This window comes from Hydractinia symbiolongicarpus, chromosome 14 (genome assembly GCF_029227915.1).
Source record: "Hydractinia symbiolongicarpus strain clone_291-10 chromosome 14, HSymV2.1, whole genome shotgun sequence".
NCBI lineage: Eukaryota > Metazoa > Cnidaria > Hydrozoa > Anthoathecata > Hydractiniidae > Hydractinia > Hydractinia symbiolongicarpus.
Window position 1 is genome coordinate 12,639,586 of NC_079888.1, and position 246,293 is coordinate 12,885,878.

Sequence of the window (246,293 nt, forward strand, 5' to 3'; positions counted from 1 at the left end):
AAGCAGTTTTTTCTGTACTCACAATAACACTCCCATAAACGTTAAACGGGCATAGTACTCTCAAGCCACTCAAACTCCAGTGGAATACAGAACATCCCTTCACAAACTATACCAAGCTGATTCTTTTTTTTTTCTTTTCTTTTTTTTATTAAGCGAGTATTTATACCAGATATACGTGTCAACTAAAAGCTGATTTAAATATGTGTCCAGTTAAAATATATAAAAAGACATTAATTAAAATATAAATATATACAGTAGATGTCCGTTAATTCGAACACGCAAGGGACTAAATTATTTGTTCGAATTAACGAATGTTTGGATTATCGGAAGTTCAGAAAAAACAAGAACTTTAATAAACGTTTAAAGGTTTTATGCTAATATAACTTTTTTACAACTTTACTACAACTTTTTATAAAAACCTTTTAACGTGGTTTGCTTGGCGATGGGGTGATGGCGAAAAAATTGTTTGAATTGGCGAAATGTTCGAATTAGCGGAGTTCGATTTAAACAGCTCAAAACATAAGACTTTATTAAACCAAACTCAAGGGACTTGGCAATTTGTTCGAAATAACAGAAAGTTCGAATTAAGCGGCATTCGAATTAACGTCTACTGAATTTTAATTAAAGAGTCATTAAATTAGCAGTCCTTAAATTAACACTGCGTTTAATTAACAGTCATTAAATTAACGCGAATTTTGAAAAACCGCGTTAATTTTATGACTCGTTAATTTCATGGAATAAGGTATTTGTTCTTCTATACTTTACATTTTTTATTATGGGACCGAGGTTGCTTACTTTTGAAGAAAATCTATCGGATTCGAACATGAATGTAATTTAAATCCAAAATGTAAAAAACAAACTGTTGTTTTGGAACGAAGTGAGTGTTGTTAGTTGAATTTCCGCGCCCGAAGGCGTAGGACATTCTTTAAAACCATCGTTTTTTTCTTTCGGAGCATTTTTTGAGAAAAAATCCTGGGATTTCACGTTGGTCCGTCACAGATGTAAACTTCGTACCCAAGCTCCTTAACTACTGGGAAGTCTAGTATTGACGCTTCAGGCCAAAATTGGTATTTGTTTTCGACAAAATTCGGCACAGTTAACAAAAAAAGTATGCTGAACATAATGGTGACATAATAATTTTGATTTTTGTCACCTAAATTTCATTTTAGGCCAAAATTGGTCCAAAATTAGAACTACTTTATTTTTAACAAAATTTGGCACAGTAAACAAATAAAGTATGCTGAACATGATGGTGACATCAAAATTTTGATTTCTTGTTGTCTAAATGTCATTTTAGGCAAAAATTGGTCTAAAAATTAAAACTACTTTATTTTTGACAAATTTTGGCACAATTGACAAAAAAAGTATGCTGAAAATGATGGTCACATCAAAATTTTGATTTTTTGTCAACTAATGCCGTTTAAGACCATAAACGTTTCAATCGCAAGACTTTCAACCATGAAGGTAGGCTGTATTTTTTGTTAGCAATTTCTTTTAAAATGTAAGTTTATTATGACACGTTTCGTTTTGTTTGCGTTTGTTGTAAGATATAATGTCACTGATGGGCTTTATCTTCAGAGGTTCATGCACCAAACCCCTTCGAATGTTTGGCACAATAACACAACGAATTAGCAGGTTTTCATCAAATATTTTGGTAGCGCGCGGAAATTCTTAGAGCCCCCAGGGCTTCTTGTTATGTTTTTTTTAAACAAAAGAAAACGTACGATGATACATCACAAAGAGAATTTTAAAAATGTATCAAACAATTGTATACGCTTCCAACTTGTTCTCTTTGGGATGAAACGAAGTATAGTAATCAAAGTAAAAAACTGATTGGACTTTTATCCAGAGAACGTTAGCTACTAGAGAAACTGGAGAACCTCTTAAAGGCTATTTTTGCTGTACTGTTTGCTTTTGTATGTTTAAAACTGAAAGAAAAATCGAAACCGAAACCGAACCTACCTATTGAGAAAACGAAAGAAAAACAGGTGTGTTGTTTAGATTATCTGGTAGAGGAATGAATTTAGGTGTATAACGATTTTTTAGCCCCTTTAACTTTCAGAGAATAAAATGGCTGCCGTAAACAGAAAAAACTTTTGGCTACGAAATTTAAAAAAAATAACAACACTGTTTTTATGGCAGCGAATTAAAAGAAGACGTAACAGGAAACAACAGCTAAGAAAGAGGAGAAAACTTTTTCATGAAAAAGGGAAAAGTTATTATTTATTGTTAGTTTATTAATTTCACTTCCAACGGCCCCCCCAACAAGCTGTTGATTTTTGTGGTTGTTAGAAAAATTTGAAAAGAATTTATGAATCCATAACTTTTGTTCACAAATTTAATGCTAACAGGTCTCTCTGCTGTATTTAACACCAAACACTTTTCTAAAAGGTGTTTTTATTTTGTGTATAAAGAAGTGTAGAAAAATTTGTTGTTTTTTTTAATATTTTTCTTGAATAAAATGGATTGCGAAATTGTTTACATTTTCTTGAACTTCATTGGTTAAAAAGATCGAGAGAAAAAATACGCGCTTGAAAAGTTGAATGGGTTTATCTTTTTGAGAAAAGCTCGGGAGCATCTTTTTACGTCGAGTCAGCAGTCATTCTACTTCATTGCGCATGCTCGCGGGAAAAGCTCTCGAGCTTTTTCCGCTCGAGCGGAAAATGCAGTCGTATGGAAACCTACCTTAAAGCCGGTAGAAAAACCTGTGGGACATGTGCCAGAAGCTTTGGCCAAAATTTTGATCCAATGATGAATAAGTGGCGAATTTTATACATGTAAGCAGTCATTACTGGTGAAAAGCGTCGTGTTCCTGCAGGCACTTGGCTCCCTGGAGGAGGGATTGAACTTCCGTGTTCATATTTATATATGCTGCAAATATTCAGAAAAACTATAATTAAAAAAGCAGAAAAAATCTCGCATTTTAAGTAAAGCAAACATTGTATTCCATATCTCTTTTTCCTATATGCTCTTATCTGGGGGTGCGCTTATAAACAAGGAATAAAATCTTGGTAAGGATTTGGTGCGCTTAACAACGGGTGCGCTTATAATCGGGTCCGTAAAAGGTAATTTTTCTGTTGTTATTATTTTCAACAGTACAGAATGTGGTGATTCATTCCCCCATTTTTGACTCTAGTAACTCCAATAATATTTTAATGATTTATTGCCCATTAACTGTAGCATCTTTACCTCTACTTTTAAATCACCGTCAAGTTGAGAGATTGGATGATTTATGGCGATTGCTTGCAGAGTCTTTCCATCAAGGGAAGCGTTTATACCGCAGAGTTCACTTATCGTATTTCTTAAATTTGTAGCGAACGTATTAATCTCCATACCCTTCCTAAATTCCTACGATCTTTCCGCTTCACTCCGTTTAGAGTTTACTCTTCACCATTAAATTCATCTCTTAAGCACGTTGCAAGTTTTCGTACGAAATCTCAGCATCTACATCTATAGCACTGACTGCTACCATAAAAGTGGCGGCTTTCAAACAACATAGCAAAGTCTGTACTTTCTTATCATCAGCGTTACTGAGGACTCCAGTTTGAACTATATCCATAGAGGTATCCATAAAGTAAATGAAATTGAGTTATCCCCCTTAAATTTCTAAACCGATGGGATTTGGCAGCTTTTCCACAAATTAACAACTTTTAATCAAATACAATAAATATCTCGGTAGAACCTGCATAATCTTATGTGTTGTGGGACAGCGAGATAAAGAACTACATCAAGTGTATTGATATATATACTAAAAGGCAAGCAAGGCAAGTTTCGCTTCTCCATACAACACCAGCCATCTCTCTGGCAGCCACAACCATCAATTTACCAACACCTGTAATAACAATGTGTTTTGTAAACATATGTGCAATTTAAAAATAAAGGAGCTAAATTTAACAGCCCGATCTCTAGTCCCACTGATTTTAGGTTGCGAATCCTATTTTATATCACAACCAGACAAGCAAGTCAAGGAATATACGACTTTTGTTCCCTTGAAGTATTTTTTATCAATCTGTGAAACAGGATTCTCACATGTCATACAATACTTAAAAAGCTTTTCTCTTCAAACACGAGGTACACGTTTTCATTGGTAGGACATGTTATATTACCGAACGTTAATTTTAACTGTTCGGTCTCTGTAGTTGAGACAAAATCAGAACCCGATTGTTCGACACGCTTTGTAGATGCCTCCAACCATTTATTATTGTAGCTGGAGTTGCAAGTTCAATCAAAGAGTTTTCTGAAGAGTAAAATTCAATATGAGAAAACCAGTAAGGTATAAAAGATCTTAAAAACACGAAATTGTATACTCACGTTGGCGGCGACTTCTATGCATGGTGTAGTGTACGTGTAACAAAGTGATTGATTTTGAAGAATGAACTGGAACAAACAATATTTAAGACAAGAGTAAGTAAAGAAAAACCAAAAGTGCGATAGAAATTGTAACATACCTGCTTTCCGTGTCCAACAATATCCACGAATTTTCGAGCAATAGTTCAAGAAATGCTGTTTTATGACTTAGAACATTTTTTTAAGATGGAGTTCCAAGTTAGACCTATTTGTTCGAAATAGTTTATTTATATTTTACTCATTGACCGTGAGGGATATTATATGAAGATATTCAAATAAAGTATTTGAAAACACAAGTAATAGGACACATAATGATTATACTACTCTTTTTTCTTTTATCAATTGCCAATATTTTATGCAAAACTTGATATATCCTTAAATTTTAAATTTTGTGACCGATGGACACTTTCAAATATTTGGGAATTACTAACGCATAATTTTTAAAATAATCTTCACAAGCATCTTTATGGTACTAAAAGTGATTTTTCGAATAGTAAGATCGTATTCTTTTCTCCAAGGTAAGATACTTTTAATTTTGTGACATTTTACTGTACATCCGTCACGTCTATCCGTCACGCTCGAAGTATCTATATAATAATACGCCAGTTCCGTGTCTGTAACAGGCAAAAGTGGATGTACATATCTGCCGGATACCATTCTTGTTTTGTTTAACATTTTTAGCAATTTCTAGTATCGAGACTATCGTGCCCTAATCGTCTGATGACGGACTGCCCTCAGGCGTTCGACTAATGGATGGTATTTTTCGTGTGACCAAATTACAACCATCACTCTTGCTTGTTAATGAGTTAGCCTCTGTGAAACAGAATTTTATACTTTTTGTATAAGTTATGCAATTTATCAGGTAAGAATTATTTTATTTTTGTTAGCTAGATTTAACTGGATAAAAGTAAGAAAATTGTTCTTGGCTTACTAGCTATCACCTCCAGGCTAACCTACTTCTGAAGTTTTCCAACGAAAAGCAAAATTTATATTCGTAAGGTTTTTCAAAGCTCGCCCTTATATATAGTTTATAACAGTTAATTTGACTTTTAGAACTTTCTTCTACAGTTGTCGCTAATCACTTTCAAACGTTTTTGGGGTGTCATGTAATATATGCATAAAATGCGTTTTGAGCAAGCGTTTTCTTTAAAATTGTGGCATGTCTAAAGGTATTTCTTGGATTTTGGTGGTTACTTTGCCCAACCTATTTTTAATTTTTCTTGCGAATTTAAGATAATCGTGGTATTAGTGGACAAGTATTCAATTTTGGTTCTCCCTTTCCCCAGTCTGTGTTGGGGTCAAAACAGTGATCGGCCTTCACAAAATTCAGCCTTGACATTTGGGGGACCAAAACAACACAGCCCATGGCAGCTAGCGAACTGAAGAGTCTGTCGAAATGGCGTGCCAAAGCCGAAATTCTATGCTTGAGATACAACCCTTTTTGCCCAAATCCGTCTTATTTTTTCCTATTTCAGGAAAACTACTATAAATGCAGTCCATTAAGTAAAATACTTAATTACTACATACAGCCCATGAGAATATTTTTGCGATGTCCATTCACAGTTTGACACTGGTTACATAAACCGACGGGTCAAGGGGGCTAATCTGGCAGATAAATTCGTGACGTACGACACCCACTTTAACTGGGTGTCCACTCCCTATTAACTATTTATGTTTCTGACATTTGCGACATTTTTGACAACTTGACATTTTCTTCACTTTTCCAGCTATTTTTGACCGGAAATTCATACTATTGGAACCTTGGATTAACCTTGAAAAGTAAAATTTAAAAACAAACCTATTGATAGAACAGTTGGTCAAAAATTAATGCTAATTCTTTTAGATCAATTCTAAAATTGAATTCTTTTATATATTTTAGAAAATGAAGAAAGTCTTGACATTTTTCTGACATTTTTCTGACAATTTTCTCGAAATTTTACCTATATATGTATTTTTTTAAAAGACAATTTCTGACATTCCTGACCAATTGGACACTCTGTTTAAAAATCATTTAAAGAAGGAAAACGCGACCGGTTTTGATAAGATCTCGGAAGTAATACGAAATCTTAACGATGGGTGCGAAAAGAAAAGCCGAGAAACGTTTACAAGTACTGTATCTTAATAAATTGTATGATGTTAAAAAAAAGATAAAACTGTGGGACCGTTTTTTTAAAGCAGTTGTATTTCCAAGCCAAAAACTGATCGGCACTTTACCAGATAAAACAAACTGACATTGTTAGGCATGCAAATATTAACAAAAATAGCAAAAAGCTTATTCCAAAAATACAAAATTTGTGCATATATAATATGGTATTAAAAAAAATTACATTCATTTACAAAAGGTGATAAAATGGAAAAATCCTTATCAAATCGTTTAATAAATACATTTCCTTAAATGCACATTTTTTTCTTTTTATTTTGTTAACTCCGAATAATTATCTATGAAATTTGCAAAGAGGAAAGTTTCTGCACTTAAGTGAAACAGGGTGAATTGTAAAGTGCAGAAAAAAGGTAAAACTTCTATGCCAAAAAAACTTGTATGTTATATATTACTCAGCGGAGTGAAAGACTTCAATTTTTCACAATTAGTGTTCCCTTTTGAGAGCGGTTAGAGAAATTGTTATTCCTTGTGCACATGTAATGAAACGTACCCGCATTGAATTGCAACAACATCCCTCCAAATGACGCAGGTGCATTGTTTAGTAAATTATTCATTTGGCCGGTAGTCTGGACAGATTTTGGGCATTTTGTTGATTCCACGCATTGATAATAACCAGAGGTAGCAAATTGCACTGCAATATCTTTCTTATCGCTTGCCGTCAAAGCACCAACTTTTGCAGTTCCCAGGGCCTGCCATTTAACAGATTTGACATTGTTGAAGATACTGTCCGGATCCTCCATTGTGGCAGGGTAGTTATCGTTCCGATCTTTTAACCCCAACATGTTATTGCGGTCAGTTCCTAACAAAACAACATTACATGATTAACAAAAAGTCAAACTTCGATATACTTCATATTGGAGAACAGGAAAATGTATTAGCTGTATTATTAGTTTAAATTTCTGTTTGAACGGCTAGACAAGCCATACAACGCGTGAAAATACAGCATAAGCCAGAGAGCCAAAACAACGCCCTCATGTAAATAGTAATGATTTTCTTCGTCAGTGTACAACAAGATTAAAAGTTGTGTTAAAAACATGAAATTGTTTTTTAAACTAAAATGTTTATTGTAGTTTAAAAACAAAATATTGTTTGGCGAAAAGGAAGAGGAATAAAATGTAGACGGGAAAAGGGGTGTGAAGTACTTGTGAGCTTTTTATCCGGAGTACTTACGTGGCGCGTGGCCTTGTGGTTATGGAGTTCGCTTCGTTATCACAAGGTTCGTGGTTCGGTCCGCAGCGCGGGCATGTTTAGCAAGTGTCTTTACCACAGCTACGGGTCAACCCATGCCATGTGGGTAGGTAAGGCCGCGGTATATACTTAGAGTATACATTCCAAACACAGGACCCACGTTAATAACAGTATTTCAAACACTGAAGTGGCTATATCCTGTATAAATATTCGGAATTATAATAATACGCTTAGGTGATAAAACTTGTAAATAGTTTTAATGCAAACGTATTCTAGGTCATATATGCCTAAAACAGGACACTTTTCAAAATGAAACTAAACTTGAATTTTCCAAGCATTATTGATGGTATGACCTTAATTCTTACTTGATTTGATAGCAAAAAATTGATTTTATTAAAAAAATAATTTTAAGGACGGCATTGTACAAAGTTTCTTATTTTCACAATAAAGATAAGGCCCTTTTTTCCAGAAATATTGATTTTATGTCATTAAATTTGGTACATGTTTTTGCTTTAGTGCTTTTTTTTCCCAAAAATTGTGCATTCTTTGGGTCGAGGTTTTATGTTTCACTTCCGTGTACAAAGAATGCTATTAAATCTTTTTTTAGAAAGCCTTTACGGAATACCAAATTTAAAAAAATCGATTTTGTAGCGAGAGCCGATACGAAGCTTTGAAATTTTGTGTTTTTTTTTTGAACTATAATTGATGTTAATGTGCTAAGGATAGCAAAAGGATAGCAAAGAAAAAGGGAATCCTCTAATGTTTAGCAAAGCGTAAACTATGTGCTATCCAGCTAAGCTGGCTAAAGGCAGCATTCATATTAACACAGGGGAGGTTTTTTGCAGGACGGAAAGTGTTTTGTGTAACGTATGCGCGCAATAAAAATATTTCTGAAGAAAGGTGCGAAAAAAATTTTTCAATCAAATTTTGAAACTTAAAATTAATTAAATCAATTAACAACAATTAAAAGAGATATTGAGTTTATGACATCGTAAGAGCAAGACATATTTTAATGCCAAGAAATAATTTTTGTTAATAAAAATCACTGCTAAAGATTTTTTAATAATTAATTGCTGGTTTAATGTCTTCCTTACCCAAGAAAAGAAGCCTGATTTGTGAAGAATAATCTCTAAAGGGTTTTTTAATCACTTTCAGGAGCGGAGTTATTAGAAGCTAGATTAGTAATGTTTACAAGACATTCAGTATCAGCTACTTCATGTCCAGGTATTTCTGTGTGTGTGTGTGTTGTGTTTGTAGTCTTTCTAGTGACATTCCCCTCACAGCTCTTAGGGGTTTTCTCTGTGTGGCTTTCCCCTGTGTGCGTTCGGCATTGGTTTGTTTCTGTACACATGCGCAGTCACATAACTGGTGTGTAGATTGGGCGTAGGCGGTTAGATGCAGTGAAGTCTTATCAACACGTGTTATCAGTGATATTCGACTTATTTTGTTTTACTTGGATCACCCTATTTCGTCAAAAACTCTGCCCAAAGCAACAACAGCTTTTGAACCTTTTACAACAGCGCTAACACTAGCTATTATTAGCCTACGAAAGAAACAAAATCGAGCTGCTATTTTCAAACTATTCTCAATTTCCTCTTACAACTGCTCGTGAATATGGTTTTATCAATGAATTTGTAAGCTGGGATGCTTCGTCTTCAAAAAAAACATAGAATTTATCTGAGAATCTCGTGGTGTCTGTTCAGATATACTCGTTGTGTACAAGAGGTGCGCTGAAGAGGTGCTTCTGCCAGATTTATTACCGGACAAGACTTAAGACGTAAGTTCTTTTGTATCGGCAATGCACAAGTTTATGGCAGTGTTGGTGTCTGAAGAGCTGGTTGAGAACGGTTTTAATATGAAGGGTATGCTAGATAAAATAATGTTGATGAAGCTATAGTGCTAGGCGAAAGTCTTCTGACCATTTTCTCAGTGTATGCCCCATGAACTGGACTGCATGAAAAAAACTGCGACAATATGCAATCAATTTTGGTTACTTTTCGTGAGAAGGAAATCGTAATTCTCTACAATGATTGGAATAGTCATGTAGGTGAAGAGTCCCTGGGTCACGAAGTTGTACATGATGTTGATTCGGTGAGAGAAACACAGATGCTGAAAGAATACTGGACTTCGCAGTTGCTAACTACCTGGTTATTGCCAATAGCTTCTTTGCAAAGCGAGACAGTCACCTGACAACGTATTAATTAGGCCTTTGTAATACCCAGATCGACTTTATACTTTTAAAGAAAGCACATGTAAAGATGTTGATATATTTAAAAGTAATTTCCAATGAAGAGTGCACATCACAACACAAACTACTAGTTGCCACCCTCCAAATAAAGCTGTCATGAAACAAACCAAGGACATTTACCCCTAAATTACCGACATAAAAACGAAAAGATGCAGATTCACGAAGCCGATTTAAAGAACAACTTAATTCCTATGAAGATAACTGCGTTAACAAAAATATGTAAAGGACGATTTAGTTACAGACGATTTAAAAATAAGGCGTGGGAGGAATATTACGATAGGCTTCTGAATGAAGAATTCCCTTGGACCAGAAAAGATTTCGGTGCTAAAACAGTAATAAAATGCCTCCACTTTTTGGTTTAGAGTCAGTTGCAGAAGCATTCGCCAAAATAAAGCCTAATAATGCTGATGAACCATCATGAATTGTAGCCGAAATGCTAAAGGCTTCTGGTGAAAAAGGCATACGGCTGGTACAAATTTTACTAATTTAATTATAAAAATTGGTTACGTGCCTGACGATTGGAGAACCAGTTATTTCGTAAATCTTTACAAAGGTAAACGTGATGCGTTGGGTGGAAACTATGGAGTTTGGCAATATGCCAGGCCGTGTTACAACAGATGTCCTTTTTCGCTTTTGTCGATATTGAAGAAGCCTTCGATCGAGTTCCAAGAAAAGTTTTCTTTTGACCTATGCGAAAACTTGATCAAGAAAAATGGATCGTCACACTGATTTAGGCTATATACACAAAAACAACAAATAGGATAAGAGTGAATGAATCCTACTCTCATACTGTTGATGTGAAAGTGGGTGTTCATGAGTGTTTTACGCAGATGATTTAGTGGTTGCTGCTGAATTTTATAACTTCTTAGGCAGAAGAAATGCTAAAGGTGCACGCTGCTTTGGTCTTATACGACCAATTGATAATCGAATAAACAAAGAATGGCACCTGAAGAACGATATAAAGCTTGATATGCTTAACTGTTTTTTGTTACCTCTGTGATTAGATCTGGAAGTTGCGATTTGAGTGTTGTTACCAACAGAATTTGGCCATCATGAGTTAAATTTCTAGAGGTACTGCCAAAACCTACAGTACTTACATCCGTAAGGTCCTGCTATACAGGAGCTTAAATTCACAGTGAAACGACAGAGTCATGATTTAGTGGATTTGCAGTGCTTGAAAAATAGAGTCAGCTTAAAATCGTTACTGCGGAAAATGAATTCCTGACCTAGAATCCGTTGTAACCTCCCCCAGGCTGCGTTGGTATGGGCACATGTAAAGAAGTAATGCCACAATCAACACACATCACTGTCGTTTACTGTAAAAGTAAAGTCGCTACTTAAGTTTATTAACTATAATAACGTTTCTACCTCCTTGTCCTTGCCCATCGTCACCAGTTTGACCATCACCACCAGGAGCTTGATTGTTATGGGTATTGGAACCTAAATCAGAATTACCATCGTCATCCGGATAAATGTGTACATAATAACAGAACTCAGACCAAACGATTATTTATTCTTCAATCCTTTTTGTATGTTTTACTTTCTGTCATGTTCGCTATTTATTTATTCTTTCTTTCTTTCTTTCTTTAATCCAGTTTATGGGGCGTTATTACAAAATCCAGTTTGGAGGGCTTTATTACAAAAATCTAGTTTGGAGGGCTTTATTACAAAATCCAGTTTTTAGATAAAGGCACCTTAATGTTGGGGTTGTATTTAGCCATCAATCTGCCTTACCACATACCTGTCCATTGAATGTGTACCAATTCTTCCTCCTTCATTTCCAAATTAGTTGGAAAAAAATCATATTCAACCGCTGGATAAACTTGAACAATGTTTCCTCTTTTACCGCGAACATGTAAATTGTTAATGGTGACACTGTCTAAATTACCCGCAGCAGCACCTTTCGGCCTTGGCCGTAATAAAAATACATGTGATCGATCTTGGAAAGTTCGACCATACTGCGCAGTGTTGATTGCCAATCGCATGGGTACATTTTGGGCACCAATATCCACAGCAGGGTTTTGTTGTACAGGAGACTGGACACCAGCGCCACTAAAAATTGTTTATTATTTTTAATAATTGGTAAATAATTTGAGATCAAATAAACAATATTGCATATACTCATGAAAGGTTAAGTCACGAAAGTTTAAGACATCTTATCAGGCACACTAATACTTCGTGATAGAGATGTGATTTAGGTGCGCGAAAATTAAATCCGCGATAATAATGGACTTTTATCCATTATAAATCTATTATTATCTATTATTAAAATCCTAGAGCTAACTATAAAAACTGTTAGAGAATCGAGAATTAGTTCACTAGCTAGGAATAAATAAAGAAGCAAGATAAGCCCTCAGCTGTCAGTCAACAGTTCCAACTGACCAAGGTTGACTAAGTTTCGTTCTCCAGTACAAAAACACTGTTATAAAATATAATCACAAGAACCAGAGATGGCCGCTTTTGCCTGTGAACTCTATAATAAACGGCTTTCAAGAGAACAAAAAAACACTAGGAGGGAAAAATAGCTGATGCTATTTTCACAGTATTTAATTCAAATTTTATACACATCTCCACAAAAGACCTCTGAGGAAAAAGCAAAGAAAGAATAGCAAAGAAATAGCTATAGATAGCATACACCCAAGAATGATGTTTTTGAAATTTTGATAATTATGAGGGTTAACTATATACAAAAGCGGATTCCAAAAAAACAGTTAAAAAGTTAAAGGGAACCAAGGTATGAAGTGATGTTAAGATATTCACATTTAAAAAGAATTTTAGATTTAATTATGCTGCATAAGTTATAATGTCACATTTAAGTATTAGCAAATTTTGACATTTTCTGTCACCAGTAATTTTAGACCTGTTAAGGGATGTGTATTCAAACTTTATCAATGCTGAGATATTTTAACGGTGAATTGATTAACATAATTTTTTTTGCCAAAATGACACTCGTTTGCTTGTTCCAGGCCTCTTAATTTTTGGCTGACGACCCCATAACTTGGGATCTGCATGTCCGTTTACAATCAAATTTTGTGAGCAAACATATAGGGCCTATACAAGCTTACCCAGAAATTTTTATTCAAAATCAAGTTATTGGGTCATACAGGATATAATCAATTGATTTGTCAAATTTTCATTAAGAATTTAAATAAAATCGAAACTATATGAATGATACATGGAACAAATTTTGGTTATTTTTATTTTGCCAAAATGCAACCAGAGATTAAAGAAAGAAAAAAATTATCATAATGTATCAGTTATATGCACAAGCTAAGCAATTTTTTTATTTGCTACTGAATATTTATTGAAAGATTTGGGCAAGAGCATAGTTACTATATGAATTCTACCTGAGATTTAAAAACAATTAGTATATTGCCCCTCGAAGTGTTGATCTTTTAACATAGAATGGTTTGAGCCAGCAAAACTTTAGAATAGGCTCGTAGTTATCGAGCGGTACCAGTCTACTGTAGCGTACATAATTTTTCAGAGTTGTTGAGTAGTGCAAGAAGAATTACTTTATTAAAAGATTCAAAAAATATTTATTGGGTCTAGTTTGTTTCGCCAAAACCAACTAACATTACCAATATTAGTTTTTTCAAACTTTTACCTAGTGTTGTGAAGTGATCTGAAACCTCATAAATGGTTTTTCACATTGTTAGGTATAAAGTTTTTGTTTTGTTGATCATTGTTGATAACGAAATTTAACTAGCCATAATCCCTTAAAAAAACTAAATATGTGTATATATTTTTATGTTAATTATGTTTGCATAACATATAAATATATTTTAAGACGTTTAGATTTTGTGTTCAGACATTGTTTACAAACTTGAACTTGTGTTCATGAAATTTCTGGCACTGTTGTTATAAAGTTTAATTATTTATAATGCAAATATTTTGCACACAAATGCAATAAAACAAGAACAAGACAAAAGAACAAGAACAAGACAAAAGGAACTTTATGTTTATGTGAAGTGAATCATAATTTTTAAAGATTCAAAGTTTGTGATATAAAATTCAGAACTTTTGTTATTCTCTAAATTGGTCGCATAACAACCTGCTAAAATGGCGGGTTTAATAAAACTTAACTAAGATCCTGTTTGCTATTTAAGTTTGGCTTGCACGGGTGATGCAAAGTACGCTTTGTCAAATTTGACAAATTGAACCATGATTGTCTTCATTAACTTGGCATTTGACATTTCAAACATTCAACATTTCAATTTTTTTGCTTTATTGAAAGTACCAACGAGTTTCTTCAAAATTGAATTAAAAAATTAAAACCGATCTTACTAAAATATAGATATTATCATATCATGCACAATACCTATCTTCCCATTTAAATACTCTTTAAAATGAAATTTGAACAAATTTTGTAAACATAAAAGATGTTTCAAATTAAATCAAATTCCATGAGATTAGCCAATGTATAGCTGTTTACATATACATCATGTATAGCCTGCCTTAATCAAGGAAATTGTGGACTATTTCAAAAGGCTCAGAATTTGCTTAATGATAATACATTTGTTATACATATGTATGTAATTACTTTGAAAAATCATATACTTTAAAAAGTAATTCTGCTTTAACTTTCGAAATAAATTAAGCATAACCATGCATTTAGTATTTTATTATCAAGAGTGAGCAGCTAGCATTCATAATGTACCCAGACAAACTTATGCTACATGGTTAGGGTGGACTTGGACGTTAAACACTTCTCCTAATTATTCTTAACTTATGTAGTTCACAGCAGCACTGAAGCATTTGTGATTACTTCTGGGGGTTTGTATTCCATGAACCAATATACAAAATTACAAAAATTTAGATGTTTGAACTTTATTATTAAAATACATATATCTGAAAAAAACTATCAACTAAACCACCCACAAATAATCATGCTGTTTGTTTGAAGTAGCAAAACGCTTGCGTTGTTTTGAAAAACATGACCCCGTTTTCATTCGCAGCAAAATGAATATGGAAAAAGTGTATTGTTTTAAAACAGTCTGTCTTAACGATACGAGACCAAATTATCAAACACAGTTACTTGTCACTGTGGTAACTGTCCAAAAAAGAATCTGGTAATATTTCCTACAACTTTCTGTGAGAAGGCATAATCATGCTATGGCATGGAGTCATGTGCTTATAGACTGCTTATTAACTAAGTCATAGAGATGACGTGAAAAATTATTTTTTCAGATGTGTAATGCAACGATTAATAAAACATAGAGACTTACTAATCTTGGTTTTGTGAAGAATTGGTAAAATACGGATCATAATCATCTGTTGAAATGTTATACCTAATATAGAAAAGTACAATATTAAATTGAAATAATAACTTCAACATTAAATGAAAGGAGAGCTCTTTCAAAGGATAGGCGAACAGCCTTGTTCCTGGCTGCTGGTTGCAAATTCATGATGTCAGGATTAACTTTGAAGACCAGACTTGCTGGTCTAGAATATCCTGTAAAGTTTTTTACTGATGTTAAAATTTTTGGAATAACTAATGACCAAGAACAATTAATATAAAAAAAAAGTCATTTGTTGAAAAAAAAAGCAAGAATTTTTGTATAAAAACTTTCTAGAATGAGATCACCTTAAACCAGAAACATTAATCAGTCTGTTTAGAGAACTCATTTTATATATCACCTTTTGTTTTACTTTCACCCAATGCTGAATCATTTGACACCTTAAAACTACAAGTACATAAAGTCAATTCAAATAGTTTTAACAAACTGGTCATTACAAAATTTTAAAGGCTTCAAATATTACAATAGCAACATAAAAAACACAACAAACATATTTTTATTACTGAGCAAGTTGATGAGTAAAGTAAAGATAAAAAATATAGATTTGCCTAAGCTTGAAAGAAAATAACCCCCACTATCTAAAAGGCAAAATGCTCTGGGAACGAGGTTGTTTACATGATGCGTAAGAAGGTGAAGAATTCTTGGATGCTGTAGAGAATTGTTGACCAAGATAGTGTGCCAGTAGAAGTAAAATTAATCCTTAGTACATTAACTCTTTCTTCATGCTAAAAACACAATCTCATGACAAACTTTTTAGTGCAGGGAGGCTATGGATTTAAGAGGAAGGGGACAGGTAGTTTGCAAAACATCATTCAGTAAGAGAAAAAGTAGGCTGGTGGTTGTCAGACACAGATAGATTACTTTGTGGTTAGGAAGTCAACAAGGTGGTGAAGGATGTGAAAGTTATATTGGGGGAGGAGTGCGTTTTCCAGCATAAGTTGCTAGTTTGTGATATTATCTTGAAGAGTGTTAAAGAAGCCAAGAGAATGTAGAGGCCACGTCGTAAAGTCTGGAAGCTGAAGATTAGATTGTTACATGACAATCTAGTGCAAAAGTTCAGCAGTTGGCCCACAATGGTCAACATGATAGTGAAAATGTAGAAGTAGTTGGACTACTTTTAAGAATTGTCTTCTACAAGCTTCTGATGATACCTGCAGGTGGACGAAAAGACCAGCTAGACATGGACAGGCCTGGTGGTGGAATAATGACATTGACCAGTGTATAAAGGTAAAGAGGAAACTTTGGGAAGAGTGAAAGTCAGGTGGCAGTAAGAATATTTACTTAGCTAACTGTAGTGCTCGCACAGCAGTATATATAGCAAAATCAGAACCAGAGAGAAACAGATTTGCAGATGTGTTAAGGAGGGAAGACAAGTGCAATGAGGTGTTCCAGATAGCAAAGCAAATGAAGAAGACTAATCAAGATGTTGTAGGTCAGAAATGTATATAACAACGAAGGTGTCTGGCGTGTGGCCTTGTGGTTATGGAGTTCGCTTCGTAATCACAAGGTCCATGGTTCGGTCCACAGAGCGGGCATGTTTAGCAAGTGTCTTTACCACAACTACAGGTCAACCCATGCCATGGAGGGAAATTGGGTAGGTAATGACGGTGTAAACTTAATGTATACATTGCGAACACCGGACACACATTGATGACAGTGTTTCTAACATTGAATTGGCTATCCTGTATAATAATAATACTAATACTAATAATAATAATAATTTCTATAATAATATGAAGCTTCGGTCTGTCTGTCTGCGACTTTTGCAAAGTGGATTATATTCTTCAATATTTTCTTTGATAAAGTCTTTAAAACATCGCCCATAAAATTATTCTGTAATTTACGAAACTAAAACGTTAAAACTATATTAACGTCAAAGGAATGTATATTAAATTAATGAAGCCATTACAGTGCATCTAAAACTTTGAGGGCAAATAACTTGGAAACGAGGTGGTGACGTCAATGATTTTTCACCGCGTGGGTAACTAGGGAACACCTAGGACCAATTTGGGTATTATTCCTAAACCTGGGTTGGCAAATCCGTTTCAGAATGGATGGGTTAATGACGTCATCAAAAAACATTCAAACCCTAATTTCTCTGCAACCTTTTATCAAATGATCCTATACATTTTCTTCATCAGCGTTTTAAAATCTATACGATGAAGGCAACAGGTATACAAATTTCTAAAAAAAAATGTTTAGGTTTTGACGAGCCATTGCTGAGGTCAGCAAAATTTTTAAACCCTTATATCTCATTAACCACTCATCAAAAGCGCATGATCATAAGCATTTTCTTGATCAGCATTTTAAGCTCTACACAATAGAGGCCACGTGAAAACAAGGTTCTAAATTATTTTTTTTTATACATGGGTTGCTGACATCGTCAAAATTTAAATGACGCTTCTTTTTCGTTTTTAATCTGCACAAGTGGATTTTTCCACGGGCTTTATCGACTAGTAACAATAATAATATTGTATGTGGATGATTTGGTTCTCATAGTGGAGTCGATGGAAGAATTGTGTTATTTTCAGATAGGTTCTGCTGGGAAAATTTCAGATAGTTACTTCTTTTGTTGACTATCAGAGTCTTAATTGAGGTAAAAGGTAGGTTGTATGAAGCCTGTGTAAGAGGTGTTATGTTGTACGGTAGTGGGAGATGGGCAGTGAAGCATGAAGATCTTGACCATTTAGAAAGGAATAATATGAGAATGGTTAGGAGGATGTGTCACGCCATTCTGAGAGACAGAAAGAGTTCAGATGAGCTAGAAAGCAGGCTGGGTATTCCTAGCATTAAAAATGTTAACTAGACGAGATGATTGAGTTGGTTGAGACACTTAAAAGGAATGAAGGAGGATAATCGGGTAAGAAAGTGTTGAGACTTGATAGTTTCTGGGGCAAAGCTCAGAGGTAGACCGAGAAAGACTTGGCAGGAGGTAATAAGGACAAAATTAATGCAGAGGAATTTGAGTTTGGATCTAACACAGTTTAGATCAGATTAGAAGAGTGTCATTAATATACCCCGTCCAACCCATGCTAGAATGGATAATGGACGTTAAGCCGAGAATGACGATGACTAAACGCAATTATCTTCACTATTATTTTGCCATATGTTTTTTACAATGAAAAAATATTTTTGGTAGACACCGAGCTATAGTGACTAATTTTTTGATGACCAACAATTTTTCTGATTTCTTTTTTACCTGACCGAACCTTTTTGCCAATTTTTTTACTTACCATCATTTTTTTTTCTTTTCTCTTTTGCCTATTTTTCAATTTAATATCTAGCGAACTTCAACGCACCTACCTAATTTGAAACATCAGAAAAAACTAATAATCCAATCCTCAGAAAAGTTCAAAAATCCTATTTTTTAACCGACTTGACTTATTTCGCCCACAAATTCGCTATTAGGCGGCTCCACTTTAATTAGCTGTTCTACGGGCCTAACCAACCCCAATTTTCACGAAAATAAAAAAATAATAATATTAAGCAAAAAGTTTTAAAGAAAAAAAAATGAACAAAAAAAAACATTTTTTCTTCTCATCTCGTGAAAATGTAATGAGCATAGAAGATAATCAATGATGTTATTTTTTGTTGGTTGAATGTCAATCTACAAATATACTAAACAAGGTGAATCAATAACCTTACTTTAGGACCACCATTGGTAAGGCCACTTGATTCTTTGTTCATGGTAACTTGTTGCAATAAAACTAAAATGCGCAATGCACTAATTTTGTAATCACAAAAATAGTTACTAACTAAAGAGACGTTTAAATTTTTATGTGATTAACAACAAATATTAGCTACTTTCGCTAAAATAGTTATAATACAAGTGAAAAACAAGACAGATTATTTTCGTAACACCCTCCTTCGTTATGATTAATATATTTGTTTAAAATTACGCTAGCTAAACTGTAATACAGCAAGACTTTAGTCTATATATTTAGGAAAAATAATTAAAACAAGATAGAATATGCTTGTTGTAACAGCCTCCTACGTTATGAATTTTAAAAAAAGATTTTACCGCTGCGAAAGACTTTAAATATTCTCAACTAAACAACCATAGTCCGAAAAAGAATTTGCACTTAAATTTACATTTTCCCATAAAACGGCACAAAAAGCATTAAAAGAACACTAAAATTGTTTGTTTGTTATTTTAAGTAGAAGAATAACTTGCTGTATAACTTTCAAAACATTGCAAGTATATTCTGTACAACTTTCAATGCTGCATAACTTTCAAAAAAACACAAGAAAAATTCTTGCTGCATAACTTTTAAAAACAAGTTTTTGAGCATGCAAGTATTTTACTGCATGCGTTATGCAAAAAAACATAAAAAAAGGTTGTCGTAACACCCTGCTTCGTTGTCCGACCATGTATTCTTGATAAAATTATTTTTATTTCGCCGACCGACCAACTGTAAGCTACAACCGACCAACTGTAAGCTATCGAGTTCACCCATAGAACAACTAATTAAAGGTTACCTCCCGCGAAAAATCAAGTTGAGGTCATATGAAAGAGCTTGAAAGGTTGCCTAGGAATTTCAATATTTTTTTTTAAAATTCTTGATTGGTTCTTTAGAATTTGGACTAAGAAGATTCACTAATTATGCATGATGTCATGAGTATGCTCTGCAATGGAGTTAATTTAACATTTTTGAAAAGCCATTTTAAGTTAAAAATGTTTTCTGGCCATTCACTTTAACGGGTTTTGAAAATTTTACATAATTTTTTATAGTTAGTTACCATAATTATGCTCAATGCATACTCATGACATCACAATTTCGCATAATTAGCACTACTTTTAAGACAAATATCTCGAGAACGGATAAAGATTTTTCAAAAAAATAAAAAGATTTCCAGACAACTTTCAAAGATCTTTAATATGAGCTCAACTTGATTTTTAGTAGGAGGGAAATTTTAAGTTGGATCGCCTTATTAGACAAAAATTTTTTAATCGCATTTGAGGGTTAATTGTTCTCTATTTCCGGGCAAAATATCAGAAAAAACTATAGATTCAAACCTAAGAAATGTCCTAAAAACCATATTTTAGGATCGTTTTTATCTCATTTTGGGCAAAAATCCATCATTTTTGGGCTGATTAGTTTTTTCTAAATTCAAGAGTCGATTGTTCTCTATTTAATGATCCAAGATCTAAGGGAAGCTGGTACTGGAAGGACGCACAGGTCATTTTATAGGACCTCACCTGTGCCAGGAAGGTCCTAAAAAGACTTTAAGGGTAACATAGAGAATATGCAATGTTGCCTTGTAGCATTCTCTTTGCGCCTATCTTCTTTCTAAATAGTTTCAAGTGAGCTTAGCAGAGGAAAAAGAGATCAGAGAAGTAAAGAACAAAGCATAAGTTGAGGAACAAAACAGAGAATATGTTCAAAAAAGAAAAGAAAAAATACTTATCGAAATTGACTTATTTATATAGTTTTCATTGTCCTATTGCTGTTGATTTTATTGAAAAAAAGCATGAAAATTCGAAATTTGTAGTCATTCTCGATCTGGAGATTAGTCGGTAAGAAGTGATTAAACTAAAAAAGCACATTAAAAGCAATTATGTCAGTGATTAAATTTTTTGATAACTTTTTTTTACCAATAAGGTATTTTGTGATATTTTTTACTCAGAAAATCCTTTGCCCATAACACCAAGCTTAATAAAAAAAGCAAACTGATTGCATGAATAAGCAGAGGTTGAGCTATTAGTTGTGTGTTGCTTTTAAAAAAGATTGTACTACTGTAACCTTAATCTCAGTACACATCTCTGTTCAACGCTGCTTGGGAAATAAGGTAATTCCCAGTTTACAGCAAGCTGTTCCAAATCAACACCGTTTCCTAAATGATTGTCTCGCGAAAAGGGTGATGCTTTACAAAATGGTTTATCCAGTTTTACCAAGCATTCTTCCTTTTTACCATATATTGGCAGGGCCCACACGTATGCCACTTTCTGGGCTTGGTTGGTCGCTTTCTGATTTTGTGCTTCGCATTTAGTCTTAGTTTCATAAGCTTTGGCTTTTTCCAAGAAACTGTGAAACTCTTTCCATACACCTTTGTTATTCTCACAATCTGCCTTGTTGTTGTATTTAGAGTAATGTTTCGGTATGTTTGTATTAGGCCAATTTTCCACACATTCACCTAAAAGGAAAAACACAAAGTATTTGTAAAGTTGCCACCAGATTCTCAACTTTATTGTCTTGTGCAAAATTTAATTTCTATTGTGTATTTGAGCAGGTTGAATAGTGTAAAAACTACACTGGCTTGGAAGATCAAACTTGCTTTCCCAGTTATATAAACATCAAACTCACGAAACAAAATTCACATTATCACCCTAACAATAATATTAAAACGATCCACTTTGTTCCATAACATTATTGACACTTCATGCGACATCTGGTAAAAAATCAACATAATATTTGCTAAGATTTTAAAAGAATTGAAGATGTTGGTCTTAGCATCTGTGCGAATCAAGGCAGGAGCCAGTAAGACGGAGAAACTATTATTATATTTTAATGCATTTTACAGATCAGAGAACCCTCTTCAACAGGTTTCCCTTTATATTTTACAGTTCTGAAAATAGCCATATTTGTTTTAATTTTATTTCACGCTGTTTTTTAAAATACCACCGAATTGCAGAAGCAGTATAATCCAACAAACAAAACTTTTAGAGTCCATTACACAAGTTATTTTTTACCTTTAGGTTTAACATTGAAACTTTCTGATTGAAAGTACTCGCACATTGACTCGTTTTCTGCTAAGATTCCAATATCTTTCCAGTCACTAGGATGCCAATATGGATAGTAATCTCTTTCCTCAGGACATTCATAACCATTGCGATTACCATTTGGATTTTGACGTGTATTTTTGGCATTATTTCCAACTTTTTGGTCAGCAGTAAAAATACCTGATAAATATATTTACATGATAAATATACCTGTTAAAAAATGCAGTTAAGATGTGAAAAAAGAAAACATGCAAAAATAGATTAAAGATTTACATATTCTTCGTCCCAACAAAAAGTTTATTTCGTTCTAAGACCTTATTCAGGGGGAAAACCCTACCGCTATACGTTCCTGAGTTTCAGGTTATAAGGCATTAAACTTGGCATAAATGATGTTTGTTACATAAAAATTAAAAAAAACATGCAATAATTTTGGACAGCAGCATTTTCTAATAAACTTGTAGTTTTTAAATATTATGTTATTTAGCATATATTTTTTATCAAGATTTAATTAAAAGATGTTTTTATGGAATGAAATGAAATGCTAATGAAATACATTGTTTTATAAAAACAAGCTCGACAATTTCGAGCTGCTCAGCTGGTTGCTTTGCAAGTAAACTTTTTACTGACACAGTGGTGGCATTGTGAATTTTGACAGAAGTGCACTCAACACACACGCATACAAATCTACACAATTAAGGTGTGAGAGCTCAAAGTTTGCTAAGCAAGTTGCTTAATTATTGATATCAATTCCAATTTATAATTTCAGACCCAACTGGGTTGCTTATAAAAAATATCGTTTAAACCAAGGTGTACTATATAATAATACGCTAAATGTGTCTGAGTGTGTGTCTGTAACAGGCAAAGTGGATGTGTTCATCTTCCTTTGATGTAATCAAAAAAGTTATGTTTTAAATGTAAAACTTTCTGACATTACAGCGTGACGTCAATATAACTACTTTAACGTCAATATCTTAATTTAAATTAATGAAGCCATTACAGTGCACTTAAAACTTTGAGGCCAAATAACCTAGAAACAAGGTGATGACGCCAATGATTTTTCACCGCGTAGAGACCACCTGGGACCCCCAAACCTGGTTTCCCAAATCCGTTTCGGAATAGACGGGTTGATGACTTCATCAAAAAACCTTCAAACCTAATATCTCTGCAACCGTTTGTCAAAAATACATGGATTTTTCCACAGGCTTTATCAACTAGTTATTAATAATAGTAAAATTTTCAAATTAAATGCATTTAAATAAATAAACAATTACAGATTTAAACACTGTATATCTAAAAAAAAATAAAAATTTGGAATGCTGTAGGTGTCTTGAATAGTCTGCAAACTCCAAGAAATCCTGTTATGCAAAATATATGAAAATTGTTCAGAAAACCATGAACATAAGTTTACACTGTAAAATTATATGTAACAATAACAATCTCCTGTAACAATCTCCTGTAACAATAGGCTACCTGTCTGTGTGTCCGTGGCTTTTGCAAGAAGTATTATATATTTTACAGTTTTCTTCAATAAAGTATATATATAATATCACCTATAAAACTGTTCTGTAAATTAAAAAACTTTATCAACATCAAAGGCAAGTTTATTAGGATTAAAAGTGCCATGGCATTTCACTTTAAGTCTAAGGCTTAACAATGTAATTAACTGAAGTCATGTCTTGTGTGGGAAACTAAATATGACCAATTTTCCAAAACTGGGTCAATTCAGCATTTCATAACTGACGGATTGATGACATCAAAAAACCTTTAAACCTTTATTTCTACTTAAGCATTCGCCAATCATTACGTTTTATCACACAGGTTCTTTGCATATGGCGACAGGTTACTTATGACGTTATTAAATATCTCCACCCACATAATCACGTTGATTTTTCCACAGCTAGTCAACTAGTACAAATAAATACTTTTCACGCAAGTAACAAAACTGATTAATCTAAAACTACATTAAGATATATTCATATTTCAGTGGTGTTTTATTCCACACAATTCAAATAACCTTCAAACAAGTTAAATGTTCCAATAATATTATTCCATTATAGTTAAGCAATTACAATATTACTATTCAAATGTTTTAGTATTTTTTAAAATGTTTTACAATATTACATAAGAATTTATACAAAAATACAAATAACTAATAGAAAAATTTTTATGCTAAAATATTTCTAAACGCAATAAAGTGGTGGGTTACTTGGTTACTCATTAACAAAAATATGTTACTCTCAATAGAATTACAAATCACTTTGCTGCGTTTAGAACTTTCATAAGCAGTGTCCCGTTACTTCATACACGTTGTGCTGTAATGTCTAGAAAGTTAACAAGACTTTTTCCAGTTACTTTAAAGAAATATAAACACATCTACTTTACTTAATACAAACATGTGGACACATATATACATAGGGGTGGGTTGACCCAGCTTTAGTAGAGCAGTCCCATTTTGGTTCCTAGTTACCAACGCAAAGATGTCAATTATTTCCACCTGTTATTAAATTATTTAGCTTTAAGCTTAAATAATAACTTTGCAAGTTAAAAAATGATATTAATGTTTTTCTAAATGCGTTGATGCTATGCCGTAATGTGTACAAAGGAACACATTCACTTTGCCTGTTACAGACACACAGACACATATATACATATTGTCTGTTTTAATGGCATGCTTAAATTATTTGCAGTGGAAGGTAATTTTTGAAGGCATAAAAAGCATATTTAAAGCAATTCCCATTTTTAATATTGTTAAGCATGCCTAAATAAAGCGTTTAATGAGTTTTTTTTTTGACCAAATGCTATATTGGGTTGAGAGAAATTTGGGCGTGGTTTGAAAGTGAGTACTAGAGTATAAATAAGTTTATATGTGGTGCAGTATTTTGATTTTACGTTGGAAACAATGGAATACATTCATATAAACAACAAACCACTGTGATCCAGAAAATCCGGTGATCAAAAGTAGGAAATGATCTTTCCTACTTTTAAATCTTGAATTCTATAAATTGGATTTGACAAAATGGATTGTGCATTGTCTGCTAAACATGAGCTGTCAATGTTATCCTAATTTCTGTAAACATAGAATTCTTGACTGCTCAACTTAGCTAAATTAAAGCCACGCAATATATGGTTAAGAAAAGGGGGCTTCTACAATACAAGATAAGAGATTAAAAAATACTTCAAACTTTATGACTTTTTTTAGAAGATAAAACAAAACAATAATCAAAAACTGAAAAGATTGCCAATAAGTTTAAAAAGTAGCTGCACTGCCATAACCTCACATTGGATTCCACTTCCAAAATCATAACATCAGAATTGCAGTGAATTGCTGTAATACTATGCAGAATTGAATACAGCAAATTGATCCGAAAAGCGAACTAGGCACGTGGGCGTAATTTAATGGAGATTTGGTTGCCCCAGGGTAATGCTAATGGGGAAAATTTATTTTGCAACACATGTAAAAAATCATTGCTAAGGAGCTCAAACAACAAATGGTTAGATTAAAATGTTTTCATAAGAAAAATAGGTCTAGTTGAGAGTGACCGAAATGTGTGTCCAGGACATTTACCATTCTAACACACAATAAAGGGCCCTAGGTGGTAGTGATGATTGGCAAAATCCTGTGAATTTTCTCTGTTCTAGGCCTTTTAAACAGATTTGGCACGTGTAAATGCTAAAAACACAGGACTGGTTCAAAATATTAAATTTGGCATAGCGCAGTGAGTTTCCTAAATTTAATTTCATCTATTTCAGACATTCATCCTTCTGTATACATTTGCAACAAACTCATACATAATCTTTGAAACACAAGTTTTGTTTTAATACATTAGTATTTTAGACTTTGTTATTCTGTTTTTTTATGCATGCCCTTTTACTTTAGCACTTCCTTTGCAATTGCCTTTATTTTTATTTGTTAAACTGGTGAGGACTGACAAATCTTTAGTTAGGAACATTGCCTTTAATTATTCTACAGAATGTTCTATAGAATACAATGTGAAAAGTGTTTAGAGTGCAACAAGCCAGCCTTAAACAGTACATCACAAAATGTACAGTTTAACAGACTGGAGCTATCTTTTTGAAAAAAATTTTTTGATCTCGTTAAAAGTGTCTGTCTTTTGTTAAAGAAAAATTACAAATATATCAGATAAATGTTACTTTGATAAAAAGTGAATATACAGCTATGAATTTCTCATGCAAAAGGTTTCAGGTCAATACAATTTGAAAGTACCAAGGAATTCAATAAGCATGTGTTTTGCTAGAATTTATGTTCTTAACATCTTAGCTTTTTTTTCAATTATGCAGAAGGTTACAACAAGTCTACAATTGTTTATCACATTAAATAATTATACTTAAGAAAATCAAATATTGAATCACACTGGTTGGGAAATATCAATTAACAACATATTTCATTATCACAGACATCGTCAGCTGAGTATTGATACCACCTTGTTGTATTGTTGACAACTAATCCACTGGTATTCTCCTACTCATTTAAATTTTTTTCAGAAATAATCCTTGCTTTTATAATTAAAAAACTAGAATGTTACATAATAACAGGATATTAAAACACTGCCACACACATTGAGACCTACAATGTTACCCTTATTTGTTGTTATAGTAATAACAAAAAGGTTATCAACATATAAGCAATGATATTATTGAAACTATTAGTGGTATAATTAACTACATAAAAATAATAATCCCTGCTGTAAGATTTACAGAAGGGATTATTTACTTTTATAAATGATTTAATCCAAGCTCTGTAATGGCTCTGGCATTGTGTTAAACATTCTAGAATTCTTATGAAACCCCAATATGACTTACAATTATAAGCAAACAAGTATTAGATTTGGCCATATTAAGGTTCACTATACCATGTGCTCGCAATTTGATGCAATGATACACACACTTTTTTATATAAGAAACACAAAACTTGCATTTAGCCTCAACGTTTCATAATTTTTTGTATTTTTGGCATAAAATGTTTCCAAATGTTTCTAAAAATATTGCTAGTGCTTAAAATTAAATTAACTTGTTCGTAGTTGAAGAAAATGTTCCTTAAATATTCATGTTTTAAAATTATGTTCTTTTTACCAATTCAGCCTGGTAATGCTTCTTAATTGTTTCTGAAATTTTCTAAAATAATGGCCAAATTTAAGCCTAAGTTTCTACCATTTCTAAATCAAAAAAGCATGTATAGCAAGATGTGACTAACATCCTCTGTTAGTTCTTCAGTCTGTTTTCGACATTATTTCTCACCTTTCTACTCCCCACCCTTCTACTACCTGTTCTCCCACTGCAAGTAAATGTCGACATCAGCATTATTTTAATGGTTTTAGTGGTATTTTTTTAGATCAGACTTATCACAATTACCCTGAAGCATGTATATACTTTAAGAAATATTCATATTAAATTTTCATTAATGCTTATTTTCGAGTCTTACAACTACACTTTTGGGGGTTTTGTATGTTTTGATGTGATTTTTTATATTACTAAAATTAGTACTTCCCATACCGTTGTGTTTTAATGGACGATTTAAGAAACAATACATTATTAGAAATCTGATAATATGACTTAAACATAAAAACTCTTGTGGTTTTAACACTTGACTTTATTAAGAATCTAGAATTTAGATTCCTTACAGCACTCCTTCACTAACATTACACATTAATTTCACTCCTCCCATATGACCATGTATATTAAATCCAAAAAGAAAATATTTAGTAAGAAACATGCACCTTTATTTCTTTCTCGAACTGAACATTTATCATACCATTCAAAAGGTTCTTGATATCCTTTGACCTGCCGAACATTATTTCTTTTTCTGCTCTCAAATACTTCTTTTCTTTCATTATCTAAATATAACATCACTTTAGGTTTTTTTAAAAGAAATCTTAATTTTTATGCAACCTTACATTCTCTTAAAAATTTCAGGCCTTAATATTTCCTGACAAAAAGAGAACACTTCCCTTTTTAGTCTTAAGCTTTATTTTTATGTGTCAAAGATAGTAAATTTATATGAAAATATCTCAGTCACTTTAAAAACTTTTGATATAAAAAATATGACAGGAAAAATGCATAATACACATACTTTGAGGTGGCTGATAATTTTGTCGGTCTGAGTTTGTTCCATCTCTCATTTTGTAATTTTCTACAGTAATTGCATCTGAACCAGTTGTTGGTTCACAAATATATTGCAGGACAATATGACAATTTAATTTGTTGGGATTGTCATTCTCATTTCCTCCACAGCCATGCTGATTTGTCCATTCAATTCCCAAATTGCTAACACCTTTACCATTTTTTGCATTTTTTGAACTCTGGAAGTATACCTAAAATTTACAAAGACAAAAAAATGTAAAAAGAAAAACCTTTTTTTTAGAAGTGCTCTTTACCTGTCAGTTCCTATTCAAAATGTATTCTTTACTATTTTATATGAGTGCCCAACTTTATTTAAACTATAAAGTGAACAAAAAATGTACCCTTCTTTTTTGCAAGCAGCCAAAAATACACAGAATCTAAAGAAAAACCAAGGTTGGTCTTTTCCTAATTTTCATTCTAATTCATGCAAATGTTGACATGACAATAAAAATTCTTGATTCAACATAAACTATTGACCAACACAGCTTTTAAGGTTAATGTAACTTAAATTTGTTCTCATTTCCTCTCTTAATTTAACTGTTGGTTGAGTATGGCAGTGTTGGATCACAAAAAAATATAAATTTCCAATATAATACAAAATAAATTGAATTAAAAAAGTCAGTTAATTCTATTTAATTTAATTCTATAATCAGCAAATTTGATATATAATAACAAAACGTTTTGTTTTATTTATATTATAAAAAAACTTTGTGTTGCTTTTGTTTTGCAAAAACAACGAAAATTATTTTGTATTACCATTCGATACTGATTAGCTTCATTTTTCGCGGCATTTGAAGTTTTGTCACCAACATTGTATCCGCCTCTATTATTGTTCTAAACAGAAAAATAATTTTGTGTTAACCAACTAATTTATAAATCTGTTTAAAAAAAAATTACATATATATAACAGCAAAAACGTGGCCTAATGAAAATTAAAGGTGCCTTTTAGACATTCGTTGCCAAAACCATTTTTACCAAGCTAAAAAGTTCTCTAGTGTCAAAGTGTGAGTATAGTCATAGACATTCCTCATTCATTGCATCCAGTAAAAAGGATCAAGCAAGATCTTTTACATGTGCTTTACTTACATGATTTAGTGTTTATCTTATTTCATTCTTTTTTTAGCAAGAAGGCAAGTTTTATGGGGAAATAATACATGTAAAGATACAATTAACTAGCTAGCATACAATCAGGGAATTCCATGAGACAACCACACATGCCCAACCTGTTAAGGAGAGTGGAATTCATCGTATCAGCGATTTAATATGGGCAAGTGAATGTTATCATAGCCTCGGGTTAACCCAAGCCATCTAAGGGACAAGATGGCACATTGCATGGGCCATTGAATGGTGCAGGGAGTTGTCTGGCAGAGCGCAGACAGTAACTGGGTCTGCAAAATAAGCATTAAATACTCTACCCATCTAAGCCATAGCCCCTCCTGGAATAATAGACAGGACATCAGCACTCAGAATTACCAAAAATGTTTGACAATAAAATTTTGCCCCAATTAAGGTCAGCTGCACATTAAAAGCTCTTAGCAAAAACTAAAGTAATACATTTTTACACTTTAACTACATCATTAAAAACAGTTTAAAAGCACTTGTCGTTAAATTAAGTCATCGAAGAAAATGCAAAAACTTATTTAATTTAATGCTGTTTTTCTGCAGCTTCGAACTTTATTTTTAACCTCTTTCTTCTTTAATACTTTTTAATTAAAGTTTTTTAAAAAATGTAATCCTGCAAGTATGGTTCGGAGATTAAGTGTTCACCACCACCTGGGTGCGTGAGGATCACGTTTGCTAGAAAAGTATGATCACAACAGGAAATGTATATACAAAATAATATTATGTTTGGAATATAATAGAACAACTAGTACTGAATGTCAATCTAAAAATCTAAAGTTATCATCGCATTTACCATGGAAGAAAAAGGAAACTTCCTACTGGTCCATACCAGTAAGAAAGCTGACTTCAGCTTACCAATATAAGGAGTAAAACTATTGAATGTGCTAATCAAATATATCCACAACATTTCTGATTGTACGCTGGATTTCTTCAAACACAGCCTTGATAGTTATCTATTCTAGATACCGGATAAACAACTAGTGGTTGTATTACACAGCATTGAGACAAGCTAATTCAAATTTCAATATATATATACTACATGCCACACTGTAGCTTGATTAGGACATTTATCCTATTAAGGGCTCGTACGCAACTGCTAATCCTGAAGATTTTTCAAAAGCTTAAAGGTACAACGAGGTAAGGTAGGTTAAAAATCTTAGAGTTGTGCAGCTAGCTAAAATGTTGGAACTTAAAAGATTTGAAAAGTTTTACCTGTGAATCAAACAATCTGTTGTTGGTTTTTCTATTAGCTGATTTTTCATTTAGTCTGTTGTTTGATCCTCTAGGGCTATGCATATAGACATCACAAAAAGTCAAAACAATACATGCCAAAAGCAGCCCAAGCACTTTAACCAAATTTGACATTATTTTTCAACCTATATACAATTCAAAAATTCCACAATCATAAAATGCACATGTTATCTTGCTCTAAAATAACACTATCAACAGAAATGTAGTTAGTCAAGTGACAAGCGTAGCCAGCTATACAGTATTATACATAATAGGGAAACTTTAAATTATCGTAAATAGGACTGAATTGACCCTGTTCTGTAGCTAGCCGGTAAAATGCAGAAAGTTGATACGAAAATTCATGTCATGTCATGTGTTATGACGAAATGCTCCTTGATCAACATATCAAGATATTTATGAGTAATCTTGAATAAATCTTGACGGAAAGCCTTAAAGGGGGATTTTCACGAAGCGAATTGAGCGGCGAATTCGACGGCGAATTGTATCTGAGCATGCGCAGTTCGATGCAAAATCAAAACAAACAAAACTGCGCATGCTTAGAAACAATTCGCTGTCGAATTCGCCGCTCAATTCGCTTCGTGAAAATCCCCCTTTATACTGTACTGTACTTTATACTGTATTCCGCACGAAATTGACCCGTTGTACGAGGTTGGTCATATTCTGCGCGCGTGTACGAAAATGGGCAATTTTGTATGGGCATTGCAATTGCTATACAAAAAATTATACGAGGGTTCAGAAATGAATATCTAAGCATTGGTAAATATATTCACTAAGCATGACAATATCTTAAATACTCTGTAAATGTTACTTTTTAACAACCATCTCTCATGGTTGTACCAATCTTGTACAGCCTCAAATTTTGTCTACGAGGTTGGGCCTGGGCATGTTTACTACTTATCCGATTTTTTGTGATCCATACCAACTTCGTGCAACTTAAAATATTGTGTACGAAGTTGGGCCTACTTTACTTCTACTAAACGTGAATTTTTCTGATTCGAAGCAACTTCTGCTAATAAACGGTGGCGCCGTAGATTACTGGTTATAACTCTCGTACTCTGTGCGGGACACCGGGGTTCGATTCCTCTTGACGGCGATTCAACATGGGCAAATGAATGTTACCATAGCCCCGGGTTAACCCAAGCCATATGAGGGAAATTGGGGAGATGGCTCCATGTGTGGGCCGTTGAATGTTGCCGGGATTTGTCTAGTAGAGCGCGGGCCCTAATTGGGTCTGCGCACCTCAAAACGAACATTAAATACTCTAGGACTCTCCATCTAAGCCATGGCCCCTCCTGGAAATAATAGACAGGGTATATCCCTCGTATTAGTAAGGCTAGCCATGTAAAATATGCACATCTATCCATCTATCTATCTATCTATATCTATCTATCTATCTATCTATCTATCTATCTATCTATCTATCTATCTATCTATCTATCTATCTATCTATCTATCTATCTATCTATCTATCTATCTATCTATCTATCTATCTATCTATCTATCTATCTATCTATCTATCTATCTATCTATCTATCTATCTATCTATCTATCTATCTATCTATCTATCTATCTATCTATCTATCTATCTATCTATCTATCTATCTATCTATCTATCTATCTATCTATCTATCTATCTATCTATCTATCTATCTATCTATCTATCTATCTATCTATCTATCTATCTATCTATCTATCTATCTATCTATCTATCTATCTATCTATCTATCTATCTATCTATCTATCTATCTATCTATCTATCTATCTATCTATCTATCTATCTATCTATCTATCTATCTATCTATCTATCTATCTATCTATCTATCTATCTATCTATCTATCTATCTATCTATCTATCTATCTATCTATCTATCTATCTATCTATCTATCTATCTATCTATCTATCTATCTATCTATCTATCTATCTATCTATCTATCTATCTATCTATCTATCTATCTATCTATCTATCTATCTATCTATCTATCTATCTATCTATCTATCTATCTATCTATCTATCTATCTATCTATCTATCTATCTATCTATCTATCTATCTATCTATCTATCTATCTATCTATCTATCTATCTATCTATCTATCTATCTATCTATCTATCTATCTATCTATCTATCTATCTATCTATCTATCTATCTATCTATCTATCTATCTATCTATCTATCTATCTATCTATCTATCTATCTTTAGATTCACCAAATTGCTGGATTGCTCCCGAAATGCAAATTTCGTAATCAGTCTTTAAATCGATCTAGCATCTTCTGTAGTAGGAAATACGTGGCTGTTAAGTGCCAAAAAGAAAGTTCCATGCCTCTTTGATGGAATTGAAGTTAAAAATTTCTATAATTTACATTTACAAAAAAAATTGAGCAGAAGTGCGCAAAGCGTTTGCATTTCGGGAGCACGCATGTTTTCTCGGGCTACATTGACCCCCATAAGTTGTCCTTTGGTCCCATATTAGCTTGCTTTATTCCCTCTTAAATGATAGAATCCCACTCCATTCCACCTTTATTTTATCATATCTATCTAGGAAAAATACAAAAATTTTGATAAATTTGGTTGAGTCAAGTTCATAGTGTAATATCGGGTATGTGTTACGTACGCTGATGTAAAATGCGACTTCGATAGCGTTTGATTTTTTCAGTGTAACTCTCATATCATCTTTAAACACTACAAAACCAGTTCAAATTCTTTTGCTTCTTAACAAAGTGGGTCTGGGGTATGTTTAAAGGATGGAATGGAATAGTAAATATTTTTTGAAAAAAAATTATAAGCATTTTCTCGAGTTTTTGCCTTCAAAAAATTTGATTTGAATTTCGGGAGCAAAAATTTAAGGCGTTTTTGTGTAATTATTCTTAAAAAATGTAATTACACAATGCGGTTCAGTTGTTTAAAGAGAAGGAACAATTCACACAACTCAATTCAAGAAAAAAATTGTTACAATTTATATCAATGTGCTCGATTTGACGCATGCGCAAAAAGACCCAATTTTGAAATTTGGATTTCAGGAGCAATTCCCTGGATAAATTGTTACCTTAAAAAGCGCAAGTTTATTCTTGTTTCAATAGGTTTCCAGTTGTTCATTAACGTGCAGTACTACAATAAATGAATTAAGTTAATTTTCTGTCAGTTCTTAACAAGTAGTTGAAATATTCTTGCCCCCTATTTTGTGGATAAGTCGTATGTAGCTTGTTTTTATGTATTTTTTATCTTACCAACTCCCGTATTCCTCATAGATAGGACACGTAGGTAGAAAGTTGGTATAGGTGATTATTATGATGACACAACGACAGGAAAATTGCTGACGTCAGCATTTTTGTGAAGGTTCCTTATTTCTGCTGACATCATCAAGTTCATTGTTGTTTTAAAACCATTGAAGAAGCTTCTTTCTTCCTCAATTATTTGAGGGGTAGTCATTAGTATGTGCCATTTGCAGGTTCGAGTTTTTAGTTAACAAATTGTGGTTGTTCCACCGGACTTTTACATTTTTTTGGGTATTTCCTATGTATGTTTTCCACATGTTAGTCTGTCTTAATGTTTAGCGGAGGTGCCCGCAAGAAGTTTGTACGTGGCGTATTAGTAATTATAGCGTTTCGTTGTTTCATTGATGCACAAGACAGATGTGTTGCACATAACATTATTGCGCGCAAGAAGATCGGTGCTACGGAAACATAAAAAACGTCCGGGCTGGGCAAATTCCTGGGTTTATCCATGGGCTGTGGACTTATATGAATTTATTTTGTTTACATACGGAAAATCTGCACCATTTTTACTAATTACCATCCCTACGTAAGCGGTGCTTGCCAGAACAGCAGTTAATGTATTAGTTTTAGAACATTGTATGTAGCTATATCGACTCCTACAGTTTATTTTGCTAACATTATGACAATTACTTCAGAGTAACATCTTTGGTACTACCTACGAATGTCCTGTGGGAGAACATCTTTCTCTATACTGTATCTAAGAATAGTTTGATATGTTGGTTAATACACGCCATAATAGACACTGTAATGTTAAATGTGTTTTATTTAGTCAGAGACGCCGTGAATAGTAGTTTCTAAGGCAGAACAATATGGTAATGCTGGAAAAAGGTAAGTTCCTTACAGAAATGTTCATATAAACACAAACGTTTACTTGAATTATTATTTCTAACGGAATAATTATCGGGAACATTTGTTAATACAATGTTGAAAATTAATAACAATATATCGTGTTGCAACATACAGTTAGATATTCATTAGTTAAAAATAGCTCTGAAAGCGTATTACACGAAAGAGGTGTATGAGAGGATGGTAAATTAAGAAAATGATCAGAAACATTTTGTTGGTGGGAATTGATTTGGTGGGAAAATAAATTTCACTTTTTGATTATATTTTTTTATTGCTACTTTCTATATGCATGCTGGGAAATATACTAATGTTCTAACTAGCATTGTCCTTTGCAAATTTCTTTTTCTCAGTGCGAACTTTCATCACTATTGTGGTTACACCGTATTTTTCGATCAAATCTTTCACAACTCTGTCAGCTTTGCTTGCACTGCGAATATCTGCCTCCTTAATTAATTTACTTCCTGTTATCAGGTCTCCAAATTTTCCCCAAATTGATTGGCTATCTTCGCTGGAAAACTTCACCCTATCTTTTCTAGTTCCAAACAAGGATGAAGTCGTTTCACACGTCGAAATCGATGTATTGTCGCTGATCAGAGCTTCATTATCGTTAAAAGGGGCTTCTGGTTCGTGCACTGTTAATTCTAAATGTTTAATTTTCTATTTTAATTATGTACATTTTTAAAGTTATCCGTTTTAATTTTCCTTTTAAAAGCTTTTTAGAACAGGGTTGTATGTAAATGTGTATTATTTAAGTATAATTGAGTTATTGACGCAACACCTTTTCATTTTATTTTAACCATATATGAAAAGCAACTTCAACGCCTCACTCACAAAATATTAAAGGTATATTGACGGAGAACAACATGATTAGCAATGTGAAGTTAATACACCCCAGAGTCCTTCGCCTGTTACCCCAGTACGGCAGTTTGTCATATTTATTTTGGAAAAGCAAAATCTAGTGACTACAGTGACTGGACACTTTTTCTAAAAGCAGAATATATTTTTTACAAGATAAGTCTCCAAGTGCCACGCGAAACAACGCAGCGAAACTTGTAAATTACATTTGTTTTGAAAATATGATTTTTTGGGAAAGAAATGGTTAATAGTAGTCACTTTCTTTTTTAAAAGTCTAAGTTTTTTAAAAAACGTAAAGCTTACAGGGGAATTATAACGTAATGTGCAGAAAGAATGGGATAATAATAAATTGCGTAATCAGGTTAAAATTTTAATAAGAAAACTAAAAATCAATTTGTGAAAACGTATTAAAATGCTATGTCTCAAATTATTACCTTTATCTCTAACTTCATCGTTATTCTGTCTCTTCGTCTTCGACATGATGAAATAACGAATTTTATCTCGTAGCTGTAGTGAGGTAAGATTAAAAAAGCTCGGATGTAATGTTGACTTTTCTTTCACGACAGTCAGAGTGATTTTACCATCACTTATCTCCTTTGCAAAATGCACTTTCCTCTAGAGACACATCAACGTTATTCTCAGTTTGGCGTAGGACAGATCTCAGCTCCCTACTTGTTTCTGCGGCACTTTTTGACTTTTCTTGCAGAAAGTACGACCGTCTGGCTGTTGCCTTGGAGTGGCACATTAAATTTGCCAACTGTTGCTCCAACTCTGGCCTCAAAGAATGAGTTTTAGTGACACACGTCTTGCGGACTAGTGTTGCATTAAGACGTGGTCGCAGCAAACTCCTTCCCACTGCTTTATTCCAAAATGAGTTCAACTGGCCTGTGGCCATTGAAGAAGACATTTTATTTCCGCTCCAGCTGGTAAAAAACGGGTTGTTGGCAGAACCTTTTTCGTCGTCTAGGCCTTCTAGCCTATTTCGGAAATGTTGAAAGAATATCGATGATTCTTTATATAGATTTGCAGTGAAGCAAATTGTCGCTGGTCCCGACGTCGCTATTGTTTTGTGGTTAAAAACACTTACAATATATACTCCATTTTCCATTTTCCCCGTCATGAACTCTTTGGTTGTCATGTTAGCCAAAGCACCGGTCCTTGACGCGTTATCCAAGCAGAGATAAGTTAAGATATAATCTCGAACAGAGGTAAATTGCTTGAATGTTGGAACTTTACCAGTGGCCAACACTTCCTTGATATTCCTGCGACAATTGGATACGTGTGTTGAATTATCGAAGGTGTTGACCTCTTCAGCTGTTATGAGCTGATCTAACTGCTCCAAATCTTTCATCCATTTGTCGCTTTTGGCCTTCTTTCTATACTCCACAATCCAGTTTTCCATGATAACTATCATGCTTGGACAGTCCTTAACGAAATCTTTGAAAAGCACAGGTGTGTCACACAAAATATACTTGTAAAAATGACATAGGGAATGGAGATAACTTTTTATAGTTCCAGCTTTTCTCCGTTTTTCAAAATTCAGTAACCATTGATTCCTGATCTTCATGCGGTCAAAAAGAACGGATAATTCGTATGAATCTTGGCTGGTGTCCTTTAAAATCAGTTGCACTTGTCTGGAATGTTGTTTCGCAGCACGTTTATTTTTTCGCTTACCATCAGGGCTAACCAACCACAATTCAAATTTGTCAAAATGTGACTCATTCCTCCATGGTGTAATTATAATATCCATATTCTCATCCTCCTCATCTTCATCCTCACTTCCATCCAAATCTTCAATTCTACATTCTAGAAGGAAAAAAACTTTTAAATGATGATTTTCCTCAGGGAGATAAATTAAATTCTTTACACTAAGCTATTGAAAGGCTAAAATAATATAATACTATGCATTTTTTACTAAGAAAATCCTTATGGTTCAACAGATTCAAGTATTATCAAGTTACTTACGCGACATGTCTTTGCGGAAAATTTATAGGTAAAAAATTCCTTTAAATACTTAATATTTTCTTGTAAATAAAAATTAACAAAATAATTTTTTTTAGAATATCCTGCCACTTACAAACAATTAGAAAATGTTCTTATTACGGACTGTTTTTTGTTTGAATCCTTTTAGGTTAAAAATTCTGCTCACTGTTTAAGTTCAAATTTCTTAAGCATAAATTTTAAGTTGAACAAAAGTGGCAAATTTCTTTAAAAAATCCTGTTTAATGCTGGATAGAAACAAGTTTAATGAGAAAAGTTACGCAAAAATCATGTACAGAGAATAAAGTCGATATTTTCTTCATAACTTGCACGCTTCAATATATGTTCATATCAAACGCTCATATCTTAGGAGCAAAATTTTTACGCAGCGTTGTTACAAAAGAGGAGGGATTGCATACTTTTTCGGTAAACAAGTCAAACCTTACATACCTAGTGAATCGTTTTTGCTTGTTATTGGCAATTTACTACGGACAGGTTCTATAAATAAACAAATTAAAAGTAGAGTACGTCACAAGAAATACATTAAAGGTCTTCTGTTATCAAAAGAAAACTGTAGTTTTTAATGGTTGTTTATAAGACAGGTCATAGAATGAAAAATTATACCTTGTTCTTGTTTTTCTTCGAAACGGACAGATAAAGGCTCAATCGTCGTTATGGAAGGAGCTGAGATGAGATAAAGACGATTTATTGACAATTATTGTGACATCATAACAGAAAGGATGAATTAAACAATCAAGAGTGCCATGACGACTTCTTATCAAATATGCACTTAAAGCTAAACATACATACCTAGTGTCTCATTGAAAATTGGGAAATCTGAGTCAGGTTCTATAAATTAACCGAATAAATTGTAAATAAGCAGCAAAATTTTGTTTTTAACGGTTTAAAGTGCTAAAAAAGCGCTAACTGGGACAGAAAACATCTTTTCTTTTTTGTATTTGAGAGAAATTAGGATAGTTTTGTGAAACGGACATGCGCTTTCGCAGAAATTAGGATAATGGTTATACCTATTTCTTCCGTTTCTTCTAAATCGACAGATAAAGGACCAACACTTGCTATGGAGGGAGCTAAGATGAGACAAGGAATCGTATATTATTAACAGTGAAAGTAATAAAATAGCGAATCAACGAAACAAGCAGCAACCAATCACCCTTTTTTTTATAAGCGCCTCCCTCATTTAAGCGCCCCATGTAACAAGTATTGTTCCCTCTAAAAGAAAGAGGCGCTTAATAGAATTTTTTTTCAGATTCGTATCAACCAAAACAAAAAACAAAAAAACTCGTAAATGATCTTAAAAAAAATCTTCTTATTAAAAAAGTTACAGCTTAATTTTCTGGGAATTTTAACTGCCATGTAAAACTTTTAACGTAGTATTTCTTCTTTTCGCCCCAACAAAAGAAAGAATGAACTTAACTGGTTATTCATATTCGAATCACTAGAATCTTTGAAATGTTATAAGGGTCTCCTTGTTTTAAATACACACCCCTGTGATAATCTCCCTCCCCTAAAAACTGGAAAATTATACTTGCCTTGGGCAACTATGAAAATTCACATTTTAGAGCTTAGACGGTGACGTGTTTCAGTGAAAATCTGCTTTTTTTTAAATTTCGCGATTGAAAGTAGCCTTTTTTTGGAAAAATGAATGAATGAGTGAATGAAATAATGAATGAATGAAGAGATCGTTTATTTGTAATAGTTAGTTATAAAACATACAAACCTACCTCTAGAAATCGTGGAAGAAGATTTTCGATGCTTAACCAAAACAGTTTCTTCTTGTCTTTCGCCTAGTGTACATAAAAATAGTTTTCTAAGCAAATTATCACCCTAATTTTCATTAATTATAACACCCCAGATCTGTATTGAGGGTTTTGGGTGTATATTGATTTCGTTATTAAAGTCATTGTTCAACTCACTAGGTCATAAAGATTTTTAGATTGAAAGCGCAAAAAAACATTTGCATAATGTCACATGAGAATAAATTTTTCCGACTTTATAACATCTTTGCTTAACCTAGTCTTTTAACAGCGCACTTTTGAAAGTAATCTTGTTTGATTCACCTGTTTTTTAATCGTAAATAAAGTGTGATTTGAGAAGTATGTTGTTTTTAACAGGGAATTAATCAACAGGTTAATATTTTAATTCCAGTGCGTCTCACTTTAAGAAGAAAGAAATTATTACGGCATCCAATATCAAACATTTATTTTTTGAACAGGCACACAATCGTATGTCAACAAAATCTGCAATTAACAAAGTTAATAATTTTCTTACTAGTTCTACGCTCTCTTTCTTCTCGCCTACGTTCCGCAATATTTCTAACCTTTCTCGAAAACCAATCTTCATCGCTGCTATCATTGGAATTCACAGGCGACATATTTTCAGCAACTTTGAGGTACTTCATTCCACCATTCCTCATGATCTTGTTTTCCTCTTCCCGTTCGCTACTTTCGCTGCAACTACTTGTCGCGCTATCTTCGCTTAAACCATTTTTAGGTGTAAATTCCTCGAAAGCAATGGCCTCTTTCATAGCAGCCTTAAATTTTTTGTTATCTTTAATTTTGTGTGTTTCTCTCAAATGATTTTCTATTCGAACAACCACTTTTGAGCAGCCCAGAATGGGACAAATCTTTTTCCGGTAAAATCGAGGTTTGGTTTTCCTTTGCTCGTTGGCTAATCTTTTTCTCTCGTTATTTGAACTGATTCCGCTTTTATAACTTTTGGCATTCTCTTCCGTTATCTGATGTACTCGAACAAGATGAACCACTAAATCAGTCTTGTCTTGAAAGCAGACTGGACAAGTGCACACTTTTCGTTTTCGTTTCTGTGGAAAAGTGCTCCTCAAAGATTTTTCCCATAGATTGAAAGTCTAAATAAAATTTTAACAACTATTAATTTCGGTAGGTACCTAATGTTAACCATAAACAAAGGTGAATTGCTTACTTTTTTGGCTTCAGCTACATTTCCACTCCGAATCAACTGACACAATCTTTCTGTGACGTTCAAATCCTTCAATAAGTATATTTTTCAGAAATACTTAGTAAATGTTACAAGATTTGTCAAAAAATAAGTGGGAAAAGTTATTACTGTAATACCTTTTCATCACAGTTTTCTTTTCGCTTCACACGTTTCATAGGTGGCATTTCTGGTAGCGGGTTATCCTAAAAATGGGTATATTGTCAGTGTAAATTATTTGCCGATCTTGAATTAAATCTACATTTTAATTATTTTGTAAAATTGAAACAAAACAAATGCTTGTCATTTCCTTGTGTCATATTATGGTATTTTGTTATTTATTTCTACGAAAATAGCATAGGATATATTTCCAATCGCTTTTAGAACAATTCCTCTTATAACGACGTTCCTTTAAATAAAATAAGATCGTAAAATCGTAAAATAAAATAAAGTAAAGAGCCTAAATCGATAAACTCAGATAGTTTTACAGAAGATCCTAAGTAAACATACACGTAAGCGTCTAACTTCTAATGTTAATTCATCGACATCAGCAAACTAAAAGTAAACACGTATTGCTACTATAACTATAGCATTCTGTTACCACTGATAGTCATTTGTAAAGAGTGTTAGGCAACTTGTCAGTCCAAAATGCTCATATAAAAAACTTCCTTAAGTGCTGATTAAGCAGTAAGGTACGTTACCTTTTCCTGAGCATCGGTAGGATTAAAAATTTCATTTAACATTTCCGCCGCATTGTATTCTTGAGTTGGCAATACTTCCACTTTCTACAGGCACAGAGAGTAAAAATAACAAGCTCAAGAAAATGTATAAAATGCCCTACAAGAATACTAAATAATGAAGGAATTAATAAACAAATAAACTTGTTTTTACTCTTCCATGTCTAGCAGGTAACAGTCAAAATATATTAATACATTGCAATTATACATGCACTTACATTTTAGCTTCGGTTAAGAAAACTGGTAATGTAATTAGAAAGCCAGTTTCAAATGAGAAATGTTTAAAACTAACCATATCTAGAACTGGTTTTGAACTCTCAGTTGTATCGTTAATGCTTCCCTCACCTGTCGCCTGTCTTTTATCCTACAGGAGCAAATTTTTGGAATGAACAGCGTGTTATTATTGCGATATCAATATAGATTTAGAAATATTAAAAACTAACTGTATTTGAAAATTCCCTTGCGCTCTCAACTGTATTTTCCCCGCCTTTGTCAACTGTCTCTTGTCTTCTACCCTACGAAAGTAATACAATTCATAGTATAAAGGCTATTTTACCAAAGATTGCGTGTTATAATTGCGAAATCGATATATAATGAAAAATAATAAAAACTAACTGTATTTGAAAATTCGTTCACGCTCTCAACTGTATTCTCCCCGCCATCGTCAACTGTCTTCTGTTTTCTAGCCTGCAGAAGTAAAATAATTCATAGTATAAGGGCTATTTTACGTGTTATAATGAACTTGAGATATTTTCAGCCTTGTGATTTTGTTAAAATTTCTTAAGATTCTGGACTTTCAAGACTAAATTTCATATATTGGGCATTAGCTAAGTTTAAAAGTTTTTTTGGTAAATCTATTTTGAGTATCTAAGCAGAACGTATACTTTAACAAGATTCAAAATCTTATGATACCAATTTTCATTATGTAGATAAAGTGCCCAATTATCAAATAGTACCTTATTCTGTGGATCCACATCAATAAATGTTAATCCATCTTTTATGTATTGACTTCTTGCCAGTGCAAAGTCAACGTCATAATCACTGTTTTTCTAAAAGGTTGTGTCAAATGTGGAATGGTTATTATTTTAAAATTAATCACATTTCGTCCACATCTAAATAATATAATCACCTTCTTATTCTTTTCCTTTAGTTTACTTAAAGTGTATTTTACCTTGGACCTCTTATCCTATAAAAAGACAGTATTCAATGTAGGCACGCATAGGCTTGATGCATTAACATAAAGAGAAATTCACAAACCTTTCTCCACCAAAGACCGCTAGCTCCATACGAGTATCGCAACTCCTCACCAGGGCAAATGTCTTTTAGTGCAAATAAGCACAAGTGCAGGCGTCCATTTAACAAAACACTTTTCATTGCAGAGTTGGGAAACTTTGAATCGTTGACGTATTTTCCTAACCTTTCTTCGTGTGTTGCATCAATGCTATAACATAAAAGTCAGATGTTACATCAACAATCTTACGTACTTGTTTAAGTTTACACATTTTATATTCGAAATAAAGAAAATATTTTTTGAGAAAATATTCTGTCTGAAAGAAAAAGTAACGGTAGGTGACTTACCATTTATTTTTATAAAAAAATAGGAACGATCCTATGTCATCTGGATAAGTTTTCATCAACTCATCACCTTCCTCTTCTGTTAGCAAAGTACCAGGGTACTCCAACAAGAAATCATTCTTCTGGAAGTTAATCGTCGCAAAAATTCCATAACCTACACGAGATCAATAGACTCAAAAATAGACCTACAAATAAACGAGCGACTGAACAAACGACTGCACGAACGACTATTCTTACCAATGTAGTCATCGATGTAACATTTTTCAAATCCAGGAGGATCGGCTCCGAGCTCGCAAAAGATTTTTGCTACCTCTTCTCCAGTTTTTTTTCTTGATTTTTGTGGCTTAAGATAAGATGTTCATTGTTAGACTATTTTATGGTTACATTTAAATAAAACAACGGTTTGTAAGAAGCGGATATTTTCAACATCACCATCAAAATTTACTAAGGAATTGATTTTTCGAATACGTTAACTGATATAATAGCTTTTGTGAGCATGGCAAACCACTCTTCGTATAAATACTAGGCGTTCGTTGGTTGGGTGATAGCTTTTTGAAGACTCAAGTATTGTTTGTTTTACACAAACTCGTCCCCAGCGCCTTTTCTCTCCTATTAGTAAAAAAGAGACAAAAGGCACTGGTACGAGTTTGCGTTTTACAGTTACTATAATCTTCTTAGTACCAAATAACTTCTTATACAAATACATTGCCTTCTATTTCATTCATCTTCGCTGAAACTCTACAATCACTAGTTTAAATTTTTTAGTTCTATATCAACTAAATAACTCACCTCTCTTGATCTGATTTCTGAACTCATTTTCGTGTTCTGACTTTAAATTAACTATTTTTTCTGACTATTGTTTATAACCTGCTTTTTAAAAATATTTATACACTAAATGTTGTACATTATTTTACAGGAATGTGTAATGTGTCAAACCTTGCTCGACTAAATAAACACTGACACGACAACATATATACAAACTGAAAGCTGCCCTAATTAAAAGCCATACATCACACTTACGTCTTTGACGTAGCTTATAAGTTGTTTCTTAGTAAAAACTTACACGTTCTTATTAAAACTGGTTAAATTATTTACCCTAATTCCTCGGTTGAGCACTATACTGGGGCCATTATTAGAGGTAAATAGTGTATTGAGCCTTATAATCGCCTCATTCAGGGAAAAGAAAGTTATTCAAATATTTTGACAATGATTTTAACAATGATAAAACAAACCATAGAGATATTTTAATGATATTTCTATGATAAAACTAAAAATGCACTTCGGTTAGTTTAAAAAACATTTTACTGAATACAAAGTTCTGCAGTGTTTTTTACTCCTGAAATTCTCCTGTCAATTAAATGAAGAATTTCATTCACTTCAGAATTTCCATATATGTTTACTTTGCGTGCCCCTGTTTAAAACTATTGGGTCCAGGGTTTTTTAACATACTACTCCCCCTCCCTCCTTTCACAACTTTTGATAGGCTTTTTCTTTAAATTCAATCAAACTTGGCACACTTATACTACGTCACGACAGGAACGAATTTCTGACGTTATTTAACATATTTTGCATAATTCGCGTAAAAAAGGATAATATTTCATCCTTACCCTTATAAAGGGATTTCAAAGAAATTTAAAGGGTAGTTTTACATATTGATCATACAGCATAGCAAAAAAGAGTTATAAAAAAAACCCGGCAGGGGGTTCGGCATCCGTCCCCATCCCCTGGACCAAGTAGGGTTACAGCCTGAGATTTAAGTAAACACACTTGCAATTTTAGAGAAAACATAGGTTCTTTGTTTGGGCTAATGAAAACAAGTCTAAGAAGAAAGTTTGTGATACATTCGCACAAAAAAATTTCTTTGATCTACGTACAGCATACGCACTCACATGAGAACAGGCCTGAAGAAAAAATTTTGAAAGCTGGGGGGTAAAACAGTACATAAGTATTTAGTATATAAGGATACCCCAGTATGGTTGGTGCTGAGGAAGAAGAAAATATTGTCAATTTTACTCCAAATTCTATAATTTCGCTTTCAGGTTTCAGGTACAAAGGTACAAAAATTATACTGGTAACGTCTTTTTGATGGATGATCTCAAGGAGCATAGCTCATTTTCACGTTTGCGCAGCATGTTTTGCGCTTTGACACAGAGGCGCGTAAAAAGGTTTTCTTGTCTCGCACCAAAAAAGTAGGTTGGAGGGAGTATTATGATCTTGTGATTTACAAATAAAAATAGGCAGGAGCAATAGCTTGTGTGCAGGTCAGAAGTATTAAATACTTCAGGTCAAATTCTTTTATATTTTATTTTTATGGTTATTTATTTGTAACAGCTTAGAGTACTGCCGAAGATAGATATTTTCAAGTTACGTCGGCGGATCGTTCTTAATGCGTTAAATTTAATATATGATTTTCAAGTTACTTTTAAAAGTGACATCATAAAAATTTTAATGGTTCTAGAAGGTTCGAATATTTGGAGGGCAAAATCAAAATCAAATCAATCTCCCATTTATATATTTTTAGCATAAAAAGAAGAAAAACTAGTTGGACAAGTTGATGGAAAAAATCTGGTCTACTTGAAACGTTAAACACATTATTATATAACTAACATAACTTTTGGATGAGGTTTAATGTTAATGTTGCTTTCAAATTTCGGTTTTTAAAGGAGTTGAATTTTATGCTGCTTGCATAAAAAAGGCGTATAAATGAATTTCTTTTCTAAATTCCCTACCTGGAAAACGCCCAAAATAAATTGTTTATTTTGAAACGATGTCCCGGAGCAAAACTATTTCTAGGTCCCTGAGTTTAAGCAATATAAATATGCGACACATTTTCTGGTTTTCTACGGAATAATAATCAAGCTAAGCTATCAAGATGGCGGAGAGCGCGGGCGTGTTGTTGTTATACTTGTTTGTACTTGGCTTATATGTTTTTAATTATGAAAAGCAACGTTTTACTACATCGAATCGTATTAACAAAACTTGCAGTGATAGAGAATCGTTCGAAAAAGATGATTTATCTACTCGACGTAGAAATATAACAAATCAATATTCGAAATCTGTTACTGCTTTCATATTAATCTGGCCCTAATTTTACATGTATCGCGGACTCTGTTAAATCTAAAGGTTTTACTGTGCTCCATCAAAATATTAAAGGGTTATGTGGGAAGAAAGATCTCCTTGAAGATATTTTATTTGAAAATAAAAAAATCGACATTCTCTCCTCGAGTGAAACATTTGTTGCTAACGACGAGTTGTTTGACACAGAAATCCGAGGGTTCGACTTCGTGCATAAGAGTCGTACAACTGGAATGGAAGAAAGAGTGGGTGCATATATCAAGCAAGGTGTTCCATATGTGAGAAGAAGAGAAAAAAGGATATTGAAATTTTATGGCTCTTAGGAGATATAAATTGTTTTTCTTATAAGAATCGATCACAAAGAGATAAAAGATATATTCACTACCTTTGGTTTCAAACAATTAATTACACAACCAACGAAAATAACCGAAAATAGTGCAACTTTAACAGACGTTGTACTATCAAATTCTCCAAACACCATTTCACATGGTAAAACGCTTTCATCCAGTCTAAGCGATCACGACACGGTTGACTGTATCAGAAAGAAATTTTTTACAAAATTCGCTTCAAAGAAATTAACGAGTCGAAATTACAAACATTATAATTCAGAAACAGTCTAGATGAGTTAGGGACAATACAACACGCAATTTATTACGAAAAACAAGAAAGTCAGGTTAAGATTGCGACGTCGGTCTATTAACGGAAGAAAAACTACGTAAATATTCTGATCAAAAAAGCCGAGATAGAATACTGTAAAAATCAACTCCAAGACAATATTTCAAGTTTGAAACTTTCTGGAAATGCTTGAAAAATCTCTTTCCTGCGAAGGCAAAAAGGACTATATCAAACGCTAAACGGAACCGAGACCGCAAATAAAAAGAAATTGCAAATGGGTTCTGCTTGTTTTTCCACAGATAATCGAGAAATGTATTCATCAACAACTTTCAAAATACATGGAATCAAATAATCTTTTGTCATGAAAGCAATTTTGGGTTCCGTAAGCATAGATCAACTGAAACGGCTGCAACTTTGTTCTTGGATGACATTCACAAAGCAATGAATAAATCACAACTAACTGGCGCCATTTTTTATCGATCTTAGCATGGCTTTCGATACAATAATTCATAGCGCCATTCTAAATAAACTACCGAATTATGGCATTCTCGATCATAAAAAACAATCTTTTACAGATTACTTAACCGTTTAACCGTTGGCAGCACGTTTCCTACAACATCACCCTATCTTCGAGTCAACCCGTATTTTATGGTGTCCCTCAAGGATTAATACTGGATCCGCTGCTTTTTTTACTCTATTTTAACGAGACTGAAAAGCAACTCGAGAACTGCGAAATTATGATGTATGCCACGGTCATTAACTTTCATCACAACAATATATTTTCAATCGAACATGCACTCACCAAAGACTTAAAGAATTTATCTGACTGGTTAGAAGAAAATGAACTCATCTTGAACCTTAAACAAGAAAAAAACAGAGGTCATACTTTTTGGGACACAATCACGACTTACAAGACAAAACCAAAACATCAGCATTATGTATCGCTCAGATAAAATTAACAATACAGAAAGATACCAGTATCTAGGAGTCAACCTGGATCCACCACTGACTATGGTTGATCATTTCAACTCTGTATACAGGAGGGTATCTGGGAGACTTCGAATGTTACGTAAAATTAGATCTCATCTATCAGCTACCGCAGCACTGCGTATCTATCAGGCTATGATCGTACCGAACGCAACATATTGTTCACTTACAAATTACTTCCACCAGCCATACAGAATGCATATGCTCGAGTTACTAGATAGCACATAGTATCATCCGACACGACACTCACATACAACAATTCATAATTATCAGATGCGAAAGCTCTTTACCACCGTGCATGAATGTTTAATAGGCGACGTTCCTATGTTTGAAGAGTATTTTAAGGTGATATGTCACAACATCGGGACAAGGAACAATCACCACCTTCTTCGTGACCCAATAGTTAAGCTTGAATCGACAAAAATCAATGCTGCACTAAACTATAATAAACTTCAACTTGATATACGTTCAGAAATTGACACAAAGGACTACTGCCAAGTTAAAGTTTTATTCTGTATGAATTAAAATTTGAGTTTTTTGGAATGTTTATATACCTATCAGTTGAGTATGTCATTTGTGCTATGTGCTTTCTCTTTTTTCTGTGGTCCTCTTTTTTGTTTGTGATTTCTAATATTTTAATTGTGTTTATAATGTACATATAATAAAGAATGTTTTTAACTTTTCATATTTATTAACGAACAGGACTTTATAGAAAGAACAGTTTATTTTTAACTGATATTTAGAACCTGTAAAATATTATTGAAATAAATTAAATAAATTAAAAACCTTAGAAAACAGTATATTATTTCATTTTAACCCAATTTTTTGACCTGCGTAAGTATTTGAGGGTAGCATAACGTGCATGCTATCCATAAAATCTGACAGAGTTATACCTCGGCACATTTGACGTCAGCATTCTTTGTGTGTCGTCTTGAGAAATTTTTAGGTCAGGTAAAATATTATTACCTATCAAAACGGTGTTAGAGACCGTTCTGTATAATACTTGGCTATTTTGCTATAATTTTCTGTTGGTAATATACAATAGTGTATAACATCATCTATTTTTACACATAGTGAATCCTGATAAATATTATATCTCGCATTAGAAGCGTAAAAACCAGGGAAGACAGAATTCGCAATCGAGAAAGCATTTTAGATATCAAAATTTAAATTTGCCGCAGGCACATTATGACCCCCGCCCATGATAGAGTTAATAAAGAATAAAAGTTAGAATAAATAAAGTTTTAAATTTTTCAAATATCTTTGTTGCTTTATCCAACTTTAAAACGCTCTAAAAAAAGAGGACAGCCTCAGAGAGCACTTTTTTCCTGCTATTTTATCATTTAAGGCTGGTTATTACTTACAAGTCGTTTCATTCTTAAAAAAATTTGGACCCCCGCGTTGCTTGAAAGATGCTGATAAAAAAATATTCATTTCAGTGCATTAAAAAACCCTTTTTCTCTCACTCGAGCAATGTAAGACAGCTTAAACTTTCCCCAACAATATTCTTCCGTTGGCCATTAAAAGGCTACCACCTTATATTTTGCGCAAAAAAACTGAAGATTTAATTATCGATGTTCGGATGTAAAACTATGGAGGTGTGGAGAAAGAGGAGAGCAATTAATTAAAAAAAGAAAAGGAAACATTGTTGTAGTGCAGCCTTGAAGGAAAAGTTGTGAAATAAGTTAAGTTTTTAACATTTTTGATCTAAACAGAGCGCTTATGTGATAAAAGCGCTTAATCAACGCATCTTAGTAACAAAAAAAGAACGAATAAGAAATATTTTTCAGTAGCACCTCCCTAATGCAAGAATTTGTCTGTCGTATTTTAAATGTGACGCATTGTAAAAAAATCCTTGTTTTAGTTAAGTTTAAATCCCTAACGTTCTTAATACTTTTATATTTGACACGTTGTAACAATTTGTGTAGAAACTCGGTATATATGCAATCCTGTTAGAAAGGAATATTTAAACGATTTATCAGTTTGATCAACGTGTGCAACGCAACATAAGATAAAAAACACCTACAAAAAATTTAAATAATTATGTTTATTTGTTGAAGAAAGCTGTTATATTGTGGCGACCTTATTATATTAAAATCCAATCATACAAAAAATATGCAATATCAAGCGTGTTCATAATTAGCTGTAGTTTATCGATTATGGTTATGTTGTTTAAATAATATAATGGCAAGCGATATTTCGTATATGTGTGCATGTAAGCGTCAGGAAGTGTGTACCGGAATTCATTTTGTATTCATTGTATATCATCATCAGCATGCGGTCGTTGCTATCAAGAATATTTTTCATCTGTAATCTACAGGAAAGTAACAAAGTTAAAATTTATCAAACAAATGTTTTATATCTTTGTGATCATCGAAAAATTTATTCATATACTTTAAAAAGACAATCCAAATTATTGCATTACGATAAGTAATTTTACCTATATAACACGCCAAATATTTCAAAGCTGAGAAAAATGATAAATAAGCTTAACAATCTGATTAGTAGAGTTGAAAAATGTATATGTACATACTTTGGAACAATTGACTTCCCCACAAATGCCACATAATCAAACTGTCATTAATCCTGTTGCCATTTTCTTGCTCCTGGTACACTTTATTTACTTTATCTAAATGACAGAACTAAACTTAAAAAACGCATTGTAATAGGAAATCCATTTACAGTGATAAATATTTCGAATTTAAAATTCTATGGATTGTGTTGTCAGGAGTTTCATATTTGAGACAACTATCTGGTTTTTTGAGAAAGCTTCAAAACCTATTGCATTGTGGAGTGTTTACAAGGTTCGTTAAAATGCACTGAATGCATTGATAAACTTTCTACCAGCATTTTTTTCCTTAATACTTTTAACCGAAATGAAAAATAAAATAATGAAAAATGATTTGTAAAAAAAAAATATACAGAATACATAATCAAGAATTTCATTTTTAGAAAAATAATTTCTTGAATCGAACTTTACAAAAGACTTAGTATAGACTCAGTATAGACCACACACTCAATTATTAATAACAAACCTGCAACTTAAATTCTTACAGCCTAATTGGTCAAGGAAAGCAAGCAGAATTCTGTTATATCATATCTGTTAATATGATATGCACTCACAATTGCTCTCCACATTGGAATGTGGATATAGAGGATGTACACCAACCACAATCTAGGAAATTAAGATCTTAAAATAATTGGGTAATTGGGACTCTGCTGCTTATATGGTGGCATAATGTATATATACATCTTTCATGTCTTATATTCCTTTACTGCAGCTAGATACCATATTAAGACAAACTTATTATTAATTTGAATGTTTGTTGCAAAAAATATAAAAACAATCAGACATACATGGAATATGTGGTACAAACAGTATTTTGCCGTGTAAACCCATTTACGTCATTGAAAACATTTCGTTGCATCAAATTATTTATATAACTTTCATTCATTATTTTTTATTTTACGTGTAAACTACACAAACAGACAATCTTCTGTACAACAATAGCTACCCATTATACAGAATTTATCACAATGACCGCAATCCGGGTAATTCTCACTTGACGCATCAGCTGGTTTTCTTAAGAATTATGCCCAAATACGTTTACAACAAGTATATATCTTTTAGAAACCAAAAAAAAGCCAGCGTGTTGTCACTCTATGGCAAACAAAAATAATAAAGAGAAAAAGAAACATCTAATCAGTTACACATAAAAGATAAATGTAATATATATAGCTAGCTACATATAGCTATAAAACTTAGCCTAAGGGGCCTTCGAAAAAAATTTTCGGGCCTTGTTAGCAGGATATCGCCGCTAAGATTCAGAGACCCTTCCCCTCTTTTAGTGGATTTCCGTCTGTGAAATACACACATTCGGATAAATTCTTGGAAGGCTCAGGGGCGTGTTTTGTAGATAAAAGTTATCGGAATTGATGAAAATAGGAATTATGCTCACGAACAACGAAGAATGTTCAGGCCACGAACAAATTTTTAAAATTTCTCAATCCTTAGCGGATTTCTTTTTCAAGCTTCAGACTCCCTCCCCTCTTAGCGGTGATATCCCGCTAAGGGGGCCCGAAAAAAAATTTCGAAGGCCCCTAAGTATGGTAGCTTTGCACTTTAAAATTAAGAGATTATATATAGCTATGTTGAGAGGCCATGTTCATTTTTTCAACAATTATTTCCTCATGCAACTTATTATGTATATACTATTTCTAGTTTTCAAGGATGTTGTATAATAGAAAATCACAACTTTGAACTTTCATCTTTACGATAGCTAGCTAGCTATACATAAACTGCTAACATAGATAACTAGCTAGCTAGCTAACTAGTTGAATATCAAAATAAAAGTCTATGATATTGTACATATTCTTAGCATGTTAACAAAAAGATTAATAAAGAAGCAAAAATATAATCAACACAGAACAAGAAACAATCCTACACCTCTGTAAACTTTCACTAACCAATATTCACTGTTTGTAATAATAACCTCGATATCCTCCGTTTGTTATTTTTGTCTTGATTGCTTTGTACCACGGGAGCACTAAATATGAACATCGGGAGCACTGCTCCCGATATGCAAAATCGACAATTTGCATTTCGGGAGCATTGCTCCCTGGATGCAAAATGAAATTTGAATTTCGGGAGCAAAATTGTTACAGGGAGCAGGCAATTTGAATTTCGGGAGCAATGCTCCCTGGATTCAAAACTAAATTTGAATCCAGGGAGCAAAATTGTTACATAGGGAGCAAATAATTTGAAAATCAGGAGCATGAATATTTCTATCTATCTATCTATCTATCTATCTATCTATCTATCTATCTATCTATCTATCTATCTATCTATCTATCTATCTATCTATCTATCTATCTATCTAAAAAAGATTTTTTTGATTATCTTGTCTTTTTAAAAGTTTCCTTTCTTGACAAAATTCGCCGCCGTACAGCTTTGTACATATTCGCTCTCACAGCAAAAAAGCCCAACTTCGTACAGTAAATGACATCGTACGGAACATCTGAACACCACACACGGCTGATTTTTATTATGACGTAATAATTACCCAATTGTATTGCCTTGAGTCCGTGTTTACAACATGTTATAGGCATTTGTTACCATATTTGGTTAGTTTATTTATAACTTTTAGTATATAAACTTGTATTTTTAATAAAATGTTACATTTACTGATGATGGCCGCGGAAACGGCCGAAAGGTCAAATAAAAGATGCAAAAATAATTTAAAACGACTTTGAAGCAAATACTCTGAGACAGTGAAATTTAAGCTATTCTTTACTTTATCTTTATTCTTTATTTCTTTCGTCGTTTTATGTTACTTTGTAAGATGAACTGGACAGTACCTTGACACCGTCTCACATGATTTATGGTCGTGACATTTCGAAAGCTGAAAGAGTCATTAAAACAACTGTTGACATGCGTACGTTATCAACTGATGATTGTTTAAATCATGGAGGTATATAAAAACAGGAGATACAACTCGCGAATCGTCTATTTAAATTATTATTAAATTTCTATAGAAAGCGGTGTCCTTTAAGCTATGCGAGATGCAAAATTCACTTGATATACACAGATTTGCGGCACATTTGTGTTTGCTTAATTTTTTAAAGGCCAGTCTAATACATATTTCCTGAAGGCTGAGGTCTAAGTGGCTTTTGGATTTTTGTAGCCAATCATCTTTTAGAGGATATGCAAACATTAAAAGCACGAGAAAACTTCTGTATTCTTGAGAGAAAGTGGAAAAACATTTAAAATATGTGTTGCAACAATTGATGTTTATACAGTTTATAGGCTTTTGTTTCTGAAGCGCGGGCAAAACCCATTATGAATGTTTTGATTTGCTGAATGATTCTTTTGTTTCATTTTTGTACGCTAAAGTTTTGTTTATTTAAGGCGGCGTTTCCATGAAGGTTTCACTTCGCCCGAAGTCAAATTCAGTACTTCTATGCGCTATGAAAACACTGGTACTGTTTACATAAACAAAGCGAAGTGAGTTTCACTTCGATCTGATTTTTTCTTCGCTCGACAATTCATCGTGTAAACAGACCGTTGTGAAAAAAAGTTGATGCACATGTTCAAATAAGCATTTAGCGGAAATTAAATGTCAAAAAATCTTTTTAGCAAAATACGGCCCTTCAACGCCGCCTAAGGTCTTTTATCGTAAGAAAAAAAGCATAAATTTTGGAAATCATCTAAAATTAACGTGTATTAGTTACGTAGAAAAGTAAGATGACAAATGTGAAATGTTAAATGTGAACATAGAGTGAAGTTTTTATAGAATGATGTACTCCAGTAAAAAAAATTGTTATTTTGATAAGGCAGTACATAAGTGTATCAAAATTAACTTTTTACAGTCGTTAAAAATCTTCATTTATACCTTTACCGCGTCTGGAAACAACTTTATTTCAAATAATTTTCAAGGTCGCGTAAAGCTGAGAGGAGTAGGTCCCAATAAATAAGCATACGTCACATCCTGCAGAAAGTCCGTAAGCGCAGCAGCTCGCGTTCTCTCATCGCTCATCACTTATATGGTTTATCGCCCAAAGTTCATTGCCCAACACTTATCGCCGATGTGTTGCCACTGGTTGTTTATTTTTTCATCTCCTTGTCGAGTTTTTGACATAATAAGAAATTGTTCTGCAAGTAAAGCAAACCCGGTTGCTTGCAAAACAACAAGAAAATTGCTTCGAGCGATATTTTTTTAAGGTTTTAAGAATTAAAAGAAAACAAAAACAAAAAAAAAGACGATTTTAAATACGGGAAATTTTCAAGCATAGGAAAAACAAAGATGCTTATAATCAAATTCTGGCGGAGTTACGTGTGACGCAGTTCAGCAATATCTTTCCTCCGCATGCAAACAAATTTTATGTAATGTTGAAATATCCTCCGTGATGGAGAACCATTGAAATGCGTTATCGAAAGATCGAATAATGTTCGTGTCGTGATAAATTGGTAAAACGGTGGTATTAATATTGTATGAAATAAAAATCACTCTTAGCGCCTTTTTTTATGAGACCGGGAAACTCGGTCTACCAAGATATCCCGCATGACCGAGATCTCGGATTTTTGCGAAAGAACGCTGAAAATTGAAATCGTCTCTATATAGTGCATATTCATCTCGCCCCGGTTACAACGAGAAACTCGGTCAACCGAGATCCCGGCTTACTTGCCGGGATCCGGTCAAACGGGATGGATATTGGTCCATGTAAGACAGAAAAACCTGGTGGCAAAGTGCGGAAAAAGTTTATGTAACCTTAGAGGAGCAAATAAATATCTATCACTATTACTGCATATCGGTATCCGGAGAATTGCTCCCCGGAGAATTGCCCCCAGGGAATTGCCCCCCCCCCCCCCGAAAAATTACCCCCTGGAGAATTTCCGTCAGAAAGTTTACCATATTAGACAACCCTAATCCATCTATATATTAACTAGTCGATAAAGCCCGTTGAAAAATCCACTTGTGCAGACTAAAAATGAAAAAGAAGCATCATTTAAATTTTGACGACGTCAGCAACCCATCCATAAAAAAAATAATTTGGAACCTTGTTTTCACGTTGCCTCTATTGGTAGACCTTAAAATGCTGATCAAGAAAATGTATATATTTGACAAACGGTTGCAGAGATATTAGGTTTGAAGGTTTTTGGATGACGTCATTAACCCATCTATTCCGAAACCGATTTGGGGACCTAGGTTTGGGAATATTACCCAAATTGGTCCTAGGTGGTCCCTAGTTACCCACGCAGTGAAAAATCATTGACGTCACTACTTCGTTTCCAAGTTATTTGGCCTCCGTGTGTCTGTGACAGGCAAAGTTGATATCGTCATTTTACTTTGATGTTGCCGAAATTCTCTTTGAAATCGCCGAAAAAATTATGTCCATTTTGCTAGCGGGTTTACTTTGGTTACATCACGTGATGAAAACTACTCAATTTGATTTGCTGAATTAAATGTAACGGCTAACTTTCAAAAAATGGTGTCCTCTCGCCACCAAAAAAACCCACAACGATCTTGAAAAAAGTAAAATAAGTGGTTCAAAAAGCATATTTAAAAAGAAAGTCCAAGTGAAGAAGTAGAAAAGTGAAGTGAGAAGTGGAGCTAGATGTAAAGTAAAGTTAGAAGTAGAAAACAAAGGCTAGAGTTTAAAGCGGATTTGAAATCACAAATAGTAAGAACTTTGATATTTTTAGACGTGGAGCAAGCAGACTCGCGTTTCCCAGAAAAAGCCACAGTTTTATATTTTACCGTGTATGTAGCCATATTTGTCTACGTTTTGTTGCATAATTCATGTGCCCCGACGCGTAACTAATGTATTGTCCTAAAATTCAAAATGCTATATAAAATGCTACATATTTTAGTCAGCCAACAGGGCTGACTAAGAAACGGGAAACTTTGGTTTGTTGAACTGTAATGTTATTAATTTTACATTACTATTGCTTCTCTTTATATGTGTTTTACTAAGCATAAATAGCTAGCTTTAGTTTTAGCTAAGTGTTCCCAGTTTAAGTATATTTAACTGGGTTTAGTTTAAGTATATTTAACTAGCTACTATTAGCTAGCTAATGTTACCTTCCAAGTCCAGCTCCCCATCCCATGGCTAGCTTTAACCTAATGACTTCTGTTGTTATTCCTCTTTTTTAATTATCTATAGGTAACTATTATAATTTCCAAATCTCTCTTTTTTTATGAGCACGAATTATGATGTAACAAGTTAGCTAGCTACCTACAAAATCTTTCAAAGACTTGAACTTTTTCAGGATAGTAGGAAGTACTTTTAGGAACTGTATATTCGTACGCACTTTAATATGACGTAAAGTGCGTACGTAGAAAAAAGGAAAAAAGAATTCTAACCCTAACCCTAACGCACTTTACGTACGAATATCGGATGAACATATACGTACGCAAATGTGGGCAAAAGTGCGTACGAATATACACTACGGTATTTTTATGCCCATAGAGTATATACATGAATTCCGTTGTTTACATTTTCAGTGGTAAGCTTTTTCGGCTTTGGCATTTGCGTGGCAGGAAAAAAGATTGGGGTGCTAGGTGAAGCAAAGTAATTATGAGTTTATTTCTTCAAATGAAGGCATTCCTAATGAATTCAAATAAATTAGAAGGCATCAACCTACACTCGATGATAGTTATAACCCCAACGATGTCCCCGTTAGAAGAAATCAACAGTAAAAGACCTGTCTTCACCAAATCCTAGCATTTCTTTTCCTGCCACGCAAAAGCCAGAGCCAAGGAGTTTACCGCTAAAAAGTAAACAAATGACGTCACGCTGGAATTTATCTATAATTTTTTTCACATTACCTGTGCACTTTACAAGGGGGACCACATGCAATATGACAAGTGGAACGAATTTTATTGAATTTAAAGTATGTGTGTTAAGTTATTTATTATTTTTTTGTTTCTGATTTTGTAATCTAATGGGCGACGACTGTATGCACTGAAATGACTGATTTTTCTAAATTTTGATGTGTTTCATAACCTTTTTTTGTGGAAGATTGATGGGTAATGGCAATATACGACATGCTGAATGAAATTATTTTTGTTGATTTAGATGTGTTTCTCAAAAACCAATCTGTTTTACATTTTGTATAAACTTTTGTTTACGAACCGTATACAATGTTTCCAAAATAATGATCTTTTTTAATTCAAGTTTATGCTTCGCTTATTGATTTTTTGACATTTAGGTTCAGAATTGTTGGTAAAAGGCAGTACGGATCATCGTACTAAAAAAGAAAATTTTTGTGTTCCTAACTGATTGATTTTTACATTTTTTGTACATTTTTGTGGGAGAGAATGGTATGCAACTGAAATGACTGATTTTTGTAGATTTACATTTAATGTTTTCTAAACTATGGCTTTTTCATATTTTTGTATAAGCTTTTAAGGGAAAGACAATATTTAAAATGTGTAAAGAACTTATTTTTGTTGATTTTTGCTAACTCTTGCAGGCCAACCTTTTTGACATTTCAGAATAAAATACTGAGGGTTTTTAACATAATCACTTATAAGATGTACATAATTGAGATGAGTTTTTTCCGACATTGTTTATTACCCGTGTTGTGAGTATTTGTGTTGTGAGTGTCGATGTTGTGAGTGTCGTTGTTGTAACTTTTATCAACTGCAGTTTTTATCAAATGCAGTTGATGAATAATCCTCCATTGTCTTAATTGCTGTACAAGAAGTTGTGTTGCAGCAAAAATCGACCAACCAAATTTTGATAGTTGCTCTTTTGTGATGATGTGAGTATGCTCTAAACGGTCCACACAGGTAAACTTGAGAAATATAAAAGCATGGTGTAATAGTAACATTATACCTTGATATTGGTCCCATTGTTATTTCAACATTTTTCCTTCGAAGATAACGACACCTTTGACAGGATTTTCTAATCCATTTAACAATACTTCTTCCTTTGATTATAAATGCTTTCTTAAGCACAAATCTCCATACAGATTCTACAACAGAGTGCTTTACTGTGCTTTTGTACCAGTGAACTTCATTAATTATGCAATATGCTAACGGGGATCTATCAACCACAACACAAAATGTGCTGGCTGACAGATCTTTTATTGCTTCTGTCATCTTTCCCACGATAGTTATCTCTTCAGTTGGTAAGATACGGCCAGTATAATACCGGATGCCATCCTTTTTCTTGGTGAATTTCTCGTACTGTTTTCGTGGTAGAAAATGCTGGATTTCGAGAGCAGCTTTTCTGAAGAAATATTTTTCAGCTTTTCGAATGTCGTCAACAGTAGCAGAGGGGATTGTGGTAATCGGTTGTTTCTTTATTGATTGCAATGATGATTGTCTATAACTGACTACTTTTACGCACATTAAATACAAATTTGATAACAATGGCTAGTATACGAATCACGGTTTTAAATGGTATTTGATGGGATCGATAATATAATTAGAAAATGCTCTTCTTTTAAAAACTTCATCAGAGATTTTATTCTGCACATAAGATAATCCGTCAAAATCAAAAGGACTTTCTTTTCTTATTTCCTCTTGTTGAGAATTGGGAAGAGTAATATTTTTGATACTTTTACATGGGAATTGACTAACTTCATACCTCATCCAGTCCGTTGCACCATCTTGAGTTTTTGTCAACATCTTTCAGGCTATCACCTCTTCTTGTGCCAAGATCTGCAATCATGTTTTCTGATTGGATATATCTCCAATCTTCTATGTTGGTAAATCTTTAAATGTCAATGACACGGTTTCTCACCGATTGTTTCAGGGATTGATTATTATTATAAATCCAAAGCAGGACAATTTGCGAATCGGTAAATTTTACGCTGCTTTTATAATATTTGTAAAATGCTTTTCTTACCACCTCTGATGAATGAGTATTAACTAATGAGGCGTACAACTCCGCTCCTGGTAAGGATAGACCTTCAAGAACTAATCTTTACTTTGACAAAACTAATTGGCAAGAGTAACCTAACCCTAACATTTCCGCTTAAATCTCACATAAATTGCAATGCAAATTAAACACTTACTTGCATCACCAAATGCAAGTGTTTCCACGTCTAGACTCTAGGGCATCTTCTAGTATGATTGCTCGATCGAATTTCAGGTTCTTCATCTCTGATATCATCTCAAAGTGTGATATCCATAACTGGCGTAAATTATCTGGTATTGCATCATCCCAGTTAAGCTTTTTGACAACCAAATCATGTAAATCAAGCTTCATTCAAGCAATGACAGGTGTTAACATGCCTGTGAGATCAAATACCTCTGCGACTTTTGATGCACAATGTCCTCTGGTTAATGTTGATGGTATTGATGTGATTTCAACTGTTTTTCTTCCGCTATGTTTTCTCGCAAAGTTAATAACTTTTATGTGGAGTGATATTAAATCGTCTTTTGGATGCCATAGTAAGCCAGCGACAAAAATTGTGATGCCATCATCTGATAATGAATTGTAAGGATCCGAACCAGAAAACGTGACTCCTTTTAACTTAAAACCTCCTCGATTAAAGACTCGTTTTAATTGATCTGCTCTTTCCAATGACTTTTCTTTTGTATGTTCACCAGGCAAACAATCATCTACATAGATATCTCTAAACACGATCTTGATTTCTGGAAATTTATCTTTGGACAACATGGCTGTTTGCTTTAAGCCAGTTTCAGCTTGATTACCACCAGACCGGACGCCATAGGTCAAAGTTTTGATGATTTTTTGTTAGAGTAGTTTTGAGTCATCCAAATCCTTCTTTCAAAGATATCTTGAAAGCACCACTCATCTTGATGTAGTTTTACAGAATTATACATTTTCTGAATGTCAGTATGAAATCCGAATTTATGAATTCGCCATCGGATGAATATTTCTACGAGTTTGTTCATGTTGTTTCTCCCTTTTGCCAAGATATCATTGAGACTAAATCTTGTATCAGTGGGCTGGGACGCTTCGAATACCATGCGGCAAGGAGTAGTGACCGAGTTGATTTTTGAATTGATCTCGGAAGATTTGTGACATATTCGACGTGGCCTTAAGTGTGCAGCTTCATCTCTGATTTGATTACGTCATCTTTATCCTTCTGGGTGTTGGCTAATTTTTTCATTTGTTGATTGAATACCTTTAATGCTTTGAATTTGTTTGGACACAATTTGACGATTGGATTGTGTGTCATTGGCAGTCTTTGATAAGATGTATTTATTGTCATAAGAACAAAGAGTAAGACAATATCACTGATAGTTATATTTACTTGTTTCATTTTAAAACCTTTATTTACGGGATGCCTGATAGTTGTTATGCTGTTGGCTGTGCAAACAGGAGAGAGAAGGGTAGTGTTAAAAGTTTTTACCGCATTCCTGGCGAAAGACATGGTCATCGAAGGAAGCTCTGGTTAACAGCGATTAAAAGAGAGAATTGGTCGGAGAAACAAATAAAATCTGCTCGTATTTGTGGAGATCATTTTATCACAGGTTTGTAAACTATTCTTCCCAGCAGATTATTATAAATGGTTATTAGCTAGCTCTAAAAGCTTTGGTAAAAATTATCTTTTTTAGCTCATCGATCAGATGACCCCAGCAATCCAGATTATGTTCCATCTGTATTTACTCATAAAAAGTGGACCTAAACAGCAAAAAGTTGAAAGACATAAAAGATTGTTAGAAAGAAGAAAAATCGAATCACAAGAGGTAGGACAGGAAGATGACAAGGAGGTGTTTGAGTCAAGTAGTTCGGAAAACAGCAACAATGATAAAGGTAAAAAATATGACTCTTACGTATATTATAGAAAAAGAAAATTCAGTGTGTATTTTTATCTATTTTTATACTTTCAGGTGTTCAAGTTGGATCATCAGAAAGTTTTAATTTCAAACGTTCGCAAAACATCATTTTTTTTTCAATTCTGAGTAAAAACACAAAAAATCACAGTATGAATAACCAGTTACCAACAACTGATGTTGCATTTGATAATAGTATTGATGATTTTCCTTAATTAAACCATTATTATCTATTGGGCAATTTGAATCGGAAAACCATTTTGCTAGACCTTGTTTGTACTTGTAAGGGCACTTAATTTCTAAAATACCAATCCCATGACATTTACAATAACTTATTCCATCTGGGCTAGCCCCCAAACATAAATTATTTGGATCAATGTGTAATCCTGTTTCTAATACTTGAAAGTCAATGTGATGTTTGTTCATCAAATTGAAATACGCTCTCCTGGCTGCATTTTCCATTTTAGTGCCGTATGTAGTGGCGGCCACTTTTACAGGCTTACAATATTGCATGACATCCTGAATAAAAGTTCTAGATGGTGCTTCTAATTTTGTAGAATAAGCCATTTTAGATATGGATGCTGTGATTCTCCCACTTCTATGTACATTCCATTTATCTGATAATTTTTGCTTTTTTGTTATTTCACATAGGTTTTCTAGCTGATGCTCATATGTTGTTTGTATATATTCCTTGTAATATTTAGTGCTTTTATTTATTAGTTCATCATGTGTCAAATTTATTAAACTAGAATCAAAAAGTGATGTAAGAGGCTCTGGCAAGCTATTTGTTTCTGTCTCGTCATCTGTATCCGTTTCACTTGTATCTCTATTCATTATGCTGTTGTTATTAGTAAAGTCATATGATAAACTTTTAAAAATTGCTGCCTTTGGTGCAACTTGAAACAATTTTGTGAATTTTTGTCTTTCATGACCATCATGTAAGGTTGGATCATAGCAGCTGTAACATTTGACTATGTTTTCTTGTTTTTTTTCCAAGTTAGGTAAACGATCGTTTTTCTTAGGTCTTTTGAATATGATATTTTTTAATTGAGTTGGTTCAGCTTGGCATCTTGATTTCTTCCACGAACACAATGTGCTAGTCCAAGCAATTTTATTGAGTTTCAAATGAACATAACGCTTGTAGTTTAAATAAGAGGGCAGCCACATGACTGCAAGCTGAACCAAGTCTAAATAACAAGTTTGTAAAAAGCTAATAAAATATATTGATATAGTTTAAATAATCTATTTTATTTTTCTTACCCTGCCATGCGTGTACAGTTGGCAGTGAGAATCCATCATGTTTGTCAAGTGCAACCCAGTAGTAGTAGGGAGTGAATATAACCAGTTTGTATTCCTCCTACACTTTTTAATCACAAAAACCCGCTTTCACCATTTCCACCACCACTTCATCCCAAAAAACAAGTAAAAAACAAAATCATATGACGTCATCAACGCATACGTGAAATCATAATAATACAGAATATAAATGCCAATAACCAAACACATAATAATATTAAATGATATAAACAACATATGACGTCATCAACGCATGCGCAATAGTATATACTCATACTATACAGAATATGAGTAAGGGAAATTCCTAAATTCAAAAATCTTGACCGCACCAAAAATTTTACTGATGTATCCTAGCGTATAGTAGTAAGATGTCTGTTAATGATCAACGCATATCAAGGGAAATTTCCCAATTATTCAAATATATTGACCAAGACCATGCCTAAGTATATATACAAAACCCATCAGAATGGCTGATAAATTTTCAAATGATGTGTTTGACAAAGCGAGGACGAGAGTGGCTACTGCACTCCGGGCATTGTCTGAGTATGTGCAGGAACCATCGGAGCAAACCCTATACACATGCTACAGGTGTGGTGGCCAAAGTATTTCATCAGTGGTTAAGCAGGTCAGGTCATGCGATGAGTGAACTTCGGTATTTATAACACGTATGTGAAATGCGGGAATACATGGGGGATGGATAGAATTTAAATAATGGTAATTCCCCATTATTCAAATGTCCTTCGAGTCAAGTACTTGAATATATCCAAAATAAATAATGGATCATTATCAGGAACTCTGTAATAGGAACGTGAATTTCAACCCATGGATGCTCCAGTATGTACCAGACTATTTTAAGACTCGTGATATGTGCAAATCAGCGGTTGAAAGAGATCCAATGGTATTCTTGTATGTTCCCTATTCTTTTAAGACCTTGGATATGTGTATAGGGGTAGTCCAGCGCAATCTAGGTCTGTTTGATTACGTACCGGATAGGTATAGGCACGCAGTGACGCAAATATTATGAAATAAAGTATGACAGTTGAGCAATGCTACGAATGCGAGATTACTCTGGATGACTACGATAAATGTAAGTGTGGGAGGAGGTTAATCATAAAGGGAAGAATGCTATGCTGGCATTATTACACAATGTATATAATATATAATGGAGGGGCATGTCCATGTCAAAATCCTTAAGCCTTGGATATTATAATAAAAGATATGTTCAAATTCTACGGCTATAATATTGAAGCAAGGGATTTTTATAGCAACCTAACTGCAATAAACATCGAGGATGTAAAGATCGAAAACATTGTGCTTAGTGATGCAATCCCCACCAATAGATTTAAATGTGAACGATTCGTAATAGGCTGTAAGAATGACAATAAGATATAGATAAGCTCTGCTAATCAGAACACCGGGGGGTCTATACAGCACCGGTGCCTCTCGCTACGATGAGAGTTCATCTCTTACTATGTCATCTAACTTGCACCAAGCACCTGAATGGCTGGAGAAATATCAGAGCATCTTGGCCAGGATAGAGAAACTGTACGGCAATGACTTCACTGCTCCACCAGTTAAAAATGGTCGCTATGTTAGTACCAAAATCGAGGAATGGGATGGGGAGGTGACGACCGATTTTCATGATGCTCCAGTACCGTTGAAGCAAGCTTGCGAATGTACTATAATTATAAAAAAATCCAGCATTTATAAGCAGGTATCAAAGCACTACTTGCAGGTTATGCTCGAGGAATGTAAGTATAAACCTGTGGAAAATTTAAGAACTAGGCATCTTATTGATTCAGATGACGACGATGAGGAACCATTCGTTGTAGTATAGTAAAACTCGATAGATTTTTGTATACAATGTTGTATACAAATAAACAATGAACGATTTAAAAAGAGAAGCGAGAGAGTTGGGTATTCGTGGCTACTCCACTATGAAGAAGGGTGAAATTATAGCCGCGATTCATAAGGTAAAATATAAAGATATTGGAACACAAACCCTTGGGCCTTATTGCAAGCCATGCTCAGATATCGCGGCCATGAAAATCCTGGATGAATATATCAGAGGCTTGGAAGCAAAACAAAAGCGAACTATTATATATGACGGTGATTTTTATGGTTGACGCCAATACCGGTGAGGTACTTGGCGTTGTATAATGTATTAATAATAATACATTATGAATATTCTGGTGCTGCCTCTAGGTAGCGCTTGCATACTGCAAGTTTTTTAACAATTCTTCTCTGGCCTCCTGTCTTCCCTGAGCGACTAATTGCTGCCTTTCTTGTTCATTGATCGTCTCCACGATTTCTTAGTGCGTTGTCGGATCTGTTCCTTCAATAGGAGATATTTTTGTTTTTCTTGCATAATAAGGGTAAATTCGTAGTCACTAATCACTCCATTCTGCACAGCTTTCGAAATCAAATCAACGATGGGGTTCAGCTTTGTTTCCGCTAATAATCTTATACTATCGTGCTTTTTGCGTTTGTAATTCAGCTTTTTCCCACCTTGTTTTAAGGCAGTCTGCCCCAATCCAACAGCGATCGCTATTCCGCCCATTGCCACTGCTAGGGGAACTCCGATCCTACTAAGCATACTCTAAATACCAACACCGCTCGTGATCACGCTTATGGCGAGTAATCCATGACCCATATAATGGATCTAGGTACCATGCATTCCAAATTTTTTTGACAGCTTTTCACGTTGTTTGACCTCGATTCGTAGAAACTGCTCAATCTCTTCGATTTTTTTTAATCTATAAATATGCCCCTCATTTTCTTGATCAGGTGCACTCGGTGGTAAGCTCGGGTAAAGCTTTGTAATGTCTGTCATTTATTCTATCAGTAAGTGTATAGTAATTCCAACGAAAGGGTTCTTATCATCTTGATACTCGTTGATGAGCATAAACTCTAGCCTTTAGGGGGGATATATATAGGAGTGTCAAAACTCCATGTCACCATATCTCCGCAAGCTTTTAGCTCTTTGATGGGAAGCAGGGCTAGTATATTGGATTTCTCACCATTTAAAAGAGAATAATCCGGATCCAGCTGGAGGCATACGAGCCTCAGCCGCTGGTGAACGTCGGTCTTGTAGATGCTGTCGTGGTCGCCTTTGGCAAACTTTACCTTGTTATCGAAGACCCGTCCCATAAGGTCCTGCAGTGCTTGATCAATTATGACATCATATCCATCGTTGACACGGAGTGTACATACCCCGTTCCTGAGTACGAAGAGCTTGATCCTCCCTCCCCCCTGGTCGTTGACTATGGTCGCGAGATCCACAATTTCATATAAACCCAGCGCAATCGAGATGGAGACTTCCAAATCCCCGACTTCAGTCGGCTTAGACCCCGCCTTATGGATGTTGATCTCGCTCATAGTGAATAGGTTTACACACCTAGGGCGAATATTGATCGACTTCAGAGCGATCCTCGTGTCCTGCCCTAGGTAGTCCTCAAATATTGTAGGCTTTTCGATATCAGTGACATATAACTTTCGCATCTTTGTTTTAAAACAAAGAATGAATATTTATTCGTACAATCCTAAATCAAAATATACCCTAACCAGGGCAGGTACTTGGAGCAGCTAAGAGGTGAAGATCTCACAATCCAGGACATCGTTGTTGATGCGAAGGGATCCTCGTTCAAGGTGAAATTCCCTGACATGTTCACAGACTATATATTCCATGCCAGCCCACCGGCCAATACTTGGAGGACCCACCCGTTTAGCCTCTGGGCAAGCCAGCTTGATTTTGCGGTATTTTGCGCGACATCAGCATGTGGTGTATCCATTTAACATCTGACCACATCGATGCCCCTTGTTAGCGCTGTTTATAGATTCCACGTCTATTTTCAAATCAGGAAGATTCTAGAGGAGCTGGAGGTATCGTTGCCTGGCTCGTTCCGATTTAATTCCACGAACAATCCGTTCAATATTATCTGCAAGTGAGCATGAATGGAGGAATGAAACGTTGTTCAGCAGCTGGCAGGCCAAACGTAAAGATTATCCTGGCGCAGGTCCTAGTTATATTGACGAGGGGTCATGGAGCAGATGGACAATTGCGGGCCTTACCCGCATAGGTATTGAAAAGTTATCCCAAAGTGTACGATATTACGCGTATTTGATTCTGGAGAGCCAAGGCAATGCGCGATCAGAAATTACTGGTAATCAAGGCAGTTCTATCGATGCCCAACGACTCTACTTGACGACCTTTGAGCAGCTGGTAATTAGACCTACAAATACAGGTCGAGAGATTGTGGAGTTTGAGAATGTACTCAGATATGCAAAGCCAAGGTCGATCTCTACATGATTCTCTCAGATATGAACTTGAGGATAGGAAATGTCGCCAATTTTAACAACAAAATTCTGATCAGTCAAGATACTTCAATATCGGTGTTAACCCGCAGATTAATGCTCCGCATGCGGCTGTCACAAGGAAGCATCAACGTCAGCCTTCCCAGGTTGAACGTTCAGGGCATCATCCCCCGCCAGCCTCCTCCGAGGAAGCTGCTGCCCACGAGGAAACAAAGGCTCTTGTTATCACGTTAGGAGTAGGGGTCATTCTAGCATATATTTGGCTAAAAAAATAGATGTAATAGTTGTCTGGTAAGCCAGTGGCTTACCAGAACGTTCAATACTTTACGATCTCTTCCCATTCTTTTTCCTCCTATTACTCACATAAGCCACTACGATCCCTACAGCTCCTGCAATTGCTAAATACAGATGCCTCGCTACGATCTTCACTACTTTGGCAGCGACTCTGAAGAAAAATGATACGATGGTACCGATGATTCCAGGAAGAGCTGCCCCGCCTTACCTGCCAAATATTTTAAAAATTTCCCGAGTCTCTCCAATTGTTTTTAAACAAACCCTCTTCCGCCTGTACTTCCTCCAGCTCCTGCTGCTCCACTACTACCTGTTAGTGAAAGATCGATGGTAGAGACCAGCAATCCAACAGCAGAAACGATGCTCGCTATAGTCAAGCCTTGTTCCTTGAACAGGATCTTGAGCTTTTCGACCAAGGTTTTATCATCCCCAGCGATCTTCATCAGAGTCTCTTTGATAATCTTCAGCTGGCTCTGAATCTCGGAGGAAAATACGCCGTGTTGCTCTTGTAGGGCTTTCTTCTCATCCTGCAGTTTCTTTAACTCTTCCCTAGCCAAGGTTATATTCCCGTCCTCAATCTTTATCTGTTCCTTGGTTATTCCAGGCGTCTTCTTCTTTCTCTCGAGCCTCTCCACCTTTTTTTGTACTTTGTTAATCCGACCTCTCTCACGAGTATCTTGCTTTCCAACATCCTCAGCTGACCACGGATCGTTCGAATCCCTTAGTTGAGTCCCCTTCTCTCACGATCCGTGAATATCTCGCCTCCTCCAAACGAAGTATCTTCCATCAAGGTCTCCGTATCGTCGAGTACTTTCCCGAGCAGTGGCTCCATCTCGATAGTGTCATCATTTGCCATGATCTGCTCCACATCGTTCAAGAGCATCCCGGCCGTTGGCGCGATAGGTGTAATATAGCCTTCGAACCCCATACGCCCCAAGCGATTCTTGGGGCGTAGCATCTTCAACAGTGTCGATCCAATAATTCTAAATTCACCATTATCTTCCCTTGTAAGTCTTATATCATCGAAAAAAAGCTGCTTATTGTTCAGCCTAAAATTGTCGTAAGGTATCGCATCTAGCTTCGGCTCCTCATTCAACCCCACCGTAAGATGTTTGTAAAACCTAACAACCTTCGACCTTTTCAGACTTTCCCCTTGACTTAGCGTAGTGTCGTCTCCTTCCTTCTCCAGCAACCTTTGCAACCATTCCGGTTGACTTAGCGTGGTGTCTGTCTCAGTCGCTTCTATCCCACTCGCCTGGGGCTCAGTGCTTGTTCCTGGAATATCCTCGGGTCGAAGGATCTCACTCTCGCTACTAAACACCTCAGGCTCGTCTGGAATGCCTTCCTCTGGCGTAAAGTCTCCTTCGTATATTGGATTAATAGGCATTTATTTCAACCACCAGCCTACCTAAATAAATGAGTGTTTTTGGAAGACTAAACCCTTATCAGGAAGTCAAGACTATGCTCGCTGTCAAAGGCAAGAGGCAGCGGGTTAAAATGAGTCATGTACCGTCCACGATTGGCCAGAATGAGGATCTCTATGTGGAAATACCGAACATGGGTCGAGACGATGTTATATTTCCCGGGAGTATCAGACTACTATTTGATATGGAATTGACCGGCACCAACAAAAAAAGAACAATCGTTAGCAATATTGGGAAGGCCCTGGTGCGTGACCTACGTATTACTTGGAATGGGAATGAGGTCCAGCATATTGCGGATTATAATGTATTCAGTGTCTACCGTGATCTATGGATTTCCAAATTCAATCGGGAGAACAACCTGATCCTTAAGGGAATCAACCCTAACGATAGGACCATCAGAGCCCTACACGTCGGCCCGCTCCTTTACAGCCAGGCATCTCCAAAAGCACAAGTTGTCTGTTCTGACATCTTCACCATCCATGGCATATACACACCTTTTTCCGCGAAGCCAATCTGGTAATGGTCCACAGCCAAGTAGAGGCTCCCTCGTAGAAATTATTTTTTAATCTGCACGTGTTTAAATACTACCTTGCCCTCATATGCTCCTGGTGTCTCGATAGTTCTGTCTGGTGGTAAATAGGCTTTAACCCAAAATTCTGCATCCTCCAGAGCAAGGCGCTTATTTTCGCATTCATCCAGAAAGGCGTCGATGTCATCCATGCTTGAGAGTGACCTTGAGCTCTTGGTTTTGTGATAATTTGCAACATCTCCACCGCCTCGGTAAATTTCGCAGCCAAAGGAGTATATTACCTTCACTCGCATGTCTACGTGTGGTGTGAGTTTTCGCATGATGGCCTCCATCAATGGTTGGTTAAGGTTATTATTCAATTTGCATTGTTTAATGCGGTTTCCTTCTTCAAACATTTCCGCGTCATCGTTAAAAATATTCTAAATATCCTCGATTACCTCTGGGTTCGTGGCCTGCTTCGATTCTTTCCCGAACACGTGTTTGAGGTCCTCAATTCCTTGGTATTCATCTTCAATGATGACCCGTTGAACCTCATCGTGGAGAGTTAGTGTTCCTGAAAATTGATCCCTGACCCTGTTATAATATTAACTAACGGTATCCCGAACGCTCCTTAGTTGCTTAGCGAGGGATTCGCGAGTTGCCGCTACTGGTGCTGATACTGTATTATGTGTTTTACTGATTGCATTTTTGAACCAACTCATTCCTTTATTATATACAGATTTTCTTTTCAACCAGAAAATTTTGTTTGGTCAAGGATTGAATATTTTGGGAATTTCCCTTACTCATATTTTGTATGATTTAGTGTATGACGTCATATGTTGTTTATATCATTTAATATTATTATGTGTTTGGTTATTGGCATTTATATTCTGTATTATTATGATTTCACGTATGCGTTGATGACGTCATATGATTTTGTTTTTTACTTGTTTTTTGGGATGAGGTGGTGGTGGAAATGGTGAAAGCGGGTTTTTGTGATTAAAAAGTGTAGGAGGAATAAAAACTGGTTATAGTCACTCCCTACTACTACTAACCCAACAATTGTATAATTTTTTGCTTTTGTCCCTGTCTTTGACTTGGCAGTACCTATTATTAACATAAACTTTAGTTTCTTAAAGAATGTCTCATAAACGAATTGAAATACTTTATTCCTCCCACCTTAGATTTTATGATACAGAAATCTGTATCACTGATAACGTGGTGGTAGACATCATGTACGTACCCACAAACAACAAAATTATAGGCCTCTAAAGATTTGTACGCTTTCAAAAACTCTTGAGTAAATTCATTGGGAGAGTGTATTAAATAGTGCTCCATATCTCCCCATCCCATGTTTGGAAGGTTAAAAACATCACAGTACCAATTTTGTAAAGAACATGGGTCGGGTAATTTACTTCCATCTTTCAATGTAAGTTTATTATCATATAATTTTTTGTTTCCATCGTCTAAGTTTTCATAATATTCGCTCGCCATCTTCTCCACGTGCTTTTTTAAGAAGCGGGAATAACAACGTCGCTTGGCAGCATTTTTCGGTTCCGTAATTAAAATTTTGCTTTTTTCAGTGCTTTATAAATATTATAATAATTATTTGTTTATGTTTTGCCTGCCGGTTTGCGTAAAGGCCTAGGACCAATATTGTGCGTCAATATTGTACCCGTCTATTGACCAAGGAAGAATATTAGAAAGCAAGAGATGCTGTTGAATTCCATCAAACAGAATATAGATCATCAGAACAAAAGATTACTGAGGAAAAAGAATACTAGAAAGTTGGTGGTTTTATTTAGTATCAGTCTTGCCACAGTTGAGTTATTGATTTTATCTAATGTGACTGATTTTTCAATCAGCTCCTGTTCCATTTCTTCTCAAGGCCGTCATCCGTCCTCCGACCGACTCACTTTTGGTAATAAAAACCCGAGTCGGTAAGTCGGAAAAAAACCGGGTAAAAATTAATTCTTTTATGGCACTCCTGTGGCTAATGACAGTTTACAGGGTGGCGAAAAATGGTCTACAAACGATGTCGAGTGGTTCTATACTGTTTTGGCCCTGGGAACGAATTTGCTTGCTCCAATCTGAAAATTCCGGGGGAAAATACGCCCGATCGCCCGACCGACTCATTTTTGCGGGGTCTTAAGGACGCGAACAAAACATATTTTTGATGGTGGCCTAATGCTGATAGTGTCATCTCGATCATGCATTTTACATACTTTGCAGTCTCTGCATTGCACACATCTGTAAGTGATTTCGGTTCTAGCGTGTTCTACCTTCTCAAAGATTTTGAGTTGACTTTGTCATTTTTAACTTCTTTGTCATCGTAATCTAAATCAAACTGATAAGAATGGTTTTTATATCTAATAATAGGAATATCTGGATCAACTTGGTGTCCGTTTTTGAATAATGTGTATTGCATGGACACAAAATTGGATGTTTTGCTAAGGTGATGGTACCTTTCTATTTCAGTGAAGACTTGATGAGGCCCACCAATGACTCCTGTACTTCCATCACTGTTCTTAAAGCAGGACTGTATATGGTAATATCAGATGGCAATTGACTTTTTCGGGAAAGTAACGTAAATATTTTATGCCTATCATAAAATCAACATGGTCGCCCACTGAAGATTGTAACTTAGGTAAATAATTCACATTACCTCGATTTTTTCGGTATCCATTTCTGATATCTGTCTCCACCTTTCCTTGCAATGGAAAATCAGAAAACTCTGGTGTGATCTGTTGAAGACAAACTCCTGTCATAATTGCATCATTCCCATTTATCAAGGGTAATTTAACAGAATAGATTCCAAATGGTGATTCTGTCATGACACCTCCAACACCACCTATCTTGATTGGTCCATTAACTTCTTTTGTGCATTTTCTGTCATCACATTCTCTAGGCAAAATATACTAATATAGTATAAGTGTATTCCGTCCTTAGTAATACATATGCGTAATACATACGGTATATTTACGGCAAAATCAATTAATACATACACAGTATATTTACAAACGGAAGGTGCAATTATGGACAGCAGGATCAACAATCTTGCCGGCGTAGCTAACTAGGTTTGTTGTTACCCACCAGGTTATTTTTTTGATGAACAAGAAGTTTCTGCACGTAACGAAGCTAGCTAGCTAGCTAGTTTAGCTATTTAAATTTATTTTAGTTAACTCATGTAACTGTAGCGGAAAACATTAGTTACAAGAGCCAATTGGCAGGTCGTATTTTTTTATCATGTCGCACTTGCACTGGAAAAATGCCGAACATAAAGAAAACTGGAAAAATACCGAACAAAGCAAAACATCAGCACGAGATTTGCTATTTATATAAAATTGATAACTCGTGTTTTTTTAATTTTATTTCATTTCATTTAAAAACGTTTCGCGATCGATTCACCTTCATTTTCGCGTGAGGAGGAAAACAGATTGTAAAGGACCAAGAAGAAAATAAATGGCTTATTAATAAAACTTAATGAAAGTACAGTTTTTGTTACTATCTGTTATTGTTAGTACTTGGTCTGGTTTCACTGATTGAATGTTTTTTACCAACGAAATGTTTTTCTTTACCAGATGGCGGAGGTTAATCATAATCCAATTTCGTTAGGTAAGTTCAGAACTGTAAAAAAATTGCTTGTTCTTGTGTTACATTAGAAAAAAATGGTCCTATAAAACTTCTTTTTTTTAGATTCATCAAGTGATGAAGAATTTGAAAAAGCTATCGCGAATGAAATAATTCATGAAATGGAACATGATGAAGGCAAGTAACTTACTTCCTGCTAAACGCGTGGCGCAAATATTTCTACTACATTGAGATCTGACTCTATTATCCCAGTATCATATTTTCATTTGTATATCCTTAACAGGTTCCACTGAAGATCAAAAGTCTAATGAGGATTGCTCTTCCCAACAACCATTGTCATTTACAACTAACTCACTTGCAAAAGCAGAGGAAATTATTCTTCAACACGAAATTAATACTGACTGCAAACATTCCATCTATAAAAAAGATAAGCTATTCGACAAGAATAAGGTTGACTGTGGAAACGCTAGCATGTTGAGTTATTATAACAGTTTGCGTGTTCGTCAAAGACAAAGTTGGACTCATCCGAGTAGACATTGATTTGCATAACACAGCAGGAACCATAGTACTCTTTGTTCGCATTGGTGTAGCACAGCTAACTTCTTTGTTAATCATGACGACATCAACAGTTTGCGTAATAGCATCCTTAAAATGGGGCTCGGCTTTTAGGGAAGATGCTTCCGGGCTACCTGAGTTTTCTTCTGCCGTACAAGCTTCATCCACAATCTAAAGTTATGAACACATTAAGAAATTTTTTATTCTTTAAAAGAACAAATACTCTTTCCAACTCCAAGATTTTTAAATCTGATCATTTTTTTGGAAGAGCACAGATGTTCTTATAAAAAACGTGTACAAATATTGCGATGGATGCAGAACGCTTTGCAGGTAGCGGTTTCAAGAATAAAAATACCGATGGAATAGCGTTTGGTAATAATTTAAACTTCTCACAGAGCCACAGAGTTTCGCCTAAATATTAAAATTTAAAAATGTATTTTTACCCCCTGGTTATTCATGGACAAAAAGATCAAAAGACAGGTGTTCAGAAAATTATTGAAGGTGAATAAAGTTTCGCAACAAGCTTATTTACAAAAGAAATAATGTGAAAAGAAGTCAAGAAAAATTTAAGAAGTGCAAGAAATACCTTGAGATCGCGTTGAAAACATTCGGACGTGAAATGCATACCACAAAGAACGAAATTCGCGTCTGCTGGATATGGTGGATCTCGCTTCATAGCTGCTAGCCATTTCTTACGACGTTGTTTATTTTCTTGTTCGGTGGGAATGTTATGCCACCCTTTTAACATCAGCTACCGATTTTTTGGTGGAAGAGTTACCACGAGTTAAAGCACCATAAGTAACCATGATAACAGTAACATCCATGGTATATTTATGACTTGTTTGAAGTGTAATGGACAACTGAAGTATTCCTTCGTGCAGAAAGCTGTTGTCATAACATACGTCAGGATAAACATTAGAGCCCAGACCTTGATGATAACAACAAAAAGATGGCGTCGTTTGAAAAAATACAGTAACAATCCTAAACTTTGATAGACATTTATATCATTTGAAATACGAATTTTTAAAAAAGAATTTGCAGAAATTATTCAAACGATGGTGTTTATTCAATACACAAATTTTGAAAAATGACCGGACTTCCCCTTTAAGTATATTCCTGAGAACAATAAAACCTTTTACTTTATTAGGCATATTTTAGGTATAGGTATTAGGCATATTATTTTATATTTGTCTCAGAAAAAATAAACATCGTAAATCACAAGATCCAATTTAAAGACATAGACAACGGAAAAGGTAATCAGCTGACATTCAACGTCGCAATGAAGAAGAAGTGACCTTAACAATTAAAGAAATGGCGCGATATATTAAACATTATGTGAATACGAAAGAGACCTTGCTAAATGAGACACAATTATTGGAGTCATCTGACAGGGGTTAGGGAAAGTTATCCTAAGATATAATAACATTTACTGCAGTGATGATTACGTGAATGGTAATGTCAAACCTTTTCTTTCTAGGTAGAGCTGATGACATCGCTCCACAATTGCATCAGTGTATACAAATCCGAAACAAAATTACTCTCTTGCATTTATTTACCTTTCCTAGATTTTAATCATAGGATAAACTGAACAGGGCTACGCTTGCTGTCCTTCACAGAAGTATTCAAAATGTGCAAACTTGTCTGTATAAGGCGTGTATGTATTTTAAAAGGGTAACAGGACGTAATATGGAAGCTACGGAGAATGACGACAGTTGTAGCGATGAGGAACTTGATGCTGATTTCGAAATTTTGTCAGACTCCGAAGATGAATTTGTTTCAGACAAAGAAATAGAAGATTTCGGAGACGGCGAAAACGAATTTGACGAGCCTGGGAATACGGAACACCAAGATGATGAATTAGTTTCGATTTTGCTTAGCTTTTAAATTTTTCTACTTTATCATTCTTTTGTAAATTCATTTTTAGTGAAATAATTGTTATGTATCGGGCTTATGTTCAATATATCTCAGCATTTTCAACCTCGCTAACTAAAATTTGTACAGCTATTTCGAATCCGCTATCCCGCTATCGATCTTATTCCCAGAGAAACTGTGAAAACATTAAATAATTAAGAATGAGAATTCTGCTTTAGTAGGAGGGCCTGCATACAGAACTTCCAATATGCAATAGGTGAAATCGACTAGTACTCAATTACAAACAAAAAAAAGCATGGTTAATTCCTATTTTAATTTTATAATCATCGCTTTAGTTAAAAAATAATTTTCTTGAGGAAACTTAATCTAGATCTCGTTTATAGAAGCAATTCATCTTAATTCACTTATCGTAATGGATAGTACATTATCAGAGAAAATTTTAACAATTATTTGGTAATATTAATTGTTCACAATTTAATTAGTGCGTACTAGGACGGGGTTGAAAACTCCGATGACGGTAGAAATCAACTGACGATTTCATTATTCAGTTGATTTTAAATAATCAATGAACCAAAGAACCTATTGCAACACTATATTCGCTTGTAACAGAACAATTGGTTTAAAAATATGCTAAAGAATTAGAAATTGTGTTGCAACCGAATTACAATTCAACAACTAAATGGATTGTTCAACACACGATATGGAAAACGAGAGGGAATAACACACTGACTCTGATCTTTCTGGTAAATACATTCGTTGTCTAAGTTTTTGTAGAAGAACAATCGTTTAATGTTCACATTTTTGGCTTGGTTTTTCTGGAGGTGTAAAGCAATCCCGTCACTGGGATTATGACACTAAGGTTCTGTGGAGAAGTGAAATTCGGGATATCGGCTAATCAAACGTTATTTTATTTAATTATTTCAAGTTTAAAAGACTCCCGCGTACGATTTTTGTCCTGGCAAGACGGGGTTTTGATTGTGAGTAATTTGTGAGATGTTTCTAATCCTTGCAGACAATTTTTCGTCTTGGTAAAAAGGTGAAGGAAGCAGCAAGTTACGCTGTTTGTTGGCTTACTCTAGTAATCGTCGCGCCCCGGGTGACATATAAACAGCTTTATGCACTTTGCTGTAAAAAGCTTGTGTCTGTGTATTCTTAAAGGTTTAAATTAACACTCCTCCCTCACCAATACGTCCTTGACAACCAAAATCAGCATAAATGAAACGGTAACCTTTGTAGTTTTAATGTTAAGAACCACTGTTATGCTTGCTGCCAGCAGCTCGAAAGCATTTAGGAAATTGACATTGATCACTGGTTTTGCTTATAAAAAGTTTTCTCTTAAGTTTCTGGACGCTTGGTATACTCACCATGCTGGGAATAAATTCCTTTTAAGAAATCTAGCAAGGCTTTCCCATGAGCGTTCAGCTTGTTTGTGTTTGCGCCCAAAAATATTGCCTAAAATTTTCCGCATGGCTGCATGTCGACATACGTACGCCCATTTTTTTTTATGCAAATATGTTACGACCATCGTAGTTCAGAATACGAGCCATGTCAGCTGACTAAAATAAACTCTATACAGTAGTGTTGACATACCATTAATATTTGGAGAATAGGAATAAAAAAACAAACAATTACCGATTGCTAATATAAAAATAAAAAAGGTCTTCAGACTACACTCACGACAGATTTTTTTATTTTCTTTTTGGCACGAAAAAGGTTGCAGGATTTATTGCCACTGGGTTTATCACCCTTCACAGTAAAAATGTGTTGACATTTATGGCACTTATTCTTAGCAGGAGCATTCTCCTCTCCACATTCCTGACACCTCTAGAAACATTTGAATAATATAAATTACATAGTGACACTAATGATCTTGTACATTCTAAACAACGAAATCTCCCAACTATACCTTTTTTGCTGCAATCTTTTTGGCCAAATGCCATTTCAGGTAACTGCTAAAATCTTATAAAATAAAAAATAATCAGACTTGAGAAAGGAAAGTTTGGTGCAACCAGACAGTACAATATTTAAAAAAAACAATAGGTTTATCTCAAAATACTGTTTTTCGTGGTTTAACAGAACAAAAATTTACAAAACATTGTCTTTTAAATAATAGAAACAGTTAAAATTTGACGGTGTAAAGTACATAACCGTGTAACTGTAATAACTAACATATATATGGTTAAAACATAATTATTTAAGGAAACATATTAAAATAAAAAGAATTCCGCATAAATAAAATGTAAAACCATAATCCACCAAATCCAAAATAAAAAAGTCTTCAATAATAATTTCTTCCCAATGTGTAAGCTCTGTTTTAATATCTATTACAAGTCACGGTTCCAATTAGCTCTGATAAGCTTCTAAACAATTTTTTATCACACATGAAAGTTAGTAAACATTGTACAATGGTTGGTTTTTGCTATTAGATTTCAATCTTACAGACCATGCCATGTTACCCAGCAAGTTCTATTTTAAAGAAAATATCCATACTGATTTCGCCCAGAATTCCAACCAGTACAGACCTTTATTGCTATCATTGTTACTAAATATAAAAATAACATGCCATTATATTGCAGTTTTAACTTGATCCAACCTGGTTGATCAGTGTTGTTTGCATAAAAAATTACAGCTGTGCAAAAACTTTGATTGATTTCATAACAACATTACAACACAATCACTAGATAATGTGTCCCTGATAGATTTAGTCACACCTAAAAATACTGGTAAAATAGAATGTGGCAAACGTGACAAAAAAACATGCGAGATCAACATGAGCATTCGTTTCAACAAATGAGATAGGAAAGTTTGGAGGTACAATGAGTTAACAAAGAGAATCTGCGAATAGCTTTTAAGAATCTTCTTTTATATATATATTTAATAAAAGTTTGTTCAGTTTTGACCGAACAAACTTTATTAATATGTTAAAACATATAAACAATTTCAGCTTATGCACAATGATCCAGTGAAATGACACAGTTATATACATTTGTTTTGCGAAAGTTTCAAATTGCATGAAAAAATGTCCAAAGCATGTTGAAAAAAAAATGTGGAAGTTCACAACTACGCCACTAGAAATTTCTTGCGGCCATGAATGTGCACACTACCTCTAAGAAGTACAATAAGAACAGTAAATGGATAATGGATGCTGTGGTAGCATGCCGAGAAGTATTTTGAGAAAACGAGAAGCAAAGGTGCAACAGACTTTGTTTACATCAGTATCATGTGATTAAATATAAAGTTCCAACCAATCAGCAACATTACTGTATCATTGGTGATATGCTTAAATTTAGTGGTGGTAAGGTTGGAAACGCACGCACCTGGTTTGAGGCTCATCGATACTGAACTTGACATTGTCCCCCCCCCCTTCCCCAGGAGATATGCTGAGATGTAGACTTCTCCACAAGATTCGCTGAGATGTAGGCAATTCCACGAGAGTTGCTGAGATGTAGGCATTTCCACGAGATTTGCTGCGTGTAGGCGTTTCCACCAGATTCACTGAGGGGTTGCGTTTTAATATGAGACGTAGGTGTTTCCACAAGGGGCACCCAGGTGAGTTAGCGTTTCCACGAGAGACGCAGTCATTTCCACGAGATACGTCTTAAGGTAAGATTGGAAACACACACACATCTGGTTTGGGGCTTCTCGATATAGTTTGGTATACCAAATCTACATAACATCCTCCCCCCTTTCCCCAAACTCAAGTGTAGTTAACATGAAAGAAGAGAAATATACTTCTAGCTATATATACATAGCATGTTTTTATTTTTGTTGTAGCTTCACGACCATAGCAACTAATACTGTGCACCTTTCTTGACTAACTAAAACTAGTAGCTAGCCAACACTGATGTGCGTAGCTAGCTACCACTGATGTGTGGCTAGTTAGTACTGATGTGTAGGTAGCTACCACACTGCATGTGAAGCTAGCTAGCACTGAAATGTAGCTAGCCGGCACTGATGTGTAGCTCTAGCTAACACTGTTGTGTAGCTCTTGCTAGCACTGACTGATGTGTAGCTCTAGCTAGCACTCATGTGAAGCTTTACCTAGCACTGATTAGCTTAGCTAGGCAAATAAACTCAACGTGACTACCTGGCAAATAATACAGACAAAGATAAGTGGAAAAGAGCAAGTGGATTAAGAAATAATAGGTTAATTTTACCACTAAAGGTCCTTATATCTGAAGCTGCCTAGAAATGCCTCTTCTGCTAAGGCACAAATTATATCATATCAGTATTATTGGGTTATGTAATAAGTATACCGTATGTGTATTAATTAACATGTCGGTAATTATACCGCGTATGTATTATTAAGAACGGCATACACTTATACTATATTAGTATATTTTGCCTAGAGATTGGCCTGTTTCTGTAAGTCTCTTCACAGCATATCTAGAAACGAAATCTCCGCATCCACTGTCATAAAATATGGTAAAAGGTTTATCATTTACCTTTATTGTTTGAAGCATATATATTGCATTTTTGTCAACTGCATCTGAATCAACATTATTTCTGTGTGCTGTGGAGTGAAAGGACAGTTGAATGTTTTTTGAAAAATCTGGAAGCTCAAATCGTTGTTGAAGGATGCATTTCTGCTTATAGTGTTGAAGCAAGTCCCTATTCTCAGGTGTGTCTTTGTGCTCCTCACATACCAAACGTGCATTTTAGATAGATATTTGTCATGTGATTGATGTTTACATGTGAAATCTCTCTGGCATTTCCCCTCTCGATGTTTTCCTTGCTTTTGTTTGGCTCCTGGAAATAGACGCTGAAAGCATTGGCCATTTCTTCTTAAAACAGTAAATCTATCTGTGGGTGACATACCGACAAATTTCTTACAGGCAAAGTACTGTATCAACATGGATCCAGAAGGTCCATTAGTAGCTACATGATTTTTTTCTCCACATATAAAACAAGACAAATTTGATTTTACCTTGTCATCGAAGTCATTGTTATTGAAGTAGTTTGAATCTTTGACTTGTTGAGGTTTTTCTTCTTTTCCTAGTAACAGTATCTTTTGTTGGTAGATTCTCGTATCTTTTTCTAAAAAATCAATCAATTTATTCCATAAATTTTCACCATTTTCCTCACATTCTGTCGCGAGCCATCTTGTAACTCTACTACATCCTAGCAGCTTATAAATTCTTTCCAGTGCATCTCCATAGGAAAGATTTTTTCCGAAACCATGCTTCTTGCATAATGAGAGCAGATCCTTCATGTCTGTTATAATTTTGCTATTCCGTTTGTAACCTTTTCCGGTCTCTTAGCTTCCACAATAAATCCATGTTGTTCACTTCATGTAATTTTTTTTGGTTTTGCAATCATCATATGCTGCTATGAGTCTTTTCCATATCTCTTCAATGTCATCAACATTCCTAACTAACATTAAAGCAGGATTCTCAAGGTAATTATTTCTTAACAGATCAGGTAGTAAACTTTTTGGTGTAGATTTAAGGTAGAGTTTCTCAAACATAGTTTGAAATGTGTAGATATTAAGAGGAGAGCTATAGTCCTTGAACTTAATAAGCTTGATATTCAAAGATGTTAAATGACCTCAATTTCTCGTGAATTACCTCATGTTTCGCTTTCTGAATATACTCTCTCTTTGGAAATTTAAGGTTATCATATGGATTCATTGATAAGAAACTATGTTGAACTTTCATTGCAGAATCGGATGGCTTTCTCTTCTTCCACCTGTATTTCTTTCTTCTTTTGCTTAATCTCTTTAATATATTCACTGATTGATTTGTATTGAAGAGTGAACAATTTTCCATACTTTCCTTCATAATCTTTTTCAAAGTGTTTTTGTAGTTCTCCATGCTTGTTTCTGTAATTAGCACGTAGTGATAGTGCTTGCGGAAGAGCTTTTTCATATATTTCATCCGATGGATATAAATCACTCACACCATCTTCCTCGAAGAGATCTTGAATTTCCATTACTAGCATAGATTCTTCAACAGCTAAGTGGTCCTTTAACAGGAACCTATTTTCCTCTTCAGACATATCTTCATCGAATTTCCAGTTGTCCACCAAGAGGCTTAGATTTTCGATATCATTCTGCGAGTCTGTTGTAGTAGTAATTTTGGTAACTTTTTCGCCAGTGTCAGATAATGTTTTGTAGTCCAATCTTTTGCTCCTCCTCATCGATTACATTGGATCTGTTCGAATGAGGGTCTATCCAATTTTTTAGGTCGGGTTGCTCGGAATACAATTAAAAACTGCGATGGTATGGCAAGTTAAGTTATTCAAACTGAAAGAAAATATATACAAATTTAGTTTTGAAATTTAACAAACGTTTGACAAAATAAATTAAAATACATTATTAAATAATCGTACCAGATTGCCCAAGTATAAAACCGGATAAACTTTAAATGAATTACGCTGAAATGTTTCTTGAAAGTTTGACATGTATAAAAAAAAATTGTGTGATACTTTTTGTATAATGTTGTGATGCTCAGTTTTGTGATTTGACGGAATGGACGAAAAACGAAAAAAACGTATTATACAAAGTAATTGACATGAAACCCCTAATGACACGATCAAGTAACAATTGACAATTAAACAATACATATAGCTAAGATAAAACATAATGATACAATACAAGTGGGACATACGAGACAATAAGACACGGGGCTGGACAAGTGAGCAAAGAAATTGAATAAATAAGGCATAACAATAAATGGTAGCACTACACATGACAAGGTACATTTTAGGGACTGACATAAACAATGAACTTTGATTCAATAATATATATAAACACAACATTCATGAACTCAAAAAATTCCCAGACCTTATTCTGGACCGGAATATTGATTGAGCTGGATTTTGATAACTCAAATTTTTAAATAAATGACAACCCTCGTCCCCAGGCATTTTTGTCTTTTCGAAATATAATGGGTGACGGCAAAAATCCCTGACGACAAGGATGAATAAATGCCATACTAGCTCTGCCCATGAAAAAGATCAAGTGTTCTTAATAATTAATAACTCTTCAAAAATTTTGTGGTGAACCACTACAAATACTTAGATAAAAAATATATTGTGGTATTCCGTTGAGCATTTCTTTGTTTTTCAATACACACACTAAATTTTAAAAAATAAGAATACTGACCTGCCTGGTCAGTATTCTTATTTTTCTATTTTTCTCAACAAAATATTCTTATAAAGCATATTTAATCCGATCTAATACTATAAAACGAATGTTTCATCTCATTCGCATCGCCCGATGATGAGAGAAGGATCTCTTGAAACGTCGCCAAACGTAAATCTGCAGGTCCACGACATGATAAACAATCATATCGAAATAGAAAATACTGGACTGACAAGTCAAAATATTTTTAGAAATATTCATTATAGTTAAGAAAAACATGTGATTTGCTTGGTTGGCACTACCATGACTTCGGGGACTCAATTAAAAATTAATAACTCTGCTACTACTCTGAACTGATTAGTGATAATATTTTATTCATGCACATGGTTCGGGACCTGTTACAATAAGGTGTCCGTAAATTGGGAACGTGTTAGCTAAGTATACTTCTTGCGAAAAGTGAAGTAAATATACAAACCATAGGTGTTGCGGATCAAATTTTAAATTTTAGTTGTGAAAAGAAAATTTGAGGCCACAAGTGCAGTGCAGAAAAGAAATGTCAAAATATAGAAGAGAAGTGTGTGAATACAGAAGATAACTGCTTGAATCATAGAAGAGAAGTGTTTTTTAATTGGAAGAGAAGTGAGCCATAGGGGCCATCGTAAAAATAGTTATAAAAAGTATCGTAATAAAAATATATAAAAAGTCACTTCAGTTAATAGTAACAGCGAAATCAGTATCTGGAAGGTTTTTGTTTTTCTCGAATTTTCTTTGTGTAGTCTTGTCTTTCCTTTGCCTTTTTTAAAAAAAGTTCCGTATATCTTTCAGGCCTATCAAAAAGGGGAGAGCAATTGCTCTTGTTCACGCAAAGGCTCGCCCAATTCTGAAAAATGAGAAACTATCAGAGCCATTAATAGCTCCCCAATTCCAAAAAAAGTTTTTCTAGCTGAGCAATATCAATTCATCTCACATGGAAATCAATGTTCTCTTTCTTATTATTTACAGTAAAAACAAAACAAAATATATACAAAAAGATAAAATAAAATAAAATAAAAAAGACTTAGTGATAATTTGTGTTTATAATCTTATTCTATTTATTCATATTTTTGTCAACATATTTGGTCAACCATATTTTGGTAACGCTGGAAAACCATAGGACCTTTAATACTTGCGGGCATGAAAACAGTGATGATACAAGAAATCTTGAGACCCCTTAAAAAAGTGCTGATCTCCTGTAGTGCACTGCAGTCAGGGCAGCTTGCATTGTGTAGGGCGAGAAATTTCTCTAGGCAAATGACCAATTGCAAACTGGTCAAAGATATTGTTTTGTTCAAAAAAGCAATCCAGCTCCTCATTTTCACTAGGATTCCAAATATCATCCTAAGCATAAAATCCACGTACTGCTGATAAAAAGACTAAAATTTTGTTTGTGTTGTTAGCCATTGCGTGTGTTCAACTTTTATTGATACAGAATTGATAAAGAATTTCTGACTTTCTGTTTAGAAGTATGTAAAAGGAATTGGGCGAAGTTATCACAATGTCTATTATTCAAAGTCTTGCTACAGTTATACAGTCTAGGAATAATGCTAAAAAACATCACATGTGCCTAAGACTTAACGAAAGATGACGAGTCTACTATTCTTCCAACGAATACGCAACCTGATACACAGCTGTCACATTCAGTAACAGGGCTTGGTCAACTTGATTACGAATCCTCTAGGGAAGCAGCCAACAGAGCTAGCGAAAAGCAGCCAAGAGAAAAATACACCGTATATATACTCTGATAGCAAGCGATTCGCCATCGGAAAGTATGCCTCAGAAACACCACCGCTAGCACTTTACAAAGGTACAAAAATTAGTTTCCTGACCTCAGGGAAAGCACAGCACGTACCATGCGGAAAAAGTACGCAGATGAGATTAGGAATGCAGCCAAGCAGAAACGTGATCTGAGTACAACATTGAAAGCCGAATGTCGTGGTAGACCATTGCTACTAGGCCCTATCGATGTTATGGTGCAAAGCTATTTACGGGTAACCAAATAAGTTGCTTAATCAAGTTGTTGTTTTTATTTTCAATCTTAATGATACAATCATTTTTTAATGTTCAACAGTAGCTGCTATCAAGAATGACGTTTTTCCGCTAAACGTATATGCATTTGGAACGTACTTAACATGAACCGAATAGAACCAAGCAGAACCCACCAAAAACCGAGAAGAAACCCACCAGGAACTGACCACTAAATGATCTAAAGTTGATTTTTACATTTACAAAATTTTCTTTTCAAATATTTTGATTATTTGTATATTATCATCATCACAGTACAGTTGCCTGTAAACACACATCATATTATGAACAATAAAACAATAATATAATAAATAAATAAATTATTTCTGTTGTTATATGTTGTGATCTATTCTAAACATTTAAACAGTATGTGTGTGAAAAAAGACTCTGATTGAATCATCAGATAAATGAGCGCTTGAGGATGATTGCATGATTTCACTTTTTACCGAGGTATGGAAATCGAATTATTTTGTTGTGTTTCCAATATAAGCGATACCTCAAAGAAAAGAATAGACAAAAAAAGAAAACGACTGTCGCCATGAAAAAAACACACCATAAGATTCAAATGTTTTTGGTAGAATATATTTAGGTTGAATAATCACAATAAGCAAACAGTGGTAGTGAGCGCACATGTTCTCATAATAAGTTTTTTCAGAGATAAAAGTAAGTTTTTTTCAAAGAGGCTTGTGTGGGTCATTTACGAAAGAGATTTGAAATTGATTCAAGGTTATTTATTTAACTTATTTTTAAATTCAGAATATGAAAATGAAGGTGGATTTGTGCGAGAGAGTAGCGATGAAAAAAAGTGGAAATCACAAAATTTTCTCCTAACAGTTTTGTGAAGCAAGTGCATACACTTTATTGATTACTTTAAGGACCACAGAAAACTAATTACTTTATTCGAAGAAACTTTGTCTCGCGAAACTTTTAAAAATGGCCATTCGCAAAAGTTTATTCAGTGCAAACTTTCTAAATTGACAATTCGCGAAAGTTTATCCACTAAAATTTAAAAAAAATCTGCTGGTTTTAAAAGTTATTTCTTTACTCGCCCTCACTTGGGTTGCCCTCCCGATACAACTGGCTCTGCGAACGAGATTGGAATAAACTTAGAAATAAACAAAAGCGATGATGTTTCAAATGTATGTATGGCTTATAACCAAGTTATTGGCGAAGAAGACGATGACGACGATGCCGGAAGAAGACGAGCCTAGAAATGTGTTTGATCTGTTTTGTGATTTTGATGATGAACCCAATGTGTAAATAGTTAGAAGTTTTTAAATACTATAGAAAGAAAATTACATCGTTAAAAAACACTTTTTTATCATAAGAAATATAGGCCACTTCTTTTATAAGAACATAAAAAATCACGAATAGCGAAAGTTTATCTCGCCAAAACTTTCCAATTTCAGATTTCGCGAAAGTTTATCTCGCCAAAAATTTTTAATCTGTAGATTCGCGAAAATTTATCCAAAAATTTTTGCGAGTTTTTGGACTTGCAAAGTTTTTCTCGCGAAAGTTTTTATGAATAAGGTAATAACAAGACGATAATTCTTGGTAGAGCGTCTGTATCTCTATAATCATATGTCCCCAAACTTAACCAAAATTTAAATTTTTACTTTTTTACATTTTTTTATAAGAACCAGGAAATTTGGCTTCAACCTGAAGTGATCTTATTTTTTTTACTCGTTCAGCCTGAAATTGTTTTTATTTTCTTCTTATATTTTTAACGTTTTACTAAATAGCCCAGAAGACCCTGCTCAGCAAAATAATTTTATGTGTACGCTAAACATGGAGAAGATAAGCATAGCGCCAACCCGAGCAGATGATAATTGAGCATACAGCAAACACGGCAACAGTGGTAATTTTTTTTTTTTTTTTTGGGGGGGGGGGGAGAAACGATACATGTACAATGGCACATAAACTGAAAACGGATAATACATTGACAAACGCGATACCTCAGCCGCTTTTGCCCACCCCGTTTACAAGAAGGAGATTGTTGATGATAACAAGGTATACCAATTAACGCTGCAATGTAGGCATAGCAAATCCAACCATGATTACATGATCGCTGTTGTCAGAAATGTGAAGAAACCTGGCCCACATCCTTACTATATGTATCACAATGGACCAATGATAATCAGGATGGATTTTTAGTTAAAAGCTATGGAAATGCTTAAAAACCGCATGCTTCCAGGTACTTCCGTAGAGATCTTTCAGTTTTTACTGAGGTACGGGACAAGCTGGTGAGTGGTACATCGGTCGACGAGGTGTATGTTCAAATGGGCAAACAACACGACACAGTGGGTTCTGTTAGCGAATCTGTAAGTAATCCAAAGCTGGTACACAATCAAAAACAAAAAATGAACCAACAACAAGTGCATTAACAAAACAAACAGTTAGGTTTGACAATGATAGCTACTCTTCCGTTAATTATTTACCTTACATGACCAACAACTTAAACCGCTTTTGCGTTAACGGAGACTCCACATTCGTTGTAGATACGTTTCAAGTCGCCAACAAATTATGGCTCACCGACTCGTCGTCGCCAGTGGCAATTCTGAAGGAACCAGCTATTGTTCTGGCGAATTATTGCAGAGCTCATAATCGCCGACCCTGTTTTACAAAACATTAGGAAGATAGGTCACTACTTAGACAAAGCAACTTCTCAAGGTTTGGTTGATCTCTTGCTACATGCAACTCACTTAAGCTTGGTTTTCACTAAGCACTAAGGAGCACTAAAGAGCACTAACCAGCGATATCTCGTGTTTTTTTCATAAGCCAAAACCACACGCATGCGTCGAGTCTTCTTTATTTTTCCCCCACGTGAAAGTTTTTCTTTCCTTTTCCAGTTCTTCACGTGTAAGAAGAAATAAAGCTAATTAACAACATGGAAGGTTTCTCAGAAAACACGATGCTTTTTAGTCTATTAGACGCAGAAAAAGTAAGTAAATTCACCTGCAGCTAGCTAACACGTTTTCTCCATTTTGTTTTTGTTCCGTGAATGCGAAAATGCTATCTTTCATTTATTATGTATCGAAATCTTGATGTACTGAATTAAACGAGCAAATTAAAAAATGTGTGTCATAACCTGTGTGCTAATAGCTAAGAAAAATTAACTATACTATGAATAAAGCTCCATCCACACCGAGAAGATTCGTTAAAAAAAGCCTAAAAATCTTAAAAATAAAACCTTCTTTTTTCTGGCCATTACTTCCTACAATTTCAAAGCATTTTTTTATCAATTTTTTCTGTTATCTTCAAGCCTCTTTTTAAAAAGCAATGATTTCTTTTTTCAAGAAATTAACAAGTTTAATGTTGTATTGTTTTGAGAACTTTTACTTTCCGAGCTTGTTCTCTTCTAATTAAAAATTTATATCATGTGCAAGTGAGTTTATGCTTTCCTTAAAATGGTACAGGGTTCGCGGCAACCTTGTTCCTAGGGCTATTTTCTTTTTTGGCGAAATTAATAGCGGCAAAAAGACACTCTTGGTCACTCCGTAAAAACAAGACGAGGGGACGAGGATGGGTTCCCGATGGGTTACAAAAGTCAAAAAAAGAAGAACAACCTCAAAACGGCTTCTTTTTTACTTTGAAATATATTGTAGTTAAATAAAAGAAAAAAGTGGGGGGAAAAGTCCCCGCCACCCACCCACCCCGTGACCGCGACCCATATGTGCGGTACCCCAAGATTTGATAACTCATTTTTAATTCATTTTTTGCTTTCTAGTTTAAGAAATTACCTTTTGGACCATTAGAAGTATTTATCACCACAGAACTGGATGAAGTGTTGGATGTTTCACATCTTTCGGAAACATACATTGTAGCCAATGGCGATGACTATCACGCTTTGAAAGATACCGCAAACATGTTTCACATAGCAGTACCAAACACCATTATTTACAGTTTTGAAAATCCGCTGATCGACGAAGCTGAACAGATACCTGGTTATGCTTCATTACCAGTCATCCGGTCATCAATATTCTTTTAGAATATGGCAAAAATTTTATTGTGAGTATCTCTTTAAAAACCACCTTAGGTAGGATTTGGAAATTCACATAGACAGTTCTATATTAAACCAATTACAATATATCAACTGCAATATCCATATATATGTTTATTCAATAGGGACAAGTATCGAGATATGGACAAGATGCACCAGTATCTGACGAAGTTGATTTCACGGACAGCGCAATGGTATATGAGTTTTGCGCACTACGCTTGTAATATTATTAATCAAAATATGAAGCATCTTTACTCCCACGATTTGAATTTTTCACGTAACATTGCCGCACCGATTTTTGCGCAAAAATAAGAGTAAGAGTGTGTATCAACCTCTCACCCGGGCTTTTTGTCTCTTCTCACGAAACTGATATTGTTAATATGACTAAAAACAGCAATCAATGTTTGTTTGTTCTTTATAGAAAAACATGTACTCTAAAATTTCATTTATATTTAGTTACAAGCACAGCAAAGTATTGAACCGTCTCTTCATTTTCAACGTCAGGATTCCTTCATCGAGTACAGTACAATGGTAAGTTACCCTATATATACGGCCTGTGCTTTATATTCGGGTTTTTAGATATGCGGAGATGTACTGGTGTCGAAAAATTTACTGGGCAACTTTAGACATATCGTACTATGCTTTCATTTTCTTTCGTAAACGCTTTCGTTTAGCTTCCATTACAAAATACTGCATTAGTTGACTTACCACAACCACGATTACCATCACTATCACCAATACCCGTTGAACCAATTGAAACAGAAACAGTTAGAAATACGCGTGACGTAAGTATAATACTTCCTTATTTGCGTTCAAAAAGAGATCTGAAGATAATCAAAATTGACTAAATTGTGAGTGTCTCAGTCTCTTTTTCATTTTTATATTCTAGCACACGAATTGTGAAAAACACAGTGGTACATTTATTTTAAAGACTCTCCTATCACCTCCCAACCAAGAATATTTTTATAATGGTCAGCCACAACCTCCGAAAGGAGTTACAGGGGAAGGAGTTTTTGTAGTAGACCTGCGAAAATATACTATTGGTAATATCACAGCAGATGACAATGGTGTATACCGCTATGAGGGATCTCCAACAAGAGAAGTTTATTTTGATGGGATAAAAACATCTAAAGGTGATGGTGTTTGGAAAAAGAAGGAGAGGAGAGGAAAAAAGTATGTGGATGTAGCTGTAGATGCTAACAACGTTTATCGTCTAATGAGAACGTACCGACGTCACAAAACAAATAAATACCTGGTAAATAACATTTGCAGAGTACAGTCTGTGACAACACAATCGTTTGAACATTATTGTATGGTGATCAACCAAGTCGATACTAAACAGGAAATCCCAGAGAAATTTGAGATACCTTGTCATGGGAACTCAAAAAAAATAACAAAATATCAACACCATATATTCGAACAGCTCCAAGCATTCTCAAGCATGAGGGAGGACAGCAAAAAAGGCATGGATGCATCAACTATTGGTACTCGTTTTGGCTCGATTTCAGCGATTCTGGCTAGTTCTGGGTGATTCTGGCTGGATCTGGCTGGTTTTGGCTGATTCTGGCTGGTTCTGGCTGATTCTGGGTGGTTCTGGGTGGTTCTGGGTAGTTCCATTGTTTACCAATACCGTATAAGTGGATCCAACTGGGCACAAAGTTTGTTTCAAAGGATGGGCTTACTCAAAAGGTTTAGTACAACGGGGAAAGTTCCCATTCCTGAAGCTCTTCGTAAAGACCTTGAAACCTCATGATATTGTAAGAAAAATCGAGAATAACAACATTTCACCATCAATGGTTCTTAATCTTGACCAGACACCTTCATAATATGTCCCAGTATCCAACAGAACCTTAGCAACAAATGGTGCGAAAACTGTACCGATGAAAGGTTCAAATAATAAGAGGATGATCACGTTGACATTTACAATAACCCTTGACAATAAATCTTTACTCCCTCAGATAATTTATGGCGGAAAAATGCAGTAAAGTCTATCTAGAGTACAATTTTCACTAACATTTTCATTGAGTGCGAATCCAAAACATAGTAATGAAGAAAAATACATTAAATTGCTAAGTAAAATCATTATTCCAATCTCAAGAAAGAAAGGAACTCACTCGGATTGGAGAAAAATCACCCTACTTTACTAATGATGGATGTATTTAAAGGTCAGATAACAAATCCGGTTTTAAAGGTCTTGGCCGATAACCACATTTTGCTACAGAGTGTTCCAGCAAACTTTACTTACCTCTTTTAACCACTTGATGTCCAAGAAATGGTTATGTAATTAGAATTTCGGAGAAAAAATTAGATAATTGGTACACAGATCAAATGACTCAAGCAATGGACAACGGTCAAGAGCTAGAAACCATAGAAGTACAGTTCAAACTTTCGATTATCAAACCATTGCACGCAAAGTGGTTAATAGAGATGCATAACAAAATGACGTCAACTGATGGGAAGCAGATCTGCCTGAAAGGTTGGAAGGTAGCAGGTATAAAGGAAGCAGTTGAAAAAGGCTTGGATGTTACTTGAAAATTGTCGAAAAGTGTCGACTGTCAACCAGTCTGGTCGTCTTTAGCTTCGAAATATATTTCAGAGTGCGAGAGATTAGAAGAAAGCGATGGAGAATAATGGGTATATGAAAACAAAGAGAATGAAATTCAAAAAAAGCGAAAGTTTAAGTGATGTATCTACTTCAGCATCTGTAGTTTCTATACTAACAGGAGTATCTGGCGTTGGTAGCAGACTGCCGTTAGCATACCTCTTGGGGCTGCTCTGACAAGCCTTGCCACTGTAGCAGCTGTTGTATCATCTGTATTAACATTCTATTCCAAAAAGTATAACAAAAAGATTGCTAAAACTGTTGAGCTATTAGACAGGTTGACCACTTCTATAGGTAAATTTGAACTACTTATCAGTAAATCATTAACGGATGGTTTCATCATAGATTTAAATGAATTTGGCAAACTCCAAAATCTTTATCTTTAAGTAATTAATGGCATTAGAAACCGTGACCATAAAATGAAATCAACTATTGAAGAACATTATCAAAAAACAATTATAGATGATATACAAAAATTAAAAAACGCAATAGAAAAAAAGTAGTGTTTGCCATAAATTGTTGTATGTTTTTTTAACTGCTTATATTATAAGAAGGGATAATAAAAGATTTACTACTATGATACTAGCTACTGGAGAGGTAGAAGTGCAATAAGTAAGCTTGCTAAAAAAGCTGGTGCAACTAATGAAGAAGCAGAAAAATGGCTACTGAAACAACCATTGCATCACATATATCTGCTAGCACCTAAGATGTTCGAGACCTCAGGCCCTCAGGAATTTAGACTGGTCATATTCTAATAATTATAATGACCTTGATGAAGCATGTGAGAAACTGAATAAAAATGTTAAAACAGTGGCTGACAAACATGCCCCTTTTAAAACACATAGATTTTCTGGCCGTGTTGAGGCATGGGTCACTGATGAATTAATAATATCCATCAAAGAAAGAGACTTCTTGAAACGGAAAGCATCAAAAACAAAATCCATCATAGACTGGGAAGCTTTCAAACAAAAAAGAAACCAGGTAATAGGTCTCAAAAATCGACTCAAAAACGAGCACTATAATGACGTTTTGCAGGACTTTCAAAAACGGCCAAAACAACTTTGGAAAAGCCTAAAAAACTGGTTCCTGATAAGTCAGGCAATACTACCTCGATAAAACAAGTAGTCCAAAACGATGGTACAGAAACTTCTCACCCAAAAGAAATTTCCAATACATTCAATTCATTTTTTGTCAGTGTTGGTGCCAAACTAGCCTCTAAATTTTCTTCTGACACTACTAATGTTAATCCACCTGTTAGCGGACACAATTTTCGATGGGCTCGTATTGAGACCAAAAGTGTCGAAAAATAATTAGTTCACTAAAACTTAAAGGTACTGTCCGATTAAAAAACAATATCTTTTCTTTTGTTTTATTAAGTATCAAAAATAACGAAGATTGCACTCTTAAACAACAAAGATTTATCCAATACTTAGCACCATCGTTTGTTTGTTTTGATCTTGCTGCACTAGCCTACCATCTTCACGAACTTTCGAACGCGGCAAAAGGACTGGGTCAATTCATTATTCAGCACATTTTTGCTTGTGACGTAGCTACCTGGCTTCTTATTAGGCGAACCCCCTGACTTGCGCATCGAACGACTAAATGTTTATTTATAATTTTTTTCCTTTGTTTAAAAAAGTTCTTCATGAAGATAGCAATGAATGAAAATAATTCGCAGGTTCTAGGATTTCAATTCGAGCCGGAAAGAACAGCGAATGATGAGCTAGTTCCGACTTTTCAAGACGTAGACGAACATAACATTGGAAACCTTGTTGCTCCTACTCCTAAATGTGAGAGGATGCCCTCTGAAGTGTAGAATGTTTTTGCTGTCACGAGACAGACTCTCAGTCTTTTTCAGGAATATTTGAGTAGGTGTGCGATGATTCGCACGTGTAAATCAAGTAATGCGTGCGATGTAAAACGCACGTGCAAAGAATGTTACGCCTGCGATACGGGCTCCGAGGTTATTTTTGTTGCGCATTCATTTTGCGGTAGAAAAGTGGGGGACGTTTTAAATCGTGAACCCCAAACACGATGATCGAGCGTCTACTGGCATAGCGACTCTCTCAATCTTAACTTCCTTTTCTACATGTCCGAAATAGTATGCATGACTATACTGTCATTTTTATATTTATTGTTTATTTTTCACAAGCAAATAGGCAAAAATATGCTTTGTTTTCAAATTTAAAAAAATCTTTATCCACGTGGCTTAAATAAAACTTCAAAATTCATTCAAAAAGTTCAGCTACACTTTAACAAAATTTTTACAGAAAAAAATTTATACCGCCCGTTGGTTTCGGTTTTACAGGCATAAAGAAAAATCCATTTAATTCGGACCTGCTATGGTTTCCAATTATTTTGTCAAATGAAGAAATTATCTACAATTAAATCCATGATAAAATGTCTATTCCGCCTGTAAGTGCAGTTTTGCAGACTTGCTTCATCCGTGCTCCGTCGGCGTTCACCTCCGCATTAGTTAAGAACCGCATGGCTGGATTTCTTGTGTAAGACCTGGTTACCAACGACGAAGGGGCCAGGCAAAAGAGATTTATGTCTACGTAGTTCTTTTAACTAAGTCAGGAGTCGGTGAATTAGCTAGGATGGTCAGGTTGGCTATGAATAGGCTTGCTCGTGGATTAAAAGGACCAGGACTATTCAATAATTTCTGAGATCTAAAAGTGTCCGACCAATACGGAAATCTATCGGACGTTTTGTCTGACGACTGTCCAAAAATTATTTCGAGGGCTGCCATCGCACGCTACAAAATGGATTTTATAGGTTGATTTTGAAAACTCAATATTTATTTTTCAGGCGTGCGATTAATCACACGCCTGAAACGATTTAGGCGTGTGCCAAGGCGTGCGCGTGCGATCGCACGCCTCTCCTGAAAAAGACTGGACTCTATTAAATATTTTCAATTACATGGTATAAAAGTTTCTACTCCTTCATGAGTAATTCTTGATGCGAGTGTGATTGAGTAATATTGTAATATTTTTCAGATAAAAAATGTATTACGGAACACGAAGAATTCCGAGCGGTGGTTTTATTGAAGAGTACGCTGTGAACATCTTTGGTGGCACTCCATGACAGAGAGTTTCGAACAATTCAGGGGGTAAAATTACCAAAATTTTTAAACATATAATAAAATATCACCCTGGCCCACGTTTTATCTATATTGGTCAGTTCGGCGCGCTCCAGGTAAATACGTCACACGCGACATATTATTTCAGCCTCGCTTTAGTGCCTATCATCCGCCATCCATATAAACAATCGAAGCGAGAGACCGCATGCTTTTTTTGTAAACAAGAATGAGATATTGTTCAGTTGGTGTTAGGAAAGAAAACAAATAATTATTTAATTATTTTATAGAAATTAGTCCTAAATAAGAATTTTTTGTCAAAATTTTAGTTGATTTTTAATCGGACAGTACCTTTAATAAAGCTACAGGCTTGGACGGAATTGGTTCACGACTGCTAAAAGCAGGTTCGTCAGTTTTAAGTATTTATTTATCAAGTCTTTTCAACAAATCTTTATTTACTGGTTATGTACCTAAATGTTGGAAGACTAAAAGGGTCTCGCCTATTTTTAAAAGTGGCAATAAAACAGATCCTACTAATCATCGGCCTATCTCCATTTTGCCAATTCCTATGAATTTTTTTGAAAAGTTAGTGCATGAGCAAATGTCTCATTTTATTTCTGAGCATAACTTACTGAATGACAGACAGTCCAGATTTCGAAAACTCTTTTCCACAGAAACTGCAGTAGTCGATGTCTCTGATTTTATTCTTACTGAACTCGACCAACATAACTTTGTTTCTGCTGTGCTCATTGACCTTAAAAAAGCTTTTGAAACTGTAGATCATAAAATTTTGTTAAAACAACTATGGTGTTTTGGCATCAGAGATGCTGCCTTTGACTGGTTCGAGTCCTACTTAACGGGCCGAATGCAGCTGACTCTTGTAAACGACACAGGATCAGATCTGCTTCATGAAGACGCTTTTGGGGTGCCGCAGGGATCTGTGTTGGGGCCCCTGCTCTTTCTTTTGTATATTGATGACTTAAAATCTGTCATCAATTCAAACTACCACCATCTCTATGCAGATGATACAATAATTATTTCGTCTCATAAAAACTTGGATACCCTTGTCTCCCAGGTCGAGTTAGAACTTTCGCAAGTCGACCTCTGGCTGAATAATAACAAAATTACTATTAATACGGACAAAACTGAAACAATCTTTTTCGGCAACTACAGCGAGTTAAATAAAGTTGAGAACAAAACTATCAACTATATGGGTATTCCATTGAAGACGAGCGAAAAAGTTAAATATCTTGGGGTAACATTTGATCAAAAAATTCAATGGGAAAAGCGCATTAATGACATAAATAGAAAAAAATACTAATTAAATATTCTAAAATTAGAACCATTGCATCCTGTTTAACACCTCACACAAAAAACCTTTTAATTAATGCACTTGTCATGACATATTTCAACTACAGCTCCTCGGCATGGGCTTGTGCCACCCGAGGTAGATTGGGAAAACTAGAAAAACGATTAAAATGTGTCCGTACCTTTCTTGGGAAAGAGAGGGTATATTCAATGAATAATTTACTCATCAAAAACGATGCCATATTAGTTTTCAAAGCCATGAATCACATTGCTCCCGATTACATGCGCTCAAAATTCCTTTTGACAAAAAAACTGTCATAATCATCAAACAAGAGGAGCTTCAAAAAACAGGTTCACACTTCCCTTGGTCAACACGGAATTTGGCAAAAAAGCCTTTCCATTTAGAGCTGCAAAAGTGTGGAATAATCTTCCAGACCAAGTGACCTGTGATGGAAGTCTGCTTTCGTTTAAGACTTCCATCTCTAATGTATTTGGCAAATTCTAATGGAGATCACTTTTTAACTTTTTAATTTTTGTTTTTTATTCTTTTTCTTTTCAATTTTCACAGATTATAAATGTTACTATGTTTGATTGAGCAGGCAGGCTAAGGATTATTATTATTTTTATTTTTTTTGTTCTAGTTGCCCCAGTGGAAACAATCCACTAACTATAGGTTTTTGTGATTTTCTGGGCTAGCCACTTTAAATATTTATTATTATTATTATTATAGATTGCGTTATTGAAGATAGATAAAACAGGGGTGCAAACTTGGTTCAGACAAGGTGTCATTTTTACGAGGAGACTGGAAAAAAGCTGTGTTTGAGGTTGGGCAAAGGTCAAATCGTTCTCGTCAAACTCGCACGTCAATTCTTACTCTGTTATTGAAATTTTTTTTTTAATTTTCTATAATACTGAACTATGGGAGCGAAGATGAATGTACAAATCGAGAAAGGAAAGACATGTATTAAATATAAACTCGTTCTCGACAACTTTTTCAAAAGTTCTATAGAACAATATATGAGCAGTTCCAACAAAACAAAGAAGACTACATCCGGCATGTACTTTGACAATTCTTCGGGCAATGATGGCGATACAATATTTATTAAGTGAAGCGCAAACCTAATGATTTCAGGAAGCTTCGCTCATCTCCAGTCAAACATTTTGTGTATTGTGAACACGATAACCACGAATCAATGCGAAAATCTTTTGCTTGTCTACACATTCATCGACATATTTTCTTCCGATTCTACGTTTTATAAATCAGCTTTCATTTTTCAAATGAGCCTTCTTACATTCAATACCATTATAGTAAACGTAGCTGCATGGAGAACCTTTATATTTGTAGGCTCCATTATCGTCTGCTAAGATTTGATCCAAGGTAAATTTGCTGTTATCAACAAGGTAAACTCCTGACGTAACAACACCTGAAGAAAAAATATATATCGTTTTTTGCATGAAAGACATTTTTTAGGACTTGAGGATAACTAATGAAATAAAATAATCTGTTACCTTTTGGTGGACTAGCATTTGCATCGAAGAATAGACTTTCGTCAGGTGTGTCTGCAAACAGCTTATCAAATATATATATATTCAGCACTTGTTGTAGCATTTATTGTTATCTGAGGAAAAATTAACCAAAATATAACATTATAATAGTAACTAACTATTGCAAGATTATTAAAGCGATAAAAAACAAACCTTTTTGTTCTTTTTTGGGATAAGAAAAGCAGAGGTGGACGGTGTTTGTGTAAGTATCTGTAAAAAATATGGAAAGAAAATACAGAAGTATCCCTCAACCCCACCCCTCTGGGGCCCTGGAATCGATGTTGCATAATATCATACTTATTGTTTCAGTGGATTTACTTCACTCATGCAAATACGAAGTTATTCCTGACGAAATGTGCAAATTATAATATTTACCTGCGCGTTACCAACGTCGTCACCAGCATCTGTACAATCTGACAATGGTGGAGATAGCAGCGGGTTCTGGTAGCAGTCCGGCTAGAAAATCAACATTCATGATTGAAAAAACAACAACAAGTGAATCAAAAAATATTGTACTTACTGTTGCAAAAACTTGTTCATGATCATTTGAACTCGTGTTTGGATCGTCATGTTGAGATATTTAAATCGTACTTTACCCTATAAAGAAGCCAAAGAAACGTCGTAGTAATTGGTCTAACAATTCCTTCCAACAACATGCAAATAACCCCTAACTTTATCCAAAAAACAGCCATGTATCATGTCAATTTCTCCTCTCCATAAAATTGATGATGTAAAAAAATGTACTCACATAAAAATTATTCGCATATTCCATGAGAATGTTTAACACAGGCACTGGGTAATTTTCGTAATCGGGCACTATATCCACAGATTCTGATATGATGGAGGTGTCATAATCATATATTATGCATTCTGGAGCAGCAATATTGTATCTTCTTGCGGTGCTCCAAAGTTTATTTTTGTCGCAAGAAGAGTACACGACAAACGAATTTTTGATGTGACTGACGTCAAGAATCATATCCAATTCTTCAGATATGTATTTCCCTAACGGTCCAAATGGTAAACGTGTGAACTGAAAAGAGAATGGATATCATCATGCTGCGATAAGATTTCTTATTAGAAACGAAATAAATTGATAGACCGCCGATTAATTCCAGCCTAAAAAGGGGGCTCGCCAAAACGCCCCTCTACCCGTGAAGTGGTCATAAACAACCTGGTATATGGTAAACCAAACAACAACAAAACAAACTTAAAAAAAAGATGGAAGAAAATGCAGCTGAAACCCTTGATTATTGTTACCTTTTCTTCGTCTAGTAAGTACATAATCTTACAACACTTTTTACTTCTTATAACAACTTATCAAAAATATGGCATCAAGAACCAGAAGAAATGGCAGCTCTCCAATCTCCGACCAATCTCTCTCATCAATAATACTCGACCGTTTAACTTCCATAGAAGAAAAGTTTGATCACCTCAGTGAAAAAGTAATGGAAACGAACAAAATTGGTTTAACAGCAATAGAGAAATCTAACGAAGCTCTATCCATATCAGCACAAAACAAAGAACAGATCTCGGAAATCGTTGATAGGGTAGAGGACCTACTGAACAACAAGGCTATGCTGCTAAGATTAAATACTTAGAGGACAAACTGGATGATCAAGTCAACAGATCTATGCGTTCAACACTGGTTTTCAAAGGAATTGAAGGCACTGAGTCTTCATGGGAAGATACTAAAAACAAACTATCTAACATACTAAGCAATTTAACTGAAAATAAGTCAGCTAATATAATTGAATCGTGGATTGAGAGAGCTCACCGTCTAAACAAATAACACATCAAATTCAAACAATGACACTAATAATAAACCTAACCGTACTCGCCCAATTAACATTGTTGCAAAGTTTACTTCTTGGAAACACAGTGAAGAAGTTAAAAGAATAATCATTAACTATAACAAAAACAACGTCAACCAACCTAGGATCTATGTTGAGCAACTACAGTCATCAAACCTTGCTAGCAGAACTAATGAAGCAAAGAAATACCGAAAGGAACTGAGGCTGCAACATCCTGACTGGTTGATGTATGTTTCCCACCCAGCACGACTTTTTGGTAAAAAGCCCGGTAAAGACAAATACGCCATCTTGAAAGAATTCTAAGGTGTTAACTTTTCTATTTATTGTTTCTTTTTTTTTTTACACTATAGTATGCCTTTTATGTATCTATATTATTTTATACTTAGATATTTATCATACCTCTACCTCTAAAAATACTCCTAGTAATACCACAAGTAGTAAACGCCTTTTTTTTAGCTTACTGTCTTCATTAACTGAAACTGCATTGACGGCTATCTGATCTCTTCTATTTCTTCTCTTACTTTACTTTCTACAATTTTCTTTTGCAATAACATACAAACATTTTGAAATGCCGATACTATACCCATGTGGTATTTGTAATAAGTCAGTTGCTAAACACCACAGAGCAATATGTTGTGACTTATGCGATAAGTGGGTTAACATTAAATGTAACTTTACTTTTAATTCTACATATGAGAGCTACATAGAATATAACATAAGTTGGTGCTGTAATCTCTTATAATAATAAGCCAGTTCCGTGTGTCTGTCTGTCACTTTTGCAAACACGATATTTTTACCACCCGAATGCGCGAGTTTTTCGAGTTTTTTTGTTTTGTTTACATTTGTCTCGCAACCGTTAGAAACCACGTGATAGAAAATAAGCAGTATGATTCGTTCAAATACGTACTTTCGAACGGGACGGCATTCGAATAAAAAGTTCCGTTAGCGTAAAAACAAACAAACATAAAAATTTCTCGACAAAGTTCTCGACACAAAAGGCGAACTGAAGAAGCGGTTAAAAAATGTCTTATTTTCGACGATCGCTTAGTCACAAAAAAGTGCAGATATTAATCTCTTATAATAATACGCTAAGTGTGTCTGTCTGTCACTTTTGCAAAGTGGATTACATTCTTCAAAATTTTCTTTAACAAATTCTATAAAACATCGCCTATAAAATTGTTCTGTAATTTACCAAACTTTACCGATAAAATAGTATTGACGTCAAAGAAAAGTTAATTAAGATTAGTGAAGCCATTACAATGCACTTAAAACTTTGAGGCCAAATAACTTGGAAACGAGTTGGTGACGTCAATGTTTTTTCACCGCGTGGGTAACTAGGGACCACCTGGGACCAATTTGGGTAAGTTTCCCAAATCTGGGTCCCTGAATCCGTTTCGGGAATGGACGGGTTGATGACGTCATCAAAAAACCTTCAAACCCTAATATCTCTGCAACCGTTTGTCAAAAATACACGATCCTATACATTTTTCAACGTTTCAAGATCTATACGATGAAGGCAACAGGCATACACATTTCTGAAAAAAAAAGTTTTGTGTTCTGACATGTCTCTGCTGACGTCATCAAAATTTAAATGACGGTTATTTTTCTCTGTTATCCTGCCTAAGTGGATTTTTCCACGGGCCTTATCGACTAGTCTATATAATAATACGCCAGTTCCGTGTGTCTGTCTGTCACTTTTGCAATTGGATTACATTCTTCAAAATTTTCTTTAACAAATTCTATAAAACATCGCCTATAAATTTGTTCTGTAAATTACCTAACTTTGACGTTAAAGCAATATTGACGTCAAAGGAAAGTATATTAAGATTAGTGAAGCCATTGCATTGCACTTTTAAATTTAAGGCTAAATAACTCGGAAACGGGTGGAAATAACTGACGTCATCTCCTGCGTAGGTAACTAGGGACCACCTTTGACCAATGGGTAAGTTTCCCAAACCTGGGTCCCTGAATCCGTTTCGGGAATGGACGGGTTGATGACGTCGTCAAAAAACCTTCAAACCCTAATATCTCTGCAACCGTTTGTCAAAAATACACGATCCTATACATTTTCTTGATCAGCGTTTCAAGATCTATACGATGAAGGCAACAGGCATACACATTTCTGAAAAAAAAAGTTTTGTGTTCTGACATGTCTCTGCTGACGTCATCAAAATTTAAAGGACGGTTATTTTTCTCTGTTGTCCTGCCTAAGTGGATTTTTCCACGGGCCTTATCGACTAGTGGTATAAATAATTAATTAATTACTTTGCAATTTTGCTTCTAATACTATTATAGTTGTATTTTAATGAAATATAATAGTATTAAAACGGTTTTCTTCTTTTGAAAAAATTTATTGCTAGTTTCTTATAATAATAAGCCAGTTCCGTGTGTCTGTCTGTCTGTCACTTTTGCAAAGTGGATTACATTCTTCAAAATTTTCTTTAACAAATTCTATAAAGCATCGCCTATAAAATTGTTCTGTAATTTACCAAACTTTACCGATAAAATAGTATTGACGTCAAAGGAAAGTTAATTAAGATTAGTGAAGCCATTACAATGCACTTAAAACTTTGAGGCCAAATAACTTGGAAACGAGGTGGTGACGTCAATGTTTTTTCACCGCGTGGGTAACTAGGGACAACCTGGGACCAATTTGGGTAAGTTTTTCAAACCTGGGTCCCCGAATCCGTTTCGGAATGGACGGTTTGATGACGTCATCAAAAAACTTTTAAACCTTGATATCTCTGCAACCGTTTGTCAAAGATACATGATCATATACATTTTCTTGATCAGCATTTCAAGATCTATACGATGAAGGCAACAGGTATACAAATTTCTAAAAAAATATATTTATTTTGTATTTGCACTGCTGACGTCAGCAAAAAACTAAAACAACCTGTTTTTCCATTTTCCTTCTGCCTAAGTGGATTACTCCACGGGATTTATCGACTAGTAAATGTATTAATTCCACAATACCTTTTTCCAAATTTAACAATGAAATCCTAAAATTAACTATAAACGGTAAAAATCCAAACGAATCCTTAAATATCTCTTCTGAAAACTATGTCACATAACTCATTGTTTAAAGAACTAGATTCCTTAACTATAAACTCTGATTTAGATAGTGCAAGCTGCTCAATCCACGAATTAAACAACATTAAAACATCAAAAAAATTCTTATCTGCTCTTCATATAAACATTGCATCCCTAAGCTACTATTTTGACCATCTAGATAACCTCTTATCTCTTTGTGACATATCATTTGATTTTATTGTTATATCTGAAACACGCAATAGGGTTGATAATCCTTCAGTCACTAACACAAACCTTACAAACTATGAATTTAAGGAATGTTTAACTGAATCTAGTAAAGGGGGCACTAAGCTTTACATTTCTAATAAATTTGACTTTTTACATCGGAGTGATCTGGAAATATATAATCCCAAAGAACTTGAATAAACAATAATTGAAGTTAAAAATAAATCCGGAAAAAATTTAATAGTAGGGTGTATCTATAGACATCCCTGCATGCCAAGAACTGAGTTTAATGATTATTTTTTCAGTCCTCTGATGGAAAAATTACAAAAAGAAAATAAAGACATTATATTAATGGGAGATTTTAATATTAACCTCCTTAACTATGATAGCCATGCAGAAACAAATAACTTTTTTAATCTAATACCTGAAAACACTTTCATACCGCATATAACTAAACCTACTAGAGTCACAACAAGGTCGAAAACACTCATTGATAACATTTTCTCTAACCTAATAACTACACCATGTACAGCTGGCAACCTCACCTATTCTACCTCTGATCATCTACCACAGTTTGTCTTCTTCAACAAACCAGTATCCACTGCTGACACACACAAAAAGGTTAGATGTTCCTTTCGAAATTTTACTAAAAACTATTTCCTCCTAGACATACTTTCTGTTGACTAGAAAGAAGAACTTTTTTAATCAAATGACCCAAATGTTGCTACTACCTCTTATTACCAAATTAAATTCTATCATTAATAATCATGCTCCTCTTGTCCAAGTCAATACAAAAAAATCTAAAATAAGCAGAAAACCCTGGGTAACATTTGGAATACTTAAATCTATTAACTACAAACAGCACATATATAAAAAATTCCTAAAAGAAAAAAAAAAAGCATTATTGTTTACTCAATTCAAAAAGTATAGAAATACACTCAACCTAATCACAACAGTCAGCAAAGATAAGTACTTCAAGGATTTTTTTCACGAACACCAACACAATCTTAAAAGAACCTGGGACGGAATCAAAAAAATCATAAACTCCAAGTCCTCCAAAGGAAATATACCTAGCACAATGCAAATAAACAATAAATCTATTAGTAATAACCTCACTATAGCTAATTCTTGCAATAGGTTTTTTGGTGAAATTGCTGAACATACCAAATCTAAAATCAGACCCACTAGCATCTCTCCAATGGACTATATGGGAGATACAAACTCACACTCTATTTTTATGAAGCCTACTACTACTATAGAAACAGGAAATTTGATACTCTCTCTACAGGAAAATAAAGCCACTGGTCCTGGTAACATTCCTACTACTTTTTTGAAATTACTTACACCTACTATTAGTCCACTTCTAAGTAAAATCATTAACTTTTCCTTTCAAACTGGAACTTACCCAGACATTCTAAAAACTTCTAACATTGTACCAATTTACAAAAAAGGCCTCAAAACCTGTATTGAAAACTACCGCCCTATCTCCTTACTTTCCAATATAAATAGAATTTTTGAAAAGGCTATATACTCACGTTTTTATTCGTTCTTTGAAGATGATCTCTTACTTTTTAAATACCAATATGGTTTTAGGCAGAAACATAATACCGTGCATGCCCTACTACAACTAACTGAGGAAGTCAGGACTGCTTTGGACAAAAGGAACTTTGCTTGTTGCATCTTTCTAGATTTACTAAAGGCTTTCGATACAGTTGAACATTCCATACTGTTACAAAAACTTGAAAAATATGGTGTTGAGGCATTCCCAACAGCCTTATAAAATCTTATTTGACTAACCGTAAACAACATGTAACAATAAACGGTATAACATCAGATAATTCTGGCATAATTCATGGAGTCCCACATGGCTCAGTCTTAGGGCCTTTATTATTTTTAATATATCTCAACGACCTCCATCGTGCAATAAAACACTCAAAAATAATTCATTTCGCAGATGAAACTAGCATGATTAATTGTAGTAGTTCTTTAAAAAATTAACAAGGAAGTAAACGAAGACTTAAAAATTTTAAACATATGTCTACGAGCAAACAAAATTAGTCTAAATGTTAATAAAACAGACATTATACTGTTTCGCCCTAAGCACATCAGAGAAGTTAAAAAACATTTAAATTTCCGCCTTAGTGGACAAAAACTGCAACTAGTCTCAAAAATAAAATACCTTGGAGTTCAAATCAACCAAAATCTAATTTATGATCATCACATTAACGACTTACTTCCAAAATTAAACAGGGCAAATGGAGTCCTAGCAAAGTTAAGGCACATTGTATCCAGAGATACCCTACTAAACTTATACTGTGCCATCTTTCACTCCCATCTTACATATGCATCACTGACATGGGGTCAGACTGTTACATCACTCGTACACAAAGTAAAGCTTTAAGAATTATCAATTTTAAACTAAATCGGGACACAGTTCACCCTTTGTATCTTGACACAAAAATTCTAAAATTTCAGAACCATATTCAATATTTAAACACCCTTTTTGCCTACTCATACCACACACAAATGTTACCCATTTCATGTAAAGACCTTCTTATACCTGTGAATCAAATACATGCTCATCACACTAAACTATCTAACATAAAATTCCACATCCTAAGAACTAATACCATAACCTACTCAGTGTGTACACAAATTCCTATCTCCTGAAATAAAGCTATCCCACGAATTAGTAATATTTTATTAGAAAAAGTATCCATCAAAACTTTCAAAAAAAAATTAAAAATATTTTTCACTAACAATAATATAACATAGTTTTACAAAAACTAATCCAAAAATGTTTGAATTGCTCTCTTTTCTCTTTTTCTTCTCTTCTCTTTCCTATCTCTGTCTCTTCTAATGAAAATCTTTTCTTCCTTGTCATTCTGAGACACTATCAATTGCAACCTTCCTGTTAACGATACTTTTTTTATTTGTTTTCGTTTGATTGTTTTTCTTGTTCTTTTGTTTTCGTTTTAAAGGTCGCCGTAGATCTACTAGCTTTGCTATCCCTACGGAATTCCTTCGTTTTAAACTCCAAAGCCTCAATGAGAACTAAAAAAAATATTTTATCTAATATAAAGGTTTTAAATATTACCGTTTTGTACATCTTTTCTAACAAGATACTAATTATATTAGAACAGTAGATTTTTAATCCATGTAACATATTAACATATATCGTTATTTATATTATATTTATTTGAAACGGGTTTATCAAAAACTGTAACTTTTGGAAGCTAAAACGAGAAATACATATTACTTACTTACTTATTTACTTACTTACGTACTTCTGACCCAACTACGGACACCGGCCCAACTTTAGACGCAGGACTGGCCCGTCAAAAGACGGGTCGGTGTGCTCGCAATCGGGATGGCCCATCTATTGACGGGCCCGGCCCAATTTTGGACAAGTGTATGCAAATACGTCTTAAGTTGGTACAGGTCAACTATTGACGAAGGAATCTCTTGCTTTTAAAAGCCGTGTCATGAGATGGGACAAACTTAACTGTACACAAAGGTCTCTTGCAATTTTAGAAAATGTGTTATAAGATGGGACAGGCCTAACTATTGACAAACAATTCCCATGCTTTTAAAAGACTGTGTCATAGGATGGGACAGGCCCAACTATTGACAAAGGACACTTGTGTTTTCAAAAATCGTAATAAAAAAGGGACGGATCCAACTATTGACAATTTTTAGAAACAGCCACAAGATGGGTCAGTTTGAAGACTCCAAGACTAAAGTTAAGCCTTGTAACATGGGAAACACAGTTTCAAATTTTGAAAAAATTGAAGACAGATCTCTGGCCCAACTGTTGACAAATGTAGTGTCTATAGGAGAGGACAAAAGAAAACAAAAAATATATGGAGGAAAATAAATCATGAATTCTCTAAATATAATCTATTACAAATATATATAGCTAAAGTAATGAGCAATACAAATACAATGTCAAATTTGTTTCCTTAAAAATTAAACAAACACAGACATAAATTCACAAATATTAGTGGCACAGAGTCGGTAGAGCGTACAACTGTTTTCCAAGTGATTGTGGATTTGATCCCCACATAATGCTGTTGTATAGTTGGGCAAGAATTTCATAAAAGATTTCTGTACTTCAAATGAGAGCTTAAGGACGCTGCTCGAAACTGGTGATACTGATCACATAAAACATAAATTAACTTATAATATTTTTTTAAATCATAGTCGTAGTCTTTCCTTGAATATATAACAAAATATTTCAATCCTGGATGCCCCAGCCAAAACGATTCTTGCTCTCATATTATACGTAATAGGTCAAGTTGCAATAAGGAGCCTTCGGGCCCCGTTAGCGGGATATCGCCGCTAATATTCGGACTTTATTGGAGTTAGTTTATGTTAAATACAAGGTCTTCAAAAGTATGCAAGCATCTTTTAACGCCATGTCGCAAGTTGGTCCTGACCCGTCAATTGACAGGGCAGCATGTCAAAAGACAAGCCACCGTGTCAAAAGATAAGCCACCATGTCAAAAGATGGTCCGTCCCGTCTTAAGACTTGCCGTGTTCTAAGTTGGGTCAGAATAATACCTTCATTTTATTTAAGCTATACCTACATCAGGTAGATATCTTGTATCTTCCACATGATAAGTACAAAGGAAAAACATATAAATATACTCTAGTAGACATAAATCAGCATATCAACTAACCAGTAAAAGCTTAAAAGAAACTGCTAAAGCCTTTTATTGGATATATGTTAATACCGAATTAAAATTCCCCAAAACATTCATTTGTGATGTGGTAAAGAGTTTTATGGTGATGTTACCAAACTTATGAGCACGCATAATGTAATAATACAACGTGGTGATCGTAGCCAGCATAGAAGTCAAAGTATCGTTGAAAGATTTAATAACATATTAGCAGATAGACTATTTAGTTATCAATACCATAAAGAGTTTGTAAATCCATCAAAAAGTAATAGGGAATGGGTTGGTAGATTGCAAACTGTAGTTAGTGCTTTGAATAACGAAAAAACCAGACTAATTGATATGAAACCTGTAAATGCTATAGAACATACTTTAGTGAAACAGGGATTTTCACAGCCCATCAAAAGTGATAATGAAACATTACTTGATGTTGGTACTAATGTTAGGTATCTGTACGAGCCTGGTGAATTGGAAGGACAATTTTATAAAGGCGGAAGACGAAAACGATCCACTGATGAGTGGATGTATAAAAAATAAAAGATAGATACATAAAAATAATCAACCAATATTATATTATTTAGATGGTGGTCCTAAGAGATCTTTGTTTTTGAAGAGCTTTAGCCCATTTAGAATTCTTAGATATTAGGTCCCATATTCTTTCTATTTCCTTTGGTCTGGATTGTGCTTTTAATTGTGGAATAATTTTTGCATAATTGTTCCTACCTAATGCTTGGAATTTCTTTTTTAGTGTAAAGTAATAGTTTATAAAGCTCTTTTTCTTACTTGGTTTGTACTTATTGTATAGGCGACTTATGACAGTAAATAGATGTTGTACTCCATTACGTTCCTCTATTGTTAGATGTGGAAACGATTGATTCATTATTGTACAATAATGTAAAATAAGCTATTTTTTTAGGACATCAACTTGTTTTTCTTTAAAAGGGATTCTAGTATGGGGATACTGTGTACATAGGAATTGTCTAGTAAACTAAACTCATCATTTTTCCCTTTTTGATATTTTTGATAAGAGAAGGGAAAAAAGAGAGTTTATAACAACCCACCTTGACAGTTGACATTCAAATTGACAACTGTTTCCAAATTCAAAAATATCAGCCACTTAAATTTCATGTCATTGTTTCTAAACATTCGCATAATTATTCCTGCAGTCACTTTAAAAAATGGCGGAATTAAAAAAAACAACATTGCGGTTTTTCGCTGGCTAACTGGTTATCGGCGGTGATAAAAGAAAAGGAATATAGTTATCAAAAAATTTGGGGTTAAATAAATACCATAAACAGTGGCAAATGAAAACAATAAATACAAATGTACCGTATAATACTTTTCCATAGGTTTACACAATCAAATTTGCTAGCCTAATCCAATTATCAAGCAAGGATACCTAGCTAACATACAACCGAGTAGCTTCCACAAAACATCCACAGCATTAAAACTAAGAAGATTTTAATTCTAAAACTTTCCCTCCACCGCCGATACTATTATGCAACTTGAGACAGAGTTTTTGGCCAAGCTATGTCTTTTTGCAGGAGGGAGAGAGCGCTAATCTCGATCAAGTTTAAAGCGGTAAATTTGAGAAAACATGTATATCCAAAAATGTAAACAAACACCTTAGTATGCCTTCGTTTTGTAGACTATGTTTAAAAGAGTATAAAAACTCCAAAGAACATAGGCAAGTATTGTAGCCCAAAGAAATACAGAGGCTGAAAGACATTGGGTTTTTGTTCATTCACGGAGAAGAACCTGAAAGTGATAATGCCAACAAAAAGTGTTTAAATGGAACAATGTGTGGCACATGCTACAGAGGGATAGCTGTTGTAGAAAAGGCAGAATTTTTTAGGTTGAAGTGGAAAGCTGTAAGAAGTAACAGGAAAAAATGGGAAAGTGGTGAACATGTAATGCGTTGTTTACATATATTTCGACAAATCTTGTTTCCCCCTATCTTTGCGGACATATTTTTCAACTTTATCTTTTATTAGAGTGATTCTCAAATAATGCTGACTATGCAGCAGGAGGTCGAAAATATATGCAAGCAAGAGATGGCCATTGTGGAACGCGATTCGACTATGACGGATGCATCTGTTGATTCTCTTTTGAATTTCAAGGATGATATATTTTTGGAAAAAATGACCAAACTTTGTCCCATTTTATCATCTGCTATCAGGGGGGCGACTGGTGTAACTGAAACCAAGTAAGAAAAGTTCTTTGGTAGTACCAAAATATATACTATACGTAAATAATAACCGAGCACTACTACTTTATTCCTAGAAAAAGCATTGGACACCGGACTGCATGCTTTAGGATTTTGTTTAAAGCAAGGTATGGAAGGGGCAGGGGGTGTGTTGTAGCTCACAGAAACGATCAGTTATTGATTGCAGCTGGTGCAAAGAAACAAACGTTTAAATGGTTTAATGCGCTAGGTATCACCAATGGCTACACTACCGCACTGAACAAAAACAAAAAACTAGCTACAGATCATGATAAAGCAGTTAAAAGTTGGAAACAGCAAATCGAAGCAGATAAACAATGCAACGTTGAGTACCAGGTAATGATTCATTAAAACAAATATTTGCCTCCAAGTTTCGGATTTTTTTACTTATACAAATTACAGTTTTTACACTAGATTATAGGAGATAACTTAAATTACGAAGTTACAGTCCGACACCAGGGAATTAAGAATCCAAATCAAAGCCATCACTGGTTCCACTATACTGGTTCCACACCATCTTAAACTTTCAACATTTTCACGATCACGGATGTCAATGATTGTCAAACGAATGTTCTTTCTATAACTACAAGTGGATATGATATTTAAATCCTTCGACAAATCACAACTGCTGACTATTAATTGAGTAAGATCAACATCAACTGTTGCACTGAGGGCAAGCACTGGCAATTTTTGACGGCAAATTGATCTCATCTCACTAATTCTGCCAAATGCTTCATGGAACGGTTCATCAATTCTGTTTGCTGCTACACCCCTAATAGAAAATGATTTGATACTTTAGGTTTAGCTTGACACTGGTTTAAAATATAGATAGCTAGCATCTATTTTTATATAAAAAAAAACACATACCAAGTTACTTTGTGAACTTCATCCACCACAAGACAAACATCCACCACATATTTACTCAATAAAAATTCTCTCCATTTCAAATTATCAAGCCATGACTCTGGTGTACCAAAGAGAATATTGTACTCTCCACAACAAATCTTTTTATAACAATCTATATCCAACTTGGAAGCCTCTAATCCCAAAGCAGACAAGGAATTTGCTGAAGCTACTTGATCTTCTATCAGGGAAATTAAAGGAGACACAACTAGAACCAGAGGTGAAGAAGATGCGCAACCTGATACATACAAATGGCAACAACCGATAGATTAAACTTTTTCCATAAGACGTGGGAAACACACAACGTATCTAGTCTATTTAACACATTTAGTAGAGCCTGTAATTGTTTTGGCTTGATAGAAAATTTAAAGCTAGCCAGGGCTTGTGCAACGGTATTCGATACGTCTACTAACGTCGCCATGTTGAAAGTAATGATTTATCAGCGCAATTAAAAAATTCAGTCTCACCACAATATAATAGGTGTGCGTAATTTATTTATTTCTTTAGGAAGCGTAGCCACGAACTACAACACTTAATGTAATTATACCGGGGGAATATGAACCAATCAGAGAGAGGCAGTCAACTTCTGACTGCGGGTTGGACCTGTCTCTCTTTTCTGCGAGAGCGTAAAAAAAATACAGGGCAATAGCGAAAGCAGGGAAGAGAGACAGGTATCCTTTCTAACATAGGAACTGTTTTAGGGTCACAGTGAAATTCCCATTCCTCTTGTATATGCACTTATTTAGAAAGGTACAACATTAAAAAATACTGTATGAAGGTATATAGACAGGAATATCACTAACTACACCACATTTTGTACAAACTATATAGTGCAGATGATGTTCTGATCTTTACCTTTTCCACATCACAAGCACAATCTATATCATCTTTATCATCCTTATCATCAGTATCACCAAAATAATCATCCATATAATACCTTTATAATCAAGTAAATCCCTATCACCTAACTTCAACATTTCTCTATTTGTAAGTTTATTCATCTATACTATATACATACAGGTTACTTCTTTAAACACATTGACCATCAGTGTAACCTACATCACACTAGTATAGGGCATGGGGTGTTCCAGCTCATTTAATGACGTCATATGATAAGATGTCTAGAATATAGGGTCTTCCAGCTCACTATTTATAGCTAGCTATGAAAGTCTGATGGTACCCTCATGTCCTATATCGTTTTTCAAAATACCAAATAAATAATGAGATAAATTTCTGTCTGTTCATTGTGCAAAACGCGTTTGCCGGATTTTTAATATGTGCGCGGGGTAAAGGGAATGTGAGCATTTTAACTAGTTTGTAGTCCCTCTAAGGTATACATGAACTTGGAGTCTGTTGGCTATAGACCTATTTCAATATCCATTTCCATTCCGCAACATACACAGCCGAAATAGATTAGCTAAACATGAAAACGAGGTTAGTTTAGAGACAATTTTAATTTTTCAGCGAAGTGATGCACATATATTTTGTTTACCTTTATTATTTCTCAAATTAACTTGTTAAATGGGCAAATTATGAACTTTTGGTAAATCATCATTCTCGGCTTAACGTCCGTTTTCCATGCTAGAATGGGTTGGACAGGGTATATTAATGACCCCTTCCAAATCTGATCTAGACTGTGTTAGATCTAAACTTAACTTCCTCTGTATCAAGTCTGTCCTTATAACCTCCTGCCAAGTCTTCTTGGTCTGCCTCTGGGCTTTGCCCAAGGAACTCTCAAGTCTCTACACTTTCTTACCCAATTATCCTCCTCTATTCTTTTCAAGTGCCTTCTTATCTGGATAACAGTTTTAATTATACGGATACTTAGCCTACTTCTTAGCTTATCTGAACTCTTGTCTCTCAGACTGGCGTTACACATCCACCTAACCATATGGTGCTAAACTTCACATGTTAATTGGGGTTACAGAAGGAAAGGTGTGTCTCCATTGACTCCTGGTATAAGGCTAACCTGGTTCACTAGTGTTTTGTCACTCTGCATTAATAATTTTACAAATGTTTTGGTGACCTATGACTAATAGTCAACACTATATTAATTTAACCAAAACAATAGACTGCCTTAAGCTTGTTACTTAAGGCCATAGGTCCATACCACAAACAGGGGGTATAAATATGCCTCTTGTTCTTGAACAGTTCAGACGTTTGGCACAGAACACATTTAGAAAGTAGTTGCTTGTTAACATTGGTCTGAAATTGCTCAATCTACATAATACTTAATGGCATCTAAAAAAGCAAAAAGCAAAGATAAAACTTTTTTAACATACGATGAAATGATGGCTGAGCCTCATCTTAGATCTGTTGACGAGTGGTCAGAGTTAGGCTTTGAAACTATGATTGAGAAATCCTTTTAAAATTCAACTGAAGGCAAAACATTGCAAGATATCTCATTCCTTGTTTCAAAAAAAATTTCAGGAGGCAGAAAGCCTACCAGAATACAATATGGAAAACCTTGAACAAAATTGCGAATTCTGCAGCTGAAGGTGCTGAAGAGGACATCAGTTTCATATCACATGGCTCCTCTTCAGGAACAAAGAAAAAAATCCTTAAAAGCTAAATTTAGAAGAAAAAGACTTTGGCACACGAACTTAAATCTTTTTTGAGGAATGAGATTCAAAACGAATTTAAAAAACAAAAAATACTGCAGGAAGCGCGGACTTACCGTCCACAGTCAAGTCAGCCATCTTTTCGTGTTTCCCCCAGCGATCTCCGACAGCGGGAACGACTTCATTTAGCACCGGGCTAAGTGGTCCCGACACACGACGTACAACATAACTAGTACCCTTCATACTTTATCGATATTAAAAGTCCGACAGACGTTCAGTCATACTTCTCCAACCAAATGGACCCGACAAATGAAACCGCATTATCCGACATCCTCTCTATATAACAAATACATATTTTTTCTGTCAATAATCCATAACCAACGTAATATCGCATAATACTGCATAATACTGCATAATACCTTTATAATTCATAAAAAATACATAAATTTTCTGTCGATGGCCATACCAACGTAATATCGCATAATACTGCATAATACTGCATAATACCTTCATAATTCAAAAAAAATACATAAATTTTCTGTCGATGGCCATACCAACGTAATATCGCATAATACTGCATAATACCTTCATAATACTCTCTGTCGTTACATAAAAAATACATATTTTTTCTGTCGATGGCCATACCAACGTAATATCGCATAATACTGCATAATACTGCATAATACCTTCATAATTCATAAAAAATACATAAATTTTCTGTCGATGGCCATACCAACGTAATATCGCATAATACTGCATAATACCTTCATAATACTCTCTGTCGTTACATAAAAAATACATATTTTTTCTGTCGATGGCCATACCAACGTAATATCGCATAATACTGCATAATACTGCATAATACCTTCATAATACATAAAAAATACATAAATTTTCTGTCGATGGCCATACCAACGTAATATCGCATAATACTGCATAATACTGCATAATACCTTCATAATTCATAAAAAACACATAAATTTTCTGTCGATGGCCATACCAACGTAATATCGCATAATACTGCATAATACTGCATAATACCTTTATAATTCAAAAAAAGTACATAAATTTTCTGTCGATGGCCATAACAACGTAATATCGCATAATACTGCATAATACTGCATAATACCTTCATAATTCATAAAAAACACATAAATTTTCTGTCGATGGCCATACCAACGTAATATCGCATAATACTGCATAATACTGCATAATACCTTTATAATTCAAAAAAAGTACATAAATTTTCTGTCGATGGCCATAACAACGTAATATCGCATAATACTGCATAATACCTTCATAATTCATAAAAAACACATAAATTTTCTGTCGATGGCCATAACAACGTAATATCGCATAATACTGCATAATACCTTCATAATTCATAAAAAACACATAAATTTTCTGTCGATGGCCATATTAACGTAATATCGCATAATACTGCATAATACTGCATAATACCTTCATAATTCATAAAAAGTACATAAATTTTCTGTCGATGGCCATACCAACGTAATATCGCATAATACTGCATAATACCTTCATAATAATGTCTGTCGCTTCATAAAAACTACATATTTTTTCTGTCGATGGCCATAACCAACGTAATATTCCAGAATATTTCGCATAACTGCCATTTACGGAAAGCTGTTTTTATAAAGTAGACAAAGTTTGAGGTTGGATACACATCCATACACAAACAGAAACGATATTTCGCTCAAATATCCTTTTGCAACAAGACATAATAACGGCCCTATTGCAGGCTAAACAAAGAGGCGTTTTTGTACAATATATTGAACAGGCGGTGGTGTTCTATGCCCACCGATAGCCAATAGAAAAGATATTTTGGACTAATACCCCCGCGAAATTACATATCACAAGTCCTAAAAAATGCAAATCTGAGGCAAGGCATTATACTATAAATTTACCGGGCTTTACTGTTATGTACTTATCCGTGCAGCAGTAGAAACAAGTGTCCTCCCTGAAAATGACGCATCAAAAGCGCTAAAGCAGGCCAATCAATCCAAAGACATTACGTGTGTTTTTTATTTCTTTTTTTCGGTGCAGTATTTCAATAGTATAGCTTGATTAGTTCTTAAACCAAATGAATTCTTAGATGCATAAAAATTTAAATGTTCCAATGATTTTTGTCCGACTGAAGAAGCTGCTGCCGTAGAGAAGCTATATCACATTAAAGTTTAGAGCCGTTTACGATGAAATTATTCCATTGTTTGTAGTTAAAATTTGACAGGTCATAACTTTTTTTCGGCAAAGGCTCTTAGGCTGAAATTCTGTAGAAGGCATGTCAGTAATATAACGTATCATTAGGAAAAAGATGGAAGAATTCCAAATTAAAAGTCAAAACTTCTATTTACATGGAACAAAGATGTTCCAAAAAGGCATAAGTATAAAATTTATCTCATTTAAAGAGTCTCCGTAGATTTGATATTCCATTGAAGTTAGGATCAGAGTACAAAAGCTGAAAATAGTTCTAAATAATGTAATTATTATTGGCTATTGTTAAAAAATCATATGGTGAGTTAACAAGATCAACTTTATGAGCAACTGACCGAAAAACCAATAGACGTATGATATCGTTAGTCTTTTTATTAATAGCGGTATTTTGCCTGTTTGTCCGCGAAAAGCGCGTCCTGTTAATTAATCACGAAATTCTTATATCTGCACAAAATACCAAATGCGATATATATTTACCGACTTTGTTTTATTCTCCCGCGTGTAGCATTCAATTGCAACGCCTGATTTTTTTTGAAAAACCAATCCGAGATTTTGCAGCCACGACAAAGGGATGTGTAAAGCAGAGAGCAGTGTTATTACGGCCATTTTGAAAGTTGCGTAACGTTGACGTTGCTAAGTCTGTCCTTGTTTTTTTATATATTTTTACATTGCTTGGAAGCCTCGACTTTCGAATTACAAATCCCACATTAAAAAGAAGATACCATCTTGCAAAGTTGTGAAACATTTTATTGATGAATGCCCTAATGCCTCCGTGCAAAATATTGGGTTTATTATAGTTGATGTTGTGAACAATGGAGAGAATTTAACAAACAGGCAAATTGATAGTTTGCTATTAGATAAAGAAAAATTCTGGATAGGGACACTCGTCACACAACATCAGGGACTTAATGGTTCTCATGACTGGAATAGAACTAAAAGAACAGAAAAATGCAAGTTGTAGAAACCGTGTGTTAAGTTGATAGTAGGATGATGGTGATGGAAACCAGTTTTAAACCCTTGTGTATTTAATTGTATATAATTTATTTTTATCACTATATAAGATATTTTAATTGTTAATACTGTATTGTAAGCGATACTGAAGAAGTCAGTCGATGAACTGACGAAAATTTTAAATAATAAAATCTTTTTACTGAATTCTTGATGTAGTCATCTATCTTGTTGGTTATTCCTATAGCTACAATTTGTGTTCATATATATATATATATATATTTCAAAAATCGAATTTACTAAAACAACTGAATTTTATATGTATGGATTGCTTCTTAATACCGGTAAATTATCTCCGTAAATGTTTTTTCTAAAGACCGAATTTACTAAAAGAACTGAATATCATGGATTGCTTGTATGGATTGCTTCTTAATGCGGGTAAATTATCTCCCCAAACGTGTTTTTTTCAAAGACCGAATTTACTGAAACAATGTGTATGGATTGCTTTTAAATACGGGAAATTCATCCCTAAGCTTTTTTTGTGGTTAATCAAAACAAGCTGAACTATGGATTTGTTCCCTTTTGGCAGCTTTTCCCAATATGCAAAAAAATATTTCAAACGTTTTACACTACGACACAAAATGAAAAATATTCAAAAGGAAGTCGAACGGAAAAATATTTTTAGGCCCTAATTTTTACTTGTCAATTGGACTTTAACTTTAAGATTGCAAAAGTTAAGGCCTGGTTGACAATTGTCTATCTATCAATAATTTTATATTTTAAATTTAACTGAACCACCATGAATTCGTCATGCTTGCTGTGAATCTAGGTTATCGCGACTTTGAGTTTCTTCACTAAAGATAAGATAAATAAAAATGGAACAAATCTTATTCGTTAATACGAAAGGGTTTCTTGAGATTGATAACAACGAACATTCGAGCATTTCTCTAACATGAAAACAGTTAATATGTTCGGACTAACCTTCACTTGTTGTAAAGATTCTTTGTTCTCTAATGCTTTCACCATCGTTTCTGTCGGCAATATCTTTTGTCTGTTCTCTATAAACCATAAAAAAAGCACAACATAGCAATTAAATTGTTATATCCAATTAATTATATTCTATCACGTTGATTTTTGGACTTTTTAACTGAAAGTAATAGTACGTGCAACCCACTACACAACATTACTTTTATATTTTTTTTCAAATTAAACCTCAAATCAAATTTCAAATCTCAAATCAAATTTAATAAAAACTTACCATTGGCTGCCTAACCCAGTATTTTCCTTTTGGCATTACAGCATTTATCTAAACAAAATTACTTAAATAGTTATGTGAATGTTTTACAAAGATTTTCCTAAAAAAAATAAGTTTCCTCAAATAATTATTTTTTAACATAAAAAATAAATGAATGATAAACATTTATCTTATATACATTATATATATATATATATATATAACAGGCAAAGTGGATATGTTCATTTTCCTTTGATCTTACCGAAATTTTCTTTGAAGTAACTGAAAAATGCATGTCTAATATGTTAAATTTTCTGACGTTACGGCGCGACGTCAATAAGACTACTTCAACGTTAATATTCTATATTAAATAAATGAAGCCATTACAGTGCACTTAAAGCTTTGAGGCCAAATAACTTGAAAACGAGGTGGTGACGTCAGTGATTTTTTACCACGTAAGTAACTAGGGACCACCCGGGACCAATTTGGGTAAGTTTCCCAAGCCTGGGTCCCCGAATCCGTTTCGGAATGGAAAGGTTGAGGACGTCATCACAAAACCTTCAAACCCCAATATCTCTGCAACCGCCAAATAACTTGAAAACGAGGTGGTGACGTCAGTGATTTTTCACCACGTAAGTAACTAGGGACCACCCGGGACCAATTTGGGTAAGTTTCCCAAGCCTGGGTCCCCGAATCCGTTTCGGAATGGAAAGGTTGAGGACGTCATCACAAAACCTTCAAACCCCAATATCTCTGCAACCGTTTGTCAAAAGTCCATGTTCCTATACATTTTCTTGATCTGCATTTCAAGATCTATACGATGAATGCATCGGCTGTACGAATTAAGAAATTTTTTGGAACTTTTGGTAGGGACTTTGCTGACGTCAGAAAAATTTTTAAGCCCTTATATCTCCCTAAGCGTTTGTCAAAAACATACGATACCATACATTATTTTGGTCAACGTTTCAACCTCCACACCTTACAGACAACGAATGACTAATTTTAACCAATTTTCTTTTTGTATATGCACTGCTGACGTCGGCAAAAAATCTAAAGCAACCTATTTTTCCATTGTTCTTCTGCCTTAGTGGATTTTCACATGGGCTTTATCAACTAGTCTTGTATAAGTAATCAGCTAAATTTACACTGAAAACACGATTCTTATACAAGCTGGCACTTTTTTCTTCATACAACCCATCACTGCACCTAAATGAACAGGGTCACTTTAGAGAAGGATCATGCAATCATTACATGCAGTCTTTTATGAAGTTTTTTTCCAACAATTTTTTTACTTCTTTATCCACAGAGACTGTAAATACATTCTCAAACACACATAACTTACTCGTAACACACATTATATTGCCATTACAATCTATGGAAATCTATGTATAGTTAGTTAAAAAGCCTTAATGACACTGATTTCTCTTGTGTATTTAGTGTTAGTTTATTTCTTTTAATGGTTATCACTTCTGTTGTCCATCTTCTCTTTAATAATAGCCGTATTCTGTATATTCAAAATGGTTGTGCGCGGCTTTTATCAGAAAATTTTGGGAAAACCCCGCAGAATCAGATTTTTACCAATGAAGGAAAGATAAAGCAATCTGAGCTACGGCCATTTTAAAAGCTGTGGCATTGACGGTTAATCTGTTTTTGTCTTCAAAAAGGTTTTCATTTTTGTTTTTTTACATATTTTTACATGTTAAGATAAATATATTCTCACGTTTTGTAGCTAAGTACAAATCTCAAACCCAAAAATTTCTTGATTTTTGGCTAGGAACGAAGATTTTTAAGGAGCATTCTACAATCAGCTAGCTAGCTAGCCTTAGTTATTACTATTCAGTTTAGTATAACAGCTTTATATCCTAGCCAGTATTATTTATTTTTATGTTAAAGTTGTGTTTACCTAGCTAGCTCCTTAGCTACTTCTGACCAAAAAGTGAAAGTAGCCAAATGCAGTTTGGCTGCAACACAATTCTTAATTCTTATGCTAAATGAAGTTAGGCAGATACCACTTTTATTACTGTTATGAAAACTTATGGTGCAAAATAAAATTGCTGAGTATTTTTTTAACTGAACATGATAACAACAGCGGTTTCCTGGACTTTTTTTAACCGAATTTGCGATGAAGTTCTTTTGAAAAATAGTGTTACGCCTATACTCATGTGTGACATGGTAAATTGGTATTACATCTGTATGGATGTGTCACATTATTTACCCGTACTAAATGGTCAGCTAACACTCACCGGGAACATTATCCGAAAAATAAAAAAGGTTTGCCAGAAAGTTTTTGCTATGACGGGGTAACAACAAATTGTAATCTGTGTTTTTATTTCAGCTTAAGTTGTGGAAAGTTATTTGATAAAAAACATATTACACTGGACACACCATAAAGTTGTGTGCACTTCATTTGATTTACTACATACTACATAACTTTACTAAAGCGCTTTACCTGAATATGTGGCGCAGTTGACGGCTCTTATTAATCACTCATCCGGGTGTTCAACGGCGGGTAACAGTTACCTAGCCTTTTTACAGAGTGTATTCTGTTTTCTGTAAACCAAAGATGCAATGTAGTTTTTTTGAAAAGCGTATTAAGCCTAAAAGCATGTGTGATACAGTTTAGCCAGCTACAACAAAATTCTTAATTAGTAATTCTTATGCCAAAAGCAGGTAGCTACACCAGACTTATTCCGCAAAATAAAATTGCTGAGCGATTTTTTTAGCTGGACGGGCTGTTTTCTGTGTTTTCACCTAATTGGACGAAAACTTTGTCGGACAAAAGTTTTGTCCGACAAAATTTTTCGGACACCTGAAGTTTTCGTCATTTTAGTCCGCGAAAAATTTTGTTCGACGAAAATTTTGTTTATTTTGGATTTTTGTTATTTCTTATTAAAACAAAGTTTGTACAATAAAAAGTTTTCAAATCAAGTGGCAATTCAGTTGAAACGAGGCATTGATCCTGCGGATGTGAAGATTTCCTCAAAGTTGTTAGATTTAAAACCAGTCCACGCTTCCTGAATCGTTCAACTTTACCACTATTTAAGCAACGAAGCAGAAATTATCATCAACGGGTTCGATGCATCTTAATTACAAAAGCTGTTAAAAACGCACAATCTGTTGTGGACATGTTAAAAATCCGGTTACAAGCATTTAAATTCTGTAAGAAGTGAAGGAATGCTTCTGCTGTCCTTCTTCTCTTCTCTTTAATAATAGCCGTATTTTGTCTGTCTGTCCGCGAAAACCGCGTCCTGTTACAGAAACACGAAACACGAAATGCGATATATAAGGGACGGGCGACCCCGTGGATTTTTCCACGGGTTAACGGCTAGTTAATAATAGCCGTCGTCTGTCTGTCTGCCATTAAAGACGCTTCCTGTTACGAAAACATGAAATGCGATATATAAAGGACAGGCGACCCCATGGATTCTTCCACGGGTTAACGACTAGTTTGTAATAATTGCCGAGTTGTTTGGTTTTAAAAGGAATCGTAGAATCGTCCTTTTTCACTGGTGCATGACCGCTCTCCACCACGAGCCTATATCCCACTGACTCAGCCCCTGGCAAACTGTATGGTACTGTCAAAGTACACAAGCTTAAAACAGACGACGTTGCCGATTTACCTCTCAGACCAATCATCTCAAAGGTTGGAACGGCATCATACGAATCATCATTATTATAAAAATCGCTGAATGTTTTAAGGGGGCTGGCAGCACATTTTAAAAAGTCCAAATATGATGGAAATCTTTTAAAAAGTGCCAGCGCCCCTAAAATTCTTAGTGTTTTTATCATATTTTGTAAAAAGAAAACGGAACTGAGTTATCCCTATTGTGAGAACCAAACTTAACTTTGGAATAATAATGGTTTGAACTAATGTTTAAAATATGTAAACACTATAAAAAATATTTCAAAAGAAATAATATATGTTTTCCTTGTTTTAATTTCTTTCGTGTTAATTTCGTAGTCGTTAATTTTGTTCCTTTGGTAATTTCTCTGATAAGGTATGTCATTCTTGATTTTAATTCGGAACGTACCGACTTCTAAATTTAATGAATAGAAAAAGTTTTGAACGATCGTAACTTAACGGATAAACATCGTTTGCCGAGTTATTATTTTAAACAACCCCAAACCACCCTGTCTGCCTGCGTTAAATTTAAAGGTAATATTAAAACAAAACAAACCATATTTTTAATGTTTTTCTTTTTCTTTTTCCACTTTAAATTATGAAGAACGTTGTGAACTGTTATTTATAGCAGTACATTGTCTTCGTCGGCAGAGTTTGTTGCCTGTGGCAAAGCGGCTAGCGCTTACTTGACGGCTAAACAAGAGCATAATGCAGCTAATAAAGGAACTTGATCAAGTCCTCGTTACACAGGCGAGGGCGATATCTGTTGTTAATGTTTTTGCAAACTTGACTTGAAAGTTGTATTTCAAAGCAAGTTATTATTTGTTTACCCTGAGACTATATTTCATAGTGATAAAATCTTTTAAGCATTATTTTCAACGAATTGTGAAAACGTGTGGCTAATTTTGATGGAATATACTGATGCATAAGATAACTTTTAACTCAATTTAGCCGGCAAGTTACATCAATACAATTTCAATGCTTCCCTAAAAACATTTCGAAAGTTAGCTTAATTACTTTTGGTACAAACATTTTTTCTAAACTTTTTTGTCTTCCAGTTACCAACTTTTTTACTCACAGCAAAAAAGAAACAGGAGAAACTAAGGAAAAAAGAAAACCGTGTCCTTTATGGTATATCTTTTCTTTCATTAACACTTTTTGCTTTTAGCGCGCAATCAACTTGCCCGCGCTTCTCTAGAAATTGCTTGAGGAAATCAAAGATGTTTAAAATGCATTTTAGAGGTGATGACTAAAATGAACAATATTAAACTGACAGATCTTTTTTACTTTAAAATCTTCGACCAAAGATGGAACATGGGGTTGGCTATTTTTTACGCATACTTAAATGTCAAATGGGTATTGCTTGCGCTCAGCTCGCTAGTTTCAGGGGCGGCGCCACTAGGGGGCTGGGGGTTCAGCCCTCCCTCTTTGAAAGAGAAAAATAACAGAGCTTTTCTGAAGTCCAAGGTGTGGCCGTTTTACGTTGGCTTCCGTTGCGTTGGCTTGATGTAAGTAAAAAAGCTTGTATGATCTGCTGTTTTCTTTCTTTTTATAAATAACATAACAAAAGAAAACAATATTTACAATTATTTTCTCTAAAGATACGATGCGCATGGACATAATCGAACAAAAAGATGTCACACCCTTACCAAAATAAAGATATTTGTCAGGGCTAAAAAAATTCTCACAACAATTAATTTTTTGTCAGAAGGTTTGATTCCACTTCAAAAACGTTATGAGCATTTCCTTATTCTTTCTGTTTGAGAATGCGCGGGAAAGCAAATCTTGAAAGATGATGTCCGGTTCATTTTATCACAATGTCTAATGTAGAAACTTTACACAGCATAATAACTTGAATAATAAAGGACACTGAAAAAAGAAATTAATTTTAAACAAAAGATTTTAAAACTTCGTAAAACCATCTCGTACAATAAAATATATCGTAAAATTCCTAGAGTAGACATCTGCTAACGTATTTTCCAACTGCACAAAAGGCCACTCCACTAACACTTTCGCGCATTCTTTAAATTTTTCGAACTTTCTTTTTCCAAATCTTGAGACCATGAGTAATAAATACAAGAAATTGCGGAGAAAATCAAAACTGACTTGAAGTATAAGAACTTTAATTAAACTTTCTCATAAAATTTGTCCACTTCTGACACTGGCTAATTTCCAAGGTGAATTTCCATTTAAAAGCGAAAGCGGATCGGAACGGACAACATTAGCGCGCTAATAGCTAAAATTAAATATAACCCTAAACCAACGTAGACATCATAAGACGCGATGGTTAACTTGGGCTTCAACTTGTCCAAATCTAAACAGGGAAAAAAGAAACAATTTACATATTGGCCTTGCAGCATATTGCGAAAATATTGCAGCATATTATTGCCACAATATAGTTACATATAATAGATATTGATACAGTGTGAATTTATGGTAAGTCGTCCACGTATTACTTCCTGAAAAGAAGGAAATATAGTATTCAACATGCGTTAGACCTATGTACGTTCCCAAGCCTTGTAGAGATAATAATGTGCTATTCTCCATAAAGCACATTGTAGTGAGACTTATCAATGTCTGTTGTCGAGTGTAGCAAGCCCTTTCTTTCCTTGTAATACAATGTAGCAAAGCGTAATTTTTCGTAGCGATGTGTAGCAGTACGTTATTTTCTGTAGCAGGCCGTAGTAGAACGTATTTCTTTGTAGTAGAGCGTAGTAGCCTGTAGTAGCATCTGTAGTAGCCTGTAGTAGCTTGTAGTAGAGTGTAGTAGCGTGTAGTAGAGCGTAGTAGAATGTATTTCTCTGTAGTAAAGCGTATTTCTCTGTAGTAGAGTGTAGTAGCGTGTAGTAGAGCGTAGTAGAGCGTAGTAGAGCGTATTTCTCTGTAGTAGAGCGTATTTCTCTGTAGTAAAGCGTATTTCTCTGTAGTAGAGTGAAGTAGCGTGTAGTAGAGCGTAGTAGAATGTATTTCTCTGTAGTAAAGCGTATTTCTCTGTAGTAGAGTGTAGTAGCGTGTAGTAGAGCGTAGTAGAGCGTATTTCTCTGTAGTAGAGTGTAGTAGCCTGTAGTAGCTTGTAGTAGACTGTTGTAGCCTGTAGTAGAGCGTAGTAGAATGTATTTCTCTGTAGTAAAGCGTATTTCTCTGTAGCAGAGTGTAGTAGCCTGTAGTAGCTTGTAGTAGAGTGTAGTAGCCTGTTAAGAAGCGCAGGGGCTTACAGCAGTTAAGCTTCATACAAATAGTTTCAAAAAATATTCTAACTTTTCAGTTAAATTGAACTGGGGAAAACGGTGACTACCATCGCCATGATGGTCTCGCACTATATACAAACGAAAAATTATCTGGACATCTTCCCACAAAACGATTCTTATCAGTACATCAATTGTAGTTGGTAGATAAACAAGCCATGATGGCCGATTCGCCAGTGGTCATCATAATATCAGAGACAAAGAAACAAATTTAGCAGACACGCCTAAATATTCATTCTCAATTTCACATCTTGTGTTTTACTGCGCTTACCCAACGAGACATGATCAGTTTGTTTGAGTCTAACAGAATACATCACAAGCAATGTATGTTCCAAATACCAGTAGTGAAGGCGAGTGATCAGTATTACGTAAGAGATACGGTTGTTTCCGTAAATTAGACCCTTGATAAAAATTTAGAAAAAAGCTCCTGTTTCTAGAAGCAATCCATACATCTCAGATTCAGTTGTTTCGGTGGATTGGGCCATTGTTAAGCATTCAGGAAAAAACTCCTATTTCTAGAAGCAATCCATATATCACAGATGCGGTTATTTCGGTAAATTGAGCCATTGATAAACATTCAGGAAAAAGATCCTGTTTCTAGAAGCAATCCGTACATAATAGAATTACTTGTTTCGGTGAGCTAGGCCATTGATAAAAATTCAGGAAAATGGTCATGTTTCTAGAAGCAATCTATACATAACAGGTTCAGTTGTTTTGGTGAATTGGGCCTTTCATAACCTTTTAGATAATACTTTTTGACATTCAATTTTGGCCGAAATATAAAATTTCAGAACAAAAGTTACCGAATTTGGCGCTTGTCTCTGATAATATCAGTTAAACGCTCCATGTTTCTCTTGTTTCGTTCAATTTTGACAATATAAAACGAAATTTTAGACCAAAAATCACCGAAGTCGGCACTTGTCTATGCCATTATCAATTAAGCGCTCCATGTTTCTCTCGTTTCGCTTAATTTTGGCCGGAAAATGAAATGTGTCTAAGGTATTGTCACATATACGAACTCTACTTGTCTTGTTTCGATGAATTAAGACCTGAATACTTTTGTATATGCCGATTATCTCTTGGTTGAAAGAAACCTTTTTTTGTTTCACAACATTAAAACTTGTTAACGTATACCGGAACAAAGTTTCGGCAAATATGTATCACGCCGTCTTCGCTAAGGATTAATCTGTTATGCTTTCGAATATAGAAGAATCCGTTTTTTGTCAAACAATTGTTAATATATATTGAACGATTGTAGTTTATAGTTGTAGAGTCTTGATGAAATCTAGTAGTGTTTGTGTATTTCACAGACTAAAAGCTACTTTCTAAAAATATGCTCATGCACTACGAAAGTCAAAACAATTAGCATCCGTGGCATCACAGAATGTTTCACAAGAAGATTGCTACTTCTTTATGAATTGCTTTTTGTTAATATAGGAAGTTTTTTTATGATTACTTCAAAAATAATATGATCAAGCTTGTGGTCATCCTTTTTAATATATTACATAGGGAATGATATTTTGAGACATTCACTTTTCGCCCATTGTGATTGATTTTAATTTATTTCCACAAATGAATATGTATAATACAGTGTCACGTATGAGGTGTGCTAGTTTTACGTATATTATACGTCTTGTATTATTCTAAGAAGCAATTAACTACTTGTTAAAAAGGAAAAATATATATTCTACAAATAGTTGAAATATAGTATAGAGCTAATAGTTTTTCTCTTCTTGATTAAAGTAGAATGAAAAGTCCTTGCAGGCTAAAAGATTTCGGAACAAATTCAATTTATTTCATTCCCTTTATAGTTCAGAAACATACTTTAATGACTTGACACAAGTTGATAATATAAATTGACTAGTCGTTGATTAGTCGCCCGTCCTTTATATTTACCTGTCGCAGCAAAGTGGATAAAAACATATCGCATTTGATATTCGTGTTTCCGCAACATCATTTTCTAACTCAGCGGGGGGTCCGCGCAGAGACAGACAGACGACGGCTATTATTATAGAGACTAGTCGTTAGCCCGTGGAAAAATCCACGGGGTCGTCCGTCCTTCAAATTAACCCGTTGCAACAAAGTGGACAGAAATATATCGCATTTGGTATTGATGCGCATTTTAAAAATTCGTGTTTCCGTTACGGGACACGGCTTTCGCGGACACACAGACAGACAGACGACGGCTATTATTAAAGAGATTACAAACAATAGAACATACTGTGTGAAATGAGTAAGAAGGATAAGAAGGAAAACGAAGGAGGAAAAAGCCCGTTTAAACAAGATTTCGGATACGATACGAAATCTTAAAAAAATATGTAATCCCGGAAAAGAGCTATGGTAGTTCAAATAATAAATACAGACGATAAGAGCTAAATTATTCCGGGTCACTGTCTGAGCCGGACAGGGAAAAATCGCTTTCACTGTCACTTTTTTGTCAAATCATCTTCATTATCTATAGCAGATATGTTTTGATCAATGGCAATAACACCAGCAATTCCTGACACCCTTCCAACAGTTGCCTTTCCGCGAAGTCCATGCCTTCCTTCAGGATTAACCTTTTCGCCATTGGTAAGCACTGAAATATAAAAAAATGTCATAGAAAAGCATTTGAGAAACCATATCTAATCCTAAGTTTTAAAACTGCAAGAGCTGTTGTTAAGATAAGATAAGAGAAGCACACAATAAAGAAGAATCCTGAACATTTGACAAAACCAAAAAAAAATAAATATAAATATAAACTAGCACAATTAGGCAAAAGAAGCATTCAGCATACCTCATTCGCATCAAAGTTGAAGCTATTGACATCTATCTCATTTTCCAATTATACTGTAAAAAAGCCAGTAGCTAGACATTTCTTTTTTGAGTATGCTGACTTCTTCTTCACATCTTTTCAACAACTGATTTTCGTTGTCGCCACTATTTTTTAAACCCTACAGTACCTCAACCCGAATGTTTTCACAATGAGTGTAAAATCATGATATATGAAGTGTCAAGAAATGTAAAAACAATTCTACTTACCATCAATCTCTGTATTTTCCATCCATGGGAAATCAAAATCACTGTCTTCGCCAGACTTCTCCTCAACACGAGGTACACCAATGTCCCCGCAATGGTGTTATAACATTTCATGAAGTCTTTATCAACGTCTCCACAGATTTACATACTATGTAATTCAATCCTCCTTTTATTATCTGCCTTCTTTGTTTCTTGTTTGTCCTTATATGCATTGCTTCTGCCCATGAAATAAGGTGTCGTTGTCCTTTTCTCTTGCTGTTGTTATTTTCAAGTTTTTCACGGAGCAACTTTTCCATTTTGCTAGCAGGATAATTCTTTGTTGAGATCCACTCTAGATCTTTTGCATGAAACAAGAAGATATATTCAGATGATAGAATATATCTTACCTACTTTAATCATAGAAACTTTGCAAGATTGAATTGAATTGAAAAAAACGTTCGAAAAGTGAATTTAAATTTCATGAAATAGATTTTCGCAGTTTATTGTTTTTCACTTTCATATTAGAATCTTGATTACCTGTAAATAAACATTACCTACGTCCCCTAAACGACTATCGTGCAGAGAAACGCACAGTTCTGTGAAAAAACGAGTCTGTCTAGCCACAAATTTAGCCAGGAGACCCAGCGTTTTCCCTTCAAACCGCCTTTATGATCAATTTTTTCTTTCTCTATCAAAGAAAGCTTAAATAACTAGGCTAGTCATAAAGTATGATATGAAATGTTATGGATGGTTGAGCTGGCTATCCTGGCTACAGACTCAGCCTAGTGTAAGTGGCGGCTTCTCAAGTTTGTAGATGCCTGATGATGACGTTAATAAATAAATCTTAGTGTTATATTTCCTTGTTTGAAACAGGGAAGAGGATGGGAACAAGGATGCAGTAGTCCGTAAACCGCGGAACGCCCTGCAGTGCAGCGGATAGACGCAGCAGTGATGCGCTCCGTCCTGACATAGTCACCAGGTCTCTATATTATATGGATTCTCGGATCTCCCGAAAAAATCATCAATATATCCATTTTTCATACATATGGTCAATATATCAATATTTAGAAGCCCGTTCATTCCAGTGCATATGGACATAATATCAATTCTACATTATCGATATATTGTCCGTTTTTTATAGTGAGTATGTTGTAAAAACAAAGCCCTTAGAAGTCAAAAATGTCTTAAGGAGAACATTTTAAACCTTGTCAAAACCCAACAACTTTACTATTCAAATCTGGCTGTTCAAATCTTCGTTGTCGAACCATTAAAAAGCAATGTAAAGAGCCTTAACTTTTGATTAATCACGGTAGAAAAATTCGAAGAGCTTAAATTTCTGATTTGTTTCCATTTTAAAAAAGCAGCAAAAGATAAATAAGAATCTCCTCCATATCGTTACTTATCGGTACTGGCTTGGATAGAACTTGATGATGTGGTTACAAAAGACTGGGTAACAAAGCGTACGGCGGTTCTTATGATCAATGGCAATTAAAAATAATTAAAATACCGGAGATTAATGTAGCTTATTCTATTACACCGCAATTTTGCACACAAAAAGATAGAATAAGTGTATTACTGAATGAATCACAAATTTTGAATTGATTTGGATTATTGTTTGTTGCAGTATGAAACTAATTACTGCACACCATGTTGTTCTTTAATTTGAACTACCACCTTTTAAAGATGGATTGGATTCGAACCAATAACTTTCATAGTCTTGCAACAATAGACTTAATTTACTTGGAATTCACAAAATTCAATGTCACTTCAAATAAAAACACATCATAAAGCTTGTTGTTACAAAATTAATTGTGAGTTAAAAACCGTAGCTAAGTATTACAGGTTTGTTGAAACTGTTGTCTCCTTGAATTAACAAACTTTAGACTTTCGCCAAATTTTTTTCTAAAGTAAAGGGTGTAGCCACCTATCTGAAAACTTTCTTTTAGCCAACTGGTTTTCGGCTATTTTCGCTTTTTAGCCAGACTTTTTTAAAAATTCACGTTAATTTAATGTCCCTTATTAAAGTGTAACGTAAATATCCAGGACGTTTAAAAAGCTACTAGTTGTATTTTTCTGACATCGCAACAGCGATTATAGCCAGGGACGAGGTTGTATTATTATAACCTCGCTACGGACGACGTTGTACTTATATAACATAACACAAGTTCAGCTGGGAAGAGGCCAGGGAAGGGCTGCAGAAAGTTAGTATGTATCACCATGCTCGGCAGCATGGCTGCATGTATTAATGTAACTGTGTCTCTTTTATTACTTGCAGAGTAATTAATTACCCAATGGGTTATGGCATATGCTCGTCATTCATAAAACAACGCATCCATCCATACCGTACCGTACGCATTTAATTTTTGCAACGTGAAATTCATCGTTAAACAAATTTTGAAATTCTGGTTAAATACTAAGAATTAAAACGCAAAGGCCTACTAAATATCTCGATTAACATTTAAGGTCTTTTTTTATCACATGAAATGTGTACAAGTGTTCTAAATTTTAACGAGTTTGTTCGGAAACAAAAAAGCAAGGGGAAACTTTATTCTAGTCAGTACACAAGCAAGCGAATTGAATTAAGTAATTGGGAAAGATGTCCTATTAGGGTAAATATTTAGGCAATTAGCCTGGCACATCCACACCTACACATACAATACTGAAAACAAAATTTAGGAAACCATTCCCGCAATATATACGATATTGAATGTTTTGTGAAGCTAAACAAGGCAAATCTTATTCTGATTAAAAAACAATTAGACAAGTAGCGAAACCTATCAATTCATCATTAAAAAAGTATTTTGGGGAATAATCTTACGCAATATAAAAAAAAGAACAGAATAAAAAACGGTCCAACGATCACTTTTTTCTACTCACAAATCGAAAGGGCGAGTAGCACGCGCGTGCGTATATCATTGCATGTGCATACATCAAAGATTTTGTTAAAGCTCTCTCGAACCTTGTAGGAAGAAGCTCGTACCAAATGAAATGTTCAATGTTCTAGCAAGCGAATAAAAAAGCCTTTCTTCTACTTTGTAAACAGGCAAGGGAGCAAAAGATCCTGACATACAACTTAAAAGATATCTGATAAAAACGCTATCGCGAAAGGTGAAGTATTAAATCTCTTGGTCGGCCAATTCGAGAAAAGACTTTATTCCACTCAGAAAACAGGCACGGGAGTGTTAGACCTATCCATACATCATTTGAAATGAGAATTTTGGAAGTTGCCTTTCACGCTGAATATAATGTTAGATATCCATCCATGCACTACTAAAAAGGAGATTTAGCTAGTAAGCGAATCAAAAGCGAAACTTTATTCTACACCACAAAGAAGCAATCAAGAAAAAGACCCTACCATATATGTCTAAAAACACTTCATTCCACTCCGATAACAATCACGCGCGATAATATCAGATGTCCTAGCATGTAAATTCACGGGAAGACTTTATTCCACTCAGTAAGAAGCAGAAACAAGGGGGACCGATCCATACCACCATACAATATTAATAGGATATTTTGCAAAATACCTTCAGGCGGAAAAACATACAGCATGTCCTAGCAGACCTGTGTATACAAAATTAGTTCTACTCAGTAAACAACCAATCAAATGAGAGATCCATCCATACCTTATAAAAATAGAGATTTTATCAATATACATGCATCATTTGAAAAACGCATTTTTTGATCTTACCCTTCGCGCGAATTAAAATATTTAGCACGCCAACCTTAGATGTTCTAACAGCTCAATTCACGGAATACTTTATTCGACGCAGTAAAAATGAAGAAATGTGGGACACCTATCCATACATCTATCAAAAGAGAGATATTGAAACAAGCAGTAGAGTTGAATAACTATCCATACACAAATAAAAACGATATTTTAGAAAAATACTTGTGTGTATCATATGTTTTTTTTGCTGTTCATAGGAAGCAGTGTAATGTGATTTTGAACTTTCAATATTTTTAAAACTAAAACCTTATGACAAAAATGATAAAAATGTATATGGACTTTTTTTGTTCGTAGCTGTTAGAAAAACTATTGGAGGGACATAGTTATTAATATAGTGTAACTAGCTAAATAAAATTGAGTTATGACTGTTATGGTTGCTACGAAGTTAAGTTATATTCTGCTGTCCTAGGCCCGTTCTTAAGGCTCTCTAGCCATTGAACGCTACGACTTTCTCATAATAACCGGTTGAAAATAGCTATTAGGTAATAATAGTATGAATAGAATTTGATTTAGCTAATATTGGGTATATTTTGACTCCTAAAAAGAAATAGTACTCTAGCATTTTTTTTTTTTGCAAAACAGTAAAATTTGTTGAGTTATTTCTAAAAGGTTTTAGTAATTCTAATAGACTAAGGCATTTCACAAGATAGTTAGCGTATTGCTCTGAATAGACCCGTCATCATGCTCCATCCATACTACACGAAGGTAGCATAGAAGCACACAGTATGTTACAAAAAAATTATGGTCCTTTTTTGAACATTATATTTAATTAAAACGTATATACAGTTGACTCTCTCCAATCCGAATCTCTATTATCCAAATCTTTAACTATAATCCAAACAAATTAAAAATCAGCGTCGATTTTCCTTAAGAAACTCTCATAATCTACTTTCTACTATCCGACTCTCTGTAATCTGAAAGAGAATTATCCCCCTTGAGATTCGGATTAGAGAGAGTCAACTGTACATACATTTCAATAAAATAATTTGTTATAATTTTTCTATACCGAAATATCGCCGCTTTATTAAAAGAAAAATGCTATTCAGTTGATGTCGACATAAGTATGATATATAAAGGTAGCAGAACTACTTTAGGATCCACTGACAGAGATGCGACAAGGTTAGATGAAAAGACTGATCGACTTCCTCGAACACATATGCATATAGACTTGATAAGCGCAAAACAAATGTTACGTCATATCCATGCCGAAAGTTTTAAAAAATGTTGTTTACGCTTTTCAGAAATCATTTCGGAAAGCCGAGTATAGAACTTTTGACACACGCGACCCATTCCGCCACACACGGATATCGCTAGTGGCGTTAAAGTTTCATGCTCTACTTGCAAAATAAGTTTATTGTAATTTTTCTTTTTTTCCTTTTTATTTACATCATATGCTTTTGGTAGCACACCTTCGCATCTAAAAATGCCATTTGACCAGTGTTCCAAAAGCCTCTTGTGCATACATAACTCTCGATTCCTGAGAAACATTCGCTGTCCACTGGCTCAATGGCTCACCAGGTAACTGTTGTAGACACGGTTCAATGCGTACATCATGACAAACCTCTTTTAGTTACATCCCAGTGACATTACGGATTTCATTGTCTAAGCGAAAGGAAGCCACATTATTTGCATGACAAAGCATGATCAATTGTGAACTTGAAATTCGAATCTGAGCCCAGAAGCATAGCTTGTTAATTGTGTATCTCTCGTTCCTTGAAGGTAGTCAGTCAACTAGATACACTGCTTCCTGGTTGATATCGTTCAGTCTGATTTCCTGCTTACACATTTCACTTCTGACATGATCAAGAATGACACTAATCTTAGCAATTTATTTTGTTTGATTGTTTTTTCTTTTGTTTCAGTTCTGGATCTTCTTCATATTGTCGAGTCTGTTTTTTTATTTGTTTACCAAGATATTCAGTTATTTGTGATAAGTTTTAGAATATTCGTAAGACGACCAAGTTTAACCGGGAGTGACAGCAGTTGTCTCTCGTTATTGTTTACTTTAATACCTCCCGTCAGTGCTGGTATTAATTCGAATTAATAACTACGAGTACTTCTTCCAATAATTATATATGTGTGGTATGTTCGCATACAGTATGTTAATTTATGCTTGTAGCCAGCCACTGATAAAACAACTTTATGTCCCTTGCGACTCTGTTTTAGCAATTTTACTCAGCATCTTTAATTCATTAATCCAATCTTCTACCTTATCCAAAATATATCCACCTTTCAAGCTTCTTGAACCAATTACATTATTACATTATTACCAATTACATGTTACAAACTGCGGTGTGATAAATTAGTTTCCTCAAAAAATTATTTTTTTAACTAAATTTTACTTATTGGATTTGATTTTCACATGGCAACTACAATCATGTTCATAATAGTTTTGGAAAAACCACTTTCCCCCTCCCCCCACTCTTCAGTGTTGGTTGGAGGTCTTTTCCAGAGTCGCCGGCAGTATTTTGGGGCACAAATCAACACAAAATCAACACTGACTGTTGGGGGAGAGGGGGGAAACTCTGAAAAAAGCCTCAAAAGCCGTTTTTCCAATAATTTATGAACATGATTGTAGTTATAGCTCAGCAAAACCTGAATAACTGAACGTATATCCCGAGTAAATTAAAAAATTTCCTTCTTTCATTTCTTTTCTTATAGTTACCTCTTTTTTTGAAACATTTGTTTGTAAAATTTTTTGAATTGATTTGCATTATTGTTTGTTGCAGTATGAAACTAATTACACACCATGTTGTTCTTCCATTTGAACTACCACCTTTTAAAGATGGATTGGATTCGAACCAATAACTTTCATGGTTTTACAACAATGGAAATATTTTTTAAATAACATAACACAGAAATACAAAAGGTCACACATAGTATCAGTATTTACACAAAACTAATTTTGTTACCAGAAAACTTCCTTGTCCCACTCTTCCAAGAATCATTTTCATCAAAGTTTTTTTTGGTTTTACCTGCATTAGAAATACAAAAAAACAAACAAAAAAAACAGCAAAAATTACCACCAAATTGATTAACATAAAAAGCAAAGTATAAATTAGAACAGAAAAATCCCGAGAAGAGTTGTGAACAAAAAACATTGCGCATCATCATTAAATTAAAACAACAGAAATTTATCTAGTTTTTAAAATCATTACACTGTAAAACTAATTCCACCACTCCACGACTGTTATAAATTAAAACAGGATGTAAAAGTTTCAGAAATTGCTTATTCAATTTTTCAGCATAAGTCGCAATAAAGCCTTGAGGTAGGAAATTAGCTGACTGAAAAGAGGGATATACTTCAACTTAGGGGTATTTCAACTGGCAATATTACCTGTACATATAACATCCCTCCTGAAAGTCAATATACTGAATAAAAATTTGACTACTTATTTGAATAATTATGGTACCAAGTTAGCAGTATCTCTACACTGTCTCAGTTTAACAAGTATTGTACAGATTTCAGACATGTCTAGCCTAGTTAAAGGGGAACTCCAGTAAAAATCACTTTTCTTTTTTTTGTTTGTTTTATACGTACTCAGAAAAGCATAAGAAATCAAAAAAAAACTTACTTTACTTGTTTTTCTTATTTAAAATTGTTGTACAAGCCTTCGCATATTCAATTTTTTTCTCATAAAAAACAGACAGGCGCGATTTCATTACGGACCGGACCCGATTATAAATAATGACATCACATCGTGCAGAAAGTTTAAGCGAGCGCATGTTAAGACCTATAAATACAGCTTACATTAAATCGCTTTTTGTATGTAATTTACGTTTAAATCTTTAAAAAATGGTTAGTTGCTCTGTGTTTCTATGTACCGATCGATCAGAGAAGTGTAAAGAAATAAGTTTTCACAGAATCCCGTCTGTGAAAAAAATAGAACTCAAAAACGGCTAAACAAAATACGTTGTGCAGGTGATCTACCAAGCGATCAAAGTTTTTATATTTGGTTGGCGCACTTCACAGATAGTTCTTTTAAAAGATATCTGCAGGAAATAAACTTCCATATTAAGATACTCTGCTACTTTGTAAAAATGCCATTTTAGCTAGTGAACGCGATTAAAGTTTCTCATTTCTTCTTATCTCAATATTTGTACTTATATCCACAGAACTCAACCAAATAACGTTTTGTACATTTTTATATTAAATAAGAGAACATTATACGAATTTCCAATACAAACACCGACAAAAAAGCTTTCTAGTTACACATGTATCTTTCGTAGCGCTCAAGTTTCTATTCTTTGTTTTTCAAAAAAGAAGCTTTTTTGATGGAAGGACATGCCAAGTATTTTCAGGAGGTAAATGTACCCATTTTCTTCAATCTTTGTAACTTTATAATGGCTGCATGTAATGCTGATAATGCAGTTTCTAAAACAGCTTTGTCAAAACAACCACTTGTAAGTCAGTAGCTTCTGCAACACATTTATGACTTACCATAATCATAAGATTGATTTTTATTTATACAATAATAATACCCCGTTTTACCAACTTATCTAGCCCGAACATATTGATTTTATATCACGCATTTCAATGGTACTCCATCACGGAGAAAATTTTAACGTTACATAAAATTTGTTTACATTTGTGCGCAAAAAAGCGCGTGCAGAGGAAAAATATTGCTGAACTGTAAAAAAAAATAAATTGGCTTGTAAAGTATAAAAGATTTTTTAATGAAGCAAATGATAAAGTTTTTTGACGAAAAGAATGTTAAAAAAAGCGATTAAGTATATTTATTTCTTAAAAAAAAAAATATTTTGCTAAGAACGTTGCTTGAGCCAGTAAAAGACACCTCATCACTTTGCATCATTATTAATTTCTCCCTTGTGAGACAGAAGAGGTTCGAAGTCGTGTGGCTGTAGCTTTGTAAAGTCTTTCTCATGAAGAGAATTATCCGATTCTATGTTTTATATAACATTTTTTTTTAAATATTTTTTTTTCACTGGAGTGCTCCTTTAACTAAGTTTTCTTTGAGATATTAAAATTGAGTTTTTTATATAATAATTTTTCAGTGCAACCCGAATTAAAATCAACCAATATGCATAAAGCCAGCATGGCCACATCTAACATTAAAGAAGAAAAGATTTCCCAATAATGATCACGTGAGCAAAGAACAATAGAAGTTTTTGCCTTAAAGTATTGTCCAAATTTCTTTCATACAAGACAAAAAATATCTTCAGATCAATTGTATTTCAAGTGGCAAAAAGTATTCCTACTACTAAGTGAACACACAGCACTATTTGTCTTTCTTTAAAAAATAAGCTTACTCAAAATAATTAACAAAATTCAATCTAGCTCAGGCTACAGAAATATAATTATATGCTTAACTCAGATATCTTTGAATAGATGACGTACACTGTCTCTTTTTTTCAAAAATAAATATAAATGTGCCAGCTCTTTCAGAACATGTATTCAGTATGGAATTAGCTGCATTTCATGTTGGTGGAAATTATATTTAAAAAAATATTCTCTTTATATAAAAAATCAACCCTGGCCTACTTTTCCACCACATCAGATTTTAAAAACTAACGTTTTCCTCAAAAAATTATTTTTTAATCTTTTTATAAAATTATTATTCAGCAGATAATTGAAAAAAAAAACACCAATTTAAACTTTTTAATAGGAAATTTCCACAGTTAATGTGTACTATTAATAGCATGGCTTTCCAATGAATGGCAGTAATAAGTATTATGACAATCAACAGCGCAAGTTATTGTTGCCAGAAATTGTATACTGGAAAGAATCAATTTTTATATGTAAATTATACCTATTATCATCATTTTCCTCAAAAAGTTATTTTTTGGTCCTATAACAGCAGATCACTGAGAATTTACGGAACTAAAAATCTTGTGGTAACATTTTTAAAATTAAAAATCTTGATTTTGTAAACATTAAACGCACAAATCCTAACAAATTATAATTTTTTTAAAAATAAATTGGAATGATCATCTGTTTTAACCCTATTCGGTCCGGGGTTTTTCGCACAAACTATGACTGGGGGGGGCGGATTCCGATTTAAAAATGCCACTATCTGCTTGAAATATAATTACTTTTGTTCTAGAGCGAATTTTTACATTCTGTTTGAAGTTTCTGAAAGCTAAATAAAAGTTATTTAACATATCTTCCGGTTTTTACATGGATCGGATAAAAAATTGCCAAAAATTTCCAGAAAATCCGTTTTTTCCGATTTTCGGGTAAAATCCGACAAAATCGGGAAATCGAATTAGTCACGTGTTCAAATTATTCCAAATGATTCTTCTTGATAAAACAAAGTTGTGTTGCAAGTTTCAAGTTCTAAGGATAATCCTAACAGGAGTTATTATATTTTCCCCATTATAAGGATTTCATAGAGATTTTTAGGAGTAGTTTCGAGTAATGGCCAATATCAAAGCCTCTGAAAGGTATGGGACCTAAAAAATTAGCATGCAGGTGTCTAATAGATAAATGTTAAAACTCAGTAAGTATCATAGCCATATAACAAAGCAATCAGGAGTTATTAAAAAAAAACCGTCAGGGGGGGTTAAAATTTCAAAATATAGGTCTATACTTCAAGTTTAAGTATTTTCCAGGTTATTTGAAACCCTGGTTTGTGTAAAGGAGGAAATCTCGAGGTTACTTGTGGGGCCGTAGATTAGTGGTTATAGCTCTCGTACTCTGACCGGGGCTCGATTCCTCTTGATGGAGATTCAACATGGGTGAGTGAATCTGAATGTTACCATAGCCCCGGTTTAATTGGTTACCAGAAGTTCAGAATAAAAGAAGTGAAGTTTATTCAAAAGAAATACCACAGCCCATTTATCTTTTATCATTCAGCACAGTGGGTGTTCTTTTTAACTTACTAATTACAGGCTTTTTATTAGTAGCTAGCTAAACATTGGCTTTATAGTAAAAATAAATATACAGCTACTTTACCACCGAAAGCCTCAATACAAGCTGGAATTCAGAATTGACAGTTCTTTATGCATTTCAAGCCTTCAAAGAGTGGAAACACTTTGAACGATAGCTGGCATCCAAATTACATAAGGCGGACGTCACAAATATCGGGTGTTAGAGTCATTTGAGCACCAAAAATAGAGTCGGTCGGTAGATCGGCGAATGATAACTCAAAATTTCAAAAAATTTTATCCAACCATCCAGCCATTAACGCGCGCCATTAAATCGCCGATATTTAATGATAACTTTGGCATCTCCGGCAGTTTCCGCGTGAACACTTTTCACATTTTAAAGCGAAGCACAACAATCGCTGCAATCGCTGTGGAGAGACAACAAGCGTATAATATTTTTTGTCATTTTAGTTTTTCCGACTCAGTATATCAAAAATTTCGATCAAAAATTAGGGTCAGTCGGGTGACTCTAACACCAAATATTTGTGACGTCTGCCTAATCATTAATAAACAAATACTGACCGGTTTTGATAACGTACTGTGAAATACAAAGCCTGGCTCAAAAGTACAGACCAAGCTTGTGAGGTCTGTGCCCCTGACAAATGGCTTTGTATTTTACAGGGCAGAATCAAAACCGGTCAGTAGCCATTTTATAGCTGAAATCTATTCTCATCTTTAAAACAACAATCAAATTTTGCACATGATTAGATGGAATACCAATACATGGAATCACAGTCCTGATATTTACTTGCGCACGCATCTAAGTGATTATGTAATGCCCGATGCGCACGCAGAAATGGAGGTAAAAATGTAAACAAACTAATCAGAAAAGTTACCTCAATTTCTGCGCGCGCAGGAAAAATACGGCACTATAATTGAGTGTATGGCAAATTTTAATCCACAACTACTTAAATTAGAATGTACAGTTCAAATTTTAAAGGGAGAAGAAAACGTTCGAAATTACGTTAAAAACGAACCAACCAAAAAGGGTATTTGTTTCAGTTATTTTAAACCGACTTACCCTTCCAAACATTCCAAGTCAGCTCTTCGTCTGAATCAAATGTCTTTTCGCATGTTACGCAGAAGCAAATTGTATGTTCAGCAGTGGCTTTTACTTCTACTTTTTGCTCATGAGCAATCAGAGCTCTTACAGCCAACGTTCCATGTGATCCAGATGTTGGAAGCCCACGCTGGGAAAGGAAAAATTGAAGTTCAGCCATAGAAAGTTCTAAAAAATTCTGCAAACATTTAATATCTTCAACCGAAGCCATCAAGCTCACTTGATTTAACTTTTTAGCTTTTTTAATTAATTTTTTTGTGTAAAATATATAAGAATTGATTAAAAATTAACTTGTATAAACAGGAAAACCACGCCACCACATAAACTTCGCATCTCTGCTAGCAGCGGTGTTGTATTTTGTCATAGTGATTACCCAGAATGCTTTGCGCAACCGTGAAAGATCTATTACGTCTACCATTAATGATCGATTAGGCCCCTGGGGGCTTATTTGTCAAAATGGGTTTTGGGGGACAGGGCTTATTCGGGAGGGGCGTGGCGGGGGGTTAAATGGGAGGGGACTTATAAAATTATACAAAAGTCTTAGTGTGCTAAAAATAAAAACAACAATTTTAATAAACACAACATATATTTCTAAAGTATAATAAAAACAAACACTAATCGATCTCAATATCACTATTGCCTTCTTCGTCCTTGTCTACGATCGTCTCTAAGGGAGCCGCATCAATCATTTCCTCGGCATCTGGGATAAATGGGTTGTCTTCCGTCTCGTTTACCAGTTGTATTTGTTCATTGAGCATTGAGGGTATTTCGAACTCGTTGGGTGAGCGCAGAAGAACACAAGATGTGAAATTGAAAAGGAATATTTAGGCGGGTCTCCTAAATTTGCTTCTTTGTATGTGATATTATGATGAACACTGGCAAATCAACGTTTATGCCTTGTTTATCTGCCAACTACACTTGATTTACTGAGAAAAAGCTCTTTGTAGGATGTAAACATATCCAAATTAGTTTTGCTTCACCCAGTGAACGGCTATCATGAATCGCGTTTGAACATATAAACTACATTGAAAAGGCTTCATTTATTTTTTCCATGAAGACTTTTGTAGTGTTTTCGCAAATACTAAACATGGTAGAGCAATTTTAAAGTAACAATTTCTGCACTTGAAAATTATGAAGTATGGATGACATTACACACTGGTTGTTCACGTTCCAGCTCAAAGATAGAAATTTCGACTATTCTTTCATAAAACCGCAACTAGACATTCAACAATCAAGAGCAAAATTAATATCCCCAAAGTAACTTGTGAGGAATTGACGATTGATGTATGAATACAAAGCATAATAGTGAACACTCATGGTATTTAGGACATACATTGCTTGTAATGTATTCTCTAAGGCTCACACAAACGGATCATGTCTCGTTGGGTAAGCGCAGTAAAACACAGGATGTGAAATTGAAAATGAATATTTAGGCGTGTCTGCTAAATTTGTTTCTTTGTCTCTGATATTATGATGACCACCGGCGTATCAGCCATCATCCCTTGCTTATCTACCAACTACAAGTGATGTACTGATAAGAATCTCTTTGTGCGAAGATGTCACGATAATTTTTCGTTTGTATATAGTGCGAGACCATTATGAACGCCTCTTTACTACAGAGAAATACGCTCTACTACAGGCTACTACACTCTACTACAGAAAAATACGCTTTACTACAGAGAAATACATTCTACTACGCTCTACTACACGCTACTAATTTCCTATTTCTCTATTTTTATTGTTTAAGTTTTATTCCATGAGTTACTAAAACTAAGGTTCACAAATATAATTTTTTAAAAAAAATTCTTGATGATTTGAATTCTGATCGATTTCCATTTTCTCCTTAGAGAAAGCCTTTGTCTTTATACCACCTGTTAATGTTGCTGATAATATCTTACATTCTTATATTACTTTCTTAATGACTAGTACTGTAAATAGTTTTTAAAAAAAATAAAAAACAAGAATTTCCAAGAAAGACATATTTTCTTCAACCATTGTCTCATTATGATGTCATTACTTCCTGTGATGACATATCAACTTAAATATTTTGTCACTAATTAAGTCACAACATATTGATGCTTCTTTGTGCCAAGTTTTGTCACTTAAAACCAAACTGAACAAAAGTTACAGCCCGCAGGCACTTTATGCCCCCCCCATACTTACAAGGGTCAAAAAAGCCCATACAAATAGTCGTTACCATAGTGATCAATTATTATGCAGAAGTATAAAATTTCTGTAAGAAACTTAAAAGCTCTTTCACAGTGTTAAATTTTTAAGAGAGTATCACTTACATTTTAAATCTCTTTTACAAAACTATAAAGGATGTGGGATGGAAAGCACGCTTAGCGTGGAGAGGAATGTTTGATCTAAAAAAGCTTTTTTCTTCTTCTTGAGAGAATGAGTAGAACGCAAGTTATGATGAGTATTCTGACAATTGGAGGTTAAAAATTGTGGAAAAAATTTTAATACTAAATAACTCCAAAAGTAAAAAACAATAAGAAAAAATTAAAAAAGCATTTTTAGATCAATGTCTTGTGATCACAAAAAAGCAAACAGCAAACTTCAGAAATTAGTAGTTTTGTAAAAGAGATTGCATTTGTAGGAGAGGGGTAATTTTTTTGTGTCTATTAAACCTTCAAATTTTATTTTTTCTTAATAAATAAATATAGGTAATCATATAGGCTTTCTAAAAATATATACATTAATATATCAAAATAAAGTTTTGGTGAATTAAAAGCATTTTAAAATATCACATCTTTTTTGTATATTCATGCCTTAACCTTAAACTTACAGTTTATAAGTAATATGAATTGATAGAGTATAGAGATTATCATAAATCTGTGTATATATATAAAAAAGTAAACTCTTTTTAAAGTCTGGATTTCAGCTGCGAACGTGCTTAATTTTTGGCAAAATCTCAGTCTCAATGTTCGTAAAAGCCAGGTCCTAATATATTTTGGTTTCTTTCATGAAATCTTGAAAATTAATCTTGCAGAATTGTTCAAATTGTTTATTTACAGAAAATAATCTCCATGGCATTCTTTTTTGTTTTTGACCCCACAAAAAAAACTCACATTGTTTTCATTTGTTAAAGTTCGATATGACAAGCATTCCGTGGACAAAATTTTAGAGAAATTTTTTTTTTACTCAGTACGTCAGTAACCATAGAGTTATTTTTTTTCAAGCAACAATTTTTAAATTGTTTTGTGAAGTGATCCTCTTAAGGAAAAATGTTTTTGACTGAGTGAAATCACTGGACGATTTCATTTGCCTGAAAAATACCAAGATGGTAACTCTCTGAATACAAAATTTAAGAATTAGGATATCATCCCTTTTGTCAACCTTATATTTTGGAATTTTTAACAATTTTTTTTACCAAATATAATCTATGATAGAGGCCTAAAATGTGACACAAATAAGCAAGAACATTCCAAGGAAAGTTTAAAGTCCAACATTCCCCACCAAATTAAATTAGTATACTAATTCTGAAATCACAAATGTGTAAAATGTGAGTTATGTAATCCTGGCTAATGTTTTTTTCACAGATGTTGTTTAAAAAAAAGGTACACTGGAGACACAGGATATATACCAGCAACATCACCAATTTTTGTAAACAGCTTCAAATTTTACGTTTGTTTGGAACAAGTCAACAAGCCAACTAGCTAGCTACCCATATCATTATATTCAAATCTAGCTAACACCTAGCTCATTTAACACCAAGAATAATACACAAAAGCATTAGAATGGCCCAGTGATGCATACTATTATCCCATATTATCACCAAATGGTTATAACAATCTGTATGACAAATTAACTTGGCAAATATGGCAAGTAAACAAACCATGTTTGCACTACTTCGCTGCAAACTTAAAATTCGCTTATAAGTAATCTCGTTTTCATGTTATTCGGTATTATATAATATATTATATAAGTAAACCAGTCGTGATTTGTTTTAGGCATGGTGTTTCAATGCAATAATATATTTGGCCTCATTTTGAGCTACGCAGACCCACACAGTGTGCCATCTTCCCAATTTCCCTCACATGGCTTGGGTTAACCCAGGGCTATGGTAACATTCACTCGCCCATGTTGAATCGCCGTCAAGAGGAATCGAACCCCGGTCTCTCGCACAGAGTACGAGAGCTATAACCACTAATCTATGGCGCCACAAAAATAAATCTTACAAATATATATACTTATGGGGACCCTTTTTCAAAAATTTACCAAATACTTACTTAAATTAATGAATTCCTTCAAGAAAAAGAAGAAAAGGGGAAATCTATGAATTTCAATAATATATACCTTAACCGTATTTATGCAGAGGCAGGTAAAATCAACCCACTCACAACTTAAAAAGATGCTGATTTCAAAAGGTCACCTAAATTTTCCTTAAATGTCCTGATTTTTCTTCTCAAATCATCTGAAAAAAATTTTAACATTTGGTTATTTTTTTATAGTTTTTATATTGTTTATTTTGAATCACCACTATCAAAGCTCCTCAATTTTGTTAAAGGGGAACTCCAGTGAAAATCACTTTTTTCTTTTTCCTTTTATACGTACTCGAAAAAGCATAAGAAATAAAAAACAGCTTACTTAACTTGTTTCCTTATTTAAAATTGTTGTACTAGCCTTCGCATATTTATTTTTTTTCTCATAAAAAAACAGACATGCGCGATTTCATTAAGACTGGACCTGATTATAAATAATGACGACACATTGTGCAGAAAGTTGGAGAGTATATATATATATTAAATATAAACTTATAGTTTACATTTAAATTGTTTGTTTTTGTATGTATTTAACCAATCGATCGGAGAAATGTAAAAAAGTTAGTTTTCATAGAATCCCGTCTTTAAAAAAGAAAGAATTCAAACAAAAAATGACTTAAAAAAATGTCGTGCAATCAAAGTTTTTATATAAAAAGTAAGAAAGATTTTTTACTGAATTTTTGACGAAAAGAATGTAAAAAAAGCGATAAAATATATTATATATGGCTGTAGCTTTGTAAAGGTTATGTAATGTTCGTCATTATAACAAGACATCTTATCAACGAACAATGCAAACAGTAAGTAAACAAAACTTTTAGAAGGCGAGCTACCAATCTTACAGACTTTCTGCACGATGTGGCATAAGCTTATTTATTAGGACTTATTGAAATTAAAAATGTTTTGTATAATTAGTTCTTGCAAAAATAATTCTATAAAATATCCTGTAATGGTTCTGCTGTTTTACGTAACAGAATGTCTAAGGGAAGCTTTTATGATATCTGAAGCTGTCTACATATATATCCTTCTCTTTAATTCTTTGTTTTTTTCATGGTTCAAAACACCACAAAAATAAAAAATCTTTTCATAAATTTGATTTGAAACCTTACAATTTTCATAAGTTTTCAGAGTTTTTTTTTAATAGAGTTTACCTAGCTAGGTACTAGCTAGCTAAACTATATTAAAGTATTATGTAACCTGCTAAAAAAAGGAACATATTTTTTAAAAATTGAAAGACGCTTATTACAGTTACCAAGATAATTTTTCTTGCATATTTTCTGGAACATAAATTAGAGTTCTGCTTTTGTTAGTCGCATAAATTAACGTGTTCGCATAATCTGGCGATATATTGGCGAAAAATCACTAAATCATACCAAGGTATTTTTCGTTGTCTTCTCTCATATCAAAAAGACAAAAAAACCTGGGGACAAGGGTCCATATGTTTAATACTCCACAATAACTCTTTTGAATGTAAATGAACTTTAGAATTAGGTTTTTACATGTTATGAAAAAATTTCTCTTCTCAGCTAAAAAGTTTTTGGATATAGATTGCTCTACAACTAATAAAATAGCTTTGTTTTAATTTTTTTTGGAGTATCCCAAGAGATCATGTTTCCATTACCGATGTTTACTGTTGCACAGTGTCAAGTTAATTTTAAAGATAATAAAAACAACTTTAAGAACCATTAATATTTTTAGAGAAGGCAGCTATACACCTACTAAACATTTCCAAAGTTTAATGTTCAACATAAAAATAACTTTTCATAATTTTTTAATTTACCAGGGAAAACTATATATTTAAAACAAGGAAGATAAGTCAATTTAACAGCTCTTATTTAAATAAAAAACAAAATGACAAACAGAAATTTTATGCCAATGAACAGGAATCGAAATAACTACCAGTCATCGGTCATGACCAACCAAAACTTGAGTTATGACTGACCATCTTTTCTCATTCTTACCCTGGTGATCAGTCAGTAATTGTTATTCTTTCTAAGTTATAATTTTCAAGTTTCTGGGAATAAAATGAAGTGAAGCACACCCAACAAATACTTTCTTTGGAGTGCGAGTTTGTTCCATACTCGATCAATCTCCACCATTTTTCGAAATTTACTGTTAATATTTTGTTTCAATCACGCAAATTATTACTTTCAGGATATAACTTTTATTTGTATTAGTTTATTAGTTTGTTTATCCTGTTCGCAGGGCACAATTTTTTTTCCTCACCATGTGTTATTAATCACACCAGTGAACTGAATTGTATGGATAACATGTTAAGCTCCCTTATACTGTCGATTACACACCTGCCTTTCAAATTTCTTATTTTGATCCCTGATTAATCCAAGGTTTTTTAGTAAAATAAACCATTCATTTCAGCAAGAAGATCCAAGTTCTAACAGCCATTACAACTGGCTAAGCAAGTAAAAAAATAAATTAAAAATTAAAAAAAATCACTTCTACCTCGTACAGGTTGCTTTTATAAAACCCAGATGAAATAGAATTAATAAATAAACTATTTTCAATTTAGTTCATTTTAGCTTTTCAAGTTGGACTTATGGATCATCATGTCTCTCAATATAAGGAATTGACACGAATTGAGTCTTTCCTTTATCGAAATTAAACTGATCTTGGAAGATTTATTTTTTTTTTAATTTGCTTACTTAAGACAATTTTTGTTAATTTAGCTTGAATTTAAACAATATTGCGAGACGAAACCAGACGATATCGGAAAGATAAAGTACAACAAGAAGAAATGATTGTTCTGAGCCTACTAATTTAATTTTCCAAAAGAATAAATATTTTGAATAGTGTTTTTAGTTTCCTCCTAAATTGTGCGGATGTAAAACAAAAACAATAATTTTCGTTATCATATCTGTTACATAAAACGCTCAAATTAATGACTTTTACTAACAATTAAAAACTCCTTTTAACAAACAGGTTGTTAAAAATTACTTATCTATACTCTATCAACCTAGGTGGGATATGATGCTCAAATAAGTATTGCCAGCCTTGTTCTTAGGGGTTCTTAGAAAACTAACAATCCGCGGGGGCAAGGTCACTTAAGTTACTCAGATATGGATTTAGCTGATGAAACTTTTGAACTTAAGGTGGCAGTCAGAATTTCTTTTGTACATAATTAGTTACATAAAATTGTTTTCACACTATATATATTTATATATTTCTGTTATAACACACTTGTCACGATTTTATAGCTATATTACTATTATCTTTCACCAAAATACCTTAACAATTCCTCTTTAAATTAAAACTTATAATAATTAATTTAATCTAAGGCCAGGATACACCTGTATAATATCATTAAATATATTTTACAATAAATTTATAATTTTTCTACAATATACTTATAATTTCTTGTATTGTGATACTTTCATACCATCGTTGCCACAACAACGCTAGCAGATAATAGATATATCATCACACAAACAAAAAGGCATTCAAAACCATATTACCAACAATATTATTAAAATCAAATTGGTTTGATTTTATTTAAATATTATAGCTATGCTGCAAATTATGAGGTTATGACACACATACCAGGTGTTGACATTATACATATTAAAACTACATATTAAAGCTATATTATAAGAAATTATATATTTCAGTGATATCATACAAGTGTATCAGGCCCTTTAGTCTGCGTGCTTGCAAATTATACAGAAAGGAATGAGTAATTATTAAAAAGAAACGTTAATAACAAAAACAGTGCATTATGTAGGAATTTAGGCGATCTTCATTATGCTACACTGCACAAGCTTTAACTTTTGATAGTATTTTTGTTTTACTTTAAAAATTTTATTCAGACAAAATTTAAAAGTCAAAATGTTTTTTTAGAGTTTTTAGTTTCAATAATGGCAAATAGTTCAATTAGTATTATTAACCTAAGTAAAGTTGCATTAAACTTTGTTTTCATCACATCGAAACAAAGAAAATAAGAAACAACATTTTACTACTAAATGACTCGCTTGAAACAAACATATTTTTTTTGAAAACAACTTTAATCAGTATACTGTATTTAACTTCTTACGTTTTATGTTCAGAAAAACTGGTTAAGAACCTCTGAAATAAAAATTACATTTTGTATATTTTCTTACAGCATGTTATGCTATAAAAATAAACTTATTTCATTTTTGCAACATTTTTTCGGCTATCGGAGACAAGAAAGTTAATACTGAGAGAGTCCCTAGCTGAAACACTAAGTTCTCGTGTTTGGGGTTCAAAAGTTTAGTAGTCCCCCACTTGTCTCCAACATGAAAAATAAAAATGCAGGAAAAAGCTCCCAGGTCACAAAAAATACAAATTCTCGTTGAAAAACAAGGATTTTTTACATAGAAATTTCTGGTGACTCATCAATTTTGGTTTCAAGTTAAAATCATTTTATTATGTATTGAGGCCTATATTTTTAGGAAATGTAAACAGGCATAAATAATACACTTAGTAAATAAATAAATGTGGACAGCTAAAAAAGGGTTATTGCCACCTTAACAAAACACAAAAACATGTTTTAGCTACCCCCTTTTTATCAGAGAAAAATATTATATTTATATAAAATAAAAGCTATAAAAGTAATACACAAAAACAGGCCTATCAATAAGAAAATAACAGCAGAGCAATAAATAGCTCCCTCAAGGTCACAGTCTTTTTTATTTATTTTATTTTATCTTTTTTTATATATTTTGGTTCTTTTTTTCTGTAAATAATAAAAAAGGGAACATTGATTTCCATGTAAGATGAATTGATATTGTTCAGCCAGAAAATTTTTTTGGAATTGGGGGAGCAATTAATGGCTCAGCTAGTTTCTCATTTCAGAATTATGCGAATTATTGATAGGCCTGCAAAAAGTTGGTAAATGCACATTAAAGTTTAAGGTAGGAAAAGTGCCATTTTATTAAATATATTTTAGTGTTTTCTGCAGTGATATAATTTATCCACGTTTGTGGTGACAAACGTAAAAAAAGGTAATTGATTTTCCGCCAAAAGTTTGTTTGTGCATTGCTTTAGGAGGTAACTTAGCTATACTCTGGAAAATCAATTGAATTCTTGTTACATGTCTTTGGGTTCTTTCAGCTCATGCAGTCACACAAAGTTATAGGGACTTCTTATTTGTAAATTCACCAAGCCATAAAATTACCAATGGTATATGTTTTGAAAACACGCTGTTTTGTATAAACTTATAATTCCCAACCTACATCTCTAAAATGTGCACTTGTAAAAGTACCTTGACAAATGTGAATATGAGGAGACAGACAATCAAAGCACAAATATAAAAAAGGCAGTGTAAGGCTTCCATAATAAATTTCCTTGAAAGATTTTTTAGGTCTTAGTAAAATGATATGATTTACCACGTAATTACTTTCCTGTTTTAAATAGAACAAGAAACAGTATAGACAACACTACAATTATACTGTTAATTCTGTGGTAAGGCAACTGCAACTTACTTAATTGTTCTATGGGCCTGACCGACCAATGAAAACAAAAAAATAATAAAAAACAAAAAGGAAAAAAAAAAATTTCCCCTTCCCATTTTGTGAAAATATAATGAGTATAGAACATAATCAATGTTATTTTTTGTTAGTTGAATGTTAATTTACAATGATTTGCCGAAGGACCGTAAGCTACTATCAACTTTGCCGTAGAACAACTAATTAAGTTGAGTCATCCAACAGTAATGTATGTTTGTCCTTTTTTTAACAGATAAGTTTTTACAGAAAAATTAACACGTCTTACAATTGAAAAAGGGTTGAGAAAAATTGTTTTAGGATCTCTTGGCCACTGAGACATTCATCATAGAGGTAAAAAATCTTTGGGACGAAGTTGAAAAAAGACATGGGAAGCCTGAAAAATATTTGTTTGGGAAGCATGCAAAATATATGCATAATCAGTACAATTTTGTGTAAAAATTGCAAGGAATAAATATCAGTATTATTCATTAGTATTGAAGTCTCAATAATAAAAACAAAAAAAAGAACTCAGTTTAAAAGTCAGTAGTGATCAGAATTAATTAAAAGCAATTGCCTGAAGCCACTAGTAAAAACAGGAGAAAAAAATAGGAGTCATTGTGCTATTGTGATTAAACAAAAGAATTTAGAAAACAACTGTTTCGACTTTAATATTTTAGACAGCTCTTGGTTTTAAATTAACTTAATATAATTATATATAGTGGATAATAAAAAACGATTTTGAATCACCTCACATCCCTGCGTCAAAAAAGATAATAATTAAGTAGTAATTTTTGTCGTTCACTCATTCATTGAAAAAACATAGAAAAGACATGACAGTATTTTTTTTGCCATTGTCATTGCAAATTACAAAGACCTTGGATGGCACATCTCTGTGAGCAGTAGTTGAAATTATGGGTAATTAGTCCATCATGGGTATGAACTATTTTTCTCTCCAGGTTATATACATTATTTAGTTTAGTCATTTAAACCCTTTTTTACCTTTATATTTCATGGTCCTGCTATGTGACTTTACCAAAACCAATAAAATGATTTTTAGTTGTATATAATTTTTATTTGTATTTTTTCTCACCCGTCCTTATTTGGTAAAGCCCATGCCTATAAAACTGCATGTTAGTAAATGTATTAGTAAATAGATGGATTTTGTCATCATTTGTTTACTTTTCAGCAGTAAGCTTTTTGCCTCTGGCATTTGCGTTGAAGGAAGAAAGATGCTAGGATTTGGTGAAGAGAGGTTTTTCCTGTGGATTTCTTCCCATAAAAAAATGAGGTTTAAACTTTTATTAAGTCTGAATTGATGCCTTTGTGTGACAAAATGGACTGATAATCACACTGCTTCACATAGACTAGAGCCCCCATATTTTATAACCCAAGTCAAAAGAGCATACTGCTGAAAATGTAAACAATGAAATTCCTCTGTGTGCTTGTGCTTATAATATTTACAAAAAACCCTTATACAGCACATTGTACAAATAACTTAGGAATAGTGTGTTACTTTATATTATATATTAGAGGCTTTTTATCCTACGTACTAGCTAGTTTTTATATCTGACATTTACGACTTGTGAAACTTGCATTATAAACCTTATTTCTTAGTTCCTTACTTAGCTATTATAACTCGAAAAATGGAAGGGGACTTACAGATAGAAAAATAGTTTATAAACTTACTTTATATTCTTCTTAATAGTTCTTAAAAGAACTGTTTTTTTATGCTTCTTTGATATTATATAATTTATTTCTTGTTCGACTGTTCCTTTCTTTTCCTTCTGGCCGCATAATACAACAAAGTGCATTTCGGGCAGGTTCGGGATCGTGAAAATCTTTGACTGACGTTTTTATTGGCTTATATCGACCACGTGACCGGACGCTTCTATTTTAATCGTCTAGATTTTGCAAAGCGGGGAATACGGGATTTTAGGCATTCTGGTTGGCCTAGCGCTCTCAGATATGATATCCAACCCCCCAGGGCTCTTATTCTCTTTTTGACAATTTCGCCAGGTGGTGTGCATATATATTTAACCTTTTTACGATCATATAATTACTCCGATTATATGGGTGAAATATGTTTTTACATTTTATACACGACGTAATTGCATATAATTGATCCAATTACGTTGACTATTGTTACAATCAACCCTCTGAAGTATCATCACACTGTTCAATAAGCAACAATAACAAATTTTCCCCTTTGAAGTAAAAAAGTTCTCTTTGAAGTAGGAAAAAGTTCTTTGAAGTAAAAAATATTCTTTTAGTTATTATAAGTAACTATAACTAACTATATGTCAAGTTTAAACCTTACAAATTTATGTTACTGTAAATGGAAAAAGTAAACATCAATCTATCATGAAATAGAAAAAAAGTAATAAACTGCCCTTTTCAAATGTGAATAAAATTTGCTGCGTTGGCGCCTCAAACGAAGGGTCTTAAAGTAAGCCAAAATAGCTAAAATGTTTATATAATTATTAAAATTAACATTATTTTTGTCAATATTTACAAAAAAAATAATAAAAATCTATCATAAGCTACACAAATGCAAGAGAAATAATGCTGACGTCCGCAAAGAAATTCTGACAAAGTCAGCATTTGAATCATGATTTTTAATTGTCATGTGACAAATATCATCCATACCAAGTTTTATAATTTATAACCTAACACAAGGGAAGTTATGATGTTAGGGCACTAAATTATTGTGCTTGAGCATTTAATACTTTTTTCCGCGTTTGGTTACTTTCGCAGAATATCTCTTTAGTGATGTAGCTATGAATGGGTATCCGATTTGCCTTTTTGCAAAAGTAAAGATTTACTTCAAATGGTCTGCTAGAACGTTATCTTCTTCGCGCGCGATATTTCTTAAAAGTATCTTTCTAGTGATGTATGCAAGGGTATATTCCACCTCTGCTTGTCTACTGTATCGTACATATATTTTATTTGTCTTGTTCTGCTAGGGCATCTAATATTTCAATGGAGCTAAAAATTCTCGCAAAATTTCCTTTTCATTGACTTATGAATGGGTCCAGCATTTCTGCTTTATTACTGACCAGAAGATGGTTTTCCTTTGAATTTATTTGCCCTTTTAAAGGATCTAAGATTCTATATTGTGTAGTGTATTGGTCTGGTTTCGGACCTTTGATGTGTCATTACGCAGGAAGGTATTTGTCCAGAACATCGTATCTCTTGGTGTATGGATAAGTATAGAATAATACCACTTGTTTAATGTATAGTATATCGTCTTCCCTCGGATTGTCATGTTTTAGGACATCTAATAATGTCAGTTCGAATGAACATAGAATCGCTTCTAATGAAGTATGAGTGGGTATAGCACACTGCTGTCTGTTCAATGTATTGTTTGACGACTTCCCTAAGATCGACATGCTTTGAGACTTTTAATATGTCATTTCACGAGATGGCATTTGTCTATAATATTGTTTTTGGTGTTGTATCGATGGGTACAGAATACTAACTGCTGTTTAGCATCTATTATGGGAATATATCTTTCTATTGGTGTATAGATATGTATTCAACCTCAGTGGTCTTATACTATAAAAATAACCGTTAAGGTTGCAACCACTTTCTTTGATTGGTCTGCTTTAGGACATCTAACATGCTATTCAGAGAAGAGTAATTGTCCAAGAGATTGTTTCTATAGATGAATCAATGGGTATAAAGCACTACTGCTTGTTCAGTGTATACTGTAACGTCTGTCGTCAGATTGGTCTGCCTTAAGACTTTTAATATGTTTTTTCGCGAGAGAATATTTGTCCAGAATGCAGTTTTGGTATTTTGTCAAAATATCTGTTCTATTAGTGGATGTATTTGTATCCTACCTCAATACCTCTATAGTGCAACGTGTTCCCTCAGATTGGTTTATATTGTAAAGCTTTCGCATTGATTGGTCTGCTTTAGGACTGTTGATGCGTCATTTCCAGGGAGGGTATTTCTCCATAAAATTGTTTCTATTTGTGTATGGATGTATTTCCAGCATAAGTGTTTGTGCAGGGTAAAGTATAAAATTTTCTCTTTGATTGGTCTTTTAAAATATCTCAGATCTTATTTTGCACATACCTCAACTTCTAAAAGTGTTACCTTAAATGACGTATGGATGTGTCTCACATTTACAGACTTCTTTTAATTTTTCTGCTAGGATTTCGACCTTTACTTTCATCCAGGTTGTTTTTTAGCCATGTATTGTGGAATATCCCATTTACTTACTGGTTTAGGGAGGCTTTATTTGAATAGATCTATTAGGTCATTTTTTAAATAGTCTTATCCAAGCTGTCACTGTCGTCTCTATTGCATGTGTATATAGAACAAAACCGCCTTTTTAGTGCATACTATACATCTTTCCTCAAATCTAACGGCTTAAGACTTTTACTGTGTCATTTGCGAGGGGGTATTTGTCCAGAATATTGTTTCTATTGGTGCATAGATGTGCACCCAACCTCACTGAATGTTTAATTTAAGGCGTAAAGTCTTCTCTTGATTGGCGTGCTTCATCTTTTCGCGAAAGCGTATTCGTCCAAAGTATAGTGTCTATTTGTGAATGGATTGTTATCCAACATCAGTGTTGGTTTGGTTTATAGTGAATAGTTTTTCCTTCGATTGGTCTGCTTTGGGACTTTTGATGTGTCATTTTCTTGGAGGGTATTTAGTCAAATATGACTTCTATTGGTGGATGGATGTGTATCCAACCTCAATATTTGTTCAATTACAGTGTAAAGTCTACACATTGATTAGTCTGCTTTAGAACTTTCATTTTTTTATATCGCGGCAAAGTACTTGTCCAAAATATAGTGTCTCTTTGTGTATTGACGTGTATTCAACATCAGTGTTTGTTTAGTTTAAAGTATAAAGTCTTCTCTTGATTGGCGTGCTTGAGGACTTTTAATGTAGGACTTTTGATGTATCATTTCGCAGAAGAGTATTTTGCCATAATATCATTTCTATTGGTAAATGGATGTATACTCAACCTCAATTGTTGTTTTTTTCAATATGTGATCACTTTGCATTAATTGGTCTACTTTAGAAATTTTGATACGTCATTTCCAGGGAGAACACTTGTTTCTACTGCGGAATAATGTGGCATATTACGTTGGTTATAGCCTATCTACAAAAAAATGCATTTGTTATGTAGCGATAGAGAGTATTATACCGGTAATATGCAATATTATGCGATATTACGTTGGTTATGGATTATTGACAGAAAAATATAATATTATTATGGAACGATTGAGAGTATTATGAAGGTATTATGCTGTATTCTGTGATATTACGTTGGTATGGCCATCGACAAAAAAAATTTGTATTTTTTATGGAACGATAGAGAGTATTATGAAGGTATTATGCAGTATTATGCGATATTACTTTGGTATGGCCATCGACAGAAAATTTATGTATTTTTTATGAATTATGAAGGTATTATGCAGTATTATGCAGTATTATGCGATATTACGTTGGTATGGCCATCGACAGAAAAAATATGTATTTTTTATGGAACGACAGAGAGTATTATGAAGGTATTATGCAGTATTATGCGATATTACGTTGGTATGGCCATCGACAGAAAATTTATGTATTTTTTATGAATTATGAAGGTATTATGCAGTATTATGCAGTATTATGCGATATTACGTTGGTATGGCCATCGACAGAAAATTTTTGTATTTTTTATGTAACGACAGAGAGTATTATGAAGGTATTATGCAGTATTATGCGATATTACGTTGGTATGGCCATCGACAGAAAATTTATGTGTTTTTTATGAATTATGAAGGTATTATGCAGTATTATGCGATATTACGTTGTTATGGCCATCGACAGAAAATTTAAGTACTTTTTTTGAATTATAAAGGTATTATGCAGTATTATGCAGTATTATGCGATATTACGTTGGTATGGCCATCGACAGAAAATTTATGTGTTTTTTATGAATTATGAAGGTATTATGCAGTATTATGCAGTATTATGCGATATTACGTTGGTATGGCCATCGACAGAAAATTTAAGTACTTTTTTTGAATTATAAAGGTATTATGCAGTATTATGCAGTATTATGCGATATTACGTTGGTATGGCCATCGACAGAAAATTTATGTGTTTTTTATGAATTATGAAGGTATTATGCAGTATTATGCAGTATTATGCGATATTACGTTGGTATGGCCATCGACAGAAAATTTATGTGTTTTTTATGAATTATGAAGGTATTATGCAGTATTATGCGATATTACGTTGTTATGGCCATCGACAGAAAATTTAAGTACTTTTTTTGAATTATAAAGGTATTATGCAGTATTATGCAGTATTATGCGATATTACGTTGGTATGGCCATCGACAGAAAATTTATGTGTTTTTTATGAATTATGAAGGTATTATGCAGTATTATGCGATATTACGTTGTTATGGCCATCGACAGAAAATTTAAGTACTTTTTTTGAATTATAAAGGTATTATGCAGTATTATGCAGTATTATGCGATATTACGTTGGTATGGCCATCGACAGAAAATTTATGTGTTTTTTATGAATTATGAAGGTATTATGCAGTATTATGCAGTATTATGCAGTATTATGCGATATTACGTTGGTATGGCCATCGACAGAAAATTTAAGTACTTTTTTTGAATTATAAAGGTATTATGCAGTATTATGCAGTATTATGCGATATTACGTTGGTATGGCCATCGACAGAAAATTTATGTGTTTTTTATGAATTATGAAGGTATTATGCAGTATTATGCAGTATTATGCGATATTACGTTGGTATGGCCATCGACAGAAAATTTATGTGTTTTTTATGAATTATGAAGGTATTATGCAGTATTATGCGATATTACGTTGTTATGGCCATCGACAGAAAATTTATGTACTTTTTTTGAATTATAAAGGTATTATGCAGTATTATGCAGTATTATGCGATATTACGTTGGTTATGGATTATTGACAGAAAAAATATGTATTTTTTATGGAACGATAGAGAGTATTATGAAGGCATTATGCAGTATTATGCGATATTACGTTGGTATGGCCATCGACAGAAAATTTTTGTATTTTTTATGTAACGACAGAGAGTATTATGAAGGTATTATGCAGTATTATGCGATATTACGTTGGTATGGCCATCGACAGAAAATTTATGTGTTTTTTATGAATTATGAAGGTATTATGCAGTATTATGCGATATTACGTTGTTATGGCCATCGACAGAAAATTTAAGTACTTTTTTCGAATTATAAAGGTATTATGCAGTATTATGCAGTATTATGCGATATTACGTTGGTATGGCCATCGACAGAAAATTTATGTGTTTTTTATGAATTATGAAGGTATTATGCAGTATTATGCGATATTACGTTGTTATGGCCATCGACAGAAAATTTATGTACTTTTTTTGAATTATAAAGGTATTATGCAGTATTATGCAGTATTATGCGATATTACGTTGTTATGGCCATCGACAGAAAATTTATGTACTTTTTTTGAATTATAAAGGTATTATGCAGTATTATGCAGTATTATGCGATATTACGTTGGTTATGGATTATTGACAGAAAAAATATGTATTTTTTATGGAACGATAGAGAGTATTATGAAGGCATTATGCAGTATTATGCGATATTACGTTGGTATGGCCATCGACAGAAAATTTTTGTATTTTTTATGTAACGACAGAGAGTATTATGAAGGCATTATGCAGTATTATGCGATATTACGTTGTTATGGCCATCGACAGAAAATTTATGTACTTTTTTTGAATTATAAAGGTATTATGCAGTATTATGCAGTATTATGCGATATTACGTTGGTATGGCCATCGACAGAAAATTTATGTGTTTTTTATGAATTATGAAGGTATTATGCAGTATTATGCGATATTACGTTGTTATGGCCATCGACAGAAAATTTAAGTACTTTTTTTGAATTATGAAGGTATTATGCAGTATTATGCAGTATTATGCGATATTACGTTGGTATGGCCATCGACAGAAAATTTATGTATTTTTTATGAATTATGAAGGTATTATGCAGTATTATGCAGTATTATGCGATATTACGTTGGTATGACCATCGACAGAAAAAATATGTATTTGTTATATAGAGAGGATGTCGGATAATGCGGTTCATTTGTCGGGTCCATTTGGTTGGAGAAGTATGACTGAACGTCTGTCGGCTTTTTATGTCGATAAAGTATGAAGGTTGTTAGTTATGTTGTACGTCGTGTGTCGGGACCACTTAGCCCGGTGCTAAATGAAGTCGTTGCCCCGACAGCCGGTTTTGTGGAACATGCCAATCTTAAAGATGGCGTGTCAGTCGCAGGTCGTTCAGTTGCTGGCCCCACTGCTAATGCTTCAACTTTTGTTACTCCGGGTTTGTCTGCGGGGGTGGTAGGGTCAACTTTATCAATCTCTCTCCCTCCAGTTCCTAAGCGAATTTTGGAAAAGATTAGGGCTAGTGAGTATGTAAATTTGACTATTTATTGCCTCCATCGCTCAATGCCTCAATGTCCTTGTCGTCCTTGCCCATGGACGATGGAGGTGAGTACGAGATGAGGATGCGCACCGTGGATGGCACGCCTATGTGTAGAAAAAACGTAACTAAGTCTCGTATTAAGGATTATGCTTCGTGGAGTTTGGCTTGGAGCTATTATCTTAGTTGTAGCTATGCTCCAGTACTCACCACACTTAGCTCAGCAGTTAGTAAGATATCAGACGTACATCGCCCAATTTGCTAACCAGTATTTTTTTTCATATGTATATGCCTTCGACCAACTGCACAGAATACATCTGGCAAATGATACCAGCAAGAGGTGGGATGTTATAGATAACCTGCTATACAACCATCAGCACCTTTAGAGGCGCTCCTGTGTTGCCAAAAAGGGATGTTGTTGCTTAGGGGTCATCTTCATCTACATCCTCCAGGTTGAGCTATGCATGTTTTATCTGCAATGAAGTAGGGCACTTCGCTAACCAATGCCCCACTCGAAGTGGGCGGTTTGGAAGCCCAATGAGCAGCAGTTTCGGAATGTCCCCCAGCAGTTTCGAAGTAATTCCCAGCAACCATGGTGCATTAAATTTAATAGAGGACTCAGTTGCACATATACCCCATGCACCTACTCTCACAGGTGTTTTTCCTGTGGATCGTCAGGACACCCAGCAATCTATCAGTTAGGATCAACCCGTATTCGAGGGATCCCTCAAATGCGGTATCCCTAGCTAGTCGCATATGCTATCACTCAAATGAGGGATCCCTCAAAGAATGGATGTTGTTGTTTACCAAATAAGCAACTACACTATTATTGAAAAGTCGATGTTCTGACTGATAGCCAACGATGTTTCTTTATAAAATTCGTGTTCTGGTTCCATGATCACAAAAATAAATAGATTATTGATCGATGTGAAGCACGTCTCATTACCACTGTATGCACTCCTTTCAGCTTTTTAGAGTAAAATATAATGCCTAAAAGAAAACTCAGAAAGAGCAATGTGGTGGCAACCCGAACAAGAGATGAAAGTGGGACGTTTGCTGCTATTTGTGGATGCATCAATCACGATGATTGGTCATTTTCCGAGATTTGTATTTCGTCATGAAGATTCTTTTCGAAAAAGGTCATTAGAACTATGAGAAAAAAGCATTTACCAGAACGTGGAAATACATTATGCACAGCATGTTATAACCATTTCAAAAACAAGTTAGCCATAGATTTCTGGAATGGTGTAACAGTATCGACAACGAAACCTTCCGTCTTATTTATCAACTAATATTCAATTTCGCACTGGCTATTTATGTTAAAAAATCTGGCGTTAGAAAAAATAACTGGGATATGATTGATGCTGGTCGAATGAAGTTTTTACCGTTCTTTTACGGGTTCAATCACCCAATCTACCACGAAGTAGAATATAGAGATCTGTATCTGAGAGCGTTGTATCCACAAGAAATAACAGATTTCATGGAAGTGAATAGCTGCTACAACCGATCAAGTCTTGAATTGAATTACCAGGGTGGAGATTTCTGTCTCGAAAACACTATCAAAAAACACAAAATGGTTGCACCCAAGGGCGTTGTCTCAAACGGCACATGGAGGAAAATATCCAGAGGATTGGATAAAATCGATGTTGTACTTGAAAATGCATCAAAAATTTTGGAAACGGGTGATAAAAGCAAGTATAAGGATGCAGATGTTTACAATGAAATAATAAGATGGAGAGCAGTTCTGAGATCATCCGATATGCTTACCAACAAAGAAGAAGAAGGTGTAATCAAAAATATTTTCTCTGAACCAATACCATTCGAGTTGGATGATATAACAGTAACCGTGGAAGAAAAGATGAAAGAATACTGGACAGAAGCTGCGTCAGGTACACCATTGCAAAACATAAGACACCAAAGATTGTTGGTGCAGTATGATTCGGATGAAGACAGTGAATAAATACAAATGTATCTTGCATGAAAACTAGACAAAATATACAACAAAATTTTATAGCTGTTTATGTTGTTTTCTAAGGGTTTATAATCTCTTTTTTAGTAAAGATTTTGGTCTTGGTAAAGACATCGGGTTGTGTGGTGGACAGTAATATTTCACAGTGCTGTCAAACTTTCCTTCGTCTTTTTCATTAATGACTAAACCAATGCAGTATGCATGAACCCAGTAGTCACACTTACGTTTGGCACAATTAACCCACAATGAGTTATACTCATTATCGGTTCGACTACCATATATAGTGAGGCATTTCTGGCATACATCTGTTCATTTTTTTCGGGTCATTCTTTTTTTTTCTTCTGGATGATGGAGTACTTGTGGTCGGAGCTGATGTAGGATCCATATTAGCAACACTTGAACAGGGAGAAGTAATAGCGGAAGATAGTGAAGTTATTGTTGTGCTTGATGAATTTGAATTGCAACGACTGAACATTTCTTGGTTCGTTGACCATCAGCGTGTAACAGGAGGGGTTACATTATGGCGTATTTTAACCAAAACATCGTCATCAGTGACTGTCTTCAATTCCTTCATCTTCCGCTGAAACCCTTTGCTGTGATTATATCGGGCATTCGCACGTGCTTTTCCAGACTCCAGATACTTTGTACCTAAAAGTTCATAGAGGACAATGTTAAATAAACAATATAAATTGGTTACAGAATCCAATTTGTCTTCCTTACCTCTTTTTTTTAGCTGCGACATACTTCTTTTTTTTATTAGCCTCTAAATTTACTTTGTTATCATTCTCATCATATACCTCAATATCTTCTACATCAGACATATTTTTAGCTCTAAAATGTGAGTATGGTATGACTTCAAATAGATAGAATACACTAGCTTGAACACAGGTTCAGAGGACAATTACTGTAATGACAATCCAAAATATATATTCGATAGAATGAAAGAGACATGGAATTGTTATAAGCATTATATATTTATTAAGCATGCATCAAAGCATGACATATTCAATGTATATAATTTGCATCTTTTCAAAATGAACATAACATGAATGTACATAAATACATATGATAAATAAGTTCAAAATGGACAAGAATCACTTGTGTTTTCTACAATAACTCTCTCTGTACACCCATCATAGTTTTTGGTAAAGTTATGAAGCTCCCTGACAACGTAGTCAGTTTTCCCCTCCACAACATCTAAAACGTAGATACTGGGTATTATGACACCTCCACCACGTCAATCATATCCACCACATTCACTCTTTTCAAATTTCTGATCCGGTGGAGGCTTCTTGCTTGGTATGGGATCACCCACTGATTTGCTAAAAAATAAAACAAAAAGTTCACATATATCTACGAACAAATGTAGAGAGCAGATGTGTATACTTACCATGTAATGCTCTTCGTATAGGGAAGCAAATCGTGAAACACCTTCCCCAAATTCGCAGGCAGCTGTCCAACGAGCAAGCCTGCTATGTGCTTAACTTTTTGTGTAGAAGAACCCCTCTTTGCTGGTCTTGTTATCGATTCGTGTAACGAAACGGGAATGGCACTCAAGTTAGGCATCCACACACCCATAGCATACTTGTTGACTCGTTCTCTACTGGCTTCACTAACATATCTATGTCTTGATGTGGTCGTATTCGATGTACATGATAACCTTTGATAGTGCTCTCAATCACCTTCACTTTCATTTTGGCTAAAAGAAAGAAAATATACTGCAAGGAGGCTATGATTTTTAAAAATATCAACCAAGGGGGAAGTCGTTTCCGCCTGATCGCACTGGTTAACGTCCACTTCGCACTGGATAGAAAGTTGATATTTTGAGGAACATGACGAAATAAACTTGTTTTGGGGCGCGGGCTTGTCTTCTGTGGCGCGCAAACAGAAAAAACGCCAAAATCCCTCATTTGCGGGGTATCATCGCTCAATTGAGGGATCCCTCGAACACGGGTTGAGCCTAACTGTCTATTGCACACTCAGGTCCTCTAGGCCTAGTACCAAATGAATTCTTTCCTCTAAAATCGCTTGTCACAAGGTTAACTAAGGTTGATGTATTAGAGAGTCTCTTGAATGGTCATCCAAACAAAGCATTAGTGCGGTTTATTGTATCAGGTTTTCGATATGGATTCAAACTTGGTTTTCAGGACAATTAGTTGAAATCATGCATAAGTAACAACAAATTTTCCATGGAGTATGAACCCAAAGTTTATGAGGCGATTTTGAAAGAGCTGAATAGGGGACATACGGTGGGTCCATTTGCTTCACCACCATTTAAATTGCATTGTTCTCCCCTGGGTGCTGTACCAAAAAAGGATGGAACTGTGCGAGTGGTATTAGACCTTTCTTCACCACATGGACATTCAGTTAACGATGGCATTACCAAAGAGGACTATTCGGTCTCCTACTCATCATTTGATGATGCGGTTGAAATGGTTAAAAGGTTGGGTAGAAATTGTTATACATGGCTAAGTTGGACATAAAGCATGTTTTAAGACTGTGCCCTGTGCATCCTAGTGATTGGTACCTATTAGGTTATAAGTGGAAGGGAAGATACTTTTTTGACGTAGTTCTTCCTTTTGGTGGGCGTTCCTCTCCTTTCATTTTTAACAACTTTGCTGATGTTCTAGAGTGGATATTATTGTGGATTTATTTTGTCAAAAAATCTCTTACATTATTTAGATGATTTCATCACAGCTGCCCTGTGTAAAAATATATGTCAGGCTATAGTAAAGTTGATTAAGGACGTTTTTCACTTGCTATCTTCACTTACTTACTATCTTCACTTCGTAAATGGTTAGGGAAGAAGAAATGCACAAAGAGAGAACTGTTATCTCTCATAGGGTCGTTGTCTTTTGCTTGCAAGGTTGTGAAATGTGGTCGAATGTTCTTACGACGTCTTATTGATCTCTCCACTACAGTTCGTTCCTTGCACCATCATATATCTATTACATCAGAATCTCGCAAGGATATTCAATGGTGGTGTGAGTTTCTCCCCACTTGGAATGACATCGCTATTATCCACACTGAAACGTTAGACTCATCTTCAATAAATCTTTTTACTGATGCTTCTGGAGTAGGCATGGGAGGATTTTTTTCTGGTGCATGGTTTTCAGTTGCCTTAAACCTTACTCATAAGTATAGTATCACCTTCATTGAGTTATTGGCCATAATTGTAGCAGTTTTTTCTTGGGGCAAGGTGTTAGTGTTGATCATTATGCTTATTATTTGTTTCTTTATAGTGTAGTATTATAACTGGTGGGTGTAATAAATATATGTGTACATTGTTTCACTATCTATGGTTATTATCAATTTTACATGGTAGCAAAGGGTAGTTGAAGAATTTAAAGATGAGTGGCTATAAAAACCCACCGGTGTTCAATAGCAAAGACAAACCATATGACAGATATTGTGAAGAGTTACATGCTTGGTGCATTGTTACAGATTTAGATAAAAAGAAACGGGGAGTTGCAGAAGCATTGTCTTTTCCGGAAGATGATCCAAGTGGTGTTAGAGACAAAGTGTTTAATGAACTGAAACTGGAATGTATTAATGCCGATGATGGCGTAGAGAAACTTATTGATTATTTGGATAAACTTTTTAAAAAAGATGAAGTGAGGTATACGAACGTTATACCATATTTGATAGATACGTACGTGAAGCTAACCAGAAAGTTGAGACTTTTGTTTTGGAATTTGAAAAAAGGTATAACCGAATAATGCAAAAAGATATGAAATTGCCTTCCTCAGTCTTAGCATTTAAACTACTTGATGCTTCAAAACTTTCTCACAAGGAGAGACAACTGGTGTTAACAGGTGTTGATTACTCAAAGAAAGAACAGTTATTTGATCAAATGAAAACTGCTCTCAGAAAGTTCTATGGACAACAAGCTATCCCATCTGAGAGTGATGTTTCTGGCATTGCGTTAGAACCCAGGGGAGCCTCAGCTTCAGAAGAGATACTTTACAATCGTCCAAATAAATATCAACATAACCAATTCAGCAGACCACAGAGAATTTTTAGACATGGTGAAAATGAACATTTTCAATCTAGAAACACTGACACTAAAACAAACCCATTGGGTTTCAATGGTAAACCTACGAAATGCAAAAGTTGTGAGTCTATTTTGCATTTTATGAGAGATTGTCCTCACAGACGGTCCATGAACTCTGGGGAGCATATCACATTATTTACTGGATCAAATGAAAGTGAGTTGTGTTTACTTACTAGTGAAGCAAGAAATTCAGCTGTTCTTGATTCAGGCTGCACATCTACGGTTGCAGGCAGGCATAGGATGGACTATTACCTAGAAACGTTAGATGCTAGAGAATCTAATCTAGTCCAGCACTGTGATAGTTCAACAGTCTTTAAATTTGGTGGAGGAGAAACAAAGAAATCCAGAGGTAGTGTAACCTTCCCATGCGAGATTGCTGGAAAAAGCATTTTCATCAAAACGTATGTGATTGATAGTAAAATCCCATTATTATTGAGCAAAACTGCAATGAAGAATGCCAAAATCAAATTAGACCTTGAAAATGACCAAGCTGAAATTTGGGGCAAAACAGTAGACCTTGATAGTACCTCATCAGGACATTATTGTATTCCGCTTGACAAGGAAGAAATACCAATTTCTGATTGCCTTTATACCTTGGAAGCTGATGTATCCAGAACAGAGAAAAAGAAAACGCTTGTCAAACTACACAAGCAATTTGCCCACCCTTCACAAGCTAAATTGAAAGCCTTACTGAGTGATGTGAATGTTTGGGATGATGATTATCAGTCTATATTAGATAATGTTTATGCCTCTTGTGAGATATGTCAAAGATTCAGCAAAACACCACCACGACCAGCACTTTGTTTACCTTTGGCAAATCAATTTAATGTAGCTATGGATTTAAAAAAGTGGAACAAGGACGTAAACATTCTATATTTGCTTGATCTCTTCAGCCGATTTACCACTGCAAGAATCATGAAAGATAATATACCATCCACTATCATAGATAATGTTATGCAAATGTGGATTGGTTCTGGATTTGGAGCCCCACAGAAGTTCTTGGCAGATAATGGTGGCGAATTTGCCAATGAAGATTATAGAAACATGTGTGGAAACTTAAACATTCAAGTCCTTAACACAGCTGCTGAAAGCCCGTGGCAAAATGAAATTTGTGAGAGAAACCATGCTGTTGTCGACAGATGTCTGGAAAAGATACTGGCAGACAATCCAACTGTGTCTTTGGAAACGGCTCTAGTGTGGGCAATAAATGCAAAGAACTGCCTGCAAATGTGAAACGGATTTTCTTCCTATCAACTTGTATTTGGACAAAATCCTAATCTTCCCAACGTGATGACAGATTTGCCGCCAGCTCTTGAAGGTACAACAATGAACCGAGTGTTTGCAAAGCATATCAACACTTTGCATGCTGTTAGAAGAGCATACATAGAAGCTGAGTCATCATCAAAAATCAGATGTGCCTTAAAACATAAAATTAAGGTAAATTGTACTCAATTTGACAGAGGTTGTAAAGTCTTTTGCAAGAGAGACGAATCCAACAAATGGAAACGACCTGGCACTGTAATAGGTCAAGATGGAAAAATTGTCTTTGTGCGACATGGAAATGTTTATGTTAGGGTATCAACCAACAGACTGATTAAAGTTGGGTATGAATTTCAAGAGCCAACAGAATCAGATCCTGGCCCTGAAATAAAAGTTACCTCAGGTGAGGTGAATTGCATTCATGAATCTTCAGACGAAGAAAGCACTTATCAAAGACAGCCTGCCGATGCTGCTATACACGACGGAGTACAACTTGACGATGCCACCTTGAACCAAAACATGACTGACAACGATACGGGTATGCCAAAGAAAAATGATGAAATTCGCTACAAGCAACCAGGTGACAACATTTGGAGAGAGGCAACGATAATCAGCAGAGCTGGCAAAGCAACTGGGAAGTATTCTTCCTGGTACAATGTAAAACACCCAGATGAAGAAAATCCCATTTGTATAGATTTTCAGAGTATTGACAAATGGGAAAAGGTAGAAAAGGGAAGAACTGAGGAGGTAAACATTGTCTTAGTGCCACAACAACGCCATTGTGACAAAGATGTTATCACTGCCAAGGAACAAGAGATTAAGAACTGGAAGGATTTTGAGGTTTTTGAAGAAGTGAGAAATTCAGGGCAAAACACAATTTCTACTACATGGGTAATTACAGAGAAGAAAACTGGTTCAGAAAATTTTGTAAAAGCCAGACTCGTTGCAAGAGGCTTTGAAGAGGAGCAAATTTTACAAGTTGACTCGCCTACTGCCTTGAAAAGCACCCTGAGAATTCTGATAGCAATCTCTAGTATAAAAGAGTGGCAATGCCAAACCACAGATATCAAAGCTGCTTTTCTTCAGGGATGCGATATCCAGAGAAATGTATTTTTGCAGCCACCAATTGAAGCAGATGACCAAGGCAACCTTTGGAAACTTAAAAAGGTTGTGTATGGATTAAATGATGCTGCGCGACACTGGTTTTTTACTGTGAAAAAAGAAATTGAAAAGCTTGAATGTGTACAATCCAAGTTCGATCCAGCTATGTTCTATTGGAAACGTGAGGATATTCTAGAAGGGCTTTTTGTTATCCATGTCGACGATTTTATTCACTCTGGAACAACATCTTTTGAGAAAGAGGTTGTTTATAAATTAAGAGATGTCTTTCGAATTGGGAAAATTGAGGAAAATTATTTTAAATATGTTGACTTAAACATACAGCATAATAATGGTAACATAGAAGCGTCCCAGAATGATTTTATTGACTCAATGCAACTTATACCTCTATCTCCAAAACGTTAAGCAAATAAGTTTGAGAAACTTAATTCCACTGAAATTGCCAGTTTACGGAGTTTGATTGGTCAAGCAAATTGGGTGGCCAGTCAGACCAGGCCTGATGTTAGTTTTGATGTTTTGCACTTTAGCATGTGTATCAACCAGAGTCCAGAAGTAAGACATCTCATTGAAGCTAACAAATTGGTAAAGAAAATTAAGTCTGATCAGTTTAAACTGATATATCCAAAAATGAATGTCAACCAGGAGCTTCGATTAGTCGTATTCACAGATGCTTCCCTTGCAAATTTGCCAGATGGTGCATCTAGTGCAGGTGCACATATCATTTTATTAGTTGGAGAAAATAATGATTGTTGTATACTAAATTGGTCATCAAACAAAATTAAAAGGGTAGTGTTAGTACCACAGCTGCAGAAAGTTTAGCACTATCAGATGGGTTGGACGATGCACTGTACCTATCTGAATTACTGGCGGAATTGCTAAGAAAAGACGTAAAGAAAATGACAATAAATGCCAAGATTGATAATAAAAATCTACATTCACTTATATTTTCAACGAAAGTAATAAGTGAAAAACGACTGCGTATTGATATTGCAGCAATAAAAGAGATGTTAATTCGTAAAGAAATCAGTACAGTGGAATGGATACCCACCGAAAGACAATTGGCTGATTGTCTGACAAAACATGGTGCTAGTTGTCAGAGTTTACAAAATATTCTGTCGATTGGAAAACTTGATGTGTGACATTATAAAATTGACTATTATCAAAGTGTTTCATTTTATTTCATTGTGCACACAGGTTGTGTACCTTCTTTTTGTTGCAGACATTTCAAACACTATGGACGTTCTACGAACTACAAGAATAAAGGAGGCGTGTGTTATAGTGTTGATCATTATGTTTATTATTTGTTTCTTTATAGTGTAGTATTATAACTGGTGGGTGTAATAAATATATGTGTACATCGTTTCACTATCTATGGTTATTATCAATTTTACACAAGGCATGGAAAAACAAGCAATTATTGTTATACACGATAATTTGGCTATTGTTCATGTGTGGTCCTCTGGGTCGTGTCGTTGTCCAAACATCATGCATCTTGTCTGTTTTTTATTTTTCTACACAGCAGAACACAATATAAACCTCCTGGTACGCCACATTAAAGGCCAGCACAATACTTATGCAGATCTTTTGTCTCAATTGCAGGTACAACACTTCAAACGTCTATGCCCAGAAGCCGAAGCATATCCAACACCAATCCCTTCATCGATACTACAACTCTTCAAAGAGATTTAAGTCATTATTTAAACTCCTCCATTTCAACAAACACCAGGGCAACATATCGGTCAGGATATCTCTCGTTTAAAATATTTTGTGAAGCTACATCCGTACCTACCTTTCCCCTGACAGAATTATCACTTCAACTGTTTGCGACATATTTGGCAAAACACGTCAAATTTGCTACTATTAAAGTCTATCTTTGCAGTGTTCAGTACGAGAGTGTAGTATGTGGCTTTAAGACAACGTTTTGACAGAATGGTCTACTCGCATAGCAGAGTTAAATGGACTGACAAAAATCTGGGACATTAAGTCTGCTTTGAGCTGAGCTTAACTTGTATGCTATTAGGTTATTACAATCCTCTAACATATACAAATTTCGAGTTTAAACACCTGCAAGGATACTATAAACGTTGTACTATCGTTTGTATATTTTCAATAAGACAGCAGTTTTTTAGTGGAAGATATTTATTTATGATTACGTGTTGTGTTATATCATAGTATGTAGCTAATGTCGTACTTTAGAAGACCACATATAGGTCAACTCTTGGTTTTTTAATTTGGGGAAATTTGGGGCTGCTGGGCTTCATTCGTCACCCGGGTTAGGTGCAGATGTCCATTTTGTTGACAGTGATAGAGTTAATTAGGTATTTTGTAAGTATAGAGCGTGTCATTTCATGTCAATCTGTTATAACGAGACAAACGTTTAATTGTCATTAACTGTCATGTACTGTCAAAAGTCGGTTGTCAAAATGTCAAAAGAAGCCAGTGGCCATATGGTGCAGAAAAAAGAAGCCTGTGGGCCAATCGTTACGATAAAAACCTCACCATAATAGACATGTAGTTTCAAGAGTCCATTGTCAAAATGTCTAAAAGAAGCCAGTGCCATATGGTGCAGCAAAAAAAAGCCCGTGTGCCAACTGTTACGATAAACACTCAACATAGTAAGACATGTGTCAAGTGTCACGAGTCCGTTGTTAAAATGTCTAAAAGAAGCCAGTGGCCATATGGTGCAGTAAAAAAAAGCCTGTGCGCCAACTGTTACGATAAACACTTACCATAATAGACATCAAGTCCGTTGTCTAAGGCATGTAGTGCCAATTGTCTTGTCTGTTACAATGTCAGTAATTTGTCAATTGTCCTGTTACAATGTCAGTAATTTGTCAATTGTCTTGTCTGTTACAATGTCAGTAATTTGTCCATTGTCTTGTCTGTTACAATGTCAGTAATTTATTTCAGTACTTTATTTCTAACAAGCCCTAGCACCTCAACCCATACCCCAAATATAACTGCAAACTACCTACCACTACTTTATGTTGTTTTCACTTTTGAACCATACCAATTAATCTCATATCATTCCTTTCTAAACGGTCAAGATCTTCCTGCTTCACTGCCCATGTCTTACTACCATACAACATAACACTTCTTACATAGGCCTCATACAACCTACCTTTTACCTCAATTGACCAGACTATTCTAGTCAACAAAGGAAGTAACTCTCTGAACTTTTTCTAAGCAAAACCTATCCTGCAAGTAACACTACTTCCAACACACCCTTCACTGCACAGCATATCACCTAAATAATAGAAGTTCTCAACCATCTCTAACGAGCCACTGTTGTACATCATTTAAGCTGGAAATACTTCATTCTCTATAATCTCACCTTTGCAACGCTTGCATACAAACTGAATGTCAGCTCTTAACCTTCACCAATACTACTGCACTTCTTATGTACCCAATGCTTGCAAGTCTGACAAAAAATTGAGTTACTACCAACCCCTTTCCTGCAAACTCCACAAGGCCACTTTCCAACTACAAGGTCACACTTGGCTGCAATGCTACTAATCATGACTTTAGACTTAGCTGTGTTCACCCTTAGCCCTTTCTCTTCTTGTCCTTTCGTCCACTTCTCAAACTTTTCAACTAATTCTTCCATTGACTCTGCTATGAGAACCAAATCATCTGCGTACAGTAACTCCCATGGACAACCTGTTCTGAACTCCATCGACAGCGCTTCTAAGACTAGAACAAACAACAAAGGACTAAGTACAGAACCCTGATGTCCACCAACATTTACACTAAATTCATCACTAAGTGAATCGTTAATCCTGACACGACTTCTAGCATTGCTGTACATAGACTGTACCATCGTAACTAGCCACTCATCCACACCTAATTTTCTCATACCCCACCAAATAACTTTACGTGGCACTCTATCAAAAGCTTTCTCTAAATCTACAAAGGCAAAATAGAGATTCTTTCTCTTTCCTAAATACTTTTTCTGAAGCTGTCTGAGTAAAAATATTGCATCTGTAGTGCCACGCCCTGATACAAAACCAAACTGCATCTTATTTAGAGTAACCATAAATAATTTTCTTGATGCTGCGCTTTCACCAAATTTTACTTACCTTGCTGGACTAAATTCTTATAGAATGTTTTGCAATCAATTTCGGTTTTCGATGTTCCCGCTAGTTGAATTAAGACTTCATTTGTATGTCACCTTTATGTCCGCTCGTGTTAAATACTCTACAATCAAATGTACTTGTGTGGTATACAGTACCAAAGCTTAGTTTCCGGCTTCAGAGAAAAAATTTCAGACATGGGTATACTATTTTATGTGTTGAGGGGAATTCGGCGAACAGAAAATACCATTACACGACAGAGAGCACCCATCACACCATCCCACTTACAGGAAATGTTAACTTTTATTTATAAATCCAGATTTACACCTTCTGATAAAGCTATGTGGAAATGCCTAGTTTGGTTTGCATATTTTGGCCTTATAAGAGTATCAGAGTATGTTTGCCCATCAAAAACAACATTTGATTCAAAAATTCACCTATCCCCATCTGATTTTTGCCTCTCTTTATGTAATGGTACCCTTACCATGACAATTTTCGGAAAACATTTAAAATTCGTTTTGGTCGAATTGGAGGTAGCATGTGCCCAGTGGCAGCGTTTCCCGGGATCTTATGTACAGGGGTACCCATTGTGGTCCCTGGTTTGTCCTATCCACTGGAAAAATTCATCACAAATAAATTGGTTTATGCTTTTTTAAAAATTAGTGTTACAGACAGCCTTGACCTCAATACACATAGTTTTAGAATTGGTGGGGCGTCGGCAGCAGCGTCCTGTGGTATACCAGATTCCGCAATTAAGATTATTGGAAGATGGTCCAGTGATTGTTACCGTCGATATATACATCTCCCAGACAGAGTTCTTAAGAATTGGTGTTCAAATATGGCTAACCTAAAAGACGTGCCCAAGTTGTGGGATATACGTTTTGTATAACATTTATAACAATTATTAACATTGCGTAGTTGTGTTGCTCTTTATGCGTATATTGTTGTGGATTATATGGAAACATAGTTTTCTCAGATTTTCCTGTGTTATGCCTGTGCCAATTTGAGGACAATTTGGGTATGCCAGGCTTCCTAAGTCAGCTAAATTTGGACAGATACAGGTGTGTGGCCTGTTGATTATATCATTACTTGATATTATAACTGTATGCTATTATTAATTTGTAATATTATTATTATTTATATTGAAGAATAGAAGAGAATAATGAGATGTGAGGGAGTAATGCCGCTGGAGACATTCACAATTGCAGTGCAGCCAAGATGTACATGTCATTGTGAGTGTGTCATACCACTAAAGTGCATTATGCTGAAGAGAATAATGAGATATGCCGTGGTAGACATTTAAGCTTGTCGTACCATTGAAGTGGATATGTACAGTACAGTCTGAATGTAATCTACCGCGTACACGCTAATATCACACCTTTGCGTAGAGGACAGCATCGTTTGTCTTTTGTTATAATTAAATCCCTTGAGCGTTTTGCGAGTTTATATTTGCGAGTTAAAAAACAATGCGCTCACGAAGAAATATCAGAGCAATTATATTTGTTCTAATAGCGAGATGCATTGTGTAAATGTATTAGCGTGAAGTAATAAAATAATAAAAATCTTTCGCGAAGTTTTATAATACATTGCGCGAAAATTTATTGTTGATTTAATTACTTGAACAAATTCCAGCCAAATTTAATCTAAGAAACATACGAGAAGCATTGATTACAACTATTAAATGCCGCTTTTCGTTTTTAAACTTTTGAAAAGCGACACAAAAAACATTTCTATCGCCGCTTTTCGTTTTTAAACTTTTAAAAAGCGATCTAAAAAAACATTTCTATCGCCGCTTTTCGTTTTTAAACTTTTGAAAAGCGACATAAAAAACATTTCTATCGCCGCTTTTCGTTTTTAAACTTTTAAAAAGCGATCTAAAAAAACATTTCTATCGCCGCTTTTCGTTTTTAAACTTTTAAAAAGCGATCTAAAAAAACATTTCTATCGTCGCTTTTCGTTTTTAAACTTTTAAAAAGCGATCTAAAAAAATATTTATATCGCCACTATTCGTTTTTAAACTTTTAAAAAGCGATCTTAAAAACATTTCTATTGCCGCTTTTCGTTAATAAACTTTTAAAATGCAATCTAAAAAAACATTTCTATCGCCGCTTTTCGTTTTTAAACTTTTAAAAAGCGATCTAAAAAAACATTTCTATCGCCGCTTTTCGTTTATAAACTTTTTATAATGCGATCTAAAAACATTTCTATCGCCGCTTTTCGTTTTTAAACTTTTAAAATGCGATCTAAAAAAACATTTTTATCGCCGCTTTATAAACTTTTAAAATGCGATCTAAAAAAAACACTTAATTACTGCAATTAAAATTTTCAAAAGAGTTCGCGCAAAATAGATGGCTAAAATTGATCTTGCAACCTATTGTGATTAAACAATTGATCGCGTGGGGTCATTGTTTATCAGCGAGGCAATTATTTTCTTAAAAAAACAAAAGCTATTGTTGAGTTTCGCGTCCGCAGTAGATTACATTCAGACTGTACTGTAATGCCATGGGGGACACTCAAGATTGTTGTTCCATTGAAGTGATTATGATGAAATGATGATGAAATGATGATGAAATGCTGTGGTAAACATTCAAGCTTGTCGTACCATTAAAGTGCATTATGACAAAGAGAATCATGAGATATGCCGTGGGAGACATTCAAGCTTGTCGTACCATTGAAGTGCATTATGATGAAATGCCGTGGGAGACACTCACAATGGAGTGCGGCCTAGATTACATGTCATTGTGAGTGGGTCATACTATTGAAGTGCATTATGATGAAGAGAAGAACGAGAACGGAGTGCAGCCAAGATGTACATGTCATTGTGAGTGTCTCATACCATTTAAGTGCATATGCTGGGGTTATTACTGTTTTTGTATCTGCACATGTATCTGTCCTGCCTGTTATTGTTTAATCTTATTGCCTGGCATCCCAATCCATGCCCCAAATATACAATTGCGTTCCAATGCGAAGGATGTTGTATAAATTTATTTCATAATACAATGTTCTCTACTATTATGATGTGTTTTTACTGAGGAACCTGGACAATTAATATCTGGCTAGAGGATGAAAAGCTGGGTTTCTTTCAGGATAAATTATAGCCTATATAATTATAATATATATAAATTATATTTATATAATTTATTATAAAATCAGCCAAAATTCTTATTTATTTTCAAAAAAACACTTTTTTTAACAATTAAAAAAGTATGAAAGCTTTTCGTAACATCGCTATATAATCAAGTGAAAAGCTTCGTATATTTTTAATTAATTATTTTTGAGTATAGAATATAAACTTTTTGGAGGCGTAAGAAAGAAGACGTTTGTTGGCTATCTAGCTAATTTAGCCAACATGAAAGTTACCAGAAATACGCACTTAATGTCAAAAAGATACATAATTTTTGTCACACTACCACTATCAACAATACCCTCTATATACTTTTATCCACTACGATTCTTTAATATGGCAGTTGAAAATTATAAAACCAACATTTGTTGATAAATAATGTCAGAACAGCTAATAAACAACTTGGCGTTCTAAACTTTATCTAAACTAACCTCGTTTTCATGCAATGTTTTGATTTTTCGCCACCACGGCGAAACATGAAAAGGCAATATTGAAAGAGGTCTAATAAATGTTTTTTGACTTGTTGTTAAATCCTACTGCATCCTACAGATTTTTGTAAATTTATTTGCACCCAACTGCACTGTCTATCATAAAATAATTATTGTTAAAGGGAACCCGAGGTATATAATGATGTTGGACTTATATTATAGAGCTTAAAAAGTTAGCTATAATAAGTCTTTTTAAATTTTTTAAAAAGCTCTTTTTGTTCTCAAGATATTCACATTTAAAGAATTTTAGATTTAATTATGCTGCATGAATTATGAAGTCATATTTCAGTAATAGCAAATTTGGACATTTTCTTTCATCAGTAATTTTAGACCTGTTAAGGGGTGTGCATTCAAACTTTATCAATGTATAGATATTTTTAAGGTTAATTGATTAACATAAATTTTTTTACCAAAATGACATTCGCTTGCTCGTCCCAGGCCTCTTATTTTTTTGCTGACGAACTCATAACTTGGGATCTGCATGTTGGTTTGCAATCAAATTTTGTGGGTAAGCTTGTATAAGCCCTATATGTTTACTCACAAAATTTGATTGCAAACCAACATGCAGATCCCAAGTTATGAGTTCGTCAGCAAAAAATTAAGAGGCCTGGGACGAGCAAGCGAGTGTCATTTTGGCAAAAAAATTATGTTAATCAATTAACCTTTATAATATCTATGCATTGATAAAGTTTGAATGCACACCCCTTAACAGGTCTAAAATTACTGATGAAAGAAAATGTCCAAATTTGCTATTACTGAAATATGACTTCATAATTCATGCAGCATAATTAAATCTAAAATTCTTTAAATGTGAATATCTTGAGAACAAAAAGAGCTTTTTAAAAAATTTAAAAAGACTTGTTATAGCTAACTTTTTAAGCTCTATAATATAAGCCCAACATCATTTTCTACCTCGGGTTCCCTTTAAGAATCTGTTTTTTTTACAATATTTTTAGAGGTTTCATAAAAGATGAATGCTCTTCTTGCTAGCAAAGGGACAAAAAAGTTTATCAGAAGATTGGGGAAATCTCAGCCTACCACATTTAAAACTTTAATAGCTACAGCAGGTGCATATGGTGCATATAAAGTATTTCAATATGGATATTCTAAAGTTAACCTACGTCAAAGTGATACTAAACGTAATGCAAACAAACTAGAACTTGAGGAGTCAGTATCAAAGGAAATCTCTGGAAAGTCAAAAGTAAACAAAGAATACTTTGAAAAATTATGTAAACTTTTACATATTATTTTGCCAAGTGTTTGGACTAAAGAATTTGCTCTGTTGTCAGCACATACTATGACTTTGATATGCAGGGCTTTTTTATCAATTTATGTTGCCTCATTGGATGGTCGAATGGCTAAGTGTATTGTAGAGAAGAACCTTGCAAAGTTCATTTATCTGTTAATTCAGTGGATTGGCATTGCTGTACCTGCTACTTTTGTGAATTCAGTTTTAAAGTATCTTGAGGGCAAATTATCATTAGCATTTAGAACTCGCTTAGTCCAGTATGCCCATCAACTATATTTTGGGAAGCAAACATACTACAAAGTTGGCAATCTTGATTCTCGACTCGCTGCTCCAGATGAATCATTAACTGAAGATTTGCGTCTGTTTTGTGACTCTGTCTCACATCTTTATTCACATATGACAAAGCCAATACTCGACTTAATACTTGTATGTTTTACATTAAATGTATTAGCGAAGAAACGTGGACAGTCATGGGTCCAACCACTTTCCATTGGAACACTAGTTACTGTGACAACTGGTCATATTTTAAGACATTTTTCTCCAAAGTTTGGCAAGCTAGTATCTGAAGAATCTGCTCGGAGAGGACAACTTCGGACTGTACATTCAAGAATTATAACTAATTCAGAAGAAATAGCTTTTTATGGTGGTCACAAGGTAGGGGAATTATTATTATTATTATTATTTAACGAATGTTTATACAGGATTTGCATGTCAGTATATAAAACACTGTTATAAATATGCGTCCTGAATTGTATAAATATGCGTCCTGAATGATTGAGTTATTAACCCTTTCTGTCTGAGAAAGTCATTCATTTTTAAAAAAAACAATAATTCACAAGTTTCTCTGTATGGACCCTGAAACCACTTGATTTTTTAGGAAATTCAGTGTACTTTCAGAAAAACCAATCTAGAGTGTCCAAAAGTCACTAGGTTTTAAGATATATACCACCTGTATGCATTAGTATATGCTATAGAAATTTTATTTTAAAATATAGAAATTAAATTAATATAAAAGTTTTTGAATTTCGTATTAAATTTTTATCACTCTTAAATTAAATTTGTATGAGAAAAAGAGTCGTACAAAAAAATTGTATATAAAATTCGTACAAAAATTCGTCTCGATAAGTTTTAAAATATTTTTTTTAAGGTTATAAATATATAAGATTTAAAAAAGGAGTACACACTTAATGGAATTGTGGCTTTGTTAAGGCCTTCTACGATCGCATTTTAATTCGCTTAGAACAAAATACGGCATTTTTTAAGCTTTAGATGATCACGTTTTCATAATTATCTAAGAAAATACAGAGTTGTTTTAATTTATAAGATCAAGTTTTCATATGACATTAAAAATTCGTATGACAATTTCCATGGCTAATTAATTTATAATTTGTAATAAAACTCATAACATTTCAAAAAAATTTGTATTGAAATTGTGTAACATTTGTATGCGATTTTAAATTCAAAAGTTTATAGTGAGGGAGGGTAATTATTACGCCATATCACAAAACTTTGTTTTTCTGCCTAGCTCAATCGACTTAAATTTTCGTTGTTATGATTTCCTAAAGGCTATGGTACCATCTTTAAAAGTAAAAAAGAATGGTTAGTTCCCAACTGACTCATTCCGCACTTTATTGAGCGTAACAATTAGCTGCGAAATTTTTTAATTATTACGCCTTTCAGGAAAATTATTACGCTGTAAAATTACGCTATATACCAACAACTGCAGCGTACATGAATAATACAACTAAGCTCTGAAAAGGAAATAATAACTTTCTTATAAATAATTTACATCAATAACCTTTTGCAACGGGTACTAACAGGTTGTATATCGCAGAAGTCGCCTATGACATGCTTCGAAAATGCTTGTCACAGGCGTGACATGAAGCAAAACTATACAGGAGACTCAATATTTAGAGTCTTCACAGAACATCTCTCCTCACAAAACCAAGGGCAGGGCTGACTTATTGCCTGGAAGAAAGAACTTCGGGACTTCTTTTTAATACGATATACAATTATTATTACGAATTGAACAGCACCACAGTATTTCTGTAGCCTGAATAATTTTAGTTAGTGAAAGACTGTAGGTTAAAAGAACACAAGTATTCAGAAGATTTTATCTACTGATTGTTTACATCTAAAAAGTAAAAAACGTGTTTTCCAATGTGAGCAAGTTAATAAAGCACACTGAAATAAGTTTAACCATACAACTTGGCCTAATTAAATTGTCTAGGTCACTTAGTAACTTGGATTGAAGCTTGACATTGGAGTGTAAAACTTTCCCTAATCATTATCGCTTTCAGTGTCATTGAATGGTATGTTGACTTGCTATTGGAACAAAGTATGCTAACATTGTCCATTATAAATTCACAATTACATAAAATCATGTGATTCCCCATTGGACGATTTAGTCAATGTTCTCTGCAGTATATTAAATGATGGCTTGTCTGGCCGACATAGCACGCATTACATTGTGGACACTTAACTTAATAAACAATACCACTTTCTAGAATTTTACCATTACTTTATCTCTATAACAAAGATCATTTACTCGCATCTTCTTCTTAATCCTTCTCCCTATCAGTTTTTTCACAAGCATTTTTAGTTTCCATGATAACGTTACAGCTGCATATGGATACCAATTCCTTAATATTTTGACAGTGTATGAGTGTTTTTTTGGTACTATTCAGATATCTGTACAGTGTTGTAACATTAGTATAAAATATGTTCAAAAATACATGCTAATTTGTGACATTTTCCTTCCTTTTATTTGGCTTACAAATTTAAATATTTTTTGTCTGAAAGCCAAAGAAAGACAAGCATAATCGCAACATGTGTGTCCACAAGCGGGTTAGTTATATGACTGATGTCATGTGCGCACCGTTATGTAACTTATAACAAAAAGCTTTAAGAATAAAATGATTACCTGAATCCATGTTGCAACAGTCAGACTTAAAAGTAAAAAGGCCCTACTCAAACTCATTTAATGTTTCAGCAAAAGTCTTAGGCCGAAAAAATCACTCGTATTACGTCTACTGTCCAAGCTGCGTGAGGGACGATTTGCAAAAAAATCTACATAAAGAGAACAGAAAGAAGTATTTGGTTTATAAAGGACCCTAAAAAGACACTAAATTCTTCGTTAAACCGCTGAAAATATGCATGTCATTCTGTGTGATTTTATTATTTTGACCCTTTTCAAGATTACAGTTCTGATGTTAGACGATTCAAGGAAAGTATTGTATTGCACTTTTAATAAAATATTTAAGATTTCGGATTACATCCGAGATCTTATTAAAACAGGCGGTCTTTTTCTTCTTCTTCTTCTTCTTCTTCGACCGATTTTTTAACTGATTGCCGTAACGTCACAACTTTTAAAGTCCGACCTGGCCCCGCGTCCTAGCTCTTCCGTACCTATCTTAGTATTCGGAAAGTTGGGAAAGAATGAAAACTGCGTTACGAATTTAATCACAAATATTGTTATGGACTGGTGTTTTAATATTATTTAATTTGCTATGCTAGATACTCCTTTAAATTTTCATTCAGTTATGCTTTTAGCGGATTTTGTTTAACTAAACCAAGCCCTAGGGGTTAAGCTACGAGTCGTTTCTTTTGAGGGAACAAGTTGGCCATATTAATTATACTCCAGCTTGTTCACCAATCTGTAAAGCGAAGTGTTTTGAAGTGAAGAGAAATATTTGGTTGGGTTAGTATAGTTATTTAACTGCCTAAATTTCAGTTCTATCAACGTTTAAGATATTTTGTTCATTGGGTCTATGTTTTCCCATGTTAAAATGAAAATATCATCACGTTTGCTAACCATGCATAAATCTAACAAACCAATTTTAAGATTTTAGCTACAAACGTAGATTTCAAGGCAGTATCCTGCTGGAACCTAGCTTTATTTATTCTTATTATTTTAAAGCTTGGTATATTATTATTTAATTTTTTGCTGGGGTTTTAGCTCTTTAGCTACCTCTGGCTGGAAAGTAGAAGTAGCTAAATGCAGTTTGGCTAGCTACAACAAAATTCTTAATCAATATTTCTTATGACAAATGCAGTTAGTAGGTAGCAACACCTTTTACTACTGTCATGAAAACTTACTGTGGAAAATAAAATTGGTGGAGAATTTGTTTTAACGACAGGCTGTTTCCCGTGTTTTTATTTAAACTGAAGTTCCAATAAAGTTTTTTTGGAAAGGGTATTACGCCTATACACTTGTGCAACACCGTTTACCTTTAATAAATGCTCAGCCCATTTTTAGTATCAGATTGTTTCCTGTTGTTTTGATAAAATTAAAGATGTGATAAGTTTTTTACTTATAGTATTATTACACCTAAACAGTTTACCTGTACTAAGCACTAAGTCCAATGTTAACGACAGGCTGTTTCCTGTGTTTCTGAAGTTACGATAAAGTTTTTTTTGAAAAAGGGTGTTATACCTATATACATGAGCAACATTGTTTGTCTGTACTAAGCACTTAGCCAAGAGTAATATTTATTTTTGAACTTTCAGCAGGAACATTCTCCAAAAAAAAAGGCTTGCTATGACATGGTAGCAAGAAGTTGCAAACTGTGTTTTTATTTCAGCTAAAGTTGTGGAAAGTTATTTTTTGAATATCACACCGAAAACACCATAATATTGTGCGCCTATTTTTTGAAAAATATATTACACTGAAAACACCATAATGTACTGCGCCTTGGTCAATTTACAACATACTATACTAAAGCGCCCCACCTAAATGTGTGGTACATTTTACGGTTTTTATTAATTGCTTCTCCGGGCGTTGAACGCCAGGTAACACAGTTGCTTGTGGCTTAACCTGGTGTTTCGATGGCGGTCCCTGACTAGTCTAAATATTAATGCCAGGAATCACATTTTGGATTTAGTCTATTTTGTTAGTTCTAAACCAATGAACGTAGTCATAACCTTTTTGTTACTTTCGCCAACTTCTATTTATTTTTTTGTTTTTAAAATTAGTAGGGTCCAACTTTTTGGTCAAATCTTAGATATCTTAAATTTCATAACATTTCATAACAGTCTTGTTGCAGGTATATATAATAAAACATTTCAGAAATATCGCTACACCACAAACAATAATATTTAATAAGTTTATATGCTAAAACGTCTTCCTTTCTTTCTTACGAATGTTAAGTATAGCACAGTATTGTTAAGTATTAATTTTCACAGATTACTTTTGGTACATTCAGAGAGAACTTAATTCTAATATAATTGAAAATTTTTAAAGATCTACGATAAGTTGCGTCACAGTAATGTATTGTTGAGAAAACATATTTCATAGAGAAGGGGGTGACCAACAAAAAAGGTGTAAGTGCAGTTATACACTAGAAATGTTTAAAGATATACTAATAACATTGAAATAATTTCAAAACCAGGTCGAAATAAATTAAAAATTAAAACCTTAAAAAATCCAAGCAATTTGTTTGGTTGGCAACTGGCAAATGGTGTGTTAATAGGATTGGATCCTACTCTTTCGCCTGGTCGCTGCGACCAGAAGAAATGTTTCCACAAGCATCTGATTCTGAAGTCTGATTTACTTGCATTTTTTTACCGCTTTGGGCTATTTAACATATGACTCTCGCTTTGCCCGCTAACAGTAACACATTAGTTTGTTCTAGCCTGTATCTCATGCACAGCATGAAACAATTTGCAAGTTAATACCATGGGATAATACCTGTTTGTTTGAAATGACAGAACAAGATTGTAGAAGTTCTATACAAAACAGGCTACTGGCGACCTGGAACGGTATATATAGGAAACAAAATTGCACACGAAAAAGAATCCGAAATCTTTTAGCCTGCAAGGGCTTTTCATTATTTAAATGGAATGTCAAAATTTTTGTATATAAAAAATTTTTCTTTGTAGAATTTGTGGTAGTATGTAGTGATGTGAGCCAGATGTTTTAAAGTTTTAAAGACGTCACTGCATTGCAAATAGAATTTTTTAATAGGCAGTCTGATTTACATTTTTAGAAATGGAGAATAAAAGCCACATTATTCTTTTCTGACAAAACCGTTTTGTATCCCTTTGTTCAGTTTGATATTTTAGACACTGGAATTAACTTTTTTTATGTTGACAGAATGATTTGCTATTTTGTTGAACTAACTTGATTTGTGTTTTTATATTCACAATTAAAATCTTTGTTTCTTTTTTTGGTAGTAAAAGTTATAGTTTACATATTTTTTAGTACCAAACATGATTTAATCTAAGCCTATTTGGGTTATTATATACAAGACCAAGACTGGTAGTGGCATATAAAAAATCCTAACAAACTGAAAGTATTTTTTTCCAATAAATGTGCCTTATTATATAATAGATACTTGTTCCATTCTGTATTGTAAGCCTAATTTGTTCACTAATATGGATGTTTTTGAGTACAAGAAAACTTGAGTATGAGTTGCTTGAGTTGGTAGTTGCTATCAGCATCAACAGCGAGTTGTTCAATTTTCGCACTGCTGATAATCTAAAAAAATAGCCAACAAACTCGCATTTGCAGCGGTTTATCAGGGAACAGATATAAGAGCTTCATTCAGCAAACATTCCCCCAACCTTAATTTTTGTATCGTCAGTTGCATATTTGACTTATTTCACAATGAAAGGGGAGTTTCAGTAAAAAAATAATTTAAAACTGTTATTATCGCGTTAAAAATCTTTATTTACACCTATACACCATCTTTGGTACTAGCGAACTATTAAACGTCACATTGTACAGAAAGTTTAAGAGCTCCACAACTCGTTTTATATTTTGTGTACCTCTCACGCTTTATTTGTTGATAAAATGTCATAAAATACTTGGGAAGATAATAGCTTCGATATTTCATATTAGGATATTTAAAAAAAAACGTTGCAAACAATGTAGTTTTTTTTATTAATTTACTATCAGGGCTATTCTTCATTCTATGTACTTCTTGAGAATAGACTTACGAAGCTGATGGACTAATCAGTGTGAATATCGATAACGAACGTTTCACAAGAATCGTTTAAAATCTTTTTCTTTATTTACTTTCCTTATAGAAAAAAGTTCAACTTTTTCTTATTGGCCTTTTTTTTGAAGCTTTCTGCTTCGTTACTTTTTTTTTAACTCACAAGTTTATTTATCTTCTCATGGCTTAATAATTCTGTTCCCCAGCACATGTGTTTTCTGATTAGAATAAAAATAATTGATGCAATGTTTATTAATCCTCCGCAGTAAAGTTTTTAAAATATGTAAATGAAAGATCGAATGACGATGCCAAAATCATAGGTTGACTCTAACGAGGGTAGAAGTATTATATAATTATAAATGTTGAAAGCAGAAATTTCTGACCTTGAAAAAAAAGAAGTGAAACTTTTAAATAATTATGAACGACTTAGTTTTCTAGACCGACTTAACCTTTTATGCTCATATTAATTTTTCATTTTCAGTTCCCACTTAGAGCAACATTTTTTATAAAGTCAATTTTTGGGACAGGTAGTGGTTGGTTAATAGTAAACATAATAGCAGGCTGAACAATGATAGATGTAGATTAAGGGTAAGAGTTGCTTTTTGCTGTTTTATTTGTGGTACTCACTTGATAGAGGCGAAGAGAAACTAACTTTTATTTATTTTTATTAAGCAAATGTTTAGCAAATAGAAACAATGTTTGGGGTAAAGTGCAAGAAATTGTTTATAAAAAACAGTGTAGTGCTCTATTTTTTATTTTTTTTGTTTGAACAAAATGTCTGCTTTATAACTGATCTATGATTTGACCAGTTGGTTTAATTATACTGGGCATTGTTTTTAATTGGTTATTTGAAAATGTAACTTCTAATGACAGAACTCAGCATTTTTAGAGTTACTACTATTTGCATCTTAATTTTAGTTTGTTCACTGTGTTATATTTTGCAGGTATCCTTCTGACTTCTTATGTCTCTAATGCAAGGTGGGTATGTTTTGTTTTACAGAAATTTAATATCTTCCACACCCAAAGTGATGGGTGACAAACTGGATGGACTTTGATGATTTTTATAGTGTCTGAGTAACCAAAAAGCTGGATAAACGAGGCTGAAAATGAGAACGCATTAGTTATAAATTAGTTATAAATTCGTTGTCCTGTATTTACTAATTTTGATAAAACTGGATATTCATTGTTTTTTATCAACAATGTAGCTAGTTAACTAGCTATGTCCAAAAAGAATCCAGACAGAAGGTCGCTGAATTTGGTTATTTTAACAGATAAATTTGAAATTGCGGTTGTTTCTGTCCTATAAAATGTTTTTTTATCAATAAATGTATTGTAGTTAGATATATAATCATTTGTAATGCTTCTTGAAACTTGTTTTTTTTTCGTGCTTGTTTACATATCAAGCTAAGTTTCTTGACAACGAGCAATATCACTCTGTACCAGCCTGTCATCAAGAGATCTAAGCCAATCAGAATACCTTAAAACCTGTATTGCTCGCTTGCAAAATCCAAAAGGTTAACAAAAGATAGTATTTGGCTTAGATAGTATTTGACTTTTATTTAAATTTACATATGAGTACTTTAAGTACAGCAGGTTTTCACAGGCAAAAACCCGTAAAAAAAACTTTGGTCAACTCTCCACATAAAGTAAAATAAATTTTTCCAAGATCATCAATTCATTAAGAGGATCCTAAGGTAGATAAAAATTTTTAACAAGTCTTTTAAAAGCTCTTTTCCTTCTCAAATATTCAAATTTAAAAAAATTTAGAGTTATAGAAGTTAGAATTATACTGCAGACATTGTTGTCATGTTTAAGGTGCAAATTTTAAAGATTTCTTGTCAGTAATTTGGAAACTTCTAAGGTCCAAAATTATTGATATGAATTACTGGTTTAGATTACTAGTTACTGGTCCCGAATACTAGTTTATTATTTGAATTTGAATTGCTTATTCTTGATATGAATTCAAACTTTATCAGTATATGAAGGCTAAATGGTTTAACATATATGTTCAACGTAAAATTTACTTTGCCTGATGATGTTAGAAGGACCTCCCAAAAGGTTGCCTACTAAACTATATCATGTTCAAAAAATGTTAAACTTTCCGCAATAATATAAATACTGAACATACAAACAGGAATAATAATATCTTCAATATTATATGTGACCCTCTCTGGAAAAATTGATGGCTTCTATTTTTAATTCATATTTTTAAAACAATAGAATTCTGTAATTTTGTATTTTGGAAAATACAAATTTTTTAATTAAAAAATACGTTTTTTTTAAAAAATTCGTTTCGTATTTTTAAAAATATGGAATTCCTAATTTTGAAAATCTAAAATACATATTTTTAAAATATGCTGCATATGTAAAATACAAAGACATAAAATTAAGTTATGTCTGGTTAAAAAAAAAGTACCTCAAACACAGCAATAATATTTATTTCAAGATGGTAATACTTAACATTTGGTCAAACATCCCAATAGTATTTTTTTAAATCATGTGCTAGTCATGTGTTTCAAGTTTTTTTTATCCATTTTTTAATACTTACTGTTACAAACTATATGTGTAACACTTCGAGGCAACAGGAAATAAAAGCGTTCAAATTTTCTAAGTAAGTGCACAAGCAAAATATTTCAATATTAGTATTTTCTTAGGATATTTTAACTTTATCTGTAATTTGTTCTTACATTCTTATAAAAGAGCTTGTCTTTTATAGTCTAATAATCATTTTCAAACATTCTTTTAAATGTGTGGCTTAATAGAATTAAAGCAACACTGGAAACAACATTGTTAATGTGTTGTTCCTATTGTTAATAAACTGTTGATAAAGCTTGCATCGAGCAAGGTAAATTATGTTTGTCGTGACACCCGCCCATTATTAATTATTAGCATAAAGAAACTTAATGTCGCAGTACTACGTTCTAAATTAAAAGGAACGTATCTCCTAGAAGTTCAAATAAAGGTCCCTATGAGGCTTAATTACCGCCGTAATTTGTTATAAAATGTAAGAAAACGTCCCTACGAAGCCTAAATATTGCCATAATTTGTTATAAAATGATAAAAATACAACAAAAATACAAAATACGGTTTTCGTATTTTCAAAAACACGTATTTCAAGATATGAATAATGAAGTTGTTGATTTTCTTAGAGAACATCACCTATGTTCAACATCATTTTTTACCTTTGTATAAATTTACAGGTTATGATTGTGACAAAAAATTTCCAATTTTCCCATTTACAAAAGTTTCTATCAATATTATTTGTTCCTTTCCACTGCAGGTAGAACAAACCATGTTGGATAAATGCTATAAATCGCTTGCTCAACAAATCAATATTATTTTACGGCAAAAACTTTGGTATGTAATGCTGGAGCAATTTTTAATGAAGTATGTGTGGAGTGCATCTGGTATGATCATGGTGTCCCTTCCCATCATGCTTGGAAAAGGTACAAATTTAATATTTTTGCAAATTAAGATGTTCTTTGCAAACCATAGGGAAGAAAAACCTACAATATCAGTAATATTTACTAACCATAAAATTACCTTTGCAATGTATTGATAACTGTGTATTTTACTGATACTTCCCATGTTAGTATCGATACCTCATTTTTATTTACTGCTATTACCAATACATTTACATCTGCATTACCGATATATTATTTTCGATACTTACCAATAAAATATTACCGATACCGTTACCAATACAATATATATTATCAATATCACCTTTCGTAGTAGGTATATCAATACAACATTTAATTGATCAAATGCAAAATCTTATCTTTTACATAGATTTTAATCAACGCTATCACACGTGAATGAAACTTGTTGTTAATATAGCTAATCGTACCATTGCATTGTGGGGTTAATAGTTCAAGCTAAAACTTGTTCTGATATTGAAATAGAAAAATTTTTCTGTGAAAGTAGTACAAAAAATAGAAAGGAAATACTGTAGTGTGTAGAAATTTCTGGTTTCCACCAGTGTCTAAAATGTATGAAATGAGAAATCCAAAAGTTCCGTAAAGAGTTTCTTAATTTTTTAAAATATCGGGTGGTATTAGTCCCTAGTTACTTGTAAGAGAACTATTTCTTAGTCTGATGTGTTTACAGCAATACTATTTTATAAGACAATTTTGTCTCCAACAACAATTTTGGTAAGAAAATGTGCATACTTTTTTATTATTCTGGCCTTTTTTATTTTGAATGGTACATCCTTGTCTTGTGTTCTTACAAAACAATTAGGAAGTAACATATTTATAAACATTGCATTGAGTTCACATAAATTTTTAATCACTTAGGTACTTTAATATTATTAACCTTTTATTCCCTGGTGAGTGATTATTATTTCAACAATATTGTTTTTGTTTACTGGAGACTGTCAGAACACTGATGTTTAAACTTACCTCAATCACAAGGATTTATTATTAGAATTAGCAACTTCCTGAATAAGCTAATTTTTTTCCTTTTAAAAGAGATAATTATGGATGTCGTCAAGGTGTCATTTCTTGTCTTATCCTTTGTTCCTACTCTTTCTCATCAAATTTTATACAAAACTTTAGAACATTGACACTGTGAAACTTCTTGTTTTTTTCTTTAATATGTGTGGATACTAAGTAATGGAGATCTTAGAATGTTGAATCCCAGAAGCAAATTTTCTGATAAATTTCCTTACATGCTGCTAGTAGGCTTTTTCGCAGTAAATCAATGTTGGTGCAAGAAGGTGTTACTTCTTGTGAAAACCAGACTAAAAGAGAAATAAACTCACACTGATACGATCTGTATCGTATCAGTGTATCGTATCGTCTAAAAATAAAATAGATCACCAAGCATAATAAAAAACAGTGTTTGAGAAAGACACAATATCCAAACCACAAAGGCTTATTTTTTTAAGGCTTGAGAAGACCCATCCAAAAATTTCCTCAAACATTTTATCCAATATTGGAGTATATCTATGTTGGATAGATTTGAAAGATTTTAAAATTTTTGACAAATGAGAAAGTAGAAAAAATTGTATTGGATGATGTTGATCAAACTCTTTATGCTACTGTTGATAAAGCTTGCATCGAGCAAGGTAAATTATGTTTGTCGTGACACCCGCCCATTATTAATTATTAGTAAACATAACGTCAGAATACTCCTTTTGTTCAAATAAAAGTTGAGTATTGTGTATGATATGAAAATAGATTTTTCTTGCGCCAAACTTTGTATTGCGTTAAACGCATGGTAGCATCCTCAATAAGCAAAGTCACTGCATATGTGTTGAAAGTGATTAATTTTTTTTTCATTTGCATTAGAGCGATGATGGTTTGAAATAACCTTGTTTCGTTTTAACTTCATTTTATATATTTATTCCTTTGCGTGCGTACCTATAAGTCCACGGCACAAAAATCACAAGTCTCTTTTTTACTGCTCGGGCATTCTTGATTAAAAGGAATCACATATAAGTTGTAACTATATAACTGCAGCTAATTACGATATAAATATGTATACCCCTATGCAATAATACCTATATAGGCATCTATAGATATATAGATATATATATGTATAGAAATAGGCAATTAATTGTACTAGATATTCACAAAGTACATGGACTGTTGAATGAAGTTCCTAGCACAAAGAGACGGAAATTGTGTTTACAAAAAAAATCGCTGTTCTTTTTTAGTGTTTTCTACTCTTTCCTTCAAAATAAATCTTTAAAATAACATTTGAAGAAGAGAACGGCTTTAGAAGTTAGTCATACAGCGAAGTTTCTGAAAGGTTTATTCATGTTTTTTTTAGTTTTGATGATATTATTGATGCGAGACAGGTCTCTTATAGCTAGCATCATAAAGCCAATCACCAACAACATGCTAGGAAGTAGAATTGCTATCTAATTTATATATATGTAGCCATGTTCTTTATGCCTAGCTATGCCTCCAGTTTATATTCAACTGACCAGCTATTACCTGCTATAGCTAGCTAATGTTAGGTTTAAACTAAGCTCCTCAGTGACTAGCCAACCTGTAAGTTTTATCTTGCTATTACATGTAGCTACTGTAGTTATCTAAATGGTCTTTGCTAGGAATATGGCTGTAACTTATTTGAATTGACCTTTTAAGCTTGATTTGGAAGATATAACAAGCCGCAACACCTTTTAAGAAAGTATTATATATATAATGTTTAAGGATAGTTTAAGTACCGTCCATGCAAATATATATAATGTATTTTTCACATTTTGTGTAACTAAACTTACATCGGTTGCATGCAGTATGACAAAAAATTTTTTATTTAACACGTAGAAGTCTGGTAGCTTAAGTGTGGTCATTTTTGTTGTTCTAGATGTTCTCACTCAAATGTTTTGTTTATGACACTAGTCGGTTGCCCGTGGAAATTCAACGGGTTTGCCTGTCCTTTTTATACCTCATCGCGTGCGTCTCACTACTTGCGGTACCATTTTGCGTAACGGACAGACGTATACAGGTATTATAATATAGATTATGCGTTATTTAAGAAAAGTTTAAACTATTTTAGGGAGTACTACATGTTAACAGGTTTTTCACAGTATGGGGAAAATTTACATAGTTTTTACACATTTTGTCATTTTGTTGCAGTATTTACATGGGTTTTGATTATTTATTTATTTACTTTTTTTTTTCGGGGGGGGGGGGATTTGGGGGAAGAATTTACATGTTTTTTTTACATTAGGCGACTCTAATTTAATTAGTTGTTCTACGGGCAAAGTAGATAGTAGCTTATGCGGTTGGTTGGCGAAATAAGTTAAAACTGTTGTTTAACCACTAACTAGTTTTGTGATTAGAAAATTAACGCATTGCGCATTTTAGTTTTATCGCAACAAATTACCATGAACAAAGAATCAACTTCCAGTGGCCTTCAAATTGAAAAGTCAGATTCCTATTTATTTGAACTTTCGAGAAATAGTACTTCCTTACTCCGTGCCCAGTAATAATCCAATTATCTCACGCTATCTTGCAGTGGAAACCAAGCATAAGAAGTGAGACGATATTTGAACTAATATCGTTATTCAGAGGAAAGTGGGTAAATTTTACTATCTTGAAGCGGAAGAAAATTTTCTCTTTTACTTTCGTGGATAAACAATTCTCACTCACACATTTAAAGTTTGCAGTCACGCTGACCTCAAGGCCTAAGGGTCTCTAGTTCGACTTAGTTTTGACAGTTATATTTTACGTAGAAATGTGTTATCATTATCAATTCTAATGTAAAGATGTTTTTTGAGAGCCAAATTCCTGGAAAACTCCTGGAATTTTATTTGAAAATCTTGCTGGCCACCCACTAAAAAAACTCTGGCTAAATTTATTTAACAAAGGCTACAAAGGCAAGCTTTGTCAAGATAATACCCCTGGGATTACAATTGAAGGTTTGTTTGCCAAGCTGATGCTCAAGGTTCTTCGTTAAGCTTTAATATACCATCGATCTTGATTTAGATGTGATTAGTTAGATAATTAGGAGTGAGATTAGTTTTTGGTTAGTTTAGTAGTAAAGATTTTACAAGCTAATGGGAAATGAGTTGCTGTTGTTATATAATGGGATGTTCCTAGTATAGTTCTCTTCACACATATCATTTGTGTGATGTTCTAATTGAGTCATTTTCTATAGTTTCTTTTAATTTGCCACACCAGCCATAGATCTTTTGAAACACGAAACTCTCCTTGTAATCATAAGACATGGTCACTGCGCTGAGGTGTCGCTTTCAACCAATAAGAATGCATTTATTAGCTTTTTCTACTTTGTACTTCAAAATCAGCGTTTTTACAGAACTTAGGTGTGCCAAAAAAACCTGCAAAAGTTTCAACAAAATTTTCCATTTCTTGTTCCCACAAAAATTTTTAATTTTTGCGGGCTGAGAAAGTGACCCAGACGGTTCTTGTTAGGTACTGTTAAGTAGCCTAACTCATCTTCTTTCTAAAACATGGGGGAGCACTTTTCATGACCACCAAGTAAAATACATATTACCAATGCAATGTTGTTTTTCAGAGTTTCAGCTTTGTTCAGAAGCAGATGCAAGTAGAGTAAGCATGCACATTAAGTCTGAAGTGAAGTGTTAGGCAAAACGTGAATCAAGCTGTTTACATGTGTGCAAGTGAAAAAAGGCTTCTTCTTCCTCATTCAACATTTATTGCTCAAATAACTTTTTTATACACATTTTATTTATTATGCGAAAATTTGGTGAATAATACTTGAATCCTGGCTCAGATTTATTCCTTCTTTCTTTTTTAGTCTGGTTATTCTTCAGACAGGAATATTATAATCAGTCTCATTTTGCTTGTGCAAACCAAACTTGCTTATGCATCAGCACACTTTTAGAAAGATGCACAACCTTATTTGCTAATTTGATAGAAATTAACAAAATAAAGCAGAGATTTGGGAGGTTAGAGATCATCCAAAATAATTTTGAAATATTTCTAAAACTGAGTTAAACATATTTGGCCTGGTGGGATTCCGATAAAAATTGAATTCCTAGTCCTATTTGCTTACATAAACGTGTTTTTGTACATTTACAAGGTTATGAAAAGCGTTGTTTCAAATTTTGTATTTTGTCATTGTAGATACAAACTCTGGTTTACCTGAGCAGATTAGTGAACGCAGTCAAGTTTTTACTACTTCACGTAACTTGTTGCTATCAGGGGCTGACGCAATAGAACGGATAATGTCATCTCTGAAAGAGGTAAATGTTTAATATTTTCTTGTGTACACTTAAATATGATAGTTAAAGAAAATGTTTCTTTAGATATCCATAGTGTCAACCTGGGCGCCTAAAACGAAATACAGTGATTTTTAAGCTTTGTAGGAAGGTTTTTTTAGTCATTTCACAATAAAATATGGCTAATTTTAAACTTCACTCAATAGTTTGCTTGTCACCTTTTAACTAAATACGGCAATTTTTAAGTTTAAAAAATCCATAAACCTTGGCACAACAAGCAGTAATATTTATTAAATTGTTGTTTCTGTTTTCTGCACAACAGAATCGTCAATCCTTTATTATTTTGCACGCAGGAATTTTAAAAGTGCTGGGATAGAGGAATACGCAACTGGACAGTAGCTTATTTTTTATGATAAAAAATTGGATGGAATTTTACTGAATCCCCCTTCACCTTTATCAAAAAGCGTATTTTTTAATCTTTCTCCATCATACGTGTTTTCTCTTTGAAGTTTACTGTGTTGTGATAAAAAAAGTATGCTACAAAGATCGAAATTATTTTGCTGAAATGCATACGAAGTGATAAATAATATGGTTTCGTAATGATTAACACACCGACCTAAAGAGCTAAAACCGAGAAAGATAAAGGTTAGCAACATTGATTAAATATTAAATATTAGCAAATTAGTTCGGCTGTGATAGCCTATTTGATTAGGGCATCTACTCTTATACAATGCTGAGGTGCTTGTTCGAATCTCCCTAGGGGCCGATTTTTTAAAATAAACGAAAACGAAATTTCGTTGCAACTGCAATTTGGGACAGTTAGTTACGGGTTGGAAACCAATACTATCCTCGCAGGCAAGATAGTAAAAAGCAATTGTTTCTTTTAGAGTATAGTTGAGTTGCCTCCTACAACAATGCACAAACATTAAACATTATGGAACACACAGAGTTGATGGGTGTGCTGCTTATTGGGAAAGCATTAAAGCAGTGGGTTTTTTATGTATAACAACCCCTGGGAACGATGTTGGAAATACTCATTTGAGTTTCATACCTCGCCCAGGTCAATAGGCTATAGTTAAGTTTTACAACCTGTTTGTTGAAATTATTTTTTTTCCATTTGAAATAACAAATCGTGCACACTCCTGCTTTTAATATATTTTTTTTCGTTGTATAGTAATATGCCGTAGAACTACCTATCGAAATGGCTGGTTTATTTACAATATATTGCTGTAATGTGAAACGGCCTTTAGACAGCAGTATATCATGTTGAGGAAAATGAGGAGGAAAATTGGACGACCCTGTAAGACTTACATCAATCAGCCAACGGAAGATACAAATTGTATCTCCCAAAAAAATCTCCCAAAAGCTATGAAAGATAGAGAATTTTGGAGAGACACAGTTAATATGGTCCAGGCAACCCACTCGATCCGATGATGATGATATCATGTTGAATTATTTAAAAAAAAATCGATTTGGAAAATACCTAAAATTTTTAACTTTGTTGCGAAGGCATATTAATTGTTTTTAAAAGTCATTATTTCTAGCGACAGAAAGTCATTAATTTGAGCATTAGATAAATATTACTTTATAGGGTCATGTGACACAAAGAAAGATTGGAGCTATAGTTCGAAGTTTTTAATGAAAAGCCCTTGCAGGTTAAAAGATTTCGGAATCTGATAATTCCTATTTCTATTATTCGGCAATCCTAGGTGAACAGTTGATAACTGTTGTTTTCTGATATAATGGGAACTTAGAAGGCCTTAGATTTTTTCGAATAAACTTGTGGGGCGAGAAAATTGATTGCGAAAACGGGACTATTGGTATACAAAAAAAATGTTCTTAAAATCTTACACAAGATGTTACATGTCAAATCTTACACAAAATAAAAAAAGAACAGCTCTCAAGGTGTAAAATCTAGTTGATAAAAAGTTACAACAACGACACTCACAACACAAATACTCACAAAATCGACAGTAAGAACACTAACAGTCACAACACGGATAATGACAATGTCAGAAATAACGCATCTCAAATATGTACATCTTATAAGTGATTATGTTGAAAACCCTTGGTATTTTATTCTGAAATGTCAAAAAGTTGGCCTGCAAGAGTTAGCACAAATCAACAAAAATAATTATTGAAGATAATTGAACAAAAATAAGTTCATTTTAAATATTGTCTTTCCCTTAAAAGCTTATACAAAAATATCAAAAAGCCATAAATCAAAAAACAATAAATGTAAATCTACAAAAATCAGTCATTTCAGTTGCATACCATTCCCTCCCACAAAAATTTACACAAAATGTAAAAATCAACCAGTTAAGAACACAAAAAATTTTCTTTTTTAGTATGATGATCCGTACTGCCTTTTACCAACAGTTCTAAACCTAAAATGTCAAAAAATCAATAAGCAAAGAATAATATTAAATTAAAGAAGATCATTATTTTGAAAACATTGTGTGCGGTTCGTAAACAAAAGTTTACACAAAATGTAAAACAGATTGGTTTTTGAGAAACACATCTAAATCAACAAAAATAATTTCATTCAGCATGTTGTATATTGCCATTACCCATCAATCTTCCACAAAAAGGTTACGAAACACATCAAAATTTAGAAAAGTTTAGAAAAAATTTAGAAAAATTAGTCATTTCAGTGCATACAGTCGTCGCCCATTAGATTACAAAATCAGAAACAAAACAATAATAAATAACTTAACACACATACTTTAAATTCTATAAAATTCGTTCCACTTGTCATATTGCATGTGGTCCCCCTTGTAAAGTGCACAGGTAATGTGAAAAAAAATTATAGATGAATTCCAGCATGATATCATTTGTTTACTTTTTAGCGGTAAGCTTCTTGGCTCTGGCTTTTGCGTGGCAGGAAAAAAGATGCTATGATTTCGTGAAGAAACAAAAAAAGAAACCCCTCCCCCCTCTCGCTGCTATCATTGTGGCTATCTACATACATATATATTGCAGTTACTTTTTAATTATTTCATTTTCTTTGCTAATTGCTAATTTCATTCCTTGCTGATATAGACACACATGGTCATTTCATAATTTGCTTCTCTTTGTTATATTTATTTACAGGTCAGCCTGATCTTCACAACATCATGATCTGAAGAAAAAAACATTTTACTACAGTTTCAATTTTTGCATGGCCAAATACATTATTATTAATATAAACATGTTCAAGAAAAGAACCGTCAATATGAGTTGGCTCTTGCACAACCATAGTATAGTTACTTAATTCAACTCCTTTTCCCTAAATACCAGTTAAAACATATATAATACAATTTTTTTAAAATAACATTTGTTTAATATATTATTTTACTCCTAAAAATATATATTAATATATTCCTATATTTTAAATAAAATTAATGTCAGGTTATTGTTTCAAACCAAAATATCAGGGGTTGATGTATAGTGAGGAAGTCCTATACACCCTATAAACATAAACAAGATATTTTTTTTTCAACAACAATCATCTAACCATTTTGGTTTAGTTCCAACTGTCCGTCCTCAAGGTCTGGTCTATTTGTCCAGCTGCTAAAAAGTCATAACAGGGAATGCAGCTTTTTTCTCCTTATGCAAGGCTTTGAGCACAGCGAAAAAAATACTTTTTTCGGTGTGTTGAATCTTTCGTTGATTTACCTATTTCGGCACTTTAAAATGCAGAAGCAAGGACCTTTACAGGACTATTTTTGCAATTTATGAAGCAAAAACATCAGTGGGAAATAAATAAAAAATAGTTAATATGTAACAGTTTTTAAAGTAGGCTATAACCAAAATTGTAACGTTTTTTGAAAAATTAAAGCTTGAATTAACAAGCAAGCAATTCTTCTTCTTCTAAGTCAGCCAAAATCCAAACCGTTTCTGAAGGACCATTGCATCTGTTTACTTGACGACTGCAAATTCTAGGCTTACCCTCTTGTACATAAACCTTAACTGCCAGAGTCAAAGCTTCACTATACCATTTATTGTGATAACTTGAAGCAGCCTGTCTTACTGTTACTGAAAAATATTAGGGGCTGTATTAAAATGCAGGCCAATCAAGATATCATTACTTTTGGCTTGCAACAAGTAAGGTTAAATCAAAAAACTGCTTTGTAACAACAAGAAAAGCAATAGAGTCAAAATTAGATAATAGTTTTAAAAAGGGGTACTTTTTCAGAAGTATCTGCATTAAACATCTTACCTAAGTTTATGCTTATGTTCTCTAAGGTATAAACAAGTGGCAAAAATAATTCCTAAAATGTTTCCAGGCCACTTATGTCCAATCCCCCTTGTACGACACGCATCTTGCAACTTGGATTTTCTACACTGAGGGTTGTGTCTAAATACATTTGTTGCCTAACTTCATATATTAAAAAAAAGTTCTGTTACCCTTTCCAGAGTTTTTCTTGCAGATTGGATTGGGCAAGATCCACAAAAATACTAAGATTTAACCTGTGACTATGGCAATAGATGTAAACAGCCTTTCTTTTCAGCCTTAAAATTGTAGCTGATAGCCCAGTCAAGTTAAATCCAAAGTTAAGTTATTAATGATAAATTGTAGCAAATCTGTATAGAGATTTTCACCAGATAATCCTTCGTCGCAAAATATTATCAAAGACATTATGGTGTAAGCCATTTTTGGTAAAAAATGACACTTAAAAGAAGATACTGCATTAGTTAATTGGCTTTTAGGAATTGAGACGAATTTAGAAATGTTGTAGTATTCTGTAGGAAACTTGTCTACAAACAAAACACATGGTAACAATAATTCTTCTAAATCATTTGCATAAAAAACTTAACCATGGAAAACCGGAGAGTCATTGGAATTAAAAATGTTTTAAATTTCTTTAAATTTTCATCAGGAATAAAAACAATAGTTATTAATTTATAAATTTCAGTATTATTAAATTTACTACCTGTTTACGATATGACCAATTGTCATTTTCTTTATGATATATATTTGTGTTATTTCTACCACACCCAGCATCAATGTATTTGCTATTTTTTTATGAAAAGCCAACTTTGTCTGCAGTTTGTTTCCCACACACATGGTACCTTCAAGAACTATACTTTTATGTTTCAATAGTTTCCCACTTTCAGAGATTTTGTGCATTATATTAGAAAAGTTGGACAAAATGATTTGAAACAAACTGGGTTGTGGTAATAAGACCTTCATAACAATAAAAGTGTATGAATGTCATGTAATGTGCTCTTTGACTGAGTAAAGTTTTTTGTTCATTAGAACCCTAAATTTTTCCCAACCAATGTGTGGATAATAACAATATATATTTTGTCCGTAACTGAAAACAATGCTAATAAACAAAAAAAACTTCACCATTTTTTAAGCTCATAAGTGCCGCCTATTGAACATTTTTTTGCTACTTTTCACCACTGTCAATCCAGAGTAGCATATAGTAAAAAGAAAGGGCTAAAACATTGTTAAGGGATTGAAAAAGATCATGATATTTTTCAAACATTGTTAAAAAAAATTGGGTGGCATGCATAAAAAGAAGGAAAAAGAAACAGCTCTATAGACGTAAGTAGTGTTAACTTCTGTCATTGTGCTATCCCTACAAATCCACAAAAAAGCTGAACTGTACAAGCAATTCCTAAAGTCTTACGACCTGAAAAAATGCATTACCTAACCTTAACGAGAAATTTTCCTTGTTGACATACATTTGTATGTCAACAAGAAACCATTTTGTTTTATTATTTATTACTTTGTCTTAACTGCCCATGATGTCATCCCGTTTGTCACCAATTATGAGGGCGCGATTGCTCTTAACATAACCATGTTAAACCGTTCTTTGACCCCCGTTGATCCTTCAAACTTTCTCAAGGTCCTAGAACGTAAGATACATTCTTCTGGAAATACAACTTTCCAATACAATTCTCAGCAAGATGTGGCAGAGATGTTACTTCTTGTCTTTGATGAATTGAAAGGGTTCTCGGTAATTGCGTCTCAGAACATCTCGACAGAAGTATCGGTGTCAGTTAGCTGTAACACCTGTCTCTGTTCTTCAGTTACTGTTGAAAATCAGAACATCCTAACACTGTCACCGTCTTCCAGCGTACAATTGTCAGTTAGTATGTTTTTAGCTTCTGAAAATCTGGAGAATGAAAATAAATGGTTTTGCCCACATGTTCCCTGCACCAAGAGAGCACTAGGAAAACAAGGATTACGAGGAATAGCGAAATTTTAACCTTGCACCTGAAAAGGTTTGCAAGAGATGGAGAACATCTGATTAAGGACAATAAATTTGTTGAAAGTTTTTCCTCTTCTAATCCTTATCTCTTTATAAAATACCTTCGCTGTTGCTTTAAACCTGTACTACCAGGGTCATGGGGGAGGAAAATGTAAATCCGAGCGGTTTTGTATTACCCCAGCTGGTTCATACAAGTCAGTTTACCGTTAATACTCAGAGGGTAAAGAGTTAGCTCACTCTTCTCTGGTAACTTATAAAAAGCTTAGCAAGGGGGTTCGCTTTTAGCTTGTCTTTGGGTGTAACGACCTCACTTTTTACCCCAGTTCAGTAAGGTGCCCAAGTTTACTAACTTGGTCTTCTGTCCTTAGTCAAAATATCGACAGGCTGGTCCTGTCGTGACAACCTCCTGTGTAAGGCTGAGTGTTATGGCCCTGTAACACATGTGGAAACCTACAGCCAGAGTCACAAGTTCTGGCGCGCAGGAGGATCTTATTTAATTCTATTTTATATTAATATATTTTTGACATATACATTTTTCTATTTGTGTTTGATCTGTAACCAGTCCGTTTATGTTATTAGCTCTGTCTTGCGTTGTATTGTTTGTGATAGAAGGATTGTTTTTTCTCTTTACGATTTTCTTAAAGAATAGTTTTAGGTCCAAGTTGGACAGTACTCATGCTTGAAGAAGCAAGAAAGTGTATTCAGTACCTTCTTCTGGGAGCCTAATCTCAGTTTTGACAACCAATGTCCCTGTAGATAAGATACTTCAGTGCAGCTTGCTGTATTGTAAACCTTTTTCATTAAGATTTGTCAATTACTTAAGTCAAAAAATCAAAACAAGATAAACAATTGTTTTTGACTGCTATGGCATCACTCAAGAGCAGCCAAGTATTTTCTATATATATCGTTGAAAGGTGGTTAAGCGCGATCTTATCTCAGGGCTACCATGGAGTTTTTCTTAGCATAACCTAGGAAACTATTGTTTTTTACAGCAGACTCTACATGTTCCCTTATGTTCATTGCTACGGTCATGATGAACTGACAGAATTGAAATCACATGAAGTTCCTTCCTAATACATTGAGATTGTCAGATGGTACGGTCAACAGTTATAATGAAAAATTGTCGTAAAGTGGACTTGCTGAAAAGCTTTAGAAAACTACTGCAAATTTAGCATTCTTTATCCTGCAAAGCATCATGGTGGAGATATTGCTACAAAATATTAAAGTGAAAACGGAACCTAATTATAACAATTCTAGAAATTGCTATTTAAATCTACCCCTGAAAACATTATTTAGTTAAAAAAAGTGACAATAAAATGAAAGCACTGTCACTTCCTAAAATAAGTCTTAGATGCTAATTTAACTCCGAAAGATAAAGGATCTAAATCTTAACACTTGTACAAGATGAAAAAGAATCATCGTGTTTTTATTTATTTATTTATTTGATTTTTACTGTGTTGAAATAATTTGCGATCTTCATGGGAACAAGAAAGTTTCACATTATAAAATCAGCGTTATAACACAGAAAAAAAGGATTTAAGGATTTAAGGTGTTCTAACGCTGCCATGGCGCACCCATAATGCTTGCATAGATTTTAAAGCTTTATACCAGAAAGAGTTTTAATTGGAAACATCCCTCTGAGCAACGTTCGAAATAACGCCATAATTAACACATAATAATACTACTATAGCAGAGCCAATCAGTTGAAAGTAACCAATAAATATTTTAACCCCATTAAAATACTACATGTAATATACTTCAACGTTAAAACGGCAAGTAACCCTGAAATAAAAGTTTCCAATTTTAAATGTCAGCAATACGTGCTACACAAATTTTAACAATGACCAGTACATTTAATATATAAAAATTCACAACTTAAGGAACAATGCTGAGACGTGCTTAAGCTATATGTAGCCACACCCTACTTCATATGCTTCATGTGTTGCCTCGTATGGCAATGCTTGAAGCATTTAAGTATTACAAGCTTGTAGAAAATGAATCGTCAAAATATTTCAAGTTTCAACAGCATTATTAAACAACTTTCCAACAGCATTTTTATAGACTGCTTCTGTAGTCATTTTACATTTCCTACAAATTGAAACAGTTATGATTGTTTTAATATTAAGGATATGGTTACCCCTTTAATCCGTTTTTTAAATGTAATCTTCCTATATATTCACAGAACGAAAATAAAAAGTTGAACTTGTCTCTACTTTCTCTGGAACTGAAAAAAGAAAAGGAAAATTTTTACTCACATTGTTTAAACTTTTCAAGTATCCATGCACAGATGCTTTTCTGTCCCTGTTCGTTTAGAACTGCGGATAAATTTTCTTGAACTAGAAAACTTTAATTTTTTTAAGAAATTATACACAAGTAATCAATTATTTAAGTTTCATATTTTTTGCATACCAATGTGTGTTTTTAGACACATTTTAACATGTTTTTATGAACTGAAACAAACATTTTTGAAACAATTTGAAACAAATATTTTGAAACGATCTTAGAGACGATCCGTAGCATCAGTATTCTAAAATTTTTAACGGTATATTAATTTCTGCCGTTTATTATCTTTTTAAACATTAGACCCTTTACCATATAGTTGTAAATGATTGCACACCTATGAATATTGCCAAAACAAAATTTTGATGTACAGGCATGTTGTGTTCATAAAGAAATTTATAACATTGTGCCCTATTTAATTTTTATAACATTTAATTTTTTAAACCCTTTCATGCGAGGATGGGAAATTTAATCCTTTGCTAAGTTTTTTTAAAACTTTTGTTTTAGGTCAATGAACTTGCTGGTTACACTAATCGTGTTTATGAAATGATTAATGTGTTTGAGGATATTCATCGGGACCATTTTATCCGGGGAAATGCTCTTCACAGTCATTTGTCTTTGGAGGAAAGACTATGGGAAGCTGCTCGGGAGACACAAACATTCACCCATGGACAAGTGGTTGCTATAGATATTTTACCTCGAGTCGCACCTGATTTTACTGACGGAGATATGATTCTGAAAAATGTGCCTATTGTTGCACCAACAGGTGATGTTGTGTGTCCAAGTTTATCAATAAATGTATGTTGCTTACAATTGCTTACAATTACGAATGCAGTTTAGTCTACAACCTTTTCTCTGTAAAATTGTGAAAAAAAAATGTTTTCTTAAAAATTTTGAAAATGCTTGTATTATGAAGAGCTTGAAATGCTGATCAAAGTAATGTCTTATAATCTGCCTGCCTGCCTGCCCGCCTTACTGATCGTCAAACGCACATCATCCTATACATTTTCTTGATCAGGATTTCAAGCTCTACACAATGACGGTAACAAGTAAGCAAATTTCTTAAAAAAAATTGTGCACTCCGTGAGAAACTGCTGAGGTTAGCAAAACTCTTATATCTCCTTAACCGCTGTCCAAAGCCACGCAATTCTATACATAAATTTGATCAGCGTTTCAAGGTTCACACAATGCTAAAAAAAATTGCAAAAGACAATCTTTGTGCATTAACGGGTCATTGCTGACATCATTAAAATTGAAATAATGGATCTTTGTTATTTCTTTTTTGCCTAAGTGGATTTTTTCTCGGGCCTTATCGACTAGTTTCTTATAATAATACAAAGAGTGTGTCCACCTGTCTGTGACACGCAAAGTGGATGTGTTCATTTTTCTTTATTGTAGCCAAAAAACGTTTGTCTAATTTGCTGATCTTTCTGATGTTGCAGCACAACATCAATGCATTTAGACTGATGTTAATTCATTTAATAAGATTGTTGAAGCCAAATAACTTGGAAATGATGGGTGACGTCAGCGTTTTTTCACCGTGTATGTAACTAGGGACAACCTGGGACCAAAGTGGATAAGTTTCCAAACCTGAGTGCACAATTTTGAAATGGACGGGTTGATGACATCATTAAAAAACCTTAAACCCCAATAACTCTTTAACCATTCGACAGTGTGCATGATCCTATACATTTTCTTGATCAGCATTTCAAGATCTATAAGGTCAATACACAAATTATTAAAACAAAAAAATTTATTCGTAGGGGGAAATTTTTAAACCTTTATATCTTAACCCTTCTTCAAAAGTGCAGGATCCTGTACATTTTCTTTATCAGCCCTACACAATAAAGGTAACGTGAACAAATATCCAAAAATATTTTTATGTATGGATCCTGGCATACGTCATAAAAATTTAAGTTACGGTTCTTTTCACAAATGTACTCCTGCCTAAGTGGATTTTTTCATGGTCCTTATCGACTAGTCTATTATAATAATATGAGTGTGTCCGTGTATCTGTAGCAGACAAGGTGGATGTGTCATTTAAAGCCATTAAAAAATACACACCTGAAATGTTAATTGACAAAGCTTCTTTTAGAACACTGAGAAAATAGGAAAAAGAAGTTTGTTGTAAATTTTCATAAGATGGTAATATCAAAGTAGTTTCTTTACGTTGTTTAACATGCACGAGATAGGAGCAGTTAATTAAGTTATCCAAAAAGTACCAGAAATGTTAATTAGTACAACTAGAAAGTCTTACCCAACCCCAGATGCTTGTGCTATATTCTGTGATTTTATTAGGAAATATTCGATGGAAGAATTAAAAATTGACATTGGTTAAACTCAATTTTAACTGATGAAAGTACTGATTACAGTGTCACAGAAAAAGCCATGTTTATTTTATTCTTACATGATGGTTATTATTATTATTATTCTGAATATTTATACAGGATATAGCCACTTCAGTGTAGGAAACACTGTTATCAATGTGGGTCCTGTGTTCGGCATGTATTTATTAAGTTACACCGGTAATACCTACCCAATTTCCCTCACATGGAATGGTTTGACCCGTGGCCGTGTTAAAGGCACTTGTTAAACATGCCCGCGCTGTGGGCCGAACCACGAACCTTGTGATTGCGAAGCGAACTTCATAACCACAAGGCCACGAGCCACAGTGTGCCTAAGATTCGATATTCTAGTGTTGAAGTAGTTCTTCATGCTACCGCTCCTAGGATTCATATAAGTATTGGAAAGGCATTCAACAATGTGGAATAAAAAAAATTTGAATTAGTTGGTTTGAATGCTGATGAGGCAAGTGTGTGAGCATGGGTGAATTTTCTGGATTGGGAAAGTTTATGATGAAGGTTTCCGTTCCATGGTTAAAACTAGTTCTTGTTTCAATCACAGAATAAAGTTAGCTTTAAAGGACGCACTCCATACGTCCATTCGATAACATGCTCCTTAAACTATTCTGTCTAAGTAAAATTAACGAAAAATCGATCCTAAAACCCTGTAAAGCTAATGGGAGAAGATGGATCGGTCACAAGTACAAGTCGTTTGAAAATGTGCTAGAAACTTTGGAGTATATATGGCCCACTTAGACAGCATTTCGCAAACAGATTTACAGGCTCCAAAACGAGCGAAGCTCGAAGGGAGTGGTAAAAAGTGGTCGCATACGTCGTATTGTATGCATATGACAGTTTACCGTGACGCGATCCAGTCAATTTGTCGTATAAAAGAGTTCACTTGGTAGATGGCAAGTTGATATCAATTTTTTAAGAGGCAGGAGACAATAATATTATCATTACAAACATGAACAGCGTTACGGTCAATGAAGAGACCAAGCATATTTACCAAAACGTAAAATTAAAAATGTTTAATAGAACAAAAAACGCTATTAGGGCACATAACCATGAAACTGTGTTAGATATTTACAGATGTGTTGAAACAAGGTAATATTTTAACAAGTCCTGTTTTCAAACATATACAAAGCTTAGTGGATACAGCAGCATGGCCAATTAATGGAGACATCGGTTATTTGAATAATGACGTAGTTGATTAAAAATCCGTATTCATTTTAATCAGCTCCTAATTCGAAATAATTGCATAGTCAATCAAGTTATAGTGGAATCTTAGAAAATATAAATGGTGCTGATAATAAGTTACAGTCCGAAGTTTAAATATCTCGATATTTGGGGTAGAGTTTTCCAAACTAATCAATCAAAAGCGAATGCAAAAATGTATTACATGTTTTCAAGATAATGCTTATTGTACCTAATGTACCTACTAATGGAACATTGGAGCTTGTTTTTTTTTCGGGATAAATCACAACAAACTTTAGTGTTGCATAACGATTGGATGAAGGGGCCATCAAGAAAACAATTTGAACCAGATCAATTATTGAAATGTGGTTTCAAGATAAAGTTTGAAGATTAAATTCAGGACCACACAGGAAGCGGAATAAAAGTTATGGCGGTGATAAAATTGACATTACAACATTATCTCTTTTTTTATCTGGAAGAAAATGAAACAGATGAGACAAGAGTTTATTTCTTTGTTTATATATTTCGTTTTCTTTGTTAATATTCACTTTGTGATTTTTAATTGGAACCCTGAACAAGTAGAAATAACAGACTTCATCTCCTGTGTAGGTAACTAGGGACCACCTGGAACCAAAATGGAACCAATTTTTTAAAGCTGATTTAAACCGACTAATTTGGAGAAGATGGGTTGACAGGTCATCAAAAAACTTATATAAACAACCCCAGTATCTCTGTAACCATTTCTCAAAAGTACATGATGCTATACAATTTCTTGACCAGCGTTTCAAGCTCTACGCAACGCAGGTAACGGCTGGAAAAAAATTAGGAAAAATTTTATGTGCCTTGATAGGCCACTGCCGTTGTCATCAAAATTCAAATGACAGATGTTTTCCATTTTCATCTGCCTAAGTGGATTTTTCCACGGGCCTTATCGACTAGTGCATTTTAATAAGCAGTTACTTATCCGTGTTTAAACTTTACCAATTGTTGAGTGAGTTCCCCTGCTTAAGGGAATTGGACCCACTGTAGTTCCTCACACAAGAGTTGACATCAGGAGTAATTTTTATCATTTTTTAACTTAGTCTTTAACTTAGTTTTTAACTTTTAAGTTAAAAATGCTATGCAATGGCCTTAGTAATTGATTTTTTAAAAATAAGAATATCTTGACAGAAAGAATGCGTTGGACAATTTGGTCTTTTTCTATATTCATAATGTTAAAACCTCTTTCATCATCATCCTTCCCCCAAAGTAAATGTTGCTCACTACTAAAGTCCCTGCTGAAGTACTTCTGTCTTTCCAGAATTCCCAGTTTTTTTGTTTTCCTTTATGCAATTTACACTTTACCTTTTATAACTTAACACCATATCTGTAATAACGCCTGCCAATTTAAAAAAAAATTGCAAGAATTTTCATACAATTTTCAAATTTATCTTTCACTATTTTCGCTAATGGCTTGCACTGTTGTAAAGCCATTGTGGTGTTTTCTTTTTTTGTCATTTCATCGTTAACTTTGTTGTTTAAGAACTATTATCATATGGTTAGAGTTTTTCTCGCACTATGTTTGGCTAATCTACACGAAATATATACTATATTTTTATTTTCTACCAAGTGCAATTTTTACTCATTTTTCAATTCATCAATGCAAATAACTGATATTTTTTCTCTGATTGGCTGAAATAGTAGAAGTAAAGTTATTGTTTTAAATGGCGGAACCAGCTAACAATCAATTATAAATATTCACAGTTCAATTATTCTTTTATTTCGACATAGTCATCAAAGAGAAGTGCCAGTGCTCTCTACCGTAGAGATTTTTAGTTAACTGTGACTTTAGGTTAGTGAGGTTATATCTATAGCGTATTGAGGAAGTTTTGTAGTTAATTCGATTGTTTAACTTAACTTTTTATACATTAGCGGTACTTATGAAGTAAATATTTTTGCAAGATAAAGGCAATATGGAACGATTTTCCACTACAAGGGAAGAAGAAATTAAGAATTGACATGATAAATCACTGGTTTTACTTCAACTAACTTTTATTGAATTAATATAAATATATTACTCTAAAATTTATTTTCATTTAATTTCATTGAGGCGTGATATAAACAAGCTTTGTTTTATTTTTAAAATATACCATCTCGCGCATAATTTATCATGAATTAAAAAAATCTATTATGAATTAAAAGTCACATCACATATATTATATTGCAATAAATTTTTTCGCTGTTCAATCTCGTAAACCGTGATTAAAATTAAACAATCATCTATCAAGTATTTCAAATTACAATGATTTATGCTTCGTTTATATGATAAACTAGTTATCGCACTTGCCCTCAAAAAATATTGTCATATTTTTTTATTTTTTTTAGTTCTGGCAAATTTTACTTGCCTACAGGAAATATGCAAACGAGAGCATAACAAACTTAAAAAATATGACAATATTTAACGAGAAACGTTAGTAGGTCTTTGAGGGCATGAAATATAAAGATGTTCCACTAGTTAACACCGCAACACAAACATGAAGAACTGCTTTCTCTTTTCTTGATAGCCTCAACTGAATTTTAGGATGAGGCTACATTTTATTTCATAAGTAATTACGTGTTTTTTTATAAGAAAATGAGCCTCAAAATTTTAAGAAAATTCCCAGCCTCAGCATGTAATTTTTGTAATTTTTGGAAACGTTATATTTACATTTACAGTTACTAAATCACCATAAACACAACGCAATCATTTCTTTTTTTCCAGACAAATATACATCCTAACATCAAGTTTTATCCTGAAAATATAAAAAAAATCATTTTTTTTCAATAAAAAACTTTTGACTGGCTTTTTAAATCAAACTTGACACACTAGTACGTCATGAAAGAAACGAAATGGCAACAATAAATTTTAGCTTATATCAGCACTTTTTCTGTGACGTCATTAAAAGCTTGAAATTTGTGTAGTATACCACTATCTGCTTAAACTTCAATTACTTATGTTCCACAGCGAATTTTTACATTCTGCTTGAGTTTTTCGTAAATTAGTTAATCGCATTTATCCGCTACCAAAATAATTTTATTCCATTGACCTTTATAATATATGCATTAATAAAGTTTGAATGCACTTCCCTTAACAGATCTAAAATTGCTGATGGAAGAAAATATCAAAATTTGCTATCACTTAAATATGACATCATAATTTATGCAGCATAATTAAATCTGAAATTCTTTAAATGTGAATATCTTGAGAACAAAAAGAGCTTTTTAAAAAAAGACTTGTTAAGGTATTGTAAATTTAAAAAATATAAACACCAAAAATATCTATTTACTTTTAAAACACTTCTCTTTTTTCTCATCTGTTTTCACTGATATTTGCTGTAAACAAACTTGTCTTGTTAAAAGAATCTGCCTCCGTGACGTCAGGAACACAGAGATCGTTTAAAAGGAAAGGTCTATTTACAAACAATGAAAATCATTCTCAAAAAAGAAAATATGTTTTTTGAGTAATCAACATATGCTGATCTCAATTTTTTTTTGAAAAAGCCTTGATATTGAAGAATTAATTTTTACCGAACCAATCCTTTAAAAAAAACAGGTTTTTTAGTTTATTGTCAATTGGCGACGACTGTAATGAAACAATTTGGGGTTTTTAGTCTAAAATTCATATTAAGGTATTCTGTTAGGCATTTGTAACCACATTTAATTTTTAATGTAGCCCACATAATTACACCGTGGTATCATTTTGTTTCATTGCCACAAAATGTCACAAAACCCATGTTAATTTTTGACTCGTATCATATAATATTTTGTGGCATGCGAAATATGCAAAATTCGGAAAGAAATGATAATTTGTTCATTTAGAATTAAGTCCTCACAAATCGTTCTATTTAGGCATTTCTTGTAAACTTTTGTGCATATTTGTTACACTGAGGAAAAGTTTACTCCTCCTAAACAATTTTTTTTGACATTTTGAATTAAATATTTTGATAGAGGACTTCATACCAAAATGACTGAGATTTCTTGATTTAAATTATAAAAAGAAAGATCCTACGTGTAAAGACAATATCCATAATGCCAAAAAAACTTATTTCATGTCGATTCGTTTTTGTTTTGTTGTTTAATTTCTCAATTTGTTTTATTTCTCACCCTCAATGTAAGATTTTTTATTTTTAGTGTAATACTGATGCTGTCATGAAAAACACTTAAATTTCATTATCACGTTAACTGTTCGTCAAAAGCATATAATCATAAACATAATTTTGGTTAGTGTTTTCAGCTGTATCAAAAGAGGCAACAACCAATTTCTGAACAACGTTTTTTTTGTTGACGGATCCTTGATAACAGCATCAGCGTATTTTTGTGATTCTTTGCTTATTAATATTTATACCTCACTACGCACTAATATTTTCTTGTTCTTGCTATACATCCTTGCTATTCTTAGGTAATATATTTAGATTAATAGTAGTAATGGCATTTGACCTTAAAATCTGGAGAACCAATATTAACAAAGATAAAAAAATACTATTCACACTATAATAAATAGTAGACTTATTTCCAATTGTTAATTTTTTTCCAAAGGAGTAAATTCAGCGACATCAAATAAGTTTGGAGTTTTCCTTTCACGTTAATTCATTTTCTTGCTCCAAATATCACAGATAGTGTGATCTGCTATTTAAAGTGGTAATTTAACGCTTTAACTATTAGAAATTTAGCATGACAAAAGTAGCAACACTAATTCTTTAGTTAGCATTAGAAAAAGTAAAGTTCATTACGATAAAGTTTTAAGTTTTTAATTTAAGAAAAAGTTTTTTATATATTTATTTATTTTTTGAGCTGTGAATATGTGCAAAATAACTCACATTTGTATGCAAGAAGTATAAAACATTTATATATTTGATTACTTCGTGTATAATTTGTTTCAAAAGTTAAGGAATAAAGGTTGTTTGCGACTTCAAGGAACGGAACGAAAAGGAACAGAAAAACTTTTAAAGATGTGTACTTAAAATTTTTACATCATTTGAATGGTAAATTTTCATATCTATTCCTTTCCAAAGAAAGTAGAATCTAGTTCAACTTTTTTCTTTGCGATGTGTACAGAAACAACAGGTAAAAAATTAGTTGCAAATTATTTTTAAAAAAATGATTACTGTGTCGTTAAGGAATACTTATAATATGCGATGATGTGTAAAATAAGTGTTGTGTCTTGCTCACTATTTTTTTCATTTTTGTAATACGAGTTTAAAGGAATCTCTTTAATAGTAGCCGAATTCTGTCTGTTCGCAAGGAAAACGAGATGAAATAGCGTGTAATTTAAAGATAGGTGGTCACATGAATTCTTCCACAGCACTTCCACTGTACCATTTTTGTTATACTTGATTTTTAGATAAGTACTGGTGACCATTTTCTAATTACTGGACCAAATGGTTGTGGTAAAAGCTCCCTATTTCGTATTTTGAGTGGATTGTGGCCAGTGTATGGTGGTAAATTAGCAATACCATACCCAAGAGATATGTTTTACATTCCTCAGAGGTGAGTGCAGAACATTATTTCACGCTAAGAATATTTCTTTGTTTTATCAGTTAGTAGAAAATAGTTGTATTGTAACTGTTGCATATAACCTAAGTACTGTTTTTTATCAGCTGAAATTTTGGTAAGTCGCTAAATTAATCATTGTATTTTGTGTCAGTTTATGCTCCACATTGTGGACTAAGTGAAAAATACAAGGATAAGTTTTATGATGAGTTAATAGCAGTAACATCAAGGTTTGGAGACAATGGGCTTGGCGTCGTAGGTGGCGATTTTAACAGTCATGTTGGGAAAGAAGCAAATTTATAAATGTGCATGGAGGATATAAATTGAAGTAAAAATAAGAAAAAACAGAGATTGCTTGAGTTTAAAACGACAAATGACATGATGGCTTCCAAAACAACATTCATTAGGAAAAAAAGGGGGTTATATGGGTTAGTTGTTTGATTAGAAAGTCGGACAAGAAGGTGATAGTAAATGTGGAAGTTATATCAGGGGAAGTGTGTGTGTGTCCCATCATAGGTTGCGGGTTCGTGATATTGTCTTGAAGAGTGTTTAGAAAGCCTAAAGAAATTACAGGCCCCGCCAGGAATTTAGAAGCTGAAGGGAGAGATTTTAGCAAGACAGTTGGACCAGAACGGCCAATGTTATAGACTACTTTGAAAAATTATCTTCTAGAAGCTTCTGACAATACCTGTGGGTAAACGAAAGGACCAGCTTGACATAGACAGACCTGTTGGTGGACTTAGGAGGTTGATCAGTGTATAAAGGGAAAGATGAAACTTTGAAAAGCATGGAAGGCAAGTGCTAGTCAAAATATCTACCAAGAAACTAAGCGCAATGCTCGTACTGCAGTGTATAAGGCAAAGTCAGTAGCAGAGAGGAGCGGATTTCCAGATGTTTTGAGAAGATAAAACCAGTATAATGTGATGTTTAAGATAGCAAGACAAATAAGGAAGACTAATCAAGATGTTGTAGGTGAGCAATGTATACGAAATAATTTAGGTGTCTTACTAGTACAGTGGAAGAGAAAAAGTTAGCTTGCAAGGTTTATTATCAGAGGCTGTTTAACACATCTAATTTAGGAGTGTGTGATACATTATTAAACGAATTTAGGTTAAAGCAAAAAGATTATTTTAAATTTCTTCTGATATCCTGTGCTAATACGCTCCAGACTGCTTCTTGCAACATCCATTCACTGGTAAAAACGTCGTGAAATTCCTTTTTAAAGACAAGATGTTTTTAATTTTTTTTTTCATGTAGAAACTCACATTTTTTAAATGCACATATGATGTACAAAATTTGAAGCATTTTGATTGGTTAAAAACCTTTTGATTAATCGAAAAAGTTAAACCGGTCCGACTTTTTAAAAGTCGAATTGGACAAGTCTGAACATGCCGAAAGCATACGATTTTTACATGATACACGATCCAATTTGTCGAATTCGACAAATCGAATTTGATTAATCGAATCGTGTATCACCGCCTAAAGTCATGATTAGTAGCATCAAAGTTAAGCGTATTCTTGTAATAAAAAAGTGGCCTTGTGGAGTTAGCAGGAAAGGGGTTGATGCTATCTCAATTTTTTGTCATACTTATCGTATTGTAGTAAATCAGCTTTAGTGATTTACTTTAATGATGTACTGCTGCTGCTCCAACTACGACTACTAATTAATTTTGTAGCGCCAGTTAAAAGTACAATAACAGCTCAAAACTAATGTAGACCTACAACAAACTATTAAAATTTACTAACACTTAATTTCATTCATTCCAAAAGAAGCAGATTTGTAACAACTTAATTTAGCATGTATAATCGCTCTCTCTGATGTCTCTCAAAAAATAACGATGACGATGACGTGTAGGCTCATAACATTAAATTGAGTGAGTCTGTTTGTTTATTCCATCGAGAAAAGTTAAGAACTAAGGAAAACTATTCTTACTAGTCTAGTTTTTGCATGGCTATATTGTAAAAAAATATTTTTAAATAATTAAATAAATAAACTAAAACAATACAGCATAGCATTTTTTAAAATTTTGCATTTTCTTGTGTCATTACTGTTATCGAAGAATAGTCAACTTGGTTTGCACATATTCTGTTGATTTGTGACGTCCCACAGCGTACATAGCTTAACAAGATATGTACGGTGATGGATGAAGTTTCGAGCATTGTTGCATGGAATTTGAGTTAATTGTTAGTTAACCTTGATTGTATAACCCCAACGCATGTTTAAACAAGATAGTGTTAGAAACACATGTTCTTCATAGTCATAGAAAAAGTAATTTCTAAGAATTTAATAGCATGCGAAGATAGGTAAGTAAATAATACTACTTCCAAAGTACCAAAACTTTGAGACCGTATTTTTGTTTTCACAAAATCACTTTTATAATTTTTTAGAAACCCACAATCCGTTTCACCTTTCATGGTATATTGCACAGATGCTAGCAAATAACAACTCGCTTGAAAGTTGTTTTAATACACAATTAACACAAAAAAAATTCATAATAAATTCGAATACACACATTTTAAAAGTAATTGACGCACCTAAAATTATTTATAACAGTGAAACTAATATTTATTTCTGCAAAAAATATGTAAATTAATCTCAGACAATCACAAGATCCATACAATTTATTCGTTTAGCCTTTTCTTGCATCGTTCATTTACAATACGTGACAAAGACTCACAAATATAAAAAAAAGATATAGTTCATATTCACACTATAATGAACAATTTAAGCTGATATTGTTATCAATCGTTAGTTTCCTTTAAACAAGAAGAAACATAGAACTTGGGGGTGTTTCAACTGTTTTAGTGGAAAACAAAAAAGTAAATTCATGACAGAAAAAATCATATTTTTATCATCCTATAGACAATATATCAGACTTTTATATCTCGTAATATTGTAAAACAATTTGGGGTTTTGTTTTCTTTACATTTAGACCATACATGACTTTAGGGAGTCTACGTGATCAAGTAATATATCCAGATACTGTTGGCGATATGAAGATGAAAGGTTGGGCAGACTCAGACTTGGAGAAAATATTGGATACTGTTTATTTAAAGTACGTGGTTGCCCGCGAAAAAGGTAAAATGGAGCATGACATTTTTAAATAAGTTATCTTGATGACGGACAACAAAACCTAAAAAAGAATAAGCTTTTTCACTGGCTGTTGCTTAATTTATTGGAAACAAAGTCTTTACTTTACTGAGCATGTACATTACGGGTGAAACCCCTTTTGAACGCCATATTCTTAATAAATTCGACGTGGAACTTTTTCTAGTGCTGTATTGTTGCCGTCATCTAAGCTGTCGTCCTCTTTGTAGGTCGTTTTGCTCTTTTGATGATGTAATAGGTTGATCATGGCTGACATTTAAAGCCTCCTTTAGTCTTCTTTGTCTTGGTCAAAGATGTTCACTTAAATGCTTGAAAAATTGATAACAGGCCGGTTACATTTAAAATTAGTTACAAAAAGTTTTATAACGTATGAATTAATATAACAACTAGCCAAGGCCTGATGTGGCAGTGCAAAATGTATGTCTCTCCACAATTTTTTTTTATTATTTCCTTTTTTATGAGATAGTTTCTCTGATGCATAAGTCAAGCAGTTGACATATTATATGACAGACGATCGAAATATTTCATCAGGAATTTATCAATATATTTATGAATATCAAAAATGAAATAACTTTAGTACAAAGAGGATTGTTGACTCGAAAGTTGTTATGGGGTGCTTTTAGACCAATGTTAAGGAATTAGCATCAAAAATAGTTTTGTAATAGCTGTACTTCCTTTAACCATTTTTCGAAGAAAAAAGTGGATTTTGAATAACAAGGAAGTAGTGAAATTTATTTAGCAAAGTTATCTCTTCAAAGCGTGTGCATATGCTAAAAAAATAACAAAGCACATGGCCTTCTCATTATCTTTTAAAGCCAAAATAATAATTAGGCAAATTTTCATATCCCGCGACACAATATTAGTAGGGCTAATGCCCGGCATTAAAATCGCCATTCAATTCATTATGGCTTTCCAAAGGATCCTTAAATATTTAAAGATTATAAATGCGCATCTGTGACTTGTTGCTAGGTTAGCTAAGTACACGTACACCATTAACCATAATATGAAATTATGGTAGCTAAACAGAAAAAAGAAATAAAATATGTTAGCTGGGTTTAAAACCTTCTGGAGCTGTTCTACCAAACTAAACAAAAATCTCTAGCTAGCTAGCTCTTGATTATTGATAGCCAAAATTTGAAATTGGTTTGTTTAACATTTACAGATGGCTAAAATGCTATGAAATATTTCCTAAATATAGAAACGTATAGAAATTAATACTTTTCAAATGCACATCATTTGAAGATATAAAAGGTCACAAAGGGCCCTCCAAAATTGTACCACTACACAGATTTCTCAGTTAGAAGAGTCCATATCCAAAATTCGATTCTGTGTTTTTAATTTCTAGAAGAAACTCGTATCCTTTATCTTACACAACCATTCCCTAGCGATTTCAAACAGCTAACAGGGGGTATTACTGTCTGTAAAAGTTCCCCGTTTTTTAAAGGAGAAACTGGTCTACTTTGGTCCTCAGACAGACAGATGTATTGGAGTATTATGATATAGAAGAAGGTAAATTAAATTGCTTACTATACGGATCTATAAACTGCTTACCTGGTTGGCGCAATGGTCAAAATTCATATCAATGTAACAGATACGAACTGTCGTTCAGAAAAAGCAGAGAATGCTATAAAATTATTAAAATTAAAATTAATTCTGCGCTCGAGTTTGATGTGTATCAGAGGTAGTCGCACTAATAATTATAATTGAAACAATAATATTGGTTATTTTTAAACAGCTTTTCTTGAGCAAAATGTGTTTGACTTTTATTCTATTTGGCTGTGTTTGTTTTCCTATGCAACGAACGTAAGAATTTTCAAGACTATTGTTTCCCCGCTTTTCCGTAGACTATTGTTCGTCTATATACTAAAACTGTTTTGTTTTGTTTCTGTTTTTCGTTGTAAGAATTGTAAGAATTTTTATTTTAATTACTTTTAATAATATTGTGTATAAAGTTCTTTAAGCAGGTAAGTTTGCTGATTTGAATCCTACCCACATAGTTACCCCAAACTATTTGTGTGTGACATGTTTTGCAATTTGGAATAGTCATTAAAATTTACGCTGAAAATACAGCATAAATAAGCCATATTCCACATTATTGAAGCTTAAATCAGTGGTTCTACGCCGTAATTATACTTTTCTCAACAAGCTCATTGAGTTTTTTTATGCGGCATATAAAAAATAATATCGCATACCAAAAACTTTCTACGTTGTAGTTAAATTTTCTATGCTGTAAACAAAATCACGCAGTTATATTGTTATATATAAAATCTTTAAAAAGCTTTTTTACAAATGTTAAACGATTACGAAATTTTTACATCGCTATATTTTATTAAGAAATGATTAAAAGACTTTCTTACGAAGAATAAAAATCGCCATAAACCATTCAAATCTTTCTTATGAAGATAAAAGATAACATGCACTGATATATAGAGGTGAAGCATGCTGATTTAAGCAGCGAAAATCCATTAGTAAAACACTCGAGGGTTAGAAATTTAAAAAATGTAAAAAATTAGAAGCAGAATAGTGCGAATAAAAGCCATTACAGAGCCGTATTTAATTAGCAATCACACGGAAAACAGGGACACGTCGAGTTTTCAATGTAATATAACTTTGCATATGTACTGTTAATGATGAAATGAAGTTTTTAGAAATAAATTTCAAGCTTCACAGTTTCTGAATAATTTGTTAGCTAGCTAACCAGCTATTTACCATTTGTTTAGCAACTTTTAAGTTACTTTAGGATATACTTGTTGATACAGAGGGTTATGCTGAATATAAATAATTAAATTAAAAACAACTTTCCTTTAAATCACGACTAGGTTACCACAATCGAATTTCAGTACTTTACCAAGAGCATGTCAATGGCAATGGAAAGAACCTGTTACCACCCTGCAGATCTTACCTTCATATAATGTCATTACAAGCTCGTGAGCTTGTTACAAGCTCGTGAGCTTGTTACAAGCTCGTGAGCTTGTATTAAAACGCAAATGTGTCCTACAAGAATGGAAATTTTTGCGTCTCTGAGCACCGACACGGGAGTAGTCGTGTGTTCGAATCTCATCTTGGTAACTATTTTTTTTTTTTTTTTAAAGATAAGATCAGTGTTCCAAAGCTTTATTTAACTAACTGGAAAAGTAAAGGTGTTTCCACCAAAGTTTTCAAAAGTGAATTAAGAATTAAGGTCTCCCCAAATGCCTGGAAAGTAGTCTGCGAAATATAAAATTTCCACAAAAATACGTAAGAGAAAAACGAATACGCTCCACCATATATAAATAATGACGAGAACGATATTCTTTTTGCTACGCTAATGACGCGCCAACATAGTGAAATATGAATTTTGGAAACACTTCGAAAGAACATAAATTTTCTGATTCCGTTCTTGTTATTTGTCTCCGCGATATAAGTGCACAGGTTCTTTTTATCGAAGTTTGCGGTTTGTGACAGTTCTGGTATATTTTTTAAACTGCAGCTATTTCTTTTTCGAACAATTAAGATTTACTTGTATATTATTCTTTTTTTATTTTGCTTTTTCTCACTGAGTGACTTTCTTATTCCCCGTTTTTTTTGTGTGTGTGTTTTTTGTTGTTGTTGTTTTTTTGTTTTGTTTTTGTTTTTGTTGTTTTTTTTTTTTTTTTTTGGGGGGGGGGTACTGAATTATTGAATTTCTTAAATTTTTAGGTGGGGCTTGTGGTCTTTCTTCTTCCTGTCAGTCAGTTTAAAAGCAATTGCGTAGTGCGTAACAAATATTATTGCCTATCCTGAATAGCAAAATATGTCGTGTCTAACTTCGTAACAAAAATCACAATTTGATAGACAGCTTTTTGTAAGCCTTATTCGCGAGGTTGTTTGCGTATATCATACGTCTTGTTTAATTCTAATCTGCTTCCATCAATAATCTATCATCGAAACCAGCTTAAACAATATCGAAGCACAATACATCAAGTTTACAGAATGTTTGATAAAGCTGTTGTGAATTTTTCTGAGAACTTAAAACCCCTGTATGATACAAGTCTCAATCGCTTTACCAATCCTATGAACATTTGACAGTTCACTTAGGAATATTGAAGTATAAAGAAGCTAGCACTCTTTTTGTCTGATGACAAAAAATACAATTAACATTTTTGGAGGTGGCACTGTGTGAGCTTATTTAATGGGTGATATTAGAGAGTTTTCACCAGAATATAAATTGGCTACACCCATCTATTCTTAACAGAAAATTGCTGATTGATTCAACTGTAAAATAATCCAGCTCTACGTTATCGCTCAATACGGCGAAATGCATCACGTTGGTGGGCCAGCTAAATCTGCAATTGGGTGGCCAGTCGTAACATGTATGTTCTTCGAATCAACCAAGGAAGTAGTTAAATTATTGAAGCCAAGGTTTGATTTCAGTATAACCCCAATATATCTTCCCAAGTTTCGTTGGCTAAGAAAATAAACCAGATGAGAGGTGAAGCTAAGTTGATATTGGGTAAATCAAATAAAGGATCCAGCCACTTTCAAGTCATGATTTTCAAACCAAACTCGTCAACTTTCAAAGCTTGTCTATCGTTTGTGTAACTGTCAGGATCGCCAGAAAGCATTTTGGCTATTCTCACTTTTTAAAAAAAATTTTTTATTGTTTGTGATTGGATAAGGTTACAATGTTTCAATAAAATCTCCAACTAATTCCGTTTTGCTTGGGTCGTTTTGTGCTATTGCTGCAAATACTCTTATATAACGTTCATAAATAAAGAGTCTACTGCATGGTGTAATACTGGTGATGATTATAGATTCAAAATTTCTGCAGTGTAACTATACTCGAAGTGTCTCTTTTTAGAGAAAGTTAGAAAATGTAATAGTGGTTTGAAGTTTAAAAATGAAATGCACACATACTTCTTCGAAGAAATTCTTTTTCAATGAAAGTGTGGTGTACTTTTTCGTTAAACAAACTGGTGAGAACTTTCACACCATTTCAGATGGTGACTATTATTGCTTTAAGATTTTGTTTAGAAAACATGGTAATAGATTATACACAATTATAGAATGTATTTCTAATGTATGTTACAAAATACATACCAGCTACATATAAACATGGAGGTAGATACCTCCCTGATTTAAATATATGGTTATATCGATCAAAAGTTTTTACCGGTTGTAAAAAGCTTAAACGTCTGAATTTCTGGTTTCTTTTTGACACCAAGTTTTATTACATACACATTTTTTTTTTCTGAGACAAAATTTTGACTTTAGTCAGAAGTTTCTGAGCGAATAAAATATTGCCAGATTTTAGCTTTTAGAAAAAATATATTTTCCTCTTTTAATCAACTTGTAGCTTACTTTTCGATTAATCGAGTTTAAGATTTGATTGTGTAAAGTTACAAATATTTAACCTGGCGAATTAATGACAATCATTGTTTTTAAATGCTTTTTAAGTATCCAAGATCTTTCAGCATACACTAACACTTGTTTCCCACCCTTTTTTTTACACTAACACTTGTTTCCCACCCTGGTTTACTTGCTGCGACTTTATTCTTCTTTGTTCTTTATTTTAGAGCAACGTCTTGTTTTTACTTATAAACCAGGTGTTTTGCAATATAATGAAATAGCATTACTTTGTTAATAACAGCCATAGCTTGCACAATTTCAACAAAAAAGGTCATATTTGACAACTGGTGACAGCAATTAGAGCATAAGGACTGATAGAATTTTATTTACTTAATCCTGACTACTTATTTTATCATTGTAACAGGTTTTAAAAGATGAGCATTTCAAGTTGAGGATATATTGCCCGTGCTCGTTTTATGCACACCTCCTACCCCCGTGTAGCGCCAAAAAACCAACTCTCATAGGGTTACGTTTAATGATACATTTTGATGGTGCTGTATTTAGGTTGGAATAGCGTAAATGATTGGATGGATGTATTATCTGGAGGTGAAAAACAAAGAATGGGCATGGCAAGAATGTTCTATCATAAGTAAGCATACAAGACTTTTTTGGTTATATAGTTGAGTCCTGTTATTGAAAATGTTGGAATCTCTTTATAACATAACAGACAAGAAAATCCTTTTTCATACCGGGACGGTGCGATAACAGCGCTATCCTGGTATAAAGAAGGAACAAAGAACACAAGAAGTGAGGTTAGATCTGCGGGAAATGCCATGTTTAGCAGATTGTAGGAGGCAGGATCTATCAATCTCTAAACTATTGTTGACGGATGCGATAAATATATATGTATATTGTATGAGTAGGGAATTAGTGCTTGAAAATTTATATATTTTACACGTGTTCCAAAATAAAAGGAAAAAAAATACCCTTATTATTATAGAAACACAAAGCAAACAAAAGTGCCAGGTAGCTAAAATGTGTAGCAACTATAATAATTTCGTCACCTCATAATCTTGTCAAGTGATGCACACACCGGCCTGCCACGCCTACTCAAAACTCCTCTAATCTCCTCAGTTTTAAAAAGCCTCCTCAAAACTCCTCAAATCTACCCTAAAAGTAGATTCTTTTACTCAAATCTCCTTAATTTTAGTTTTACAAAAGTGGAAAAATATGTAGAAATGCTGCAAGCGTAGATTTTCGACAATCAAATACGCATCGAATAATTGATTGGGTTATTATGACATTTCTAACTCAACACTTGCATTAAATTTGTGTGAAGCTTAATATCTTCCGAATAAACCCAGGGCATTAAAAAATATTGTATATCTATATTTTAATGCGCCTTGTGTGTGTGTTAGAGTTTCTTTCTCTACATGCGATGGTCACTCAGTTAAGCGTGATTCTTGAAAACATTAAATTTACCACCGTGTTCAAAACACAATGTTATATATAAAAATATATAATAAATTCTAAAAACAAATAAATTAATATGTGTGTATATGTTAAAAGTCAAAAAGAGTCACTGAAAATAAAGAAAGCCTAGACAGCCAAAGATTAACAGTGAGTAGAACATGTCGCAGAAGAAAAAAAAGAGGAAAAAACAAAGAACCGCAATAAAGTTCGGAAAAAATAAATTGCTTAAAATGCCTAGATAATTTTTCTTTAAAACTAGTTATATTATTATCGTTTGAAATCTCTCTTGGCAAGATGTTATATATTTTACTTGCCATAAATCTAAATGCACTACGGCCATATTCCGTGCGAATTGCAGGAAGTCATAGCAACGAATTCGCATTTCTGGTGCTATGGCCGTGGTTCATTAATACAAAATAGTCATTAAAGTACTCACATAATATACTTTCCATACTTTTTCGTACCAGAAAACAACAGTTCTTTTTTATGGTATTCTCGATCGAACAAATGTTTACGGATGATACAATTTTTCGTGCATGATCATCGATCGACTGATGTGAGTACACGTCAAGTTAAGGTTAGTTATTCTGCTGTATGTCATCACAGGTACAATCATAGTCTGAAAAATTGCTTTTGCAGCTTAAACTGTGAGTAATGGTCGAATTTTAAGTAGAAGACGTAATCGAGATGTCGGTTTTTTGTATGACAAGTTGAAATCTTAATTGAGGTTGAGCGACGTATTTAATTCGGTTCCAAGGTACTTATAAATGAGTAATTGTATTGACAATTTGATTACGGTACTTGATGCATAAAGGTTTCGTTAGTTTCTTCAGTTTTTGAGGTGCGCCAAACAACATTGCCTCAGTTCTCCCCTTTTTCATGTTAAGGATGAGTTCGTTATCATAACATCATCTCGATATTTCATCCATGTCATGATTAAGTTCTGTTTCAATAATGTCGAGTGTTTTTCCTCCACAGAACAAAACAGTATCATCGGCGTATTTGATGATTTCAGAATGTTTCAAGTTGTCAGCAAGATCGTTAAAGTACAACAAAAAACAACAGCGGACCTAAAATTGTACCATGGGTACACCAACAACTTTCCCGAAAGTACTCCATTATAGACAACAATCTGTTCACGTCCAAACAAGTAGTCAGTGAACCATAAAATATCATTTTCCCATATACCATAAGCAGTAAGCTTTAACAAGAGTTTGATATGGCTGTATCAAATGCTGTACTTAAATCTATGTAAAATCGCTCCGACAGTTTCTCCTCTGTCTACATGATGCCTTACACTATCAGTAAAAGATGTGGTTGCCAGATTGATGGATTTTCTTGCTCTGAAAGCATATTGATTACGATGGAGAAGGTTTTCCATTTCAAGATAATTAATTGAATAAAGCTTAAAGAAATTAAAGTTTTATTTTATATATTTGCATTTTAGGAGAGCGTCCTCAACTTAAAAGGGCTGAAATTAAAGAAAGCTAAACTATTGCTTCCGCAAAAATTATGTCTACAGAATTACACAAAGCTAAATTCATACAGTATGGGTAAAAAATGAAAATATTGTCTAATTAAAATATCCATAACGAAAAATACAAGAATTCATCAAAACAAGTTCCCTAACATCCCCCTATGAATATATGTTCATTGGTCAATAAAGCCCATGGAAAAATCCACTGAGGCATGATAAAAATGAAAAAAATGAGTCATTCGGATTATGATGACGTCAGCAACCGATCCACACAAAAAATATTAGAACCTTGTTTTCACGTTGCCTCTATTCTGTAGAGCTCAAACTGCTGATCAAGAAAATGTATATGATCATGTGCTTTTGATGAGCGGTTAATGAGATATAAGGGTTTGAAAATTTTGCTGACGTCAGCAGAGACCCGCAAAAACATTTAAAAAATTTTTATCGGAATTTTATATACCTGTTGCCTTCATCGTATAGATCTTGAAACGCTGATCAGGAAAATGTATAGGATCATGTACTTTTGACAAACGGTTGCACAGATATTAGGGTTTGAAGTTTTTTGGTGACGTCATCAACCCGTCCATTGCGAAACGGAATTGGGGACCTAGGTTTGGGAAAATTACCCAAATTGGTCCTAGGTTGTCCCTAGTTACCCACGCGGTGAAAAATCATTGACGTCACCACCTCGTTTCCAAGTTATTTGGCTTCAAATTTTTAAGTGCACTGTAATGGCATCATTAATTTAATATAAGATATTGACGTTAAAATTGTAATATTGACTCGCGCCGCAACGTCAGATAATTCATCATATTAGACATGTATTTTTCGGCAGCATCAAGGAAAAATGAACACATTCACTATGCCTGTTACAGACAGACAGACACACACACAGTCTTCATATTATTATAGAAAGAAATGTTATGCTTACAAAATATATATATAAAGAAATCCTGAAATTTCTGATAGCATGAAGCTATGTTTTATAAAACTTTGTATATGTCTTATTACTAATTCCTGAACGTTAGGCCCATTTAGCTGTGAGTTCAAGAAATAATAGTTCCTTTCAAGCTTTTCGCCTGGTCTTGTACATGGGTTCTACTGGAATTTTGTTTCAATGAGATGAGTGTTCTGTGAGCTTAAGTAATAATGTTATCTCTTATTGTCTGTCTGTCTGCCTGCCTGTCTGTCTGTCTGTGACTTTTGCAAAGTCGATTATGTTCTTCACAGTTTTCTTTGATAAAGTCTATAAAACATCACCTATAAAATTGTTCTGTAATTTACCAAACTTTAATGTTAAAATAATATTGACGTCAAAGGAAAGTATATTAACATTAGTGAAGCCATTACAATGCACTGTAAACTTTGAGGCCAAATAACTTGGAAACAAGGTGGTGATGTCAATGATTTTTCACCGCGTGGGTAACTAGGGAATTCTCCTAAACCTGGGTCCCCAAGTCCGTTTCGGAATGGACAGGTTGATGACGTTATCAAAAAACCTTTAAACCCTAATATTTCTGCAACCGTTTTTTCAAAAGTACATAATCCCATACATTTTCTTGATCAGCGTTCCAAGATCATACGATAAAGGCAACGTGTATACAAATTTTTTTTTTAAAAAAGAGTGTTTTCACGGGACTTTGATGACGTCTGCAAAATTTTTAAACCCCTATATCTTCTTAGGCATTCGCAAAAATAACACGATTCTATACATTATTATTTTGACCAGTGTTTCAACCTGTACTTATTACAGGCAACGAATGAACTAATTTTACCAAATGTTTTTTGTATCTGTACTGCTGACGTCAGCAAAAAAATTTAAAACAACCTATTTTTCCATTGTTCTTTTGCCTAAGTGGAATTTTCCACGGGCTTTATCGACTAGTTATGTGACAAAAAGTGCGCACAAGCTTTCTATATGCGGGAACACCTGGCTCCCCTTAAGATATAAAAAATATCTTGACAAACAAAATTGACTACTATCATATAAATTTCAAATACATAACGGATTCGGCTCCTCTGGCTCCTCATCGGGGATTCGATCTTTTACTTTCTTTTCACGCGATTCTAGCAGCAATACGATCTTTGAAACCGGACGTTCGTATGCGTTTCGTGTTGACACTTCTCACTTGACCGTCGTCGTTTGAATGGACGTCTGTAATTCTCGCAAGACGCCATTCATTTCTTTGATGAGCATCTTCTTTAATTTATCACTACATAGCCAACTGCAAAATTGCGTTGCAAAATTCTGCACTCTTTTCCATCGTCGTCTACTGTATGTCGTTTTCGTTAAATTCCCCAAGTGGTACCATGACAATCTTAGACTTCATTGTCAGTAAAAGATTAGGGGTAGGGGAATAAGACTGTCACTGTCATTAATAGTTTCTACAGACAAAGGTCTGCTATTAACTATCGCTTCTGTGAGAACGGTTCGAAAGCATTCACCATTCAAACTATGACTGTGGTTGTTAAGTAGTGACGACAAAATGCAACGACAAAATCTTCTTTGTTGCTTCCAGACATCGCCCACGTGGCTTGCAGTGGGAGTGTTAAAGTCCCAACCAATCCAATCTGTGTTGTTTCTGAGAAGAAATTCAGCAATTTTCTGTTGGTCCATTTCTTTAACGGCCTTCTTCAGTTCTGCTGAAGCACCAACAAAATTCGTCCCATTGTCAGATCGTAATCGACGTACATCCCCTCTTCTACTAATAAAACGGCGGAGGGCCATGATGAAAGAATCTGTCTCGAGACTGTTTGTACTATCCAAATGAATGGCTCGACCAGAGAAGCAGGTAAATAAAGCGCCATAGCGTTTAAGTTCCTTTTTCCTTCTGTGATCAAAAATGGACCAAACATGTCCACTCCTGAATACGTGAAAGGTGCATCTTCCGAACATCGCTCTGAAGGTAAGTCTGCCATTCTTTGTTCACCGAATCGTCCTCTAAGCTTCCTGCATGTAACACACTTGAAGATTTCGTTTCGAACACGTGAACTTGCATTAACAATCATGATACTTCTCTGTCGTATCTCGTTTAACGTTGTATCTCGACCACCATGTTGCACCTTCTTGTGGTGATATCACCAATTCTGTAATAGGATGCTTTTTTGGCAAAATGATTGGATGCTTTATCCTCCAATTCGCCCACCGACTCGTATGATAGAATCTTCATCCACGAATGGGCTAAAACGAGAAAGAGAACCTAAATTTCTTTTCCTTTTGTTCGCTAGCAGGCATGTCATATCCGTCTTGAATGCTCTTCTTTGAACGAGCCTGACGATGGCCAGTTCAGCCTTCTCAAAGACACTCACGTCAATCTTCTTCTTATATATCCATGTCAAAGTGGTAGCAATGATCCGTTTCAGACGATACCAACTGGAAACTCTTTCGAAAAGCTTCTGGAATGGATCGTTTTTATCTTCTGAGATGGTTTTCAGTCCTTCATTTGGTAGGTCCTTTTTTAAAGTAGCTGCATTTACTTTCACTTTCTTGACTTCAACGTCGTCACTGTGAACTGCGAAGGTTTCACCTGTATCCCACTTGACTGAAGATTGGAGTAGGAATTTGGGTCCAGATAACCAACGGTCGTTTTTTATAAAGTTGAAGACTGTTTGAACACGTGATGCATCGTCGGCAGGATTTTGAGAAGACGGAACGTAACGCCATTGTTCAACATTGAAAGCTTCATGAATAGCCTGTACTCTATTAGCCGTGAACAAATGAAACTTCCTTGACTGATTTGTTATGTAGCCTAACACAAATTTGCTATCTGTCCAGGAAACTTCAGACGATAGATTAATATTGAGCTCCCTTTGGTTGATGTGTTAGCTGCAGATAACTCGAGACGTGGGACAGTAATTGGTTTTAATGGTGTGACTCTTGCCTTGCCCATCATGAAACAACAATAAACTTCACCTTGATCATTGACTAGTCGAAGATACGATACTTGCCCATACCCACTTGTGAAAGCATCAGAGAAATAGTGAAGTGAAACATCACAAACTTTACCAAAACATTCCGGAACAATGCAACGTCGTATGCTTATGTCTTTCAGCAGAGGTAAAGAATTCCTCCATTGTTCCCATATTGCTTGTTGTTATTGAGAGATGTCATCGTCCCAATCTTTTCGTTCACTGCAAGTTGTTGTAGGAGTTGCTTGGCTGGTAAAAAAATGGGAGGGTCATACTCAGAACTAATCGATTCTGTTGAAGCTTTCGTTTGAGGCTATGGACTCGTTTAATGGCTTAACTTTTATTGTTTGGAATTTCACACATAGAATCTTTGAATGGCAACGGAAGTTGATAATGTCTGTTTACCAATTTTACGTTCTCATCCATCAGCTTTAGAAATTTTCGATCTTGCAATGAAAGTTTTTCAGGTTCTCCAGCCAATGTATTTTTACTAAAATCCTGACGAAACATCATAAGCATCATTTCTGCCAAACCATGCTCCTTCATATTATCTTGAAGAACGAATCGAGTTGGCACGTTATCGTCAGAAATTGACACATAATTACATATTTTGAGCTGTTTCGTGAACCTTTAGAAATTATCGGACCCGTTACACACCATCCTAGCACTGAACGAAGGGCATAAGGTCCATTTCCTTGACTTGGAATAATCTCAATAGGCTCGAGAGCTCGAGGACAATTGGCACCTATCAATATGCCTATATTTGGCGTAGGTATTTCCTCCTTATCAACAGGTAGAAATTTCCTGCTGAGCACTCTGGGTAAATTAAGCCTTTTGCTCAAATCCTCAACAGCGGATACTTGAAGGTTATTGATTGAATTGCATCGTTCAGTCGTTTCACCTGTCATTGTTTTAATAGAAATCGTTGTCGGTATTGTTGGCACTTTCAACTCCTCCAAGATGTTTTCGTGAACGAACGTTCCTTGGCTTCCATTATCTAGTAGTGCTTTCGTGATTATCTGTACTGATGACGAACAAGTAGTGAATATTATTTCCAAATTCAGGGACAGATGGCAGTAACGCAGTGTTTGTATGGAGACTTTTTTGTGTTCACTTCAGAGGGATTTCATTTAGAAAGGATTCAGTTTAACAGAGATTTTTGGTGTTTATTACAAGCAAACCTACTTTTCTGTTGGGAAAAGTACGTTGTTCTAGAACTTCTCTTGACTAGTATAGTAACAGACGAAACACTAAAAATCGTAAAAAAAAAAACAAATATCACAAATTATAAAGTTGAATTGTGATTTCTAAGTAAAAAAAAATTACTACTGGACTTGCTTTAAGTTGTGTTAATTATACATGTGTTAAAAGAATGTTTAGTGTGTATATTTGTACATAAAAGAAGACACAGTTTCTTATAATGAAGCAATTTGAAAAAAGGCAAAAGTTAGTTCTGTACATACAAAACCTAAACAACCAGACTACAGGTTTTAGCTGAGGGAATAAAATGACATAAAATATTCCGTGCTATAAAATGTTCAAATTTTCATAATAGGGTTTTTCAAGTTAGCCAATGCAGCACACATTATCAAATATCGTGTGAGGCAACAATGTTAATGGTAATTCATTTGCTATTATTCGAAACGTCTTCACCCGTCTAATAACTTGTTCTACAAGGATTGGAACCTTAGCTACTTGACTTGTTTTCTTTATTTTTGTGGCGTCATCTGAGAAGTTCCACGTTTACCAGATGGCACTGTTAAATAAATTCTATTAGAAGCACACTCTTTATCAGCCATAATTCTTGAGTAAGGAGGAACACTGTCTAAATAATTAGAATCTATCGTAATGGCTTTATCTGATATTCTTCCTGTGTATGGCTCCGACATAAAAGTAATAAATGAATTTGGTGTAACTGAGATTAGGAATTTTACTGTGTTATGGTGTTTGTACTCTGACATGTGGTTGATTGTAATTCCAGATCTGTTGGCGTTTCTAAGAAAATCTCAGAGCAATCAATTATGCAAACAACATCACGAAACGTATTAAATTTATCAGGAAGATTTTCTCTGTTTCTTTCTTGGTCAGGCATAAAAACTATGGACTTTAACACTGGGACATAGCGCTGATCCATTGTCCAAATATTTTTGAACATAAACCAACTGACACAACAAACCTATCTGTCAAATCATTATATAGTAGTCCTAATCTAAGTTTTATAAGCACCAATAAAAATTCATCTTCTGCGTTGAGCATTTTTTTTCGTTTTCCATTGGAATTCTCACGTATTGGGGTAAATATGATTTTCTTTTTTTTCCAAATATGAAAACGGTAATGAACATATGGTTTTATTATATCATGCAGTTCATGAAATAATTGTAAAGAATTAATGTTAGTGTAAAAATTACACTTTTTGTCAGATGTCAACAATGTTTCTGTTCTATACTGTTCCTTACCTTTTTCAACTTTTTTCCTGTTCAATTTTTTTCCTGTTTTTCTCCTCAACTTGGACACTTGAGTCATCAAATCACCCATTTTTTCTTAGTTTAACGTTACCCTTTTTTAATTTGTTATGATATCAGCATGGCCACAACAAGGTTGTGATTGTAAAAAATCTGTATGATCTTCTAATACAACAGAAGATGCCCCATTAGCATCAACACCACAATGGGAAAGGTATTTCTCACAGTTATCAGTGGCTGGATTAGTACTGTGATTGCTTACATCAATATCCATTTCTTCGACTTCATGATTTTTAGAAGAACATGAAGGATTAAGCATTTTTTACTGAAGATCTTGGTGTTAACATTGGTGATAAGGAACTCAACTTCCTTGTGGCATCATAACCAAGGTTTTGAGTAGGATAAGGGTTAGCTTTAGTTAGTTTTAAATCTTTAAAGTGTGCTGAACATATTCTTGAATCTTTTCCAGGTTCAAATAACTTAGTTTTTGAGCCTGGTTTTAAACGATTCACAAGGTTGATCTAGATCTTTCTGGAAGCTGAATCTTTCTTGATCGTCGGAAACGGTATCAATGAAGATAAGTTACACGAACATTCTTTTTTTGTTGTCTGATGCACTTCACAAAACCTATCCTTCAACTTTTTTAACTTGTAGCTACCATTAGAGCAATTTCTCACTGCACAATGTAACCCCATTTTACCATTAACAGTGAAAACATACGCGAATGCCCTACTGTTTTGAAAATTTTGGTCGAAATTTTTGTGTTTTGTAAACATGAAAACACCAATGCGGGAAAGTGGAAAATGGTGTATTGTTTTGATCTCAAAATAGATTCCGAAAGTGGTATTCGAGTCGAATTAATTTACGTATTTAGCAAATACCAAAAAGTTAAAATATAGTTGTTTGATTTAGAAGATACTCAAATTGAGGGGAAATACCATCTTCTTCAAGGGAAGTACTCTCGTCAACCAAACTGTATTACCAGGAGAAGCTAACATAACACTTTTTTCATATATTTTATGTACATTATGTGCACCAAACGGCTACCGTTTCAGAAATATTTGGGGAAAATTTAAACTTTGTACATTGGGTTTACAAGATGCATTGCATGCACCTTAAAGATTGCTTGTGTTTCAAAGCTTTAATGGGCTTGTGTTTTTTAAATATTTTATTATACTGTGTATCTAAAAATTAAACAACGTTTGAAGAATTTAGTTGTTTTCCGAATCCCTTTTCACTATTAAAACAGAAATTTTCTTGGAACTCGAAGCGTTCCATTTTTTCTCGATACTTTAATTACAACAGCTTTTTAAATTTTTTTTAAGTAATTAATAAGTCAACTTTTTTCTTAATTCCTATAATACCTGAAATTTAGCATGATTAGTAATTTATTCCGGGAATTGTCCTGGGATCTGAACAATGTTGGCCGGAAAAGTAAGAAAATTGTGCTAGAAAATCCTGGACTGTCCAGTAATCTTATATATTAATTCCCTTGCGTGAGTAAAACTACCGGGTCACTTTCTTATGACGTGGCTGTACGCTAAAATTTAACAAAAAAGATTAGGGATGTACTTCATAGAAATCGCACATAAGGTGTAAATATATAACCCGCTGCTAATAACGATATAAATATATATACCCTTATGCTAAAAAACTCTATGTTAGCATATATATATAGGTATCGCTACATATGAAACGGTATTAGATATTCACAAAGCATACGGACTGTTAAATGAAGTTCCTAGCATAAAACGGAAATTGTGTTTACGAAAAAGATGGCTGTTCTTTTTGAGTATTCTCTACTCTTTTATTCAAAATAAATCTTTAAAAAAACATTTGAAGAAGAGCATCGTTTTATAAATTAATCATAGCAAGGTTCTGTAAGGTTTTTTCATGTTTTATTTTCAGTTTTGATTATATTATTGTTGCCAGACATGTTTTATAGCTAGCATCATAAAAGCCAACCACCACCAACAACTAGCTAGCTAGCTAGGAATATATATATATGTAGCCATGTTCTTTATACCTAGCTAAGTCTCCAGTTTATATTTAAGTGACTAGCTATTAGCTGCTGTAGCTAGCTAATGCTAGCTTTAAACTAAAGATTCCCAGTATATATATTCCCACAAAACCCATCAAACGTTATTAACCCTGGAGATTTTAAACATTTTCCTGGGTTTTTTTGGTTTGCGAAGTTCTTTTCCTCCAAATATTCTGAAAATAAAGTTCAGAAATTACTTATTTTTAAAATGTAAATTTAATTTGTTTCAAATTGTGGTTTTGACATTTTCATGTAAGAATTTGTGGGCAAAAACCTTAATCAGCATGCTAAAAGAACTGACTTTTCTTAATTTAGACTTACTAAACACAACCATTTTCTTACATTTAGTGTAAACTTTTGTGCGTATGGCTTATATTTAATACACCAAAAGAGCTACTTTGTTGATTTAAATTTTATACTCTTTGTAAGCTATTTTTTTCTTCTTTTTGACATTTTGAATTAACTTATTGTTGTAGAAGGCATATAATATACATGCATATAAAAAAATGGAATTTTGCAAATTTCTGTTTTACCACTCAATTTTTACATTTTATAAGTTATTTGGAACAGAATGGTATGAAATAGACCAAAATGCCTGATCTTAGTTGTTTTTAATTTACAGGCTGTGTCTGTGAAACTTTAAGGGGAACATTTGGTGGAAGACAATGACATGACATATACTGATAGAACTGATTTTTGTTGCGTTATAGATGTTATATCTGAACCTTTTTGACATTTTATGTTAATTTTGCGAGGAAGGACCATATATATATATACAGAAGAAGAATTCAATTTTACACCTTGCAAGCTTTGTTTTTTTATATTTTGTATAAATTCTTACTGGGAAGGACTCCGTGCAATATATCGAAATGACTGATCCTTCTCGATTTAAATTTGATGTGTTCTAAATCGTATATAGTTTTGGAAATTTTGTGTAAGATTTAATGGGTAAGGGCTAGATGCAATATGTCAAAAAAACTTTTTTTGTTGAATCAGAAGCACTTCCTACAACCATTCTTTTTTTTACAGTTTGTGAAGCTTTTGTGAGGAAAGAGTGTATGCAATATTATCGAAATAACTGATTTTTGTTGCAAACTGTCTTTCTTAGGCATTTTGGATTAAAATATTGTTTTAGAGGGCATATGCAGTAGATATATGTACCGAAATAATTAAATTTTGCAAACTTTGATTTTGTCGTTACCTCTCATTTTTTACATTTTGATTAAACTTTTGTGGGAGACCGTCGGTATGCGAAGGACCAAAATAAGAGATTTTAGTATTATTTAGAATTTGTATATATTTTGTGTTGCAAAATTGGTGCAAAAATTGACATAAAATAAACTTATATACAGATTGATTGCTGTTGTTTAACATGACTCATTATGACTTATATATATATTTTATGAAAATTTGCATACTATGTGAGATTTGAAATTTTGTTTACTTTATTGATGGTAAAACAGCATGCAAATTGCTAAAAGGACTTTATTAATTTTAGATTTAAACACCATTATTTTGTTGGCATTTTGTCTAAAGTTTGGTGAGGAAGGACCGTATGCAATATATCAAATAATGTTTTATTGCATTATAATTTATCCTTGCAAATCCCTTTTTAACACCTTAGATAAAAATTTCTACTTAGGCAAAATTTATTGTTTATTTTTCATATTTTGTGTCAACCTTTGGCAGGGTTTGCAATAAACTAACTGATTTTAACATATACAATGAGAGAGATTTGTGTTTGACATTGATCAGCTTTTTTGTATATATGTGGCGTTTTGAGTGATTTAAATTTTATGGGTGAGATGTATGTTGAAATGCTTTTAAAAACTTTTTTCCGAATAATTTTCGCATTTGTCAGATGGTCAGAGCAGTAATTTTAGTAGATTTAGATTTTAAATGTCACATATACACTGCAGTTGTTGCACACCTTCAATTTTTTTGGTCATTTATATAATAATGCAGATGTAAGATGCGCACTGCTGTATTGTTTGTTTTTTGATGGACATATATCTGCTACATAAATTAAATGGAATACAGTGGATTCGTTCACGGGAAACAGCTAGTTTATATTTTAATTTTCTATGGTGACCATGCGGGAGGTGACGTCAGTCACTTCCACTCGCTTCCAAGTTCTTTCGCCGTATTGTTAACCTTCTGGATTTTGCAAGCGGGCAATACGGCTTTTTAGACATTCTTATTGGCTTAGCGCTCTTGACGACGGGCCGATATAGAGCGGTATTGCCCGTCGTCAAGAAAAATAGTAGCATAAAAGGTAAACAAGCACGAAAAACAAGTTTTAAGAAGCATTGTAAATGATTATTTATCTAACTCCTACAATACATTTATCAATAAAAACATTTTTCTAGGCTAAAAACAACAAAATATCAAGTTTAACAGGTAAAATAACCAGATTCAGCAACATTCTGTCAGGACGGTTCTTCAACATGGGTAGTTAACTAGCTACTTTGTCCATAAAAAACGATGATCTAATATCTATTTTTATCAAAAATACTAAATGCAGGACGACGAAATTATAACAAGTACGTGTCCTCCTATTTTCAGACTTGTTCCTTCAGCTTTTTGGTTACTTAGTCAATATAAAACTCGTTAAAGCCCATGTTATTCTTCGCTAGCTAGCGGAGCTACTCGAATATTCGCTGTAACTAAATTTTAGTTGCACATTCAACTTTTCACATTCTTCTGTAAGTGCCAAACATCGTGATGTTTTGTGTACAAAGATTTATTCTATAGGGACTTTCGAATTCTGCATAGAATGTTTGTTTTTAGACAAGACTGTTTCGAATTTTGACCTCGAGTGTTAACGAAAGCAGAGTGCTAGTGGATTATATTGTGATGAGTACATTAAATTCTTAAAAACCTAAATTCTTATTTTTTATTTTTAACTTAGACAGTTAACAAATACAATAATTACCGATTATCCCAAGCTGTACCGAAAATAATCGCCCTTAGTCCTTGCACCTACCTTGCAAGCTTGGTCGGCACTTAGACCTCGGGCGATAATTTCTGGACGCTATGACGTAACATCAAAACAAGTAATAGTAAATGTACTAGTAAATTTGGCTATTAAAAAATCAACTTAATTTGAAATCAATATACAAAGGGTTGCGGAGCAGGGGACAGGTTTGCAAGCGATAACCCTTTGCAGAGGGAATATTGCAGATTGTGGTTAGCTACATTTTCTTGTGATGAACTGAAACATTTTTGTTTAATATGGCATTTTTGTATTCCGTTGATAAAATTGACGACTAATAATTAAAACACATATACATGGTCGTTCAGCATTTTAGTAATATTTCGACCTCCTTATTGGAGGTCTTCATCAGACTATACAAAAAGTTGTCGTTACTAAAGGTTATCATTACATTGACATCAAGTTGACGTCACTGCAACGACTTCCGTCTAAGGTACGCGTACATTGGTATCCAGAATTTCGTCGTCACATACTGACCATCGTCTAGATTAAGACCATGTTCACTACGCGGCGACGGTGGTACCCAGGGCAATGAAACTATCTTTAAATCTTGTTGCTGTTGTCCATCTCTGTTCTTTTGATTTTCGTTTCGTTTTCGTCAATAGGAGCTTTCGATTTGTTTTAGTTGTTTAATTGACGACTGTATGCAATTCTTCCCTCCCAAAAATTCACTGTTGTCGTCAATATACCTCCGATATAGCTGTAGGTGCAAGATATTTTATGTTTTTTCTAGCCCTGTCCAGGATTCGAAACACGATCTCTGATTTACAAGAGTGTCGTAGCCATTAGACCAACAGGGCATGAATTCGTACATAATTTTACAGTTCCACATTATACCAAGAACTTTACAGTTAAAGTCCAGTTTATTAAGCTTTTTAAGGATAACCAAATTTAATATGGTCACATCTTACGCTCAACAGCTAGGAAATCTATTATAATTTTTTTCTGTGAGTACTCCAATATCGCCCACAACAGTGAAAACGAATCAAAATATGAACAACCAAAATGTAACTTTGTACTCAAAATACACACACAATACGAAGCATTTTTACTTACAAATTTTTACCTGAAATCGAACCTTTTTTTTATCAAAGCAAACAAGACGTATGATATACGCAAACAACCTCGCGAATAAAGTTTACAAAAAGCTGTCTATCAAATTGGGATTTTTGTTACGAAGTTAGACACGACATATTTTACTATTCAGATACGCAATAATATTTGTTACACACTTATTTTTCAAAATTGATTTGTGAGACCTTCCTGAACGGAAAATTCCTCGAACTTTTAATTTTCGATGGGTCCGTCTTGGGTGAACCGACTGACAGGAAGAAGAAAGACCACAAACCCACAAACCCCAAAATTTGCGAAATTCATTAATTCAGTTAATTCTGCCTACATTCACTTTTAAAAAGTTTGGTGGAAACACCTTTATTTACTAGTTAGTTAAACAAGTGTTTTGAACACTTGTCTTATCTTTTTAAAAAAGAAAAAAGAAAAAAAAAAGTAAAAAAAGTTACCAAGATGAGATTCGAACACACGACGACTCCCGTGTCGGTGCTCAGAGAGGCAAAACTTTCCATTCTTGTAGGACACATTTGCGTTTTAATACAAGCTCACGAGCTTGTAAAAAGGTTTGATTTGACGAGATATGTCCCGGCAATATTTCATGGGCCGGTGACACATATTTACAACCTTGCGTATCAGAAATTCTACAAAATGTTTAACCAAACTAGAATGTTATATATTTATCATCACAAATTTTACAAAAGCAGAATTATCTTACTCACTGTGCAATACGTATAGCTAGAAAATATGTCTCAAAGAATCCTTTTATGCTAGCTAAGGAACTAATTTTATGCTAGTTGCAAACATATGATTCTATACATTTTCTCGATCAGCGCTTTAAGCTCTACACAATAGAGGCAACGTGAAAAGAAGTTCTAAATTATTCTTTGTGGATGAGTTGCTGACGTCATCAAAATTCAACTGACCCTTTTTTTTAATTTTAATTCTGCCTGAGTGGATTTTTCCACAGGCCTTATCGACTGCTATATATATATATATATTATTTTTTTTAAATTTCATTTCAGGCCGAAATTTGCCCTTCTTGATGAGTGCACGAGCGCAGTTAGTATCGACGTAGAGGGTTTCATTTATCAGGCTGCAAAAAATGCTGGGATCACCTTACTCACCATCACACATCGGCCATCCTTGTGGTAAGTGGTTTATTTCGCGTCTAGGTTAAGTCTGTAAACTCCCACCGGAAATTACCAAACATTTCAAACTCTCCGTCAACATGCGACTACTGCCAGCATAATTACCACCATATATGAAAATCCGACAAGTTCATTGCTTGTGGCTCCTGAAAAATTGTTTAGGCCAGCATTGTGATATATTTTTATGTGAACTGTTTCGAAGAATGAAATGTATAATGATGTTTATGATGTTGGTACAGTATATTCCCGTTAAAGGTAGTGACTGCTTAATGTTAATATTTGGGAAAAAGTCTTACCACTTTTAAATTTCAGGTTAATACGGTAATTCCCAGATTATTTTTTTAAAGGAGGATTTTCACGAAGCGAATTGAACGGCAAATTCGACAGCGAATTCGATGACGAATTCGCTTTTTAATTTTCACGACAAAATAAATTAGACGCCAAATTCATTGTTCACATTGATCAACTGCGTTCTGATTGGTCTATAACTAGCAGCGAAACCTTTATCCGCGAAAATGTAGGAACTGTTTCTACTTTTCAGCGAAGCGAATATTTCGATGCAAAATCATAAACATAACTGCGCATGCTCAGATACAATTCGCCGTTCAATTCGATTCGTGAAAATCCCCCTTAAGCATGAAAACGACGCAGGGCTGTACAAAAATGTAAACAAATGCGTGCGAGAAAGGGAAAGTGGAAGTGAATACTTATTAGGAAGTTGTTTACACCTTCTCAACATGGAAAACATACAAAAATGTGAAATTTTATCTTTGCTGCATATTTATTTGATGCTCAAAAACAGTTTATCTTTAAAAATCAGGTTTTTGAGCTATTAAGGTTTTTTTAGAGTTTGTGGTGTGGTGTTTTTTTTTTAAATTTCCCACAGAAAAAAACAGCCAATAACACGTGGAATCGTATCGTAAGTCAATGTAGGAGAAAAGGGGTTGGTAATAATTTCAAAATTACATCATACACAACGATGTGTGAATTCCATTCCATGGTTACAGTACACTGACTTTCCAGCTGGACAGGTGCAGTTTCCTTTGTTGACCTTGCCATTTTCTTTTTTCACTCTACATACTCGCTTTACATACCCCTTTGACCTTGAAAATGTTCTGTAATGTTTGGTATAAATATCATTCGACGAAAGGTATCTTTCTTGCATAAGCTTCATACCACGATCTCTTGTTTTTACTATAACCTTTCTTTTTCCACTTTTCAGTCCATGCTCTTCTATTTCTTTGTTTGTGAACAGAGGTAAACCTTTCAGTGATTTACCCCAACCTTCTTCGGTATCTTTCGTAACTATTACTTCAATATTTTCATCAATATCATACAATAATTTTTTATAAATATACGCATGTGAAGAACTCGACACCATCTTTACAAAGCTTGTTCACTAATGAGAAAATGAATTTGTACAGCCCTGCCTCGTTTTCATGTTGAAAACATACTCTCGGGATTTCCGTATACTTCACGAGTAAAACTTACATTTGCGTAATGTTGTTCTTCTCATTTTCAAAGCTCTTCCCTTGTACTAAAACTTTCATTCTCCATATTGAAATGCCATATCGCACGAAAACGAGGCTTTCATAATATGTTTTCGCTGACGTCAGTGGTCATATATTCAACGTAACGAATTATTTCAGTAAATGAATGAATGAAATGAATGATTTCTTTAAATACCAATACGAAATATACCCCCGTCTTAACGAAGAGTTACTTTCTAATGTATAATTTATTACATTTGGCTCATTTTTCTAACGGATGCATCCGAAAGGGCCTTGTACATACTGTGCAAAAAGTGTCGTATAAAAAGGGTATAATAAACATAAAGAATCCAGTAAACTTATACATATTTAAATTTTAAATGGGAATTTTACTAGATATACCTTATTTATCATGTTCTAAAGCAGGTAACTTGGTTCCGACGGAGTTTCTATCCCAAGAAAGTAATATCTTAAAATTCTAGTGTGTAAACGGGGCTCTTACTTAAATTCCTACCAAATAGCGCGTAAATATTTCAAGTTAAAAGTGTAACATGGCTTTGTGTGTAGCGTACGGCTGCAGCAATAAAAGTAAATGCAAGAAATTTATTTCGTCTCTCGCAAAATCCAAAAGTAGGCAAATTTTGGGTGCAAGCCATTAACAGGATAGAGCTGCCAAAGACACCGAGGCTGTGTTCCAAATATATTACGGAGGAGGGCTTTGATAACGGCAAAGAGAAAGCTGATACCTGATTCTGTTCCCACGATATTTCCCCATAAGAAGAAGCCCAATGAACGAGTGATTTCAAAAGGGACAGTGGAAGTAAGATTCCAAAAGGAGGTATGTTTTATAATAAATGTGTTAGTAACCCATTTCACATTTTTACTTTAAGTTTTGTTTTTTCAAGGCTCTGTAAAGTAATTTTAGAATACGTACATAAGAAATTATAATTTAAATTTCAATAGACAACGCAGCTACTCAGATATGGAATTATAAAGAACGAAAATTTTCAAGCATCATATAAAAGCTGCAAGGTAGATATAGTGATGTATGTATCTGTGTTGCAGTTTTATTATAAAATATAGCTATTTCTTTGTTCTAACGAGGTTTTTTTTATCATCATGTAAAAGCTGCAATGAAGGGTTAATTGTAAACAAGGGGCACCTCAATTGAGGTAGTGGTTGAGAGATAGCTAATTTTGATATTCAAAGCATATATTTTGTAAATACGCATTATATATTCAATTTTACTCCAATACGACGGCTCCTAGCTCGCTTAACGGAGTTTAGCGCCAATTGGTTAAAAAGATGTCACTTTTACCTTCAGTTTTTAACGCGTAGCTCTGCCATATTTAAAATTTAAATAATAATTTGCAGACCAGATGCCTTTGCAAAACTGAACCGCTGTGTTAAATTGACCACTTTAGGTGGGTTCACGAGTCATTTCTCGTAGTTGCACGAAAAAGCGACCATTTGTTTTTAGCATACTACGTAGTTTTCTCTCATTCGCCAGCGTTCATCGCAGTAGTAGAAATAAGTACAACTACCACGTGCGCGTGGCCTTGTGGTTATGGAGTTCGCTTCGCAATCACAAGGTCCGTGGTTCGGTCCACAGCGCGGGCATGTTTAGCAAGTGTCTTTACTACAGCTACGGGTCAACCCATGCCATGTGAGGGAAATTGGGTAGGTAATGCCGGTGTATACTTAATGTATACATTCCGAACCAGGACCCACATTTATAACAGTGTTTCAAACACTGAAGTGGCTATATCCTGTATAAATATTCGGAATAATAATAATAATAATAACGGCAAATGGGATTTTATCAACCAATCATATTTCGAAATACAATTTCAAAACGAGGTTTAAAATTTCAAAATGAAAACAAAATTTATGAGTAAGAAAAACGTTTTGTGTGCAATGTTTAATGTGTAAACATTAAATAGCTTATTATTGAGTAAAATAATAAAAAGCACATATCAATGAAAGCATTTTCAAATATCACATGCAGTTAGAAGATGAGCATTTAAAAAATGTGGCTTTAGAAATACACAGGTTTTATTCTGATTTTGATAATGTAAACCTGAACTTGTTTTACCATACATTCTCAGTGCCCGAAATAAACAACGAAACAACTTCAAGTAAAAATGTTGCTGATGTTATTCCTCAACCTCATATAGATACCTCATAATACATACAGACAGTTACTACAATCATGTTTATAATAGTTTTGGGAAAACCACTCTCCCCCCTCCCCCCACTCTTCAGTGTTGGTTGGAGGTCTTTTCCAGAGTCACTGGCAGTACTTTGGGGCACAAATCAACACAAAATCAACATTGACTGTAGGGGGAAAGGGGGCAAACTCTGAAAAAAGCCTCAAAAGTCGTTTTTTCAATAATTTATGAACATGATTGTCTGTAAATGACATAAAAAAATTGAAAAGGGGTTCCCCTTGTTTAGAGCCAAATTTTTTGAGAGAAAACAAGGCTATTAGGTGTGAATTTAGGCCCTAAAGGTAGTAAGAAACGAATTTAGCTAGCTCCGCCATCCGCCATCTTGAATTTCCATGTGGTCCATGTGATCATTTTATCTGGCATCAAAACAAGAAAACAGCGCCAAATTGAAAGCGAAAGTGACTTAGTCAATAGCAAACTGTCAAAAGGCATTATAATTTCTCTAAAGGTAACTAAAATACGAATTACAATTAAAATTACACCTTATTTGCATATTTCTAGCATATTTACGTATACTTCGTATCGGCATAAAAAACATAACATATCCAAAAGAGGTAAAAACAAGTATAAATAAAACTTTGCACTACACAAGATCTGTCGAAACTTTAGGGGGCACCTCTACCGTTACCTACACGTAAACAATAAGACTTATACGTTTAAAAATATATACACTGTAACCGAAACGTAAACAAAAAGCCTTTAAAAGAATGTAAACAAATAAAACGTGTAAACGTTATGTAATCTCTGTGCTTGTTTCAGTTCAGGAATGGCATCTGCTGATCTAAGCCCCTGCCCTGACCAGAGCACCCAAAACATTCGAAGGCGGCAATACCTGGTGACCTACAGTCGAGCGGACTTAAAGGCATTTCCGACTCGCGAGACCTTTGGCACCGCATTGGTGAACTGTTTCAACGGTTCAGGAAAGGTGACATTTGCAACTGGAAAGTCAGAGATTACATACGTAGGCAAATACAACACGACGGACATAACCGAGAACGAAATGATGGCCGTACGCTGGAAAGTATTCAAGTTTAAGCGACAGATAACACAACAGGAACAAATAGAGCTCCAGCCTTGCAACAAGTGTTTCTCTCAATTGGTACTAATGGGAGAGACGTAGTCTATTGGCAAAAACAAACTGTGTGTGCTTTGATGACACGTTCCACACACGTTCCGCACACGATCCAAGGTGTTCCAACAACGGTGTCACCTAAACGGAACACGTTCCACACGTACCGCCAACTTCAATGAAATAAAAGTAAAGTTTAATTTTTATAAAAATATGACGGAACGTGTGGAACGTGTGCTAATTCAGTCTTCCCTTGTAGACTTGGCTATGGAACTTGAGTGGAACGTGTCCGGAACGTGTGCGGAACGTGTGGTAAAACAAGCGTTCTCTTTTGTTGTATTTATGTTGTTTCCGTGTCGAGCAAGGCGAAGGGACTATAGCAGAAGATCGTATAAAACAGAAAGAGTTCTACAAAAAACGACACAAACACAGGCGTAAACACAAAAGTAAACTAACACATTAAAAAAAAAAAAATAACAAACCAATGAAACACAGCCACTTTCGGTCTGAAGTTGTATGATTGACCAACTATGAAGGCAATTGAAATTTTCTGTGCTTATAGGCTGTGTTTCAAGGGTGCCTAAGGTGAAGTAAATAACTAAACAAAACAACCAGCGAAGAATAACTAGAAAAATATAAAAACAAAATTAATACTTCAGCCTTTGTCCCTTCGCCTTCACTATCAGTGACATTCGCTTGTCCATGGACTCAATGATCTTATCGATTTCTTTGGCCGGATACTCATTCATGGTCTGTTTGACACGGCGTGAGAACTGCTTAAAAGTTTCTTTCGTTATATTATTCTTCACTGCGTCCCCTGACAGTTTCTTGCCGATAAGGTGGAAAAAGTTTTCAATTGGGTTGATGTCCGGGCTCCGTGGTGGTATGGAAAACATGGTGGCTCCTATCTCCTCCAGGGCTTGTCTTGCCGGTGCTGAATTTTGACGAGGATCTCCATCCTGCAAAAACAGTTTTTCCTTTTTATTGCCACAGATTTTAAAGGCTGCTGGGAAATGCTGTTCAACGAAGGCTGCAAAGTAGGCACCAGTGAGACGGTCTTCATATTGCTCACACATCACAACACCACGCTTGTGAGCAATGGCAACGAAAAAGTTTGTCATTTTCCCACCGGTGCCTGCCTTCTTACCCTTTGATGTGCACTGGAAATGGAGACCCTCGCCACGCTTTCTCCAAATCATTGCTCCTGTCGATCTTGCCTGGTCATTTGGGTTTGACTTATGCACGAACGACGTCCCGTAAAAATAGAAACTTATGCCAGTCGTCCATAAGCATGGGTAGTACTCTTTCTTGATCCGTCTGGCAAACGCCGCTCGTGTTGCCATGTCTTTCCGGGACATCAACCCTTTCCTTCGCGCCTGCAGGTACTTGTAGCCATGGCGACTTAGTGCACGCCGCACAGTCAAATCGGATACTGACGGGTTTAAAGAAGCCTCTACTTTTAGGCGGCGCACACTGAAATCGCCTTCGTCTTTCCGAAGCTTCTTTATGCCGCGTACCAGCAGGCGTTCGTCTCTTGTTGTCAGGAGACGCGATCTGCCTCTGTTCGTTTTCCTGCCATCAGGTTGCAAGTTGGACATGTCCATTTTTGCATGCCTATACACATTCGACTTTGAGAACTGTGGATATTGTTTGCATATGTCGGTTATCCTCATTCCGACTTCCATATGCAAAAAACGGATCCGCACCGACACATCCATAGGAATCTTTTTGTTTTCCCGCTTGGCAGGCCTTTGTTGTCTTCTTTGTTCCATTTTTTATATAACGAAATGTCTATGTTATAATATATAAAGAACAGTTATAGTCATGTATACATAATATATAAGCACATGATGTGTAGACAGATACACAACAAAAAATAATATGCAGATCCATCGCACAAACAGTCTTTTCATTTGAACAAACAAACAATAGACAATAGGAGGCCTGGAACCTAGTTTATGAAACAAGAAAACCAGCTCTGCATGCACATTATTATAATGAATGACACAGTAGTGCTTGTTCTTAATTTAGCCAACACAAACGCACACAAAAACTTTTATAAAAAAAGCCACTTAAAAAAACTAAGTCTCAAATTTTAGAGACAATCAAGTTCATAATAGTTTTGGAAAAACCACTCTCCCCCCTCCCCCCCTCTTCAGTGTTGGTTGGAGGTCTTTTCCAGAGTCACTGGCAGTACTTTGGGGCACAAATCCACACAAAATCAACACTGACTGTAGGGGGAGAGGGGGCAAACTCTGAAAAAAGCCTCAAAAGTCGTTTTTCCAATAATTTATGACATGATTGTAGAAGGGTAAGATTTAGAGAACATTTTTTTACAAATGTAAGCAAAAATATAACGAAATACAATTAAAGCTGGTTAATCTATGATAAATTTCATTGATTGTTCACTCTGCCAACAGATCGCATAATCCACTTGCCACAATAGAACATTTGTCGCATTAAAATATTCTTTCAGCGTCTCTCTCACTTGACGTGTCTCGAGTTTTGAGCGCCGCCCTCTGACCTTATCTAATTACTCTAAGATGTTATGTTTTACTTTAATCGATCTCTATTCACCAAACTTTATTTTGCCATCACCAGTCTGGATATCAACAAAACCATGACGGTAGTAGAGTGAATTTTTCTGTTAAGCCGGAATATCTCATCTAAAAGGAAATAAGTAGGGCATTTCTTCTTAGATTCTTTTAATATTATCAGCTCTAGGCACGTTTAACAAATCGTTTTTAATGGCATAAGCGATATCGGAGCTGGCAAGAACGGAGCAATCTTTATTGGATCCATATTGCCTAACATCTCGCTGCTTTAAGAACGTCAAACATTTCCCCTGTCAATACGCCTTGCAAAAGAAAAGTTGGATGGCTAATGAAATATTTGAAAACTGGATCCGGAAACTGGACCAAAAGTTTTGTGTGAACGGGAAAACAATCGTTCTTAAAAACTGACCAGCACACTCACTGATTCCGAACCTAACAAATCCAGCCCGTGTTTTTGCCGATGGACCAAGATGTCATACGGTGTCTCAAAGGGTATTACAGAGGAAGATTTGTGCATTTGCTGTGCAGTGCTTTGGAGAACTACAACCCTTTGGCAATGATTTCAATTTTAAAAATAATGAAGATACTGGCCAATTCTTGGGAGATTTTAACTATAGAAACCATAGTGAATTGCTTTAGAAAATCTGGAATCTCTTTTACCGTGCAACAGGCTGTTATTAATGGAGGCTTTTATTGATAATTTATTTAATATAGATCTCGACATTCTATTAAAAGTCGAGTGTGGTCTTAAAGTTTTAAAAGATCTAGCGATGTGTTGCGAGAAAGCAGACGATATGCACTTGCTTCTCTCAAACTTTGAAAAACTGTATAATGAAGACAGAGTGACATAGCCGATATCTTTAGAGCTATATGATTATGTAATTTACTTTAGCATAACTATGTACATAATTTTTTTAAAAAAAAGTCCTGTGCATTGGAAATTAACATTTTAACATCTCTTATTGACTCTTTATTAACCCATTGATACGCTGAAGATTAAAAAATTTTATTCTCAAAAAGAGAGTCCACTGTATATACACAAAGTTGGTGCACTTGCTTCATTTGGAGTATCTTTCGCGAAAGAAATTTTCATTAAATTTGTCTCGCGACCAGACCAGTATTGACAGTAAAACCGTACAAAGAAGGGATTTCAGAAAGAAAATAATCGTGTCAAATTTACTATAAGTACGGATTGATAGTCTCGAACCTAATGTTATAAAATAAAAACATTGCCAGATGTAAGTTCTCTTACACTTCTCCTTAAAATACACGTTTTCTTTATAACAACAATTTTATTTTATACCCAAAATTAAAAAAAAAGAACTAACGAACTTGTATTTCATACATCTAAATCGCTAGTGAGAGTCATTATGATTTCTCGCCATCGATCTTACCGTAATACGGAAAATGTTTTTTGACGCAAAATTCTGTACTTCTAAAAAGTGAACAGTTTGAGTGTGTTTGCTATTGTTTTAACTGTCCCATCTGCGTTCCATGCAGTGGTGTTTTATAAAATTGCCTCTCATCCGTTCCTGGTGCTTCGTGGTGGGTTGTATGTGGCTCGTCTGACCTTTTATACTCTACCGAGTTTTTTTTATTGTTACCGTGTTTGTTTGGGCTAATTGTATAAAAGCATATTTTGGTGGGATACAGTGTATAGGATGTCTCAAGTAGGCAACCCCCTCATACTGATTATTTTCATCTAAAATTAGAAAAGTGTCAAAGTTTCGCTTAACTGGTACATTCACTGGGGGTGGGACCATGTTTTTGGACTGATTACAAGTTATAGATCACACTTTTTCTTACATGCTGTGACATTAGAAGTGCCTTTGCTAGATTATTAATATGTAGTAGCAAAATTCGCATATTTTTAACGTGATAACTTAAAAAAATTTTCTTCAGGAAGTTTCATGATCATTTGCTCCAGTTCGATGGCCAGGGTGGTTGGTTTGTGGAGAAGATGGACACTTCAGCTCGATTAACGTTAAGAGAAGAGAAGGAACGTTTGGAAACGCAGTTGGCAGGTGTACCAAAGACACAGGAACGTTTAAATGAGCTGTGTGCTATCTTAGGGGAAGACTAAGTAGTTACTTGTGCAACAAATTATATGGGAAATCAACCAATTTTTCTCCCGCGTATAAGTTTATTAAGACATGATTACCACAAAGTAATTATATAACAGTTTTTTAAAGAGTTTTATAAGAAAACGATTATTTTTGTGACCGCGTTTCTTTTTAGAAGGCTAATCAAAATACTAGAGGCACATTTATAATTTTAATACAGTGTAATTTCTGCTCTTTCTGTTAATATCAGTTAATAGTACAGACAATTTTGTTATGTTTTAGCACCTTTTTTTCAGAAAAATTTTTTATGATTATCTCTATTGATGGTCTTTGGTCCTCATCAAGGTGGTATTTACCAGAAACGGGAACAAATCCGGGAGAAGGTTAATAAAATTGACATCAGCAGTGCCTTAAAAGAAGAAAATTTGTTGACTTGTTATTATAAAGACTTTGTTATTATAAAGAGCCTGAAACCCTGATCAAAATGATGTATAGGATCATGTGTTTTTGATGAACATATAAGAAGGTATAGGGGTTTGAAAATTTTACTGACGTCAGCAAAGACCTGTGATAGCAGTAAAATATTTTAAAATTTATACACATGTTGGCTTCCATCGTATAGATCTTGAAACGCTGATCAAGAAAATGTATAGGATCATGTACTTTTGACACACGGTTGAAGAGATATTGGGGTTTAAAGGTTTTTCAATGACGTCATCAATCCGCTTGTTCCGAAACAGGTGGGTTGACCCAGCTTTAGAAAATTGTCCTAATTTGGTCCCTGGTAGTCCCTAGTGATCATCACAGGAAATGACGTCAGTTATTCCTACTGGTTTCCAAGTTATTAAGCTTTAAACTTAAAAGTGCAAAGCAATGGCTTCACTAATCTTAGTATCTTTTTCTTTGCCGTTACTATTGTTTTAGCGTCAAGTTTAGTAAATTACAGAACAATTTTATAGGGACACCCTCGTTCCCAGGGTTTTTTGCCTTCTTGATATGAGAGATGACGTCGAAAAATACCTTGGTATCGCTGACCGGATATTAAAATATTGCAATCTTTAAATGTCCTCTCGAATGAACGTGTATAATGAATTTTTTGAGTTCTTCTTTTATGGAAGTTTGTTCATATCTATTTTATTTATGATAATATTTCGACACGTCTTGACTGTGTCCTTTTCAAATCTAAACTTAGATTTTAAGTTTAGATTTGAAAAAGACACAGTCAAGACGAATATTATTGGCTTTTACATTTTCGCATAATTATTACGACTTTTTTCCTTAGTCAGCACTTTTTAAGGTCAAGAATAAAATAGCGCATTGAGCCGTGGTTGATTATATTTGTGGACAACAAAACTTTGTTTTAAAGCTAGTTAAATTTATAAAAAACGTTTGGTTTTACTTTTTCAGATTTCTTAAAATATCACAGACTAGTTAATGGCATAAGTAGGCTACTGATATAAGAAAAACAAGTGCATGTAGGTAGCTAGCTAGATAACAATGTTTTAATATGTTTAGCACGTGATAGGTGATTTCTTGGGGCCCTATTTGCAAAAATTTATCAAGTATTAACTTAAAAGTGATGAATTTATTTAAGAAAAAAGAATGCAATTATTAAACTTTGGGGGAAAAGTCACCAAATGCCGCAGCTTGCATTTGGTGACTTTTCCTTTATGGGCATCCTGCAACAGAGTTTTACAACATGATTATGAAAGATTTTGTTGTTGTCTACCTGTGAAATAGTGCGCTCAAAAATTAGCAAATATGAAACTGGGTAGCAACAATCAAACATGGTACAAATTCTTATTTAGACCCTAACATAACACTTAGACTCTGACATATTTCAATCATGAAAATTGATCTTAATTGCACATGTATCTTTGCCAAAATTGATATACTGTTAAAATTGATGTAACTACTGTCAAAAATCGTGTATCGGTTTCTCTAAAAATGGTTAAAACAGGAACTCAGGAACTATGATAATAGTGAAAATATTTTCAATTTTATTTTTCGCAAAAGGTATGATTTCAAAAGAGTAGTATTTTTTTATAGCCCACTTTGCTGGGTACTTTTAGCTTTATTCCTTTCAGTACATAGACCCATACTTGTTAATGTATCCAAAATAAGGAGGCATTTTAAACAAGATATTTTAAACTTGCTAACTTTGCAAAAAAATAGTTCTCATAAAAATTAATTCCCCTAAAGTATCCCTTAATAGTTCTGCTCTTTTACATAACAGAATTTTCGAAAATTTCTAAAAACTATCTGGACCTTTTGTAAACAAAATTGTTTTATCAAAATTTGAATTTGAATATCAATGAAGCAAGACTTCAACAATTATACAAAAGCTTTTAGTCTATATTTTAAACTTCATTTCTAATTAATTTATGACCCATAACTCTACTAAAGATTTATCTTGATAACAAAGAAGTATTATACTTTATTTCCATCCCAAATATATATCTAAAGCAGGCTTTTATAATCTGAAGCTGTCTACATATAGTTATATATCCAGAAATTATTCTGCCTTTCTCTTCACTCCATTGTTTTTTCAGGATGCCATATCATAAACTGGATTTGAAATCTAAACAATGAACTATCTAAGTTCAGCAAACAAAAATTCTATTCAGGAAATACTTGCTAGCTAGCTAAACTATATTAAAGTATTTTCGCAGGCAGAAGTTTTCGCGAGGATAAAAAACGCAAAGTTAATTTTCGCGAATTCTACTTCTGGAAGAAATTTTACAGAAAAAACTCTAGCGAATTTTCCAAAATCTTCATTTTGGGAACAAAGACTTTCGCGAATGACAATGAATTTCAATGAAAAAAAATTGATTTTAAATCGAATATCGTTGAAGCAAAAAAAAGAGAAAGAAAAAGTCAACTTCGAATCACGATTCTGGAAATGGGAGTGGAGATATTCGTGAAATGTTTTTGAGCGGCAAAAAAGAAGAAGAGAGTCCAGCAAGAAAATTCTATTGTTATCGAGCAATTCTTGATATAAAAAAACAATCAAATATTGTATAGAAAAAATTCACCAAATTATTGTCCACTCTTCTCTTCGTTTTTTGTCTAGAAATTTGAAATTTCTGATGCGAAGATATTCAAATCCTTCCCTTTTTCGATTTTTAGCTGATTTCCCCACATTGAGTCGGGCTTTGGGGCCATTTCTAGGGTTAGAGGGCTGATTATTTTTTTCGTTGTCATTCTATTATTTCTACCCTTGTCCTCGGAGCCCTCGTTATAAGAGTTTTCGGCTTTTAAAACTTGGAAAAAACCTAATTTCAGGTTAAATTTCTTACCGGACAGAAATTTTCGCGAAAAGGGGACAAAATCGCGAAAGTTTCTGCCCGCGAAAATTTCTGCCCTTAAAGTAACTTGCATATAAACCAGCAGAACTTTTTTTCCAATCTTTAAAGACGTTTATTGCAGTTACCAAGATAATTTTTCCTGTTTTTTTACTCGTGAGACAATACAGCTAGTAATGAGTGCCGTTATACGGCGGTCAGTTTGGGGTTCAAGGTGACAAATCTTCGCTAAAAAGGTCCGCCTGAGAACCCCATCCAGGAAAAAAAGTTATCTGAATTTACTCTCCTAGTATACCTCGCAGACCCCCCCTAACCAAGCAGATCCCCCGGTTCTCACTCTCTCTCCCTACACCCCATCTGCGCATGCGCCAACTAAACTTGGAAAATCCGACAGAATCCGATAAATCCGACGTCATCATTCGCAAATTAAATCAGGGAAATAACCATTATTCAAACTGTCTCAATTTCTGTCCATTTAAAAAAAATATTGATAAAAAAATGTATATATAATTAAAGGACAAAATGAGTTATTTTAGAAATGCGATCAGCGCAATATACAATGCTGTATCAGCACCAGTAGCATCCACTACCAATGCTCTTACCGCTCGATTGCAGAGTGTGCGGGATACCGTACCGCACCGCAAAAAAAATGTGCAGCAAGGTGGTTCAGGAGTATTCCTATATGCTCGGAGATGTTCCATATCGATTTAGGTCCCAGGAAATGTGTAACAAAGCAGTTGAAAGGGATATTTGGATGATCAAGTATGTTCCATGTCATCTAAAAACACAGGAAATGTGGAATAAAGCAGTTCAAGAGGATCCCTATATGATCATACATGCTCCAGACCGATTCAAGACAGGAGATGTGCCACAGGGCAGTTAAGGAATGGCCCTATGTGTTCGAGCATGTTCCGGGTCGATTCAAGGCCCAGGAAATGTGCAACGAGGCGGTTGGGGAGAATCCTGAAGCGCTCGAGCATGTTCCGGATCAATTCAAGACGCAGGACATGTGTAACAAAGCAGTTGAAGAAGGCAATACTGAAGCGCTGCAATATGTTCCAGATCAATTCAAGACACAGGAAATGTGTTCTAGGGCAGTTGAAAACAATCCAAATGTTCCGTACAGGTTCAAGACTCAGGAAATGTGTAGCAAGGCAGTTGAAGAGTATCTCTGTATACTCAGGCCGGAATGGATCCCAGACTGCTTTGTTACTGAGGATATGTGAAGGAGAGTTTGGATTGAGTCTTAATTAGTGGCTGCCTATCGGCAGCGGAAGACCCAGAAGGTGAAAATTAAAAAAGAATTTACTCTTTTTTAGATTCAGCAAAGGTTACACAAGCTTGGAGTAGTTCTATTATACACCTCCCGTTCATACCTGTTGAATTTGATTGGAGGACATTTTTGTGACAAAGCAGTTAATGCAGTCAAGGAAAACAAATCATTACGTGGTACTGGTAACAATTGGGATTTGCGAGTATTAAAAGGGCACATGACCAAGGAACTTCAAAATGAAGATATCCATTTATTTGCCTCAAATCTTTACATTAATAGAGTAGATTTTAACCATCTGTCCAGTGATGCGCCAATTTGTCATTTAAATGATCGTAATCGTTGCGTTTACCTGTTGAATAGGAGTGATTTAAGAAGGCTGAGAAATAGTTTCATGGTTTTAGGGAGCGTTCACATATTACGTAATCAAGTAGGGGGGAGGGGGGATCATAGAAATTGCTTGATTATGGGGGAGGGGGAAGGGGTCAAGTGGTTTGATGACATGAGCAAATAAAGAAAAATTAACACCATATTTTATCATGAGTTTCTTCCCTTGTGGGAAGGAGAAGCTTATAAAAATGGGTGACCCTGCTGGAGAATTAGATGTTCTAATGGAGAGCATTCTAGATGGATCGCTATTCGGCTTTGTGCAAGTTGATATTGAAGTCCCCACCGAGCTGCACGACAAATTTAGCGAAATGTCACCGTTATTTGTGGTCAAAGAGATACCCGATGAAGCCATTCCAGAGCATGTGCACGAGTATTTGACCAAGACCGGACGAAAACGTATTCCGGGTACCAGGAAGCTGTTGGGGGTTATGAGAGCTGAGAAGATCCTGCTTTGTACGGACCTACTTAAATGGTACCTGGAGCATGGGTTAAAGATTACGGCTTGCTATCAAATACTTAAATACTCAAGGGGTAAGCCATTCGCGTGGTTCCCAGAAGAAATAGTGGATGCGCGTCGTCAAGCTAATAAGGACCCTGATAAACGTATTGCGGGCGATACAGCCAAGCAGAAGGGCAACAATTTTTACGGCAAAATGATAGAGGATTTGGCGAGACATGCATCTA

General features: G+C 34.1%; 6 protein-coding genes and 2 long non-coding RNA genes across 10 annotated transcripts; 3 read left to right on the plus strand and 5 right to left on the minus strand.

Moving 5' to 3' along the window:
• Nucleotides 1–6,580: 6,580 nt before the first annotated feature.
• Nucleotides 6,581–30,603, minus strand: LOC130626099 (protein DD3-3-like). The gene is made up of 10 exons (XM_057441204.1): nt 30,438–30,603; nt 28,860–28,937; nt 28,054–28,294; nt 27,701–27,817; nt 21,936–22,145; nt 20,989–21,379; nt 15,173–15,235; nt 11,686–11,996; nt 11,313–11,384; nt 6,581–7,307 (listed from the first exon to the last, which is right to left on the minus strand). The coding sequence occupies exons 1-10, from the start codon at nt 30,588–30,590 to the stop codon at nt 6,919–6,921; spliced, it is 2,025 nt and encodes a 674-aa protein (XP_057297187.1). The 5' UTR covers nt 30,591–30,603; the 3' UTR covers nt 6,581–6,918.
• Nucleotides 30,604–34,191: 3,588 nt separating this feature from the next.
• On the minus strand, nt 34,192–43,210 carry LOC130625175 (uncharacterized). Its single transcript, XM_057440242.1, has 26 exons — nt 43,181–43,210; nt 42,950–43,055; nt 42,716–42,866; nt 42,395–42,578; nt 42,267–42,323; nt 42,094–42,186; nt 41,753–41,824; nt 41,581–41,652; nt 41,430–41,501; nt 41,102–41,185; nt 40,911–40,955; nt 40,541–40,606; nt 40,389–40,454; nt 39,720–40,314; nt 39,173–39,235; nt 38,459–38,518; nt 38,241–38,279; nt 38,055–38,114; nt 37,881–37,928; nt 36,038–37,256; nt 35,885–35,957; nt 35,486–35,579; nt 34,913–35,236; nt 34,711–34,739; nt 34,442–34,446; nt 34,192–34,345 (listed from the first exon to the last, which is right to left on the minus strand). Exons 1-26 carry the CDS (start codon nt 43,208–43,210, stop codon nt 34,192–34,194), a joined length of 3,861 nt encoding a protein of 1,286 aa, XP_057296225.1.
• Nucleotides 43,211–46,763: 3,553 nt separating this feature from the next.
• Nucleotides 46,764–47,617, plus strand: LOC130625176 (uncharacterized). Its single transcript, XM_057440243.1, has 3 exons — nt 46,764–46,784; nt 47,005–47,281; nt 47,352–47,617. The coding sequence occupies exons 1-3, from the start codon at nt 46,764–46,766 to the stop codon at nt 47,615–47,617; spliced, it is 564 nt and encodes a 187-aa protein (XP_057296226.1).
• A 24,334-nt stretch (nt 47,618–71,951) lies between these two features.
• LOC130626014 (uncharacterized) lies at nt 71,952–74,574 on the plus strand. The gene is made up of 2 exons (XR_008981794.1): nt 71,952–74,020; nt 74,105–74,574. It is a non-coding gene; the product is annotated as an uncharacterized LOC130626014 (long non-coding RNA).
• A 21,005-nt stretch (nt 74,575–95,579) lies between these two features.
• LOC130626152 (uncharacterized) lies at nt 95,580–111,770 on the minus strand. Its single transcript, XM_057441257.1, has 7 exons — nt 111,731–111,770; nt 96,927–97,208; nt 96,699–96,775; nt 96,554–96,634; nt 96,332–96,388; nt 96,143–96,252; nt 95,580–96,057 (listed from the first exon to the last, which is right to left on the minus strand). Exons 2-6 carry the CDS (start codon nt 97,152–97,154, stop codon nt 96,249–96,251), a joined length of 447 nt encoding a protein of 148 aa, XP_057297240.1. The 5' UTR covers nt 97,155–97,208; nt 111,731–111,770; the 3' UTR covers nt 95,580–96,057; nt 96,143–96,248.
• Nucleotides 101,877–109,322, minus strand: LOC130626153 (bifunctional 3'-5' exonuclease/ATP-dependent helicase WRN-like; the record flags this gene model as incomplete). Its single annotated transcript, XM_057441258.1, has 3 exons — nt 101,877–104,301; nt 107,256–108,922; nt 109,018–109,322. Coding segments are annotated over 2 exons (648 nt in total), but the record flags the coding sequence as incomplete, so codon positions are not given.
• Nucleotides 109,701–240,803, plus strand: LOC130626150 (ATP-binding cassette sub-family D member 1-like). Of its 3 annotated transcripts, none has more exons than XM_057441256.1 (10): nt 109,701–109,724; nt 172,822–173,768; nt 183,333–183,498; nt 188,617–188,735; nt 197,705–197,995; nt 206,096–206,241; nt 209,178–209,323; nt 215,225–215,309; nt 231,111–231,236; nt 240,484–240,803. In XM_057441256.1, exons 2-10 carry the CDS (start codon nt 172,836–172,838, stop codon nt 240,662–240,664), a joined length of 2,193 nt encoding a protein of 730 aa, XP_057297239.1. In that variant the 5' UTR covers nt 109,701–109,724; nt 172,822–172,835; the 3' UTR covers nt 240,665–240,803. The 3 variants fall into 3 exon arrangements, 2 of the variants coding, with proteins under 2 accessions (XP_057297239.1, XP_057297238.1); XM_057441255.1 differs by lacking the exon at nt 109,701–109,724 and adding an exon at nt 170,595–171,074; XR_008981813.1 differs by lacking the exons at nt 109,701–109,724; nt 215,225–215,309 and adding an exon at nt 170,590–171,074 and having other exon boundaries at nt 240,484–240,624.
• On the minus strand, nt 114,291–117,373 carry LOC130626154 (uncharacterized). The gene is made up of 2 exons (XR_008981814.1): nt 117,283–117,373; nt 114,291–116,103 (listed from the first exon to the last, which is right to left on the minus strand). It is a non-coding gene; the product is annotated as an uncharacterized LOC130626154 (long non-coding RNA).
• Nucleotides 240,804–246,293: the final 5,490 nt, after the last annotated feature.

Bases quoted from the DNA above. Each gene is read 5' to 3' on its own strand.
- LOC130626099 (XM_057441204.1), bottom strand. From the start codon at position 30,590: ATGTCAAATTTGGTTAAAGTGCTTGGGCTGCTTTTGGCATGTATTGTT. The intron at 28,295-28,859 runs GTAATACAAAAT...TGTAAATTTTAG, and splicing joins AAGCTAATCAGTATCGAATG to GTATACTTCCAGAGTTCAAA. The intron at 22,146-27,700 runs GTGCATGTTTCT...TATATTTATCAG, and splicing joins AGTTCGAGAAAGAAATAAAG to GTATTTTTACTGCTGACCAA.
- LOC130625175 (XM_057440242.1), bottom strand. From the start codon at position 43,210: ATGCTCACAAAAGCTATTATATCAGTTAAC. The intron at 43,056-43,180 runs GTATTCGAAAAA...TCTTATCTTAAG, and splicing joins AAGCTATTATATCAGTTAAC to CCACAAAAATCAAGAAAAAA. The intron at 37,257-37,880 runs GTATGTAAGGTT...TTTTCCTTCTAG, and splicing joins AAGCAAAAACGATTCACTAG to AATGTAGAATTGAAGATTTG.
- LOC130625176 (XM_057440243.1), top strand. From the start codon at position 46,764: ATGAAAGCAATTTTGGGTTCC. The intron at 46,785-47,004 runs GTAAGCATAGAT...AACCGTTGGCAG, and splicing joins TGAAAGCAATTTTGGGTTCC to CACGTTTCCTACAACATCAC. The intron at 47,282-47,351 runs GTCATACTTTTT...TGTATCGCTCAG, and splicing joins TAAACAAGAAAAAAACAGAG to ATAAAATTAACAATACAGAA.
- LOC130626152 (XM_057441257.1), bottom strand. From the start codon at position 97,154: ATGATTCTTGACGTCAGTCACATCAAAAATTCGTTTGTCGTGTACTCT. The intron at 96,776-96,926 runs GTGAGTACATTT...GCTTCTTTATAG, and splicing joins AATATGCGAATAATTTTTAT to GGTAAAGTACGATTTAAATA. The intron at 96,635-96,698 runs GTAAGTACAATA...TTGATTTTCTAG, and splicing joins ATGAACAAGTTTTTGCAACA to CCGGACTGCTACCAGAACCC.
- LOC130626150 (XM_057441256.1), top strand. From the start codon at position 172,836: ATGAATGCTCTTCTTGCTAGCAAAGGGACAAAAAAGTTTATCAGAAGA. The intron at 173,769-183,332 runs GTAGGGGAATTA...TTTCCACTGCAG, and splicing joins CTTTTTATGGTGGTCACAAG to GTAGAACAAACCATGTTGGA. The intron at 197,996-206,095 runs GTATGTTGCTTA...CTTGATTTTTAG, and splicing joins GTCCAAGTTTATCAATAAAT to ATAAGTACTGGTGACCATTT.